We start from the raw sequence: 245,685 nt of genomic DNA on the forward strand, positions 1-245,685 counted from the left end.
GTTGTATTTTTTTTTGGCCATATGGTACAACTAGCCAAAATGACATTTTTTCAAATTTTTCCTTTCCCCCCTTGCTACTCTCCATTCCCACAATTTGGCACACCGTCAGGAGAAGCAAATTTTCGATTTTTTTTTAGAATTCAAAACTTTTATCTTTTCAGAAAATTTTTATTTAACTAGCCAAAACTTATCATTAATCTTATTTTGTTCTCAATGTTTACAGAATAGTTCGTGTTTTTTAGCAGCAGCGAAAGTTTTTGCGATTGAAATACGGTCTACGACGAAAACAAGTGAGAAAAACATCAAAAAATAAGAATTGATTAATTTTTTTTTGATTTTAGAAAATAGTTTCTAATTTTATTTTCGTATATTTTTTTTTGTGTGTGTTTGTGTGTGCTAACTATGATTTCAGATTCAGAAACTATGTCATATTTTCAAGCGATTTGCGCAAAATGCAACAAACCGCTGTTCCCTGTAGAACACCATAATCAGCTACACATAACAACCTGCCACCATGTGTATCATCAGCGATGCGTAACTAGCATGTTGACAGAAACGCCAAATCGAAACCCGCGAATCGCACGTTGCGCTATAACCAGCTGTAAGCGTTTTCTAGCGGCTCAAGATTTTAAAAGGATCGATTTCCTGTACGTTACTGAGGAGATACTGCCGCAGCAACCGCCTCCACCTCCACCACCGACTAACCGAGGTGAAGTCAACATGCTACACGATCTCAACCGTCAACTGGAGGATACGATTGTTTCAATGACTGAAGAAATGCGCCATTTGAAAATTCGATTATTTAATGCTGAAAGAGAAATCGATAGTGCGAATGATCGATACCAAAACCTCCTCAGTCATCAAATCAATCGACTACAATCGACTGACCAACGGAATCCGGCAACCTTTTTTCGATCACCACACCTCCACCCTCCACCTGGAGCAGGTCCCAGCCAAATGAATATTCTTCGAATGCCCATCCGACAGACCTTCCATTTTGACCGAGACAACGTCCCAATCAGCTATATAGAATCGCCGAATCAATTTAAAACTCCACCTCCACCCCCCCAGCAGCCAACTTATCGCGATAATTCATCTCAACGCGACGCGAACTACGATTCAGATTCAAAGCGAAAAAGAGAAAGTACATCTTCGGAAGAATGCAGTGGTGACAGGCAAACTCCACCCGCCCCCCGACGGTCAAAGAAGAAAAAATCGAATAAACCACCGCAAGAACCGCCGAAGAAAATTAAAGGGACGCCTGGTAACAAAGGCAACTACCACAATCGCTACCGCAAGCGATGGGGAACCGATTCATCGGAATTACTACCCTATTACCCCTTTAATTCGTACCCTTTCGATTTCACTGCTGCTGGATATCAAATCGGCGAAAATCAATTCCTTGGAGCTTGGTACGCGTTCAATATTCTACTTATCGGTGACGGACACATGGCAAAACTGGCTGAATTCCTTGGAAAAGGGAAAAAATACGACAAATTTCGAGATCACGACTTATATCGAAGAAATCTGCTACTCGAAGATTTAATTGCGTACCTCAGGGAATTCGAATGTCTTCCTTCAAGAATCATGGTGTCGATTGGTAATTTTGATGCGCACGAGCACACGCCTTATGACAAATTCGACAAACAAATGAACGAGTTATGCACCCTAATTAATGAAAAATTCCACGTAAGGGAGCTCATCCTCGTACCACTCCTTCCCCTGCCCGCTCGCTCAAACCATCGACATTCCCGTGAGAATATTGAACGCGCATTAGATCAAAACTGGGGAGCTGAATTTGGCGCGGTTACTACTCGAATTGACCATCTATTCGAAGAAATACATGCAGGTCACGCGTATTACGACGAATTTGGACCATATTATAAACTTGACGACTACAAAGCTCTGGCAGAACGAATTGCAGCGCAATTTATTCCACCCCTGCAACCCCGTCCCTCTGCCCTCGCAGCGCAGGCCGCAGCTGAAGCCGCAGAGAACGCCGGTGAAAACCAGCAAGAACAGGTAGCAGGAGTTGAACGAATGGAAGAAGATGAACCCTGCGCTCCTACCTCCGCCTGCAACACAGCCGACAGCGCCGTAAATACATCTTCAGGCAACCCGTCGAGCACAGCATCACCGAAAAAGATTTTCTCATCTCAACAAGTTGGCAATGCGATTATTACTGCGGTGATTTCAAGTAAAACCAACGAAGCAGAAAGGAAGCGTCAGGAATTCTTTGCAAACCGCCAACTGCAAATACAGAAGGAAGCTGCGATCGAGAAGGAAGAAAATAAACAATTAAAATTGCACGCTGATAACATCGAAGCCTTTGTCGATTTTGTCAACAAAGGAGAGGTCAATGACATATACTTGCAAACACAAGTCTTCGATAAACTTTGCAAAAAACAACTTGCAAAAACTTCTCGATCTAACTGTTCCACTCCTCGAACATCTTCACCCATTCCTGATGTGTCTAATTTGTCAGTAGATTCGCCTAATAAGTCTTCTTTTGTTCAGCCTCAAGCGCAAGAATCGCCTGATACTTCTCAAGCGGATGCTTCAGAAAACATATCAGAGCCCAGTACGGTCTCGACATGGTTAGAATCGATCAACGAAGGCGATGAATTCGACGAAGCGATCAATAATGTTGTCGATCAAATCGAAAATGCATCGAATAATCCTCAAATTGAGCCCAATGACGATAAAAAGCCTGACGATAACGATAAAAAAGCTGATGATCCAGGCCAAGATGAGCAGTAATCTCTCGACTGATCCGGAGTCATCAACTAAAAATTGTATTGTATCAGTTCATTATTTTTTTTTAATTTGAAATTAATTTAGCTTAATTATATTAGTTTATTTTTTCTAATTTTTGAAAAATTTAGGTGATATGTCTTTTTATTTTTTAGTTTAACTAATTGTTATGCCAAAGAATGTGTATTTGTATTTATTTTTTGACCTTTATACAGGAATATTTTTGTGTTTGTCGTAATAATTTTTTATGTTTTCAATAAAACAGCAGAAGATGTTCAGAAGAAATCAGACTTGTCAATTCATTTCAGCAATAGACTCACCTTTTACTTTTGCAGCGCGAAAGAAAGAACCAGCATTTTCTTTTAATTTCATTCTCATTTTTCAGACACTTTTTGATATAATTTTTTTTTTTTGGATAGTATAAACACTTTTCAAAATTTAATTCAAAATTTTAACAATAGCATAATCTACGATAACACTAAAATGATATCAATGCGTTGTACTAACCTTGAATATTTTCGCAGATTGAAAACCAGTTAGTCACACAAGTATATGCTTGTAGTGTAATTGCAACGAGATCAGCATAAATAACATTTCCATCATCATATTCAATTATGTATCCTGTAAAAAGACAAGAATTAATACTGGATATCCATTCTTCAGAATATATCATAATATTGTACAGAAAGCAATAACTAAGCATAGAATTAATTTTTTTTTTGTGTCTTTTGTTGTATATCTACACAAGTATGAATTGCAAAATTTTCTCTCTCTTTTAAAAATCACTGCTGACACTGTGTTTAAGATGTACAATTTATCAATTTTTTCATATTATTTCAAAAACCAAAATCAATTAATTTTTTTTTGTATTTTTTGTATTTTTTTTTTTTTAACATCTGTTAGATATAATTTTTTTGTGATTTTTTTTTTACATCAAAATTTTTCCATCCCATAAAATCAACCGCGAAAATTTGTAAACGCATCCCAAATTTAGATAAATTTTCAAGTACCTTCAGTGCCCTCTTATTTATTTATTTTTTATCTATTATTATTGTTCAAATTTTAAAGACTTTTTTAAAAAGCATTGACGAGCATGTGCTTGAGCTATGCTAGTAATCCAAACCACAAATGTCATTTTTCTTTTTAATTTTTTTTTAATTTTTTTTTTAATTTTCAAAATTTTTTCAAATTTATATATTTTGTTTAAGTTGTACTCTTACCTACTTACTTATTTACAAATGTTGTGTACTTAAGTTAGTTCTCACACCGTCACTCACTCAACAACTCACGTAACGTAAAATTTTTCTCACCTGTAACTTTTCAAAATTTCCGTTCAACCGCGATTTTCAATTTTCAATTTTCAATATTTTTTCTTTTCTTCTTGTCTTCATATCTGAAACAAAAAGCAAAACATTTTGGAATTAATAATCAAAATTTAAAAAATAACAAGAGTTATACTAAAATTGTAACGTAAAACATACCATACCATTATTTTTCTTCCTTTTTGATTCTGGAACCCTAAATTTATAAAATAACAATAGTTCAAAAATTTAAAATTAACTGGATGACTTACTCAAATTTGCTGTGCGAACACGTACTTAAAACGACTGTTTCTTGCTAGGTACAGAGATTCGCGCAACTGACCCATATCAGAGCTCTATCAAAAAACATTTTTCGTAATTTTTTTTTAACCTTTCAAAATTTTTTTTCTTTTTTATCTCTCTCCCCCAAAGTCTAACTATATTACCTTCAGTCTTTATCCTCTCGGCCCTGTCGTGTTTTGAGTATTCCATTTGATTTCTTTGGGCATTGGTTAATTGACAGTGTACCATCTTACCCAAGTTGTGCACTGCTGGTTGATGAATGTTCATAAACTCAGATGTAGTAATCACTTCACATTTGAAATTTCCCGCCTCCGACCACATTTGGCATATCTTTTTTAATTTCAATTCCTTACTCCAAATTAGTCTGCAGCTAAATGCAGCAAAGTACGGAGGGGCAGTGGTAGGATGCTTATCATCAAATTAGATAGGATAGGAGGGGTGCAGGGAGTTGGTCCACTCAGCATCCTTATTCATGATCCGTTCTTCGCTTCCTAAGCTGCACATCGGAGCAAAGGACGAAGGGGCATCTGTAAGGTACAAGCGTGGCCCAACTGCTTAGCAGTTATTCGCGTAATTCTTGCCTTAGGGTTTATTCAGTTAATCAACCCTTTAAGGGGAAATACGCGAATATTCTTCTAAGTTTCACCAGAATAGGGGAAATGATGATAATCATCCGTTTGAGGGGAAACGCGCGATCTGTCCGCGATCGATCATCCCTCTAGTGGAACCACCCTTACACTAATAGTGTGGTAAAGTGGGCGGAGCTTTAGGAGCGATGTATCTCAGGTAGCTAACAGGTATATCGTGAAAAATCTACCTCTGTACTTAGCATCGGAATCTCGAGCTCTCTGGAGCTAAGTCACCCAGTTAATGTGTTTATCTAATTTGCATATTAAGTTGAAAATACACAGGCATCTCACCTGTGTCTTACACTTCCGTTTTACCCACTTCCGACGTGGAAATATCAACCTATTTTGTGAATAATCTAAATTAATCACTTTTGGTTTCTTTTGCTATTGAATTATTTCCTGGTACTCGCGATGCTGGGAATAATTCATCTAAATTACTCGAATACCGCGAATATTGCGAATACTGCGAAGAACTCTTTAAAAATAACTCTAAAAATATTGCTTTCTTACGAACCTGTCCCTAAATAACGCGACCAAAATGTAGTTTTCATAAATCGATTCGGTCATGTTGATATGAGTGACGGAAATACCTGCAGTGTCAGTAAGTAGTAATTTTATGTAGCCCATTAGCTAGATGAAATGCGTTTCATCTTGCGAACCCTAGAAATTTGCATGATTGTTTTGTATGTTTACCCATATTTTTCATAATTGTGTTAATTTAAAGTATCTTTTCCTTGGAAATTACGTATGTGCGTAATTTACCAAACCCATGATTATTTGTGTTGTAATTTACTTCAAATAGACATATTCAGTACACCTTACGAGTATGGTTTATTTCTAGTTTAGTACACCTCTTTTATAGAACGATGTGGTGTAGGATAGAATTACCCAGTGTCCGTATTGAGCTAGTCTGGACATAGAATTGTTCCCCTCTTAGGGAATAATTCTTGGTTTCAATGTCTTATAGAGGGATTTCGACCCTGTTCCTCTATAGCAATAATTCCTATCCGCCCCATATCAAGCTAATTAAATTTGATAAAATATCGATTATTAGTAAAAGTACACGTCGCATTATTGGAAAAACAAAGATCTGAAAATTGAATTATTCTTGATGATTAATTTGGTCTGTAACTTGATCGATTCTTAGCAATCGTATTTGGTTTGTACTTTCTAAAACAGATAAATATGGGATTAAAATTTATTCTGATATATTGTACATGCGCATCTATAGGAGAGAAAGAAAAAAAAATTATTAATGTCTAACTTGAAAAGGCGATTTTATTTACATCAACCAGAAATCGAGAGAATTTTTTAGAAAAATTGTTCTTTGGCACAAATATGTGTTCGTGTCGGAGAATTAGGGTTTTTATTTTCTCGTCTCTGGTATAGATCGACTACGAAGGGTTATAGTTCGTAACTCTTTTTTCATCTCATCAGTCCAAGATTTAAAAGATGGCAAACGATGTACTGTCGAGGTAGGCTTCTTCTCACATTTCTCTGTACATTTTTCATGTACCTGTACTGAACATGGCTGTATCAAACATTCATTTGATGCGGTGTTAGAGGTTGATGGTTCGTCCTCTATTTCAATTACAGTTGAACTTGTGTTACTTGCACTATTTTCTACAGTTGTTTGTGCCTTCTCTTCTTCCTCATTCGACTGAGTCTCATTCAATTTTTCTAAATCGTCTACTTTTTCTAACTTTTCCTCAGACTGAGATTCGTTTACTTTCTCTAATTTCTTCTCTGTCTGTAATTTCTCTATTCCGAGTATATGTTGTAGAATCCTAAATTTTCCTACGTCCTTGTAATTCATTTTCTTTGTTTCGGGAGATTTAGAGGGAGTAGGCATCTTGCTTACTTCCTCAATTTCGTACTTCGGACTAGAGGAATCAGACGTTTCGCTATCTTCCAGTGAAGATTTCGAATCAGTGCGTCTGATTCTCAATTTAGGGATAGGAGGATGATTATCTCGTCTTGTTGGAGTGTTAGTAGTTAGATCTATTATCGAATCGTTTTGATTTTTCTGAACTTTCGCTTTCGTATGAACTTCGGGAATGAATCGATGACTGAGGTCATTGATAATTTCCTCATAGGCTGCTGTTTTTATACATGGGACATTGTTGTTGACGAAAATCGAGTCTAAGCTTATTGATCGGAAATGACGATCGGCTCTTGTGACTGGAAAACCTGTCATTCCTTCACCAAATAGATCATAAATTTGATATATGCTGGCAAAGGTTTCTGAATTTCTATCTGGGTATGGAATTAGCGGAAGGAGGATTAGTTCCTGTACACCTCTTTTTCGAAATAGTTCACACAGTTGTCTGAGCTGATCTTCGAAAGTTTTAGCAGGGGTACCGGAATATGCATCAAAGTGTCCTATAGACAACATTAATCTAGCAGGTAGCGTATAAATGGATTGTAGGTGCCTGAGAAGGTCGATGAGTAGCATATTGGGTCGATATAATTTCGGATCTACGAGTTCGATGTATTTTTTGCCTGTCATTAGGAATTTTGCTATGCCGTACGCATGGCCGTCACCTAATATTAGGATATTGTACGCAAAAAATGCTACCGCATAGATGTTCTTACTACTCTCATATGACGCCGCTAAATATCCTCTCGGGTATGAATTAGTGGGAAAAAATGGTCGAATATCCATAGAGCTTGTACCATATCGTCTTTGGAAGCGACGATGGTACATAGCTTTCTCTATCAAAGAACGAGCTTTCAGAGGTGGGTCTTCTATTTTTTGCCTTTTCACTACCTGAGATTCACTTTCCTTTTCTACATCTGTCTCTCGTGCAAAGTACGCGGGATTCCAGATCGTAGATTGGCAATTTGGCACGCTATTCTCATTCATCATTTCGTACGACCTTTTTCCTTCATTCTTCTGTTCATTCGCATTTACGAATGAACTATTCTCCACTACCTGGATCGAATTCACGGAGTATGGAATCGGGGTTGCCGACGGCTCAGGTCTATGCGATTCGGTTATCATAGGTGTTGGGTTGAATGCACTTGTTTTATGGGTTGGAAAACTAGGAAATTGAGGTGAGGTTTTCATGTTCGGAAGTACTATTTTTGATGGTTTTGGTAATATTGGAATTGGTTTATTGGCAGGAGGGGGAATCGGATTTTGCATTAATGGTTGCATCGGATACAGAGGTATCAACATGGGTTGAGATGGATGAGGAAATCTAGGATTGTGATTGTTTGTAGCTGGATTAGTGCGTATGTTTCCTATGGCCGAATGGATCGCATTATTTAGAGTCATGTCGTATCTAGCCTGCAAATTGGCGTGCTCACTCCGGAGTCCGTCAATATGTTTCCTCAATATACGATTTTCGCCTATTAAAGTATTCTCCATCCTGATTGTGTAATCCTGCTGAAGTATCAATTGATTTGCGAGTTCGCTAATTCTTTCGTCTCTGTTTCTCACTTCGCGAGTAGAGTACTTAATTTCTCTATAGTCCAATGCCTTAATCATCTCCTTACAGTCTTCCTTTGCACACTTCGCTACTCTCAAATCGTCTTCATTAACCTCATTCGATTTCATACGTAATGCGAAAATACACCCATAGTGGTATAAGTGACCACAAGATGTAGCATTAGGCGAATCTCTCATCGTGAATTTGTGGGGGCCGTCTTGCAATAAGGGTTGCTTGCATCCCTCACAAATTATATCAAAACAAGTCGTCATCGTGATGAATGGTTATCGAAGTCAAAAATATGGAAAAGAAAGACGAGAAAATGATGGCTTTTGGTAAAATTAAATACGCGAATTTTTATTTCAAAAAATAATAGTCAATATGGAATTAATGGCACACAGGTATGTGTCATTAATATAGCTTTACGTTAACACCTGGATTAAGTTCAAAAAATAATCAACGATTGCAATTGCAAACTTACCGTTGGTACCTCGGAGAGCTTAAACTGGAGCAACAATCATCGATCTCGTCAACATCACAAGTAATTTTTGTTTCGAAATAATCGATCCTTCTAGCTGATTTTTTAGCTAAGAGATTTACCATTACAGGGTTGGAAAGTGTCCCCACTACTTAAGCATAGATCTTAGGCTGTGTAGTGGACATTTACGTGTAATTATATCGGGGGTGAGGTAAATTTCTTCGAAAGTGGGCTGAGACGAAACCTTTGTGATGTAAGTTACGAGTCAATTATTGGCTTTTTAGTGGTGTATTGGCTATTACGTGATCTTGATAGGGTTGGGCTTATTTTCGTCTTATTTACATGTTTGGGGGTAGGTGACAGGAGAAAGAAAGCGTCTCTTCGAATAGAAAAAAAAAATCTAAATGGTACAAAAAAAATTCGCAAGCGGAAAAGACCGACAAAGTTTGTATGAATTCTGGCTAATGGGAAAAAAAAATCCCTGTCTCGACGAGTAGACATCTGTTTATAATACAATTAGCTCGCAATATTATTTATTACCGCATTTGCGTATCGGTCACCGTTATTTGGTTAATGGGTCGCGTGTCAATCATTCGGTGCATACATTTGTGTGCATCGGTAACTGAAGGGTAGTTTCTAAGCGCCACCTGCCCGACTACCTGGCGGCTGGATCGCTAATGCGTCTGCTCGCGAATGTGTCGAGGTGGTTTACGTGCTATTTTTGGGACAGGTATTTTTTATAATAGTCTGGTCAGATTCATTAGGTAGCGGTATCGTTTCCGAGATGCGATACAATGTATGTTGTATAATATCTTTTCGACACACAATTATTAGCTCACAATTTTCTATCTCTCTCTTTTCTAAATTAATGTATAAGACGATGCACTAGAATGGTTACTATTGATTGATAGCTTGCCTTGGCGACTGTGGCTGTCAGAGATCTTAAAAAACCGTTGGTTGGAAATAGGAGAAAACAAGCAAGGGCTTGCTTATGCAGGTGTTCTATTTGTGTCGCAAGATTTATTAAAATTTCGCGACGCGACAGAATTTGGAGCCATTATCATCTCGAATGTGCGGATGGTGTACACATAAGTAAGTGAAAATATATTGGGAAGAAATTATCAAAGGAAGAGGAGAGGAAAGGAAATCTTTTAGCTCGTTTTACGTATATGGTTGTGAAGTGTATAAGAGGTTTGATTTTTTATGTGTCGTCGTGAGGACGGATCACATATCGGTTGAGCTGAAGATTGCTCGGGGGTATGATTTTATTAATAATGCGATTTACGCACGAGTTACGCATTGAAGAGTTGGGGTAATTCTTACGTGCGTAAATGGGTATCTCAAGTAGTGGCTTGATTTATCCATTGCGACGTAATGATTATATGATTTTTATGCATTCACATAATAATCGTGCTTTAAATTTTGGAAGATGGTTTTTTCTATCATCGCGATCTTTCTTCGCACTGTGGGGCAATGCTATGGGTTTGAAATAGATAATTACGACGATAGAAAATTTAAAGAGATTTTGAATAGGAAGAAAGTAGTTGACATCACCATAATGTAACATCGTTCGGGGCAATGCTGTGGGTTTGGAATACCAGCTTATGGAGATGTCAAAAAAAAAGTTTTTCGAGTGAAGAGATAACTTTCATGGGCTTATAACAATTGGTATGCCGTGATCAAGTTAGGATGTCGATAAATGGAAAAAAGAAAAAAAATCGTCGTGTGTACAACACAGGTAAGGATAGGTGAGTTAATAGGTGTGACGGGGTGTGTTGGAAATCACCACGGTCGATCTCTGGAAGCCATTCATGTATCGTACATGTATGTATACGATGCGTGAGGTGTAGTGAATCGTGTTTAGGATGTTCGGAGCTAAACCATATACCTAGCTGGCAGCGGGGTTTCTTTTGTCGCATCGTTGTCTTTTTAAGAAAAGGATAGACTCGTGTACAAGCGTTAAACTTGAAAGCCTTTTACTTTCTAGTTTTTTCCGCCTATGCGGTATTGAATGTACAAAGAGGTGCGGCATTTTTGAAATTATCAAAATAGGTGTGAGAGTAAGACACATGCAATAAGCGATGTGATTTACGAGTACATGATTTTTGACAACTTTGTTGACACTTCTAGTGCTTTACTATACCGAAGCGGGTATGTTCTCTTTCATTTTTTACTTTACTCTTTGCATTCGATTTTTTTTTTTTGTTGATATTAGGCAATACTTTTTTTGTTTTTTTTTTGTTTGGGTTTTTTATTTTGCCTAATATTATTTTTGTTTTCCTATCTAGCTTACATTACATAGTACAATATGATGGGACAATGCTAAAATTTACATATCATACTATGTGATTTTTGAGGGAATGTTGTGAGGTTATTTTTTGTTGGGATATTTTTTTTTTTTAATTTTTATTCCAAAATAGATTTTGGTTTTTGGTTCCCGAAGCTCCGAAGACATGTGACATGTATGACTTTTTCTCGGAATGGTTTTGTAACCCACGTCAGGCGCCAGACGAAGTGAATTCGTCAATTTGGACAGGTAACGTGTCTTTGAAGCCTTTGTTTCCGAAAAATTTAGAGGAGGGAATTGATTCAAATAGGTTAATTAGTGAATCGAACTGGTCGAGACAATAATTATTTCCTTAATAAGAGGCTCTTACTTGATGTGTTTACACAATATGACATGATGGGACAATGTTGATATTTACATATCATACTGTGTATTCTGATGAGAGAGATTTTATTCAAGTAGGTTGATTATTGAATCAAACTAGTCGAGACAGTAATTGTTTTCTAAAGGTTCCTATTTGAAGTTTATGCATAGTACAGTATGAAGGGACAATGCTAGGTTTACGCATCGTACTATGCAATTTTTGTGCAATTTAGATAGGAAATTTTTGTCGAATTAGAGTTTATGTGATCAGTTATATTTTCGTCATAGGTCTGTACCACTGCTTGATGCGGTGGCGTTATCCTTTTTTAGTTTTTCTATATCCTCAGGTGTCAATTTATGTAACTGTACCACTGGTGTCCTATAGAGGTTTGGTTCGATTCCTAACGCGTTCGTGTCGAATGATAGGGATCGCGTTGCAGAATCAAATTTGGCTGAAATTCGGTCCGATCGTCTCCCTGTTGGGAAGGAGGTGGGTCGTTGAATTCTTGCCCCAGTCCTTTGTACTCTCGCATTGGTCTCTTGCGATTGTGACGCCTGTGTGTCAGCTATTCCTGAATCCGGTGGAGTGTCTTGTTGATCTCGAGCATTTTCTCGAGAATTTTCCGGTGTATTGTCAGGAATTATGGGATTTCTGAGTGAGTCAGGAGTGTCGTAAAATAGGTCATCATCTTGATCTTGGTAGTCATCTTGATTATCTTCGTTAGTGAAGATGGTTTCTTGAGAATCTTGAGATCCAAAAGGAACTGTCTTCTTTAGTATTCTTCCTCTTTGTGACCTAGGAATTGTGTCATCCTGTGCCCCAGCTGAAGTGGATGCTGAGGGGTCAGCTACGGTAGTGCCGTGTGGGATCCGATCATCAAGTGACATATTTTCGGCTTGTCTCATTCGTGCTTCAGCACGCTGTTCTCGTGCTGATTTGTTAATCTCCTTTAAGACTACCTGGGATGCTTTCTTGAAATCATTTTTGTTAATTGAGATCTCTGGTTCATTGTCTGTATCAGATTCAATTGGTTCATCGACGTCTTCTTCGTCATCAGAATCTTTCTGATGATCAGTGAGGAAATCTTTTATCTTTTGTTCCAACGTCCGTGAGTCAAGTTTTGATTTGAGGCAATTTTCGTCTCGTAATACTTCCAAGTTGTCTTTTGTTATGAATAGTGTTAATTGACGAATATTTGCGACTCTTTCAATGTCTGAATCATCGGTTGGTTTGAGTAAATAGCAGTTGTGACCGTTACGTTGAATTACAATAAATGGACCAGTCTTCTTCTGATACAGCTTTCCTGAGGTCATTTTCACAGCTGAGGATTGTTTATGATTTGCCATAAGAACCCAATCTCCTGGTTGGAAAAATGTTGGATCTGGATGGGCTTTATTGAATGCATGTTCTTCTTCAATTCTTTGGAGTCTACGTTTTTCTCTGATGAACGTTTCTACAAGTTGCCTAGGTGTCATTTCCTCAATTTTCAAAGTACTTTGTTCAACTGTATATACTGCTTTCTTGGCCAAAGAATCCGCGATGATGTTTGTGAATTCATACTTTCTCGCAAATACGTGAATGAATTCTACTCTCTCAAATTCCTTACGCAATTCGAGGATTTCTTTGAATAAGTGTTCATGGTGAACTGGCTTATTACGTGAATTCTTCCAATTGTTTGTTTGCCATATCGAGCAAGAGTTGTTGAGTGCTTTGATTGCGTAATTTGAGTCGCTGAGTAGTTTTACTTTTTGAATTTCATTTTCTTTGAGGATTTGCAAGGCATTACGAATTGCAATTAATTCCGCTAAGTTGTTTGAAATTGGGTATTCTGCACTTGTGATACGTTCAGAGATGTTTACAATCGAGTCTGGTGCGAAACATATTCCTATCCTTGCGATAGCGTTGGGATCTCCATTCTTTGAACAAGCGCCGTCCGCAGTGACGCGTACGTAACCGTCCGGGTCAAAAATGAGGTCAATGTCTGGGTTTAATCCTTCTTCTATGCATCTCTCAGTAGTGACTGAAGGGAGCTCACGCTTTGCTATCTTTTCACGAATTTTCTTGAGTTCTTTCTTGAAATTGAACTTTGTGCATTCGGTGGGGATTTGTAGACTAATGATATCAGCTATGCCCCATGCCTCATTGGGTTTGAATCCAAATGATGTTGGTGTGTTGTTTAGTTCATTTTCAATTTCATTGATGACTTCTTGCCATCCAAGATGAGAACGTGATGGATCGTATGTTTCTTTAATCTTTAATCGAATCTTATCACCGATACAACGCATTGTACGTTCCACCGATGAGGATTGTGGATTATGCGGGCTAGTATGGGCTGCCTGTATATGGTGAGTATCGAGTAGACTATACCAAGAATTTGAGATAAATTGCGAACCGTTATCCGTAATTATCTTTTTTATTCTGACTTTATGCATTTCAATATCATGTATCACAGTTATCATTTGTTGGCATACTGATGCCTTTTTGATGTTATATAACGTTCTTAGCCAAGTTCGGCCTGTAAAGATATCTTTTACAACTAGCAGATATTTGGGGTCATTTCTCTTTGCTGGTAGGGGTCCATACAGATCTACTGATAAGACATCACCTATAGAGTAGGCCTCTATATGAGCATATTCGATAGTCTTGTGATTCGCGTAATTTTTGTTTACCTTGCATACTATACACATGTTGCATATATCGCGAACGTACATCATGGAATTACAATGATAAAACATTCGTCGGAATATCACATCGAGTTTATTAGACCCTACGTGTCCATATGCGCAGTGTAAATAGTCTACAGTGTCGAAAAATAGTTTATCTGGCAGGCAAGGTACTTTTGAACCATTCTCTAATTTTCTCATGAGAATTCTCTCTCCTTTGTTATTCCTAAATAGTTCGAACTTAGATCGTTTATTCTGTTGAGAATCCCTTTGTTTCTTGTTATTCGCGGGAATGTTTTCCTCTAAACTTTCAATGAGCTTCATGCAAGTCCCATCTTCTCTCTGATATTTTGCGATATCCTCAAGATGTTGATATAGCTCTGGGATGTTCTCATCTATGAATTTAACTTCAAAAGGTTCCATATTCGATTGGAATTCATCTGGTTCAAGTATTGGAGGTCCTGTATCTTTCAACACTTCCACGTTGTGGATCTCTAACTCAGGTGCCCTCACTTTGTATAGGGTCTTATTGGAGAAACTCATGTCATAACGTAGGTCATAACAATTCAGGACAGTTATCCAATGTGCCGCCTTTCGATGGGTTTGCGCGATTTCACGGAATCGATTGACTATCGGTAGAAGGTTAGATCTGACGTGAGTGAGTCGTCCATGTAGCCATATTTGTAGCTTTTGGACACACTTCACTAGACACATAATTTCACGGTCGAAAAGTGTGAAATTCTTTTGATGTTCTTTAAACGCGATCGAGATGAACATGATGATTCTTTTTTCTTCATTGACCATATGAAAGAGAACTCCGTTCATCGCGTCTGTTGAAAGTTGAGTGTCTAAGTATAGATCTCCTTTTTTTGGTGCTTGTTGTAATTTAAAGTCTTTCTTAAATTCCTCTTTCAATTTCTCAAAAGCGCGTTGTTGTATTTCAGTCCACTCTACTGGTACGTCGCCTTTGGTTAATTCATATATCGGGTTTACAATTTGAGAATATTCTGGGATAAAGTCCCTATACAATCCAGTGTTTCCGACTAACGCCAAGATATCATTTTTCTTTGATAAAGAGAATTTTCCACGTTTCGTGTGTTTCTTCTCGAATTCTTCGAGTTTCTTGATCTTGTCACTTTGTTTTCCAATTCCTTTGTCAGAAATCACAAAGCCAAGATGGTCTGCGCGGTTCTTGAAGAACTGGGTCTTAGTCGGATTTAATTTCAAACCGTTCGTTCTTATTGCCGTGAAAACTTTTATAATTCTCTTAAGAGTCTCCTCAAATGTTGTTCCAGAGATCTTTATGTCATCAACATACTTTGTGATGCCATCTTCGCTAGCAATCACTTGATTGATCATATTTACAAATTCTCCTGATGATATCTTTAGACCATAAGGTAACCGATTGAATTCGTAAACTTGACCTTCTACTTGGAAGGCAGTGAATTTGCGCGATTTTTCATCAAGTTCGAGTTGCCAAAACCCTGCGGTGAAGTCAAGGGTGCAAAAGAACTTATCTCCGGCATTATCGTATAACAGACTGGAAATTGTATCAGGTTCAGTGAGGACATTGCGTAGAAATTTGTTTAGTTCATCAGCATCGAGACATAATCTGATATCTCCATTTTTCTTTACGACGGGTGCTATGGTGTTGATATAGCAAGAGTGTGAGTAACGGATAATACCCAGCAAGAGCATTTTTGTGATCGCTTTTCGTATAGCAGGTAAGAGTTTTTTACTAGGACGAAACTTTTTACCTCTCCATGGTTTCAAGTGTTCGTCTCCCTCGATGAAGTTGAAGTGAACTTGGTGTTTAGTGTATTTTCTAGGATTCATGTCAAAGATGTCCCAAAATTGGTTCAGATGTAATAAAGCTGTGCACATTTGTGCTTCCGTGATGAATCCGTTCTCAACTGCCTCATTGAGGTCATTTCGTAAATTCTCTATGTATATAGATTTGGCTAATTGTTGTTCTTCAAATACTTCTTGCTCTGCTAAGGTGTATATCGTTTCAGTTGGATCAGCGTAATAAGTATCGAAATCCTCATCTTCATCTATATCCAATGCGAATACCGTTAGCGCGCTTTGAAACTCGTCAGGGTGTAAGAATGGGACTACGAAATTCTTGCAAAATGTTGGTTCGCATTTTGCGAGTCGATTATGTATTTCCAATGTCATTTGTAGGTAATCCATGGAAATTCTTCCCATGATGAATGTTTGACCAGGTGCATCGATGATGTAGAATGGGATTTTGATGTACTGTGTCCCTATTAGCATGCGAATTTCGGCAATGTGAGTCGCTGATTGGATTAGCGAATTGTCGGCTAATTTGAGGGTAACTTGCTTCTTCAACTTGATGAATTTTACCCATTGTGGTGCCTCATCGATAAATGTCTTAATCATGACTCGAGAAAGGACGTTAGGAAGTGCCCCAGTATCCAGTTGCAGTGCAATTCTCCTATTTCCTATCATCACTGGGATAGCACATGCTGGATCGTTGGTTTTTTGGGTCACTATTTGGGCAGAAGTTGAAGGGTCAGGTTCCTCATCACAGAAGTAGGTGTTGTCAATTGCGTCGATCGACTTGAGTCCTTTATTTTTTGGTTTTTGAGTTTTTTCAGATTCAATGTAGATCGGCGGTTGCACCCATTGATGGTTATATTGTTCTACTAATATTTCACCGAGGTCCTGGGGTGATAATTCTGATGCTAATTTAATTTCTTTGTAATGTTCTTTCGTTATCGAATCATTTTCCTTCTTACATCGGAGCATTTCGCTTTGTAACTTGTCGGGAAAATCTTTGGTTGCTATCGCTCGAAAACTCTCCATATCCTCTTTGGAATTAAAGTTGATAGTTTCGATGCGGGCCAATTGAGGTGTTTGTAATTTTCGTTGTGCGAGTTCGACTTTGGCAATTTCAGAAAAAATTGTCTCTCGGACGTCCATGTACTCAGTATTTGCCATGAAGTATCGATTTAAAGTTGTGTTGTGGTGAAATTTTTGCTCAATTGGTCTAAGTTCCGCAGATGCCCCAATCGTAGGTCTTATTATGGTCTTATCTCCTGCCATTGCGGTCTCCGTGTATAAGAATTTCATCGATGGAATTTTCAGAAATGTGACTCTTGGTCTATTCGCCACACGTATGTAGATGTTTTTTATGTCTTTATACCGGTTCAACTTTATGTCCTGCTCTCCTTCTTTTCTAGGTTTCATTACAGGGAATAATAGTATAATGCTTTCTGCATCCTTATCAAGCAATTCATGGACTATTAGGCTTAATTGAAGTTCAATTACCGCGTACGGTTTTCGCGAGTAATTAAATTCTAACATGCCAGCTGATAGGATGAAATTTGATTTCTTTGGGAATCTAGCTCTTTTTACTCTAAGAAGGATTTCTTCAAACGAAAGTTGGTCTCGTAAGTATTCTGGTAGTTCTGTTTCAGGTGATATCTCGCCTTTTGCCATATAATGGGATAATCCATCGCCGACCCAGATATATTTTTTGGTTACTGCTTCAACTGGGGCTTTGTAGGCACTAGGAGTTGCCCCTCGGCTGCCTAGTGTCTCTCGTTTCCCGCTGTCGAGCACTGGGCTTCACTCTCATCTGATTCTGATGGTATGTTCATCATTAAAGACTGAAGTGCTGCTGTGAGACTCTCTCTTTCTACTTCTGATTCTGAGTCCTCAAACATGGTATTAAGCAAATTGCACATCGCTACTTGATCAGACGGATCTTCCTGAGGGGTATCGATGACAACATATTCGTTTAGTTCAGGATCGAATTGTATTGTTTGAATAGGAGCTGGTGGTATAGTTGACGCGGTTTTAGGTTGAAATTTGTTTATAAAGACTTTGCCATTTTTATCAATAGCGAATGGTTTTTGGTTCGTATTTTGAGGTATGAAGGTCGTGGTCGGTTTCGGCTGTTGAGGATTTTGAAGTATCGTTTTCTGTTCCGGCTTTTCCATCGTAGGATAAGTTGGTACAGATTTTGTTGTTGGAGAGAAATTAGATGTTTCGGTTTGCGCGGGAGTACGATTAAAGTTGGCTTTGAAGTTAGGTTGTGCCGTTTTTATGTAATTCCATAAAGCGATTAGTTGATCGTTTGGTGGAATCGGTAAGTTCGGATTTCGTTGAACTGGCGGTACAGCCTGAACTTGCGGTGTTTGAGTCGACTTATTTACAAACTGTGTGTTTTGAGGCACAATTTAGTTATCGTATCTGCGTTTATATTGACGTCGAAACACTATCGGTACTTCATTATCCGGGTCACGTTGGATTTTCGTCAACTTGGCTAATCTCTCCAAGAACTCTTCCATCGTTTGACCTTCTCTAGTCAGCCTGACTTGATAATCTTCTGGCGCTTTGCCTATCAGGAGGTCGATGATCTCTTCATCATCCATATGGCGATGATGTATGAGCGATCTAGCCCATCTCGCCATCTTGTTCGCCATATCTTTCAGATCCTCACTGTATATGAATTCATATCTACACGCCTTTAATGCCTCATTCTGGGCTTTACGGTCCCAGTAATAATCCAAAAACTTCGATTTCATTTCCGGGTAAGTCTGAACATTTCTAACGGTTTCGAGGAATGAATTTCTCGTCTTGGTCTGAATAACTCCTTTGAAAGCGAGAATCTTATGCCCCTCGAGAGCGTTGGTTTCCATAAAATAGTTGTCAAATTCATCAAGAAATTCATGAGGAAAATTTAATTGATCGTCGGTAAATGAAATCCCTGCGTTCTTTACGGAACCTGCGTCGATCGCGAGCGATTTCGATTTTATGCCATGAGCGGGTGGATTATGACGTATTGTTTCTTTAATAGCATTAATTTCTTTCACCATTTTTAGACTTCCTTCATCACGTTTCCCATTATCAAGATGAATTTTATCTATGGTTCTCAAAATTTTTCTAATATCGAACGAATTTTCTTTCGCGGCATTATTAGTTTCTTCTATCGCTACATTTGTCGCTTTTAATTTATCGTTCAATTCGTCCATCCACTCTCCAACTTTCATCAAATTTTTATGAGATTCAACCGCGACGTTAGAAATTTTTCCGTTTACGTATAGTGAATTTTCACTGACTTTATTTAAGTTTTTCACTAACGAGGTAATCTCCTTGTCTCGCTTCACAAGATTTTTATTTACTTTTTTATGTATTTTCTCGTTCCATTCCCATGTCTTTTTAAAGATTGCATAAACTTTCTCATCAGTGGTGTCTCTCAAAGCTTCTTGGTCGAATGGACATAATCTCTCTTGGGTACTCTCTTGAGTGCCTATCCCTTCATCACCTGGTACTAGATAGAGTTCATCGTCAGACGAATCTTCTCCTACATAGATTTGAGTTTTATCACTAAAGAAAGAATGTTCAGAACCTTGACCTTGAGTTTGAGCCTGTTGGTTAGTCGAGGTACTGGGGACATTGGGAGCACTGGGGTTATTTTCAATATTTTCATTTAATTCCGCCATCGTTACGTTAATTTGGGGCCTAGATTCACGAACTGATCTATCGGAATCTCGGAGTTGGCGGTTAGATGAATTTTTACTCACTTTACTGCGTGTGTTTAAAGCTGGAGTATTCATGGATCGCACTGCAATATTTGACTGGATCAATTCGGACTCGAGTACTGGATCAACTGGACACGGATCTTTGTGAAATTTGCGCGAGTTAGACCACGACACGAATTTACGAATTTTGACAAATTTGCGCAAGTTTGTCAATACGATCTAGGATTTTGCGAATGCGATTTCGGATGTTGCGAAAATTGGCACGAATTTCGACGGTATTAGCACAATTAGTACGATTTCGCGAGGTACGAAGTCGGAAATTGACGAATTTTTCGAAAATTATTACGAGGTCACGAATGCGAAGACGACACACGATTTTCGAAGAATAGTTCACGTAATATCGACGATATGAGTTTGTTGAAAAAATACGAATACACATGCAGTAATTTAATTAATTCGAATTCGAATAATACGCGAACGCGCAATTAAATCGATGTTGGTTCTAGTATGAGAATTTGAATTTCAGAGAAAATAAACGCGAGAGATAATACAAGGAAAAGAAAAAATTCTAAGTTTCTACTGGCTACCACACTTTAGAAAAGCTTGAGAAAAAGAAAGGTCTGAGAAGTTCAAGAACTAGTCAAGATATAATTTTTGTTATGATCTAGCTTTGCTTATATAGTCATCTCGCGATCATCCCTTATCGAAGGGTTGGTGGGGACGATTTCATATCTTCTACCCTTTCTCCCAGACTTGGGGTGGTGCCAGAAACTTCGATTAAAAAGTAAAAAAAAATCGTTAAGGTGCACCGGGGCAAGTCAGAACGATTTTTCACAATTTCAACTTTGACCAGCTGTTACTCCCCTTCTAATGAACCAATATGGATTAAATTTAGTATGTAGGTTCCCATAAGGGTTCTTAACCTATGGTGAAAATTTGAGCGCGATTGACGCAGTAGGTTTTGCTCAGTGGAATAAAATATAAACTGTTCTGACTTCCCCCAATTGGGGGAAGTCAGAAGAGGCTAAACTTTGCAGAGGCGTAGATCACGAACGGAGCGTCCTAGAAAAATTGCATAATACCTAAATTGTAGAGAATTTAATTCTCTTTGAGATCACTCTCATCAGATTTTCACTAGGACGCACGGTTCGTCCGCTATATGCGAAAAACTAAGAAATAGAAAGTCTGTATTTTTGAACAAATTCAAAAAAAGTTCAAAACAACAACAAAATACAATTGAACCAAAGACATCTAAAATGAAACTGAATCGCGAAAATTTTTATGCCGTGATGAAGTAGGGGTAGTACCCTCAAGTCACCTTTAATGGCACTTCGCCAGATATAAACCTCTAGGCACTAGAGCAAGTTTTCTAACTTACCCCGAATTCCAACTTCCCCCGGTGCACCTTATAATGTATTTGATTTCGATTAAAAAGTTAAAAAAAAATCGTTGACATGTACCTGACAGGTATAGTACATATCTCTTTACAATTGCCGACTAAAAGAGACGCATCTGTCATTTCTTTTGTGTCGCGAATTTCTATTTGATTGACAGGTCTAATTGTTCTGCTAATGGATACATGCACAATACATATATCTATTCTAATTCAATTAAGAAATCCTAAAAAAAACCTGTGTATTTCTCTGTGAGCGTGTGCCTTTTCTTTTGTTAGAAGAAATGGATTTAAAAAAAAATTTAATCCAACCTGCAGGGGTGGTGGTGGGGAAGCTGAGGTATACAGACTCGTGGGAGCCGTATTCTCGAGCTATTGAAAACATGTACCAAGCCATGTTTTTCTCTCTTTCGAGAAAAAAAAATTTTCTTACTTTTGGTAAAAAGGAAATTGAGAAGAGATTTAAGGGTTATCAAAAATAATTGATTATCGCCGAAAAGGAAAAGGGGGATAATTAGAATAAATTTTGATAAAGAGACTATTAAATTGGAGACAATTACACAGACGCTACTGTATTATTGAGCCTTTCTAATACCCTACTCTATGAAAAAATTACTCTAGGTGCGTTTTGGGGATTTTTTCACTAGTTCGTTTTCGTGAACCGAAAACCTTTTTCTTATCTAACTAATAGCGAACCACAAAAAAAAAAAAGGTTTTAACTAATTTTGATACTCCAGAGAAGATTAATCAAAAGCACAACTTTCTAATCTCAGGCACGGTTAGGCATAGAGCTGCATCATTCGATCCTTTCTTCTTATAATGTTATCAAAACTACTTGCCAAGTAACTCGTAAGCGTTCCAAATTACTGGCGCATTTTTGGGGTTAAAAATCTTTTCAATTTTGAAAAATGCAGACGAGATTATTATTCATCATATTTTTATGGACAGTCGTCCATAAGAAATGAATGAAAAACAATTCGTTGCCATAAGACCTACTAAAAATTTATTTTTTGGGCACATGCGCTCGAATTAATAATTTGTGACTTAATTAATCAAATACGAAAGGTTATTTTCCCAACACAGAGCTCCGCAAAATATGACGATTATTACTTAAAAATAAATCTCAACGTAATTTAAAATCGTCTATATTTGTTGGGTGTGTTAAAAAAAAATCCCTGTATTTTTGGTGGCTCTTAAATTTGATTGATTTTAATGACCTAATTATTTAAATGATCGTCATATTCCATGCAAATACGTGGAAGTATGATTGACACATTTTTTCCTTTACCTATTTTTAATACAGTCTCACTGTCGCCAACAGATCGTTGGATCTTCACCCTCAAATCCATTAAGAGACACGCGATTTTTTACCTGCCTTTTTTTGCTAAGTGGTTGTCTAGACCTTTCTAAAGCATTGTGTTTCGCATCAACGAAATCAATTAAATGGAAAGAAATGGCAAACACCTATATATTTTTTTTTGTTGGTATTAAAATATTTTCAGACCTATTTTTTTTGTTTAGGATTAATTTAAAATGATTAATTCTGAACCATCCTAATTTTTATATTATTTTTACGTGATCTAGAAGATATTTTATGTAAGGATAATTAGGTATTAATTAAGAGGCCTTATATCAACTCTGGAAGGATCGTATTTTTTAATTAAATAAAACTAGATTTCTAACTTAGATCTACTTCCAGAGGATCGTAGTTGATAAATTAAGTACACTATTATATTTCTAATTTTATTTATTAGATTTTTAGTCTCGAGTCATTTTTCTAACTTAGATCAACCATTTGGGATCGTAATAAAAAGTTCTCTTTTTCGAAAACGATCTCAAGTAAGCGGTCAGGCCACCATACATGAGGGTTTCCTACTTCCGAGATAAGTTGAGTTATTTACTAGCCTAATTATTTCTATTACGTCATAATTATTCTAGATAAATTACAGTCTGACCTAAATATTAATGACTCGAGAATGACTACCTAATGGTTCAAAGGTGTTCCTAATTTGAATTTTTTGCATTTTCAAAAAATTCTCACAAACATGTGTTTGTGGTTTTTATAGGTTTTCGACTATTTTTAGACATATTTTTTTTGAATAAGAGTTGTTTAAAGCGTTGGCCTACGACTTTGAACTATCCTATTTTTATGTAGATTTTATTGTCTAAAAATATTCTCCTTTGATTTTAGGTGTGCGACTATATTTACAAGATTGGCTTAGATTTCAGTCACGAGTCATTTTCTAACTAAATTAACTATTTTCATGCTTGATTAGGATTTTTTGGAAAAAGTTTGTCTTCGAAAACTTACCCAAGTAGGCGGGCAGGCCACCATAAATGAGTGTTTTCGTGAGAAGTAGTCAAGAAACATAATCAAGTAGGCGGTCAAGCCACCATAAATGAGTGTTTTTTGACTAGGAAGTGTAGTCGAAAATTACTCCAAGTAGGCGGGCAGGCCACCATAAATGAAGATTTTCAACAAGGAAAGGACGGAATTTTAGACTCTCAGAATAATAAAAAATTCACATTAAGAGATAGACCATTACTTCAGGTCAGCCAGGGAGAGTGCCCTGTTTCTCTGTGAATAAGATGATTTTTCTGAGAGGCAAGGATAGTCGAAAATGATCTCAAGTAGGCGGTCAAGCCACCATAAATGAGGATTTGCGACTTAAGTAGGAATTTTAAGGAAAGAATGAAGTTAGCCTAAAAGTTAGATTAGACCTATTAATGGCTCGTGAAGAAGACACTAATAGTTCAAGTTTTCTAGTTAAAATAGTTATGATATTGGTGTTCCAACGTAGGCCTAATTTCTAGCTATTTTTCTATCTTGGTGGTCAGGTTGGTGTGATTCGCAACAAACACGTTCCTAATTCTATGTTCTAGAAACTTGGATTTTTCAATCTTCGTCTCTCATTAATCAATATTTCGATGCTCGTCAGCAATTTTACATTTTTTCCGAGGAAAAAACTAACGACTCTTAGAATAATAAAAAATTCACATTAAGAGATAGACCATTACTTCAGGTCAGCCAGGGAGAGTGCCCAGTTTCTCTGTGAATAAAATGATTTTTCTAAAAGGCATTTTTTATTGCATCCGAAAACCGAAAGAAAGTTGATTAAATTTATTTTGACTCGAATTAATAACCAGCAAAGATCTTTCGTGATTATAAAAAATCCACATTAAGAGATAGACCATTACTTCAAGTCAGCCAGGGAGAGTGCCCTGTTTCTCTGTTGGATAAGATGATTTTCACGAAAGGTTTCGAAGGTATTAATTATGAGTCAATTAATGAAATAGAATTATTTTCACGTATTTTATTGCGAATCACGAAATTTTTCTTAAAATATCGATTTCATCCGCGAAAAAATGCAAAAAATGGAGTTGCACAAAATTCCAATTTTTTGACTTAGCCACGCAGTCCTCAAGAGGTGTTGGTATTTAGCCATACATTCCTCGAGAGGTGTTGGTATGTCAGAACCGGAATAAATACAATCCAAACTCGCATTTGTATTTCACAGAATCGTCAACACTTTTCGAAAATAAGATAGAAAAAATAAACTTACGTGATTTTCAGATGGAAAAAATATACCAAAGAGAGATTTTTCCCTAATCGCTATAATATCTCTCTGTACTTTGACAACCATTCGAAGTCCAAGAAACATTACGTGATCGTAAAAATGACCTAATTAAAACACCATTAAAAATTTTGAAACTATTCCTATTTTCTTTTTCATGCACGATACATGAAAAAAGACTTTGAAAAAATTCTCATTTTTTCGCACTTACAAAAAATATGAAAATTTTAGTTTTCTATGGGTGGGTTAGAGCTTAGGTTATTTCTGCTAGTTTCATGCAAAACTAGAAGATGCCTTACGTGCAGGGCGCCAAAATATGATAGGGTAGAAGTGAGAATAACTGCGTTAGAGAGAAAGGGTTCGAAGTTTCCTCTACTTGATGGTGATTAGAAATATTCCTTACGTGGGGAATATTTGCCTTCATCCCAGACTAGCTCAATGTGGGAGAGGTTGTATCATTCACTTCTCTATATCGATATTTCCTGATACTAATTAGAATAAAAACACACCTTACGCCTTTCAATGATCTTTTTATTACAAATTAGCTCAAGTACTAGAGACATTTCTGTACATCTACTATCAACTACACACAGGTACGAGTATATGCTCGTATATGTTAAATAGACAGACAATAGATGGGTTTTCACTATTAGCATTATTAAACACGCGATGCGAGTTTCTCCACTCTTAGTTGTAAAAATATTTATATTAGGTAAAATTCGACAACGTTACAATTCGACACTAATTAATATGTAATGGGAGAAAATTATCACTTCTAAGTCACCTATACTGGGAGAAAACTAATCAATTTCTCCCACCTATGGTGACGGAAAGCTGTTAGAATTCTACTGCCTATACTGGGAGAAAACGTAATATTTCATCTTATACTGGGAGAAAAATATCATTTTTCTTCCACATACACTGGGAGAAAAAATCGACCTCGAAACAATGTAATTATTTACGTTTTATGCCGACTACGTGGGAGAAAATATTACGTCAAAATATGTCAACTTATACTTGGGAGAAAAATCACTGTTATTTTTCTCCCTCCATACACGAAGAAATATTTTGCGAATCCCTGAGATATCGAAATATTATGCGAATTTAGTGACCACTTGATGTACTTCGACCCTGTCGACCACCCTGCCTACTTACCCAGTCGATCTACCTACTCAATAAAAAGATGACGCAATTCTCGAAAATATTACATAAGATTTCCGTATATGATGCAATCGTACGTGAATATTGCGTCATCCGGTCGACTTCCTGTTCATTTCTGGGGGTAGCGCTTTGGCCAATCACAACATTCGGCGCGCGCACAACTTACTCCTACTCTTTTCCTTAAAAAATACGCATATTATGTTAACAAGCGGCCTAAAAACACCAACAAAGTCAGTCTTGTTGCAGTTTCACGTTTGGCTTAGTCTTGTCTTAGTACATTCCTTCTCCTTTCGTTGTAATTCGACTCCCGATTCGTTATTGACCCCGGGGAGAGGCACCTACACTCATGGGCAAGTAGCAGTCGGTAATATTGGTTCCTGTGTTGTTCTTTATGCTGTCGTTTCCAGAGCTGTGCTTGGGACTTGCTCCCAACACAGCAGGCTGTTCCGTTCCGGTTCTTTTCGACGCCGAAGTATTTTACTAAGTTTCAGTTTTCTGGACTTAGTAAAATTTCCAGATCAAGTTGATACATTCGACCTCTCATCTTATAGTAACGCAGCTTATAATGGACCAGCCCAATAAGGAATTGTAATCCAAATTCCAGTCGTGAGTGTTCCCTAGGGGGTCGTTGGTGTTTTCTTTACGTTCTCAGATCGCCTTCGTAAACTTATTGTGGAGTTCGTTTTATTCTTTTCCTTTTCCTTTATTATTTCCTTATTGACCTAAGCATCCTCGTGTTATTTTCCTAAGTTTATTGACCTAAGTTTTATTGACCTAAGCATCCTCGTGTTATTGACCTAAGTATCCCGTGTTCAATCCAGTCCTAGGTTTATTCTGATAAGTTTCCCGTGTTATTGACCTAAGTTTTCCAAAATCTATTTTTCCCACAAAATAGTCAAATAACCTTCAATTTCCTCCCTTAAATGGTGAGCAAGAATTGGTATTGCGATGCGTTTCAAACCAATTAAATCGTGTGTTACGAAGTTATTTGTGTGTTCTCGATTTATTCCTATCGTATTTAGTTCGAGTGTATAAGCCGAGTATATTATATAAATGTTCAAAATGATTATTTTGTACATCAAATCGTCGAAGTATTTTCATCTTATAATGGTATAAAATCGTAAGTATAAAAGTCGAAAATCTCAATTTTCGACTCGTTTTCCAGCAATTAGTTCTAATTTCGACCATATCAAGACATCTTATAAAAAATTCATCTTATAAAAACGAGCCCAACTCCATATAATTATTTTTATGTAGTACCAAAACCCATTTTAAATCTGTCTGCGATCTATCACGACCCTGAGGTCTCTATGAGCTAGTTATCAGATCGCAAGAGATATCACCTTATAATTCACAAGCTATTAATCGATCACAACCCAGTGCTTAAAAAGATATCCAGAACAGGCAAAGTAGTATAGATTAGTCTATATTTCTATACTGCACAAAAATTCCCGAAATTGTTTTACCAAAAATTACCATTTTTGGTAATTACGCAATTTTGAATTTTAAAAACCATCGCTACATAATAAATTTGGCGCCCAACGTGGGGCTCGAATAGCTCGAACCCACGACACGGAGTTGGGCCCTCGACCCCACTGAACCCCTCAGTGGGGCATGGAGAAGTATTTCATTATAATGTTATGCTGTGGCAGAGCAAACATTAGTTTTGATGCTCAAAGTGGGCTCGAAATCACTCGAACCCACGATACGGAGTTTGACTCTCGACCCCACTGAACCCCTCTGTGGGGCAAGGAGGTATATTTTCATCTTATAACCGGCTCAATTACGTCAAATAACGGAAGAGTTATGTTCCTGACATCGATCCGAATGGCTAATTATTCAAGAAATTAGACCTGATAATTACATCTTTAATTCGACATCGACTACGTGGGAACGGCAAGAAGAATTCAGATAATCGACCAGAAAGGCTAATTTCACTAAAAATTAGACCTGATAAATGTATCATAAATTTCAGTCGACTACATCTGTACCATTCCAGAATTCAGCTCATATTATGGAAAGGCTAATTTTTGTCATAATTAGTCCTGGTGACCACATCTTTAATTTCGTACAATGATATTTGGATTCAAAGCTAACTCGACGCAGCCGACTCGTGAATATTCCAACTACATTCACGATATAGATGAAAATATATTTTCGATTCGACTAACTCCTCGCCGCTCCAGAAAAACCGCACCGAAGAATTCGAAATTACGACAATTGCACTGTTTTCAACACCGTGATATTCTCGATCGATTTGATAATCCTACACGGCTCAACTTATAGCACCGTGAATACTCAGTATTGGATTGTGGATGATTTATCGTAAAACAACTTATACTTACTCGATTACAATGTATCAGTATTTGCCCATGGATGTATTTCGACGATTTCATCGATTTGTGTGGGGAAGAGGAGCACGAAAAACTAATTTACGATGAGAACACGAACATTATCTTATGTATTAGCAGTGATCAATGTTCACAAAATCCTACGATAACAAGACACGTCGTAGGTGTGAAGACGATCGAAAAAGCAATCATATTACACAAATTCATCTCATATGGCCATAACGGAGAGAATTCTGCATATCATTAGCTTCCATCGATATGTCTTTTCATACTCATTTTTTGGATTCTCCTTATTAGTATCGATTATATCATCGTATTCGACCTACCGACATAAGTACGCGACTATGTTGGTACACACGAATCCGAATAATTGAGAAAATTTGGATTGAGTCATATGTATTTTTTTTAACACCGCGCATGGAAAATATTCCATAATTTCAGCGATTAAACACGATAGTTTCATCTAATAACACCACGATTCACAAATATCGACATTACGCGAAGAATTGATAATTTATTTTCAACTTATACGAAGATTTGGAAAAATACCATCGAATAAATTATCACAATACTTACATCTATTTTGCGAATCAATCCAGATGAACACCATTCGAACAGAAGAAGATGGAATTCGTAAGAAGCTATTTATTCACGTCGACCCTATACATCGACGAAATAATGAATAAATTCACGAAAACCTGACTTGTCGTCGGAAATGCAACTCCAAATACGCATCATTTCGATCACATTGGCATTTCAATCGAATGGAAAGAAGACTAAAAATTCTGTTTCAACTTATAATCGAATCAGACAGAATTTCACGAGTTAATAAACGCTATTCGCGTTGAAGAAAGATGGAATTCGTACGACGATTTTATTAACGATCTTAAAATCCACGAAAACCTGACTTGTCGCCGGAAATGCAACTTATAAAACGCATCATTTCGACCACATTGGCACTTCAAACGCGAACAAAAAGACGAAAACTTTCGTACTTACTCAAGATCAAGTTGTCGATTTCATCTAAAACGATAATTTTCGGTGATATTTGGTAATACTTGGTTTTGGGGCAGTTTCTTCACATTTTGTTGAATTTGGAAACACGTAAGTTTGTTCATTTTCCATCATCGACCAGCTTATAACGAAGATAACTCGATTTCAGCGATTTCAACACGGAAGAAGATTTTATTACACGTAGAACTCGTAATAATATTCACTCGCAGACTTGCATCGATGTTTTCGAACGAAAATATTCTAAGTTGTTCGACAGAAATAAACCAATTTTCACGATCCAACAAACTTTCACAGTTCGACAAGATTTATGTTGATAGGAAGTGAACGGGTTGCGGAGAGGTGTGAGTCATCGATGTCAACGACACGACCTTGAACCTCTTTCCCCCCACCATGCGTCACCGCCGCTTACGCAACGAAACAACTGCCAGCTGTCCGCGCATCGTTACCCCCACTCTTACCGCACGCTGCCTCAAACCAATTTCCAGATATTTCGTCGATAATGCGAAGCGTTTTATTTCGAGAAATCATTATATTGTCATCGCTCTCTCGGATAACTTCACTTCTCATCTTATATCTTGGATCGACGACTTCCGACCTGAAAACAGAACTTGGATTATTTTCAACTTATAACCGATAATATTTTGAAATAAATATACGTTTTCGCCTGATAAATTTTACACAGATTTTCATCGAACGTGAACATCAATTTGGCTCAACTTATAATTCAACTTGTATGTGGATATTCCTCTGGACTCATCTGCTACTACCTTGCCAATTGATTTTCTTCACGTTAACGTTGTATTTTTATCTCGACTTTATTCTCACGATACTCGTAGATAATTTCGATATTCTCCAACGACCTGTGGATTATAACAATTTATCATTAGACGAATCCTGTGTAATATTGCTAATATTACTGAAGCTGACTATAATTTGGTATTCTCTAATTCATCGTAGATTTTGAATATGAATTCCAATATGTATTCGAATAATGCTGCCATGCCAAGTACATCTAATAATCGCACCTATAATGTGAACAATGATGGACGAATTCGATTGGAAGCGCGACGAAGGATTGACCCCAAACCGATTCCTCAACACGTAATGGACCCGCAAGTCGAAAACACTGCCAGGTACCATGAATATCAACAGAAGGTGAATCAAACCGATATTGGTCAACCATTACCGCCGCGAAATTATGAGTACATACATGGTATGCCAGAAGTCGAATATTGGAATCACGTATACTCCACAGCGCCGAATTTCGATGCAACTATACCACCACCGAATCTACGACGACTCAGAACCAGTTCAACTGATACCAGAAGTTCTTCAATCAATGGAAATTCTCGACCCAGCCAAGATATTTCGGATTTACCACCGGAACCGCGACCGCAGAGAGAATATTGTTTCGATCCAATCAATCATGAAGAAGAGTTCCCGAATCCACCGACGATTGAATATAAAATGCCGATTGATGATTTCGCACCAAAACTCGATCATACTACCGGAGTGGTAAATTGGATCAAGGCTGAAAAGAATGCGACAGATTTGAGGTTCAATGATGTTCAAGAAAGGATCAGAAGAGTTGAATCCGGACTTACTGTAACCCGCGCTGATTTTCAAGATTTCTTCCATTTATCTCAAGAAGACCGAGCCAAGGATCATGAAGCAGTGACTAATTATCTAAAGGAAAATTTTGAAAAAATAGCCCAACGATTCACTGCAAATGCGAACATGATGAAGGGATTGAATCAAAACGATACCATGATTATTATGGAACAGCGAAATCTTCAACGGACATTAAATCAAGTAATCTCGGTTTTAAATAATCTACAAGGACAGGAACAACAACATCGACATGGACAAGATGAGAACCACCCGAATGGAAATCCGGAACACGTATACGAAAATCCAAATATGCCAAGGAACGATGAAAATTTTCGACCAACACGGAATTTAAATGGACTACCTCCAGTGAATCAACGTGAACCTAGCGGAAATGTTTTCAACGTATCGACATCGCTGCCAGCGCCCATTACGACACGTCAACGGAGACTCCGATACAATATCAGATTCGGAGATGGAAAGAACGATATCAAACCTAAACATCTGATAGATTTCAATATTTATTACAATAACAACAATAAATTTGAAGTCATGAATTTTATCCAGAAATTCGAACGATACATGGAAATGCATCGATGCAACGAATACCAATTTTGCCTACAGCTCGAACAGATGATACAAAGCGATATTGGTATGACATGGAAAAATTCAGCGAATTTCGACGATGGATATTATGCTTACCGAGACTCTTTTGTTCGTAAAGTATGGGACGGAGTACAACAAAGTAACGCTTACACACATTTCCTGAATTTACACATCGACAATCGTTCCTCTATGCAGCTTGGAATGGAGTTATTAAAATGGTTCCAGATTCTATGTGACACCGACTTACCAGACTCGACAATAATGAACGCAATTCTCATGAAAACGCCAAGTAGTTTGAAATACCATTTCACGACGGAAATAAGGGAAAACCGAATCTTGTTTGCAAAGAAATTGATGGACATGGCTCGTCACGAAGAATATGCCGAAAACCCATTTCAAATCAGAGATCCGCCGATAGCTTCGACTTGGAACAGGAATCCAGTAACCGGACGTTTTGAAAATCCAAACCATACAGCTCGTCCTATTCGCAATCCTAATCAATCTCAAGCTGGGGCATCTCATAACAACACGCAGAGAGACGGAAATAATCAAGATACTACCCGCAATGCTCGATCGCCAACAAAACAGAATTTGAATTCGATGGGATATAGCCAATCAAATTACGACGAAGCTGGACAAATCTTCGACGATCTACAATCTAGACATGAAGATGAACAATATACCAATTCGTCCCAGGATTCAAAAAACTTGATGAACCCCTCTGCCCAAGCGGAGGGAACTTTCCAGTAAATTCAATTCTTCCAGTTGCAGTCGACACATCTTATAACTCTCCACTTGAAGATTACGAATTTATCGGCGATGATTTGGCATATTTCATTAAATACGGCATAGCTGGAGTGAACGACGAGTGTCCACCATATCTGCGAGAAGGTTTGAATTTACGAGAAATTGCCACCAAAATCGACACTTCCAAATTTATCAAGAAAAACGTATTGATCTCGCTCGGCGACTACGAATTGAACAATCAATACATGAGTGTTAAATTTGTCGAAAAACTACTCGATAAAATACTCTGTATTTTAATTAACAAAAAATTCGACGATATACTTGTTCTTTTCCCAGTCACCAAGCCTAGAGCTGATTCGACATCGACGATTCCGGTCAATCGCTGGTATGAATTCCTGTGCGTATTCAAAACGATCTGTGATAAACATCAAGTTCGACTTCTAATCAACGTTGCACTGAAGTTCTTGTATTACAATCTGAATTTCAAGGAAGGACATCAACTCATACTCGCCAAAGATACCGACGATATGGTCATTCCGGATATGGACTGTTTTTATTTCAGTAACCCTGAAAATATTCCGAAATTTAGCTTATATATACGCAACGCGGTTTTATACACGCTAAATGAATATTGCAATCCAGATTATCGACTTAATATCAAACGGGAAGCTGTAAACATACCAGAGATAACGGAAAAAGAATTCGACGTCTATGTATCGATCCCGCAAGGAAACACCCATCGAATACCAGTCAACTCTATGCAGATTATACATGACATATTATCGTTACCGGACAAGGAAACTGCGCTGCAGTATATGGAGACAATAAATCAAACATCGAAGGATGAATTAATCAAACTGGTATTGCCACTTGAGATTAACAATATTCCAGTTCCTGACTCACCTGATACCGACTTCTTGACAATTGAGGAAATAACATCTAATATTTCATCGCTATCCATCAACTCCGAAGATGATTCTCAGCAACCAATGGTTTTAAATACCATGACCATCGTCAATCGAATCGACACATCGACAGCTGAATCATCTAATAACCTCGACCTTTCGATATTACCGAAACCACCTACAAAGGAAGCAGATGCCGATATTGATGTAAAATCTCAATTATTTTCACCGAAAGAGAAGCCATTTACCTGTGTGATTCCGTTGCGTCTTGGAAAAGTTCGTTATCCAGCCCAATTGGATTCCGGTGCCACGCCGAACGTCATCTCAGAAAAGACATCTCTCCAGATTATTGCAGACCATTCCGATGAAATCACCTATATTCAACTTGATAATCCAGTTGTTTGCGTACTTGCGAATAACATCGAAGCCAAAACGGAAGACTACGTCATCGTTCCAACTCTATACTTTGGAAGTCATGCGCTAAAGATTCCATTTTACGTGCTGAAAGATTGTAATCAAACATTCTTAATCGGAACTCAATCTATGCGATATTTGGGAATTGACTTACGTATGAAAGAAAATTTTGCACTTTGTCAACCTCATAAGAATGCAGAAGTTGAAGTACTTGAATTTCTCAGCCCAGATCAATATAAAGACAAATTGATCATTTCGCATGCCCATATGAAGAAGGAATATATCGATGAAATGGACCATGTTTTGCGACGCACGAACACCTGGATTAAGTACGACAAATTACCAAAAGGAGTTCATGATGATGGACCAGAAATTTTCGTCCAACGACTCAAAGAAGATCTCACCGAAGCTGTCACCGCTAATCGATTATCTCAAGCGCAGGCCAACGAAGCCTTCGACAAACTATGGGTTTTCAATGATGTATTTTCGAAATTTCCTGGAAAATACACCGGAGATAAAATCGAATTACTTTTCAACATTCCAACCGACGAGATACGTTACCGAGGGGCAAAATACAACCCTTCTAAGAAGCTAATGGACGATTTACGAAAGGAAATTCAAGTCATGCTTGCTACCAACGTCATCGAACCATCTAATAGCACCTATATCAATCCAATCGTCGTAAATGTTAAAAAATCCGGAGAAATCAGAGTTTGCCTCAATCCAGTCGACCTCAATCCAATCCTAATGGAAAATTACAACGAAGCAGGATTACTCGACCGAATCATCACCGATGAGCCAGATGCGAAATTATTTAGCAGCTTGGACTTCGTAGCGGGATTTTGGCAACTTGTACTGAAGGAAATTTCGAGAAAATACTGCGCCTTTCAAGTGGACGGAAGAGTATACCAATTTATACGACTACCCTATGGTTTGAAAGTTTCATCTGCCTATTTCGTCAATATGATCAACGAAGTAATACCTGATACTCCTGGGATAACAAAATACGTCGACGATTTACTCTTACGCGCTGCATCATTTGAACAAATGTTGGAGTTGATAATTCTTGTATTATCGATATTACGAAAGCACAATTTGCGATTGAACGCCAAGAAGACGATGTTTTTCAAGGACAAAACAGAGCATCTCGGATTCGACCTTGGACCAGGGAAGATTTCAAAGCAATCCTGCAAAATCGAAAAATTCAACAGTTACATTGCGAAACATACATCCAAGGGAAAATTCAAATTGAAGAATCGTATTGAAATATTGGAATTCATTGGACTCACGGGCCTATACCGCAGATTTATACCAGCATATCAACAAATTCTCGCACCTCTATATAAATTAACATGCGAAGATGTACCTTTCGAATGGGGCACTGAGCAGGAGGAGGCAGTTGAGCAATTACGTATCGAATATATCAAGAATTTTTCACTTCATGCAGCGAGAGACAAGATCGACCTATACCTTGACACCTATACTTCAGTCGACGCAATGAACGCGGTATTATATCAGAATTACGAGAATCAAGACGAAATTGTGATGTTTACGAGTCATAGTTTTAAACCTCATCAAAAGAAATACACTCTTTTAGAAAGGGAGATGTATAATCTTGCGAAGAGTATTAAGAAATTACAGCTGTGGCTACACGGACGAACAATTCACGTACGCAGCGATTTATTATCGATAGTCAACAAATTCGAAGCGATAGCAGAAGTTCACAGAAAAGCAGCCGGTTGGATAACTTTGTTCAATTGTTACAATCTCATCTACGACATTCGCAAACGACACAAAAAATGGTTCGGAATACAAGCTCCTGAATTAACCATTAATTCGATCACCATATCTAGTTCTGTAAATGAAGATGACGATTTACCAACACGCATCAAGAAACAATTACACGAATATTTGCAGAAATTGGATCAAATTCAACGTCGAGATGCCAGATGCACGAACATTATACGCCGCCTGAAGACACCTGATAACGAATTGACGCAAACGGCTAGAGCTATCAAGAAAAATTTAGCTAAAAAATTCTCGATCGACAAATTCAACGAACGCGAAATTTTGATGTATAAATACCTAGACGACACGAAAGTACCAGTTATCCCAGATGAAGTATTCAAAGATCTAATACTATTTTTGCACGAAATATATGGCCATGTTGGAGCGAACAAACTTGAGACGATTTTTCGGCGATTGTACTATTCAGCTAATGCAAAATACTACATACGATTTATCACCGGTGAATGCTTACACTGTAAAGCGAATAAATCCTACTCGGAGAAGAAACCATTAGAATATGCACGAATCGTTTCTTATGGACTTGCTGACGTAATCTCAGTCGACATACTCGGACCAATAGCCAATTATTCCGATCAACCTCGATATCTGCTCGTTTCCAAAGACGTTTTGACTGGAAAAACTTGGATCAGCGCATTACTCGACATCAAACAGGAAACTGTTGTTATCGCCATGGAGTCAGTGATTTCCTATATTACATCAAGAGGATTAAAGATCAAACGAATCGTTACCGACAATGCTACGCAGTTTACGAATACCTTATGGAATAATCTACTTACGAAGCATAAAATCAAGATTACCCACTCCACAGCTTATAATCCACAGTCAAATTTGGTAGAACGAGCGATGAGAGATATCGGCCAACGTCTTCGAATAAAAATGAACACAAATTCAGACGGAGCATATTCTCACCATGGCTGGAGCGCTTTCATCGGTGAAATCGAAGCTGAAATCAATAACACGCCGAATGATGTCCATGTTCCTCCAAATGAAGCCTGGGGCATAGACGATTTTGACAACGAATTACCAGCTGAAAAATACACAATTAATGCGAAATACGAACTGCGCAAATTACGTGAAACAAAGAATCAGCGGAAATTACCTTCGGTGACAAGCGACGAACTATTCATCAATAAACTCGACCTCGTAAACGACGTATACACTTCTCCAGATGGTTTTATCCATATTTCGATCGATGGAGCCTGTGCTGATAATGGATCACCGAATGCTATCGCCGGTATTGGGATATGTTTTCATCCTGAGGGACAGAAAAATATCTCACAAAGAATCACGAATTCAAATTATCCATTAACTAATAATTTGGCAGAAGCTGTAGCTCTACTTACCGCAATGAAGATCATGTTATTTAACGACATCCGGAAGCTGCGCGTAATTTCTGATTCTTTTTACCTCACCTCGGCGATTAACGACACAGTTGCAAAATGGTCTGAAAACAAATGGAAAAATTCAGCTAATAAACCGGTTCACCACCAAGATATATTCAAAGAAATAATCGACCTGAAGAGCAAATTTGAAGAATTTCAACTTATACATGTTTATGCTCGACAAACGGACTTTGGAAATTTCACAGCCGACGAATTAGCAAGAAAAGCTGTATACAATGATGACCTCGACATTTCTCGGATTGACGTCTTAACTAATCGACAAGCGTTGATTAAATTAATCAAAGAGCGGAAGAAAATCAAACATCAAACAAACGAACAGAGACATAATAAGCGATACGGCGACCCACGTATATTTCAACCAGGAGAATTGGTTATGATTACCAATCATCAGCAGTCGTCAAGCGATAAAGGAACATCAGCGAAACTATATCCGAAGCGATATGGGCCATTTGTTGTTGTAAATCATGTTGGTAGAAATTGTTACGAAGTGCAGAAAGTTGGTGATAAAACAGACAAACGTCTAATCAATGTTCGACAAATCACAACTTATTTAAATCTCTACCACCTGAAGATTTTGCGCAAAGAGCCGAAATTGAGATCCAAATTCGACGAACGATCTTTACGCAGAAGAATTTATCAGTTTGCTGAACACAAAGACATCCTGGAGAAATACCTACACGAAATTGAAGCGCCAAAGAAGAAAAGAGTTCGTAAATTTGATGAAATGAACGAAGGCGAAAAATTGGAAGAATTTGATGAAATTCGCAAGAAATTTCGCAAACAAGCTGATGAAAATCAATGCAAACAATTCAACATCGTCCTATCAAGAGTAATTCCAGATAAATCGGCCAGAGAAGAACTTGAAAAGGAAGCTGGTAACCGAATGCGCATGCGCAAACGAAGGAAAAGGATCGACTATAACGAGAATACCGACCTACCTGAAGATACGACGAAAATTCCGAAAAAGAGATTCAAAAGCGTTAATTTCATCATTTTGAACATGTTGAATTTTGCTGAGCGCATGCGTTTTACTCAATTATATTCGACGCTTCCAGATTGGTCTGTTGATACTCCCACCACTCAAGAATTAGTTTGTAAAAGTCATTTTCAGAGCGATATTTCGGCGAATGTTCATTACTATTTCGGCCCTGAAGCAGTTCAATCATTTCTTCCGAAATCATCAGCGCAGTCAAATTCAGCTGAATTCAACTAATACGACCAAGCTGAACTTTACCGATTTCGACGATATTATCCTGGACAGATTTATACTTTTAATTTCAAGAAGACTTTTATCATTTCAACTTATATTTTTTCGAGAGGATTTTATTTCCAACTTATAATTTTGAGAAGATTTTTAGTTCTCTACCTACTATTTAGCAACTTATAAGAAGACTACATCTTATAATTTTAACACGAATTTCACCGATTGGCAACCCCGTCGGGTGTAATTGACTCACCCACCGAAATTCGTTTATTTTATCGACAATGTTTCATCGAATTGCACCTAATATGGATCTACCCGAAGTTCCTGACGTGAGAGTTATCAATGAAGCTGAGAATTTAGTTCGTATTCGACGATTCGACGGTACCTATCAAGACGTTGTTCTACCGATCAATTATGAAAACATCGAAGACAAATTGAGAGAAGAAGGATGTCGATGGGGACCAGCTTTACCTGCCAGTGTACCAGAATATTTCCATTTCGTCAATCAGCACTTATTTATCAGTCGATATCGCTCAATTTCTCGATTTGATGGCACTAACATCGTACATGCATTTATCAACGGATGGTGGATAATCGGCGACGGAGTTGCACATGGAATTATACGTGAATTTTTCAAGAACGACGCTCGACTTAGAAATGCTTGGGATTATTCGAAAGTATCTGGATCCAATTTATCGGCACGAAGACTTCTATTTAACCTACGTCGACATAAAATAATCATTCCACCAAGGATTATACTCGCTATGGCAAGTCATGATTTATTGAGAGAGACATTTCAACGAGCCTGTTTCAATACGAAAGAATTAGTATCGTACCTAATTAGCGAAGGAGCCGAAGAAATCTTAGTACTGCCGAATATCAATTCATCTATGATTCCAGACCGAACGTTAAGAAATAAATATCGAAAATTCCTACAACACGAATTACCGAAAATCGACCCGAATACCGTTGAATATGCACATACTTACTGCGAAGTGATGGACAAGGCTGATCCGTGTTACAAAGACAGATTTGGAAACTATTATTGTCATCCTCTGATCCACGCTGAGCTGGCTTACCGAATCGTTCGTCATACGCAGGAATTCTCACCATATTATCGACAAGCTGAAGATGCCTACGAAGAACGACATTGATTAATAATCAATACTTTATCATTGTTTAACTCTCACATTAATTCGAACTTACCTATTTCTATAGAGTTGTATTCGTGTATTTTTCCATCATGTACTTGAAAATAAAATTTCACTCCAAAAACTCGTTATTATTTGCTCGATCGAAACACACATCGCTGGCAACAAAGAAACCAAATTCATCGAAATAGCACCGTAGCGGAGAGGGGAAATCGACACACCACCCCCGCCTACCCATACGCTTGCTCACACAAAAGCCAACTCCTTATCTGTTCCTGGAACTGACTGCGCAGATTTCATCGATTAAACCGATTGCGACACCGCTGCTCATTATTATTGTGCCTTTAATATGAGTATGTTCGTATTTGCTTTTTGCTTGTGTCTTGTGCGTCTTTTCTGACTTTAATTTGCGGTTTATTCGAAATTATTCGAAAGGTAAGGAGTTCAACTTATAATTAAAGCGTATTTACATCTTATATTATTTCGACGACATTAATTACTTGAATTAATCCTGATTATGTCTGTTCGATCGAATAGTGCTATTTTCGTTCCGCCATCTTTGAAGGAAGAGGAAGTTTATTTAATTTGGTTTCTATTAGCGTTGATCTTCGATTTGAGTAAGTAATTCGATTTATATTACAACTTATAATCATCTTATATTCGGAGTGTTTATTTTATTTTTCGATCGATGAAAATTATTTCGAGTCAATTCGACACACGTGTGTTTTCGAGCTGATTGAAATTCTCGCCTTTGTGTTTTGGTATCGATCTTCATAAACACCCTGTGTTTACATCGACCATCGAAACCTAATTTCTGTACATATTATTCTAATTATTTGGCGATTTTTTCTATTCGAAATCAGACGTGTTCTACTTTTCATCTTATAACCAAATGGTAGTTCGATACTCAGTATTTCCATATACCTGCATGAAACCTACGTACGTGTGATTCGATATAACTAGTGAAAATTCCGATTCCTAATCGATGTGTTTTTATAGGTCAAGATTGATCCATCTCCGGAAATCAATCGTTCTTTAGAACTGTTATTTGAGTATCTTCGCTTAAGAAGGCGTCGGCCATCTAATCCACCTCCAGCGGCGTGATCTTTTCGTATTTTCAACTTATAACTCAACTTATAAGGTAAATTTCGATCAGTCTATCGACCTATTTCATATCGAATTGGGAATTAATCGTGTTTTCATCTCATAGCTTGCTGTCAAGTTTTGGATTGTCGTATTCGTGTCAGATAACCCATTAGAGTACCTGTCTACGAGGAGGAAATTATCGACGTTTGTTTTTTCGTTTTGGAAGCCGTACGACTGTTAATTGGTAAATATTCAACTTATAATTAACATCTCATAATATATTTGCCATGTTTACTTTTGATGGTACCGTTTATACGTATAAACGCTTGCCATACGAAACAAATACTATGAATTTCCTACGTACACCTGTCTTTACGAATAAGAAACCCGTTAAGTCACCTCGTCAGCCACTCTCGTCTGGGTACTCGTTAGTTTCATCTTGTTCGACATCTTGCGAAGACATCAATATTCGACCTGACAGTCCTGCATCTGATACGACATCTAATAGCTCGGTTACTTTATCGGAAAATTCGTACGGCCATCCAAATGCTGACCATTACAAAGAAGTTCTACAACGACTCGAAGAACGTGGACGCAATCGACCTTATTCATTCGATCAATACTGCTACGACTACTGCCGGAAACTGAATGGAAGAAAAGAAGAGGCTGAGAAGAACAAAGCACGTATTTTCGACGAAATTATGAAGTTTCCGAAGACCGAATACGACATGCCAACGACTGATCAGTATTTCGACATTGAAGAAAAGCTACTCAACGCTAATATCGACATCGACTATGCATATGAAGATTATCACGACGATTACCTTCGCCAGCATCCATTTGACAACAGGAAAGTGCTAAGTCGACCAGATTCGCCAGTTACGAACGATATTTTAGAACGCAACCAATGGTATATTCCAAATAAATTTACGCATGACAGAATATTCCAGAAACTGGATAAATCTGGAGATTTATCTCGTGGCAATTTCGCTAGAATCTACAATCAAGAAATGGGACGCTATGGACCAAATGATATCGACAAACCGCCACGTGATCGACCTGTTTCACCTAATTCAATCGACTTTAATTTATCCGAAGGAGAAATGTCTACTGAAGTTACATTTGATCGACTTATGCATCAATGGTGGCTGCGCGGATGGGATCGTGAATATGACATCGATACCTACTATGAGCATCATGAAATTCGACATCCTGAATTATATGAACACGAACGAGAATGCAGAGAAGAGACCAGAAGATTAGACTTGATGTATCGACTTAAACACCTTACTGAGCTTCAATTCAACGAAAAACATTTTGGTTCTCCATTCGTCTGTCCATATTCAAGTTGCCATGATGATGACCATTTCTGCCCTCGATACCAGCTCAATTATTCTACATTTAGAAAATTGAATCAAGAAAAACACGATGAATACAAGGAAAGATACCGCAAATTCGAAGAAAGGACGATAAATGACCGATGCGAAGGTGCTCCGATGCCAATGAAGAAAAAATACTACAATTTAATGAAGAAGAACTATCCTGAAATTGTACAGAAATGGAAATCGAAATCGAAGAAGAAACCATCTATACCAGCACCATCGAAAAATCGACCTTTAAATTGTACAGTATATGGCTGTGAAATTGAAGATGCCTATTTTCCATCTCATAGGCGTACATGGGCTGAAGTTTTCGAAAGTATTGAAAAATCTCATCAACGACAATTTACCAAATCAGATCGTAAATTCATCCAAGAATGCGAAGATCTTCAAATCGACACTTTTCTATCTGAAACCTATCCTGACGATGACAACTATTCCAACGAAGATGCAATGAGTATCGACTCCTCGCTTAAGATATTCATTGAACTACTGGAAGACAACAAAATTCGCGAAAACGAATCCAATAATGTTGAATCGATTTCTAAAGTACCTATTTTGGACCAAAAACTCGTTGAACCTATTCAACAATCAACTTCAATGACTAATAACGATACGTCCGAAGCTATGAACAATATTGCAAAGTCCATTGAACGAACGAGAGGAATTTCTGACGAAATTTGGAACTCTTTCCTATCTCATATCGAACGTAAAGAGAATTCTATGGGAAATATTACTACAACGCCACGACCATCTCATAATAATTCAACTAATACGACCATCGGCCCTGCTACCTCGATTCTATCACTTCCCGACATAATGATCTCGGCAGCGAAGGAAGAATTAAAAGATGCTCTCATGAGAGTTGATAGTGACTATTATACGGTTCGAATGTTAGCTCGCGGCCATTTTCTCGAAGGTTTATCAGTATATGATTGTTTGAAGTCTGACTACAACGAACATTGTACCAATGGAAAATCCAATCCAGAATTACTCGAATTTTGCGTGAAATCCAGAGACGACCTTCATGAAATGAATCAACAACGACAAGAAATCTTCAACAAACTTCGAAAGGTATATCATTCAACTATCAAACCAAAGATGAAAAATTTGAAGTTGGCTTCAATCACCGGAATATCAGAACTCATCAGCATATACGATCCTGAACCATTTCCTAGCGAATATGATTTCAAAAGTGAAAAATGGTTCGATCCAGACACAGATATTGGCCAAAATACTACGAAGATTCGTACCGATGCTCCAGTTATAATGCCAGAAGAATTATTGGAATTTTCATCGCTATGCCGAACAGCTATTCAAGAAATTTGCAAGATTGAAATTCGACATCGACAAACTTGCGAATCAATAATCGACAAATACGAAGAAAATCTCTGTAAACGAGCTGAAGCTAAGAAGTTGGCTAACGAAGAATTAACTCTTGAAGAATCATCGGCATTACGAGAAAGAGAGCTTCAATCGTCTTCGACTCGACCGCTTAGGGCGTCTCATACTTCGACAACTCATAATTCATCGAATAATGTAGATCCAAGTACATGTTTACATTCTCATTCATCTAATAATTTTTCATCTGATAGTTTGGATTCGTCTCATTCAACTACGATACCTAAAATTCGACTTATACCTGTTAATTTAGACGAATTCATTGCTGTTCCAGCGAAAATGTTCGACGACACCTTAAGCTACCACTCCAGCGAGCCTGAACTTGAAGAAATTGTCGACGCAGACGAAAGAACTCATTGTTGCTTAATCGAAGGAAACCCTGACGAGAGGTGGCAACCCGTAGACTCCCCCTATGCTTGGAATAAATATTTATTTCCTAACTCTAACTCTTTGGTAAATATTTATGATTCTAGCAATATGGAAGTCGACAATCCACCCCAACTACGTGCCATTTGCCAATTCTGCGGCCTACCGTTCGCTCATGATCATCAAACTCTTCGAAACAGTACGTGCCATCATGTCTATCACCGTGGGTGTCTTCGAAGCTTAGTGCTAGCACCGGACTTTCGTGGTAACGTGAAGAGGACCGGCAATCGCTGCCATCACGCGGATTGTGATGCGGTATTAGAATTCACGGAAGAATTCGTTCTGGAATTCAGGTACGAGCCAATCGACATCGACCCTCACCGCGACGAACGTCAACAAAGAATAACGGTACTCGAAGCACACGTAACGGCCTTGACTGACGAAAGAGTTGTACGTAACCGCGAAATCGACGGACTTAGACGTGAAATCGATGAATTTCGACGAGCTCACAATGAGCTGTACGACGAATCCGAGCAACTCAAGGAACGAATTCTAAATCTTCAACGTGATCTCGAAACCGCTGACGCCCGCGTCCTGGATTACCAATTCGTCAAATCCCAAGCTGAATCCGCCGAAAGGGAAATTCATCGACTCCAACGTGAAAATCGTGACTTCGCCCATGCGCGCGAACAGAATTATCGACTTACACGAGAGGTAGCTGACGCAGAAAATCGTATACGTGAGCTAAACGAAGAAATGGGTAAGCAACTAATAACATCTTATAATAAAAGTTATACCAATTTTGCATCTTATATTAATTATCATCTTATACATTCCCTTAATAAAGAACACCGCGTCGACGAAGCAGTTTCCAATCGACTCCGTCAATTAGAACGAGCGAGAAGAAACGATGGTCAAGTCGCTCAGCGATATGTTCCTGAACCCGACTGGCCTCTCGCCGACGATGAAGAAGCTCCCGTTCCGGTGTTGCAACAACCTCATCTTGGTGCAGTCGAGCCAATCCGTAGCCGAAACGATCCTCGTTTAAATCGACAAGCACATGTTCCCATCGGCCGAGGTCTCGCAGTGGTCTTGCCAATCGTCCAATACGACAATCGACTAGTAAATAACCAACACGTTCAACGAAATGAACCGATGGCAATTCGCGGTGTTTCACGACGGCGACAAAACCGACCTCCTCAACCGGATGTAATTCTTGGACGCAACGATTTACGAAGAATCGGTGGTATCAACCCAATTGATGACGAAGCTCGTATGGCCATCGATCAGGTATTGGATGATACTATCGACATTTCAGACGATAACCCAGATTTCGACAACGCCTATCGCTCAGACAGTCCGAACTCGGATGTAATGGTAATCAGCGAAGAACCGATTCCAAGCGACGATGATGTGGTTGAAGTACCGATCAATAACGGCGGGGTGATTCACGTTGGTGCTCCAATCGCTGGCTCATCGAACTCGAACGCCGACAATGCCGTCATTCCAACGAACAATGGAGCAAACTATCGTTTAGTCATTTCCGACGTCGTTAGTCAGGCACCATCGAACCAACCTGACGTTCAACCAGGGATCGTCGAACCAGCGAACGAACCTATCGTCGACCAACCAATTCCAATGCCCGCCATCGAGCCACCAGCGGATCAGATAGCTGATGAAGAACCAGCTATCAACGCCGTTGAAGGAATCGCCGACATACCAGCTGTCAATGCTGCCGAAGAAATCGTTCATAACGAAAATATCGCTGACCAACAACCAGAAGCACTTGCCGACCCTGCTCCTGCTGCCGTTGCGGCAAACGAAGAAGAACGGGTTATTATAATTGACGAAGATAGACATATTTGGCGCGATTGGAATATCCTCAACTTCAGAGACGACGACGATTTTCCCGGAGAAAATTTTAACGACCGCCGACCTATTCTACGCTACGCTGATCTAGATGACGAACCCTACCAATACGGCGTATTCCCACATCGACTTACCAACACGATGGACGATCTACGCGAGCTCGGCTATGATTTTAACACCCCATTAAATCGAGAATCGGCCAGACATTTTGAATTCAGATTTCAATTCGACTACACATCTGTTTTTCGTACCCGGTCCAAAGACAAGGATGAGCCGAAGATGTGGATTTACTGTGCCTTTCTGAACGACTATCTGGTAATCGGCGACGGAGCGGCGCATGACGTCGCCGGAGAACCGCTCCGACACCATGAAGTCCACCAGAAAAGCTGGGATGCCAGTAAGCTGTCGGGATCGTTTATGTCAGAACAACGTTGTCACTATAATATTTTGACCCATCTATCATATTTACACGACAAAATGATAGTTTCGTTTGGGAATCATAATATCATCAAAAAGGAGTCAGAGGAAACAATTCGACTACATACGACCTACATCCTTCGAAACCTGCTCCGAGACAACGTCACCTCGATTCTAATTTTACCGCCAATAATCGCTCCTCGACGAACAGCCGACAATGAAGTTGAACGACGTCAGAATTTCCGAGAATGGTTAAGAAACGAAGCTCCATTGATCAGCAAGCAGGGAGTAATCCGGTACTTACACGAAGCGGAACCCGTCATCGACCGAATGGAACCTTACAGGATCGACCGTTCTGGCACAGTTTATTTACATCCGTTTATAAACTTCGACCTGATTCACTTGCTTGCACCGATTCTACACGATGATGAGGAATCTGACGACGAAAACGACCAAAACGACAATCATCCCGGAGAAGACATCTAATCGACCAATATTCACCTTATATCGACGAATTCGACCTCATACCTAGTCATCGACCTCTCGTCACCTATATCGACTCAGGCTCTCGATATATGCCTGCAGATTTTCAAGTCGACGAAGAAAAATTCGATCATCGATTGGACTTCACCTAGAAGCAATCAACTCATCTTATAACATCGACGAGAGGTCAAACACCTTTGTAAATAATTGTTATCGTGAATTTTTCGTGTACGACTAGGTTAAGTTTTGTTTTTTGTTCGTGAATTGTTCGTGTTTATATCGCTCTGCGATTTGTAGGATTAATTTATCGCTCTGCGATTAAGGTTAATTAGGCTAAGATTAAAATTTAGAGATTTTTCTAGTCTTTTCCCACTCTGTGGATGTATATAGTTTAGGTTTAGACGCATTTTTGCGTATTTTCGACAGTCATTCTTTAATTTTAACTTTATTCCTATTAGCCTAATTATAAATAAGTCGACCTGCGACGTAAAGCTCCCGTAGGAATTTCGATTTAAAATTAAGAATTTTTTGATTTTTTGGTTATAAGCTTAATGAATTAGGTTTTTTGTCTCTTTTCACGAAATAAATAATACAATCGTGTCGAGTATCAATCTTATTTACATCTTATAATCATCTCATAATACAGGCTTCATCTTATAGGTATATTCTCGATTTCAAGTCAGAATATATTAACCTGTAAATTTTTCACGAATTTCACTGATAGGCAACCCCATCGGGAGCTCATAGAAGCACCCACCGAAATTCGTTCTATTCCAAAGTTCACCTCAAAATGAAGAATTTTGCGTTAATTTCAAGAAAGAAGAACTTTCAACTACGTAAGTACAAGTGCATGAATATTTTTTCCAAAGTGCTCGATTTCAACTTATATTTCCATTTTCGACCACAAATATTCATAATATTTACGTATTTCGACAAAATTTCCAAATTCGACGACTTTGCAAAGTTATGCAAGTTTTAATGTTGAATGTAGTGCAGAGTGCGCAACTGTCAATTTGGCAACATTTGACCTTTTGTTGAACGTTCCGCCATTTTGTATCGACCGTTGAACCTATTCGCCTAACGACGCGCGCATATCAGCTATTATGTAACTATTTCAGCTCATAACCGGACGATGCGCTATTATTACTTTGACTTCTCTACGAATTGGTTCTCTCTGCATATTTACGCAACTATATAACATTCGAAATACTTACGTGCTTCATCTTATAAATTCATTTGAATTAATGCAATCAATTTTCACCTGAGGTGTGAACTTTCAACTTATATCTCAACGAAGACTTCGCTACTACTCATCTCATAATGGCTTCCAAAATGGAATATACTGGAGATCTAGCATTGATGATTCCTGCTTGCGTCGGCTGCCAAAGTTCCCTAGCTGAACTACCGAGTAAAAATTCAAGTACAAAAGCTGTTGTTGCATTGCGATCATGTCGACATACCTACCATCTCGTCTGCCTGAAAGTCATGACTCATGATAAAGAAGAATCATTCGAACCGAAGTGTATTTACGTGAATCCAGATACGAAGGTAAAATGTGATTCGTCTATCGATATTAAGAAATCGATTCCAATTTCGATATTTCCACAACCGATCAGCGACTCATTACGATTATTGGTAAATAATTCGATTCGACAAAAGATCATACAATTACAAGAAGAAAAATCATTTTATTTTAACCAGAATCATCAGTTGCACAAACTAAATCTAGAATACTTAAAAACTATCGACAGATTGGAAAACGACGTTCTTCGCAGTAATGGTATTGTATGTGAATTGATCGATAGCTTTCATACTAAACCAGAAGTGCAGATTTCATCTAATATACTCGAAGATAAACCAGACGAATACGACGATCCCGACATTATCGACCTCGATACTTCATCTCTTGATAGCGACGACGATTCCGCATCGACGGTAATTGAAGCAATTGCAAAAATTACGACGACATCGACAGCCACCTCGAACGCAGCATCAATGCCCACCATCTCAGATCCAACACCATCTGATAAAACTCCGAATGTTTCAGCAATCATGAATGACGGAACTCAGCGTACGAATATTGTCGAAAAGATTACTGACAGCGTAGTTACTGGCAGCGTAATGATTCATAATGCGACGATTGTGAATGAAAATAACGTTAATCATAATGTTACTCATCACATCCCAGAACCGTTATCATCTGAGACTTCTGAAGACCTTGACACTCCATATACGGCAGTTTGCGAATCGAAACCATCGACCAGTACTCGCTACGTAATTCCAAAAATCCGTCGCGAAGAGATCAGCAAAGGTAAAATATCATCTGATAGCGTAATTCCGAAGATTCGACGCAAAGAGGCTCGTGAAGATCGACGATCACCTGATAACTCGTTCATCATCGCAGGAGTACCTAAACATGGAGATTTTGTTAAAATATTGATTCGCAATAAAGCCACACTCAGTATTGACGACTATAATCGACTTTTACCGTACTTACCGACTTTCATCGATCGACACATTCCAGATGAGTTGCGAATTCATTTAACTGACGTTCATGATGCTGAGTACGCGTTAGCTGCGATTTTTAATCAAGAAAAGGCGATGAATCATCAGGAAAAGGCGACGAATGCGATTCTGAACGAACCAGTCTTCTTCATTCAGCAGTATTTAGTCGTTGGCGACGGTATGTGTTTTGATCTTGTGAACCATATTCCCAATATCGATCTCAAGAAACGACCCAGCGCTTTCCTAAATCAAACACACACAGCGTTATCGATACTAGAAACATTCGACAAATATGTTGTTACATTTCCGAAGTTCATACTATTATCATGTGAAAACACTGGAATTGCTAGTACTAAATCAATCTCGTTAATCAAGGTAGAAATTATAAGACTTATCAACTACTTACTCGATGCTGATGTGAAGAGAATCGTCATTCTGCCTCCCTCGTCAACTTTAAAATATCTTGATCGCTGCAGACGTCTTCGGGAGTTTCTTCGGAAAGATGCTGTTACTATTAGTAAATCTGGCAAAGTGACTTATCTACGAGAAGTCGAAGAAATCATCGATCGACAGAAGCTCATTAAGAACGCAGACTCTCTACCGACCAATTCACTGCATACTACACTGGAAACTGCACTTGGCTTAATCCCGAGTTTAGGCTCAAATTTGGTAATCCGACGACGCTGTGTTCCAGTTCCAAAATCATCTCGACGAAGTCCAGCTCATAATCCTCGACCAATGCCGCGACAAGTTCCAATTTCATCATCTATCAAACGAATTTTGGATTCGAAGCCGACAGTACCTGTGAAAAGACAACGAAGAAATTAAGTCACAAAGTATCGATGTCGACGTTCTCAAAATCATCGGCGAACAAAGTTACTTCCCGTGTATTCCAAATAATCGTTCAGTATCATTTTGACTGCCACGCGGTGAACATCTCATAAGAACCTGAAACAGAAAGCAGATAAGAGTACGATTATTCATCAAGAAATATCAAAGTCTTCTTCTTCTACCAAAGTAACTCGACGTCACTACGAACCAGACCAATCGCATCGTCGTCAGCTTATAAGAAGATTTTATTTTATTTTTTATTTTTGTTCCTGGAAAATTATTCTTATTTTTTAAGAATTAATTATCGTTGTTATATTTGAGCAGTATTATATTTTCGTTGAATTGAATTAAATTCTTCCAATATGAATGTCATCTTATATCATGGTATTGCACATAAGCTACTCATAGCTGCTGCGAACGAACAATTATTGATTTGGCACCAGAATTCGGCAATGGCAATTTGGAAAGCAAGTGTTATGCACTCTTCCATTTCCCACAATCCAGATTTGACTTCGTCGATTCCAAAAGCATGTACTAAAATCGACTTAGGAATTTATGATACTAGTGCTCGAAGATTTATCGTCTCACCTAATAACTACGATCATAAATATGTACACGACGGCGTCAATTTAATACCATTCGACCAAATCCATTTAGATTCGTTCCAGCCACAGTCGAAAATAGTCGTTGTTACTAAAGAAACTCAAGTACTTAGTGACTATGAGTTGTACTTTACGTGCAAAACTTTCGTTTTGGATTTCGACCGCATACCATTCATCAAAGTCGTTCAAGGAGTTCCCGGATGTGGCAAGACAACTTATATTTTGGAAAATCTTCATTATACCAGTTTGGATTTGGTATTATTTCCAACCCGTGAAGCATCGATCGACTTTCGTACACGATACTGTGCCAAATTTGGAGTTTCACCTGATACCGCCTGGCTGAAATATCGCTTCCGTACCATCGACTCATATTTAATGGGCACCGACAAAAACATCTATAATCGACTATTTATTGACGAGGCGTCGATGTTGCACTTTGGTCAAATTGTATTTGCGATGTGCAAAAGCTCGGCAAGATTCGTAATTATGATTGGAGATACACATCAAATTCCATACATCAATAGATCACCGATTCCAGCGATTTTTCACAGTTCGATTCCAGATAACTTGATAAATGAAACTGAATATTTATCAATTTCACACCGATGCACGACGACGGCTTCATTTCTGCTTTGCCATTTCTACAAACATGGAATGTTTACGACATCGACAGTTCGACGGGAAATGAAAGCTCACCCATATGTAAATATTCGACAACTTCCACTTATTGACGGAGCTCATTACTTGACATTTACCCAGCAAGAAAAAGAATTTCTATCGAAACATGGATTTCCAACGAACACCATCCATGAATTCCAAGGCAAACAAAATGAACATATCATCATCGTACGTTTCATCAAGGACAGAGTAGCCGTATTCGAAAGCTTGCCTCACATAATTGTGGCGCTTACACGACACCGGGAGAAACTGGATTATTATACCTCCGACTTCGAAGATTCATTGACGACATTCATCAAAAAATCCTACGAATTAACTGATGCTGATTACGATGCGGTCCAGATACGAGTCACAGACTCTAATTAATTAAAAAAAAAAAAAAATATTATCAATAATATACAGTAAAATGTTTTTTTTAGTTTCCGTTTAATTTGGACAAAATTAATGTCATGTATATTTTTGGAAGCTCTTAATTCACAAACTTTTTATTTGTAAATTTTCAATTTTTTCTTTTACATTTTCTAACAAATTTATACTTATTCATAAGATTGTAATTTTTCACTTACTATGTACGGAGGTTATTTGACACATATTCTTCTCCTTTACTTCCCTACAACATTAAAGGTCACAGGTCACTCTTCGTTCCTAAAATACGATACGAAAATCGGGGCAGGGGTCATACATCGGGTCATTAAGGTCATTTATTCATCTTATAGATATTTCGATCATTCAACTTATAACAATCAACAGATTACGCCGATTCAACATATATCATCGATTTCAACACAGATTTCACCGATTCCTGTATATCTCATCGACACCAGTATAGGCATTCAACTTATAAAGGATATTTTCCCGCTGTTTCCGTTTTGGATTTACGATACCATATTTTCTACACTCATATGTCACCCTAAATCGGGGCATTTGTAATGGGAGAAAATTATCACTTCTAAGTCACCTATACTGGGAGAAAACTAATCAATTTCTCCCACCTATGGTGACGGAAAGCTGTTAGAATTCTACTGCCTATACTGGGAGAAAACGTAATATTTCATCTTATACTGGGAGAAAAATATCATTTTTCTTCCACATACACTGGGAGAAAAAATCGACCTCGAAACAATGTAATTATTTACGTTTTATGCCGACTACGTGGGAGAAAATATTACGTCAAAATATGTCAACTTATACTTGGGAGAAAAATCACTGTTATTTTTCTCCCTCCATACACGAAGAAATATTTTGCGAATCCCTGAGATATCGAAATATTACGCGAATTTAGTGACCACTTGATGTACTTCGACCCTGTCGACCACCCTGCCTACTTACCCAGTCGATCTACCTACTCAATAAAAAGATGACGCAATTCTCGAAAATATTACATAAGATTTCCGTATATGATGCAATCGTACGTGAATATTGCGTCATCCGGTCGACTTCCTGTTCATTTCTGGGGGTAGCGCTTTGGCCAATCACAACATTCGGCGCGCGCACAACTTACTCCTACTCTTTTCCTTAAAAAATACGCATATTATGTTAACAAGCGGCCTAAAAACACCAACAAAGTCAGTCTTGTTGCAGTTTCACGTTTGGCTTAGTCTTGTCTTAGTACATTCCTTCTCCTTTCGTTGTAATTCGACTCCCGATTCGTTATTGACCCCGGGGAGAGGCACCTACACTCATGGGCAAGTAGCAGTCGGTAATATTGGTTCCTGTGTTGTTCTATATGCTGTCGTTTCCAGAGCTGTGCTTGGGACTTGCTCCCAACACAGCAGGCTGTTCCGTTCCGGTTCTTTTCGACGCCGAAGTATTTTACTAAGTTTCAGTTTTCTGGACTTAGTAAAATTTCCAGATCAAGTTGATACATTCGACCTCTCATCTTATAGTAACGCAGCTTATAATGGACCAGCCCAATAAGGAATTGTAATCCAAATTCCAGTCGTGAGTGTTCCCTAGGGGGTCGTTGGTGTTTTCTTTACGTTCTCAGATCGCCTTCGTAAACTTATTGTGGAGTTCGTTTTATTCTTTTCCTTTTCCTTTATTATTTCCTTATTGACCTAAGCATCCTCGTGTTATTTTCCTAAGTTTATTGACCTAAGTTTTATTGACCTAAGCATCCTCGTGTTATTGACCTAAGTATCCCGTGTTCAATCCAGTCCTAGGTTTATTCTGATAAGTTTCCCGTGTTATTGACCTAAGTTTTCCAAAATCTATTTTTCCCACAAAATAGTCAAATAACCTTCAATTTCCTCCCTTAAATGGTGAGCAAGAATTGGTATTGCGATGCGTTTCAAACCAATTAAATCGTGTGTTACGAAGTTATTTGTGTGTTCTCGATTTATTCCTATCGTATTTAGTTCGAGTGTATAAGCCGAGTATATTATATAAATGTTCAAAATGATTATTTTGTACATCAAATCGTCGAAGTATTTTCATCTTATAATGGTATAAAATCGTAAGTATAAAAGTCGAAAATCTCAATTTTCGACTCGTTTTCCAGCAATTAGTTCTAATTTCGACCATATCAAGACATCTTATAAAAAATTCATCTTATAAAAACGAGCCCAACTCCATATAATTATTTTTATGTAGTACCAAAACCCATTTTAAATCTGTCTGCGATCTATCACGACCCTGAGGTCTCTATGAGCTAGTTATCAGATCGCAAGAGATATCACCTTATAATTCACAAGCTATTAATCGATCACAACCCAGTGCTTAAAAAGATATCCAGAACAGGCAAAGTAGTATAGATTAGTCTATATTTCTATACTGCACAAAAATTCCCGAAATTGTTTTACCAAAAATTACCATTTTTGGTAATTACGCAATTTTGAATTTTAAAAACCATCGCTACAAATATTTTTACGTTATGAGAAATATTCATCCGGAAAAAGGCCCTTATGTCCTAAGTATTCATTCTCGAAATGACGCATCACCGTGGACTTTCCTATCCCACCCTCCCAGGAGTGACAGATAGGTCGTGGGTTTGAGAATATGTTTGAAAGTTTCCTTGATACCGATTATTAAGAATCATTTTAAGAGTCGTTATTAGAGATTTTCGAGTTATTAAACCAGATAATTCGCGTTTGTCCGAAACTTCCGAAAACTGCGCGAATCACCAATAAAAGGTCAACGGTAACGGATTTAATCAATTACGTTAATGACTTATAAATTTCCACGCCGAAAGTGGTACAAACAGAAATGAGATGACATGAGCTTGAAGAGCTCATGCGATCATAATCAGATGAGGTGGCCGAAACCATCTCATCTATGCGGAACTAAAACCAACTTGTCGCGAACTCGTCAAAGTAATCGAACATGATCAAGAAGACCATATGCAAAAACTAATGTTTTAGAACAAGCTAGCAATGCCTGTGCATCGCTTTATATACTATAAGGGATGTAGACAGGGTGCACTGAGGAACAGGTACAACCCTTTATGCGCGATGCGCGGCCTGTCAAACCAGACGTAACCGATTAATTTGCATCACACTAATAAAGAAAATACATACGGACACTCGTCCGTGAAGATGTGTGTGTGAGATGACGTTTTTAACCCTTATTTCCCCTACGAGAAACATATAAAAATGCGTCTGTGTGTGTGAGCTGTCTCCACCCTCGCATTAAAATAAACATGACAGGTGATCGAATGACATTTCCCCTACAATATACACACGAATCATTGCGTGCGTCTTTGTGTGGGTGAATTAAATAGTACACGATCATTTTATGAATGATCGTATACTTATACTAGCAGTTAACACATTACCGCAGCTTCCAGCATAGGGGAGGAAAAAGAATGTACTTTAAAGGTACATATAAATGTGTACCAGCATTTCGACGTATTTTCCTAAGAAAGACTGATACGAAATACTAGTAGAGTGTGTAGGGCAATCCTTCCCATAACAAAGTCTCGCTAACCTTAGTTAAGTTTTTCGCTAACGAGGCTATTTCCTTGGTTTGCTTTTCAAGATTTTTATTCACTTTTTTCTGAATTTTCTCGTTCCAGTCCCATGTCCTTTTAAAAATTGCATAAACTTTCTCGTCAGTGGTATCTCTTAAAGCTTCCTGGTCAAATGGGCATAGTCTCTCTTGGGTACCTTCTTGAGTTCCTATCCCTTCATCACCTGGTACTAAATAGAGTTCATCGTCGGACGAATCTTCTCCTACATAGATTTGAGTTTTATCACTAAAGAAAGAATGCTCAGAACCTTGACCTTGAGCTTGAGTCTGTTGGCTAGTCGAGGTATTAGGGATATTGGGAGCACTGGGGTTGTTTTCAACATTTTCGTTTAATTCCGCCATCGTTACGTTAACTGGGGGTCTAGATTCACGAACTGATCTATCGGAATCTCGGGGTTGGCGGTTAGATGGTTTTGTACTCACTCTACTGCGTGTGTTTAAAGCTGGAGTATTCATGGATCGGACTGCAATATTTGACTGGATCAATTCGGATTTGAGCACTGGATCAACTGGGTCTGGATCTTTGTGAAATTTGCGCGAGTTGGACCACGACACGAATTTACGAATTTTGACAAATTTGCACAAGTCTGTCAATACGATCTATGATTTTGCGAATGCGATTTCGGATGTTGCGAAAATTAACACGAACTTCGACGGTATTAGCGCACTTGGTACGATTTTGCGAGGTGCGAATTCGGAAATGGATGAATTTCTCGAAAATTATTGCGAGGTCACGAATGCGAAGACGACACACGATTTTCGAAGAATAATTCACGTAATATCGACGATGTGAGTTTATTGAAAAAACACGAATGCACATACAGCAATTTTAATCGATTCGAATTCGAACAATACACGAACGCACAATTAATAATATCGAAGTTGGTTCTAGTATGAGAATTCGAGTTTCATAAAAAATAAGCGCAGGAGAGAATACAAGAATAAATTCTAAGTTTCTGCTGGCTACCACAATTCAGAAGAGCTTGAGAAAAAGAGAGGTCTGGAGAGCTCAAAAACTAGTCAAGATATGATTTTTGGTTATGACCTAGCTTGGCTTATATAGTCATCTCGCGATCATCATCCCTTGTGGAAGGGTTGGTGGGGATGATTTCAGATCTTATAAGATTTCTCCCAGACTTGGGGTGGTGCCAGAGACTTCGATTAAAAAGTAAAAAAAATCGATCGAAAAATAAAAAAAAATCGTTGACATGTACTTGACAGGTATAGTACATATCTCTATACAATTACGATTAAAAGAAGTAGTACATTTCTTTTGTGTCGCGAATCTCTTATTTGATTGACAGGTCTAATTGTTCCGTTAATGGATACATGCACGATACATGTATCTATTTAATTCAAAAAAAAATTCTAATACCGATTAAAAGAAACGCATATGTCGCTTCTTTTGTGTCGCGAATTTCTATTTGATTGACAGGTCTAATTGTTCCGCTAATGGATACATGCACGATACATGTATCTATTTAATTCAATTAAGAAATTCTAAAAAACCTGTGTATTTTCCTGTGAGCGTGTGCCTTTTCTTTTGTTAGAAGAAATGGATTAAAATAAAAAAATCTAATCCAATCTGCAGGGGTGGTGGTGGGGAAGCTGAGGTATACAGACTCGTGGGAGCCATCCTCTCGAGCTATTAAAAACATGTACTAAGCCATGTTTTTCTCCCTTTTTGAAAAAATATTTTTCTTGCCTTTGATTTAAAAAAGGAAATTGAGAAGAGATTTAAGGGTTATCAAAATAATTGATTATCGCCGAAAAATAAAGGGGGAAATTTAGAATAAATTTTGATAGAGAGATTATTAAAATTGAAGGCAATCATACAGACGCTACTGTATCATTGAGCTTTTCTAATACCCTATTCTATGAAAAAATTATTCTAGGTGCGTTTTGGGGATTTTTTCACTAGTTCGTTTTCGTGAACCAACAACCTTTGTTTTATCGAACTATTCGCGAACCACAAAAAAAAGGTTTTAACTAATTTTGATACTCCAAAGAAGATTAATCAAAGCACAACTTTCTAATCTCAGGCATGGTTAGGCATAGAGCTGCATCATTGATCCTTTCTTTCTTATAATGTTATCAAAACTACTTGCCAAGTAATTCGTAGGCGTTCCAAATTACTGGCGCATTTTTGGGGTTAAAAATCTTCTCAATTTTGAAAAATTGGAAAAGCAAACGAGATTATTATTCATCATGTTTTCATGGACAGTCGTCCATAAGAATTGAATGAAAAAATGATTCGTTGCAAGAACCTACTAAAAGTTTATTTTTTGGGCACAGGCGCTCGAATTAATGACTTGTGACTTAATTAATCGAATACAAAAGATTGTTTTCCTACACAGAGCTCCGCAAAATATGACGATTATTACTTTAAAATAATCTCAGCGTAATTTTTTAAAATCGTCTCTACTTATTGGGTGTGTAAAAAAAATTCCTGTATTTTTAGTGGCTCTTAAGTTTGATTGATTTTAATGACCTAATTATTTAAATGATCGTCATGTTCCATGCAAATACATGGAAATATGATCGATACATTTTTTCCTTTACCTACGTTTTTTTTTTAAGATAAATTCACTGTCGCCAACAGATCGTCGGATCTTCATCCTCGAATCCATTAAGAGACTGGCGATTTTTTACCTGCTTTTTTTTTTTTTTTTGCTAAGTGGTTGTCTATACATTTCTAAAGCATTGTATTTCGCGTCAACGAAATCAATTAAATGGAAAGGAATAGTAAACACCTATCTATATTTTTTTTTTTTTTGTTGGTAATAAAATATTTTTAGATCTTATTATTTTTTTTGTTTAGGATTAATTGAAAGTGAGATGTTGGGGCGTTTCGTGATTTGTAATTTTTGACATCGAAATAATTAAGTAGTATTCTCACTCATCAATTTTGCCTCTATTCCCCTAAACTTAACCACACATACGCCAAGAGGTGTTGGCAAGCACACATACGCCGAGAGGTGTGGTTGAATAGAAACAAATTTCAGAGTGAGTTTCCTATCTAATTAGTCACTTCTTGGAATATTGATTATGATATATCTAAAAAATTGTCCGAGAATAGTTACTCATGGTTGAGTAGTAGGTAATTTTGACATCGAAATAATTAGGTAGTATTCTCATTCATTAATTTTGCCTCTATGTTCCTAAACTTAACCATACATACACCGAGAGGTATTGGCAAGCACACATACGCCGAGAGGTGTGGGCGAATAGAAACGAATTTCAGAATGAGTTTTCTATCTAATTAGTCACTTCTCGGATTATTGATTAAGACATTGAATTACGAATCACTCAACTGTGAGCTAGTTAACTTTGAACCATCCTAATTTTTTTTATGTTATTTTTTATGTGATCTAAAAATATTCTATGTAAGGATAATTAGGTATTAATTAAGAGGCCTTATATCAACTCTGGAAGGATCGTAGTTTTTAATTAAGTAAAACTAGGTCCCTAACTTAGATCTACTTCCAGAGGATCGTAGTTGATAAATTAAGTACACTATTATGTCTACATTCTATTTATTAGTTTTTTATTCACGAGTCATTTTACTAACTAAATTAACTATTTACTGAGGATTTTTGGGAAAAGTTGGTTTTCGAAAACTTATCCAAGTAGGCGGGCATGCCACCATAAATGGATAAATGAGTGTTTTCGTGAGAAGTAGCCAAAAAACGTATTCAAGTAGGCGGTCAAGCCACCATAAATGAGGGTTTTTTGACTAAGGGATGTAGTTGAAAATTATTCCAAGTAGGCGGGCAGGCCACCATAAATGAAGATTTTCAACAAGGAAAAGACGGAATTTTAGACTCTCAGAATAATAAAAAATTCACATTAAGAGATAGACCATTACTTCAGGTCAGCCGGGGAGAGTGCCCCGTTTCTCTGTGAATAAGATGATTTTTCTGAGAGGCAAGGATTGAGGAATTTAGTCGAAAATGGTCTCAAGTAGGCGGTCAAGCCACCATAAATGAGGATTTACGACTTGAGGAAGGAATTTAAGGAAAGAATAAAATTAATTTGAGATTAATTTAGATCGAACCTAACAATTAATAACTCGTGAAAAAGACACTAATGGTTCAACTTTTCTGATTAAATTAGTTATGTTAGTGGTGTTCCTACCTAGGCCTAATTTCTAGTTATTTTTCTATCTTGGTGGTGAGATTGGTGTAATTCGCAACAAACACGTTCCTCATCTACACTCTAGAAACTTAGGTTTTTCGGCCTTTGTTTCTCGTTGACTCGAATCAATAACCAGCAAAAGACTTTCGTGATTATAAAAAATCCACATTAAGAGATAGACCATTACTTCAGGTCAGCCAGGGAGAGTGCCCTGTTTCTCTGTTGGATAAGATGATTTTCACGAAAGGTTTTGAAGGTATCAATTATGAGCCAACCAATGAGATAGAATTTTGTCACGTATTTTATTGCGAATTACTAAATTTTTCTTAAAATGTCAATTTTATACGCGAATAAAAAATGCAAAAAATGGAGTTGCACAAAATTCCAGTTTTTGACTTAGCCACGCATTCCTCAAGAGGTGTTGGTATTTAGCCATACAGTCCTCGAGAGGTGTTGGTATGTCAGAACCGGAATAAAATACAATCCAAACTCGCACTTGTATTTCACAAAAATCGTCAACATTTTTCGAAAAGAAGATAGAAAAAAATAGACTTACGTGATTTTCAGATGGAAAAAATATGCCGAAGAGAGATTTTTCCTTAGTCACACTAATATTTCTCTGTACTTTGACAACCATTCGAAGTCCAAGAAACATTACGTAATCGTAAAAATGACCTGATTAAAACACCATTAAAAATTTTGAAACTATTCCTAATTTCTTTTCCATGCACGATACATGAAAAAGAACTCTGAAAAAATTCTCATTTTTTCACACTTACAAAAAATATGAAAATTTTTAGATTTCTATGGGTGGGTAAGAGCTTAGGTTATTTCTGCTAGTTTCATACAAAACTAGAAGATGCCTTACGTGCAGGGCGCCAAAATATGATATATAGAGGATGAGAATGATCGGTTAAGAGAGGAAGGGTTCGAAGTTTCCTCTATGTGATTGTGATTAGAAATATTCCTTACGTGGGGAATATTTGCCTTCATCCCAGACTAGCTCAATGAGGGAGAGGCTGTGTCATTCACTTCTCTATATCGATATTTCCTGATACTAATTAGAATAAAAACACACCTTACGCCTTTCAATGATATTTTTATTACAAATTAGTTCAAGTACTAGAGACATTTCTGTACATCTATTCTAAACTATACACAGGTACGAGTAGATGCTCGTATATGTTTAAATAGACAGACAATAGATGAGTTTTTACTATTAGCATTATTAAACATGCGACGCGAGTTTCTCCACTCTTAATTGTAAAAATATTTATATTAGGTAAAATTCGACAACGTTACAATTCGACACTAATTAATATTTTTACGTTATGAGAAATATTCATCCGGAAAAGGCCCTTATGTCCTAAGTATCCATTCACGAAATGACGCTTCACCGTGGACATTCCTATCCCACCCTCCCAGGAGTGACAGATAGGTCGTGGGTTTGAGAATATGTTAGAAAGTTTCTTTGATACCGTATGAAATAATTTTAAAGTTATTTTTAGCACTGTTTTTAAAGAGATTTTCGAGTTATTCAACCAGATAATTCGCGTTTGTCCGAAATTGTACGAAAACTGCGCGAATCAACTAAATATGGTCAACGGTAACGGATTTAATCAATTACGTTAATGACTTACAAATTTCCATGCCGAAAGTGGTACAATTAAAAATGAGATGACATGAGATGGAAGATCTCATGCGATCATAATCAGATGAGGTAGCCGAAACCATCTCATCTATGCGGAACTAAAACCAACTTGTCGCGAACTCGTCAAAGTAATAGAACAAGCTAGCAATGCCTGTGCATCGCTTTATATAATGTAAGGGATGTAGACAGGGTGCGCTGAGGAACAGGTACAACCCTTTTATGCGCGATGCGCAATCTATCAAACCAGACATGATCGATTAATTCGCATCACACAATAAAGGAAAATACACACGGACAGTCGTCCGTATATATGTGTGCGTATGATTGACGTTTTAACCCTTATTTCCCCTACAAGATACATATAAATTGCGTCTGTGTGCGTATGAATTAACTCCACCCTCGCATTAAATAAACATGACAGGTGAGTGATCGGCACTTCCCCTACAATAGACACACGAATCGTAGCGTGTGTCTCTGTGTGGGTGAATTGAATTACGACGATCCTTTTTATGAATGATCGTATATCTAGACTAGCAGTTAACACATTACCGCAGCTTCCAGCATAGGGGAGGAAAAAGAATGTACTTTGTGGTACATATAATGTGTACCAGTATTTCGACGTATTTTCCTAAGAAAGACTGATACAAAATACTAGTAGAGTATGTAGGGCAATCCTTCCCATAACAGATTTTTCTGAATTTCTTGGATATCGAGACCTGTCTGGAGTAATTCGTATTGTCCTAAGGACACTATCACGTGTTTTTTCTTAAATGTAGTACGTTCGATAGCTTCCAGCAGGTCGGTTAGTTCAATTTGATTCTTCAAGTAAGGCATTTCTTTGAAAGGTTGACGAAGACATCTCGTAATGAAGATAGCTAAGGAATCTCCGATAATTTCGTATTCATCGAGTGTATGTTCCGGTGTATCTGATGCTGTTACGTTAATCGAATTTACTGTTGGTCCTCCACCTGAGTGGAGGTAGCTGGCAAGTTTTTTGGCTTCGTAGCTTCATCTTCGTTCTCGCTTTCATACGTCTCCGCGTTGTCATAAATATCATCTTCGAATTCCTCGTTGTTAGGATCTATATGAACTTTATTTAGGACGTTACGATTAGTACGTGTTCCAGTTCGACCTTGATTTGGCCAAGCTTGCGTGCCACTAGGACCTGCCCCAGCATTTACATTCGTATTAGGAAACATTTGGTTTTGCTGCATATTAGCGTAATTCTGTTGAGCAGGTTGACTGCTCATTCCAGTAAAGGTATTGTTGAGATTACGTCGACGATTCGTAGATTTATTTTGAGGCGCCGTCGTAGGAGTCGTGTTTATAGGCATATTAGGTTGTTGAATTGCCTGTTGCATTGGCTGTTGTGGAAAAGGCTGTTGTTGAAAGGGCTGTTGAAACTGTTGGAAGGGTTGCGGGAACGGTGGTTGATACTGATGCTAGAATGGCTGTAGGAATTGCTGCTGGTACAGTTGTTGAAATGGTGCTTGAATTGGCTGTTGAATTACTTGTTGAGCCGTATTTTGAACTTGTTGTTGAATTTTCTGCCCTTTAGCTTGATAGGGCGAGTTCAAATATTCCTCAAAGCGAGTCATTTCATTCAAACGTTTTATGAAGGCACTTCTGGTAGCTCTGCACGTAGAAGGGAAATTATATTTCAAATCTCTTGGTACTCGTTGATAAATAGCACTTATTAGCATAGCATCTGACATGTCCGTATCCGCAAGTATATTATACCATTTTAGCAATTGAGAGGCTAATCGGACTGAGGATGAATTGTCGAGTTGAAGGTTGAGGAAATGCTGACGAGTGTTTTCTTGTTGAACATCGCTCCACATAGTTTCCACAAATGATTCTCGGTAGTCGATATAATCCATGATTGATGATGCGGTGGTTTTCCAACAATTTGCTTCGGTACTTTGCACAATTTGTTCGAACAGATTGCGATAAGTATATTCGTCTGCTCCATGTTTATACATGTAGGCTTCGAATTTTTCAATAAAAGCCAATACTTCGTATTTATTAGAATCATTGAAATAAACGTTGAAATCTTTCAAGTGCTTCAATTTTATCTGGTAATCGCATTCGTCAGCAAAGTCTATATCGTAATTCAGCTGTCTCTGGCGGGGTTTTGAGAGATCGTCTTCCACTACATCGTGTTCTCCGTTTTGTTGATTAAGAGGTAGCGTAGTACGTAAAGTTGAATGGGGGTTAGGGGTACCTTGCCCCTGTGTTAATCCTTTATTCCATATAGGGCCAGATGCTGTACAGCGATTACGTAAATTCTTCGCTAATTCTTGCCTTTTTTCTTCACCAGGATAGTGACCGTGAATGTTGAAGTAATAGAAGTCCTGAATTGATTTCTTCATTTCAATCGTTACATCGTCGTGGTTTTTAACCATTTCCATTGTTTTAATAACGTCAGTTTGAAGATTTTTTAGCCATTTATCGTAAAGTCGGAATCGATCGGCGAAGATGCAGAATTGTTTACTCAAATATTTATTCAAGGTAGCATGATCACTGAAACGATCGGTCTCCACTCGTGTTATAAAATCCTTAAAGTTGGATCGAGTACAAGTAATGGCTCGTTCGATTTCTCTGATTCGTTCCTGATGATCGTCATTATTTTCGAAAATTGCATCTCTTTCCTTTTTGATCCATTCAACTAAGTCTCATAACTCATTAAGTCCTACTTCCCCAGCTTCTGGTACTATAAACGGATCCGCAACTGGATTTCTCCGAAATTCTCTTTCGTCATCAACGCGTCGAAAGCAATAAACTTCGCGGTGTCCATTCGGTTGATTGTTTGGAGGTGGATTTTGTTGAATTTGGTTTTGAGGAATCGGAGCACCATTAGGTTGAACACCATTCTGCTGTCCGTTTTGATTTCCGTTATTTCCATTAGCGTTCGCATTTCCGTTTCCAACATTCTGTACGACTTGATTTTGATTCTGGTTTTGATTGACTCCATTTTGGTTATTTTCCATGTTATGGGCAGTGTTCAAAATGTCGCCTTCTTCCTCCTCTTCATCGACGTCGTCTAAATCTGCATCATTATGCATATGTTGAATGATTGGCATAGGAAGGCGCGCATTGTATAGGCTGCGAACTCCAAACATATCATCGTCCCAAGCTAGAGAAGGGTAGCGTTCTCGAAAGTAAGGTTCAGGATCGATAGGTTCACCGGTGGAAATTGGTGAAAGATCTGCATTCGGTGATTGACGTTGAACAGAATCTCGCATGGTTGAATTGCGTCTAGATCTATCCAAGTCATATCTATTTTCAATAGGTATAACTGGCATTCTGGATTCTTGCCGGATAATAGTACGAGGTGTTTGAGTAGTTTGAGTAGGAACGGCTTGCGTAACTACAGGATTCGTAAATTGAACACTAGGTCCAGTGACGTGTTGTTGACTGGGTCTACTTTTCGTTTGATGATATTGAAGTAATTGATCGATATAGCGATAATTAGCGTGAGGTTCAGAGCTACGTAATGGGTTGGCGGCTGAAGCGTTAGCTAAGGCAAAATTCCGAGTCCAACGTCGTTCAGTAGCTGCAGCTTGAGTGGTAGCTTGTTGAGGTTCACTGGTAGCTGGCTGAGGTTCCTCAATGTCTTCAAGAGTAGGTCTGATTCTTCCTGAGTTGCGTGAGCTTCTTCCTTGACCTCTTCGTCCGCCTCGGAACATATTTAAGCGTGAATGCGAAGCTTTGATTTTATTCAACCGGTAGGTTAAGGTTGAATGAAAATATTTAATGGTTTCGCAAAGTAAAATACGTGAAGATCACAATTTTAGCGTACAGGAATCCGATGAATAGCGGGTGTTCGTATGCAATTTGGGAAAGCGTTTTGTTGCAAAAACACTTATCGTCGGTTAATTCCCAAAAATATGCGAAGAAAAAGTAGGTAGTAAGGAATAGGAATAGTATAGCACAGATTAATCGTCTATCCGTCCAAAGGAGTATCCACATAAAGTGAATGGAATGGGCGTTTTTGGATTATCGTTATAATTTTGAGTTCCAATTTTGACACGTGTTGATGCGGTAAAGCTAGAGTTGAATAGAACGCGTGTTTAATCAGCAAAAAATAGAACACGTATTCAGGGAATAGAATAGGTGTCGAATCAGCAAAATTAAAAGCGTAACGCTAAAGTTGAATAAAAAGCGTAATTAATTCAGCAATTTAAGGTAAGGGTTAAAGTTGAATAGAAATCGTACAGTAAGGTTAAAGTTGAATAAAAAGCGTAAAGTGCATCAGCGTGTCAAATTTCAGAAAATCCAAAAATTGTCATAAAATCCAAATTTGAATAATCAAATTTGAAAAGAATCCAAAAAGTCCCAAAAATGAGAAAAAAGGGTACGACAGGATAAAAGCGTGGTTAGAATTCGAAAGCGTAAGTACTAGAGAGCGTCCTTATTGCAAGGCAAAAAGAGGAGTTGAAGGTAGTAGAAAGCGTATACGAATGAACTGATCCACAAGAGCTTATGGGTATTCTGGCTATAATTCCCATTTCATGGTCATAGTGGGAGAAAATGCGTAGAGTGGGAGCATTTTCTTACATAGAGAGGGTAGAAAACATATGCGCGCGTCATAATTAGGGATGCGGAATGGCGTTGAGGGGGAAACGTAGTCCGCCTGGAAGGGTGCGTGATTAGCAATCGTTGTGCAATGCATAAGAACTATGATGACGTCATAGTGGTTGAAAAGATGACGAAATAATCAAGAGCGTTGCGTTCGTTGCACAAATCTTCCATAAATTGCATTTTCTAGGCCTAATCGTAATTAGCCTAAAAATTTATGGCACGTACTTCCGCGTGGAGGTAATTAATTGCGCATAGTTTTTGGTTCACTTCGTAGAATCTGAAGATAACAGGTGCATAGGTGTGTGATAATAAATGTGCAGTGTACGTAGCGTATCGTAAATAATTACCATGGTATCTGTAGAGATATTATGTCAGTGAGAGAAAGAAAGACTCTTAGATTGGTGGAAGCTCCGTCGATAAAAAAAAAGGATCCTTCGCGATATCAGTGGGGTTTTTGTCCAGAGTTTTCCTAACCATGTAAAAAGCACTCAACGGTCGAAAGGACCTCATGAATTTCACAATAAGTACACACCCTAGACAAAAAATCCTCACCGGGTCAGCAAAAGATTAAATCAAAAGCGTTCAAGAGTCTCGTCAATCTCGTTACTGTCATAAAAATCATCGGTAATATTCCTCGACAGTAATAGTGGGTTGGAGAACATACACCGCCTGCAAGTTCAGATAAATGCACTGCCTGTAAAGAAACACCTAACGGCTATCTGAGCCTCATGAATCTCACAAACAGTACAAATTCTTCGTACGAAAAACGTGATTCTCCGAAAAACCGTGAAAAGTTGGAAAATTCCAATTCTATCGAAAACGTATTCAGGGCGTTCATACGAGTATTTTGATACGTTGTAGTGCATATTTTCGAGTAACGGAAGTATTTTTCACAAAAATTGGTAATTTTTCCAAGAATTCGAAAAAATTGAAAAAATCCAACTTTGTGAAAATCAAATAGAAAGCGTAAAAATATGCATTCTGAATAGTCATATGATAGGTTTCCGTGTGATAGAACTCGCATTTCTAGAACTTGGAAATTTTTTCAAAAATCGTGAAAAATCGAAAAATTCCAATTCTCGCAGAATCGTGTAGAGGACGTCAAAATACGCATTTTGAATGGTCATACGTCGTATTTCCGTGCATCGGAACATGATTTTCCGAAAATTGAAAACTTTTCAAAAATCGTGAAAAATTGGAAAATTCCAATTTTGGTATTTTCAGATAGAGAACGTAAGACTGCGTATTTTGATAGGTTATATGCTGGGTTTACATACACTGGAACACTTGTTTCGTAATTTTCAAAAATTTATAAGTTTTTGAAGAGTTGCCCCGGTCATCACAAATTCGTAGAGTTGATGACTGGAAGTGATTATTTCGTGTAAAAATTGCTGACAGTGAATAATATTAATTATTCGGCGTTAATTAAGCGAACGTTTGGGTTGAAAATAATTCGTTGTCGATTTATCACTGAATATAGAATACGTATGTCGACTTACGTATAATTATCCGGACCAAAGGAGTGCGTTTTATCTTCAACGTTGGCAGGAAAGAGAATTCGTAAAAATCAGTTTTAGCTCAATTTATCGAATTCGTAGCTAATCAGGATACTTTCCTCACCTATGAGGGTTCGGTTCATAGGTATTTCGTAATTTTGAAGAAATAAGTAATAAAGTTAATAAGGTAATTAAAGATGAAATTTGGTTAAGAGATGACATAAATGCGTAATTTCCTTACTGATGGATCCGTCGAAATCGTAAAATAGGTGAAATTCAGCCGGTCATAAATTTGAAAATTTATGGCACTTATGGCATCGAGCCCCACGTTGGGCGCCAAAATGTGGGGGGAGAAAGTAATTACAAGGGCATTTTCTCTGGTTGTCTATGGTTGTAGTCATAAAATGCACGAATTACTTTTGGTGATTCTCGATATAATTGCACTTCTTCGCATAAGTACAATTATCCACCAACATTATGTCCTCTGACTCTTTCCTAAGGAGCCTCGTGAACCGGATTAAATACACGATTTTAACGGGGAACTTGATATCGTGAAGCGCGAAGTCATAAATGAGTAGAATACGTTATAAGTTGATAAGTTGCTCAGGTAGGAGACCTGATGGTAGATTTTCTCGGATTAAAGCGTATGAAGGAAATTATGACATCTCGATTAGCCAAAATAATAAATTCATGTATTGGTTTCGTAACACGTAATATCACAGGTTGCTCAAATCGTATACATGAATGAGACTTCTATAATTAAATGATAATTATAAACTTCTAATAGAAAACGTACAAAATCGAATGCGTAAGATGGTGACAGGCTTTCAACGTTTTTAGTTGCATATTGAGCCCAAAACCGAAAAGCTCATATGCAACCCCCGAATCCCTCGAGGTCGTGGTTGAGGACATTGTGTTCTATGGAGTGCAGTGTCTTCTGACGAGCGTTATAACCCCAATGCCCGAGTGCTAGTTACATTCCACGGTTCCTCATTTATGATCCTTTATGACTTATATCCCACGGTACTGTGGAGATATAAGAACGCGTGCGTGACTCGGTATGTTGGTCCGTAAAGGATGGATAAGTTCCATGGGTCCATAGAAAGCGTATCCGCGTCATAAATTCGTATTTCGAAGTCTTGATCACCGAGGTATTCCACTGGGCAGCAAGAAGTCGAAAGCGTGAGGAGGAATGCGTACAACAACTAATCAGCTAGCAAGGTAGGTTGAAGGAACTAACAACTGAGGAAAATATGCCCGTGCATGAACTTATAAAGGCGAAAGTTCAACGCAAAAGTAGCAGGGATGACGGATATTCTTATGTAGAAGTAGGGACATAACGGCGCGCGTCGCGTAGGTCTTATTGGTGGTATAAAATAGGTGGTGGAATCGCGTAAGGGATGATGAAATCGTAAATATTTCCATCACCTGACGTCACGAATACCATAAATCGAATGCGTATGACGTCACGAGTACCTTATACTTACGAGGAAATTTTCATTTTCTACCGCTTATAGTGGAATAAGTGGTCATTTCTACCGCTACAATTTTACAGGCTTTTGATTGGTTCTTTTTTAGTTGCTGTTTTGAATTTGATTTCAAATTGTAACCAGTGTTTTTCAAACTGCTTTTTACCTCAGAAGAAATGATCAGTAAAAGTGATATTATAAGTGAAAGTATTCCTAAAACAATAATGTAAAATCCCAAGTATTCAATTTTTTTAAATTTTCCATTATTCATTATTTTATATCGCTTTTTCTGACTTACACCCTAAATTAGTGCTATGGGGTAAGTCAGAAAAGTGAACATTGATAATTAGGATTTGACTTCATCGATTGTGTAATACGTAGAATGATATGTTTTCGAGGTCGTAGAATCCGAATCTGGAGTTATTTTTTTTGTAGGAGTGGGGGGTGAGGCGTGGGGAGGGGGCAATTCCAAATTTTTCCTACATTATTGTGTAATATGTCGATTGATATGTTTTCGAGGTCGTAGAATCCGAATCTGGAGTTATTTTTTCTGTAGGAGTGGGGGGGTGAGGCGTGGGGAGGAGAACATTTCAAATTTTTTACAAAATTATTGTGTAATATGTCGAATAATATGTTTTCAAGGTCGTAGAATCCGAATTTAAAGTTATTTTTTTGGTAGGAGTGGGAGGTGAGGCGTGGGGAGGTGAACATTTCAAATTTTTCAGACATTATTGTGTAATATGTCGAATAATATGTTTTCGAGGTGCTAGAATTTGAATCCGGAGTCATTTTTTGTGGTGAAGGTGGAAGGTGAGTCGGCCGCATATCCGAATGTCCGAATTAGTACAATATAATAGAACCACAGGGGGTAAAAACTGTATCTGAATGTCCGAAGCGAAATGACCGCGAATGTCCCAAAAGGTGTGTCCGAATATCCGAAGTAAAAAAAAACTTGTATTACTAGGGATTCCCAAACATATCTGGGTTTTGACAAATATGGAAGCCAATGGAAAGTACAACTACCTTGCATGTAGCATAAAAATACCTAGATATTGTGTAAGGTCGATGAAGATTGAAGATAGGCTCATGAAACCCAAAACAAAGTGAGAGGCACCACTCCCAATCCTGGAATTATGATCGACTGTACATCCTAAGCCTTATTGCATTTTTACTTCAGGAAAATCAGGCTAAAAACCATTGATGAAGGCACAAAAATCTACTTTTTTACAGATGAAAAGTTGAAATCCATAAAAGGCATATCTAGGACCCCATCCAAATGCACATGCAAATTAACCAGTCTTTCAAGTCGATTTGTGAGGTTTCTCTTCTCCAAATTGCTCTAAAAAGTGGATTTTGATTTTTTTGACCTTTTTCACCTCCTTTTATTTTTCCCTCTTAAGAATTTGAACACACCTCAATTTTTTAGCCAAAGTAATCTCCACTCATATTTTTCAAATCCAACGTAAAATCACAAAAAATATGAAATGCCTCTGGCTAAAGATGAAATGCTCTTATAGTCCAAGAAGAGGGGGAAGGATGAAAAAAAAATGTTTTAACAGTATGTGCCTATAATCAATCTTGATTGAGAACTGAAGAAAATTCTAAAATATCTTTCTTGATCTTACAATTACGAGTAGATCTGAGTATTAGGAATACCTTTTTTCTGATACATATCTAACATTTGCCTATAGGCTAGTACGATTCATTTTAATAATCTCCAAATTTTCAAAACGTTACCCTGGAAGTTCTTTTCCAATTTCGAAAAATCAAAACAATTTCACAGGTAAGTTTTCAACTATTTTTTCAAATTTTTGAAATTGGCAAAAATTATTTAAAAATTGGCACCACTGCCCAACAAAATATTTCCCCGGTTTTAGGAATGATATCTTTCTACAATTTAGCATATTAATTAATGCGAAATATTTGCCAAGAAAATTTTTTTGAACTATATTATATTCAACAGAAGTACTTACCTACTTTAGAAACCCTTGTAAGCGCAAAAATCCAAACGGACATTCAGATACACTTTTTGGGACATTCGCGGTCATTTTGAAACGGACATTCAGACACAGTTTTTACCCCCATGGTTCTACTGATAACCACTAATCGGTACATTCGGATACACACCGGGTGAGTCATAGGTTCGTATGGGTGGGGGATTTCAAATTTTGCTTGTAAAAAATTCCAAATTTGGTTTTTATTTATCTCAATGTTTTCTTATACTACTGATTTTCAAAGTTGACAGTTTTTTTTATGTAAAATCAGAATTCAGAACATGTTTTGAAAAAAAAAGTGCTATACAATCAGGCAATATCATGTGTTCTTTTCTGCAGGATGATGTCAGATGTGTATTTTGGAGTGGTGTTACTATGTTTTGGGGATTTTTTGTTTTGTTTTCTCAGAAGATGATTATTTTTTCTCCTAACATGAGTTTTTCAATTTTTTACAAATACATTTTTGTACTCTACAATAAATTGTCAGATGAATTGTTTTTCTGAAGTTACCACAATGACAGCCAAAATGCCATAATAGGTAGGAGGGGGAGATTTCTACAAATCGCCATTTTCATACACATCCGTGTATTTGAGCGGAAGTTATTTCAAATAATCATTAGTTAGCTCATTTCATTACTATTCCAACTTGCATGGGGCACAGTAGGCCACAACCCCCCTCTCCCCAAACGTACTTGAATAGCACTCAACCCTAAAAAGAAAAACTAGCTCAAGAATTGAATTCTGCGACCTTGAACACATATCAATCAACATGTTACACAATATTATAGGCAAAATTTGAAATTTCACATCTCCCCTTGCCTCACCTCCTACCCCTGCAAAAAAATAACCCCAGATTCGAATTATACGACCTCAAAAACATATCAATCGACATTACACATTAATATAGACAAAATTTGTAATTTACTCTCTCTTCCCTTGACTCACCAACCACCCCTACAAAAAAAATAACTCCAGATTCGGATTCTACGACCTCGAAAACACATTACTCGACATATCACATGATAATGTAGGAAACTTTTGAAATTTTCACTCTCCCCTTGCCTCACCCCCCACTCCTACTGAAAAAATAACTCCAGATTCGGATTCTGCGACCTCGAAAACATACTATTCGACATATTACATGATAATGTAGGAAAATTTTGAAATTTTCCCTCTCCCCTTGCCTCACCCCCCACTCCTACTACAAAAATAACTCCAGATTCGGATTCTACGACCTCGAAAACATATTATTCGACATATTGCGCATCGATCAGGGTCGAATCCTAAAATCACCAATTAATTTTGTAGATTTTCTGACTTACCCCAAAGCGGGGTAAGTCAGAACAAGTTACATTTTATTCGATTGTGCGAAAGCTACTGCGACATTCGCGCTGAAATTTTCACCATAGGTTAAGAACCCTTATGGGAACCTACATACCAAATTTCAACCATATTGGTTCATTAGTACGAGAGTAACAGCTGATCAAAGTTGAAATTGTGAAAAAACGTTCTGACTTCCCCCGTGCACCTTACATAAACGAAAAATAAATTAACAGCATTCGTCGTCTCGGACGTCTGAGCTGAGAGTGAGCCTAAAACGCAATATGGCAGTTTATGAAAAGTAAGATCAGGGTTGCCACAGATCCAGATCTCAATTCTGCTCAACAAAAATTTTGAATTTGAACCGGCTAGAAAAGAATATGCACCTAATGTGCCTTTATAAGTGCTGAATTTCATTTTTATCTTTACTTATTTCAGCTTTAGGAAGTTTTTATTGATAAATACACTGGAGGCTTCAGATCAGTTCTAAACCAACACCAATCGTTTTTGGAAATTTTAATTTTGTGAATAAATTTGTCGCTTTTATCATTATGTAGTCGTTCATTTCTTAAAGTCGTCGGTCGTCGATGCATTTCATTCAATTTGTCGGGCATGCGCTGGCGTTCACTTGATTTTATTGGCTTGCACTTTAATTTTTGCTGTCGTGCAATGGTTCAAAACTGTTTTCGTCGTTAAAAAAGTGGTTTTGGGACGTTAGAATAATCTGCCATGCCGTGCCGATATAATGGCACCCCTTGAAAATTGCTGGAAAGAGCTGAGGCTTCGTGAAAATAAAATACAATTAGCAATCGATATTTAATACTATAGTATCTCATCTTTTGAATAAGATAAGACCCGCATAAGTTCGCAACTTTTCACAAGTAATTTTGCATGTACTTACATGAATAATAATAAATACAAACGTGTGGCCATGCGATCTAATAAATAATTATGAGTTATTCCATGTGGTTACAATTTGAGCATAACAGAAAAGATATTCGAACGAAGATCAGCTTTCAGATCGTAAAACTTAGGGTAAGAATTACAACAACCATCAAACAAGCAGAAAATGATAAATACTCTACTATTCGATGTATTTTTAACCATTCAGTTTGAGATTTTTTCATCAGTGATACTGGAGTATTGTACTGGTCATCAGTTGATGGTATGTTGTCTGGTAGTACTGTATTCATCCTGTAATTTTCACACATGTTTTCTTCCAAATTTCTATCTTCCTAAATTTGAAAGCATACAAAAGAAAAAAATCATTGGTAATATGGGGGCTATCAAAAAGTAATGCCTCCTAATACTGGCAACTCCATTTAAAATACATTGGGCGTTTTTGTCGCAACAAGAGCGCTATCTGAGCGGCTTGGCAAGTAAGTAATATTCATGTCAAGGGCTGTGATTGGTCGATTCAAATCTCGCGGCTATCAGTACCACATAACAAACTAAAAAAACAACTGATAAAACATCATAATTCCGCAAAATTCAATTCAACCAATCAGAATGCTTCTGATAGGATTTAGTTACTTGCCAGGCCGCTAGGAGGATTAAACATCATTTTTTAACAGTGTTGCCAGCATTGTTAGTTGATAGTATTTGCTCCTGTGTTCTGGCGGAGAGCATAATTCACCAGGTATTGAACCCCGGTTGGCAAAACGGCATATTGCAGACAGTCAGATGAACATAATACGATTGCAGATACCTTTATTTCTGATCAAGATGGCGCTGACTATCAGAAATTCAGTCATACTTATACACTAATAGGTATTTGCAGTCAATATTATGACTGCATTTCTGACATTCGGCACCATCTTGAAACATCATGAAATACTGTTTGTGATTAGTCAGATAGGAAATAAAATGACAGTCAGTCTGTCATATTTTTCACCAAAAATGTGCCAATCGGGTGGTGACCGAATCAAAGACTTTTGATTTGGTTGCCAAGTTGCCTCTTATGTAGCTTCCACCTGAATGATGAATATTATACCTGTTCGTTTACCATGATCAGGGATGGATGATACAAGCGGGATTTTCTTGCAAATCGAACTATGGTAGCTGAAACGCAGCCAGATATTCCCACAATTGATAACAACAGGACAAATCCGATCACTAAAGAAGCAAACATACGAATCGACATAAAACAGAACATGTATCTAGACCTATGAATAAAACTTTTATATCGCACCTCGGGAGTAATAAGGTCACATCTCAAAAAAAATTGATTTTGATGTTTTTGCATTTTTGGGGTTTGTATGCAGGGTTGCGGAACGATACCGATACCGAAAAACCAATACCGGCAAAACCACCTAATTTTTGAAAAAAATTGAAAAAACCGAAAACCAATACATACCAATAAGTTGACAAATGAAAAACCAATTTAGAAAATACCGATATAATTTCAAAATCGGTACAAAATACCGAAAACCAATACCAAAATTATTTTAAAATCTGTATTTTGGTACTCATTTTTGCATATTTCTGCAAATGAAACAATTCCAACATCAAACAAAATGAGTTTATTCATTTCAATGATCACTTTTCTTTGTTGATTTTCCTCTCATTTCAACTTTTATACTACTACTCTCTCAATTTCTGAATTTTAAGCTAAAGTGTTCTGTAATTAGCTTGATTTTTGGGTGGTAAAATACCAATACCAAAACTGAAAACCGAAATAAAATTCACGAAAATTGGAAAAACCGATACCGAAAACCGAAATTTTGAGGTAGAAATTGATGAAAACCGAAAAACCAATACCGTTTTAGCCACCACATTTGAAATACCAATACCACATACCGATACCGTTTTGTTTTATCGTTCCGCAACCCTGTTTGTATGACCCCCCTCAACCAAAAATAACACTTTGAGTTGGGTACATTATCTAGATCTTGTAAAAAACGCAAATGGCCTAACTCAAAATCTCAACAACATTGCAAGTTGTTTGGAGTTATAAGGCTCCATCTCAAAAAACTCCACCTTTTTTGAGCAAATTTCATACATACAAAGTGTTAACAAACAGTTTTGATTGTTTTGAATGTTTGTCAGTTAGAAATAGTCACAAGGAGTGCATTTTTTATTGGTTTGTACCAAATAGAATTTTTTTTTTAAATTGATCACATTTCAGGAAAATGAATTTGCACATATCATGAAATTTTAGTTTTTTGAGAAAAACTCAAAAACTAAGTACTTTAGAAAAAAACTAACGACATTATGTCGATTGGAAATTTAATTCTCTACAACTTTGTTATCATGAAATTTTTTTTGGACGCTTTCTATCGCCTCCACATCAACTTTAATGAAAGGTTATAACTCAAAATGTTTTCCAAACATTGAAATATTTCCTGTTTAAGATTTTATTTTTCAAAGTGTTCTTATGCTAAATGAAGGTAGGATACCAGATCTTTAAAATGAGGTACTATTCATTCCTCACAATTAATTATAAGTTGATAAAAATAATGAATCAAGTTTTTAAAAAAAAGAAAATCACTCTCCTGTAAAATTTCACTTTTTTGAGATGTGACCTTATAACTCCCGAGGTGCGATATGTACATACATTACATACATAATTCATTAATTTTACTTACAGAAATTAGACTGTATTTCGGTAAAATGAGGAATTGAATTCATCAACATTACCAAATACATTGCAAGAAATAGCAAAGATACCATTTTTGATGCCTGTTTAATCCTATTTCCAGGGGATATCAAGAATGACGCCAACATTACTAAACTAACACCTGTAACATTTGTTAACAAATTAGGTATTCACTCTTTTTAAATACAAGCACAAGCTAGTATAAACATCATCATCACTTGAAATGAAGTCTCTAGCATTTACACTATAGACAGTAAAGGGAAGACTACACACTCAAAGTGTGACCAGTCGCGTTTTTTCAGTGCAGGTTTTGTTTTCCAAAAGATTCAAATCAGTTCTTGGATTCGAAAAATTGATTCGAATCTTTTTGATAGATTAGTTTCCATAAATTTTTATCATGAGCACGATCGAACAACTATCGATTATCAATATAGTATATTTGGCAACAGTGCCATATGAAGGAAAGCCAAAACAAAATTGTAATTTGCCGAATTCCGAATAAAATGATGAAATGATTTGTGTGATTACTAATTTTTGATTAATTATTTAAAATATTTATTTGTAGCTCGCAAATGAGCTTACGAGGTGGTAGCAGAGATAATAACGATTCATTTAAACTATTGTGCGATTCTGTACGCTATAAATTCACCTTAAGTGATGCGTATATATATCGGCAAATTAATCGTACGGGATCAGTGAATGTCAGCAGATAAACATTCTGCTAATGAAAACGTTGAATATCGCCAACATTTGAGATCATACGAAGGCACAAAGACGTTTGTATCACTCAAAATAAAAACCCAAAATCAGCAACCTCAAAAACTGGAGGGTGTCGATCAAACAGCCGCCGGAAAATCTACCTACAAAATAAATACCAACAGAAGCAAAAATCGCCGAACAAACCATTGATGAAAATTTTAAAAACGCATCTACTTCCACAACAAGTAATCAAGTTGAATCTCTTGATTACAATGGTGCAGTGAATATCAACATGACTGACACAACGCTCTATCATGAAACTACCAGTGATGAAAACGTAATAAATTTGTCTACTGGAAACAACGCCGAATTTCTCAACAAAAATATAAAAACTTCAAACAAGGTACCTGATACTGAAATTGTTGAAAATAATGTAAAATTCGCATATACATTGTAATCGTTTATTTACTTTGTAATTACTCGTAATTCGTTGTATTATCGAGATACATTGTATGGTGTACATTTCCGAGAAGTCAACAAACATCAATCGTGACTTTTCATATTTTCTATTCGAATTCTCCACCATCTATTCGAATTATTATTACCGTTTTACGTTTCCGTTCGCATTATGACGATTTTATTCCGTTTTATTTTTGTGTATATATCTTTGTATTAGTGTTAATATGTTCAAATACATTTTTATTTCGAATGTGCGCATCATATTTTATTAGGTTATGGGCTACAGACGCATTAAACTGTGCCTATTCGAGATAAAACACTAATCCAGATGTATTTCGTTCGTAACTTTATCTGAATTCGTATTTGAAGGTTCATGTTCGGTTGTATTATTTGAACATTAGATCGCAGTTGCTAGCTGTTGATATCTAATCGTGCGTTATCATTCAACGTACAGATTTTGGATCGCAGTTGTGAGCTGTTGATATTCATATTAGCCTAATTGTATCATGGATTATATCAAGGGTATAAAGCCTCTGTCCTGTTCCAGTGATTGGCCATCATGGAAAGATAAAGTGCTCGACGTACTGGCCTTATTTAATGCCGTGGACATCGTTGAAGGTAAATCAACCTGCCCCGAAGAACCAAAATCGACGGATAAAGCCAATGACGCAGCGGAAAGACGTAAGTTGATTGCAACATGGCAAAAATCTTCTCACTAAGCGAAAATAATCATTTCACAAACCGTTTCCAAAGAGCTACACAGTCGAATTGCTGGTAGGCTTTCTGTGTGCGAAGCATGGCTAGTGCTTACAAAGGAATTTGATGACAAGGCAGAAGACCAAATATTCCGCGAATGCCTGAATTTCTTTAGTACTGAGTGGAATGATTACGAAGATGCGCCATCTGTTGTTTCGCGAATCAAAAATCAACACTGAGAATTTCAAGCTGGTCTGGAAAATTGTAAAATTGAGACAGTTGATAAGCTGTTAGAAATCTTATTCATTTCAAAAGTATTACACATTCTTCCAAGTCGTTTTGAAGCTTTTAAATTGAGCTACCTTCTCAATGCTCAAGCTGATAAGTCACTAAGCAATTTGTCCGATTTGCTTATCATGCACGAGCATAACGTTACACCAGTACATAGTTCAACGTCGTCTTCTTCATCAGAAGCTGTGTTCGCTAAATCTGGTCAGAAGAGTAGTTCGAATGTCGTTGTGAAAACGACTGGTGATCAGTTCGTTCGAAATCATGAGAGAAACGCTCAAGTGTGTAAATACTGTTCTGGGAAAGGGCACTGGTTCAAAAAGTGCTCGCAGTGGATCAATGATGGTAAACCACCCTTTCCTGCTTGTGCTAACGATACTTCAGACGTTTTTCATGTTCATACAGAGCAGTTTTTATTTTTGCTTGATAATTCTCGAATTAGGGAAAGTGTTGAAAATAATGTAAAATTTGCGTATACATTGTAATCATTTATTTACTTTGTAATTACTCGTAATTCGTTGTATTATCGAGATACATTGTATGGTTTACATTTCTGAGAAGTCAACAAACATCAATCATGAATTTTCATATTTTCTATTCGAATTCTCCGCAATCTATTCAAATTATTATTACCATTTTACGTTTCTGTTCGCATTATGGCGATTTTATTCCGTTTTATTTTCATGTATATATCTTTGTATTAGTGTTGATATGTTTCGAATACATTTTTATTTCAAATGTGCTCATCATATTTTATTAGAAATAATCAACACTATCAACGACCTTGAAATCAACAAAAAATTCCTGTTTTCTGACGATCAGCCAAGCAGCTCAACTAGTAAAATGGATAGTTTTGAAAAAATCCAATTTGATATGTATGTCGAAAGTTTGAATGATGATTTTGCAAAATTGCAAGTGCTAGTTAACACAACTGAATGGGATCCAGCCGAACTAAATGAAGCAAGGGCCAAAACAATCAAAGATTGTGGAGCTACCGAAAAATTGCAACCAGCAGGGACAGCAGATGTTGACTACAATTATGCTGCAATTCTACCAATGATCTTCAAAGCCAAAAAATTGGCAAACCGTGCTTCAAGATTAATGCCTAATCCAGAAGCATGAATCGAAAACTGACCAATGCAACCTCAACCAACCAACAGACTGATCCTGGAGATGCCCATCAATCCATTTGACAGCGACATTTTGAGGTATGCATCGTTTATTGAGTCATTTAAAATGGAAATATGACGACTTACCAATAACTCCACACAAACGACTTCAACACTTGAAGAATGCTTTAAGAGGTGAACCATTAAAGCTCATTGACAAGTTGGAGCTTAAGGATGAAAATTACAATAAAGTGTCGGATCAATTAAACAAGAATTACGACAATTCTGTGGACGCCATCAAAGCATTGTGTGCAAAATTAAAATCAGTACCACAATCGTCGAGTAATCCAGAGTAGCTGCGGTCGACATACCTTGAAATTGAAAGTTTCCTCTCCGCGATAGAGACACACGACAACACGTATGACAACTGGCCAGGATTCCGAAAAGAAGTGTACTACAAGTATCCTTCATGGCTTATGCATCAAGTATGTGGGAAACAAAAGCTCACTGTTCTTCAGTTCCAAACCGAAGTAAATGAACACATTAAATTGAGAACTGGAATGCAAGGGCCACCAAAACTGAAAGCTACAATGGCTGCGCTTACAACAACAGCTGAAAAAACAAAATCAAACGAAGGATCAAAGAAAAACGATCATCGACAAAACACCAACAGTCGTCATTCGGGATCAAATAACCGAAGTCCTGAAAATAACAACACTGGCAGCAAATCCAATACTAACAAAAAACAACCACCGTGCTGTATCTACTGTGGACAAGGACATTACAGTGCATGTTGTGCAACACACGCAACAGTAACTGCTCGTCAAGCAATACTGAAAAACCAATGTACAATGTGTTTCAGTACTAAGCATACCAAATCTCAATGTAACCCAAACGTCAAGTGTTGGTACTGCAGAAAAGTAAAAGAGCACCACTCAAGGCTCTGTCCAGACGAATTTGGTTTGCCTACTGCATCAGCAATGCCACCAGGGACAGAAGAAAAGAATGCAAGGTCAACAAACTTCATACAACAACATGCCGGAGTGCATTGTACAGCAATGTTAACCATCATCAATCTGTCCAACAACCATAAATTTCAACTGAGAACGTTGCTAGATAATGCTCACCTTTTGGGACTTGAGCTGTTAGCATTTTCAACGATCAACGTCAATGTTTTTCACCACAATCAACCAGTGCAACTGAAATCTGAGTCAACATCATGCACTGTATCAAACAATAACGCCTTCAGCTTAAATGTAATCGCTGACACCACTCCCATGCTGCCACAAAATGTACAGCTATTCGATATCGACAAATTCCAGCTAACACACCCGCAGTACCATGCAACGAGCTTTGTCGAGCAAGGAAAGGATCGACCAATCAAGTTACTCATCGGTTCCGATTATTTCTATGATTTCATCCGACCAGAACAACGAATCGTCGTCTCAGAAGGATTGTTTATTTTTGCAACTCCATTCAGCGCAATTCTAGTTGGAAGAAAAAACAACAGAACAACTGATAAAGCGACAATGTATATGTTAACGCCAGCAAAAGCAGTAGCAGACCTCTGCGCAATGGAATCAATCGGTATACGCGACATACCAACTACTGAAATCGCAGAAGAAGAGAAAGTGTTGGAACAATTTTACTCTAATATCAAAATGGAAAACAACCAATACAAGATCCAACTACCATGGAAAGAATACCCACCTCCAGTAAAAACCAACTTCAACCTGGCAGTTGGTAGACTGAAATCAGTGTTGAGAAAATTCACACCGGCGCAAGTTGACAAATATGCTGAAATCATTGAAAAACAAATCGCCTCTGGAATTGTTGAAGAAATTGATGAACCCAGTGACAAAGAAAACAACCGCCATACCTACCTCATCACACTGTACTTTCATGTAGTATCTAGATATATTCGTTAAATAAAATAGTGAGTTGGTAACCCTGCCCAACTATTTCATCATCTTTTTCTACTCTCTGTTTATCAACAGATTTGTACGTATTATATAGAATGTAAATACAGTTCTAAAATGATTATTAATTAATCCTTCGTATATAACAATTTGGTGACGAGGATAAAGTAAAAGACACGTTTATAATGTAAAGTATCCGTTTATAGTTGGTACAAGTGTCAAATTCGCGCTTCCGCGAATATATTTTATACATATTATTGTGTCGCGAGTCAACAGAGTCAACAATTCAACATGGCAACATTTTCCGAACATCAATTCGCTAGATTATTAGCGGCACTCAATCCACCGCCCACAACAGTGTCAAGTACTACTTTTGTACAAAAATTCGATCCATTTGACAAGTCAAAAGAAACTTTCACCCAATATTGCCGAAGATTCGAAAATTACATGGATATGAAAGGTATTAAAGATAAAGCTGAATTTAAAAAGCATTTCCTTGACAGTGTTGGCGTGAATGAAGCGGAAGCTATCATCACTCCAAAAACATTTTCGGAATCATCGTATGATAAAATAACCGAAACTATCAAAAAGTATTTATGTCTGAAACCTAATGTTATCTTGGAGCAACATCGTTTTTTCTCACATATTCAACTGCCAAATGAAAAAATCTCAGATTACGTCACTGCATTACAAAAGTTTACCCTGACCAGTGACTTCAAATGTGAATGTGGAAAGTCTGTTGCGGATATGATATTACGAGCACAGTTCATTTTAGGATTACGCGAATCAAATATTCAAGAAAAGTTATTAGCTGAGTCAAGTTTAACTATACAAGATGCTATCAATACTGCTCTAGCAATGGAGTCATCAAAGAGTGGCAGTTCAGAGATGTCAAATAAGAGTCAACCGAATCCAGGGATTCCATCAGCAGTTAATCATCTATCCAGAAATAGAAATCGCTCAAATTAAAGAAATCGAAATGAGCAAGACAATCGTCATCAGTCGCGTAACTGTACGGCGTACACCTTATCGTAGTAAATTGCGTCGTAAAGGTGTTGATTTTAAAAGCCTTGGTATCGATGGGCTATGTATTTGTTGTGGTGGCAATAATCATATGGTAAAAGAGTGTTGTATTCCGAGTCAAAAAGCGTTTTGTAAATCATGCAGAAAAAATGGTCATCTAGCTCGTGTGTGTATTTCTACTTTGATGAAAAATGAAAACTCTGATCGATCTGTGAAAAATGTCGAGCAATCGAGCGATAATGATGATACAATCAGTAATTTATTGTTTTTCAGTGATCTTAATTGTGTCAATAAAATTGAGATTGCTGATTTATTCGAAAATAGTGAAGTCGACACCGTTGATTTATTTGATATTGAAGACTCCTCTAAATATTACGCAAATGTGCACGTTAACGATAATGAAATTAAATTCAAAGTCGATTCCGGTTGCGGTTATACGTTGTTACCTGAAAGCAAATTTAAAAGAATGAAGCCAAATCCACCCCTCCAGAAGTCACCGTTGCAGTTTCGTGATTATTTGAAGAAAATTGTAAAACCGTTGGGAGTATCTACTGTTTGAGTCGAATTCAATGGTAACCAGTCAGAGGAACGTGTTTTCGTGGTGCCTGATAATTATGTGGCGTTGTTGGGTTGTGTGTGGATTCACCATCTGAAAATCCGTTTAGAAGATCTCGACAAAGTAAACAAATCAAATTTACATGATATTCATGCTGTTCAAGATCACATACTTTCTGAAGACGAGTTAAAAGCTAAATTTCCTACTATCTTCGAACAACGAGTTGGTAAAATTCCTAGCGTAAAATGCTCGTTAGAACTTCGAAAAAATGCTCATCCCAGATACATTTGTCCTCGCGAAGTACCCTATGTGTTACATCCAGCTGTAGACAAGGAATTGGATGACCTTGTAAGTGACGATGTTTTAGAACCAGTCGAAAAATCAGATTGGGGTTCACTGTTAGTTCCAATCAAAAAAGCAGAGGACAAAGTTCGATTATGCAGAGATTACAAAGTTGCTGTCAATAAACAACTCGTATCCGATCACTTTCGGATTCCGAAAACAAACAAACTTTTTCACCAAATCAAAGGAGCCAGATCGTTTTGTAAAATTGATTTATACAAAGCCTATCTACACGTTGAAATGGATGAAGAAAGTGCCCGAATTCAAACAGTGTCAACTCATTGAGGTTCATTCAAAGCAAAGTGGCTCGGTTTTGGCATTAAAAACGCTCCTGCCAAGTTTAATCAAATTTTGAAGCATATTCTAGCCGGATTAAAAGGTGTTATCATTTATTTTGATGATATTTTGGTTTTCGGAAAAGACAACACTGAATGCCAAGCCAACTTATTAGCATTGTTACAACAACTTGCAGAAAATGATCTCCACTTCAATGCAGCCAAATGCCAATTTTTCAAAAAGTGAATCGAATATTTGAGCTTCATCATCAAAGGTGATAGTATCAAGAAAAACCCAAATAAATTAAAGGCAATTGTCGATGCTCCGCGTCCAAGAAATCCAGATGAAATTCAACAATTTATTGGACTGATTACGTATTATGCTAGTTTCATTCCAAATGCCAGCTCCATTACATACCCACTACATAATTTAACGTGCAAAGGTGTTCAATTCCATTGGTCAGCTGCGTGTGGAGCCCCCTTCATAAAACTGAAGAATATTATTACCAGTGACCAGGTACTTGTTCAATATGATCCAGATCTTCCAGTCATAGTAGTGTGTGATGCCAGTCCTACCTATATTGGAGCGGTATTATCGCATATTATCAACGGTGTCGAAAAGCCTGTCACATTCGCTTCCAGATCGCTGACCACAGCTGAATCAAACTACAGCCAATTGGACCGTGAAGCCCTTGCCATTATATTTGCCGTAAAAAAGTTTTTCGTCTACTTATATGGCAGAAAGTTCACGCTGTACACCGATAATAAACCTTTATCGAGAATTTTCCACAAACAAGCTAACCAACCTGCAATGACAGCTGCCAGATTGTTGCATTACGCTGCTTATTTGAGCATGTTTGATTACGATATAAAGTACAGCAAGAAGGAAGACAACGTAAATGCTGATTATCTATCCAGAGCTCCATTAAACGAAGCACCAGATGGCGTTATCGCTGCGCTAGAATGGGAAATCGCCGAATTACAAGAAGAAACGCTACATCATATCACTTCAACAGCAGTTACAAGTGCTATGATTGCTTAAGAAACGAGTACTGATCCAGAATTGTCAAAATTATTAGCCAATCTTCGTTCAGGTGCATGTGTTGACGAAAAATTCACCATTTCAAACGGTATCATCTTACGTGGCGATTGAGTTGTCATTCCGAAGAAACTTCAACCTGCAATTATGAATGAATTGCATATGACCCACTTGGGTATTGTCAAAATGAAGCAGTTGGCGCGTAATTACTGCTATTGGTCCGGAATTGACGCTGATTTAGAATGTTTAGTGAAATCCTGTGTTCAATGTTCAGAATACCAGAAACAACCAGCCAAGGTCAAAGTTCATCACTGGGAAATTCCTGAAAATAATTTTGATTGAATTCACATTGATTTCTCCGGTCCCAGAAAAGGCTATCAGTTTTTGATTGTAGTTGACGCAAAATCAAAATGACCAGAAATTAAGATTTTCAACAAAGATCCAACGTAGTTGTCAACTATGCTCGCACTCGAAGAACTATCCTCGGTCGACGTTTGCGAATTAGACTCGATGCTATCAAACCAATCACCTTGAAACGTAATCCAGCCTCTACAGAGAAAATTTGCCGTTTCAACATGGGTGATCGCGTCAATGTTGTCGTTCAAACCATACTTGGAAAACCAGTTTGGAAATTCGGTACAGTTCAATCCTGTTTGGGTCGACTCCATTATCAAGTTCCATTAGATAATGGGAAAATTATCAAAAAACACGTTGACCAACTGAAATCTACCTGTATACCAGAAAAAATTTGTCCAGAGCCAGCTTCTCCAGTTCAACAACGTAAGGTTACGTTTAATATTCCTACAGAACATGTTGAAAATCAAATTCTACCTAGTGTTGGGCAAATTCGCAAATATTCTTTTTTTGCTTGCGCTTGCGCAAGAACATGCGCATTTTCTTGCGCATATTCCGCAGATTCTTTTCAAAAAATCAGAACATTATTGCTTAGTTCAGAGATAATAGGAAACTTTCTATGAAAAGGTTTCAAATTATTAAGGAAAATTGGAAATTTATAAAGAAAAGTAGTAATCAAACTTGTAAAATGTGAAAATTTGTAGAAAAATCTTTAAATTTTTTGAAAAAAGGTCATGATTTTTATTTTTTTGAGAGAATATTCTCCAAGCAGTTGTGAATATTCGCGAATATTCGCGAATATTCTCAGATTATGCGCATTGAGAATATTCTCAGGCCAACACTAATTCTACCCGAGGAGAGAGTGGCAACTCTTCCACCAGTTCTTCAGCCAGAGCCTGCTCAGGCTCCAGCTCCTGCTCCAGCCAGACCTAGACGTTTGTTGAAGAAACCTGGATGGCTCAATGATTTTGTAAATAAATAATTACTTAATTAGTTGTATTCGATTATATTATACCTATAGTATTCGATTATTTTTATGTGGCGAAGATTGTAGTATCTAGATATATTCGTTAACTAAAATAGTGAGTTGGTAACCCTGCTCAACTATTTCATCATCTTTTTCTACTCTCTGTTTATCAACAGATTTGTATGTATTATATAGAATGTAAATACAGTTCTAAAATGATTATTAATTATTCCTTCGTATATAACATTTCACCTGAACAAAGCACTGCAGTAAGAATGGTATTTGACAGTTCAGCAAAACAAAAAGGAGCCGTGAGCTTAAACAAAGCGATCTACAAAGGAATAAACCTCCGGACACTCAGCACCTCAATCCAAATTTGATTCCCCCTACAACCAATAGCAGTAGTCAGCAACATTGAACAAGCCTTTGCACCAACTGCAAGCGATACACTGTGTGACCTTTCAAACAACCTGACGAATCTTTGTTACCAGTATTTAGGCTCACGGATAAAGCAGTACTGTTTGAGCAAATTGGCATTGATACTTTATTCAGACCTCTCTACGTAAACAACGTTAAGAGGTTTTGCCTAATCGCCACCGATCTTGTAATACGAGCTATGGATTTAGAACTTCTGGAAGACATGCAAGCAGACACAATCTTCCTAGCACTACGACAAATCATTGCGTGCCAATCAACACCGAAACTAGTGGTATCCGACAATGCACCACAATTGGTCACAATACATAAATTGTTCACAGGAACATACATGCACGAATTCCATTGGAAATTCATTGTAGAACATGCCCCATGGATGGGAGGAGTCTACAAAAGAATGATCGGTATTGTAAAAAACTCACTTTTCTGAACATTCCATCATCACAACCTTGCTGAACCAGCAATCTGTACCACATAAGCCGAAATAGCATCAATGATGAACAGTCGACCTCTGACTTTGTTGGTGCAGACAAAGAAGAAGAAATCATAACGCCTAATCATTTCCTCAAGTCGTTTTTTACTGAGGAAAATGATGACGCAGCACTCGCAGCAGCGATCGATCGTTACTGGAGCCAGTGCAATCAAATATCGACAAAATTTTGGACAATCTGGAAAACATCGTACTTACAATGGTTATGCAACCAGTATGTCAAACACACAAACAAACGATCCGCAACGTTGACACCAGCAGTAAATGACATTGTAATCATCGTAGATAATTTATGAAAACGCAACCATTGGCCACTTGTAAAAATCAAAAGCCTGAACTACAGCAACAACAGCAAAATTTGAAGCGCTCAAGTCCGAACAAAAAACGGATTACTTCGCCGCCCAGTGTGTGAACATTGCCCAATTGAAACAAATATTTCAGCAGTTCCACCTGGAAACTACAAACCTCAAAACGAGCAACTAACTCCGTCGCACGTACCAATGGCAGAAACTGAAGAACCAACACAAGAACCTGAAGAAGAGATAGACGGGTGGTTCAATCCTGAAATCACGGTCACCATAACTGATGACATCGAATCAGACAAAGAAAAATCGACAGCTGCCGACGATTGGGATGAAATATCCATCTCAGTACAGACCATAGATGAGGATGAAGTCGCGGAGGACGGCGAAATCACCGGTCCCCAGCCATAATTGATGAAACTTTACATGAAGCAAAGTTGTAGAGAATTAAATTTCCAAAAACCTTAAAGAGGTTTATTTTTCTCCAAAATGCATAGTTTTTCCGTTATTCTCAAAAAACAGGAATTTTATGGTAATCATCATGAGGTTTTTGTTTTTTGAGAAAAATGGAAAAAGTATGCATTTTGGAGAGAAATAAACATCTTATAGGTTTTTGCAGAGTTCAACGGGTACCCGGATAATCGGGTTTCCGGGTTCAACCCGGAAAGCAGCCCGGTTACCCGGATACAGAACCGGGTAGTGAAAAACAATGAAAAATGCGACGTTGCCAAATCAAAGTGACGAAAAAAGTTCATCTTTATATAGCGATCCTAGCGATATACAGATGAACTGCTCAAAATGACGTCATTTTCTAGAATTTTTCTACCCGGATAATGAACCGGGTAGACCCGGATAATTTTTGGATCCGGGTAATACCCGCGGATCCGGGTACCCGTTGAACTCTGGGTTTTTGGAATTCAATTCTCTACAACTTTGCTTCATGTATTTTTCTCGTAAAACGCTTTGTGTCGCCTCCAGATCGATTTAAAAGTTGAAATAATGAAAATATCAAAGTTCTGACTGGATTACCCTGTATAGTGTATATGGAGCTATGCAAATCATAGGGACTTCTGGGTGGTTTTTTAAAATGATTTTTGAATGTCCAAGTACCAAAAATCTATCAAAAAGTGAAAAATAATTTTTTAGGTCCAAAGGTCGATTTTGTCTCGTCACGTCTGACGTCATGTTATTGATTGTTGTTCTGTCCACTTCGCACTTTGGGGTGGCAGAACGTTTAAACCATCTCGAGGACCCCCATTATTTTATGGCTCAAAATTGTAGAGAATTTTATCCCCTTTCCAACAATACTACATTTCTTGAAATCCACAAAGGTCTTCCTCTTCCTTGAGAAAATTGACTTAACGAGCTGAAAACTGAAAAGTAGAAGTGAACAGCATTGTTTACAATTAGACTTGTAAGGTTTACCCTACTATTCACACGGCGTATGTATGCAATCTGAAATACGCTTTTTGCCCTAACTCAGCCCTAACCTAACCCTGTGCTGGCTTACCTCGGCATGGCAAATGCACGAACTACTAGTTTGTACACTTCCCGCGCTGTAAATCATAGTGGCGCTCGCGCATGCAACTTTTTGCAAAACTACGCAAAAGCTATGCAAAAGCAAAACTACCGAAACCTGCGGTACGGAAAATGTATACATTTTTATAACGCACAGTGCATAGTCTTCCCTTTACTGTCTATAATTTACCCGAACCTATGAATGCCAAACATGATACAATCTGGGACGAGCGGCTATTAATTTCAAAAGTTACTTCAATGTTTAATATGGGAAAATTACGTTCGATTTTGACGTTGGTGATTGTCCATAATGATGTCACTTCATGTAACTCCGGGTCATGCTTCAAATTAAGAATTACAGGCATTATAAATACATACGTACAACTTATTTAGCCCTTTGGAAATTCCCCAGGTTCCCATGTTGGGAAAACAAATTGCTTTGATGAGTGTAATAGGATAGTATCCTACCAAATTGACTAAATCACAAAAAAGTTGAGCTTTCAATGAAAACTCGTTTTGGAAAAAGAAAGTGTTGAAAAAGAGGAGTCCATCTTGACCGGAATCGGAGCACCTTACCGATGACGTCATAACACTATTTCTCGATGTTTTTTTTTTCAAAGTTTCATTAGAATTAGAAGTTTTTTGGAGCCATAACACTATTTCTCAATGTTTTTAAAAAATTTTTTTCTGTTTTATTTTTCGCTTCATCACTTGTATGGGAGAAAATCGTTTTTCGACTGGAATAAGTGAATTTACGTAAATTTTGATGAGGACTTTTCTCAATTGAAATGAAATTTCTCGTCAAATGGTTTGTTTTTGTGCAGAAAAAACGACTTAACGAAGTATTTTCATTCACAGATTGTTATGTAAGTATATTTTGAACTGAAATTACGAAATCTCAAAATTTCTAGTGAACACAACACATATGTACCAAGGTGATACCAAAATGTTCAGAATTTTATTCTGTTCAAATTCAAAAATCAAAATAGTTTTTTATCCAAAGGTGCTAGCGTTTACCATTTAGAATTCATTAAAGCTCAAGCCTCAAAGTTTGATTTTTAGATTTTTACTCTGCATCACAGGTTTTTACAACTTTGAACTTTGAGCTTTAATGAATTTTGAATTTTGAAAGGTAAACTAAACTAAACGGCGAGCCTTTGAGTATAAAAACCCATTTTGAACAGAATAAAATTGTAAACATTTTGAAACACTTATGTGCATTGTGCTCATTAAAAATTTTGAGAAATTAAAATTACATACTCAACTCAATGAGTTTCAATATCAAAGTGTACTTGGACTTACATTACTCACAGTCATAGCAATCCGTAAAGTAGTTTGTTTCTACACGAAAACAAAAATTGTTTACACCATTCGACGAGAAATTTATCAAAATTTACATAATTCATTTTATTTCTACAAGAAGTTGAAAAATTTCTATCCTATTAAAATTTAAAAACTTCTATTCTAATTTCTAATAATGAGACTTTAAAAAAAAAAACATCGAGAAATAGTGTTATGACGTCATCGATAAGGTGCTCCGATTCCGGTCAAGATGGACTCCTTGAAAAAGCTCAAATCTTTGATTTCCAACAAAACAAATTAATATACTTAGGTAAATTGGAAATTTAAAAAAAGATGATAATTTAAAGAAAAACATTTGCTAAAAGCACTACTTTCTGAAAATTCTGAAGAAATTGATAAGAAAAAAAATCGTAATAACGACAGATAAAAAAGGTCATCTGGCAGTTTAGTTCCCAAGTTGAGCAAAAATAGAAACTTGGTGTGAAAAAACAAAAATCCATAAGAGAGGATTTTTTATCAGACGGCGACGCAGGTACTTAAAACCTTGTCAGTATAACTAATTGGTAGAGCTGTACAACAACCGGTAATCGGAAACTCGGATGTTTCCCTACTTCTGCAACCGGATAACCGGTTGTCAGCCGGATTCTCCAAATCCATTGTTTTTATTTTTTTTATTAGCCAAATTTTTGTAAAAAATGATGGCTATTGCGGTAGGCCCAACTTTGGATAAAAAGGTCGGGGATGAAAAATTTTGATAGTTCTCAACGTTTTAAGCTCAAACTAGACGATTCCCGGTGTGTCAGTTTTTATATATATATAGGTATTAGTATCCAGACATGTCAACTATTGAATGGGTTAATTTTACTATACAAGTGGACTGACCAACTTCTCAACTATAGTTGACAAGTCATGGGTTAATTTTACTATACAAGTCAACTATGAGTTTTCAGAAACTTCCACCAGAGGGCGCATGGCTTAGAAATCAAGGCGCGAGGACGAACGCAGGGTCTACAGTCAATTTGTAGTGAGTAGAATGTGATGTGCTGGTGGAGATGTTTGCAAATACATCGATCCTGAGTGTACACGACAACAAATTTGACTTGAAATTTTTCAGTATTTTATTGGCCTATGGAAAATTTGAAAACATCAAAAATTTTTATGCTGTTTAAGCTTTCTTTTGGTGTCTTAACTTTCTCAAAATTCAAATTACTTTGACTCCATTTTCAAAAATTTTCTTCAAAATTTAGCCTAAAAATCTGATTACTTTTTTCAAAACATAGATTTTTTTAATATTAGACTGAATCTGCAAATGAAATTTTAATAAGTGATTTAGAACAGAAATTATACCAATTTTAAAATTTTGTTCACTTTTCTGCATATATGCCAAGCATAGTTGACATGTCTGGTCGCAAGCAAATATATATATTTATTTATTTATTTATTTATTTATTTATATTTATATAGAAGTTTCACCGAAACTTGAATTTTTTACTTTTTAAATCAAGAGACGTTCTAATGAATGAAATGGGATAAAACTTGGACAATAGGGTTCTTTTGGGAGCTAGAGTTGACCCCTGCAGTGGGGAGGGTCAAAGTTCAAAATTATAGAAAGGTCATTTTTTTGGAGGGGCATAATATGGCCCCAAATGAACGAAAAAGGTCCAAAATCATACCATAGGTCAATACCTTCATTGTAATCAACATATCCAAATTTCAGCTTCCTAGGTCATCCCCACCCCATTTTAAGTGAGAAAAACCACATTTGACCCCTATTTTTGACCCCCTCACCCCTAAAATTGACCTTAGGAGTCCAAATTTTCAGCATACAATGAGAGAGTGCCCCTTGAGTGCTTTTTGCAGGTTTCAACCTTCCAACCCCATTTGACCCCTCTCCAGGGTCAAAAAAGTGGATTTTTGCGTGTTTTTTGACGTTTAGCCAAGCCTACAGCCCCTCCAAATTGACCTAGAGGGTCCAAATTTTCACAGTACATTGGGAGGATGTACCCGAAGTGCCTTTTGCAAGTTTCAACCTTCCAACCCCATTTGACTCCTCTCCAGGGTCAAAAAAGTGGATTTTTTCATCAATTTAACGTGTTTTTTTGAAAATTTCAACATTTAGCCAAGCCTACAGCCCCTCCAAATTGACCTAGAGGGTCCAAATTTTCACAGTACAATGGGAGGATGTACCCGAAATGCCTTTTGCATGTTTAAACCTTCCAACCCCATTTTTACAGAAAGGTCATCTTTTTGGAGGGGCATAATATGACCCCAAAAAGATGAAAAGCGTCCAAAATTATACCATTGGTCAGTACTCTTATTGTGATCAACATATCCAAACTCCAGTTTCCTAGGTCATCCCCACTCTGATTAAGGTGGGAAAAACCACATTTGACCCCTATTTTTGACCCCCTCACCCCTAAAATTGACCTTAGGAGTCCAAATTTTCAGCATACAATGAGGGGGTGCCCCTTGAGTGCTTTTTTCAGGATTCAACCTTCCAACCCCATTTGACCCCTCTCCAGGGTCAAAAAAGTGGATTTTTGCGTGTTTTTTGACATTTAGCCAAGCCTACAGCCTCTCCAAATTGACCTACAGGGTCCAAATTTTCACAGTACATTGGGAGGATGTACCCGAAGTGCCTTTTGCAGGTTTCAACCTTCCAACCTCATTAGACCCCTCTCCAGGGTCAAAAAAGTGGAGTTTTTCATCAATTATACGGGTTTTTTGACAATTTTGAATTTTTTTTGACGTTTAGCCAAGCCTACAGTCCCTCCAAATTGACCTAGAGGGTCCAAATTTTCACAGTGCATTGGGAGAATGTACCGGAAGTGCCTTTTGCAGGTTTCAACCTTCCTACCCCACTTGACCCTTCTCCGGGGTCAAAAAAGTGGATTTTTGCATGTTTTTTGACGTTTAGCCACACCTACAGCCCCTCCAAATTGACCTAGAGGGTTAAAATTTTCACAGTACATTGGGAGGATGTACCCGAAGTGCCTTTTGCCGGATTCAGCCTTCCAACCCCATTTTACCTAAATCAGGGTCAAGACCGGTTTGTTACCACATTTTGCGAAGGAGAAAAAAGAGAGTTGGGCGAAGCCCGAGGGGGGTGCAGGGGTGACAACGTCCCCCCGCGAAGATGAGAAGGAAACAGCGGAAGGAGAGAGTTGGGCGAAGCCCAAGGGGGGTTCTTGTCCCCCCACAGGCAGGCGAAGCACGGGAGCGAAGCGAGGGTGCGAGTAGTCCAAGAAAAGCGCAGAACATGAAAAAAAGCATGGACAGGAGGTAGGTGGGGGAAGCCCAAGGGGGGTGCAGGGGTGACGGAGTCCCCCCGCGAATATAAGAAGGAAACAACGGAAGGAGAGAGTTGGGCGAAGCCCAAGGGGGGTGTGTCCCCCCACATGCAGGCAAAGCACAGGAGCGAAGCGAGGGTGCGAGTAGTTCAAGAGCCCTCAATGTTTCTGGCACAAAAATTTGGCTCTTACGTAGCGGCAGACTGCTACGACTTTTTTTTCAGTTTTTCTGTGACTTTTTTTTGAAATTAAAATCTCTGCGTTGGAAAAGTCACAAAAACAGTAAAAAAAACAATGGATTCGGTGAATCCGGTTATCATCAGGTTAATCGGTTAAAGCGGTAACCGGATGGCATATTCCGATTAGATTCCGATTCCGATTATCCGGTTGTTGTACAGCACTACTAACTGGGCCGAAATATGAAACAATATTTGGCAAAATTGCAAGCTTCCTGGTGAGGATAACTACTTATCTTATCATAATAATAAAAACATTTTCGCTTTGAAGCCCGAGATCAGAGATGTAGCATAGAACTTTCTTTCATTTTGAAAAAAATCTGATGCTACGCATCACAAACTTTCCAAACAGAACGTAGGTATCGTAATTCGTGAAACCGTAAAATCATGAAATTGAGAAATACCCGCCAGCAGGGGTGCGTTCACTTTGCATGTAGAAATCGGGTATACTCGATTTCGTTAGGTATTAACAAACTTTAGAATGCACCATCGATATTACACTAAATGGATACACAGCGTATAGAGAGGCGGGTGGGAAATGCAGTGCTTACGAAATTCACAGGGGAAAGGTGAGGTTATTGAGGCGCATCCGTTCGGCGCAAGTGATGCCCATCGAAACGTTTTGCAAGGGGGAAGAGGCGATCAACTTCAAATTTACGCGGATCTACGCGGCCACCAAATTTGAATTCAAAATCAAAATTAACCAATCAGATACCATGCGCAGAAAAAAGTCGCATCAATAACCAAATACGCCCCTAAGCTTCGTCGTTATTCATTGACGCGGGGTAAATGGACTTGCTGGGTATCCATTTAGTGTAATATCGATCATCGATGGAATGCACATATTAGTTCAAAATTGGAAAATTAATTGGCTAATGATAGGCAAATTTGTCCGAATAAAATGAACACGTTTGGAATTTCATTAGTCAACAGAAGACAACCAACAATATTTCTGTTTTCTGAGGTAAAATCATCGATCGATGGGTAAAATTGACGTTTTGTTTATGGATCCAAATCTTTCAAAGAACGAAAAATGCTGATTGGCTAAAGGCTAAGCTAATGCATTGCTTATACCTAATGAAATAGAGTATAGGAACTTGACAGAGGTGCGCCGCGCTAGTGTCGCCTTGTTTATGATTGGCTGATGAAAGGTCCCAGTATAAACATTGGAATGTAATGTTGTGAAAATTGAAGGAAAATTGTTGAAAATTGCTGATAACAAATTAACAACGGGACCTTTCGTTAGTTCCCGTGTTTTTGACTACCATTTCCTAGAGCGCGACAGTTGTCTTGTCAAATCCCTATACAGTATACCCGATTTCTACATGCAAAGTGAATGTACCCCCGTGATGGCAGCGTTCGCGTTCATGAACGACAAGTTCGGACCAAAGTAGGTAGTGCCCATAGTAGGCAAAGTTCACCCCGTTCACCCGTTCATGAACGCGAAAGTTCGCGAACGCGTTCAATTTTTGGTGGACGATATGATGAACGAACTGATTTCAACATGCGTTTTCGACTCATTTTCATCACTTTGAAGCTTAAAAATAGGCATTTTTACGAACGTGAAAGTGAACGTGAATGGCTCCTGATGAACGTGAGCGCGAACGCGTTCCCATCTGGAAGCGTGAACGTGAACGCGTTCACAGTTTCCGCGAACTTTGCCATCTATGCTTTTCAGGTATGAAAAGCTAGCCGAAATCTTAAAGCCGAAAGCTGAAAGCCGAGCAAATTTTTGCACTAAGCCAAAAGCTAAAAGTTTGCAAGTTTCATTTTTTCCAAACCAAAAGCTAGCCAAAAGTTTCATTTTTTTGGCTTTTTTCTAAGGCTTTTTTGCAGAATTGAATTCTCTAAATTCAGAAGAAACAAAAGAATGAAAAAAATTTCATTCAATTTTATTTTTTAATGCGATTTAGTGAAATGGAAAAAAAATGGAAATAAAATAAATTGTAGCAATGAATATTCTCCACTATCACTAATTATGATTATGAAATTAATGTACCTGACCTAATTTTTATAATTCCCAGTTTTGTAAATTGATGGCGTATTAGCTAAAAGTTCAAAGTCAAAAGCTTAAAGCCAAAAGTTAAAACCTAAAACCTAAATATACAGTAGCTAAGAACTGTTAAATTGAAAATATAAGGGAAAGTCATTGGAAGCCGAAAGTTTGGCTAAAGCAAGCCTTAAAAATCGAGATAGCCGAAAGCAAAAGCCAAAAGTTTCAATTTTGAAATTTCAAGCTAAAAGCCAAAAGCTGAAGTTTCATTTTAAGGCTTTTCATCCCTGGTTCTTTTTTGCAAGAACGCGAATGTGAACGCGTTCTTTTCAAAAGAACGCGAACGGCGTTCGTTTTGATTGAACGCAAATTTCGAAGTTTGAAAAATCAAATTATTTTGCAACACAAAAAGTATCAACAGGTTTTGTTGAGGAGTCTTTTGTCGCGATTTCCGCGAACTACCTGACATTGAAATCTCTATCTCACAACAATACCTACAGAAACTCATCTATTTAAAGCCGCCCACAATGCTGCAATTCATTAATCATTGTCTGCTAAATCATGCATTCTGTGTTCACGTTCGCGAACGCCGTTCATCTGAAATGAACGCGAACGCGTTCAAAATTTTTGCGAACGCTGTCATCACTGCCCGCATCAGCGCACTGGTTTTCTGACGTCACAGCTGGAGGCGATTTTGGCTTCCTTGTCTTATAGGAGATTGCCCGATTTCTGAGTTTTTCTTGAACAATTTTTGAATGGTTGATACTACAGATTCGAATTAAAAACCAGCTTGTACAGGAGAAAGAGTAGATCATTTTTCATGGTTCAAACACCTATGTGCTCGATCAAATTTTTTAATTTAAATGTAAAAAAATTGCAACCTCGAAACTTTGAATTTTGATAAATCGAAAATTTGATCGAGCACATAGGTGTTTGAATTTGAAACATGAAAAATGATCTACTCTTTCTCCTCTACAACCTCGTTTTCCCCCCATAGACTATAATCCATACACGAAAAAGTGCTCTAGAAGTTGATTTTGTATTTTTTTTTCGGGGACCAAAAAAATGCGCTGCCAAAATGAAGGTACTACCTGCCCCATTTGGAAAAGTGCAATTTTGAAATTTTTTCCCCGCACAACGAGGGGGTGGACCCTCAAAAAGGTGATTTTGGGGACATGGTCGGGACCGAAAAAACTCGACGGGGTTGTGTTGGGGGACTTCTCCCGATACCAAATATGTAATTTTTTTCCGTGAAACCCTGCACAACTGCATTCTATGGCACTTTGAATGCGATTTTTATGCATTTTTGGCCATTTTTGATGGTAAAATGGCTCTCGTGTCTACGATATGGCTGAGGACCGAACAATTTCTTGGACGTTTGTTAGACGGGGCTATTTGAAGCCGAACTGCGCAAAAACGGCGAAAAAATACTTGCACAACGCGATTTTATGAGCACTAATAGGCTTGTTACCACTCCCCCGCCCCCCCGAATTAAATAATGCATTGTGAATTCGATAATATCGATGCGGCCCATCAAAATGGTATAAAATTTCGCGCCGAACACAAAAATCGCAATCATTTTAAATTCTGACCCCCCGCGGTGGAGTTTTTCCCCCCAAACTGAATATAACGATGATATTGAACAAACTTTGCACGTTACACGTCGATACTGAGGATTTATACGTGTACGCAATCAGAATGAATCTCATATTCGTTGCTTGGGAATATTTTTGCTTCAAAATTTTTCATTTAATCTCCACCCCCTCCCTTCCCCTTTAAAGACTATTTTTGAACATGGATTTGAAAACTTGAACATGACCTATCAAAATGGTACAAAATTTCGCGCTGAGCTTGGAAATTGCAGTCATTTTTCACTTTGGCCCCCTTGGTGGAGTTTTGCCCCCCTCCCTCCATAAAGTCAACTATGAAATTGAACACGTTGCACATTACGTGTCTGTATATAAGGATTTATGTAACAATGTGACAATTTAAAAAAATATTAAAGGAAAAAAATACAAAAAAAAGATGAAAAAATGAAATGAAAAAAAAAAGAAAAACAGAAAAATATACAAAAAAATGGAACAACAATGAATGATTCAAAGAATGCAAATGAAAAAAACGAGATGAAATGAAAAAAAATAACAGAAAAATAAGAAAGGGAAAAAATACAAACAGATATGAAAATTGGAACAGAAATTAAAGATGAAAAAAAATATAAATGAAAAGAAATCAGATGAAATAAGAAATGAAAAAAAACAATAAAAAAATTACAAACAAGAAAAATGGAATAACAATGAAAGATGCAAAAAATGTAAGTAAATGAAAAAAAAAAAAATAATAAGATGAAATGGGTAAAAACAGAAAAATGAGAAAAACGAGAAAAAAATGAAACAACAATGGAAGATACAAAAAATACGAAATGAACAAGTTGAAATGAAAAAAAAACAGAAAACTAAGAACGAGAAAAAAATACAAAGAAATAAGATCATTGGAACAAAAATAAAATATGAAAAAAATATAAATGAAAGAAAACGCTTTCCCGAGCTCCATCGTTTCCAAACTTCATTCCAGTCATGAGAAAAATAGTCAATCGAATGTGAGGAGCGAGAGAAGGGGATTAAAAAGAAAATTGATTCCAATTTTCGAGTTCAGCGCGAAATTTTATGTCATTTTGATAGGTCGCGTCCAAGTTTTCAAATCCATGTTCTGACTTTATGGAGGGAGGGGGGCAAAACTCCACCAAGGGGGCCAAAGTGAAAAATGACTGCAATTTCCAAGCTCAGCGCGAAATTTTGTACCATTTTGATAGGTCATGTTCAAGTTTTCAAATCCATGTTCAAAAATAGTCTTTAAAGGGGAAGGGAGGGGGTGGAGATTAAATGAAAAATTTTGAAGCAAAAATATTCCCAAGCAACGAATATGAGATTCATTCTGATTGCGTACACGTATAAATCCTCAGTATCGACGTGTAACGTGCAAAGTTTGTTCAATATCATCGTTATATTCAGTTTGGGGGGAAAAACTCCACCGCGGGGGGTCAGAATTTAAAATGATTGCGATTTTTGTGTTCGGCGCGAAATTTTATACCATTTTGATGGGCCGCATCGATATTATCGAATTCACAATGCATTATTTAATTCGGGGGGCGGGGGAGTGGTAACAAGCCTATTAGTGCTCATAAAATCGCGTTGTGCAAGTATTTTTTCGCCGTTTTTGCGCAGTTCGGCTTCAAATAGCCCCGTCTAACAAACGTCCAAGAAATTGTTCGGTCCTCAGCCATATCGTAGACACGAGAGCCATTTTACCATCAAAAATGGCCAAAAATGCATAAAAATCGCATTCAAAGTGCCATAGAATGCAGTTGTGCAGGGTTTCACGGAAAAAAATTACATATTTGGTATCGGGAGAAGTCCCCCAACACAACCCCGTCGAGTTTTTTCGGTCCCGACCATGTCCCCAAAATCACCTTTTTGAGGGTCCACCCCCTCGTTGTGCGAGGAAAAAATTTCAAAATTTCACTTTTCCAAATGGGGCAGGTAGTACCTTCATTTTGGCAGCGCATTTTTTTGGTCCCTGAAAAAAAAATACAAAATCAACTTCTAGAGCACTTTTTCGTGTATGGATTATAGTCTACCAAAGCTCTAGCACTTTTTAATCAAAAGTTATAGAAGCTCAAAGCTTTGAACTTTCACAACTTTTGATCGAAAAGCGCTGGAGCTTTGGGGAAAAAACGAGGTTGTAGAGGAGAAAGAGTAGATCATTTTTCATGTTTCAAATTCAAACACCTATGTGCTCGATCAAATTTTCGATTTATCAAAGTTCAAAGTTTCGAGGTTGCAATTTTTTTACATTTAAATTAAAATAAATCGAAAATTTGATCGAGCACATAGGTAGCTCTGAGTGTTAACAAACAGTTTTGATTGTTTTGAATGTTTATCAGTTAGAAATAGTCACAAGGAGTGCATTTTTTATTGGTTTGTACCAAATGGAAAAAAATTTTAAATTGATCACTTTTCAGAAAAATGAATTTGCACACACAGGGTGTTCCAACTTCGAATGGCAAGCGGGCGTGTAGTGATAGTACTCGGCGAGACGAACAAAATTCGGATTTGGGGACAATTTACCTTGCGCAATTTACCCCGCGCAATTTACCCTGCGCAATTTATCTCGTGTGAAAATTTATCTCGTGCGAAAATTTACCGGGCGCGAAAATTTACCTCGTAAGGTGATTGATCTCGTGAGAAAATTTACCTAGTGTGAATATTTACCTTGTGAGCAAATTTACCTTGTGAGAAAATTTACCTATTTGGAACATTTAACATGTAAGAACAATCACGACAAATTCAGGAACACAAAATGGTAAATTTATATTTAAAAATAAAGTATTAAAATTGCACAGCCCGGCACAGGTGATCGATTACTATTGTCGAAAGGGGAGGAGAAAGCGTAGTACTCAATATGTAATATTATGGGCAACTCCTCATAGGTACTCCATAAGATCTTCATCTTTTGTTTCTGAAAATTTCGAAACCACACAGGCACACATTTTTCAGCTTCTGGGTGGCATCTCTGTAAACTTTCTTTTTTTTCTGAGGAGGTTCACCGGCAATCGTTTGCTCATACTGAGCCTCGGTTATACACTGCTCCTTTTTTAAGGCAGCTGCAAATCTAAATACATTAGCGTGAATATCTATCACTGAGAGTTTGAACCGTGATTTGAGAATTATTTCATGTCATTATGAATGAAAACTTTGATAATAAAATAGTGCATGTTTCAAATGGTGTTTCCTTACGCGGTAAATTTTCTCACAAGGTAAATTTTCTCACAAGATCAATCATCTCACGAGGTAAATTTTCGCGCGAGATAAATTGTCTCTGGAGGTAAATTGCCTCTGGAGGTAAATTGTCTTTGGAGGTAAATTGCGCAGGGTAAATTGCGTGAGGTAAATTGCGCGGGGTAAATTGCGCAAGGTAAATTGTGCGGATACCCAAAATTCGTTATGTACACAAGTAGTCTATCTTGTAAATTGAAGGAGCTAAGTGCTTCGCAAAACTAGAAATTTACCAATTTTGAGAGGATTATCAAAAATAAAGAAATGTTTGAATCATTCAAAATGATGCCCAAAACCCATAGTACTCGAGTGGACGAACAAAAAATGTTTTTATGATAAATTGCCTATCTTTGAAATTGAAGGGACAAACTTGATTCAAAATTTCCAAATTTGTCATGCCCTAAATTTTGAAAATTCTGAATTTTCAAATTGTGTTTGCGCCTTCAATTTTGAAGATAGGCAATTTGTCATAATAACTTTTTTTTGTTCATCCATTCAAATACTATGGGTTACTGAAGTGACCTAAATGATCTAAACATTTTCTCATTTTTAGCAAATTTTTCAAAATTGGTCAATTTTTGCCAAAAAATGGTGTAACTTCTTCAATTTACAGATAGTAAGAAAATGTCTGCATAATTGTAATGACTTCAATAACCCATAGTGCTCAAATGGACAAACAAATAACGTTATTATGACAAATTGCCTATCTTCAAAATTGAAGACGCAAACACAATTTGAAAATTCAGAATTTTTAAAATCTAGGACACGACAAATTTGGAAATTTTGAATCAAGTTTGCCCCTTCAATTTCGAAGATAGGCAATTTGTCGTAATAACATTTTTTGTTCGTCCACTCGAGTACTATGGGTTTTGGGCATCATTTGAATGATTCAAACATTTCTTTATTTTTGATGATCCTCTCAAAATTGGTAAATTTCTAGTTTTGCGAAGCACTTAGCTCCTTCAATTTACAAGATAGACTACTTGTGTACATAACAAATTTTGTTTGTCTCGCCGAGTACTATCACTACACGCCCGCTTGCCATTTGAAGTTGGAACACCCTGTATAATGAAATTTTAGTTTTTTGAGAAAAACTCAAAAACTAAGCATTCTAGAAAAAAACTAACGACATTATGTCGATTGGAAATTTAATTCTCTACAACTTTGTCAACGTGAAATTTTTTTGGACGCTTCCTTTCGCCTCCACATCAACTTTAATGAAAGGTTCTAACTCTAAATGTTTTCCAAACATTGAAATATTTCCTCTTTAAGATTTTATTTTTCAAAGTGTTCTTATGTTAAATGAAGGTAGGATACCAGATCTTTAAAATGAGGTGCTATTCTTTCCTCACAATTAATTATAAGTTGATAAAAATAATGAATCAAGTTTAAAAAAAAAGAAAATCACTCTCCTGTAAAATTTCACTTTTTTGAGATGTCACCTTATTACTCCCGAGGTGCGATATGACATACATATTCGCACACATCATTACATACATACATACCTACATACTTACACACATCATCTCAAAATTGCTCAAAACAAAGTTGTGTGAAGTCGAAATTCAAAACCAAGTGTAAATTCTAAAGTTCATTTTCCAGCTGAAAACAACACTTAATTCCTATACATCGCTTCGCGCTGTTCGGAAAAAAAAGAAGTACCTACCTAAGTACTTCACCAATTACCACTTATTCTGATGTTGCAATATACATATGAAGATGAACATGAGAAAAGATGAATACATTTTTGTTCACTATTTTCTCTATATCTCTTCATTGTGATCTTCATATTCCAACATCTGATTAATAGTCCAGTCATTTCAAGTTTTTTATTTGGACTAATTCCTACAAAAGGGTTTTTTGCGGGATGCTGTTGTGAAAGGGGTCCTATTTAACATACTAAAAGTCTCGCCTCGTACCTCGCGTGCTAGAGCGTGAAGTGTCTCGCCGCAGGAATGGCGTTTTTCAACTTATTTTAAGCTTTTTAACAATAGCAAAAATTGAGGGGGCTAGTGCTCTAGAGAGGGCTAGATGAGTGTAGCAAAAAATCTGACGTCATATGCGTGCTCAGCGGTATCGAATCATAAGAAAACGACACCCTACTCATTAATAATTAGTTATTTCCCCCAAAATTCCCATTTTACCCCAACCCCCTCCAAGACACATTGTTACACCATTTTGAGTGGTAGATATGAGGGGGAGGGGGTTGAAATTTTTTGTGGGGATATCTACTAAGGATATACATACCTATCATACTGATAAATTTTAAAAATCGGTTAAAATGGGGCTGAGAAAAGTGTTATTGAAATTTCAGAAAAGGGAAGGTGGTGTGGATCTGAAATTTTTCAAGCGCAAGTTTCTCGATGGTGCCGGCCCACCTTCCATGCTAGTATCAACCCGAACGCTCTCGGGGGCCATTTCATCCCTCATATGCGCCGATAGCTGTTCTGTGTTTTTTTGGAAAACTCCTCTCATTTGAATGGTTCTAGCCTCACCTCTCCTTGGGGGTAGAAGGACAGTTGATCTATCAATAGATCGGAAATTTGACATAGAACACAAAAATAAAGCTATTTTCGATGTTAAATCAAGCCCTCGCGATAAAATCGCAAAGCGCGTGGGGTACAAGGTGAGACTTTTAGTATGTTGAATAGGACCCCTTTCACTACAGTATCCCGAAAAAAAACCTTTTGCAGGAATTAGTCCGAATAAATCTTAAATCCTCTCATTTCATCTAAAATGACAAAAAAATGGACTATATAAGTGGTAAAGTACTTTTTTTTTCAAAATGAAAGAAAGTTCTAGATAAATGCTACATCTTGGGTTTCAAAGCGAAAATGTTTATACATACACATGAAAAGTGGTATTACGCAGCCCATACTAGATAAACCTCAGACTTTTTGCGGCCCAGTGCCGGGCTGCAAAAAGTCTATTCTGTTTTCACTCGCTACAGACATTCAAAAACAAGCCAACCCAGTGTGTATATGAGGCAGAATACCACTAAAGACCTGCATTATCCGATTTTATGAACTTGGCGTTACATGCACGAGCTATTTGAGTTCCTCACCTCTCTGGAAGTGAATAAAAACATTTTTTTGATAGTGGAAAAAGTCTGAGGAATATCTAAAAACCATACACTTGAGTGGGGAGCCCTCCTTAAAAATTGAAAATTGAATTACAAGCCTAAATATAAGTCTTTCTCCAACCTGATAGAGTATATACCTTCTTTTCGTGGCCCAGCAGTGAGCTGCTTTGAGAACACATGGAAAAAATCAAGCGCGCCTCTGGTAGTGCAAACCAAACGTCGGTCCGTAAAAAGTCAGTGAAATGTCATGGGCTGCGTAATGTATGGGGGCAATCTATACATATGTATATGTATTACATCGGTACGATAGTTATCCCCACCACGAAGCTCGCAATTTTGCAAAATTTTGTGTTATATGTATTTTTTGGGTTTGGCCCGATTTTTGACAAGGTTTTATAACATGATGAAAAATTCTCTCTTAGCGGCCTGGATTTTTGTTTTTTCAGGCATTTCTTTCACCAAATTTTTATTTTTGTTCAACTTGGGAACTAAACTGCCAGATGGCCTTTTTTACCTGTCGTTAATACAATTTTTTTTCTAACTTATCATTTTCTTGAGAATTTTCAGAAAGCAGTGCTTTGACCAATGTTTTTACTCGTGTTTTTAAATTACATATTTATCTTTTTTTAAATTTCCAATTCAACTACCTACCTATATTAATTTGTTTTGTTGGAAATCAAAGATTTGAGCTTTTTCAACACTTTCTTTTTCCAAAACGAGTTTTCATTGAAATGAAAGCTCAACTTTTTTGTGATTTAGTCAATTAGGTAGGGTACTACCTTGTTACAGGGTTGTTACACTTTTCAAAGCAATTTTTCCCCAGCATGGGAACCTAGAGAACCTCCAAAGCGGGAGTAAGAAATATAAAATACATAGATGGGTGTAATGGGTGCATAAGGTAAATATAACCTACTGCTTGGAACACGAAAGGGTCCATGCCATCTACGTTGGTTGTGAAATTCAGATTACACGTTTGAGAACCCCATGGCCAACTATTGGAGCTAGGGTGGCATTTTGTGTGGGCATACATTGACGTTCTCCATCGCATTCGGCCACTCCACTGAATCTCTACCAAGTGACCTCCACCAAAAGTGTTTTTGTTGAAGTAATTTTTTCGAAACATATTACTGAAAGTTTTTGGAATGTCATATTTTGCTTCTTGATATTATGTAATAATTATTGAATAATCTGTTTTTCCAACAAAGAATGTTCATCACTTGTTTAAAATTAAACTTGGCTTCCACACTGAATCTGGTGACACATCTAAGTAAAGCTGCCCTCCGAATCTTGTATTGTGCCATCGCACTTGTTCATTATACCAATCCTGTCAAAGGCAAAGAGAGCAGAACACAATTGGTGTTTACGCTTTTGACTTGGCAATGGTGCCATAAAGATTAATTTGTAACCCTAAGGAATGTACTCACCATTGCAACCTCCCCAATCAACAGAAACATTCCGCTTTCTATATTCTAATAAAATGGATCACATGAATAGACTTTTCATCTGCACTTACTTACAAATATGTGGTTAAAAAATTAAAAATATCTGCATAACTTACAAAATCGATGTATGAGATACGTAAAATTATTGAAGGAATATCACTATCCATACGAGGTGACTCCACTTCAGATGGAGGTAAAAGCAAATTGAAGTTTGAAAACAAATAGCAATGGATTTCATCTTTATAGCTACCTGTTGAAAGATTTCAAATACAAAAGGAAGCAAGACTTTGGAGTGAAACTTTTTAATCATAGCCTATTTAGTTTGTAACGGTACTTTATCACTATATGTACATCAGCCACCCTTTTCCCCCTGTCTATGTGCTCTCTGTACTAACGGTACTCGTATTTGTTGTTCATAGGTACCAAAATACCCATTACAAGTTTCGTAGATCTAGCTCAAAAAAATTATGTAGGTATATAGAGTATCGATACATACTTGGATATGAGATACATTGTGTGGATTTATAAGGACCCATGTTTCTGTGTAATTCCACCTCAATTAATGTCAAATTATTGGACAATGTGTGGTTTCCATCTATTGATGCTACCTTTCGAGTTTTATTGACCATCCATGGTGATTTAATGTTTGAATTTACCCACTATGAATATTGAATGTTACTCGTTAAAATGGAATTTTGAAAGTTGTAAGTAAATTATTGTGTACAATATTATAGATAGGTAGGTAGGTACTTACAGTCGTATTTTCCAAAAACTGCATAGATGTAGATTCGTTCGTATTTGTAGAATGAACGGTGAATAAAAATTTTGATGAGCTGGTTTCAAAATATAGCTGACACATTTGGTTGACCCATGGCCTGCTTTTTATTGTGATCTGGCAACCAACTTGTATGCTGATGTACCTTGTCCAAAACATGACCGTTCCATTATGCCAAACTGTTGCAATATAGTCCTCTGAATCGAGCAAAGATTTATTATTCCGAAATGCGTTGCTGCAATGAGGTTGTAATGCGATGTAGTTATGATATGTTATGTTTATGAGGAAAGGGTATGTTCGAATGAAATGGGCAACACGAAAGTGAGCATTTACTTGATCAATATGAAATCCGGTTTCCATATCTGATGAAAATAATCCCCAATATCTAAAGAATGTGTATTATTATATTCATTTGGATACCAGGACAGTTGGTCATCTTTCCAGATCTAAGTAGGTACATTATAAATTTTAGAAATATCCTTGTGTCGAATGGATATATGTACTTACGAGTAGATAGTTACAGGCAGATTTTCCTTAAAACAAATTAAAGGAAAAATAAGCCTTAGGTGTATATACATACAGCCTATCATGATTACGGGGTACCTTATGGGTCGGTACCAATCACAAAATCACGTTTTGGGACCGCAGGAATCCGTTTCCATCAATATTTTGTATGTCTGACATTTTACGTACACGGTACAAACATCTTGGTAGGAGGGATTTCAAGTTTCAACGAAATTCACTCAAATTCAGTGATCAGTAGACTGGCAGACTTGCTTTGGCTTTGCATTGGAGGGGTTTGAGTGTGGAAATTTTGTCCACGTTTTTGGGAGCGTAGGTATGAAGAGGAGTGAAAAGGGTTTTTAAGTCAAAGTAAAAGAACAAATCGATAGGTGATAAAGTGAAAAAGTGTGTAAAATTTAGAAGAAATTTTATTTTAAAAAAAGAGTAGGTAAAAAAACGTGCAAACGCTAATGTTAAGACTAAGAATACGATCCTGTAGAGGCAAACTGGTCGAAAGTTTTGTAAAGGAATTTCCAGCGCACCTTAGTCGAAAGTTCCGAATCCGAATAAGGTACATATGAATTGGGCATTCGGACCACGTAAGTAAGCGACAAGCGTTATTATAAAGGAAAGTTTTCGTTTTCCTCAGAAAAAACCAAAAGAAAGAGGATAAAATGACGAATACTTTGCTATAGGTAGTTAGGTACCTATAAAAACACTTATGCGTTTGCTGACAATTTTAAGTAATTTCAATTCCAAGTATGATTTCACAACTTTTAGATTGAATAGGTAATTTTTGAATGGTAAAAACTAGAATATAGACACTGGCCAGGTGCAGTGTCTATAAACTAGAACTTTCGACGAACAACCAATTCAAAGAGAATAAAATTCTGAATATTTTACTTTCGGCTACGAGACAAACTGACGGATAAAATTCTAAGCGCTTTAAACTGAGTAAGGCCGGCTGCTGCCTAAAACTCAAAATTTGCTGGAAATCACACATTCAGAAAGTATTCATGTCACAAATGGCAATAAACCTTAAATTGTCTATTATTCCATTTATGACACCGAATAGCATTATAAATCAAAATGAAGCTTTCTGAGGCATCTGATATTTCAAGATGAAAGTATTGGTAGCAAGCATTTTTGAAAATAGAAAAAAAGATGAACTAAAATAAAATAAGTTTGAGTAAAAAAAGGAAATTATTGAAGAAAAACAAGGCATGCGACTTCAGATAGTTATTCAAACTGCAGATGTTTGAAGGTGTTTGCTTGTGGGAGGATTAAAATTGATGGAAAAATCTTTGTGTTATAGACAGCATTTTTCAAAATTTTGAAAACCCATGTCACAATTCATCGCAAATTTTCAATGAAATTCTGAAAAATATGTATCATTTTCATCTTCTGACACATACATCTCTCTTGAGATGATTTATTTTGCTTGGGTGAGTAAGTTGCCTCAGAAGATGACTGAGTAAACTTTTACAAGCATTTGAATTTTATGATGGATACTGTGTCATAAACACTGCGCTCAATAAATTCATTATCTATAAGATGACTTCTAAAAAGTGATTCCAGTAATTCCACAACATGACCTACGTATTTTATTTTTATTATCTCCTTATGACAAACAGATTGAGGACTGTATTATGACACAGTATCTATCAAAAAATTCAAATGCTCGCAAAAGTTCACCTAGTCATCTTCTGAGGTAACTTACTCACCCAAGCAAATCACCTCAAAAGAGATGTATGTGTCAAAAAATGAAAATTATGTCATACTTTTCAGGTTGAATTGTGACACGAGTTTTCAAAATTTCAAAAAATGCTCTCTATAACACAAAGATTTTTCCATCAATTTTAATCCTCCCACAAGCAATCACCTTCAAACATTTGCAGTTTGAATAACCATCTGAAGTCACATTGTAGTATCTAGAGATATTAGTTAGATAGAATAGTGAGTTGGTAACCCTACCCAACTATTTCATCATCTTTTTCTACTCTCTGTTTATCAACAGATTTGTACGTATTATTATAGAATGTAAATACAGTTCTAAAAATGATTATTAATTATTCATTCATATATAACAATGTTATCTTGGAGCAACATCGTTTTTTCTCACGTATTCAACTGCCCAATGAAAAAATCTCCGACTACGTCACTGCATTACGAAAGTTTACCCTGACCAGTGATTTCAAATGTGAATGTGGGAAGTCCGTTGCAGATATGATATTACGAGCACAGTTCATTCGAGGATTACGAGAATCGAATATTCAAGAAAAGTTATTAGCTGAGTCAAGTTTAACTGTGCAAGATGCTATCAATACTGCTCTAGCAATGGAGTCATTGACAGGGTTGCCAAACGTTCGGTATTTTACCGAACAGTTCGGTATTTCCCTGATTTGTTCGGTAAGATTAATCAACCCTTACCAAACAATAGAAAAGTTCGGTATTTTCAAAAAAATTGAGAAAACCCTTCAAAAAAAAGGAAATTTAAGAAATATTGTCGGTATTCTCAACAAAAAAAACTAAAAACAGCACCCAAAAAGCACTTTTTGTGGGGTTCTTTCATTATTGAGCACTTTATTCTTCAAACTTTTGACTTTTTTATGGATTTTTGGCAAAAAATTTCGGAGACTTCCTGTTTTTTTTTTTTTATTTTTGCTTTTCAATTTGGTGTTCGGTAATTCCAAAATTTGGATTTGGCAACCCTGGTCATCAAAGAGTGGCAGTTCAGAGATGTCAAATAAGAGTCAACCGAATCCAGGTATTCCAGCAGCAGTTAATCATCTATCCAGAAATAGAAATCGCTCAAATCAACGAAATCAAAATGAGCAAAATAATCGTTATCAGTCGCGTAACTGTACCCCTTATCGTAGTAAATCGCATCGGAAAGGTGTTGATTTTAAAAGCCTTGGTATCGATGGGCTATGTGCTATGTATTCGTTGTGGTGGAATAATCATATGGTAAAAGAGTGTCGTATTCCAAGTCAAAAAGTGTTTTGTAAATCGTGCAGAAAAAATGGTCATTTAGCTCGCGTGTACGTGTATTTCTACCTTAATGAAAAATAAAAACTCTGATTGATCTGTGAAAAATGTCGAGCAATCGAGTGATAATGATGATACAATCGGTAATTTATCCTTTTTTGGTGATCTTAATAATGTCAATAAAATAGAGATCGCTGATTTATTTGAAAATAGTGAAGTCGAAACGGTTGATTTATTTGATATCGAAGATGTGTCTAAATATTACGCAAATGTGCACATTAACGGTAATGAAATTAAATTCGAAGTCGATTCCGGTTGCGGTTATACGTTGTTACCTGAAAGCGAATTTAAAAGAATGAAGCCAAATCCACCCCTCCAGAAGTCACCGTTGCAGATTCTTGATTATTCGAAGAAAATTGTAAAACCGTTGGGAGTATCTACTGTTTGAGTCAAATTCAATGGTAACCAGTCAGAGGAACGTGTTTTTGTCGTGCCTGATAATTATGTGGCGTTGTTGGGTCGTGTGTGGATTCGCCATCTGAAAATCCGTTTAGAAGATCTCAACAAAGTAAACAAATCAACTGTACACGATATTCATGCTGTTAAAGATCACATACTTTCTGAAGACGAGTTAAAAGCTAAATTTCCTACAATTTTCGAACAACGAGTTGGTAAAATTCCTAACGTAAAATGCTCGTTAGAACTTCGAAAAAACGCTCGTCCCAGATACATCCGTCCTCGCGAAGTACCCTATGTGTTACGTCCAGCTGTAGACAAGGAATTGGATGACCTTGTACGTGACGATGTTTTAGAGCCAGTCGAAAAATCAGATTGGGGTTCACTGTTAGTTCCAACGATTATGCGGAGATTACAAAGTTGCTGTCAATAAACAATTCGTATCCGATCACTTTCCGATTCCAAAAACAAACAAACTTTTTCACCAAATCAAAGGAGCCAGATCGTTTTGTAAAATCGATTTATACAAAGCCTATCTACACGTTGAAATGGATGAAGAAAGTGCCCGAATTCAAACAGTGTCAACTCATTGAGGTTCATTCAAAGCAAAGTGGCTTGGTTTTGGCATTAAAAACGCTCCTGCCAAGTTTCATCGAATTTTGAAGCATATTCTAGCCGGATTAAAAGGTGTTATCATTTATTTTGATGATATTTTGGTTTTCGGAAAAGACGACGCTGAATGCCAAGCCAACTTATTAGCATTGTTACAACGACTTGCAGAAAATGATCTCCACATCAATGCAGCCAAATGCCAATTTTTCAAAAAGCGAATCGAATATTTGGGCTTCATCATCGAAGGTGATAGTATCAAGAAAAACCCAAATAAAGTAAAGGCGATCGTCGATGCTCCGCGTCCAAGAAATCCAGATGAAATTCAACAATTTATTGGACTGATTACGTATTACGCTCGTTTCATTCCAAATGCCAGTTCCATTACATACCCACTATGTAAATTAACGTGCAAAGGTGTTCGTTTCCATTGGTCAGCTGCGTGTGAAGCCGCCTTCATAAAACTGAAGAATATTATTGCCAGTGACCAGGTACTTGTTCAATATGATCCAGATCTTCCAGTCATAGTAGTGTGTGATGCCAGTCCTACCGGTATTGGAGCGGTATTATCACATATTATCAATGCTGTAGAAAAGAAAAGCCTGTCACGTTCGCTTCCAGATCGCTGACCACAGCTGAATCAAACTACAGCCAATTGGACTGTGAAGTAGAGCCCTGCGCCGACGACGAAATGATCGGCAGCGGCTATGGTGAGCTCAGCGTTGTGGCTGGCGACGTAGCCGATTCCAGCCGACGTTTTCGGCTGCGGAAAAAATTTTACTCGGCTGCGGCTCAGCCGGCTTCAAAGGTTGAAATTTTGAGTTAATTTTCCGTAAATCGTAAAATTACCTCAAAATACAAATTTTTTGTGAAAATTATTCAGCTTCTCAAATAAGCATTTAGCATTTTTTTTCCAAGCTGAGAAGAGAAATTATTCTAGGTAGTGTGTGGCAAAATTGAAAAATTTAGCCACTTGAAAAAATCCAAAATATGGGGAAAATTTCCGTGAAATTTGCCATTTAAGTGATTTAAATCGGCTCAGCCGAGCAAGGCGGCTTCAAAAATTTTTAATGCGGCGGCGGCGGCTTAAAAAATGTGTAAAAAATTGGTGGCGGTGGCGGCGCGGCGCGGCGGCGCAGGGCTCTACTGTGAAGCCCTTGCCATTATATTTGCCGTAGAAAAGTTTTTTGTCTACTTATATGGTAGAATGTTCACGCTGTACACCGATAATAAACCTCTATCGAGAATTTTCCATGAACACGCTAACCTACCTGCAATGACAGCTGCCAGATTGTTGCGTTACGCTGCTTATTTGAGCATGTTTGATTACGATATAAAGTACCGCAAGAAGGAAGACAACTTAAATGCTGATTATCTATCCAGAGCTCCATTAAACGAAGCACCAGATGGCGTTATTGCTGTGCTAGAATGGGAAATCGCCGAATTACAAGAAGAAACGCTACATCATATCACTTCAACAGCAGTTACAAGTGCTATGATTGCTTAATAAACCAGTACTGATCCAGAGTTGTCGAAATTATTAGCCAATCTTCGTTCAGGTGCATGTGTCGACGAAAAATTCACCATTTCAAACGGTATCATCTTACGTGGCGATTGTGTTGTCATTCCGAAGAAACTTCAACCTGCAATTATGAATGAATTGCATATGACCCACTTGGGTATTGTCAAAATGAAGCGGTTGGGGCGAAATTACTGCTATTGGTCCGGAATTGACGCTGATTTAGAACGTTTAGTAAAATCCTATGTTCAATGTTCAGAATACCAGAAACAACCAGCCAAGGTCAAAGTTCATCACTAGGAAATTCCTGAAAATAATTTTGATCGAATTCACATCAATTTCGCCTGTCCCAGAAAAGGCTATCAGTTTTTGATTGTAGTCAATGCAAAATCAAAATGACCAGAAATCAAGATTTTCAACAAAGATACTATGCTCGCACTCGAAGAATTATTCACAGTCCACGGATATCCGAAAATTATAGTGAGCGACAATGCATCAATTTTCAAAAGCGACGAGTTCCAGAAATACTGCGAAGAATGTGGTATTTTTCAAATGTTCACTGCTCCAGCGCATCCGAGTACAAATGGTCTTGCCGAACGGTACTTTCAAATACTGAAATCGAAACTCAACAAGATGGACCACGAAAACTTATCAATTCAACTGCTACTTAATAAAATTCTACTCCGTTTTCGTGCTACTCCCTTATTGGATGGGAAAAGTCCAGCAGAACGATACCTCGGTCGACGTTTGCAAATTAGACTCTATGCTATCAAACCAATCACCTTGAAACGTAATCCAGTCTCTCTCTACAGAGAAAATTCGCCGTTTCAACATGGGTGATCGTGCAATGTCGTAGTTCAAACCATACTTGGAAAACCAGTTTGGAAATTTGGTACAGTTCAATCCTGTTTGGGTCGACTCAGGGATGGAAACCGTAACCGAAATTTTTAACCGAAATGAATTTTAACCGCTAAAATGAGGCAAAATTTGTAACCATAACCATTACCGTAACCAAAATTATAGATTAAAATTTTTTTAACCATAACCTTAACCAAAATTATTGGTATTTATTTTTTTAACCATAACCGTAACCGATTCATTTTATTTCGGTTACGGTTATTTTTTTTGGAAAAATTTTCATTTTTTTTCTTTTGAAATGCAGCATTTATGACGATTTCAAAGGCTGATTTTTTCAAATTTTTTCAAATTTTTGAAAACAAAATAATACATTTTTTATCGGTGTTGAACAAAATCGCATTTAGGCAAGTATAAATAATGTTGTTGATTGCAAAATGCACTTTACTTTAGGAAGTCGACAAAATTTTGAGTAATTTCTAATTTGTTGCAAACCTTTACAATTTTGGATATTTTTTTAAAATTTGAGATTAGTAAAAACATAATTTTCCATTTCATCGCTTTGGATTTGGAATTCACTTTTTGTAATTGATTCAGAAGGTTCAACTTATCTTATGACAGGATTTTATTTTCAAAGTAGACAAAGCCTCGAGTAATTCGTTGCAAAAATTACCAATTTTTGATTTTTTTGTTTTGAATTTGAGATTTGTAAAAACATCATTTTCAATTTCATCACTTTGAAGTTTGAATTTTCGAGTAAGTGATCCGTTTTATTAATTCGTTGCAAAAATTGATGATTTTCAATATTTTTTTTTTTGAATAGGTAATGAATTTGAGATTTGTAAAAACATCATTTTCCATTTCCTCACTTTGAACTTTTGCTGGAAGCTCCAGCTCAGCTCAAAAAATGATGACATTTGATTGGGTGGTAGGGGGGGGGGGGGGGTAAACTTGACAATATAGACAACGCTTTGAGTAATTCGTTGCAGAAATTTACGATTTCCGATTTTTTTTTTGAGTTTGAGATTTATGAAAACATCCGATGACATTCATTATACAATCGAGTAAACTTTTATGATCTGAACTCAAAAAACGAATTCCTGGCTGTAAAATTGTAATTTTTTTGCTTTTATGAATTTTCCTATGCATACTTTAACCCAGGGGCCTGGGCCTGAGCTGCAGCTGCAGCCACAGTGGTGTATTTTTTGAAATTGAGGAATAAATAAGTTTGATTTTTTGACAAATAAAAAAAAATAACCGTAACCCTTATTTTTAACCGTAACCCTTATTTTCTTTGGTAATAACCTTAACCCTTAACCGTAACCTGATTTAATAATGTAAAAAAAGAATAACCGCTAAAAATTAACCAATATTTTTATGCTCAAAACCGAAATCTCAAAACCGTAACCGATATTTTTTTCATTTCGGTTTCCATCCCTGGGTCGACTCCATTATCAAGTTCGATTAGATAATGGGAAAATTATCAAAAAGCATGTCGATCAACTGAAGTCTACCTGTATACCAGAAAAAATTTGTCCAGAGCCAGTTTCTCCAGTTCAACAACGTAAGGTTACGTTTACTATTCCTACAGAACGTGTCGAAAATAAAATTCTACCCGAGGAGAGAGTGGCAACTCCTCCACCAGTTCTTCAGCCTGAGCCTGCTCAGGCCCCAGCTCCAGTTCCAGCCAGACCCAGACGTTTGGTGAAGAAGCCTGGATGGCTCCAAAATTTCGTGTAAATTCGATTATATTATACCTAGTATAGTATTCGATTATTTTTATGTGGCGAAGATTGTAGTATCTAGAGATATTAGTTAGATAGAATAGTGAGTTGGTAACCCTGCCCAACTATTTCATCATCTTTTTCTACTCTCTGTTTATCAACAGATTTGTATGTATTATTATAGAATGTAAATACAGTTCTAAAAATGATTATTAATTATTCATTCGTATATAATATATAACACACATGCCTTGTTTTTCTTCAAAAATTTCTTTTTTTACACATACACAAACTTATTTCATTTTAGCTCATCTTTTTTTCTATTTTCAAAAATGCTTGTCATCACTATTTTCATCTTGAATTTGAAATATCAGATACCTCAGAAGGCTTGATTTTGATTTATAATGCTATTCGGTGTCATAAATCGAAAAATAGTCAATTCAAGGTTTATTGCCATTTGTGACATGAATACTTTCTGAATGTGCAATTTCCAGCAAATTTTGAGTTCTAGGCAGCAACCGACCTCACTCAGTTTAAAGCACTTCAAATTTTATCCGTCAGTTTGTCTCATAGCCGAAAGGGTTAATTCATCAATGATTTCAATTGAATTTCTAAGTAGTTTTCATTTAAAGTCAACCTACTTACACTAAAATCCAGGAGGGAAATGTTTGATAAAACGTTCATAAGTAAGTATACCTACACGAAATTCATAAAACTTTATACCAATCGATAGAAAATGTATCTAAATACCTGCAATTTATGTCTTCATTAATAAAATTCACCAAAAACTCCTTCTAATTTTATTTGTTCACAATGCGCTGTGATGAAAATTTTTCCTCCAGTGAGGTAAGAATGCGGGGAACTGTTTGTTTCGCCGCGGACGTTTCGCCGCCACAGTGAAACATTACGTGATGATAGTAATAGTACATTACATTACTAGATTCATAATTACACACTTTATTAATCGCGTAATGTAAGGTGCTTTACATAATAAACACTCGTAACCTCACCATTACACTTCTGTTGTTTAGATGAAAAAAATGTGCGTCTTTACGAGTGACCAAACTAACCAAACTTCACCAGTTAAATTATGTCCAAACGTAACAACGCGTACGTAATGAGGAGTTTCGCGGTGTTGCCACATAACACCACGTACATAATACGGCTATTATGTACGTGTTTGACCCGGCATTAGGTCGCTCATAATGACGTACATTTTGCATCTAGCGACAGAGGTGTAATGATGAGATTACGAGTGTGTATTACGTAAATGAAATTATGTTTGATAAAATTATAAGTAGATATGTAATTAGAAAATTATTCTCATTTATGACGTTCGGGGATGAGCCTCCAAACGATTTTTTTTCAGGTTCTGGGTTTCGGAGCTTGGGCTTTCAATCAAAAATTTATTAGGTCTTGGGCTTGGATTGGGGCCCAGGAAACTTTGGATTTGGGTTTCAGGGCTCAGTGTCCAGGGCTTGAATGAAGTGTTCAGGGCTATTCCGGGGTTTTTTCAGGGATTGAAATTGAGGGGTTCCTTGGAAAAGGGGCCTTGGTCATTTTTTTTTCATTTACAATTTTGAATGTATGAAAAATTATTTTTTATATTAACTATTAATTTCACCATATTCAGTGATATATTGAACTGTCTTCCATGAGAAAAAAACTTGAAACGAATTGGGAAATGTTAGCTTGTAATAAAATTTTGCAAGTCCATTTGAACTTATAAAAATCAGTGAAAATAATAAAAAATTGACCAAGGCCCCTTTTCCATGGAACCCCTCAATTTCAAGCCCTGAAAAGTCCCAGAAATCCCTGAACACTTCATTCAAGCCCTGGACCCTGAAAGACCTGGACTACTGCCTTCATCACAGAACATCTCTCATTCAGCACGTACTTATCTACTTCTCATTCAGTTTATTTCATGTATGAACAGCTGTGTATTTTGTAATACATCACCGTGGCGGGGGTACCTATTGTTTCGCCGCGGACGTTTCGCCGCGGACGTTTTGCCGCAGATCGTTTCGCCGCCGCTGAAAAAAGGTAATTTTTGAAAAAGCGTTCATTTCGCCGCCACAGTGATATATTACGTAATACACATCTGTTCATACATAAAATGCAAGTGAATGGGAAGTAGATACCTATGTAATATACATATGTTCATATGTACGTACATGAAATGAACTGAATGAGAAGTAGATAAGTACATGGTGAATGAGAGATGTTCTGTAATGGCTGCTTATTTCATCTGACTCTGACCCAAAATATTCAAAAACATGTCTCAAATAATGGTCTTGGATCCGAATACCGTAATGATTCTGAGTTCCGCTGCAAAAATGTGATACGCGATTTTCATACACGTCAACTTTAAAAGCTCCTCAAACACGTTCGCAAAGTTGTAGACTCACCAAAATTTGGGCACAGAGTCAGGGGGAAGTGCTATTCAAGTTATTAAAATTTTTTTGAAATATACCTATGCATTTTTTAGAATGTTTTATGGCTTTGGTCTCAGTTGTTTTTGAATGCTCCTCCTACGTACCTACTTATAATTTTATCAAACATAATTTCATTTTTCATCATTACGTAATATTTCACCCTGGCGGCGAAACGAATGCTTTTTTAAAAATGACCTTTTTCCTGTTTTTTTCGGCGGCGGCGAAACGTCCGCGGCGAATCGTCCGCGGCGAAACGTCCGCGGCGAAACAAACGGTTCCCCCGTGGCGGCGAAATGAACGCTTTTTCAAAAATGAGTAATGAAATTGAAAAATGACCTTTTTCGGCGGCGGCGGCGAAACGTCCGCGGCGAAACAAATGGTACCCAAGAATGCGCGCGCTAGTGATGGTAAACTATCGATAGTTTTCTTCAACTATATCGATAGTTTGTCCGATAGTTTTTTTTTTTTTTAAATATTGGATTGTAACTTGTAACCAAAAGTAATAATTTTTTATTGTTGTAAGAGTATATAATCATCAGGGCTCGGATTTTTATGCTGGAGCATATTTTTTGTATGCATAGAGGATAGGGAATTTTTCAATTATCTCCACGATTCATGAAATTTCAAGTAAAATGAGCCTAATTCGTTAGAGCATATTTTGGCATATTTCGCCATAAAAGCATATAAAAGCATATTTTGGCATTTTTTAGGGAATATTTTGCGTTTTTAGAGCATATTTTACATTTTTAGCAGTTTTTAGGGAATATTTTGATCAATTTCAAACTTTTGCATTTGGCTATTTTTCATTTTTTCCCCGCAAAAATTGTGAAACTGCGGTAGCTCTCTTATACTTCCTTTTTTTTTCTTGTTAATTTTATTTGTTTTTTATTCCTTTGATAATGGAATTAGAATTTACTTTTTTGTAATTTTAAAATGCTCAGTTTTGCATTTTTGTTCGTGAATTTTTGGTATTATACAACAATATTAGTAAAATCGTATAGGAATTAATTTTTCCTGTAAAACAATGCCCATATCGTTAAGGAATATTTTTACTTTTTAGAGCATATTTTGCCATTTTTTAGGGAATATTTAAGCGCATATTTAGGGTTTTTTAGGGAAAGAATATCCGAGCCCTGATAATCATTCAATAATTCGAGTAAATTTAAAATGAAAAGAGATGATTGTAAACCTGCCATTTCCCCTATAATTCCGAATGCCCAGTTGGGTTCGATTTCGAACACCGGTGTGCCACGGTTAAAAGTACTAAAAAATTGTAAAATCAGTAAATTCGAGTTGGATTTGACAAATTGAGCTTGAATTTGGTTTCAGAAATCATTAAGGCACCATCCACTTGGATGCACTAAAAAAATCAGTTTATGTATAGGTACCTATTTTCGACCGTAGTGCGCCGGAAAAGGTTCAAAATCATTAAATCAGCATTTCGGTATTTTCGACGGTGGTGCACCGAAAATAGCATGCGACTACTCGAGGGAACTGAATAAGCTAAGAATAAGGAGGAGAGAATATGTGGAGCGAGCCAAAGGACAATAGAAAAACCACATAGGGTGGAAGGAGGAAGTATTCGGGGGTGAAGGATGTGAAAGACGGTTTAGTGAGTAGACGATGGAATGCTGTAGGAATGCAAGATAACATAGAAAATGGCATAGTTATGATTTTTTCCTGTTCGGAGAAGTGACTTCAGTATTCATTTTAAAAACCCAACAAAATTAAAATTTTGAGAAACAATCACTTTTTTCACAACAAGAATTTTGCAAATTCGGTTCTTGTTCCTTCAATTTTTAGATTGAAAACATTTTTTGAAAAATTAAATATTTCGAGCAGGTTACTACAGGTTACCTAGGTACTTATACAATGTAGACTACATCAAGTTTGAGACGATGAAAACACAAATGTAGTTTACATGAGAGTATCTTAACCCCCTCGTCCTCCTCCTCCGGCCACAAATTTGCACCTATACCTATCTATGATAATTAATAACTATAAGTATAGGCGATGTAATTTACTACGTTAAAATTTACTTACTGCTTTTGCATCTCCAATCAGCTGGAATATTCCTGAAGCATCCTGTAAAATTTATTTTCTTTTTTAGCAAAGGCCCACTTATCTACGTACTTACTTGTACATAGGTTATACAGTAACGTGCAAATGACTGGTACAACAGCAAAATCGTAACAGTACACTGTTTTTCGATCAAAACCTCCCTAGAACAATAGGTACCTACTGCTGAAAATGTTGAAAAAAAATTATTGTGGTTAAAAGTCCTATCTTTCAAGAAAATGTCGATGTGTCTGAATCAAAACATTTTTTTTTCAATAGCTCACAAAAACTTGCTGAAATAAACGCGAGAAAATGTCCAAGCGAACTGTACGTCCTGACAAAAATCTGATGACAGTAATCTGAAAGAGAATTTGTCAGAACGTACTGTTCGTCGTTCGGTATACCCATGCGGAAAACTGAAAGACTAAAAATTGTTTCATGTTTATTTCAGTAAGCTTTTGTGAGCTTTTGGAAAAAATATTTTTTGTTCGAATACATCAACATTTTCTCAAAGGATAGGGCTTTCACCCGCATACCCGAAATAAATTATTTTTTTCGAAATTATTAGCAGTATTGTTGTAGCGAGGTTTTGGAAAACAGTGTAATGTTGAGAGTAATTTGCACCCTACTGTAGAGTTTTAAAAGACGGATTAAAAAACTTACTATATCAGCGTAAAAAGTTCTAAAGTCAAATTTCTGAAGGTAATCTTGAGAAATTGTGTTTGAAGAGATCGATAAATTATAATTTGAAAATAGCCGACTTCTGAGTTCTTCTGAAAAGCTAGCTGTTAAAATGGATATTTTGCAAGATATAGCATTATCTTTCATAGTTCATCTTTCCCCAATTAGGTACCACTTGAAGTTTTGGAGGGCGTCGAGGTAAACATAGCTACCTACGTCTACGAGTGAAACGTACAAAAACAAAATTACAATTTTCTTACCTGTTTTAGCTTCGCAGTGGTATCTTTTTGTGTAAGTCACGCCAACCAAAATTTGAAAAACCACAAATTTTATCGACGTTTGTTCAAAAATCATTTTCACAGTTTTGGTGCACTCGTATGCGAAAACTAAATCATTATTTTTATAATGTTTGACGTGAGATGAGTTATACGTATCATTGGAGTATCAGAAACTACGGATATGTAGATAACAAACAAACGGCGGAAACCGAAGTTCTTCAATTTTGGCGTCAGCGGATGCATGTTAGATACACCCAACCTACGTATTTCCTTTAAATATTCAATCAACATGCAGGATTGTTCGGATAAGATATTATGAGATACCTACTTTACTCAACCCATCATATTCTACACAATACACATTGATAGAGATATAGTTACCTACTTAGTATAGGTACCACACGTAATGTGTCAGAAAAAGTGAATTTTGCCTCGAAGATTGTTAGATAATTAGGTTATTTTTAGCCAAAATTTTTGTAAAAAATATTGGCCATTGCAGTAGGCCCGATTTTGCAAAAAATGAGGGGGCAACCATTTTGATATTTCTTGATGTTTTGAACTCAAAGTAGACGATTTCCAGTGTGTCAGATCTTATGTATGTACACTGTACAGTATATGTATTGTCGTCGTCCTAATTGAAATAGTTGAAAAAGCTCGTATCTCCAGTTCTGAGGTCACATCTCGTGTAAACCGTTCTTTTTTGACTGAAGCGCTCCATATTGGACTTGAATGCTCAACTTAAAGGTAGGTAACAGAAAGTGATAATGAGTACCCTTTTTATGGTCTTGCTTCAAATTCGGGAGCCGGAGTTGGAGTTGGAGGCACCAACCCACCCTCTCCGCGATCCCTGGTTTTGGTTTGGTTGTCTGTGTCCTCAGTCCTGTCTGTATTCTGTATTTTTCTATACTGTACTTACCTACTCGTAATCAAATTTACAAAAAAAAAAGGCTTGCTATGCAGGGTTTATCTTATAAAAGTAGTAACTTAGTTGTTATGGTGACTCGATTGCATTGGTCCTTCTGCCGGTGTAATCGCAAAGGTCACCATGATGCTGGAGCTGGAGTTCTGACACAGTCTCTTCGCAGTAGAGAACGGCACGCTGTAAGAGTACACGTCAGAACAAACGTGAACGGGGCGACGATGTATTAGGCTATTTTGAAAATTTATCTAAAACATGTTGATGCGCAACCTGACATTTATAGCAATTTTTGAGTTTTTGACCCCCCCCTCCCCTTCTTCAGGAACCCATTTCGGCATTTCGGGGCTCACGTCGAAATATTATCAAATTCTAAGATCTTCGAGAACATGCATTTTGATATGCTACATAATATTTGGGCTTTTTTCTGAGTTTTGAACCTCTTCCTCTAAAGCCCCTTGTGGGATTTTTGCCGAAATAATATCAAATTCGTGTTCAGAAACGTCAAATAAAACATGTACATATTTTGATATGTCGCATGATATTTAGGCCAATTTTGGAACTTCGAACCTCTTCCTCTGAAGCCCCTCCTAGGAGTTCCTTCGATATAATATCAAAATTCGAACTCCGGAGCCTCAAAAACATGTATTTTGATGTGTCGCACGACTTTGAGCTCAATTTTGAGTTTTGCCCTCTCTCTCATGAGGCTAATTTTGAGTTACGCCTGAAAATTACTTTAAACTTGTATTCAGCGCCTTCAAAAATCTCTACATACCGAATTTGGGCTTGATCACTTGCATTTTACTCGCCTAGCTCGGAAAATAAGGTAAGTGTAAAAATGAGTTTTGTGCCTTGTTTTGCAAAAATATGCAACTCACTTGACAAATGAAAAAGCCAAAATTAGGTTTTCAATTTCTGACTTGATATGTTTGGGTATGCAACCCATTTGACACGGCTAAAATCGTTGAAAAGCCTTTAGAAGGATCTGTTAAATTGAAGCGATGTAGTTCGTTTTTAATTCGGAGTCAACGAACATGTGTTGCACTCTGGCGGTGAAATGCATGAAACACATGTTATCATGCTGAAAGGGGGACATTTCCATACTCACGCACACTTACACACGCGCACACATGACTTGTCGAGATGTGAATAAATGCGATTCTCTGCAAAAAGTCCCCCTGGCCCCTTTCAGCAAGTCGATGGTGGCGCCGCCACGAGATGTTAACGCCGAATCGCATAGATGGCGCCACGCATCCGTACGGAATTCATTTTTCAATTAAAAATTGATTACTTCATTCTAGAGTCGAATTTTTTCGTGTTTTCTAATGATTTTAAATAATTATCACAATTATTCGAATGCAAGACAGCCGTAATGGTTTATTATTTATAATACATAAAAACACAATCATCATCAATGTACGCTAAAAATAAATTTCAATTTTTTTTTTTTTGTTTTCAGGTGCGTTCATGATTGTCTGTAACTAACCGTAATAAAAGTTACGGTCTGTTACAGAAAAGTAAAATACAAGAATTCTTATGGCGTAGTTCACGTTGTCCGTAACCGTAACTTTTTGTTTTACAGAAAAGAACAAAGAAAATTACAGAAAAGTAAAAAATTTTTTACTTTTCTGTAACAAGCCGTAAGAGTTACGGACAATCATAAACGCACCTTTCGTAAATAATACTTAAGGGCTACACCTCGACGACGAGAGAAATTGCGTAAAATTTTTACAACATGTTCGAATAAAATCAGTTTGAAAACATACAATTAAAAGTTAATGAGAGACAAAATAAATAATTATTTACAAAAGTATATAAATAATATCACATAATCTGTAATCGTACAAAATTACAGCATTTCGTAGGCACCTTACCATCAAAGTACACGTTTGAAAAAACCTCGAGTACACTTTGGTTATTGGCGGATCAACTTCAAGTCGAATTTCTAACACACTGTTCTGAGAGGAGAGAAAGAAAAAAAAACATTTTAATAATCTTACTAGATAAACTTGTCGTGTCTCTAATATGTCTTAGAAAATGAGAAAAATAAATAATAAATTACACGCGCTCTCTGCAACCTTTAATGTAAAGGTCGTATTTTAAACCAAAATTTCATCAGTGACTACACTCTTACACAATACAATAGTAAAAATTGGTACAAAAAACAAAAAGAAAAAAACAAAAGCAAACTGGCCGATAAAATACACTATTTTTCAAATGATGAGAAAAACCAAAAAACAAAAAACAAAAATTCGCGTATAAAAAGAAATTAAATACCGATTGTGAGATTTTTTCAAAAATCTGGCCATCGAAAAACAAAAAAAAATATATTAAGAATTTACATACTCTATATCGTACAACCGAAGTGTAAGGGGAAAAAATGAGGGAGAAGGGGGAAGGAAGGTGAAAATTAAAAACGAACAAAAACAAAACTACGATAGCATAGGTAGGTATAGTATGTTTTGAGAAAAAAGGAAAAAAAAAGAGTAAGCTCTCTACTACGAAAAAAATCGCACGACATCGTAAAGCGTAATAACAAGGAGAACAAAAAAATGTCAAATAAATAAATAGTACAAATTACGAGGGTAGTAGTAGTAGTAGTAGTAGTAGGTAAGCTAGTAATAATTTCTACACAAAATACAAACGTTATTATTCATCATTTTGTCGAAATAATACGTTATAATATTAAAAAGGTTGGACTGAATTTCGAAAAAAATGGCTTTTGATTAAGAGATTTTGCTCAACCGTAGGTACAACACAATCAAAACACACACACGAAAGGAACTTCGTTCGGTATAAATATTACACGTTATAATATTAACAAATATAATTCTTAGCGATATTTTCCCCCATTACATGATAATATTAGTTATCACAATAAACGTCACCGTTCTTTGAATTTTTTTTTGTAAATTTTTTTTTATCACATACAAACATTTAGAGAAATTTAACAACTTCGTATAGGTATTATAATATCAATAATAAATAAATTCATTAACTTATTCAGTCGTACCGAAGTGATATAGACTTCTGATTTTTTTTTTTTTTTTTTCATCTTCATCTTCTTAGTTATCGTTATGGGTTTAAATATGTAGTACGTAGATGGGTGTAGACGATGAGTCTTGAAAATAAATAGGTATATTACCACCGGTAGGTATTGATTATTTGGACGCAGCTGCCGCCGCTGTGCTGACAACCACCATGGCGGGCTTCACTACTAGTTGATGACCGTTGATCGGTTGTAATCGACTGACTGTTTTTAGCAGCGGTGCAGGCATAACCTGAAGAAAACAGATAGGAAAAAAAATACGGATGAGTGAAAAATTCTTCCTTTAATATTGGAACATGTATTGGTACGTAATTACGTATAGGTACGTATTTTGGGCACTAGCTCCTAGAAGAGTAAATCAGTGTTCATTTTGAGGTCCAATGGATTTTAGAAAAAAATCAGCGATTTCTGGACACCACACTGTGGTGGCCTGGAGGGGTCAATTTCGATTTTAGGGCACTTGAAGTTCAGAATCATTAAAAACATTTAAGACTTCTGTTGGTAAGTATTCACTTTTTTTTGTTTTTTTTTTTACATACAAATTTACGAAAATTTTGATTTTTTTTTTAAATCATCAATTTTAACCAAAATGAACTTGAAATTCAAAATTCAAAGAAAATTGATTTTTCGATTTTATTCAAGACTTTTATTGATACTTTTTATAATTTTTTATATTTTTTTTTTACAAATTTAACGAAAATTCTGATCAATTTTAACCAAAATCAACTTGAAATTCAAAAAAAGGCAAAAAAAATTGATTTTTCGATTTTATTCAAGACTATTATTGATTAATATGTACTTTCTATGCACTTTTTTTTTTTTTTTTACAAATTTAACGAACATTTTGATCAATTTTATTTTAATTTATCAATTTCAATCAAAATTAACTTAAAATTCAAAATGCAAAAAAGATTGTTTTTTTGTAAAAAAATCGTTTTTTTTTTCACCTTTTTCAAGACTTTTATTGGTACTTTTTTTTTTACAAATTTACGAAAATTTTGATTTTTTTTTAAATCATCAATTTTAATTTAACCAAAATAAACTTGAAATTCAAAATGCAAAGAAAATTGATTTTTCGATTTTATCCAAGACTTTTATTGATACTTACTTTTAATTTTTTTTTACGAATTTAACGAAAATTTTAACCAAAATCAACTTGAAATTCAAAATGCAAAGAAGATTGCTTTTCGCAAAAAAAAAAAAAACGTTTTTTTTCAAATTTTCAAAAATTTTAATAATTTTTCTTTTAACTCATCAATTTTAACAAAAATCAACTTGAAATTCAAAATGCAAAGAAAATTGATTTTTCGTTTTTATTCGAGACTATTATTGACTAATATCTACTTTTTAAGCATTTTTTTTTTTTACAAATTTAACGAACATTTTGATTAATTTTATTTCAATTTATCAATTTCAATCAAAATCAACTTAAAATTCAAAATGCAAAAAAGATTGTTTTTTGTAAAAAAAAATCGTTTTTTTTTTTACCTTTTTCAAGACTTTTATTGGTACTTTTTTTTTTTACAAATTTACGAAAATTTTGATTTTTTTTAAAATCATCAATTTTAATTTAAGCAAAATGATACTTACTTTTAATTTTTTTTTTACAAATTTAACGAAAATTTTAACCAAAATCAACTTGAAATTCAAAATGCAAAGGAGATTGCTTTTCGCAAAAAAAAAAAGTTTTTTTTTTCAAATTTACGAAAATTTTAATAACTTTTCTTTGAACTCATCAATTTTAACAAAAATCAACTTGAAATTCAAAATGCAAAGAAAATTGATTTTTTGATTTTATTCAAGACTTATTATTGATTAATATGTACTTTCTATGCACTTTTTTTTTTTTTTTTTACAGATTTAACGAACATTTTGATCAATTTTATTTCAATTTATCAATTTCAATCAAAACCAACTTGAAATTCAAAATGCAAAAAAGATATTTTTTGCAAAAAATCGTTTTTTTTTTACTTTTTTCAAGACTTTTATTGGTACCTTTTTTTTTTTTTTTTACAAATTAACAAAAATTTTGATAAATTCAATTTTTTGAATTATCAATTTAGACAAAACTCTTGAAATTTAAAATTTTACGATTTTATTCAAAACTTTTATTGGTACCGATTTACCGACATTTTGATAAATTTAATTTTTTAAATTATCAATTTTAACCAAAATCAACTTGGAATTCAAAATGCAAAGAAACCTATTTTTCAATTTTATACAAGACTTGGTACTTTTTATACATTTCTTTTTTTTTTACAAGAAAATTGTGATCAATTTCAACCAAAACTAACTTCTAACTTGAAATTCAAAACTTGAAACAAAACTATGATTTTTTGGATTTATTCAAAACTTTAATTGGTACCGACCTTTTTTTTTTTTTTTTTTTTACAAATTTACTTACAAAAATTTTGATAAATTCTATTTTTTTATTTTTTTTACGAAAATTTTGATAAATTTTCAAATTATCAATTTTACCCAAAATCAACTCGAAATTTAAAATTCAAAGAAAACTATTTTTCGATTTTATACAAGACTTAATACTTTTTATACATTACTTTTTTTTTTGAGTACAAGAAAATTGTGATCAATTTTAACCAAAACTAACTTGAAATTCAAAACTTGAAAACGAAAATGTTGATGAATTTAATTTTTCAAAATTATCAATTTTACCCAAAATCAACTCGAAATTCAAAATGGAAAGAAAACTATTTTTCAATTTTATACAAGACTTGATACTTTTTATACATTTGAAGAGTGATATTCCAAAACTCGCTTTGTCCATTTTTATCAAAGTTGGGTTTTCAGTGGTACCTGGTAGATGAAGTATTAACTCACATTCCTACATCATCAACCTACCAAAATGAGGTGTTAAACTCACCTAAATAGCCAATTCACTAAAAATTAAAAAAAAAATAATGTTCCAAAACGCGCTTTGTCCATTTTTATTGAAATTTTTTTCAGCAGTATTTAGTGGATGAAATGTATACCTACACTCCTACACCATAAATCCACCCAAATAAAGTGCTAAACTCGCCTAAAAAGCCAATTTACCCGTTTAAAGGAAAACTGTTTTTCCTCTCTCCTGAAAAGTTGTGAAAATGGACAAAGCGAGTTTTGGAATATCACTCTTCATTTTTTTTTTTTAACCAGAAAATTTTGATCAATAATTTTAACCAAGAGTAACTTGAAAACTTGAAATTCAAAACGATGATTTTTCGATTTTATTCAAGACTTTTATTGCTGCTACCGCTTTTTTTTGTTTACAAATTTACGAAAATGTTTAATTTTTAAATGACTTATCACTACTTTTTATTCATTTCTTTATTCTTTTTTTTTTTTTTTTTACAAATTTACGAAAATTTTGATGAATTTAATTTTTTGAATCATCAATTTTAACCAAAATCAACTTACTTGAAATTCAAAACATAAAGGAATTTGATTTTTTGATTTTATTCAAAACTTCTATTAATACTTTTTATTCGTTTCTTTTTCGTTTTTTTTGTTTACAAATTCAACGAAAATTTAGATCAATTTCATTTCAAATTATCAATTTTCATCAAAATTAACTTGAAATTCAAAATTAAAAAAAAAAGAGATTTCTTGATTTTATTCAAGACTTTTATTGGTACTTATCAACTTTTTTTAAAAACAAATTCAGCGAAAATTTTGATAAATAATTTCATTTTTTAAATTATCAATTTTTAACCAAAGTTAACTAGAAATTCAAAACGTAAAAAGATCAGTTTTTTGAATTTAGTCAAGACTTTTATTGACACTTTTTTATTACGTATTTTTTTTTACAAAAATTTCAATTCAAATTATAATTTTTTTTTTCATTTATTGTTATAATGTCACAAAATTCAAAATTATTTTGAAAATTCAAAATGAAAAAATAAATAAAAATCGACCTTTTGATTTTATTTAAAACTTTTATTGGTAGATAGAGATATCTACTTTCTTTTTTTTTTTTTTTTTTTTTTGCAAAACCAACGAAAATTTTAATAAATTATTTTTTCAATTATCAATTCTAAAAATCAACTCGAAATTTAAAATGTAAAGAAAGTAATTTTTTTGTTTTTATTGATACCTACTTATTTCATTTTTTTTTCAACAGATTCAACGAAAATTTTGAAATTTTGATCAAAATTGACTTAAATTCAAGATGTAAAAAAAATTGATTTTTTTTTCTTTTTTTGATTCTATTTTCGAGACTTTTATTTTTCGTTTTTATTTTTTTTTTATGAACTTGATGAAAATTTTAGTAAATTTTATTTCAAAATCGTAATTTAAATTTTCAACTGAAATTGACTTGATGGCATTCCTTTTTACATTTTAATCCAATAAAAAAATTAAAATGCTGAGATTTTCTCATCTACTTTTTCTTTACATGCGTTTTTCTCGAAACGAGCTTTTTTAATACTGAAAGTTCAAATGCTTCAAGTTCGCGAATTGTAGAGATAGGCGACAGATACGATCAAAATTAGCGTCTTTAAAAAAATCATCATTCGATATTCTCTTGTATTTTTACTAATAAATTTTGGAAGTTTTTTAAAAATTTTTTTTTTAGATCTTGTGAAAAAATATTCACCAAATTTAAAGGACCCGGCTTCGAAACCCTAATCAACTACTCCAATACGTGATTTCAACCTGGCAGATTCGCTGATAATACATAATAAATTAATCGAATACAAAGTACACGTTGTACTCACGTTAGTTTGTAAGTGCGGTGACGCTGTGGTAAGTAACATTTGCCCAGATGAAGGTTGTGCCGCCACGACGAAGGAATGATTTACTACGTTACCGACGTTCGTATGTACCGGAACCGTAGTTAGGACAGAATTCGTACGTTCTCCTACGAATCAAAAACACAACACACTCGATTAATATGTACCTTATTACAAATTCATCGAAATTCACATCATCAAAAAAAGATTCACACAAAAGAAAGTGAGTCTCGTTTAGAGAATTAGTAGCTCTCTGAATAGCGAGCGGATACTCACCGAAACTAGAAGTAGTGATGGTACCATTAGTAGTAACTTGAGGGAAGCCGGATTTGACGGGTAAAGATACATTTTTATGATTCGCAGACACGGAGGAGGGTAAAGTGATACCTGAAAAAATGCAGAAAATTTTACACGGTTATAAAAAAACAGTTCACTTTGTTTCATCACTCATCAGATTCAGATAGGCGTATTCTACAAGGCTATAGTTACACTCACCGGTGGGGGTAAAATGAACTGGCGAGTTAGTAACTTTGCTACTTCGTACAATAGTATTAACGCCGCCGCTCGTGTTACCGGTAACGGCTACATTCGGGGTAGCAAGTTTTTGAAACGATTCGCTTATTATTGTATACGCGTTGCCTGCATGCACAGCCATTTTTGGTAATGTAGCAGATTCGGAAACTTTTTCGCCTGAAAATGAAGGAAAAAATTTAGGATTAAATTATTATAACACGAGTAAATCAATCATCTCATAAAACGCTTGATATTTTCTAATCGCTGCGTGTCCAAGTCTTAAAAATTTCTTATTATCAGAAATTCTAAAAAGAAATCAACTTTCTGCTCTTTTTTTCATTTGGTACAATTTTGTTCAAATTTCAACCTCCGAAAATCAGTCTGCTGGACACTCCAAAACTGCTCAAAATAGCTTTCAACTGATGTTGGAGACTTGGAGGCGGTTCAAGCCGTTCTGAAGCCTCCAGCCATATTTTGGAAATTATAAATCAATTTTCAGAAAATTCTACAATACTTGAATGAAATCGACTTTTCGATTTTAATTGATACAATTTCAATCTTTGAAACTCTGCTGAAGACTCCAAAACAGCTCAAAATAGTCTCCAGTTTCAATCCGTTCTGAGGCCTTGGAAATTTCGAATTAATTTTCAAAAAATTCTACAAAAATTGAAATCGACTTTTCAATTTCATTTTGATGGAATTTTGTTCAAATTTCAACGTTCGAAAATCGGCAGAAGACTCCAACAACTACTCAAAATAGTTTCCAATTGACTTTGAAGGTGATTTCAAGCCGTTCTGAAACCTCCAGTTATGTTTCGGAAATTTCATAATTTTCAAAAAACATCGAATTCAATAATTTTTCAACTTTATTTGGCACAATGTAGTGTCAATATTATTAATTCAATTATCAAAATCTGTTGAAGACTCCAAAACTGCTCAAAATAGTTTCTAATCGATGTTGGAAGCAGTTTCAAGCAGTTCTGAAGCCTCAGTCATATTTTGGAAATTTCAAATCAATTTTCAAAAAATTCTGCAAAAAAACGAAATTCATTTTTGTTGAAATTTCAACTTTTGAAAATTTGCTGAAGATTCCAAAACTGCTCAAAATAGTCTCCAATCGATGTTTGAGGCGGTCTCAAGCCGTTCTCAGGCCTCCATTCCTACTTTGGAAACATCAAATTAATTTTCAAAAAATTCTACAAAAATAGAAATCGACTTTTCAATTTAATTTCGCACAATTTTGCCTAGATTTCAGCTTTTGAAACTCTGCTGAAGACTCCAGAACTGCTCAAAATAGTCTCCAATCGTCCAATCGATGTTGGAGGCAGTTCCCAGCCGTTCTCAGGCCTCCATTCCTACTTTGGAAACATCAAATTAATTTTCAAAAAATTCTACAAAAATAGAAATCGACTTTTCAATTTAATTTCGCACAATTCTGCTTAAATTTCAGCTTTTGAAACTCTGCTGAAGACTCCAGAACTGCTCAGAATAGTCTCCAATCGTCCAATCGATGTTGGAGGCAGTTTCCAGCCGTTCTCAGGCCTCCACTTCAATTTTGGAAACATCAAATTAATTTTCAAAAAATTCAAAAAAAAATCGAAATCGACTTTTCAATTTCATTTGATAGAATTTTGTCCAAATTTCAACGTTCGAAAATCTGCAGAAGATTCCAAAAATACTCAAAATAGTTTCCAATTGATTTTGAAGGTGGTTTCAAGCCATTCCGAAGCCTCCAGTCATATTTCGGAAATTTCAAATCAATTTTCAGAAAATTCCCATTTACAAGTACTTAGTACCTACAATATTTTTTGTCCAAATTTTCAACCTTTCAAAAATCTGCTAAGACTCCAAAAACTACTCAAAATACTTTCCAATTGATTTTGAAGGTCGTTTCACTCCGTTCTAAAGCCTCCAGTTATATTTTGAAAATTTCATAGTTTTCAAAAAATTCCACACAAATTGAATTCAATTTCTCAATTTCATTCGGTACAATTTAGTCTCAATTTCAATTTTCAAAAATTTTCCAAAGACTCCAAAACTGCTCTAAATAGTCTCCAAATTGATGTTGGAGGCAGTTTCAAGCAGTTCTGAGGCCTCCAGTCATATTTTGGAAATATAAAATTAATTTTCGAAAAATTCTACACAAAACCAATTCAACCGTTCAAATTTAGTAAAAGAAACTGCTGAAAATACGTTCCAATCGATTTTGAAAATGGTTTCAAGCCGTTCTGAAGCCCTCGGTCACATTTTTAAATTTCAAATTATTTTCAACAAATTATACAAAAATACAAATTTAAAAAAAATCGAAATCCACTTTTCTAATTTTTATTTTGCACAATTTCGCCTAAATTTCAACTTTCAAAAATCTGCTGAAGACTCCAAAACTGCTCGAAATAGTTTCCAAATTGATTTTATGAAGATGGTTTCAAGCATCGACCTTTTATTCCCTATCTGGACAGCGATTCCAATCGGAATTCAAGCAAATATCTGATGCAAACCTCCCAATTTGAGTTTGTAAAGAATGCCTCTGCGCATTGCGCGAACTCGTCTCTTACCTTACCCCACTTACCACACGTATGATCCTAATCCATCATGATCGCGTGTGGAAGGAGATAACCACCTTCCACACGCGATTATGATCGTACGCTTGGTAAGTGGGGTAAGGTAAGAGACGAGTTCGCGCAATGCGCAGAGGCATTCTTTACAAACTCAAATTGGGAGGTTTGCATCAAAATGAACCCTTCGAATCGCGGTCCAGATGAGGAGAATAAAAGGTCGATGGTTTCAAGCCATTCTAAAGCCTCTAGTCCTATTTCGGAAATTTCAAATCAATTTTCAGAAAATTCCCATTTAGTACCATTTTTTGTCCAAATTTTCAACTTTCAAAAATCTGCTGAAGACCCCCAAAAACTACTCGAAATACTTTCCGATCGATTTTGAAGATGGTTTCAATTTCATTTGGTACAATTTAGTCTCAATTTCAATTTTTAAAAATTTTCCGAAGACTCCAAAACTGCTCTAAATAGTCTCCAATTGATGTTGGAGGCAGTTTCAAGCAGTTCTGATGCCTCCAGTCATGTATTTGGCAAATTTCAAATCAAATTTTCAGAAAATTCTACAGAAAACGAAATCGACTTTTCTATTCCATTTTGCACAATTTTGCCTAAATTTCAACTCCCGGATATTTGCTGAAGACTCCAAAACAGCTCAAAATAGTTCACAATCAATTTTGAAGGTGGTTTCAAGCCGTTTTGAAGCCCTTAGTGATATTTTTGAAATTTCAAATTATTTTCAAAAAATTCTACAAAAATCGAAATTGACTTTATTATTTTATTTGACACACTTTTGCCTAAATTTCAACTTTCAAAAATTTGCTGAAGACTCCAAAACAGCTCAAAATAGTTTTCAATTAATTTTGAAGGTGATTTCAAGCTGTTCTAAAGCCTCCAGTTAAACGTATTTTGGAAATTTCAAAATTTTCAAAAAATTACAGAAAAATCGAATTTAACTGTTCAATTTTATTTGGTTCAATTTTGTCTAAATTTCAATTTTAAAAAAATCTGTCGAAGTCTCAAAAAGTGCTTAAAACAATTTCCAATCGATATGGGGAGAGGGGAGGGGAGGGGAGGGAGGGGAGGGGGCCAATGCGAGATTTTAGGGGTGGGATTATATTTTCCAGATTAGGGCGAATTTTTGAAAACTCGATTTTAGGTTATGACCCAGAAAAATGTAGAAATTTGTTTGATCTCAAATTTGGGAGGTCCAAAATAATTGATTTTCAACTTCCATCTTATAAGTAGATCAATTTCTAATATATTTCCTGTGAACTCAAATAAATTCAAAAAATTTTCCACTATTTGAAAATTAAAGGATACGTCTTCTGAATGCTTTCAATTCGCGATTTTTTTTGTCCAAATCCAAAAAATATTAATTTTTGGATTGATTGATCAATTTGTAAAATCATTTTTTTTTTTCGTTTCAGTTTCAGTTCCCATTGTGAAGGACGCCTCGGACATCGCTGCATTTTTCATCGTAGCAAATGTTCAAAAAAAAAATGCCCCAAATCGACGAATATTTACCTCCATTATGTTGAACCAAGGCGATAGGTTCGGCTGAATCTGCGATCATACGGATCGTAGAGGAGGATAAAAATTGCAATGGACTAACTACAGTTGTACTGGTTAATTTATCAAGGGGCATTGAAGCTGATTCCACAATCTGTAAAATAAAATCGTCGATTATTTTCAATTCACACAGCAGATTCGTAAGATAGTACATAGGTAAAAATACTAACGTGAATTTGAGGTGGTAAACTATCGCTAGTGGTAGAGACGACATTCGGCGAAGATATGTGTAACGGTGAAATACTACACGAACCAGTCGACGAACTGCTTCCGTAATACGTATCGCCTTTACTTTTCACTTGGCTCGAATCGTCTGCGTCGCTCATCAACGCGATTTTATCCGCGTCACGTTCCATTTCGTAATCTCTTTGGTCAGTCCCGCCGCCATTTTCGATATTACCTGCGACACGAAAAATAAACACGTAAGCTCTCTAATGTCTCATATTGGTTGCCTAATCGTCCATTGGATGGAAACACTCACCATTTGGTTTTGATTCGACGCTTTCAGGTAACAGCGAATTGAAATCAATATGATCCCACTGAGCTGTAAGTTCCTTCTTCAACGTAGTGAGTCTTTGCTGATTGATTATCTTTTCTCGAGCCAATCTTTCGAGTTCGGTTTCCAATTCTTGTTCTCGTCTTCTCAGAATCTACGCAAAAAAATTAATAATAAAATATTAGAATATAAATTTCTACCGAGTTGGCAATAGCTCGACATAAGTTTAAACACACGTAAATAGTATCTGTGTTTACATAATTACACCATATACAAAGTGTGTATTTCTGTCGTTCGATCGTGCGAACAAGACGACGAGTTCGTAGACGAGCAAGAGAGGTACATACTACATACATACACGTAGAGTAGAGTTTATTTTATTTATTTTCATGGTCATCGACGAGTCGACGACGATGAAGCCGACGACACCAGAGTGAAAACAGAGCATCGATATATGCAAATCGTATATTCCATCTCGAATCCGTAATATAACGAACGACTAGAACCAGAGCCACAGAGCCAGCGAACGAAAATTAAATCGAAAAAATTTCGTGTATTTGGTCACGTCGACTTCGTCATCGTCATCATCATTATTATTATTCGTATTACTGTACAATAGAAAAAGACCACCGCCATCAGCAGCACCAGCATTTCACGCATTATCATCATCATCAATGTTCATTGGCTCAATATTCTCTCGATAAACAATCGTCTAAAGTGAAAGAGTGAGCCGTTGGCGATGGCGGGGGTGATGGTGGATTCAATTCGTAAGTACATATTTTTCGTTCCTCAACCTTGAACGATTTATTATTATGAGACACCTCGTCCGCTTCCTTGTTACAGACTAGTTATTTTCAACTTCCGTATATCCTGAATGCTGCTACCGTCGCCGCCGCAGCGATCGTATGAGTTTTTTTTCACTTGCTACCGAATTCGGTATGATTTTATGGTCTACTAGAAGACCCCTCCAGGGATGATTCGAGAGAAGAGGTGTAATAAAACAACATGCTAAAAGCAGGAAAAAAACAAGACTTTTGAGCAGGATATACGTATTTGTTCAAATATAACAATTCGAAAGACTGGTAGTATGGGAGGAAGGATTGGGGGGGGGGCGGCGGGAAAAGTTGTGAAGTATACATTTAATCAAGTAAAGATTCCAAGTTGAAGGGAGCTTCAAAAAAAAATATATTCAAAAAATTTCAGAATTTTGAAAGAATAAGGAAATAAATGGAAAATTTGCACAAGTTTCAAAAAAACATGCCAATTTTGATTTTTGACACAACATGACTTTTTGACCACTTTGAAAAATAAAAATTAGCATTTCGGAAATCTCGTGAATAAGTAGAAAATTTTTTGGTGACTCCACAAAATATAACTTTATCGACGATTTCATCAGAAATAGGACTTTTTTACAACTTAGACAAAAATCAGGACTTTTTTTAGTACTTAATTTTGCAAAAAACCGGTCATTTTTAGCAATTGCGAAAACAGGCCATTCGTTGGCAATTTTGGCAAAAACATGACATTTTTGGCAATTTTGGCAAAAGAGGACATTTTTGGCAATTTTGGCAAAAACAGACCATTTTTGGTCATTTTGGCAAAAACAGGCCATTTTTGGCCATTTTGGCAAAAACATGTCATTTTAAGCCATTTTGGCAGAAACAGGCCATTTCAAGTAATTTTAGCAAAACAGGCCATTTTGGCAATTTTGGCAAAAAACAGGCTAATTTTAGCTATTTTGGCAACATATGTCATTTTTGGTCATTTTAGCAAAAACAGGCCATTTTTGGCAATTTTGGCAAAAACAGGCCATTTTTGGTCATTTTAGCAAAAACAGGCCATTTTTGGCAATTTTGGCAAAAACAGGCCATTTTTGGTCATTTTGGCAAAAACAGGCCATTTTTGGCTATTTTGGCAAAAACATGTCATTTTAAGCCAATTTGGCAGAAACAGGTCATTTCAAGCAATTTTAGCAAAACAGGCCATTTTTGGCAATTTTGGCAAAAAACAGGCAAATTTTAGCTATTTTGGCAACATTTGTCATTTTTGGTCATTTTGGCAAAAACAGACCATTTTTGGCAATTTTGGCAAAAACAGGCCATTTTTGGCAATTTTGCAAAAACATTTTTGGTCATTTTGGCAAAAGCAGGACTTTTTTGGTCATTTTGATAAAGCAGGACTTTTTTTTGGCAATTTTAGCCAAAGCAAGACTTTTTTAACCACTTTGGCAAGAAACGGGACTTTTTGGTCATTTTTGCAAAAACAGGACTTTTTTTGGTCATTTTGGCAAAAGCAGGATTTTTTGGACATTTTGATAAAACAGGACTTTTTTGGCCATTCAGGCAAAAACAGGACTTTTTTGTAAATTTAGACAAAAACAGGACCATTTGACAATTTTGAAAAAAATAGGACTTTTTTAAGACAGTTATGGCAAAAAAAGAGAAAATCTTGGCCATTTTTGCAAAAACAGAATTTTTGGGCAATTTTAGTAAAACATGAAAGATTTTTTGGAAATTTTAAGCCATTTTGGCAGAAACAGGCCATTTCAAGCAATTTTAGCAAAACAGGCCATTTTTGGCAATTTTGGCAAAAAACAGGCCAATTTTAGCAATTTCGGCAACATATGTCTAGTCATTTTTGGTCATTTTGGCAAAAACAGGCCATTTTTGGCAATTTTGCAAAAACATTTTTGGTCATTTTGGCAAAAAAGCAGTACTTTTTTGGTCATTTTGATAAAGCAGGACTTTTTTGGCAATTTTAGCCAAAGCAAGACTTTTTTAACCACTTTGGCAAAAAACAGGACTTTTTGGTCATTTTTGCAAAAACAGGACTTTTTTGACCATTTTGGCAAAAGCAGGATTTTTTGGGCATTTTGATAAAACAGGACTTTTTTGACCATTTTGGCAAAAACAGGATCTTTTTTTTTGGAAATTTGGACAAAAACAGGACCATTTGACAATTTTGAAAAAAATAGGATTTTTTTTAGACAGTTATGGCAAAAAAAGAGAAAATCTTGACCATTTTTACAAAAACAGAATTTTTGGGCAATTTTAGTAAAACATGAAAGATTCTTGGAAATTTTTGCAAAAACAAAATGGTTCGATTTCGGCAAAAATTGTACTTCACCGGCAATTTTGGAAAAACAGGACTTTTCTAAATAAAAGTTCCGGCAAAAAAAGGCATTTTTTGAAAATTTTGGAAAAATTGGATACTTATTCTTGCAATTTTGATAAGAAAAAACATTTTTTTTTCTGGCAACTATGACAAAAACTGGACATTTTCAACAATTTAAGAGAAGAGAGGATCTTTTTTGGAGCTGTTTTGACAAAAAATAAGATTTTTGGACAATTTTGGCATAACGTGAGGATTTTGGAAATTTTTGCAAAAACGATGAATGTTATGATAATTTTGGCAGGAACGGGACCTTTTTTTTTAGACAAAAAATGAACTTTTTCAACAAACTTGAAAAAAAATGAGACTTCTTGGGCAGTTGAGGCAAAAAAGTCGGATTTCGCAAATATTTATGAGACTTTTTGGTCATTCTTGCAATAAAAGAATGTTTAAGACAATTTTACAAAAAACAAGATTTTTTAGACAATTTTAGTCAAGAACAAGGAAAGACTTTTCATTTAAAGGAAGAAGAAAAACAGAACTTTTTGGCCAGTTTTGGCAGAAACAGGGTCATCTTGGCAATTTTGGCTCACGGATGGTTTTTACAATTTTGGAATGAGTAGAATTTTTTGGCAGTTATTTATTTTTTATTTATTTATTTAATTTAATGGGTGCCATTTACAGCTACTAAGGCTAGGGACACCACAACATTAATTTTAATACAGTTACATAACAAACTAATAGATTAATAGATTAATAAATTAATAGTGTATGCCTACAATTATAATATAAACTATAGTTTTTGTCTTAATCCCGCGATATTTACAAAGTTCAGTATATTATTTATTGCAACTGGGTCATCTGATAGGATAGTATTTATTTGATTGGAATCTAGGAAGAGGGAGCGATTTTCGGTAAAAACATGACTGTTTTTGGCCATTTTAGCAAAAGCAGGACTTTTTTGTGCATTTTGATAAAACAGGACTTTTTTGACCATCCTGGCAAAACGGGACTTTTTTGGCCACTTTGGCAAAAACAGGACTTTTTTAAGGCAATTTTAGCAGAAAAACATACCATTTTTGGCAATTTTGGCAAAAACAAGGCTTTTTTGGCCACTTTGGTAAAAACAGGACTTTTTTGGCCATTAAAAACCCGGATATTTTTTGTAATTTTTGTTTCGAATTTTTTGAAAATTTTAGCAAAACGTGGCACTTAAATTTATTTATGCGAAAATACGATATTTTAGTCTCTTTTGGGAGGGGGGGGGGGGGCGAATTTTTTTGGTAAATGCAAAAAACATGATACTTTACAGGTGGTATTTCTTTGCAATTTTCTGCAAAAACAAGGCGTCCATTCTGAAAATTGAAGTTTTTAGCACAACCTATTTTTTTCCCAAAAATTACAACTTTTTCATTATAAAAAAACCAATGTGAAGAGAATTCATATAAATTTAAACTCTACCTTCCTAGGAAAAAAATTAATCCCACTTGATTCGCAAAAAATTCCATTTCCTACAATTTCAATTCCCCTTCCTCTTTACATTCAACACGCATTTTTTTTGGTTCTGTTTTTTTTTCTCAAAAATCAATTCATGATACAAAATCTACATATTTTCCTAGTAACAATTTCGTTCCAAAAATATTCAAATCCTCCGTCAAAAAAAAAATCAGTAATTCGAACGTAAAAATTAGCACTTCCCCTCCTTCTCCTCTTCGCCCACCACACCGTACACGTGTAACACCATCATCGACATCGTCGAGAGCTACACAGATAGGTAGTATGATTCGTACATAACTTAACGTAGTAAGTACGTATAATTTACGATGGCATTGATAAAAAGTGAATGGTGTAAAAACACGAAGGAACAAAAAAAAAAAATCAATCGAGGAAGGTTACTAACTTTCGAGTTCGAACACGAATTTATCGCCGAAAAACCCATCAGCGAAAAGGGCGAGGGGGTGGGTGGGAAGATGACGAACTAGAGACACTCGATTTCATAGACGAAGACAATAAAACAATAGCAACCAGTTTGAGTAGGTACATTAAAATTTAAAAATCACACACAACTATGATTGATGATGACTCATAATCTCATAAGCACCGAGCAGCACCTCTACCCACCTATCTTACTGCTTTCTGAGCAATATATCAGAAAAGAAAATTGAGCAGTGAGTACCCTTGAGAATGCAACTTTCCACTGTGCTGGGACTATTTTTACAATTTATAGACGCAAAAATAGAAAACCCAAGAAGTTGCAATTATTTTTACACACTAAGTACAAAAAAAAAATTGATTTAAAACAATATTCTCTATCCTTGATTATCTCGCTGGGGTTGTAAATCAGTCGTAATTTTTTTTTTACCCACCACTTTTCTCCCCTCGCAATTTTTTACTTCACCCAGACCCTGTTCCAAATTTTCATTATTTACCTAACCTATTCTAAAACTCGATAAAATACCACACTAATGTGCGTTCGATAAAAATAACAGCAGCTTCGATTGTTTTCACAATAATAATCGATAACACGAACACACGTACTCTACCTATATATTTTCCACATTGCACACGTTGCATACACGTCAACACGTACCTACCGCTCGTCTTCACAAATTTATCGTCAAGGTCGACGGTAATTGCTCCGAAGTTGTCTGTTTTGCTGCCTCTCTCGCTCTCTCGCTCCCTCACAGCCCTCTCTCATTGGCATAGCATCAGTCTCGAGTTCTTTCTCTTCTACAGTCCCTCGCGACTCGCTTCGCTCTGTTATCGATGCAGTTGTATACACTTCACGTAAAAAAAAAATACTTAATAACCTGGCTATATAAGTGAGCGTGTAGAGTATTAGATTAACTCGCGCATATTTTCAAATCATTAGCTGTGTGAGTAAAAAACTTCAACTTTGATCGAGACCGTGATATCGACAAATCGATATACGAGTACTAAACTAGAACCAAATTACAACTCGATATTTCAAAATAAACTTCACTTATCAACCATTACGATAACGTGAAATATTTTTGCGATGGGTTATGCGTAAAAATAGCACGCTCGTTTCGATATCTATAAATTTTTAAAATTAAAAATCAGAATCAAAAATTTAATTCGAATGATCAAACTCGAAGACTGGTCACCTAAGGGTTTCATTTCGGAGATTTTCTCAACCAAGGCAATTGAGATGGATCTCAACCAGCATTTTGTAATGAAGTTCTTGATAACTTGTCACCGAAAACTCACCAATTACACAAGGTGTCTAACAAAATTTCAAAATGAGACAGCAAGACTTTAGTAGGACGTTTGGTAGGATATTTTTCAAACACTTTACGACTTCTTTTTGAGGGGGGGGGGGGATATTATTTTACACGTCAATTTTTCCAACTGCGATTTTTTTGGAGGGAGGAGGGTGTCAAAAACACTTCACGACTCTGTTGGTGTTGGTGGGGAGGGGGGGAGGGGGCACAAAAATTTGGAAAAATGGACAATATTTTAACCATCTCGATTTTTTGTTGTTCAAAATTTTTCAACTTGTTTTGAGCATTTTTCATGAACAGAAGTGCTCTGAAAAAATGCAACTGCAAAATTTTCTTCAGCACTTCCCCCTCTCCCTTTCCTAATTATTTCAATGAGAAAAATCGGGTTTTCTGATGAATTTTACACATTTTCAAACAAAAATTTTTGAATGACCAACTCTCAATGGTTCAATTGAAGTACTTCGAAAAATTTTAAAAATTCCAAATTCGCGACTTTTTCTTTTTTTTTGCGACATTTTCAATTTTTTTCGCGACATTTTCAATTTTTTTCTGGCTATTTTTCAAAAAAATTACTTTTATTTAGCGTTAAATTTTTTTTGGTATCAAATCTGAATGTCTGGTCACTAAAAATTCAAAAATTCGCACTCTTTAGTACTTTTTTCGCATAGTCTCTCCCCCCCCCAAAAAATGAATCTACAGTATGTCAACAGATTCTTTGAAATTATTCGAATTTTTCGAAGATATTTTTTACCATATAGGCAGGGCTTTTTTAGTGGTGAGGGGGGCGGAAAGTTCAAAAATATCAAAAAAAAAATTGACATAGGTAGGTAAAAACTAAAAAAATATAAAAAATAAATTTTGACGCTTTTAAAAATTTGATTTTTTTGAATTGTGGAACATTGAGTATTACTTCAAGAGCAAAAAAAAGTGATCAAAATTTTCCATTTCAAAAAGGGTCAAAATGTTTCATTTTTATTTCAAAACACAGTGCCGAGGGGGGGGGGGGTAGAGAAAATATGAAAGTTGGGACTTGCATTTCAATTTAGCGTCCCCTCCCTCCAAAAGGAAGGAAATACAAAAAAAAGACCTGCATGTAGGCATATGAAATTATCCACTCTCCATCCCTTCCCTTCCCTTCCCTTCCCTTCCACAAAATTAGAGCAGCAGCCTTTTGAAAAATTTCCCATTTTCGGAAAAAAAACTACAGATTGAAATTAGGTATTTCAGATTCAAATAATATATTAGTCTTCCAAAAAATTCAAGTTTGAAAAAGCAAAACAATGCAAAAGAGCAAACACATTTGAAAATGTTCTTTCAAAACTATTATTTTTGAAGTAAAAAGTTGATTTTTTTAACCTAAAAAATTTTTATATTCAAGAAAATCGTTTTTTTTATGAAATTCAATTTTTTAACGGGGTGTCCAATAAAACTCTCGGACAAAAAATCACGACTTTTCTTCATGGCCTATTTTCCACATTTTTACCGCATGAAAATACCCCCTCCCCCTCCTCCAAAAAAACCACAAAAAAATCAAATAACTTGTAACTGCGAGGAAATCGAACAGGGTTGCCATTTTTTACAGGATCAAAAATTAGGTACATATTTCAGATTTTTCATTTTTCTAATTTTTCGAACAAATTTTTGATTTTTTTCATTTTATGGACATTTTAAAAATTTTCAAGTATATTTTGAGCAAAATTCAAAATTCAAAATTTATGACTTCTTCATAAATTTGGAAAAATCGCTACTTTGATGAATTTTTGGTCTTGTTCGGGACTTTTCGCAACCGCGGTAGACATCCTGCTCAACTTTTCAAATGTTTTTTCAAAAAAAAATCTGCATTCGCGTTTTTTAAAAATAACTTACAACGACGGAGAACAGAGAGGAAAAGAATATTTTTCGACAATTTTTGAATTTTTTTCATCTGCTAAAGATTATTTCTAGACAAAATGTTTTCATGTGGAAAATGAGATTTAAAAAAAAAAATTCGCTTAATTGAAAAAAGGCCTGATCGAAAAAAATAGAACTTCATGATGAAATTGTTAAAAAGCAGGACAACTGCAGGACTCATAACCAAAAATCAGGACATAGTTGTAGGACTGTTAGACACCCTGTTACAAAACACTCCTCACGTTCCTCCATCAAACCCCCTCACACCACCGCACACTCTCTGCCTAATCTCACACCAGATACCTACTCGAGCATTCCACGCAATACTCGTGTTGATAAAATTGCATAACTCAAACGCCGTAAAAAAAGACCATCTGACCTTACCATAATTTATATAGAAAACTCATCGTATCGATTACATCGTAACGACCACGACGACAACAACTACCAGGAGAGCAGGGACCGCTCACCAGTCACCATTGGGATCGGCTAAGAAGCGCGTAAGCGGAAAGGCAAGCGGAAAGAAGAGAAGGTAATTCTGGTAAAAATCCGCTCAGCGTTCCGTTGGCAATGGTAATGGTAATGATAGACGGTGCGGTACCGGTCGGTCGCTGCGGCTATGGCCAAGCAGCGAGTACTCGCGGCGACAACACCGACACCGACACCGACACATGCGAACGAGAAGCAGCAAAGACGCTGCACGCCGCCCCTGGGCCCTGGTATCAGGAAAATCCGACTATCTCCGCTTTTCTCACACAGCACAATACATACAGTATATCGGGCGCACGTCGACGTCGCACGCTGCACGCTGCACGCCACGCAAAAACCCATACCATACCGTATACGACGACCCAACTCCTGCTTCCACTCCCACTCCCGACCAGCACATGGTCGTTTCGCGAAAACGAGGTCATGACAACAATTTCCAAACACCGAGCTGCGGCTGCGAGAGCGAGAAGCAGAGAACAGAGAGAAGAAACATCCAACCAGCCAACGTGTACCAAAATGAATGTTATCGAACACACAAGAACAGTGATAATACTCTCACACAGTGAATCCCATTACCTATACATAATATTTGTACGTAGTACGTACATACATTGTATACACTGTATGCTACGTTAATGGACATATTTCGACGCACACAACACACAGAAATGTTATTTTTCTCGCTCAAGTACTCGAGACATCAGCGCCTGTGACAGTACCAGAGGCAACCCACCACCAGTACAGTCATACTGGACCAAAGTCAAGAGCTACACAGGTCCACGAAGGTTTTTCGAACTTATCGACGAAGTATTAGAGATTTTTTCACAATTTTTAATGCTGAGTTCAGGCATGATGATGAAACAGCTTTCTCACCAGTATTAAGGATCTATAGCAACCCCCCCTCCGTCGATCCACCGGGACAATTCAAGTTTTCTCAAAGAGAGAGGGGGTCTGTACTGAAAAAAAAGTGGCCCAGCCATTTTGATTAACAGATCAACCGAAATCGCAGATTTTGCTTTTCAACATCATAGGACTCGCACGGAATTTTTTGAACTGGACAAAACTAGGTTGAAAGAGCATGAAAAAATTCATCACAAGCCAAAATTTCAATTGCTCAAGTGAATTTTTGGAAATCAAATTTAGGCAAAAAATGAGGGGTAAAATCAAAATTTTACCAAATGGACCTAGAAAGCTGAAACTTAGGATTTACCCTACTTTCGACCTGTCAAATCAATTGAAAACGGTTTCAAACCGCTTTGAGCAGTTCTGGAGCCTCCAGCGGATTTTTGACACTCAAAATTCCCACGAAATTTTGTCAAATGAAGTTGGAAAGCCGAAATTTATTCTGCAAACTAATTTCAAAACGCTACGAAGTCGACTGCAGGTGGATTTTAAGTCGTTTTGGAGCCTCCAGTCACTTTTAGAAAATTACTGGAGCCTCCAGTAAATTTTTTAAACTTGAAATTTCTGCAAACTAATTTCAATACGCTACGAAGTCGACTGCAGGTGGATTTCAAGTCGTTTTGGAGCCTCCAGCGACTTTTTGAAAATTACTGGAGCCTCCAGTAGATTTTTGAAATCTGAAATTCCCACAAAATTCCATCAAATGGAGTTGAAAAGCTGAAATTCATTCTGCAATCTAATTTCAATACGCTACGAAGTCGAATGTAGGTGGAATTTAAGTCGTTTTGGAGCCTCCAGTGACTTTTTGAAAATTTCTGGAGTCTCCAGTAGATTTTTGAAAACTGAATTTTCCAAAAAGTTGCTAGCAGCCTCAAAACCATATGAAACCATCATGCAGTCGACTTCATATTGGAGTGCAGGGTAAATTTCGGCTTTCCATCTACGGTTAATTTAATTTTTGGGAAATTTCAAATTTCAAAAATCTACTGGAGGCTCCAGTAATTGTCAAAAAGTTGCTGGAAGCTTCAAAAGACACTAGTTGCAGCGTAAATTTCGGTTTTCCAACTCCATCTGATGAAATGTTGTGGGAATTTCGAGTATCAAAAATCTTCTGGAGGCTCCAGAACTGCTCAAAACGGTTTGAAACAGTTTCCAATCGATTTGGCATGTCGAAAATAGGATATATCTCAAATTTCTGCTTTCTTGGTCAATTTGGTAAAATTTGGATTTTTCCCCTCATTTTTGGCTAAAATTTTATTTTCAAAAATTCACCAAAAATCGAGAAAAGCACTTAAGCACTTGAAATTTTGGAAGGTGATGAATTTTTGCCTGATCATTCGATCTGCCTTTGTACGGTTTAAAAAATCACGTGCAAGTCCTATGTTGGAACGCAAAATTTGCGGTTTTGGCTGGCCTGTCAATCAAAATGGCCGCCATTTTGTAATTAGTGCCAGTGCCACTTTAATTTTGAGGACAGGGCTAGAAATGTTCCTTAGGACTCCCCCTATAAGAAAAAAGTTGTCCCGGTGGATTGACTGGTGGGGAGGGGGGTGCAATAGATCCTTATATGATGCTTAAAACTTGAACTTTTCATGATGGAATCCACGAATCTATGGAAAGGGGGGAGGGGGGTACAAAGCCTCAAAATTTCAATCAAAATATCAAAAAATGTCAAATATGATTTGTAACATATCGTTTCAAAAAACTTCCAATACTTCGAAAACGAACACATCGACCCATTTTCTCGATTCGACCCATCAAATGCCTCCTCCCACAGCTCCCCCTTCAATCATTCACTCATCTGGATGAATGACAAACGCAAATTTTCACCCAGTCTGAAAATACCTCGAATAAGCTAAAAACACGACTCGACGTTAAATTGAAAACGTCGAATATAATTTTACATTTTGGTATCTTTTGTTTGAAATATTCCGCCATTCATTCGGAGAATGCGAAGCCAAGAGTGTTGGAAGTAGCGTGGCATGGCGGCGTGCACTTGGAGCTTTTACACGGCGATGGGATAGACTTCGTGGGCAGTGGTTTGAAATATTATTTATGCCCACGCTTTCGAACTCCGACAGTCGACACTGACGAAATTGCGATTTTGAAATGCGAACGAATTCGCAGAAATGGTGACAGCTTCGCTTTGAAATAAGTGAGCCAAATTTCTATGTTGTGATAAGTTGGTGGAGGCAGTGATTTGAATGAATGAATGGTCGAGTGAACGAGAAACAGCAAATTTCGACGATTGACAAGTTGTAATACTAGGATGAGCAAATTTTGATAAGATGTCTCTTTTGAGGGGGGAGGGGGGAGGGATTTCTTTATCTGAAGAGGCTTGTACGCTGATTTCGGAAACAGAGATTTCTATATTTGAAATTTTTCACTATGAAAGGGTGTCTACCAAAATTTGATATTCAAAAATCGCGACTTTTCGCGATTTCAAAATTGCGACTTTTTTGAGACTTTTGCGACCTTTTCTCAAAATAGCAAATTTTTCACGACTTTTGCGATTTTTTTTCAAAATTGCAACTTTTTCATGATTTTGCGACCTTTTTTTCAAAATCGCGACTTTTTCAAGACATTCGCGACTTTTTCATTACTTTCGCGACCTTTCTCCAAAATTGCGACTTTTTTCAAATTCGCAACTTTTTCATGATTTTGCGACCTATTTTTCAGAATTGCGACTTTTTCATGACTTTCGCGACCTTTCTCCAAAATTGCGACTTTTTTCAAATTCGCAACTTTTTCGAGACTTTTGCGACTTTTTCATGACTTTTGCGACCCTTTTTCAAAATTGAAACTTTTTTGAGACTTTCAACTTTTTCATGATTTTGCGACCTTTTTTTTCAAAATCGCGACTTTTTCCAGACATTTGCGACTTTTTCACAACTTTCGCGACCTTTCTCCAAAATTGCGACTTTTCGAGACTTTCGCGACTTTTTCATGACTTTTGCGACCTTTTTTCAAAATTGAAACTGTTTTGAGACTTTCGCGATTTTTTTTTTCAAAATTGCAACTTTTTCATGATTTTGCGACCTTTTTTTTTAAAATCGCGACTTTTTCACGACTTTCGCGACCTTTCTCCAAAATTGCGACTTTTTTCAAATTCGCAACTTTTTTGAGACTTTCGCGATTTTTTTTTCAAAATTGCAACTTTTTCATGATTTTGCGATCTTTTTTTCAAACTCGTGACTTTTTCACGACTTTCGCGACCTTTCTCCAAAATTGTGACTTTTTTCAAAATCGCGCCTTTTTTGAGACTTTTGCGACCTGGTAGACATCCTGTATGAGTAATTGACTATCCTATCGATAATGGTACTTTCCCATTATCTCATTCAGTAGCCTTGAAATTCGCGTATACTTTAGTGGATCGAAAAAAAAGAAAGAAGGAAAGACATTAGCAAGGCAGCGAGACTAAAAATGCTCGTTGTTTTTCGTCCCTGTCCCTACAGCTGGCTTTTAGGCAAGCTATTTAGAAGTCGTCGGCGACGACTACTGCCGCTACGACCACAACAACGGGATTTTTAAGGTTATCGTCGTAAGCCACACTGTAGTAGTGTATCCGTTTCACCTTTCCCTTTATGTCTTGCTGTAGCTGTGTGAGAACAAGAGTATACCTACTCGTATGATGAGAGAGAAGTGAAGTACCACGATCGGATCGCGACCACGACCGCGTGTACAAAGTAATCCTTCTATGTACTCGTACGTGTTATGTACGCTGCTTTGCCACTACTCGATTCCACCGCCATTGCCCCAGTGTGGAATGACGATGGCGGCGAAGCGCAGTGAGCGCGGTGTATTGAAACGTAACGTGTGTTAGCCGGCCGTGCCAAGGTTTGTAATTGAATACACGTGCTAATGACGAATAAGTCGCAGCGACCGACCATCTTCTTCATCGCTCGCGTCAATCAAGGCGAGACGCCAGAGAGAGAGCGAGGAGAGCACGAGAGAGGTATTGGCAAGTGTTGGCAAAATTGCGCTATACCTATACTCGAACATTAGAGCAAAATGACGGCCATCCACGAGTCGAACCAAGTAGAAGAACTTGCAAATGAGATGATCAACGATGAAGGTAAAATAAAGTCGGACAAAATTAATGCTCATGCTCGTTTCGATAGCATGAAAAGATAGCACAGCGAGACGAAAAATGCTAAAAGGTTATCGTCGTCGATGGTCGATTAAATGACGCGTATCGTAGAACGCGGTGGAAGGATTGCAATAATATTACGGTTTTGTCGTATTCGTAAACATGTACTTTTTCCCATCAGTATTGTGAATTTGAATACACACTGATTGGCCAATAGTATATGTAGGTATTCGTGTACGAAAGGCTATGGCTGTCGTTGTTGTTGTTGCTGCTGCTGCTACTCCTGCGAAAACGTGTAATACGGTTCTTGGCGCGTACGTGCCGATGAGCACGTAAATGATAGATATGTTAATTGTAAACAATTAAACATTTCGTTACCACTAGACAAGGCAGCCAATCAGCCAATCGGTGATAGCACGGGCATCGCTTGAGCCCTGTGTGGTGATTGTGTGCGATGTAATCGTTCGATGGATGCTACCTGTCTGTATACAGTATGCTATATAGAGATGTCGAGAGAATGCGGAATTTAGAGCTTCTGCACTTTGGAAAAAAAATTGATGAGTCAGATGCAAAAATTTTCATTGTTGTTGAGGTTGAGGATAAATCGACGATGGTTAGTGACCTGAGAATTTCTCTCATTGATCCTGCAACCCCCCCTCCCTCCTCATTTGGGCCAGATTAAGTGATGTTTTTTTTTCAACATTGAAATTTCTCACTATTATGCTCAACTCTGGAGAATGAATTGCTTGGCTTGGCCTGGGACTACTGCAACTTCGGAAAAATTTGTTTGATGCATTTTCAAGTTAATTCAGAGTAGTTTCAACACATTTACCAAAACTTTCAAGAGTTCAAAGTAGAGTTCTTTTGAAAGCTCGATTTTTGGAGCTACCCATCATTTAAAAATTTGGAAAAAATACAGAAGACATAATTTTCAACGACAATGGAAGTTTTGGGATAACGTTTGCCAAATTATTGTTGGAAGGGGGCGAGGGGGAGTATAGAGTCCCAATACTGTTCAAATATTTGAACAAAAAATGCCAAATTTCGAACGAATAAAAAAATAATGCAAATTTTTTGAATAGAAATTGCCAAATTTTGAACCAAAATGTTAAACAATGCTGACTTTTACACAAAAATATCACCTTTTTTCAAAAAAAAAAAAAGTACTAATCTGCGCTCAGAAGTCAAATTTTTGAGCACAACCCAAAAATATGTAGGAAGATAAAAACAAATCGACAATTATTTCAATTACTCAACAAAAATACTAATTGGAGTTCTGAATAAAGTGATGGTTTTTAAACAAATTATGAGTGACCATTTATGAACACAGGCCGTTCTACTCGTCGAACAAAAAAGCCAATTTCTAACAAAAATTCCCACTTAAAAAAAAATGCCAAAATTCTGAACAACAATGACAAAATTTTCAACAAAGAAAGTGCAAAAATGGGACTTGTATAAAAATCTCCGAAAAATTGACCAAAAATATGCAAATTTTTAAATAGAAATCGTCACTATTTGAACAAAAATTCAAAATGCCAAATATTGAAGCAAAATACTAAATTTTGAACCAAAAAAAAAAAAATGCAAATATTTCGAACAGAAACTGCTTGAAGCAAAATGTGAAACTTGGAAATAAAATACCAAATTTTAAATAAAAATTCTAAATTTTGAACCAAAGATATACAAGTTTTCAAATAGAAATCGTCACTATTAGAACAAAAATGCCAAATTTTAAACAACAAAAATTCAAAATGCCAAATTTTGAACAACAAAAATTCAAAATGCCAAATTTTGAACAAAAATTCAAAATGCCAAATTTTGAACAAGAATTCAAAATGCCAAATTTTGAACAAGAATTCAAAATGCCAAATTTTGAACAAGAATTCAAAATGCCAAATTTTGAACAAGAATTCAAAATGCCAAATTTTGAACAAAAATTCAAAATGTCAAATTTTGAACAAAAATTCAAAATGCCAAATTTTGAACAAAAATTCAAAATGCCAAATTTTGAACAAAAATTCAAAATGCCAAATTTTGAAGCAAAATACCGAATTTTGAACCAAAAAAAAAATGCAAATTCTCGAATAGAAACTGCCTAAAGCAAAATGTCAAACTCGGCAATGAAATACCGAATTTTAAATAAAAAATATTCTAAATTTTGAACCAAAGATATGCAAACTTTCAAATAAAAATCGTCACTATTTGAACAACAATGCCAAATTTTGAACAACAAAAATTCAAAATGCCAAATTTTGAACAAAAATTCAAAACGTTGAATATTGAAGCAGAACACCAAACTTTGAACGAATAAAATGCAAATCTTTCGAATAGAAATTGACAAATTTTGAACAAAAAGCCAAAATTTGAACAAAAATGCTTAATTTTGAATAATAAAGTTCGAAATGCCAAATTTTGAACAAAAATTCAAAATGCCAAATTTTGAACAAAAATTCGAAATGTTGAATATTGAAGCAGGACAACAAACTTTGAACGAAAAAAATGCAAATCTTTCGAATAGAAATTGACAAATTTTGAACAAAAGTCAAATTTTGAACAAAAATTCAAAATGCCAAATTTTGAACAAAAATTCGAAATGTTGAATATTGAAGCAGGACAACAAACTTTGAACGAAAAAAATGCAAATCTTTCGAATAGAAATTGACAAATTTTGAACAAAAGTCAAATTTTGAACAAAAATTTAAAATGCCAAATACTCGTATTGAAGCAAAATACCAAATTTTGAACCAAAAAAAAATGTTAATTTTTTGAGTAGAAACTGTCTGAAGCAAAATGTCAAACTTGGAAATAAAATACCAAATTTTAAATAACTAAATTTTGTACCAAGGATATGCAAATTTTCAAATAGAAATCGTTACTATTTGAACAAAAATGCCAAATTTTGAACAAAAATTCAAAATGTTGAATATTGAAGCCGAACACCAAACTTTGAACGAAAAATATGCAAATCTTTCAAATAGAAATTGACAAATTTTGAACAATAAGCCAAAATTTGAACAAAAATGCCAAATTTTGAGCAAAAATTTAAAATGCCAAATTTTGAACAAAAAATTAAAATGTCAAATTTTGAACAAAAATTTAAAATGCTAATTTTTCGAGTAGAAACTGCCTGAAGCAAAATGTCAAACTTGGAAATAAAATACCAAATTTTAAATAAAGATTCTACATTTTGAACCAAAGATATGCAAGTTTTCAAATAGAAATTGTCACTATTAGAACAAAAATGCCAAATTTTGAACAACAAAACTTCAAAATGCCAAATTTTGAACAAAAATTCAAAATGTTGAATATTGAAGCAAAATACCGAGTTTTGAACCAAAAAAAAAAAAAAAAAAAATGTAAATTTTCGAATAGAAACTGCCTAAAGCAAAATGTCAAACTTGAAGATGAAATACCGAATTTTAAATAAAAAATATTCTAAATTTTGAACCAAAGATATGCAAATTTTCAAATAGAAATCGTCACTATTTGAACAAAAAAAATTCAAAATGTTGAATAGGTACCTAACCTAATTGATTTCGTTAATCGGGGTAAAACACGAGTCTGTTCTGTTCTGCTTTTTGTTCAAAATGAAAGCACACTAAACCCACTTGAAAATTCACAAATCCGCTCATTCAACTAAAAATATCTCCCATCAACTCCACAATTGTTTTATATGTAGAAACGATACTAAACAGACCAAAGCACCGAGCAAATCTGCATAATACAGAGGGTAGTCAACCAATACGCGGCTAGAACCACGTCATATCCGCGTATCACACCATCGCAGCGGCAGCGTCTCGCGCCTCGCGCATCTCGCAACCAAACTGGTTTCACTTTTGAATAAATATACAAAATTGTCCTTCTTCTATACTACGGCGTTTCGTGACCTCAGTACCGATCAGTGCTCAGTGATCATTGACGCGATGTAATCATTTGATCGGCCATAACTATCACCACTCCACCTACAGCAGCGAGTCGAGAAGAGAACCTCATCCTTCCAAAAACCCCAAAGAAAGAACAGACAATTCATTATGCAGGAGATACGACTTACGAGTATGGCGCATGGCGCGGTGGGGAAACCAGACAACGACGATGACGACGATGGCCTCCTAAAGGAACAGAGCTGAGGTCGATCGCGGCGACGACGTCGCATCGCTCATCGTGTCGCGTCTCACACAACACTGCAGTGCCGCAGCAAACATGCACACAGCAATACCTATACCTATATAAATGAGAGATAATTACACTCAGGTAGAAGAGAAATGGCAATTGGCAGTGATAAAGACAGAGAGAGAAAGACAGACAGGTCCTCTACCACAACAACAACAACCAGATCAGCAACGTTGGGGCACGAGCATGGGCAATGCACAATGGTGAAACACGAAAAAGAAAGGGAAGGAAGGGTAAAGATAAAGGCGAAGCACGGTATGCGGTTCGCGAGATTCTTCGTAATCGCAGTCGCATACAGGGCGATGGTGGCCGCGAAAGAGACGTAAAGGAGGCAAGGTCAGCAGCCTGTCTGTATTCGGCGGTACTGCCGGTGGAAGGTCGAAAGCCTGCGGAACGCCTCGCGCCTCTCTCGCTCTTGCAAACCGCACACACGTACGAGTACCTACACTCTTTACAACAGGTACACCACAACATACCACACCAAGTAGAGGTACCAGTACACGCAGAATGTACAAGGAACTTTTCCAACACGCCATCGCCATCATCCAGTCCATTCCATACCATGCCAGCGCCATACTGTTCGACAATGAAATCGTGTACGAACAGCACTTCTCTCTTACCACCTTCGCCTCACTCGGTCTAACTCACATAGCCTTAGTCAATCAATCTCTCCTTAAACAACACGATGGCGTACTTTGGTCTCTCTGCACTCTGCAGCCATCGTCGACCTCATGAATGGAAAATTTTCAACTCTTTCTGGCTGCTCGTGATAAACAAGCTGAGTCACAACAATCACCAAGTATATCGAATGGTTTGCAAACGTGAAAAACAAAGATGGCTACGACTACGTGTCACTCAATCGCCTCACAGTCTCTAAAAATATCGAGATAAATGGGAACAAACCTAAGAAAAACTATCCCCAAAGATAAATTCGTAGTTCAAAAGAAGCGTCAATTCGACACGTGCCCGTTTACATTCATTCGGCCATTTAGCAAATTACTTAATGGCAATGGCGACGCGACAACACAGGCACGAGCCAACCACGCGAATCCTTCGATTCCTTTATTATACTCGTTCGACGAAACCTCTAATCGTTCGCACAATAAATCTAGACCATACATACGTAACACGCACAGCATATGTGTATTTTCGCCAATCTGTTAGAATGTCGTTGCACAGTGTTATTTGTTTGTTTGGCTAAATGTGAGAAATAATTCCATCGCCTCCTCCTTCGGCTTGGCCCAGCACAACCAACCAACGTTACCACGCTAGTGAAAGTTTTGCAACGTATGGTACACCGCAAACACACCCAAACTTCGACATACTACACATGAATTTTTTCGCCAATCGAAAGCACAATATTGTTGACACGATACGGCGGCGGCCCGCCAACACCGCCGAATAACATGTCCGGTGACGTCATTACGCTCGAATAACTAGTAAAATTTCGATTCGAGGCACGAATTGAAACGATAAAAATTATTCTCGTTTTCCAACTCTTTCTGCCGGATCTAGACCAGGGATGGAGGAAGGAAAGTGAATTGTACGCGAAAGACTCGAGAAAAAGCTAATCGGATCACTGTTTTGATCGGATTAGAATTATTCAGACCTAATCAGAGCCAATAGGGAAAACCTGACGGATCCGGACATTCCCGGATCCAGTTTAATCCATTCAGATCGTGATCAGAGCCAACAGTGAGGATGTGATTGGATCTGACCAACTCTGAATAGATCTCACGAGATCTTAATCACATCATTCGACCTGCCAAATCGATAGGAAACGATTGGAAACGGTTTCAAATCGTATCGAGCAGATCTGGAGCCTCCGGTAGATTTTTGAAACTTGCCATATTTTTACCCAAAATCACCCTTCCGACTTCGTTTGACGTAAAAAGATTTGAAATTCAGTTTACACCTCGACTCAGGATGTCTAAAAAAATTTCAAAATGAAAAAGCAAGACATCTTTTTGACACTTCAGATTTCTCAAGAATAGAGTGGGAAGGGGGGGGGGGTACAAGCGAGGCAAAATTTTATATCCAAATTTTTCGCTTTTTTTTTCAATCTCTCCAAACATCTTGAGATTTTTTTCAATCGAGGGAATGTCGAAAATGTAATTTCATCATCTCAATTTCTGATTTTATTCTCACCTTCACGGTTCTTCTCGAAAATTATTAGGTATTTCAAGAGGTATAAAAATGAAGTTTCGGAGTGAAATGAATGAAGAAGTTTATTATATTTTTGCTGCATTAATAAAATTTAAATAACTTGAAAAATACAAGCAAACGAGCCCAAGTGAAGAGCTTTCAAAAATTCATGTTTCGAGAAGTAAAAAAAAAAAGTTTTATTTATTCAAGTAGGAGTTCATTTTTCTGATTTAAACTTTGAACATTTCTTAAACTTACACAATAAGTTTCCTATTCGGAATAATAAGAGCAAATGGGGATTTTGACTTTTACACACCTCCTTACTCCCCCCCCCATTCTCCTTCATACCCACATACCCAAAGAAGTCGATCATTGCATTTTTTACATTTTTTTCAAAATTTCAGAAAAAGGAGAAATGAATTTGATAATACATATTTGAAGTTTGACTGAAAAGTGGATGGCAGGCAATTTCAATCCATTCTGGAGCCTCCAGCAGATTTTTAGAAACTTTTGTTTTACAAAAAATACCACAAAATTTGTCCAAATTGACATCAGCGAGTACTGTGCAGAGTGAATATGGGTTTTTCAACTCGTTTGATGAAATTTTGTAGAAACTCCAAGTTTTAAAAATCTACTGAAAGCTCCAGTAGTTTCCAAAAAGTCGCTGGAGGCCTCAAAACGACTTGAAATCCACCTGCAATCGACTTCATAGCGACTTGAAATTAGTTTGCAGAGTGAATTTTGGCTTTCCAATTCCATTTGATGAAATTTTGTGGGAATTTCAAGTTTCAAAATGTTACCAAATTGACCAGGAAAGCTGAAATTTGGAATTATACCCTATTTTCGACATGCCAAATCGATTGGAAACTGTTTCAAACCTTTTGAGCAGTTCTGGAGCCTCCAGCAGATTTTTGAAACTCGAAATTCTCACAAAATTTCATCAGATGGAGTTGGAAAACCGAAATTTACTCTGCAACTAATGTCTTTTGGAGCCTCCAGCGACTTTTGGAAAATTGCTGGAGCCTCCAGTAGATTTTTGTAACTCGAAATTCCCACAAAATTTCATCAAATGGAGTTGGAAAGCCGAAATTTACCCTGCAACTAATGTCTTTTGGAGCCTCCAGCAACCTTTGGAAAATTACTGGAGCCTCCAGTAGATTTTTGAAACTGGATATTTCCTCAAAATGTCATCAAACGGAGATGGAAAGCCGAAATTTACGTTGCACTCCAATTTCAACACCCTCTGAAGACGACTTCAGGTAGGTTCAAGTCATTTTGGAGCCTCCAGCAACTTTTGAAAAATTACTGGAGTCTCCGCCATGATTTTTGAAACTTGAAATTCCCAAAACGTTTTTTCAAATGGAGTTGTAAGCTGAAATTTACTTCGCAAACTAATTTCAATACGATATGAAGTCGACTGCATGGTAATTTCAAATGGTTTTGAAGCTTCCAGCTACTTTTTGGAAATTTCAATTTTCCAAAAAACGCCATACAACCTTTCAAAAAGTTGCTGGAGGCATCAAAACGACTTGAAAGCCACCTGCAGGTGACTATGTAGAGTTTTGAAATTAGTTTGCACAATGAATTTTAGCTTTTCAACTCCATTTGATGACATTTTGTGGAAATTTAGATTTTCAAAAATCTACTGGAGGCTCCAATAATTTTCAAAAAGTTGATGGAGGCTCCAAAACGACTTGAAATCCACCTGCAGGCGACTACGTAGAGTATTGAAATTGGTTTGCGGAGTGAATTTTGGCATTCCAACTCCATTTTGATGAAATTTTGTGGATATTTCAAGTTTCAAAAATCTACAAGAGGCTCCAGAACTGCTCAAAACGGGTTGAAACCGTTTCCAATTCATTTTGCAGGTCGAAAATGAAGTATAATTCAAATTTCAGCATTTCAAGTCAATTTGGTAAAATTTTGATTTTTTTCTTATTTTTTGGCCAAAATTTGATTTTTAAAAATTCACCAAAAATCGAAAAATACACTTCAACTCTAGAAATTCTGGTTGCGGTGATAAATTTTTTCATGTTCTTTCGATCTAGCTTTGACCAGTTCAAAAAATGTCTCATGTTGAAAAACAAAATCTACGATTTCGGTTAATCTGGCAATCAAAATGTCCGCCATTTTGTTAGTAAGGTCAACTTTTTTTCGCAAGTTGGCTTTAAAATGCTCCTTAGGATGTCCCCTTTAAGAAAAAAGTAAATTAGATTAGGTTAGGTTATTCCTATTCAGGGTGTCTAACAAAATCTGAAAACTAAAAAGAAGGACTTTTTGGAAGGACATTTTTGAAATTGAAAATTTACTGACACCCCCCCCCCCCCTCCCATTCATTTTCACAAAATTGCCAACGAAAAAACTTTTAAGAAACAAAAAAATAATCAAGAAAAATACATTAAACAATGGAAATAATCAATTGGTTTCAATTTTTCGCTCAAATTTGACTAAATGACAGAATTATTTGAAAATTCTGAAAAAAGAGGTACAATGGGACAGAAAGGAGGGGTTTTTCCTGACTTTTTTGAAAAGAAGGACCCCTAGATCAGTTCAGACCGGATCACATACAATAACCCCCCCCCCCGGGTAGGGATTGACAATGCAACCTCGAAAGACCATCTTCCACTACTACGTATATATTGGCTGGTGAAACTGATAAAACTTGCACGAATAAATAAACAACAGCTCATGTACAACGATGATACACTGCATCTGGATACGTTCAAAACCAACTAACATAATTTACAATAATGTTTCATGTATGTAGTATGTACCAAAAAGAATACGAATCATGTCCGAGTCTAAAGTCACACGCTCGATCCACATCTACGAGTACAATCCACGGTCGCACACGAAATCGCAAATATATACTCGCGTTGGCGAATAAGAAAGCTGAAAAGTATAAGGTGAAGCATCGTGAAAGAAACTCACTTGAACGTAACGAATAGCTGTCCGCAGAATGGTAAGATTCGACGGTTTCTTTTCGTCTTGAATGGCCGGCACTTGACTTTTTAGCAATTCGAAACATTCTTTTAAATGAGCCCGTCTATTTTTCTCTAATTTGTTGTGCACCTCTCTAGTGCCAGATGCGCTGTAACAATCAAAGATCAAAGTAGACTGTTAATAAATTTGTTTTTCAATTCGCTATACCTACTACCACACATCAGGCACAAGATACATTTTATAAGCTAAGAGATCAGACTCCATAATCATCCAAGGAAATTGATCTGTACCTAAAAGGTTTCCATTGGAGGTTTTCTCACTCAAATTCACCCTTCAGAGGTATCACAAGTGGTCAAATACACTTCAAAATCCTCAAATCCATTCGCTCACAACACCCACACCCACGCACACAATGAAACAGCTCAAACACGTGATTGTTGCATGAGAGAATGATGAACAAAAAATATGCACAGTTTCACCTTTCGCACAAGACGGCGGCGACGTCTACTTCAGAGATGACGACGCTCGACGGGTCGTCCAATTCAACCGCCGCCAGCGAAGAGAGCAAAACTTAACGGGCTCATCTCTCATCATCCAACACTCACGCCAGCCATGGGAGATGGGAGGACGCGAGTTACTCGTAGAAAACGCATTGTATATAGGTACCAGTCGATACTGAATTTCAATTTTATAACTTTTCCGTTGGATTTGGAATGGGATTTGCTGCGTTACATACTCGAGTTTCATTAACAGGTATTGGTGCACAGAAACCGCACTCCGGGTGCGGCGAGATGAGAAGTGACACGACCATGTTTGTAACGGAATTGAAGATGTAATCGCTTTTTCCAGAACCAGCGCACACCTGATTGCTGCTACTGGTTCTCTCAGCTCAGTCACACGTGTTCTGGATGGATCGGTTAATAAACCTCGATGAATCGAAAACAATCGGAAATACCCCATTACATTTTTACCTTTTTAAGGTGACGCTGCTTAAATTTAGATCATGAGAGATTTCGAACATACTTCACAACAACTACTTACAATTAGAAGGCGATAAAAAACGAAAATTTTGTTAGAAATTACGAAAATTGATTCAAAATGTGATCAAATCTTGCAGGAATAACATACAATTTTATGAAACCGCTGAAAAATCACTCCAAACGTTGGAAAAACATCAAAATTTTGCAACATTACACGCAAATTTTCAAAATAGAAAATTGCAAAACTTGAAAAAAAGAACGAAAAAAATACAGTTGAAGTGCCATCAAATTACGCAAAAATCACATTTAACATCAAAAACCACTAAAAATGACCAAAAATCGTGATAATTGGGATCAAAAATTCCTTGGAAATTCCGTCGAAAATAGCAACAATTTGGTTAGAAAAACAAAAAATGGTTAAAATTTACCAAACCTTTTAAAACATTGTCAACATTCCAAAAAAAAAAAAAAAAAACAGAATTCAGCAAATTAAAAAAAATAATGAAGAATTAATTGGTGAAAAATTGCAAAATTTAAAAAATGAAAATTACAAAATATTTCTTTGTGAAAAATCAAACAAAATTTTCCAAAAATTACAAAGAATATCGTGAAAAAAATATTGAAATCGACCTTTTGAAAAATTAAAATAAAATTTACCAAAAAAATGGTAGAATGAACCAAAAACACGCCGAAATTTTTGAAAAAATCACAATTTGTACGAATTGTTGAAATTGCTCAAAAAAATTTTAAATCACAAAAACTGAAGAAAAACATAAAAATTTTGAAAGAAATTAAATGTTGCAAAAATTACACAAAATAGACTTAAAAATTCAAAATTTTTCAAAACTTGTTAAAAACTGCCTCAACATACCTTTAATTTGATGTAATGTTGAAAAATGTTGAGAAAAATTGATTTTAAAAAGGTAAAAAATCATAAAATATGGTCAAGATGAAGAAAATGTTTCAAAAAAGTAAAAAAAGTTTCAAGGATCAGTAAAAAAAAAAAAAAAACAATAAAACATAATTTTAAAAAGTTCATTCAACACAATTAAAAATTTGTAGAAAAAATCAAAAATCAAAAAAGTACGAAATTTCGTCAAAATGGAATGAAGCTTTGCGAAAACTCCGTAAAATTTACCAAAAATATTCAAAATTATATAAAACTCATCACAAAATAATGGGTAAGTAATTTTGCAAAAATACAAAAATATCCTTAAAAATATTGAAGTCGAAATTTTGAAAAAAGTTGTTGGAAAACGCAGAAAAATCCATAAATTGCAGCAAAAAAATTGTTCGAAAAAACCAAAGAACTGATTTAAAAAAGCTAAAGCTTTCAAAAAATGGCAAAAATTGAGAAAAAATTTCGAAAAATCGTGGGAAGTTGCAGATGAGAAAAGTGACAAAATATTGTCAAAATTTTCAAGATTTTCACTAAAAAAACATACAAAAACAGATTAAAACAAGCAACATTTTTGAAAATTTGTCAAAAAAAATCCGTGAAATTGATGAAAATTTGCACAAAAAAAATCGTTGAAACTGACAGATAAAAATTTGAAAAAATCGTCAAAATGATGAAATTTCACAAATACCAAAAATTCATAAAAAAAAAAAAAATGATTAAAAATTGATGAAAGTTTGATAAAATAATGGTTAAATTTGAAAAAACGATCCAAAAGTCTCAAAAATTAATAATACACATTGACAAAATATTGATGAAAATGAAATACACAGGAATCGTAAAAAACTTCAAAATTAGCCTGAATATTTACAAAAAAAAAAAAAAAAAAAAAAAATGAAATAACAATAACAAATATTTCTCAACATTTTTTTAAAAAATGACTATAATTTGAAAAAATTGCAAAATTTTGTGAAAAACTGCTGAAAAATTGATGAAAAATCCGAAAATTTAACATACAGTTGTCAAAATGTAGCACTATAAATTGACATAAAAATTGCTTAAATCTGCAAAAATTCATGAAATTTGTTAAATTTTTTGAAATATGACATGAAAAACTTTTCTGAAACGATTAAAAAAAGTTGGCAAAATAACTCAGATTTCAAGTAAAATCTTGTGAAAATTATGCAATCATTGAACATAGCAGCAAACTGATCTGTCACAATAAGTATGATCAAACTTCAGTACACAAACAATCATAGTAAACAGCCAAAAATTAAAAACGACCTGGCAATTTGATTTTCTTTTATTCGGGTAATACTTGATGCAAATTCTTACCCAATTTGAAGAAATAAAAATAAAAATCAGTTCAGTTGAGCACTGGGTGACCTAGGGGTTCCCTTGTTAGAACATCAAGCTCATGTTCATCATAAGGAGCTCTACTCACAACACCACCGAGGGGCTTCATCTTTAGCTTCAATTCTCAATTGCTTTTATAAGTCAGCATACACATTCCAGCACACAAACTCTGCCCGAAATCTTCTCAAGATCTATTATCGGATAAATTCGCGTAGCAATGCCTACTATAGTACCGATAATTTCAGGGTCAATCATCTCCACATCACTAGGTCTAGGTGGGACGGACGCGACGAACGCACCGCAAACCCACCAAATACAGTAGCATCTGCAGGCAAGACCAAGACCAAGACACGAAACAGTGATAAATTACCACATCGACTCACCTCATCTTTCTTTTAATATCGTTGACATTGGCAGTTCTTTCGCTATAACTTCTATGGGGCACGATGGCGATCGAGGACATGGAATTTTGATGCTGATGCTGCAGCTGATGGTGTTGGTGTTGCTGTTGTTGTTGTTGTTGCTGTTGTTGTAGCACGGTTTGCGGATGCTGTTGCGAGTTGAGTTGTTGTTGCTGTTGATGGTGTTGCATGATGGTGGCGGTGGCGATAGCTGCGGTGCCAGCGCCGCCGGCCGTGCTGGCGGAATGATGTTGAACGGTACGCGAATGAGGAAGCAGCGACGCAGTTGGCGGCGGCGGCGGCGGCGACGTGTTCGTCCGTTGAATCACCAACGACGGTGACCCGTGATGTCGAGGTAAAGACGCAGAAGGTAGTCTAGAATTACTCTGCGGCGGCATTTTCAATAACGAAGGTGTGTGTTGCGCGGTGGCCACCGCAACCGCCGACGACGGCGGCGTGAAGGTGAACGTCAACGTTGGCGACGGAGAGAACGAAGGCAGCGTAGATACGGCAGCGACCGGCGTCGCCGAACCAGCGGCCATCGCCGCTCCATTTGTCAGAGTCGCAACAGACGACGACGACGACGACGGAGAACGAGAACCACCGATGATCGGAGTTAGCGTGAAATTCGCCGCTGCCGTATTATTCGGCGTTATCGAACCGTTATTGATGACACCGGTGTAGTGGTTGTTCGCAGATGAAGACGATGACGTCGCCGCTGACGCTGATGCTGCTGTTGCAGCCGCAGAAGACGACGACGGTACGTCTGTGATCGTATACGATGCGATCGTCTGTGTGGTGACATTTTTCGGCGCGAATGTTATGGTCGGAGGTGACGGAGATGCTACCGCGCTCTGCACGGGTGTTAGAGAAGAGATCGATTCCGTCGAATACGAGCTTTTCTCCGAACTCGGGTATTCTTCTGTAACAAGAGCAAACAAAAACAATGTCATTAGTTCACATGTCGTCTCATTTATAAGTTTGTCAAGAAAAAACGTAAATCACATAGATCAGCAGTGGAAATGCCCACTTTTTTTGGGAATAATGAAATCTTTGGTTCAACAACTATCTTGATGAAGAGCTGCATTTCATGATGGGCTACAAGGGCCCCAAAAGGGAATATTTCAAGCACGGGAACCATTCGCCAAATCCCATGGAAGGGGCACAGGAGGGTTCAACTTCAAAGGGAGGATCGACTCCTCCAGAGGCATGACCAAGTGATGTGTCCAGAATTGGAAACAAAAATGTGAATAATTCCAAAGATTCAAAAAACTATGCTTTTATATGTTCTTGACAAAAAATTTGATTTATTGCAAGGTTGGTTGGTACTGAAATCCAAAATCTAAGACTCACATTTTTTGGTATTTTTTTTAGCCTTTTGGCCTTTGAACAAAAAAGAAAACAGAACATTTTCGACTTTGCAAGAACGAAGCGTAAACGACAGCTTTGAAAAATTTATATTTGTGAGGTACTTGTACATACAAGAAAGTAATTTTCAATATAAGAACTTTCAACGCAAAAATTTGGTGCTTTTTCAAGTATTTTTGAATGAAATTCTGCACCTCAAAAAATTCGCGACTTTCGCGACCTTTTTTTTGCGACTTGTTTTCATTACCACCTCATTTTTTGACAAAAAAAATCTTGACTTTTCGCGACCTTTTTCTCCAGTACCACCTCATTTTTTGACCAAAAAAAAAAGAAAAAAATCGCCAGTTTTTGACTTTTTGCGACATTTTTCTACAGTACTACCTCATTTTTTGACAAAAAAAATCTCGACTTTTCGCGACCTTTTTCTACAGTACTACCTCATTAAAAAAGAAAAAATCGCGAATTTTCGCGACCTTTCCTCGCACTTATTTTTTCAGTACCACCTTATTATTTACCAAAAAAAAATCGCGACTTTTCGCGACCTTTTTCTTTAGTGCCACCTCATTTTTTGATTAAAAAAATCTGGACTTTTCGCGACCTTTTTCTCCAGTACCGTCTCATTTTTAGACAAAAAAAAAATATCAATTTTTCGCGACTTTTTCCTCCAGTGCCACCTCAATTTTTAACAAAAAAATCTTGACTTATCGCGACCCTTTTCTCCAGTACCACCTCATTTTTTGACAAAAAAGAAGAAAAAATCGCCAGTTTTTGCGACATTTTTCTACAGTACTACCTCATTTCTTGACAAAAAAAATCTTGACTTTTCTCGAACTTTTTCTCCAGTACTACCTCATTAAAAAAGAAAAAATCGCGAATTTTCGCGACCTTTCCTCGCACTTATTTTTTCAGTACCACCTTATTATTTACCAAAAAAAAATCGCGACTTTTCGCGACCTTTTTCTTTAGTGCCACCTCATTTTTTGATAAAAAAATCTGGACTTTTCGCGACCTTTTTCTCCAGTACCGTCTCATTTTTAGACAAAAAAAATATCAATTTTTCGCGACTTTTTCTTCCAGTGCCACCTCATTTTTTAACAAAAAAATCTTGACTTATCGCGACCCTTTTTTCCAGTACTACCTCACTAAAAAAGAAAAAATCGCGATTTTCGCGACCTTTCCTCGCACCTATTTTTTCAGTACCACCTTATTTTTAACCAAAAAAAAAATCGCGACTTTTCGCGACCTTTTTCTTTAGTGCCACCTAATTTTTTGACAAAAAAAAACTTGACTTTTCGCGACCTTTTTCTCCAGTACCATCTCATTTTTAGACAAAAAAAATCTCGATTTTTCGCGACCTTTTCCTCCAGTGCCACCTCATTTTTGACAAAAAAATCTCAACTTTTCGCGACCTTTTTCTCCAGTACCACAGTACCGCCTCATTTTTTGAAAAAAAGAGAAAAAATCGCGAGTTTTTGCGACTTTTTTTTCCAGTACCACCTCATTTTTTGACAAAAAAATCTTGAATTTTCGCGACCTTTTTCTTCAGTACTACCTCATTAACCCTTTGGAGGTTCTCTAGGTTTTCGGGTTAGAAAATTGAAGTGCCTTAATGAGTGTGATAGGGTACCTCGCCCAATTGGCCAAACCACAAAAAAGTCGAGCTTTTGATGAAAAGTTTTATAGGAAAATGAAAGTTTCCAAAAAACACAAATGTGACATTTCCTAAAAAAAAATTGAATGTATGCAGAATTTTTTTTGAAAAAATGAACCAAAAACATGTGTCAAAAACATTGAACAAAAGCACTCTTTCAAAAAATGAAATAAAAATTGAATTGGAAAAAAATAAAAAAACAAGTTTGAAAAAAAGTCATCTGGCAATTCACAAATTCAGCGAGAATCAAATCTTGTTGGCAAAAATGCCTTTGTTTAAAGCATGAAGAGAAGAAAAATCTATGTCGCTAAGAGAGGATTTTTTATCAAGTCATAAAATCTTTTCGGAAATCGAGCCGAAATATGGGACAAAATTTAGCGAAATTGCGAGCTTTCTGGCAGGAGGTAACTAATTATAAAAACATTTTCGCCTTTATTCACGAGATGTAGCATAGAATTTTCTTTCATTTTGGGAAAAAATGAGTATTTTATCACTTATTGGAGTATAGGAATATGAAGATGAAGATGAAGAGAAATAGTGAACAAAAACACAAATCCACAGCGTAAACGAAATGAAAGACTGAACTCGTAGATGAATTTGGATTTTTATTTACTATTTTTACTATTTCTCTTCATCTTCATCTTCATATTCCTATACTCCAATAAGTGATAAAATACTCATTTTTTCCCAAAATGAAAGAAAATTCTATGCTACATCTCGTGAATAAAGGCGAAAATGTTTTTATAATTAGTTACCTCCTGCCAGAAAGCTCGCAATTTCGCTAAATTTTGTCCCATATTTCGGCTCGATTTCCGAAAAGATTTTATGACTTGATAAAAAATCCTCTCTTAGCGACATAGATTTTTCTTCTCTTCATGCTTTAAACAAAGGCATTTTTGCCAACAAGATTTGATTCTCGCTGAATTTGTGAACTGCCAGATGACTTTTTTTCAACCTTGTTTTTTTATTTTTTTCCAATTCAATTTTTATTTCATTTTTTGAAAGAGTGCTTTTGTTCAATGTTTTTGACACATGTTTTTGGTTCATTTTTTCAAAAAAAATTCTGCATACATTCAATTTTTTTTAGGAAATGTCACATTTGTGTTTTTTGGAAACTTTCATTTTCCTATAAAACTTTTCATCAAAAGCTCGACTTTTTTGTGGTTTGGCCAATTGGGCGAGGTACCCTATCACACTCATTAAGGCACTTCAATTTTCTAACCCGAAAACCTAGAGAACCTCCAAAGGGTTAAAAAAGAAAAAAACGCGAATTTTCGCGACCTTTCCTCGCGCCTATTTTTTCAATACCACCTTATTTTTTCACCAAAAAAAATCGCGAGTTTTTCGCGACTTTTTTTCCAGTACCACCTCTTTTTTGGAAAAAAAAGAAAAAATCGTGACTTTTCGCGACTTTTTTTTTCAGTACCACCTCATTTTTTTAACAAAAAAAAAAGTGTTTGCGATAAAGTAACACTTCTTTTCAGGGGTTTTTGGCCAGCTTTCAATACCATTTGACATGTATAAAATACATACTCTGTACTACAGAAATAGGAAAAAAATTGAAAACTTCATTTAATTCAATGAAATGAATTGTTAGGTATTATCAAAGTCGGAACGATTTTAGTGACTTTCTGGGGATTTATGGTAAAAATCGCGACCTTTTCACGACTTTTGCGACCTATTTTCATAATCATGACTTTTTCCAGACTTTCGCGAACTGGTAGACATCCTGAGGTATTAGGTTTGTTGTTTCTTGAATTTCTGAAGTTGATTTATCATGACTGAAAATTTTTGAACACAATTTCCTCCAATTTTTTCTAAATTTCTCTGTTTTTCCCATTTTTTTCTACAACTTTTTTCATTTCCCCTCCCAAATTTCCGTACTTTTTCCCACTCACTCAATTTTTCCAGAAAATTTCGACTTTTTGCCTAAATTTTTTATTTGATGAAAGGGGAAGGGGAAGGGGAAGGGGATGTTGAACTCCTCGTTCGTCCGTATCTGGGCACCTAATTTTTCAAAATTTGGTTATCCGTCCGTTCTTGAGGCCACTTCCATTCAATTCGACCCTATTTTTGAGTTTAAAAAAAAGGTCTCCGTCGAAAAATCTCAAATTTGAGATTCTCTTCTACCTCGGTTCTCGAAAGTAATGTAATTTTTGAGCTCAGCTGTGTAGAATTGTATGAAAATTGCCTCAAGAACGGCCCTATAACCAAATTTCGAAACGTGAGAATCCAACCCGTGAATCAAATAGAATCCAATCATTCACAAAGATATCAAAAAAACCACAAATCTGCGCTGAAATCCCCAAAAAAATCACCACAGTATAAGAACAGACTCGAATGCATAAAAAATCAATATTCGAATCCCACATCGGGTCATTTTTCTACGAACTCGTATTTATAGAAACAGTCTCAATTACACGTGAGAACCAGCCCTTTACAAAGTATAAAAACCAAGCCATGCCTCATTGCCCACCACCGTCTCACGAAAACGTAGTAATGTTAATTCGAGCGTCGAAATTCGGCGACAGAAGCGACCGCTCACCGCTCGCCGCGCCACGTCAGCGAATAAAAAAGAAAAATAATATGTAAAACCAGCCGTCTAAATATGTCATTAACCGTGAAAATAACAATACAGCCATATTGGCGGTGCGTCCCACCATTCCGCACCCTGCCCTTGCTAGCCTGATCTAGTCCCGCTGGTATCTCTTTTCGCCTCATACCGCCATAAGCATCCTGATGGGTGCAACTTATGGTTAGAGCATAGAGGCGTGGGCGCGTAAATTCGATTCACATTACTACATTACGACAAGTACTTACGTATACGTACACATATTCCTCGTCTTGTACACTCTCATACACACACACATACATACACACAAATCATCGACACAGGCCCAAGGACGAGCGTCGTAAATGATATACACGCGCATTCGGTACCGTATAACGCACGTGCGACAATTTTCCATTCCCCATTCCCCATAAAAAATGAGAACCTCGCACGCTGAGTGCGCTTCTGCTTCGTCACCTCCACCTCTACTCTACTCTACTCTACCTCTTCAAATACTCTGAAAATCTAAACGGTGCATTGTTACGTATCTCTTCACGTCCATCTACGTACCCAATTTTTTTTCTCATTTTTCCCTCACTCCTCCCAACTCCTCCTTCGCTCTCTTTGAATCATCGTCTAATCTAACACACCGCCGTTCAACGTCGCGTCGTCTTTTTTTTCTAAAGATAATACAATTATATAGCACTTCTCATCCCCGCTCTCCACTCATCTAATTAAGGACACATGTTACAACACCGCCACACCACCGTACTAATTGAATATTCGTATTACGTCTTCAAAAAAAAAAAAAAAAAAAAAATATGACGACGGTACCTGCTGCAGTAAGTAGTTGTAATATGGTAGTGTTTTAATTCTTTTTTTTCGTGATTACCTACGTTTCAGAAATTTAAATTTCGTAATTTATTCTCGAAATTTTTCGAAATTTTCCAACTTGAAAACCCCTCCGAATTTTTCATACAAAATACCTACAACACCTACGTGTTCGCTGCTGTATTTGGCATGAAAAGAAAAAAAAATTCTTGAAATTCGACTTTTTTTTATTCGTCACAGCACTGGGAGCGATATTACTTTCGTGACATGCTGTCGGCGGAAACATGACAGCGAGGAGAATTAGTGACATAAGCGAAACTTTCGTATAGAAACGAAGGTATCTTGTTTAGTAAAAGTGGCCACGTCCACCCAACACAACATTCATTTTATCAGTGAAATGACGTCGTAAATCAACGATGGGCTGGCACGAGCTTCACAGGTTTAGGTTTTCCATAAATCATAAAAAATGACAATTCAACTCGAATCGACAACATACCTCCATGGAAATTCTGCTTTTCCCCTAAATCAACCAGGTAATTCGAGAAAAAATTTCAACCAGGTAAGAATAAGAGTGTTTTTCAAGAAACCCGGAGGAGCAGGTCATCTCAAAGCAGTTCCGGCTTCTCGATTTTTCAATAACGAGTGTACCCAGCTTTGAAACATCCTTCACCCTCCATCCTTGTTTACTTCAGAGCCTCGCGGAGACAGGAGACTCCCTTCAGAGCAAAATGTTCATAATCTAAAAGTCGATGAATTTTGCAATTTTTCCTTAAAAAATCAAAGAATTCGGTTCAATGAAAATTGAATATGCGTCAGTTGGAGTAGTGGGTGGAGGGGGGGGGGGGACCTTGGATTTAGACAAAACCGCCGAAAAAGTCAACTTGAAGAGAGAGTTTTCCCACAAAACATGCAAATGTCTTTTTCAGATATGTGTCCAAAAACGTTGATCTCAAAAAAGCTGCCTCCCCCTCCAAAAAAATAATAATTATTCAAATAATGTTCATTTTGACCTACACTACTATTCCTTTAGAGAATTTGATTTTCCAGAAAAAATTTATCCTAGTCACCTGGTCTCTCAAGATGATTTTGGATTCCTCGAAATTGAAAAAAAATCAAGAAAATGGAATAAATGGAAGTCGATGTTTTTTTTTATAGATAATTTATCATTTTCTGAATCATATTTTTTCTAAACGACCCTTTTACAAAAAATCCTTTCCTCAAAACGCAAAGGAATGTTGGTCCCTTTGTACCTATTACCTCCAGGGTACCACAATAACTGGGGGGGGGGGGCAATGAGACGTTATTTTCACATAGAATAGGGGTTATTTAGAAGATTTCTGACGCAGATATGTTGAATTTTTGGATAGATTTGGATTTTTTCAATTTGCTCAATTTTTTAGAGGGAGGGAGGGATTTTAGAGGGAGGGAGGGAGGGAGGGAGGGAGGCATACCAAAATGCGAATGAAAAATACCCAGAATTTTTTACATAAAAAAATTGAAGACGGTTTGACCTTAACGCCAAAATTTTTTCAAGACCGTTTGACCCTTAAATCGACCCCCCCCCCCGAAAAAAATCAGAAAAACGAAAGGTTTCAAAAAATGCAATGAAAATCTGAACTTTAGAGGCTGCAGAATTTCATTTTTGTAAGTCAACATTTGGCCTGAAACTCCAAAAATGATGGATAAAATTCAAATCAGGGCTCTCAAAGTCCTAATTCGATACTTATATCAAGATTTTACCGACTTTTCCATGAGGAAAGTCAGGTATTCTTGTAATTTTTTTTGTTAATTTCATCCTTCCAATATGTTTTTTAATATTACCTAAATAATTTTTTTGCAATCAAAAATCAAAATTTTTCAAAATTTCTGGTATTGGAATCGCGAATTACAAATCAATAGTTAGTTATTTTTGGTCAATAACTGGTCATTTTTGTTTTTAAAAAAAACGTCAAGTTTTTAGTAAAAATAGCCAGTAACTTTTGATAATTTTTTTTTTTGGTAAATTAATATCTAGTAATTTTTAGTATATAAAATAATTACGTTATTTTTGGTGAATTACTCGTAATTTTTGGTAAAAAAAAAACGTGTAACTTTAGCTAATTACAGGCAACTTTTGATAATATTTTTGAAATGAATTACTGGTGCTTTTAGGTAATTGTACCAGTAGTTTTTAGTAAATTACCAATAATTTTTGGTAAATTACCGGTAATTCTTAGTAAATTACCGGTAATTCTCGGTAAATTACCGGTACTTCTTGGTAAATTACCGGTAATTCTTAGTAAATCACCGGTGCTTCTTAGTAAATCACCGGTAATTCTTAGTAAATAACTGGTAATTCTTAATAAATTACCGGTAATTCTCGGTAAATTACCGAAAGTATTTGGTAAATTACAGGTGGTTTTTGTGTAAATTACTGGTAACTTTTGAGAAATTACAGATACTTTTTGGTAAATTACCGGTAATTCTTAGTAAATTACCGGTATTTCTCGGTAAATTACCAGTAATTCTTGGTAAATTCCCGGTACTTCTTGGTAAATTACCGGTAATTCTTAGTAAATTACCGATGCTTCTTAGTAAATCACCAGTAATTCTTAGTAAATTACCGGTACTTCTGAGTAAATTACTGGTAATTCTTGGTAAATCACCGGTAATTCTTGGTAAATCACCGGTAATTTTTGGTAAATTACCGGTAATTCTTAGTAAATTACCAAAAGTATTTGCCGGTAAATTACAGGTGGTTTTTTTTTGTAAATTACTGGTAATTTTTGAGAAATTACCGATAGTTTTTGGTAAATTACCGGTAATTTTGGGTAATAATTTTTTCAAAATTACTTGATAATTTTGTAAAATTACTAGTAATTTTTGATACAATCAGTCTGCTAGGGAAAAGTCTGGTCTACGGGACAGATTGTCTAGTTGATGAAAAAATGAAACCTCGACTTTTTCAGTGAGTTGTGACAGCATAAGCATAAAAACCACTCCAGCTCCATCGTTTCGAATGGCTATAAAAATTGAAAAAAATCCTCTAGAAAACTAAAAATTTGAAGAAAATTACTCTTCTAAAAAAAACCCATCATCTCGATTTTTTTCAGACTTCGAATTCGCACAATGAAACCCTCATGAGCGCAATTTCTTGGCAATCTCGTACGGTGACGTTCACTTAGTAAAAAAATTAAAGAAAGAAAAGTGCAACTAATTATCGTATTCGTTGATTTATTCAAAAAAAAAAATACACGACCAACGATTCTGTTTAGTACTCGAACTACTACTACGTAAACAGACACGCGGATATTCCGTCAATGTCTTCTTGAAAAACGATATGACGCATCGCATCGCGCATCTAAAACGTCGTCTCACGATACGATGTTTACGTACAATAGTCGTATATTTCTTTTCACGATGAATAAAAAATACCCATGTACTTCGTATGCGAACTATCATCATCATCATCATCATCACTGGTAAATACAACAACGCGAATTACGTAAGCACCGACGACGAGTCTCATTTTCTTACAGAAGTATTTCCATTTCGCCTTATCAACTTCGTACTTCGTTCATCATACGCCAGCGAAAAAAAAAGATCAAATTTCCCACACTATATACAAGAAAAGCGCAAGCGCACAAGCCGAGATGCAGGTCTCTTCTTTTTCTTCGCAATTCAGTTCAGTTGCGGGTTAAGAAAATCGAAATTGCCGCCTTCTTACAGGAAACCTTACCACAAACAAGACTGAACATAATAAAATCTCTCCTTGCCCACCTCTTTCTGCGTTTTTTTTTTTTTTTTTGTAATTCATCGATTTTTGCTACACGCTGCGAGCCGTCTAAATACGAGTTGGTATAGAGAAGAAGTAAGGAGATGTTCGGCGATCATCGAGAGTTGCACATGCAATTTCATCCTCTTCTACAATATTAGAGGTCACCTTCTGTGGCTCCATGCATTATGCACGTCATTTATTCTTCTTCATAGTCGTCGTTGTGTTAGAGAACGAGGTAAACAAAGAGAGAGAGAGAGAGCAAACAAAAAAAAACAACAACTTCCCTCGAAAAAAAAATTCATTCGTGTATCTCATCCGTATACGTGAACGTGTGATAATACATACACAGTACACCAGTCAGAGTCACCATAAAAGACATAGTCGACATAGAGAAGGAAGACGAAAGAAGAAAGGAGCACAACAGTCGAAGAGGAGGCAGGCAGAGGAGCAAAGAGGCAAAACACGAAAAACCTTTAGCCTAACTCGCTGTGCGCGATAAACGAAACGAGTATGACGTCATACGGCACATGTGTTCGACGGCTTCCAAAGGGCCAATTACACGTAACAGCGAGGGCGGTGCGGCGGAACGGGACGGGACGCGCGGAAACCGCGAGTACAGCAGCGTGCTCGCGACGAGGAAAGAGAGAGAGAGTATACAAGCGCGAGCGCCGCCGCCGGATCCCGGGGACAGGGTGTCCCGAAAAGAGCACTAGCGAGAGGGAAGTGGTCGAGGTAACAGCAGAGAGAGAGGCGCAGGCGGCGTCGCACGACGTGTAACATAACGCGCGCTGTTGTACAGAGGTTACGTGACGTCATCATTGTCAATAACGCCACCGCCGCCGCGCCGCGCAACCACCGTCTCTGCTACCATGCCGTAGCTGCGAGCTAGAGACGACGGACGGGAAGAAGCCGCGTGGCTCGCGTCGCAAGGACATATCTGTCTCGGTCTTTTCAAATAGGTCAGGGTTAATTTTCGCCAAACTCCCGAAGCTGCCACTGCCATTGCCGCCTGCGTCGTCGTCGTCCTCCTCCTCCCCCGGCCCTCATTGTGTGGGCGAAGAAAGGGTCGGTATCGTATTATTTTTGCGACTGCGAGCGTTTCTCTCACTCTGTCTCTTTTCTTTTTAGAAGGCCCCGCCGCCGATCTGCCCTCTTCCTCCTATCCTATCCATACGAGTACGAGTACGTCGCGTAATAGCGTACATGTATTTTGGCGAGTACGTCGTCGTATATATACGTAAGAGTATAGAATCGTACCTACATCGTATCGTACACAACCAAAACACCGACTACACGCCGAGCTAAATTGTTTTTGAGATAGCGCAGCAGTGCGCCGAGAAAGAACCCTATAAGACCTTACAGGTTGGTCAAAGGTCAAAAGCAGAGCAGGGTGTGAGAAAAAAAACAACGATTACACCCAAACCCCCGCCCCGCGCTCGCCACCACAGCACAGATACAGGGTGCTAGGTATTGTAGGCGCAGCGTATCGCATCGCATCGCATCCCCCCATCAAACCCCCACCCACAGCTCACATCAGCCGGGTATTTTCATCGTCGTAAACACACTTCCCACCCTCCAGTACACAGACAGGGTGAGTGGGTGAGGGTATCGCCGTCGTCTCGCAAGAAAACGACGTTATTTTCGCACGTCAATTTTCCACCACCCAACAGTACACACAACCTTGTTTCGTTGTTTCCATAATATTTTTTTCACTTGTACTTTTCTTCAAACGCATCATCATCGCCGCCTACATCTTAATTCTTCGCCTAGAGAGATATCAAAGTAATCTACCGAGAGGATTTATCGAGCTATTTGATGTTATGTTGCATGTAGGTGGAAAAAAGCAACTATGGAGAATAATTTTTCAACGGGGTGAGAAAATTCGTGAAACTTCCTTTAATGCAAGCTGCATGCTTTGTTCCACCTTAGTATATTCTGTTTTCCAAAAACAACAACTCAAACCTTTCTTTCGCTGCCCACCAAACAATTGCAGATATCCCTGAAGAAATCTTTCCGTTCAAACCTGAAAGTTACCCCAAAAGGGAGGCACCACAACTGACAGGACAATTCTTCATCCAAACAGAGCTGAATTGAAAATCATGCTAAAAAAAATCCATTACTGGCCAAAATTTTGAAAGTTGGAGCATTTTTCGATTTTTTCATGCTTTTTTATCAATCACTAAAATTTGAGCCAAAAATGCGGGGAAAAATCAAAATTTCGCCAAATTGACCTAAACACCTGTAATTTGATGAGTAGGAACCTTCTTTTCTACCCTCAGAATCGATTGGAAGCCGTTTTAAACCGTTTAGAGCAGTTCTGGAGGCTCCAACAGATTTTTGAGAATTAAAATTTCCACGAAAGTAGTAAGAAAAAGCTAAAATGTGCTTCATACTCAAATTTCAACTGGTTGAGTGAAGGGGGAGGGTGGCTTTAAATCCATTCTGGAGCATCCAGTAACTTTTTGGAAATTTCAGATTTTCTCAAATTCTCCGATTTAGGAGAAGAGGGGGTAGAGGGGGTTCAAATGTAATCTGGCTCGATTTTTTTTTTTCATGAAAAATGAAAAAAAACTGGGCTTTATTTGTAATTTTGAAGAAAAAATAAAACTTGACTCGCAATTCTGGCAAAACAATCAGCACTTTTTAGACAATGTTGATAAAAAACGAGAATTTTCTGAAGATCTTGGCAAAAAATGAAACTATTTTTGACAATCATAAAAAAAACGACAATTTTTTGACAACATTGGCAAAAAAACAAGAGTTCCTTGACAATTTTGTCAATGAGACTATTTTTGGCAATTGTGTAAAAAGCGACATTTTTTTTGACAAGCTTGGTAAAAAATGAGACTATTTTTGACAATCTTATAAAAAGACGACAATTTTTTGGCAACATTGGCAAAAAACAGGAGTTCTTAGACAATTTTGTCAAAGAGACTATTTTTGGGAATTGTGTAAATAGGGACACCTTTTTTGACAATCTTGACAAAAAACGAGACTCTTTTCTGACAATTTTGACAAAAAAATGAGACCTTTTTTTTAGACAATTTCGACAAAAAAAATAGACATTTTCCAGACAATTTTGACAAAAAAAGAGACTTTTTTTAGACAATTTTTACAAAATAATGAGACATTTTTTAGACAATTTTGGCAAAACAAAAAGAAAATGAGATATTTTTGGACAATTGTGATTTTAAAAAAATGAGACTATTTCACAACAAAAGATAAAACTTTCAATATTGACAAAAAAAAGAGAGATTTTAATTTTGGGCAATTGTGATAAAAAACGAGAGACTTTTTTGAAAATCCAAGCAATTTTCTGACAATTCAGGTTAAAACGAGACTTTTTTTTAGACAAGCTTGGCAAAAAACGAGACTTTTTGACAATTTTGACCAAAAAAATAGACATTTTCTAGACCATTTCGACGAAAAAAAAAACAGTCATTTTCTAGACAATTATGGCAAAAAACGACTTTTTTAAGACAATTTTTACAAAAAAAAAAGAGACATTTTCTAGACAATTTTGGCAAAAAGAAATAAGACCTTTTTTTAGACAATTTTGACAAAAAAAAAAGGGCATTTTCTAGACAATTTCGACAAAAAAAATAGGCATTTTCTAGATAATTTTGACAAAAAAATCTGACATTTTCTGGACAATTTTGACAAAACGAAACGAGACTTTTTTAAAGACAATTTTGACAAAAAATGAGACCTTTTTTTGGCAAAAAAAAGAGTTCTTGGACAATTTTGTCAATGAGACTATTTTTGGGAATTGTGTAAAAAGGGACACTTTTTTTGACAATCTTGACAAAAAACGAGACTTTTTTGACAATTTTGACAAAGAATAAGACCTTTTTTTTAGACCATTTCAACAAAGAAAATAGACATTTTCTAGACAATTTCGACAAAAAATCAGACATTTTCTAGACAATTTTGGCAAAACAAAATTAGACTTTTTTTTAGACAATTTTGACAAAAAAATGAGACTTTTTTTAGACAATGTTGGCAAAAAAAACAAGAGTTCTTGGACAATTTTGTCAATGAGACTATTTTCAGGAATTGTGTACAAAGGGACACTTTTTTTGACAATCTTGACAAAAAATAAAATTTTTTTAAAACAATTTTGACAAAAAATCAGACATTTTTTTTAGGCAATTTAGACAAAAAAACAAGTCATTTTCTAGACAATTTTGGCAAAAAAAGAGACCTTTTTGGAGTTTTTTTAGACAATTTTTACAAAACAATGAGACATTCTTTAGACAATTTTTGCAAAAAAAAAAAAGAAATGAGATATTTTTGGACAATTGTGATTTAAAAAAATGAGACTATTTTACAACAAAAAATGAAACTTTCAATATTGACAAAAAAAAGAGAAATTATAATTTTGGGCAATTGTGATAAAAAACGAGAGACTTTTTTGAAAATCCAAGCAATCTTCTGACAATTTAGGTTAAAATGAGACTTTCTTTGGACAAGCTGGGCAAAAGCAAGACTTCTGAGGAAATTCTGAAAAAAAAACTGATTTCTGCATTTTCTCAACAAAGCGTTACTTTTCTGACCATTTCGACAAACAAAAAAACATGATAAAATTTTGTGAAAATTCCAACTTTTAGATGTCTTCTGGAGGCTCCATCACTGCTCAAAACAGTTTGAAACCGTTTCTGACCGATTCGGGGAGTCAAAAATAGGAAACATAATTATTAAAATTTTAGTTTTTTAGGTCAATTTAGTAAAAAAAAAAACTCATTTCTCATTTTTATACGAATTTGATTTTTAAAATTTCGCCAAACACTTGTGATGTATTTTTGCATGCTATTTCAATTAAGCTTTCATTCAACACGCTGTACAGTATACAAAATCAAAAATAAACATTGGGAATAATTGACAATTACACCTTGAAGAAATACTAAGAATATGAGAATAAATTCCCACCATTTCCAAAAAAAAAAAAAAAACAACACTCGACGTTCTCTGCGCATAAATTCAAAATCGTAATTAACAAATAACACAAGAAAGAGAGAAGGAACAAGAGGGTAAAAAAATGTGCTTCGATAACGCAACTATTAAAATACTCGTACACTCGACGAGAACACCACTACACAGTGATGAGATGGTTAGTAGTCGAGAAGAGAGAGACCAGGGTGGGCGAAATTTCGCTGGGTATATCGCTGCCATTCTGGCGACGAGCGAGGGTTTGGACGCTAGTCAAAATATTTATCTGGTCTCCGAGCATATAACTCTGGCATGCCTGGTAGTAAGCTCGCTGTGCTCTTCTCTAAAATATACAGATGGGGCGAAGGGGCGGGCGAGGGGACGGGGGTATGGGGCTCAAGTTGGATTCGAGTGATGAATACGTTAACCTAGATCGTCGCGGTGAGGCGGCGGCGTGCCACGACGGCCATTTATTTTGAACACGCGACTGGCTCTGGCGTTAGATTACGAATAATTGAAGTTATTTTTATTCGAGTGTAAGTAAGTTGTAAGTAGTTAAACAACGAGGCTGGTATTTTCAAAACAGTGTCGTCGTGTCCGAGTCAACGTGTTTTCTCGGTTGCGAAATTAACAAATCGCGTAATCTCTTCGAGTCCTGATTGATCGATACATACGAGTACATATGTACAAGGAAGACGAGGCACATGGTCCCAGCGATAAACCACCCTCTGCCAATATGACCCATAAAATAGAACCTAGCACGATTCACATAGATGAAAATTCAACGCACACAAAGCTACGAAATTTCGGTACACCAATCACGTAACACTACAACCATCATCTCCTCCTCTTCCTTTCCCCAACATCTCAATTTATCTCCACAATGAAAAAAGATAATAGCAGGAAAAACGAGGAAACTTTCCCGAAATACGCAGGACTACAATGGAAACGACGACGACGAGAAAAGAGAGCTTCGCGATGTGATGAAAAAAAAAACTACGCGCACATCTACTTCTATATAAGACGTCCTTGATCCGAAGGATGTCGCGTTCTAATTCTTTGTTTACGAATTTGTGTCTCTCCGCGCGACGTTTACGCGGTGAAATTTCAGGGCGTGGATCGACGCACAGATATGTGGGTGCCGGCGAAGAAAAAAAATTCCAAGACGAAGGGCAATCGAGGAAGGGGACCGTACACCGCGATTTTTCGTTAACGAGATAAAAGTAGTGCACGCCGCCGATGGAAATGGAAGGTTTTTCATGGTACAGCAGTCGTCTCAGCATCTTTTCCCCCTCTTTGGCAACCCCTTCGGCCTCGTTCCTCCACACAGAGCTGCGCTAGTGTAGCGCCATACCAAAGGATACGTAACTAACAACACGTCGCTGGCTGGAAAATGTGCCACGGCGACGACGACGACTACGACGTGGGCATCGAAGGGGTAGGGGAGGGAGGGGGTTGAGACTTGAACGCGGTTAATGGTGTCGGTATTGTCGGGGGTGTTTTCAAAAGCTGCTGGGCTACGAGATACGAGTAGAATTGAATGGTGAGCGGCGCGACGCGCGAGGTGTTACGTTCAAGCGGAAAATTCCCAGCAAACAGGGCCAAAACGTGCAAAATGCTGGCTGGAATGTATCTGTGTATTCCATTCGGCTGTAAAACGTAACCCTGGTCTTGGTTTAACCCTTCGCTGTTCCTTCGTCGAGGATCTTTTCACCGATACGATCGAAGGCGAACGAGAGAAAATACGAAAATTTTGCCCCACAAATAAAATTTCACCAAGGAAACAGCGCTGAGAATTTTCAAGTGGAAAATAACTCGAAATCATTTTTCAATGAATTTCGATCGCAACCACAAGTCGACGCGTGTTTTTCTTCGGTAAGTTCGATTAATACGTATTATTGTGAATCGTAACGAGCTACCTAAATATTACTAAAAATGTGATAACTGCAAGCACAAGGCTCAACGCTTATCGCTGGTTGTTAAGCGTGCATATCTATTTTACACTGTCGAATACCTACCTAATTTAACGACTTCGAGGGTACCGTTGTACCTATTTTCAGTCGGCACTCGATAACGCAGTATCGCTTCTAGAAATTATCAAAAGTGTATGTTCGTTGACACGTATCGATAAAAATAAAATAAATATTGAGAATTTGTTTCGTTTCGCAGAATGCCAACGCGTGATGAATACATATACGAGTACGATACAAACTATGCAACAATTTCCACATGGAAGGAGAATTTTCGATGTTGTTGGACTCCCCTTTCCTCTTCCAAAATTTTTTTTTAAAAAAGTAATTCGAATTTAGAATACTTGACATTCGATTTACACGTTCTCCCGTCTTCAATGTCATTCGTTTATACTACTTACACGTGCGAAGTGTTTACTATTCTCTATACCTCAATATTCAGAACCCCACGTGCGAAGTGTTTGCTGTATTCTCTGCCCCAATTCAGACCAGTGAAATTCCATGAAAATTGCAGCGAAGAAAATGATGAAAAAAAAACTAATTTTGCTGACTTTTAGTGAAAATATGTACTTAGCTGATTTTTCATGCTTCAAAGACTCATCATCATCGATCATCATATTTCAAAATCTACGAAATCCCGAAAAAATTCCAAAACAGAAAACGATCAAAATTCCAAATTTCGCTGATTTTTTTTTAGAGGCAAGTAGGGTGGGGTTGATAATTTCTGCGATTGAAATTTCTCCTTTTAATGTCCAATTTGGTAGTCTAATGGCTCGAGACTGCTGCAACTTCTATAAAATCTATTTGCAGCGTTTTAAAAATAATTCGGAGAAAATTCAAAAATGTTTTCCAAAATTTTAAAAGTTCAAAGTTGAGCTGTTTTTGAAAAACCAATCATCAGAAAATCGTTAAATTTTGGAGTTAACATTAGAATTTTTTTTTCAAAAACAGGAACCATAGATTTTCATAATATTCACAACGATCAACTTTTCGTGAAGAGGTTTTGCAAAACCAAAAAGGGGGAGGGGGTGGTTGGTGCCCCAAAATTTTGGCCAAAATGTAAAAAAAAACGTAAAATATTGTGTGACATTTTGTATTTATACGTTTAGGTAAGCGCTGAAAATGAATATCAACTTATTTTTCTGATTAGATCCCACCAAGGCCCCTATTCACTACCCCCCCCCCTCTGTAAGCCCCAAATCTCCTGAAAATTGAAAAATCGTGTGACATATGGTTTACTAGGGTTTAAGGCACGCTGAATACGAATTTCGACTCATTTTTCTGATTGGACCCCTCCCCTTCCCCTCACTACTTCCCTTCCTTATTTTATTGTCCTCCAAATTTTCTACAAAAATCGAAAAAATCGTATGACATACGGTTTCTATGGATTTTAGAAACGCTGAACACGAATGTCAACCAATTTTGTTCATTGACGACCCCCCCCCCCCCCCTCCACCAATTAGCCTCAAATCTCCAGAAAATTGAAAAATCGTGTGACATATGGTTTACTAGGGTTTAAGGCGCGCTGAATACGAATTTCGACTCATTTTTCTGATTGGACCTCTCCCCTCCCCCTCACTACTTCCCTTCCTTATTTTATTGCCCTCCAAAAATTTTCTACAAAAATCGAAAAAATCGTATGACATACGGTTTCTATGGATTTTAGAAACGCTGAACACGAATGTCAACCAATTTTGTTCATTGACGACCCCCCCTCCCCCAATTAGCCTCAAATCTCCAGAAAATTGAAAAATCGTGTGACATATGGTTTACTAGGGTTTAAGGCGCGCTGAATACGAATTTCGACTCATTTTTTCGATTGGACCCCTCCCCTCCCATCTCCTTCCTTATTACTCTCCAAATTTTCTACAAAAATTGAAAAAATCCTGTGACATACGGTTTCTATGGTTTTTAGGAACGCTGAACACGAATGTCAACCAATTGTGTTCATTGACGACCCGACCCCCCCCCTCCCCCCAATTAGCCACAAATCTCCAGAAAATTGAAAAATCGTGTGACATAAGGTTTATTAGGGTTTTAGGAGCGCTGAATACGAACTTCGACTCATTTTTTCGATTGGACCCCTCCCCCCTCCCCTCACTACTTTCCTTCCTCACTATCCTTCAAATTTTCGACAGATCGAAAAAAATCGTGTGACATACGGTTTCTATGGTTTTTAGGAACGTTGAACACGAATGTAAATCAATTTTTTTGATTGACGACCCCCCCCCCCCCCTATTAGCCCCAAATCTCCTGAAAATTGAAAAATCGTGTGACATATGATTTACTAGGGTTTTAGGAGCGCTGAATACGAATTTTGACTCATTTTTTAGATTGGACCCCTCCCCTCCCCACTTCCTCCTCATTACCCTCCAAATTTTCTACAAATTGACAAAATCATCCGAAATATGGTTTCTTTGGGTTTTAGGAATGTTGAACTTGAACTCGAATGTCAACCAATTCATTTGATTGACCCCCCCCCCCACTCCCCCAATTAGCCCCAAATCACCAAAAAATTGAAAAATTCGTATGACGTATGGTTTATACGGTTTCTAGGGTCGCTGAACACGAATATCGCCTCATTTTTTCGATTGGACCCCTCCAACGTCCCTATGTACCCTGAAAAATGATTCAGGAATTATCTCTGGTTTTCTGATGATCTCCAATTCAAAAAAAAAAACACTGACATTTCATGGGAATCGCAGCTCAGAAAAATATCAAAACCCCATAGTCTCACTTACATTCCGATAGCTTATTTTTACGATAAAGTGATTCATCGTTATTCTCTTCTGATGACCTTTGATCACTAATCTCACCTTGATAAACTTTCTTCACCAAACCATAATTATTATTCTCACTGTTTTATCACCTATATGGTGGGGATTCATTCATGACAGCATCACTTTCGCAGTAAAATCGTCGACAAACCGCGTCAATATTTTTTACCTCGAGGGAATCCCCGCAGTAAAATTTCCTTCATCAATCATACCACGCGTTCTTATGAGCTTTTAAAACCAAGGATTTTCTCCTCGATGACCCAATTTACACATAATTTTAGACCGGCGGCGATTCCCTCACACACAATACCACCATTTTGTAGGAAAATTATGACATAACATCGCACACAAAAGTTGACAAAAGGCAACACACACACATGTGGGTGCAGAAAAACAATACTTCCGAACCCGTAAGTAACAAGAGTGTATCGATTAGCTCGCCATACAATACTCGTCGTACTATAACGTTCAAACATATCGCGAAACGTTATCGCATATGTACATCGAATTCGATAATATTTACACACGATTTCTCGACCCTCGTGCCAATTGCCAAATATTTCATTCGAGTACAAATAACAATCGTCTCTCGATCGATGTCAGATCGTCCACGCTGCTCACGTAAACATGTATATTTGCACGATACATTTCGATAAATTTAAGCTCAATTTTCACCCGCCACAAATAGTCAGATTACATAGTAGACTAGGTAGATAGGTAGGTACCTGTACCTACATTCGTAATACAAAATGTACGATGTATAGGTACACATTACATTACACACACGCACCAATAGGGAACGGACTACATTAACCATAAGCACGTTAGAGTATCGCATCGTTATACATAAATGAGGTCGTAATCACGTTTTCGTTCGCTATATTTTTTCTTCTGTTCTCCACCAGCAATACCATTCGAACGTCCTCGTGCGTTGAAAATGAAAAAAAATATGAAAAATAATAATAATAATCGACGCGCAATCGCTCTACAACGACGAAGTTTTCGACTCGGCTGTTGCGATGAGACCATTATTATACACGAGTATTTGCGTATACAAATACAACATTTCGTAAAAATATTATCATTTGGAAGTGGTTCAATTTTGCGAGCTGAGCAATTTGCAGAGCAGATTCGAAACAGCGAAATTTTTCGATATGCTCTACGTACGTCTTATACTCGTAGTAGGCCGAGCATACGCGAAATTTTCGCACACTGCTTAAACTAGGTCAAGAAAATTGGCGGCTCGATTCGGATGCGTAAAAGCCCTGCCACGCAAAGGATTGCGTAGTAGTAGCTCCTTTAGCCCAATTTTTTCCCCATATACACCAACATTCGCGAATCGAACACCTCGTCAGTCGTCACAATGGCCGAAAAATCAAATATTCGCTGCGGTAAGAGCGTGTACACCGTTAGAATTTCTTCGTCCCTGACTGCTCACTTTTTCGAAGCTCTCTCGGCTTGTTTTTTAATTACTCGACGATATTCAATGTCAATTACACGTCGTCGTCGTCGCTGCGAACGTGTTTTTTCGTCGTCTCCTCTTCGTCGTACTACTACCGAAATAATATACCTACCTATACCGAAACAAAAACTACGTCGCATCGTGTTCCAATATTTTAATGACGACGTCGACATCGGTATCGTCATTTGGGTAGGTAAGTGTACAACAACACAATATGCCAAGTGTTGGAAAAAATAATCACGGACATGGAACCCTATATCTACAATAATACATTCAAAAAGTATACTCTCGCAGACGCGTATTGTACCTGTAGAGAGTACCTGCCTACCTACACGTACAGTGTACACTCCTCCATGTCGATGGAGATCAGTTCAAAAAAACACATTTCACGACTGACTTATACACGCAGACACAACGTACGTACGATAATATTGACATCATATTATTCAAGTACCATATTCGTCGTCATCGTCGTCGTACTACATCTGGCGTACACATACAAATTATCATCATAATTACATGGTATAGGTAATGATCACAACCAAATACACCATATTTTCGTTCAAATTTTTGGCCTACCTCAAAATTTTTCCATTATTTTTGGCTTGATCGAGAAACGAAAAAAAAAATTGCAAAAAAATGGGCAACAGAATACGAAGCTGATTCAAAATCTAAAAAAAAAGAGCTACCTCATCTAAAGAGTACTCTCTAAATTTGAAACAGTGAAATTTCACTGCTTAGCAGTCACGACATTTTGGCTTCTTAAAAGCAGTAGTTTTTTACTGCAAAACAGTGAAAAATCTACTGAATTGGTCAGTAAAAATCATTTTTACTGATCAATTTAGTAAATTTTTTACTGTTTTGCAGTAAAAAACTACTGCTTTTAAGAAGCCAAAATGTCGTGACTGCTAAGCAGTGAAATTCCACTGTTTCAAATTTAGAGAGTAGATAATTTAGGGCTGAGGCAGCAACAAATTCAAAGAGTATCTTGAAAATATACAATCCAAAATATTGTGGTGAAGTAAAAGGGGGAAGGGAATCGATTTTTTAGATTTTGGACAATTTTTGAAAATTCAAGTTCCACGATCATACAAATTTTCGAGGGGGGGAGAAGGGGAGAGGTAGTTCTTCAGATTTTGGAAAATTTCTGAAAATTCAAATTTTCCTATCTCAAAAAAAATTTTGAGGCAAGAAGAAGAGTGACGTGGTTTTTTAGATATTGATTTTTTTTTTTGAAAATTCAAGTTCCACGATCAAACAAAATTTCGATGGAGGAGAAGGGGATGGGTAGTTCTTCAGATTTTAGAAAATTTCTGAAAATTCAATTTTTATGGTCTCGAACAAAATGTTGAGGCAAGAAGAAGATTGAGGTGGTTTTTTAGATATTGATTTTTTTTTTGAAAATTCAAGTTCCACGATCAAACAAAATTTTGAGGGGGGAGAAGGGGATGGGTAGTTCTTCAGATTTTAGAAAATTTCTGAAAATTCAAGCTTTACGATCTCAAACAAAATTTCGAGGCAAGAAGAGTGAGGGGTGGTTTTTCAGATATTGATTATTTTTCTTCGAAAATTCAGTTCCACGATCAAACAAAATTTTGAGGGGGGAGAAGGGGATGGGTAGTTCTTCAGATTTTAGAAAAATTCTGAGAATAAAAATTTTACGATCTCAAACAAAATTTTGAAGCAAGAAGAAGAGTGAAGTAGTTTTTTAGATATTGATTTTTTTTTTGAAAATTCAAGTTCCACGATCAAACAAAATTTCGAGGGGGGAGAGGGGATGGGTAGGTCTTCAGATTTTGGAAATTTTCTGAAAATTCAAATTTTACGATCTCAAACAAAATTTTGAGGCAAGAAGAGTGAGGGGTGGTTTTTCAGATATTGATTATTTTTCTTTGAAAATTCAAGTTCCACGATCAAACAAAATTTTGAGGGGGGAGAAGGGGATGGGTAGTTCTTCAGATTTTAGAAAAATTCTGAGAATAAAAATTTTACGATCTCAAACAAAATTTTGAAGCAAGAAGAAGAGTGAAGTAGTTTTTTAGATATTGATTTTTTTTTGAAAATTCAAGTTCCACGATCAAACAAAATTTCGAGGGGGGAGAGGGGATGGGTAGGTCTTCAGATTTTGGAAATTTTCTGAAAATTCAAATTTTACGATCTCAAACAAAATTTTGAGGCAAGAAGAGTGAGGGGTGGTTTTTCAGATATTGATTATTTTTCTTTGAAAATTCAAGTTCCACGATCAAACAAAATTTTGAGGGGGGAGAAGGGGATGGGTAGTTCTTCAGATTTTAGAAAAATTCTGAGAATAAAAATTTTACGATCTCAAACAAAATTTTGAAGCAAGAAGAAGAGTGAAGTAGTTTTTTAGATATTGATTTTTTTTTTTGAAAATTCAAGTTCCACGATCAAACAAAATTTTGAGGGGGGAGAAGGGGATGGGTAGTTCTTCAGATTTTGGAAATTTTCTGAAAATTCAAATTTTACGATCTCAAACAAAATTTTGAGGCAAGAAGAGTGAGGGGTGGTTTTTCAGATATTGATTATTTTTCTTTGAAAATTCAAGTTCCACGATCAAACAAAATTTTGAGGGGGGAGAAGGGGATGGGTAGTTCTTCAGATTTTAGAAAAATTCTGAGAATAAAAATTTTACGATCTCAAACAAAATTTTGAAGCAAGAAGAAGAGTGAAGTAGTTTTTTAGATATTGATTTTTTTTTGAAAATACAAGTTCCACGATCAAACAAAATTTCGAGGGGGGAGAGGGGATGGGTAGGTCTTCAGATTTTGGAAATTTTCTGAAAATTCAAATTTTACGATCTCAAACAAAATTTTGAGGCAAGAAGAGTGAGGGGTGGTTTTTCAGATATTGATTATTTTTCTTTGAAAATTCAAGTTCCACGATCAAACAAAATTTTGAGGGGGGAGAAGGGGATGGGTAGTTCTTCAGATTTTAGAAAAATTCTGAGAATAAAACTTTTACGATCTCAAACAAAATTTTGAAGCAAGAAGAAGAGTGAAGTAGTTTTTTAGATATTGATTTTTTTTTTTGAAAATTCAAGTTCCACGATCAAACAAAATTTTGAGGGGGGAGAAGGGGATGGGTAGTTCTTCAGATTTTAGAAAATTCCTGAAAATTCAAATTTTACGATCTCAAACAAAATTTTGACTTGAGGCAAAAAGAGTGAGGGGTGGTTTTTCAGATATTGAATTTTTTGGAAAATTCAAGTTCCACGATCAAACAAAATTTCGAGGGGGAGAAGGGATGGGTAGTTCTTTAGATTTTGTAAAATTTCTGAAAATTCAAATTTTACGATCTCAAACAAAATTTTGAGGCAAGAAGAAAGAGTGAGGGGTGGTTTTTCAGATATTGATTTTTTTTGAAAATTCAAGTTCAGGGTGTCTACTGGATTTAAAAAATCAAATTCCTTGCTATTTCCTTGTTTTTCCATGCCATTTTCCTTGCTTAAAATGTAAGTTTAAAAAGACAACCCCCCCCCCTGTGTGTACTCGTTTTGTGGGAAATTTCTTGAAGTTTTTCTCAATCAATTTCATTCTGATGAAGCATCACGAAGAAAAAAATTGGCATGATTAAGAATGAAAAGTGTATCTACTAATAACACAAATACAACTAAAGTTGAGCTTCACAAAAATTCGACATGGAAAAAAAATCATGAAATATAATAATAATAGCAAGTGGCGTTCAGTAAACTGAAAAAAGGTGGAGCGAAATGTGCAACTCTGATACTGATACCCACCACCACATCCCCTCCCTTTCATTATTTTTTACTTTTGACATTAGCAGAAAGGAAAAACGAACAGAAATTCGTACATTTTTTCGTTTTTTTGTGATTTATTCAACTTTTGATTTTTGAAAATTGAATCTAAGACGAGAAGAGAATATTTTCTGCCCGACGAGGACGATGGTATAAACAATTTAGGACAGTAAAATCATCTTATTAAGAAATTTCAACGATAAATTTGAGTGCTTTTTGATGTTTTTGAAAGAAATTTCCCACCTCTTTTCGCTACTTTGTGCTTCATAATACAGTACAATTTTGAGTTTTTTGCACCCTCATAACCCTGTAATTTTATAACTTTTGATTTGAAAGCGAAGCGAGGGAAATTTTTTTAAAAAATTGGTAATAATTCAAGAAGTAAGAAGTATGACTATTATTTTCTATTAAAATCATTTTTTCAATTTTCACCTTTTACTTTCAACTGTTAGATTGAAGATTTGTCTAACAAAATAATTTAGGAAAAATAAAATAATTCAGCCCGAGCGAAGCGAGGGCGAAAGCTTTCGAAAATTCATAATTCAAAAAGTAGAAAGCAACAATTTCTAATGGGAAAAATCACAAGAAAAAAAATGGAAAATACATGTTTAATGAAATTGAAAATTCAAGAGGAACTTTTTTGAAAAATCCTTGCTATTACACAGAAATTGTCAAAATCCCTGCTATTTCCCTGCTTCCTTGCTACCTCGAGTGAAATCCCTGCTATTTCCTTGTTTTCCTTGATTTCCTTGCCAGTAGACACCCTGAAGTTCCACGATCAAACAAAATTTTGAGGGGGAAGAGGGGGTGGGTAGTTCTTCAGATGTTAGAAAATTTCTGAAAATTCAAATTTTACGATCTCAAACAAAATTTTGAGGCAAGAAGAAAGAGTGAGGGGTGGTTTTTCAGATATTGATTATTATTTTTTTTTTTTTGAAAATTCAAGTTCCACGATTAAACAAAATTTCGACATGGGAAGAAAGGGAGAAGGGTACTTTTTCAGATTTTGGAAAAATTTTAAAATTTCAAGTTTAACGATCAAGCAAAATATTTGGGGTGAGGAGAAATGATTCGGGGGGGGGGGGTTGAAAATTGAAATCTGATCACTTTTTGAAATTGAAAAGAAACTATCGAGTTGAAGAAGGAAATCAGAACGATGCCCAGAAAAACACCTCTGTGCCAAACTTTCTTGAAAAAAAAACAACAACACAGAAATCAAAGTTTGGTTCGTGAAAATACGTTGAAATTGATTAAAGCTCACAAAGGCACCTTTTGAGCTTGAATTTTCTGATTTGAATGAAATCAACAAAAAAATCGAATTTTGAAAAAAAAAGTATGTAAAAAATGAACACTCGAGAGGGTGCCCAAAACGCACAGACCAAAGTAATAGGTGCTCAAGTTCATTTTTGGGCCTTCCAGAACAATTTGAATTTTTTGGAAAAATTTCAAAACTCGCTAGAGGCTTTCAAAAAAGTCAAATTGCGATTGTTTTCGAGTCATTTGATTTTTTCATACTTTCGGAAATTTGCAAATTGCTCAAAAATAAGCACTAAACCAAATTTGTAGGGGCCAAAGTTCATTTTTGGGCCTTCCAGAGCGATCTGAATTTTCAGGGCCCAAAACCAACAAGTTGTCGATATAATAGGGGAGGTTGAATTTCGAAAAATTTCCAAGTTGGAACGGCCTCGATGAAATTTACAACAAACACAAATTGATCAATCGTATTTTGAAGACCTTCTGAATCCTTTGGTCACAATTTTTCAAAAAAATATATATGTATGTATTTTCTTCCTTCAAATCCATTTCATTTTCACATCTTCAAAATTTCCCTTCAGAGCTAAAAACAACTTTTAAAAAAATTCGAAACCCTAAAATCTGGCCAAAAGCTCCAAAATTACTCAAAAACAAAACCACGCCATCTTACCCCAATTAAACCAAATTTTTCCATTTTTCCTCACCACTCAAACCGAGAGCAGGTAGCTTTTCGAGCACATCACCGCGTTGATATACCTTTTATTTTTTTTCTACGCACGATTCTCGATTTGATAGCGTGCTGGAAAGTTTGAAACGAGGTAAACACGCTGCCAACACCAACGCATCTATGTATAGCGACCTTTTCCCTCATTCGCATCCTTTACCCTTCGCCCACATCGCGCATCGCATCGCTTCGCACATAGATACACGTACAAGAACAAGGTTGAATAAAATATTCGTATTTGGTCAAGGTTTGCGACGTTATTTTCGACAAGAAAACAACCCTTTCCCTTTCCCTTTCCCTTTCTCTCATCGTGGTCGGCCATTCCGTGGCATAGGTTTTTATTTCGGGCACCTACCTAATTCGCCAACGAGAGAACCCGCACATTGAATTTTCAACAGTTACAAGTTTTAGTGGTCCATTTTCAAAATTAAAAGTACCCTTACCCTTTAATAAAATTCTGGTGTTTCGAATTTTCAAATTAAATTGGCACCTTTCAATATTTTTTGAAAAAGGAAAAAACGAAAGAAAAACATATTTTTGAAGAGGCTTTCTGTCCCTCCCCCCTCCCCTCTCAGGGTGTCCACTCATTTCTGGAAATAATTTTCCCTGACTTTTCCAGGTTTTCCAGACCAATTTTTCCATTTTTCCAGACCATTTTTCTCAATTTTATATGCTCACCCCACACTTTAATTTTTAAAAAAATTTGGGGGGGTGAGGTAATTTTTTTTTAATAAGCTTCTCTTCGAACTGGATACTTCTTCGGATATAAAAAAACAGCTATAAATAAAACATGCATCAAGTTTGGCCAATTGATAAGATACCTACATTATGTATTCGTATAACTTATGAAAATTTTTCTTCTCTTTTTTTGATTTTTGAAGGCCTCAAAATGTGAAATTTGTCCATCTCAAAACGAGAGACAAATTGGCCCGAGCGAAGCGAGGGCGAGAACTTTCGAAAATTTTCATTTCAAGATGCCTGAAAACGAGTTTTTTTTTTGAATGCGAAGAGTGTTTATTTTTTGGTTTTTTAAATTTTAATATTGGAATGGATGTTTTTTTGAAGGAAGTTTACTCTTGAAAAAGAAAAGAGAACAGGCTCGAGCGAAGCGAGGGCGGAAGCTTCTGAGAATTTGAGTCTCGAGAGTCATAAAAACGAGGTTTTTTTATGTGAGGACGAGTAGCTTTTTTGGCTTTTTAAATTTTAGAATATTTGAATTATGTTTGGTTTTTTTAGTGAGGACGAGTAGCTTTTTTTTGGCTTTTAAAATTTAAGAATATTTGAATTGTGTTTTTTTTTTGAACGAAGTTGATTTTGAAAAATAAAACAGAACAAGCCCAAGCGAGGGCGAAAGCTCTTGTAAATTTGTATGTATTTCGAGATGCTTAAGAACGATGTTTTTTTTCGTGAGGAGTTCATTTTTTGGCATAAAAACTTGATTTTTATAATCTAGAAACTTTCATGTTGCCTTTGAAAAAGAAAAGAAGCCCGAGCGAAGCGAGGGCAAAAGCTTTTGAAAATTTGCGTTTCGAGAAGTGAAAAACAGAGTTTTTCTTTCATCACAGGTCCTTATTCAGAATTTTCAATTGATCGTTTTTTCAAAATTCCAGGGATTTTGCGTGAAAATCACGAAATTCCCTGACTTTTCCCTGACTTTTCCAGACCGACCAAATTCCCTGACTTTTCCAGGTTTTCCAGGTTTTCCAGACCTGTGGACACCCTGCCTCTATTTTGGGAGTGAGGACTTTCACAATGTTCATCATTCAAAATTTTTATTTTTTAAACCATTTATTTCTAAATTCAAAAATGATTCGAATATTCTCAAAATTGGTAAAATTCAGCTCAACGAATGGCATAATTTCCTCAATTTACAAGATCAACGATACGATTTTCAGAGCATTCTGTACAACTCCTTCATAGCGCAGAGAATGTCTAGACGTGGACAGAACTCGGATGATTGGGTTACGAAACAGTGTTGCAAATTATCATCAACATAATTGCGGAACACCCAGTAAAAATGCACAAATCTAGCTTCTCTCATTGTACAAAATATTATCGCCTGGGTGTTATCTCATATCCGGGTTGGCGAAGGCGTCCGGCGTATTTACCGTCCATGTCTCATGTCTGTCGAGGAAACAAATCCCATTCAACAGCAGGCGCCAAGATCACCTAGCGGCGAACAGAGTTTTTTTAAATTGAGCACTCGCCAGAGTCATGATTCTCCCCCCCCCCCACCTCACAAAAAAAAATGAAACAAAATCCATGTAGTCCTTCGCTTGTCAGACTCTTTGGTCAAAATTGCCCAAAAAAACACCACCACAACCATAAAATATCAAACTAATGGCACAGCTTACCCAAATAATGTCGTATCCATTTCTTTTTGGGAGGAAACGGTGCCCAATTTTCCGATTCGTAAACAACGACCACCATTTTATCGGCTTACAGTCGGAATAGGCTCTCAATTGAATAGAAAATTATAGATGTGAAAATATATCATTTCAATATTCGAAACAATCGAAATCAAAAATTGCACTCCAATTAAATGTACAAAAACAAAACGACACTCGAGAGAAAAAAAAAGGATTGAGCTCGAGCAACACACGTCACTATAAACGATACGCTCAAAAATAAAAACAAACGTAAGTATTACGTCGTCGAACACTACAGACTCGAGATTCCCAACGATATCGTAAAATTATCACTATTCCGTCGACCAGACGAAGTCCAAATTATATTACGACCTGCCCAACATTATCATCTGACTGGACGGATGATGCGGTAGAACCAAAGTAGCACTCGCGATCTGACACAAAAAAATGTCGAAATGAAAATGCAATCAAAATGCTCGACAAGAACACGAAAAAGGAAAAAAAAATTTCGCTCAAAAAATATATTATAGGAGCATTGATTCTCGAGTACGCGCACGTTAGCACATGGATTTTCGTGAAGAAGCACGCAGAGCTAGGAGCCAGCAGGCGAGCAGGCGATATTAAATTCGCGTTCGCGAGAATGTTGAACACTGCGCGGCTCGGCTGACGACGCTGAAGAAAACTCGAACTCGCCCAGCGCTACGCTATGTGGCGGTAATGGTAATCGCGAGGACCGCACAATATACGTAGTGTACTTGGAGGAGAGAAGACGGCGGCGGCGGCGATTACAGGTGCCGTGGAGGGGGGCAGGGGGCGACAATGACGGCGGCGCGAATACATCTACAAGCAACGTGGAAAAATGCGGTGGCAGGGATTACGATTACGGCTACGACTACGACAACCACGAGGATGGCGGCGGCGGTAATGTGGCATGAGGTGGCGCGGCGAGGTGGTGGTGGTGATACCATGCCATGCCGCCACCCCACCTGCGAATATTTACGTGCAGTACACAACACGTTCGGGCAGGCGGTAGCAGAGCTCAGGGCTGCAGGGCGGCGTGACAGCGACGGCGACGTCGCTCGTCGAGAGTAACACGTTGCTCATGTGCTGAAGAGAGCTCGAAATCTCGAATTCTCAAATTCAAAACATACTCCCACATTTCACTTTTAAATTTTCATCTTCGATAAAAAAAAAACTTCAAAAATACGAAAAAACTGAAAATATCTGAAACCAGGGTTGTAAAAAACAAAAAACCTGAGACCAAAAAAAAATCAAAAAAAAAACAGAAAAACAGTTGAAACTAAAGTTTTGAAAAAACGAAAAACAAAACTGAAAACAAAAAATTTGAAAAAGATGAACGAAAAAAAAACAGAAAACTCAAAAACCTGAAAACAAAACCAAAACGAAAAAACTGAAAACTTGAATTAAACAAAAACAAAAAATTGAAAAACTTCATTTTCAGTTATCATAAGAATGATTGTGGTTTTTGGTATTGGCAAACGACAATTCCAAATTCAAGGCTACACAATTGAAATAAAAATCAGCAATCAATGAAAATTAAATTTCTGCAGGGTGTCCATAAGACTGGAAAACCTGGAAAAGTCACGGAATTTGGTCAGTCTGGAAAAGTCAGGGAAAAGTCACGGAATTTCGTAATTTTCTCGCAAAATCCCTGGAATTTTGAAAAAATGATCAATTGCAAATTTTGGATAAGGACCTATGATGAAAGAAAAACGTTATTTTTTACTTCTTGAAAGACAAATTTTCAAAAGCTTTTGCCCTCGCTTCGCTCGGGCTTGTTAAAAATCATCATTTTTATGCATCTCAAAATACAAATTTACATGAGCTTTCGCCCTCGCCTGGGCCTGTTCTGTTTTCTTTGCCAAAATCAATTTCCTTCGAAAAAAACATCATTCAAATTCTAAAATTTTAAAAGCCAAAAAAAACTATGCTTGTCCTCATTTGAAAAAACCTCGTTTTTATGCCTCTCGAAATGCAAATTTTCAGAAGCTTCCGCTCGAGCCTGTTCTCTTTTCTTTTTCCAAAGTAACTTCTTTCAAAAAAACATTCCAATATTAAAATTCAAGAAACCAAAAAATAAACTCCTTGCATTAAAAAACCCTCGTTTTTAGGCATCTCGAAATGAAAATTTTCAAAAGTTCTAGCCCTTGCTTCGCTCGGGCCAATTTGTTTCTCATTTTTAAAAGAACAAATTTCATATTTTCAGGCCTCCAAAAATCCAAAAACAAAAGAAAAATTTTTATAAGTCATATATTGTATAAATTGGTCAAAATTGATGCATGTTTTATTTATTTATTTTTAATTTAAAAACTTAATAATCGAATTAGTTTAGCTGTTTTTTATATCCGAAGAAATATCCTGCAGTTCGAAGAGAAGCTTATGAAATAAAATTACCCCCCCCCCCTCATTCGTCTTTAATTAAAGTGTGGGGTATATAAGCATAGAAAATAAAAAAAATTGTCTGGAAAAATGGAAAAATTGGTCTGGAAAACCTGGAAAAGTCAGGGAAAACCATTCCCAGAAATGAGTGGACACCCTGTTCTGGAATATTTTTCTGATTTTACACTTCTTTACAGTCAAGGTTTTAAAAACCGAAAAATGAAACAAAATTTCAAGAAAAACGATGGAATGACAAAACGAAAACTGAAGACCAAAAAAAATCTAAACACGGAAACAAAAAACTGGAAACCCAAAAAATCCGGAAATAAAAATCGAAGAAACATCCAGTTTTCAAAACTCTGCTGAAAACAGCAGTGATGGAAAACCGAAACTGGTTAAAAACTGAAATTGAAACTGAATCAAAAAAATGAGCAAAACTAAAAGGAACTTGAGAAAGGAAAACTCAAACTAAAAACTGAAAATTGAAACTGAAATATAAAAGTTTTGTCTTGATACAAATAAATTTAAACTAAAATTGAAAAAAGCAAACCTGGTTTTTTATGGTTCATTTTTTCCAATAAATTTCCAAAATATTACGAATCTTATGGGAAAAACAGTGAACTAAAACTGAAACTGAAAAAAAAACTGAGACTAGAGCTAAAACTGAAAAAAAAACAGAAACTAAAAATAGAATTGAAAAAAGTAAAACTGAAACTGAAATGCAAAAGTTTTGTCATCACTGAAAAATCATGCCGAAAATTAAAAATCAAAAAAATTTCCACAGGTTTGAGAAAACAAAATAAAAACAAACAAACAAACAGAAAAAGTAAACGAAAAAAGAACGAAAAAATCGAAAATGAGGATGAAAACAATAATAAGAATAACAAAACCAAGACTTTTAAACTAAGAAATTAATTTTTCATTTTAATCTTTTCGTGGTTTTCCCTTTCGCGTTCACGTTCAATTGATCTTGATCGTGAAAGGACACAACCGTTTCAAATCACATAATTTTAAATATAAAGAATCAGTCTAGGATGAAATTTCAAACGAAAAACAAAGTAAACAATGTTTAAAATTAAAACACGTCATTTAAATAAAAAAAAATAAGAATCCAAACAAAAAACTTGAACTGAAAAACCAAAACATACTCCTTACAAACAATAAAATTGAAACGAAAACTGGAACCGAAGGAAAATAAGAACTAAAAACTAAAAAAAAAAAAAAAAAAACATGAAACCTCAAAAAACAAGATTTTAAAAACACGTCAAATCTAAAAAAAATTGAAAACAACCTGCAAACGAAAACCCAAACTGAAAAACCAAAAATTATTCTCCAAAATGAAATAACATGAAAAATAAAATTGAAAATACAAAAAAAAACAAAAACGGATATGAAAACTGAAAACCAATTAAAAATCAAGAAGAGGACCCATTTTTGAGAAAAAGTGTTAAGAAGTGTCAATTTCTGACACAATTGTCAAAAAAAGTTCATTTTCGATAAAATTGCCAAAAAGTGCTCATGTTTGGTAAAATTTTCAAAAAGGGAAAACAAAACCTCAAAAAACAAGATTTAAAACACGTCAATCTAAAAAAAAAAAAAATTGAAAACAACCTGCAAACGAAAACCCAAACTGAAAAACCAAAAATTATTCTCCAAAATGAAATAACATGAAAAATAAAATTGAAAATACAAAAAAAAATCAAAAACGGAAATGAAAAATTAAGAAGAGGGCCAATTTTTGGGAAAAAGTGTTGAGAAGTGTCAATTTTTGACACAATTGTCAAAAAAAGTTCATTTTTGATAAAATTGCCAAAAAGTGCTCATTTTTGGTAAAATTTTCAAAAAGGGCAAATTTTTGGTAAAATTTTTAAAAAAGGCAAATTTTTGCGAAAATTATCAAACAGTCCTGTTCTTGCCCAAAAAGTCCTGTTTTTGCCCAAATTGTCAAAAAATACCCGTTTTTTATGAAAATTGCCAGAGATTATTTTTTTGATAAAATAGTCAAACTGATCGTAATTTTTGCCAGAATTGCCAAGAAATTTGTGCTTTTTTTCGCCAAAACGTCCAAAAAGCATTGATTTTGCCTTACCTGTCTAAAAGACCTTCATTTTAAGGTCCTTTTCTTCACAAAATTGCTTCTTAAAAACAGTTTTTTGTCAAATTTCATTTTTCCTCAAATGGTTTTTTTTATGTTTTTATGGAAATTTTTCTATATCAAGTTTTTAAATTTTCTTCTGAGGTTACGCAATGCCCTGTAGGTGTCCCCGAAAAAAAAAGCCCTGGTTATGATAATTTCTATAAAATCGACTATTATAAATTTCAAGCTGCAATTTTTCACAAATGCTCAGCAAAAAAGTTTTGATTTTCTCGCAAAATGTTGACCAATTTTGATCGACTCATCGCACGACACAATTTTGGAAATTTCATAAAAATCAACCCCAAATTTCGTGTTTAAAACTCTTATTTTGAGCGAAGTTTCAATCCATTTTTTATGAGTTGTATGACATTTTTTTCAAAAGTATCGAAAATCGTGACCCAATTTTATTTTAGTTTAAAAATTTTCAAAAATGCCTGAACAAACTTTGAACTTTTTTTTTGAAATTACAACTCATTTTGACAAGTTGCAAGTTACTTTTGATCAATTCTACGACAGTTCGCTCTGACTCGAAATGGGGGGAGGGGAGAAGGAGAGCAACTTAAAATTTGATCTATTATGGAACCTGTTTTTTTGGTGAACTAAGGTTCTATATTGCACAATACTTCAATATAACACCACACTAAAAATCTTTCTGACGCATAGTCAATGTCAAACATTCGCAATTTACTCTCCCTTCATCACCGAGAGACTTCTAAAAATAAAGAAATGCAGACGCCGACAAAAAATACCTAATTCGATATCGAGAGAAGAAAAATACCATAGCCGAACTGACTCCATTGAAATTCCTTATACTTGCAAAATTGCTATACTTGATGCGACGAATTCGAGCAGCTACATAGGTATAAATTAATATCACACACAATCCTCACTATTGCTTAATTCATTTTCACCATACGATATACTATTTTGATGAACGCAAATCCAGAACCGAGAATCAGCGAAAAATGAAAGACGACGAATTCCTTAACCATTACGATTTTGCCTGCGTCGAGATCACTGTCGTCGACAAAAAATAAAATTTACGACGACATTTTACTGAGTGAATTTTATTCTTTTGTCAGCTTCATTTGCTCGGGATGGGCGACATGAGTGCGGCGGTGTATTTCCGGATTTGTTAGTAATGGTGAATCACATTTACATCGAATGACGACCGATAATTGGACGTATCATCACTCAGTTATCACTACGACTAAGTATCAATCAAGCAAAGCGAAGAAAAAGAGGATCTGAAGGGAAGAAGTCTGTAGCTCAGAAGTATGCAAACTTTAATTCCAAAATGGAATGCCAAACATTTACAGAGTATTCCAAAACAGCAACTGGAGGTTTCCTCAGTGAAGTCAGCTCGCTGGAGGTGGGGGGGGGAGGTGAGCAGGAAAACAAGCATATCTGCACGATTGAAAACACTCACATCAATTCTCAACTCATTAGGGGCAACAGGGGCACAAAACTGATCTCATTTTTCATCTCCACAGCTACTTAGAGTCTCAGTCGTCGATTTCTGTCCAACTTCCTAGTCAAAAAGATACAAAAACTAGCCACAAATATCCACGATTCATTCCATACGGTTCTCACTCAAGTCAAAACAAGTAACACACTGCACAATGTACATCTACCTACATACATACATGTACACAACACAAGTACAGTACAACAAAATCGAATAATCACGTCCACGTCGCTATTTATGCATAATATAGCCAAGTACGACAACGAGAGTACACCTTTGCACAAAGAATGCGGTTCAGAGAGAAATGTCGTGGACATCAGGGTTTCCCAAAGTTCACAGACCGATGTCACTATGTATTTGTCACATTGTCACCTGTTTTACATTATTCGTTCGATACGAAGGCATCGACCTCGCTTATTTTGCTACAATCACGTGTAATTTTTTCACTGAGAGGGCTCGAAAAAACTGCACCAGAAATCGTTAGAATAGATTTGAGTTTCGTGGATTAATCAGATTGGAAAATTTTTTCCTTCGGATAAATGGACAACTAAAAATCAGACAATACTGTACCAAAAATCAATTTCAGCATTTGACATCTCAATTACAAATATTTTAAACCACGTTCTCCTCCCCCCCCCCCCAATAAAAAATTTACCATCTCAAGCACCCCAAGTTCTGAACTTGAACCAAATTTCGCCCATCGTCAATCAATTCAATACCGCAGTAACCATTTCCAAGAAACAATATACGTCGTTCTCGTTTCAATTTTTATTACGACAGTCGCATCTGAACTTCCTCATCGATCACCCGTACTCGTACCTTAGGAAAATACGCAGAAATTCCAACCAACATGACATCAGTAGACTCAGTCCACATCGTCACAGCGGCGTTAAATTGCATATAAAACTAAGCAACTACTACGCAACTATACACTTATCATCGTCGTCGGCGTCGTTATCAACAATACATACTTCCATTCGTTCAAAATGGTACGTGTGGGAAAAAGAAAATTCGCCACGATGACGACGAAAAACACTCCGAAGCGTAATACGCGAATCGCGTGAAATTTCATACAATCCCCCTCGTCATTCCCCCTCCCTATCCAGCAACTAACAAGAGAGCGCGAGTCCGCCAATAAAAACGCATAAACATCTCGTATTCTGCGCGGTTTTTTTTCCTTCTTCAATACGCCGCTGTGCTGGTCGCCTTCTTATTTGCATGTTTTCGCAAAATAAAAAAAGAGAGAAAAAGAGAAAGACGCATTTTACATTTTTGAAACATAATATCGGATGTGGCGTGTAGAAATTCTTCGTCGTTCGCAGAGAAAATAACCAAACAATGAATTTATCAGCTATATAAACATAGAGATGGAGCAGATGCAGTTGAAGTGCAAACTGCAACAATCGATACACCTGTATATTGCAGCATCGTGGTGCAAAGTTATGCAATATGCAACACAACACCATTTCTCGATCCAATGGTCGATTTTGAGGTAAAGGTGGAGGGGGTGATTCGCATCGAGCACAAATTTTCAAGAAAAATCTGTGGTTTTTGTTAAAAATAATATAATAATTGTGTATTTATCAGTAATTATTTATTACCGCGTTTTTACTGGTAATTCTTCATATTGCTTGTTACACCAAAATCATCGACCAAATCAACTCCGAAAAGTTCACTGAAATCATCGAATAGTTCCTTGTTTGGGAATGACAAGTTTGATAACGCTAACGATAATTCCAAAGACGAGAGTCAAGATGATTCTGTGCACGATACAGACTTGACAAAATGGCGATTATTACTGGGCCAAAATCGTTTGAAACCTCCGATTCCCAACAATCTCACTAATTGAGTTGAAATCGAGATTTTTGTGGCTGAATTAGAAGCTTCACCAAATTCCTACGCAGAAGCTGTTTGAAGCCAAAACCATTCCAAATCAAAAAACACTATGGATACTTTGAAGAAATCCATAGTCGCTAATGACGAGCCAAATGTAGGTTTTAGACTTTGGGGAAAGCGATTAGACATCATTACATCTGATGTTCCCTATCAATCATTGAGCAGCAGTAGACAAGCTGCTGTATGTTGCCAGAGATACACCCCTCGATGTTACACAGTCGGCGTTTCATCAAAATCTCTGAAGAATTTTACCACCAAAGACATCAGCTGTCTTAAATGTGAATCAAAGACAGCTCAAACGTTCCAGCTATGCTTTTTGCTGGATGTCTGAGTATGTTTTACTTGACATCTGGGGTACCAATTGAAAATGCTAATGCGGCGATATTGTGGATCAATGTAGCTGATTCAAGTTGCTTATCCGAGCTGATTGCCACTAGCAAAGCATCTTTAACAACGACTGAATTTGAGGAAACATGATTGATGTTCTTAATGTTTATATGGAGCTGTTTTGCTGTCAAATTATTGCTTGATAATTCTTGAATTAGGGAAAGTGTTGAAAATAATGTAAAAATTGTGTATTTATTAGTAATTATTTATTACGGCATTTTTACTAGTAATTCTTCATATTATCTATCATGATACATTGTATTTGAGAAGTCAACAAACATCAATCCTAACTTTGTAATATTTTTATACTCGTGATTCCGATTTTCGAATATTCTAACTAATGCTCAGATCACGCTAACGTTCGTATTATGGCGATTTTCTATCTGTTTATTCTAATGTACATACAGTGGAGTCTCGATAACTCAAACTCCGTTAACTCGAAGCAAAGTCTGTTTCCCTTCAACTCTCCATAAGACTTATGTAAAATTCACTTCTTTACCTCGAAGTAACAAGTCCAAAAACTCCGATAACTCGAAGTAAAATTTTTGAAAAGGACAAGAAAAAACCTCTGTAAGTCGAACGTTGCCAACATTTTGCCTCTATAACTCAAATTTCTAGTTGAAAACACTTGTAAATTCTAATGTCAATTGATACAAAACTCTTTCACATTCACATATCGGTATCTTCAATGGTACCTATTGTACAATCTCATTCCATAGTTTAATCTTTTCAACCAGGTATAATATGTGTTTCCATTTCATTCTAGTAAAAAAAAACACTCATCTAATTCAAAACTTCGCTAACTCGAAATTAAGGCACTATAGCTTCACTCAGGTGAAATCGCTCGGCCATCTTTGGTACAAAATAACAATAGAATTTTTATGAAACGTCACTTGCCGAACAGCTGTACTGTGCTGTGATTATAGGTGACATCATCATTTTGCACCAAAGATGGCCGAGTGATTTCACCTGAGTGAAGCTATAGTGCCTTATCAAAATATACCAAAATTAACCTCCATAACTCAAACTCCAATAACTCGAAAACTCCGATAGCTCGGAGTCAACTCCTTCTCCCTTCAGCTTTGAGTTATCAAGACTCCACTGTACTTGTTCCTTTGTAAATATGTTAAATACATCGTTTTATTTCGAAGTGTGCATCGTATTTCATCAGAACCTGAGGATCCTCCTCTTCACGGGTCTCAAAGGGTTAACCCTCTCAGCTACGAGACAAACTGACGGATAAAATTTGAAGTGCTTCAAACTGAGTAAGGTCAGTTGCTGCCTAGAACTCAAAATTTGCTGGAAATTGCACATTCAGAAAGTATTCATGTCACAAATGGCAATAAACCTTAAATTGACTATTTTTCGATTTATGACACTGAATAGCATTATAAATCAAAATCAAGCCTTCTGAGGCATCTGATATTTCAAGATGAAAATATTGATTACAAGCATTTTTGAAAATAGAAAAAAAGATGAGCTAAAATAAAATAAGTTTGTGTAAAAAAAGAAATTTTTGAAGAAAAACAAGGCATGAGACTTCGGATGGTTATTCAAACGGCAAATGTTTGAAGGTGATTGCTTGTGGGAGGATTAAAATTGATAGAAAAATCTTTGTGTTATAGAGAGCATTTTTTGAAATTTTGAAAACTTGTGTCACAATTCAACCTGAAAAGTATGACATCATTTTCATTTTCTGACACATACATCTCTCTTGAGGTGATTTGCTTGGGTGAGTAAGTTACCTCAGAAAATGACTAGGTGAACTTTTACGAGCATTTAAATTTTATGATAGATACTGTGTCATAATACAGCTCTCAATCCCTTTGTCATAAGGAGATAATAAAAATAAAATACGTACGTCATGTTATGGAATTACTGGAATCACTTTTTAGAAGTCATCTTACAGATAATGAATTAATAGAGCGCAGTCTTTATGACACAGTATCCATCATAAAATTCAAATGCTTGCAAAAGTTTACCCAGTCATCTTCTGAGGCAACTTACTCACCCAAGCAAATTATCTCAAGAGAGATGTATGTGTCAGAAGATGAAAATGATACATATTTTTCAGAATTTCATTGAAAATTAGCGTTGAATTGTGACATGGGTTTTCAAAATTTTGAAAAATGCTCTCTATAACACAAAGATTTTCCCATCAATTTTAATCCTCCCACAAGCAAACACCTTCAAACATTTGCAGTTTGAATAACTATCTGAAGTCGCATGCCTTGTTTTTCTTCAATAATTTCTCTTTTTTACTCAAACTAATTTTATTTTAGTTCATCTATTTTTCTATTTTCAAAAATGCTTGCTACCAATACTTTTATCTTGAAGTATCAGATGTCTCAGAAGGCTTGATTTTGATTTATAATTCTATTCGGTGTCATAAATCAAAAAATAGTCAATTTAAGGTTTATTGTCATTTGTGACATAAATACTTTCTGAATGTGCGATTTCCAGCAAATTTTTAGTTCTAGGCAGCAACCGGCCTTACTTAGTTTTAAAGCACTTCGAATTTTATCCGTCAGTTTGTCTCGTAGCCGAAAGGGTTAAAAAAAAATACAGCCCACTTGATTGGCAAATTAGACGTTCAATTTACGATTTCACCATTCAAAGGATGGATTACAAACATACATAGAACGTCAGCTCAATTTCGAACACAAACAAACAATTGGTGGTTTAATGAATCCACAAGTTTACTACTGAAAAAAAAGTAGATCCCCTCACAGGAAAAAGAACAAGAAAACAACATGCACATCTCTCTGAATGTTGGTAAAAAAAAAACACTCAAGACGACGACCAAGTAAAAATACACTCGCCAATTCATCGTTGAATGACCTTTTCTTGTCTAGCAGGTACACAGAGTCTTTGTATGGAATGCTAAAGGTACACAGGTACAAGAGAGGGAAGATGTCAACTATATGGTTTCGGTTCTGAATACCAAAGCGTACTCAGCAGGGTGCTTTTTTGCAACCGCAGTGTCTTTTCAATAAAAATCCATCTTTGTTTAGTAGCCAGTTTTTATTATTACTTTCACTTCTACCCTCTTGCAAATTTGTAACATCATTCGAATCGTTATCAAAGACACTTGAATGGTCAAAATTAATTACATCATTTCACAGAATTGGACAAATCATCTTCGTACGAAGGAAGGATGCTAGGTGACTGAAAAAAGTGACACCATTTAGCATGAAATTACAAAATACACTTTTGGGCACATGGGCCTATCAGTTTACATAATTATACAGGCCTATTCATCGCATTTACAGGTAAATAAACACCTGAACAGCACGATGTGTTTGCCTACACATTGTACATACTCGTACAAAGTATGTACCTCTCGTATATTGTCACATATGTAAAACTACATTCAACAGGCACACTACGAAAACTAATACGAGTACATGCTACACATGTGTACACTACTTGGTACATGGAACATACTCGTACATGCATAATATACATAGATAGAGGGACGCTTTCGTACCAAGGTCTGCAGCAGCGTTTACGTGTGTAGGTCAAGTTTTTCGCTGTGTTTACTAACAACCTTGAAAATGCCGTCTCGTTTCATTTTTTATTATATTATTAACAATTTTCAAGTGTGCAACTCGTTACCCCCCTCCTGGCACAGTACACAAATCGTGTACTATATCTACCTATTGGTAGGGATATATATCACTCATTTATGTATCGCACGCAGCTCAAAAAGTGAGATAGAGAGAGAGAGATGTGCTGCGAAGTGCAAGCGAAACTATGGTGACTTGGTGACATTCGCATACTCGGGTTTTCGATAATAAAGTATAAATTACCTAGGTAACTAACGACTCGTATCGTTTATGTTTCGCTTTGTATCGATCATTTTTCATTTACATGGTGTAGAGAGACTTCTTTTGAAGTTGCATAGCGTCGAATAAGTATAATAATCCCCTTCCTATACATTATAGCCATGAAAATAATATAGGTTTGTGGCAAGAAAGTCTTTAGCAGTACTATTTACGTATTTCATAACGACAGAAGAAGATGAAAATGTTTATAACAGTTTCGGATTTTTTTTTTTTTTGGTAGAACTTTCAGCGAAGGTAGGTATTACTTACAGGGTATTCAAAAAATATCACGTACATAGAAGCTAGTAAAGCTACATCATGGAATTATTCTAAAATTATCATCACCTTCTTCCCTTGAAAATTGAAAACCATTTTCAAAAGTTGTGTACAGTTTTTTAACAAATTGTAAAACTTTCCTAAAAATTATCAAACTTTTATAAAAATTGAATCAATTTCTCAAGTTGAAAAATTGTTTAAAAATTGTAAAATGTTGAACATTTCTAAAAATTAAAAAACTTTCCTAAAAACATTTATTTTTCTAGAAATTGTGGAACATTCCAAAAAAATAAAATGGTTAAACTTTTTCAAAACTGCAAAATTTTCGTATTGAAAAATTTATCTAAAAAATGCAAAAATTTTCTAAAAACAGAAAAAAAATACGAAAAACTTTTCTAAAAACTGTAAAACTCTAAAAAAAAAAAGCAAAACTTTTCTAGAAACAGAAAGAGTTTTCAGGGTGTCTAACAAAATTTCTCCGAAGAAATGCAGTACTTTTACACTACCTTTTGCATTACCTTATTTTTTTATCCAACTTACACCGATCCCCCCCCCAGAAAAAAAATTTTGAACCGGTTGGAATTTGTCCATAAAATTTTTACAAGTACATATTAATTTAACAAGTGTTGCCATCTTTTGAGGTACAAAATTAACATTTTTTTTAAAATTTTCACCGACCAATTAATTCATTTTGAGGTTTTTAAAAAATTTTAAATCAATGATTCTGAGAAAAAATACAGTACTTTTCAGGCAAAATGCAGTACTTTGCAGTACTTGCAGTACCGAGGATTTCAATGCAGTACTTTTACAGTACTTGCAATACATGTTAGACACCCTGGTTTTTTAAAAATTTAGAATTTTTTTTCAAAAATTAAAAAGTATCAAAAACCCGACACTTTTTTAGAAATGGTAAAAAAAATTTAAAAATTAAGATTTTTCAAATAAAAATTGAAAAATAACTTTTCTACAAAAATAAATAAACAATATTTTCGAAAAAATTGAAAATTTTCTGGAAAACCGCTACACTTTTCAACAAATGGTCAATTTTTTAAAAATTGTGAATTTCTTCTAAAAATAATTCATTTTTTTAGATTGTGAAACTCACTAAAAAAATAAATTGTAGGTATAATTTTTCCAAAAACAATAAACCTTTCAAAGAAATGCAAAACTTTTCTAAAATTAGTCAAGATCTTTCAAAAATGTAAATTCTTTCTACAAATGGTAGAACATTCTAAAAAATGTAAAAATTTTCCAAAAATAATTCATTTTTTAAGATTAAGTATAAAATATCTTTAGATGAACATTTTTTTTAAAAAATTGAAAAACCTTCAAAATAGTAATGTTTCTCAAAAATTGTAAAACTTTTCCAAAAATGTCAACATCTTTCAAAAATTGTGAATTTATTCTAAATATTGAAAAAGTTTCTAAAAATAGTCACTTTTTTGAAAAATTGTAAAACTTTTTTAATAACTGTGAAACTGTCCAAAAAATGTGAAAATTTTCTAAAAATAGCTTCTGAATCTAGAAAAATTGCAAAACTTTCCCAAAAAATTAGGAAACTGAAAAAACGTAGAAACGTTTCGCAAAAATTGTAAAGCTTTCTTTAAAATGCAAAACCTTACTAGAAATGGTCAATTTATTTGAAATTTCATTCCACAAACATAAAAACAAAAAAAGGAAATTGAAAACGTACTTGCTAATTTTCTAACCATTTTCTGATTTTGTGGTAAAACAAAACTTGACTTACCTGAAACAAAAAAGAAATAATGATTGATTAATTAAAGCTCATCCTTTTCAAAATTATTAATTAGTACCTATACTTAAAGTAAATTCTACGTGTAATAATATAAAAATCGTAATTAACCAAGGAGGAGAGATGATCGGAGGGGGGGGCGGGGTGTCGATATGAAGGATCTTATTTTCGAGTTGAGCGCCAAGTTTTTTCAAATTGTGAGATTTTTCTAAAATTGGTCAAGTTTTCAAAAATAGTAAAAGCTTTCTGAAAATTGTGAAAAAATTTTAAAAATGATAAAATTCTCTAAAAATTATAAGATTTTTCTAAAACTTGTGAAAATTTTTCGAAAAAATGGTGAAGTTTGTAAAGCTTTCCTGAAAGTGGCCAAGTTTCTTAGAAATACACAGTAAAGCATTCCAAAAAATTGCGAAATTTTATCAAAAGTTGAAATGTTTTTCTAAAATTGTACATAGAACTTCATGAAAAAGAAAAAATGTCAAGTTTTTTAATAAATAAAATATAATGATGGACTTTAAAAAAAAAAAAATTGACAAGCTTTTTAAAAGTTGTACCCTATAATTTTTTGAAAAATCATAAAATTTTTTCTGAAAATTGAAATATGCTTTATTTTTTTTTAAATCGTAAAATTTTCAATGAATAGCAAAACTCAAGTTTTGGACGGTTTTCTGATCATTTCAGGCCATTTCAATGATTTTTCATCAATTTTTTCACCTTTTCGTACAATTATCCGAGATTTTCGAAACATTTCAAAATGTAATTTCCCCGAATTCTGGTTCATTTTAATGTTACTTTTGACATTTTTCTGTCAATATATGTATTAGACAATTTTGCAATGTTTCAAAGCAAATGGGTCTTTATTTAAACGCAATTTGTGCCATTTTATCAAATACTTTCTGCAGTTTCTGATGGTTTCAACATCAATTTTGCAACTTTTTTTTTGTGATTTTTGGCCATTTTTTGCTACTTTTCAGAAGTTTTTCGATAATAATGTATCTCAATTTCATTTTAAAAAATGGATATTATTGAAGATTTTCTAGTTAGAACGCACACTACGGTGAAAATCTTCGACAATGACTACATAAATAATGTATTGGCAGGCTGACGACATGAATACGTCATTTTTACAGACCAAACAACCGAATAACCGGACACACCGTGTCTCTTACTTTCTGACATGTCACAAAACATTTCTCTTCAAAAACTTGATGAAAATATTTTCAGCAGCGAGCTCCACATCGACTCGTACTTTGTAAAAAATTCACTTACACGCACAATATGCTGGCTCTTTTACATGTCTATACCAATCACCTTGACAATATTTTTCTTTCTCGCCTATTAGCGTACCTCCACCTCGCCTTCGCCGTCGCCATCACAGCCAACGTGGCCTCGTAATCTTCACACGAAATTTACCGTTACCGAAACGACACGACAACGTGATGTACGCGAAAACGTTACACTTAAAATATCTTGGATGTGGTCAGTTCAACTTTGTTGTCGCAGCCGCCAGTTTATCATCATTATTATTATATTTTTTTTTTTTTGGAAATTCGTTCCCAGTCACGTGGTTCGAGAGTCAAAATGGCCGATTGCCGAAATACTCGGTATCATCTGTTGTTGGCCGTCGCATCGTCTCTCACCATCTTCGTTGTCTCAGTATTTTGGCAAGAAGTGTGTGGGTACGCCCTCCATTCCACACGTTCACTTGATATATTTTCGTGTTGTTTCATTTTTAAGCCAAAATGAGCAGATTTTTGTATAGTTATGAGGCAGGGGGAGGAGAGCAACGGATGTGTATGTATATTGGTCGATTGCAAAATACGTACAACATACGGACGGTGTAATGATGCAAAATTTCATCATTTTTGCTTTGCAGATATGCTAAATGTACTGAAAACATATGAAAAGAGGAAGGGTGACCCCCCCACCCTCATTTAATCGAAAGGTCCAACATTCGTTCCTTCTCAACAGATGATTAACTTGATTTTTCAGAAAATTGCGAATATAATTGACTATCACACTCGAGCACATCAATCTTTCCAACTTTTACCATCCTTTTTCGATAAACAGTACTTCCTTTTACACTTTCACTATCTGGTTTTCCACAATGAACTGAAAATTGAAAAATACACACACTAGCAAATAATTCCCCCCCCCCCCCGACCATCGTTCTACAAAACTTCACATTTACTGGCCTGTTTGAACGTGCATATACATACACGCGACGTGAAAAAAAAAACAACACCATCGCCCAGCACGAGCCAATGAAACGAAGTACATAGATATAAAATTTGGCTAAGAAATTTTTTTCGACAATTGGCGTTGCCACTGTGGTGACGGCGCGAGGCGAGACGGAGCGTATCGTCTATTTTTAATTTGAAATTTCCGCAATAGCCCGATTAGTAGAAATGTGTCACCGTTCGGCGCGGCGTAAATCAATCCGTCGCTCGTTGCCATGTTTCGCAAACACATGCAGTGGCATGGCACACAAATTTATCTACATTTCTGCACATACTACATACTTTTTACAACGAGCGAGTATTGCTAGAGCCATATAGAACCTATACAAGTGAGGAAATAAGCCATCATTAATTCAAAATAAAAATGTAGGTTTTCAATTTGAAAAAAAGTGAATTTTTCGAGCAATTTTGAGTAGATACAGTGAGAATTTCGCAATTTCAGGCAAACAGACATTCTGGGTCAGCTATTTTTAGCAAAAAATGAGACTTCTCGGCAATTTAGGCAAAAAGCGAAATTTTTCTATACTTTTGGCAGAAAACAAGACTCTTATAATAACTAACATAAATAAAAGGTTGAGCTTTTCAGCAATTTTCCAGAAAAAAAGTGATACTTCTTGGAAATTTTTTCGCAAAAAAGTGAGACTAAGAAGCAAGTTTGTTGAAAAACGAGAATTTGCGTTAAAAAAGAAAGACTTTGACAATTTTGGCAAAAGGCAAGATTTTTTGCCAAGTATTTGCAATTTTTTGGTTATTTTTGGCAAAAAAGCACAACTTTTGAATATTTAATTTTTTGAAGGAAAAGTATCATTATTCAAAAATTTTGCTAAAAGGCGAGATTTTTGTCAATTTTTTATAATTATTGGCAAAGTAATATTTTATCGCAATCTTCTTAAAAAAGCCAGTACTGTTTTCCATTTTTGGCAATTTTTGACAATTCCTGACAAAAAAGCCAAATATTGAGGAATTTTTTGGAAAAAATGAAACTTTTTGGAACTTTTTGCAAGAAACCACGATTTTCAGCAATTTTATAGAATGAAAATAGGCTTTTTGAAAAACACGAGATTGTTACAGTTTTTGGCAGAATGCGAATTTGTTCTCGTTTTTTTTTGTTAAATTTGAAGAAATTGGATTTTTAAAAATACGAAAAAAGTAACTGAGAGCTTACAAGCGAACTAATTTCAAAAGTCTGCTGAATGCTCCAAAATCGTTCAAAACTGTTTTCAATTGATTCGGAGCCCTGGAATTAAGATTCAAGGTACATAAAAATCCTAACTTCAGGAGATTTCTAGGCCAATTTGGTAAAATTTTTATTTTTCTCAATTGTTTGAGCCAATTTTTTTTTCAAAAAATTGCCAAAAATCAAAAAATGCACTGAAGCAGGTATTTTAATCACTACAAAAAAAATTTAAACTGAACAAAGGGGAATTGAAATCGGACTTCAAAATAAACAACACCAGCAAAAATTTTAAATGCTGAATTTCATTTTTTTATTTTTGGCTCATTTTTAGAAATTTAAATTTGGGTTACCTAGTTCTCATGAAAAAAAAAATAAAAATTTGACCAAATTCACATCAAAGGCTGAAATTCGGTTTATATCCTATTTTCGACATGCCAAATCGATTGGAAACGGTTTCAACCCGTTTTGAGCAGCTCTGGAGCCTCCAGCAGATTTTTGAAACTCGAAATTCCACAACATTCCATCAAATTGGAGTTGTAAAACTGAAATTTATCCTAAAAACTAATTTCAATACGCTGCGAAGTACTGCAGGTGAATTTCAAATCGTTTTGCAGCCTCCAGCGACTTTTTGAACGTTCCTGAAGCCTCCAGCAGATTTTTGAAACTTTAAATTTTCACATTTCATCAATGGAGATGGAAAGCTGAAATTTACTCTACACTATAATTTTAACACCCTGTAAAGACAACTTCAGGTGGGTTCAATTCATTTTAGAGCCTCCAGCGACTTTTTTGAAAATTACTGGAGCCTCCTGTAGATTTTTGAAACTTATAAATCCCGCAACATCAATTCATCAAATCGAGTTCGACTTGAAATCCACCAGCAGTCAACTTCGTAGCGTATTGAAATTAGTTTGCAGAATAAATTTCGACTCTCCATCTCAGTTTACTGAAATTTCAAGTTCAAAAATCTACTGGAGGCTCAAGTAATTTTCAAAAAAGTCGCTGGAGGCTGCAAAACGACTTGAAATTCACCTGCAGTACTTCGCAGCGTATTGAAATTAGTTTTTAGAATAAATTTCAGCTTTACAACTCCAATTTGATGGAATTTTGTGGAATTTCGAGTTTCAAAAATCTGCTGGAGGCTCCAGAACTGCTCAAAACGGGTTGAAACCGTTTCCAATCGATTTGGCATGTCGAAAATAGGATATATACCAAATTTCAGCTTTCTTGGTCAATTTGGTAAAATTTTGATTTTTTCCCTCATTTTTGGCCTAAATTGGATTTTCAAAAATTCACCAAAAATCGAAAAACGCACTTTAGCACTTAAAATTTTGACAGGTGATAAATTTTTGCATGATCTTTTGATCTACCTTTGTCAGGTTTGAAAAATTTCGTGCAAGTCTTATGTTGAAACGCAAAATCTGCGATTTCGGCTGACCTGTCAATCAAAATGGCCGCCATTTTGTAAGTAAGACCAACTTTTTTTGGGGCAAGTTTGCTTTAAAATGTTCCTTAGGATGTCCCCTTCATTCAAGAAAAAAGTTGTCCCGGTGAATCGGCGGGGGGGGGGGGGTGCAATTACTCCTGTTGTCATATGCCGGACTATATTTAAAGTGTTTTTTTCCCACAACTGGAGAATTCAAAAATCTTCTGAAGGCTTCAGACCATTTCGAAGTCATCACCAATGATCTCGAGAGGTCGAAATTAAGATACAAACCAAATTCCAACCTTTCATGTCAATTTCGACAAATTTCGATTTTTTTCGTGAGGGATGGGCCAAATTTGAACTTTGAAAAATTCGCTAATAAAAATCGAAAAATAATTCCAGCATCCAAATTTCTGCTGATGGTGTATTTTGAGCTCTTCCGATCCCCCTCCGGTTGCTTTAAACATTTTTCTGCCAGTTTGGGTTAGCTCACTATTCAGTGACCTCCCCCCCCCTCATCACAGTTATCCACTTCTCCACAAAAAATAGGAGAGACCGGAGAGACATTGAAAGGTCAGATCTCCAGAAAAAGGGAATCATTGTAATTTGAAAAATTCGTCAGTAAAAATTGAAAAATGAATTCCAGCATCTAAATTTTTGCTGATGGTGCCCCAAAAAATAGGAGAGTTCGGACAGGCATTGAAAGGTCAGATCTACAGAAAAAGGGAATCATTGTGTCACACCACATCAAATAACACAATCATGGTGAGAGATTGGTTCAAACTAGGGACATTTCACACAAAAAGAGCATCAGACTATCCAAAATTAGATTCAAAAAACGAAGTAAAATTCAGACAGCCAATCAGGACGTTCCGTTGAAAAATCTTCACCCATAATTTACAACCGAGTCATCCAAAAATTCAAATAAAAATGAAACAAAACTTGAAAAAAAAAAGAAAAAAGAAAATTGAAATTAATGCAAAACACATTCGTTACATAAAATAATACACGAAATAGTAATCGATCCTGCTGCGTCAGTCAATGCCATTCGCCATGTCGTGTAATGGAATTTCAGCTTCGAAAAAATGCCGATCCATTACTTAGGGAAGCCGTTGTCGTCGTCGTTGTCGTCGTCGTAGCCATTATTATTAGATTCTAGCACCTTTCTCGCATCATGCATCACACAATCGAGAAAGGTCAAAACAACGTGAACGTTGCGTAGAAGTGTTCGAACAAGCTAATAAAATATCTTACACGTGCAGCGAAATCCGCGAATCAGCGAATGCTGCGTCAGAAACAAGAGAGAGAGGGGGGCAAAGCGAGCTCGTCGTCGCAGGTCGAAAACGACAATTTACCCAGCAGCGAAGTATATTTTCTGATCTCGTTACAGGCTCGACAATTTTGTCATTCGGGGAAAAAAAAATTTTCCATTTCAGTTACCTTGAGACAAGAGTTTCTAAACTTGACAACCTGAAACTTTTTTTTTGCAATGTTGAATTGTTGATCCATCCAGAATTACACGCTGGAATAAATTTATCGACAGATAACTCCATAAAAATAGGAGGAGCGATGGTAATAAAAACAGAAACCTAATGTATGAAACATGGCGGCATAAGCTCCCCCTCTTCCACTTCCTCTTCAAAAGCCACATTTAATCATTTCATCGTACATGAAAAAATTGACGAGGAAAAAAATCTCGCCATTTCATTCGTCTACTCTTCGCACCTTTTCTCAACCTGTGAGCCAACGGCACTCGCCAAAACATATCATTAAAAAGATACTAATACTTTCTGCTCATAAACACATCAACGAGAAAATAGAATTGTTCGAAAAGGAAAAAAAAAACGCCATAATTTTCAGAGCTCGTTTTTTTCTTCTTTGAGACGTCGCATCGCAGGTGTTGAATCGATGAGAATAAATTCACCGGTCACGATTTCCTTGCTCGATAATTTCGAAATCCATTATCGAAAAAAATCGCTCACGATACACATTGAGCAGTTCATGAAGTAGGTACCTCGGTACCGCCCATTTTATTGCGAACCAATTTTCTCGCGAATCGATCACCTTTTCGCTAAGCTGTAAAATACCAGCACAGCGAGGGTCGAGAAGATGAAGGTAGCAAAGTACAATGACGCAACACGCTGTCTTTTAAACAAATTTCACACATTTTACCTCATCGTATTTCCTTTCCGTCACAAACTCGGCGAAAAACATACAATTTCCGAAGGGAAAACGCGTGGGAAAATTTTTCTTTCCTAAACGACGACGACGACGAAAACAGCCAATTCCAAGTCGCCCCCGCGACCGTCAAATTATACGCCACGCATTTGCCACCTCTTCTCACCGAGTGCCGCGGGCGTCGCTGACGTGAGCTGTGCGGTGTCCCTTGTCCCCGATGCCGATGGTAGTGTAGAATGTAGATGGTGACCAGCGACGACAACGACGACGACGGCGTCGGGTTCCACGTGCTAGATTAACGCGTGCGTTGGGTTATTGTTATTACGTTATCACTACGTAATGTACGTAATGTACGTAAATGTATACGTAGTGGCGTCGAAACGCAATTTCACCTCACCTCGTCGTGTTCGCCAGGCTTCAGCTTAGCCATTCCCTCGCTCGTCTACCCTACCCTACCCTACCCTGTGCATGATATCCTCAAAAGCCGAAAATTTTTCCCAACGTCAATGCCTGCGCTTTCTCTAGGCCTTAGAATGTTTACACAACACGTGCCTGCTGCGATAGCGAAAGGTAACTCGCAGCGGGGAGCGACACGTATGGCAAAAATTGAACGGGAAATTTTCGATTACCTGTAATACGACAGTGTGTTTGAAAAATCCCAGCAAAAGCTAATGAAACTTAATTGACAGTGCATGGGGTAATCGAGTAATTATTTATGATTAGAGTACTAGGGTGGTCCTTATTTTTGAAGTTGGGATTTTTTCCGCTCCCACCCACGTAAGTGGTAACCTCTGGTGAGAAATTAATTCCCTATTTTTTATTTTTTCAAATTTCAAAAAATTCGGGCTGCGGTGCGTGGGCCTCTCAATTTTCAAAAATTTAAAAAAACCTAATTCTGTACGATAAATTCCTTCGAACTGGAAAATATCTGACTACTTGACATCAATAAACTCGAACAAATCGAATAGACATCGTACACAGAATTAAAATAAAAATATTTATTTTAAATTCTAGGTTATTGACCCGAAGGAAAATAACAACAACAACAAAGAGCTTTATGCTCGACTTTGATAACTTTACAACTCAACGATTAAATCAATAATAACGCGAACGAACTTAGTAACTAACGAAAACAACGAAAAAACAACGATAATTTAACAGCCAACAGTTTACGCGATTTTACGAAAAGGACAAAATTTCATTTAATACGTAACCAGCGATATTTAGAATTCGCGAATCGATTTTTATTTTTTATTAAAAATAAAAACTAAAATTATCGAACATAGTTCGTTACGGTTACGTTACCAATTTTGCCAACACCCCACCATAAAAATATTTTAACTAACACGCGTACCACTAAATAAAACGAAAAACTTGTTGCTTCTTATCAATACCGGTGTTTGTAAACACTACGATTAAAATAAAAATATTTTTACAGCAAAATTTAGCTTAAATAATACTAAAATCGACTCGAACACTAAAGTTTAAACGCGATACAATATTTTACACAAACGTTCGAATACCGTACGGGTAGTGGCTTTCGTTAGCAAATCGGCCAGTTGATCTATCGATGAAATCTTTTGAAGATAGATCACATTTTTCAAAATCAAGTCGCGAATATGGTGATAACTGACATCGATATGTCTGGTACGTTTTGATTCGACCGTATTCGCAACGGCAATCGCTGCATTCGAATCGCAATACACCGGTACGGTGTCAATACGAACTTCTAATTCGACAAACAGATTTCGCCAAGCCAAGACTTCCTTTCCAGACGTACTTAACGCAACATATTCAGCTTCGCACGACGAAAGACTAACACAATTTTGTTTCTTGACTACCCAGTCAATTACGTTGCCATAGTGCAGTACGAAAATTCCAGATGTTGACTTCCTATCTAAACTATCACCGGCGAAGTCCGAATCTACGTACACTCTTACAGAGTGTTTATCGACTACTTCAGGTATTACGTAGGTAAGTTTCACGTCTAACGTACTACGTAAATACCTTAAGATACGCTTGCTGTATTCGAATAGCTCCTTATTTGCCAAGTGCTGGTATCTGCTTAGGAAGTTTACAGCAAACGCAATATCAGGACGTGTTCCTCTTGCAATGTAACTTAAACTTCCTAAGAGACCACGCACTTTGGTTTCGAAACGTTTATCGAGCTTGAGATTTGTAATCTTCAAGTTCGGTTCCATAGGAGTCGAAATACTATTCGAATTAGACAGCCCGTAATCATTAACTAACTGTTCGATATATGAATTTTGATGAATTTCTAAACGATCTTTACTACGATTAATTTCCATTCCAATGAATTTCTTGCATTGTTCCAGGTCTCTTATTCCAAAACGTTCATTCAGTCGCTTAACCAACCACTCGATAAGACGATCATCACACCCAGTGATAAGAAAATCGTCGACATATACTACGAACACACACCGAAGAGGATTTTCCGAATCATAGTAGACACATGGATCTACTTTGCTTCTGGAAAAACCCAACGAAAGTAAGTACGAATTTAGCTTAGCGTTCCAGGACTTCGGACTTGTTTTTAGACCATATAACGATCTCTTCAAAACGTATACTACTCCTTTCTCTTCGTTAGTCCCTTTTGGTGGATTGAACATGACATTACGATTAATGTCACCGTTCAAGAACGCTGTGCTAACATCTAATTGGCGTAATTGCCAACGATTTACTACCGCTAAATTTAACATCGATCGTATTATCGGTTGGTTTGGGGTTGGCGCGTATATTTCGTCTAACTCGTAAAAATGACTATCTTTAAAACCTCGTAAAACCAATCGCGCTTTATACTTCACCCCACCATTCGAGTTGATTTTCTTTTTCAATACCCATTTGCTATCTACCTTTGAATAATTTTCACCTTTTACACTACTTTCAGAGACCGGATACCAAACGTCTTTTACTTTCATCGCCTGTAATTCTTCGTCGATTGCTACCTTCCAGTACTTCGCTTCTGGACCGTTCAGAGCTTCTTCGTACGATAAATCATCGACGCTAGCCAATGCAAAATCAGCAAAATCGTCGGATCGATCGTCGGTAGCTGAGGTATCAATCATACTACGATCAACGTGAATTTCACCGCTACGTTCGGCTTCGCTCAACTCATCTGGGTTTACCCAAGATGAGCACCCAGGAGCTGGCTCTACCGAACTACGTACATCTTGCTGATTCGTAGGTATGATATCTACGTCATTTATACTTACAGTTACAGACGTTTTAATCAAATGATCGTTGATGATATCGTGTATCTTACGCGTTTCATCGACTTCTACGCAACTCGAATTTGTAAACTTATTTCGTAAAACATCGTACAATACATAACCTGTCTCTGTAAAACCTAACAAAACCATATCTATCGACTTCTCATCGGTTTTCTTTCTCTTTTCAGGCGGTACAAGAACTCGTGCTACGCTCCCAAACAATCTCACTCTCGATAAATCCGGCTTTCGGCGATTCCACAACTCGTACGGTGACAGATCGTTCAAGGCAGAATGCGGTAAACGATTGTACACGTAGTTCGCCGTGTATGCAGCGTAAAGCCAGAATTTATTCGTTAATCCGCCTTCAAATAACAAAGCTCGCATTTTTTCTTGGATGGTTCGGAAAAAACGCTCGACGGTACCGTTGTGCTGCTTCTCGTACGGCTCACTGTTCTGCATAGATATGCCCTTTTCGTCGACGAACTCTTTAAAGGTACCTCCGATAAACTCGCTTGCGTTGTCGCACCTTATACGCTTTACTTTCGTACTCCATAACGTTTCACTAATATTTACGAATTTTTTTAGGTAGGTACCTACTTCGGCTTTACTTCTCATTCCGAACGTTACTCCCCATCTCGTACAGTCATCTACGAAGCCAATCAAATATCGCTCGCCTTCTAGTCCTTCAGTAATAGGACCCATTACGTCAATATGGACAAGATCGAGCGGATTCGGATACCTATACCTACTTGAATCGTAGGTATGTTTCTTTTGTTTTGCTTTACAGCAGATTTGACATTGATTAAAAGGTGGACAATCACATCCACGTAACTCAGGAATTTTATCCAACACCGTCTTGCTCGTATGAGCCAACCTACGATGCCAGATGTCACCTTCACCTTTCAACTTATTAACCTGTTTTTTATTTTTCAGATTTACATCACTGTCACTAATCGTACCGGTATTTCCTATACCTACACTTGAAACGTTCGAATTTCCAATACCAGAATCGTTACCTATCGTCGTCGAGTCATTACCTAAATTTGTCGAGTCACTAACATCACTAGAAACCAACGCAGATGAATAATTGGAACAAGAATACAAAAGAGGAGGTATATTGATCATAAATTGAATCGTATACAATCCGTTATCGTTAAGAACTAATCTAGATACTAAATTTCCCGCAGAATCTTCCAAACGAGGATCTTCATCGAAGAAGAAACGATAACCATTCGCTACGATTTTCGACACGGACAGAAGACTAAAAGAAAGACTAGGTACGTAGAATACCTCATTCAACCAATAGACGTTTCCGTCATCGGCGAGAACTCTCAATTTACCTACTCCCTCTTTCATCAGAGAGACCTCACAATGAGCGGATTGCAAACTCTCGTTTACTTTCCTCTCATCGATCAGGACTCCGGGATGTTTGAGAAAATGCGAAGTCGCACCACTGTCGACGACAAACGTGATGAAATCGACGCCGTCGTCGTCGTTTGTCTCGACATACGCGTTTTCTTCACCGAGGTTTAAAGCAGTCGATTCTCCCAAAAAATAATTCGACCCTATATTCACGTTACGCGACGTACCAAAATTAGAAATCGCAACACTGTCACCGAAATTACTACGACCGAACCTATCTTTCACGAATTCATCTACGATATTACACCTACGACCTTCATCTAACGAAAAATTTTTTTTTTTTCCAGATGTCGACGGAAAAAGACCTAACGCGATAGACGGACGAGGACCTGACGAACCGGACGAACCAGACGGACCAGACGTACCCGACGTACCATTCGACGAACCGTTACCACCGTTATTACGCGACGATTCACCGTTTTGAGGGCAGTTCCGGCCGATATGCCCTGTCTGATTGCATCGATAGCAAACGATACTTCCCCGAGGGTTGGTATCGTTTCTATAATTCCCTCCGGCGGATCGACAAGACTTGGCCATGTGACCACGTTTGTGACACTTATAACAGGTACGATCTTTGGCTTGAACGAAGCCATTACTACCACTACGATCACCGTTACCGTTCGACGAATTACCGGACGAGTTCGAATTACTATTACGCGACTTATTACGATTACGATTACGATTATTATTACTATTACCGGATTGATCGGACGCGGCCATCGCTGAACCGGTACTTGTCGAACTCTTCGAAGTCGAGGAGTTCTTCGAGGCATCTTCCAAACTCAAAAGCAAAGACGAAATCACTTTTGGATTCGGATCTCCAGCTGTGACGTGAACGAGTCCTCGAGCAGTCATACGCACTGACTCGTACTTCGGCGAATTGCCTAACGCGTTGATCAGATACGTATAGATTTCCGATGGAGTCATTTTCACGTCCAAACTCTCCATATCGTTGACGAGCGTATTAAATGCCTCTAGGAACTCCTTCGGACCTTTGTACATATCGATGACAATCTTCGAAATACGAGTTCGACAATCGATTATCGCTGCTTGGTTTTCCGCTTGGTACAAGGAGTTGAGCTCCGTCCAAAAGACGTACGGATCCTCTGTCTCCTTGACCAATCGGAAAACGTTCTCAGCTACGTGCCTAATTAATATTTCTAAAGCTTTCGCTTTTTTACGCGGCGATAACGAATTTACTTCAAGAATCGCGGTCTGAAGTCCTTTGGCTGCCAAAATAACCTTTATTTTTCTCTTCCAGGAAACGAAGCCCGTACCGCGAAAGACCATTGACTCCATTACGCGATTATCACCGGCACCGAACATATTTTCACTCGACGAACTATTCGAATCGGATTCTACAGCTGCGTCGTCGGACTCGTCGTCGCTACTTTCACTACCTTCGGACTCGTCGTCGGATGGACCAGGAGGTGGAGGAGGTGGAGGACCGGATGACGGATTAGACGGAGGAGGAACGGGATCAACTGGGATCGACGGATCGTTGGAAATATCACCGGAACCCGCGGAACTCGTACCAGCTTCGGTATCACCTGCTGACTCAGATACGTCTACGTTTACTTTACTCTTACTTTTCGACTTCGGTATACTTTGTTCTGGCTTTTCCTTTTCAGAAAAACCACGAAATTCAACGCTCGATTTACGCTTATCCACACTACTATCGTCGTCGTCTACGTTGACCGATTTTCCTGATCGCAAATATGACAGGACTGTCGACATTTATCGTCGAACACTACACGTACCAATACGCTGAAGCTACACAAGCCAGAAAATTTCCACACAGGACGTCGAATTGCGAAAACAGAGCTTTCACGAACTACGCTCTACGCTACCATGTACGATAAATTCCTTCGAACTGGAAAATATCTGACTACTTGACATCAATAAACTCGAACAAATCGAATAGACATCGTACACAGAATTAAAATAAAAATATTTATTTTAAATTCTAGGTTATTGACCCGAAGGAAAATAACAACAACAACAAAGAGCTTTATGCTCGACTTTGATAACTTTACAACTCAACGATTAAATCAATAATAACGCGAACGAACTTAGTAACTAACGAAAACAACGAAAAAACAACGATAATTTAACAGCCAACAGTTTACGCGATTTTACGAAAAGGACAAAATTTCATTTAATACGTAACCAGCGATATTTAGAATTCGCGAATCGATTTTTATTTTTTATTAAAAATAAAAACTAAAATTATCGAACATAGTTCGTTACGGTTACGTTACCAATTTTGCCAACAAATTCAAAGAAAAATTTTTAAAATTTCAAAATTTCGAGTTCCATCATCTCTAAAAGGTCCCTTTTGAGTAAAATAGGCTCTCATGATGATTTTAGCCCCCTCCCATGAAAACTAAACTGACCCCCCCCCCCCCCCCCCCGAATAGCTATAATTCATATATTATATGTCCTAAAATTACTTAGTTGTTTTTGGTCTTTCCTCCTCCCAATCCACAAAGTGGTGTCCTTTGGTGAGAAAATAATTCCCCATTTTTCATTTTTTCCATTTTCAAAAAATTTGAGCTGCGGTGGGCCTCTCAATGTTTAAAAATTTGAAAAAAAAACTAATTCAAAGAAAAATTTTCAAAATTTTAAAATTTTGAGTTCCATCATCTCTAAAAGGTTTCTTTCGAGTAAAATAGACTCTCATGACGATTTTAGCCCCCTCCCATGAAACCCAAGTTGACCCCTCAGAATAGCTGAAATTTGTATTTTAGGTACCTATGTGGGAAATCCTAAAATATGCTGTTTTTGGTCATTACTGATATGTTGATGCGAATTGTTCACTTGCATACTAGCAATGAATTAAAACAACACAAAAGTCCCCTCTTCCCCTTAATGATTCAATATCAATGGTCCTTTTGATAACGAGTTTAACCCTTTGGAGGTTCTCTAGGTTTTCGGGTTAGAAAATTGAAGTGCCTTAATGAGTGTGATAGGGTACCTCGCCCAATTGGCCAAACCACAAAAAAGTCGAGCTTTTGATGAAAAGTTTTATAGGAAAATGAAAGTCTCCAAAAAACACAAATGTGACATTTCCTAAAAAAAAATTGAATGTATGCAGAATTTTTTTTGAAAAAATGAACCAAAAACATGTGTCAAAAACATTGAACAAAAGCACTCTTTCAAGAAATGAAATAAAAATTGAATTGGAAAAAAATAAAAATACAAGGTTGAAAAAAAGTCATCTGGCAGTTCACAAATTCAGCGAGAATCAAATCTTGTTGGCAAAAATGCCTTTGTTTAAAGCATGAAGAGAAGAAAAATCTATGCCGCTAAGAGAGGATTTTTTATCAAGTCATAAAATCTTTTAGGAAATCGAGCCGAAATATGGGACAAAATTTAGCAAAATTGCGAGCTTTCTGGAAGGGGGTAACTAATTATGAAAACATTTTCGCCTTTATTCACGAGATGTAGCATAGAATTTTCTTTCATTTTGGGAAAAAATGAGTATTTTATCACTTATTGGAGTATAGGAATATGAAGATGAAGATGAAGAGAAATAGTAAAAATAGTAAATAAAAATCCAAATTCATCTACGAGTTCAGTCTTTCATTTCGTTACGCTCTGGATTTGTGTTTTTGTTCACTATTTCTCTTCATCTTCATCTTCATATTCCTATACTCCAATAAGTGATAAAATACTCATTTTTTCCCAAAATGAAAGAAAATTCTATGCTACATCTCGTGAATAAAGGCGAAAATGTTTTCATAATTAGTTACCCCCTGCCAGAAAGCTCGCAATTTTGCTAAATTTTGTCCCATATTTCGGCTCGATTTCCTAAAAGATTTTATGACTTGATAAAAAATCCTCTCTTAGCGGCATAGATTTTTCTTCTCTTCATGCATTAAACAAAGGCATTTTTGCCAACAAGATTTGATTCTCGCTGAATTTGTGAACTGCCAGATGACTTTTTTTCAACCTTGTATTTTTATTTTTTTCCAATTCAATTTTTATTTCATTTCTTGAAAGAGTGCTTTTGTTCAATGTTTTTGACACATGTTTTTGGTTCATTTTTTCAAAAAAAATTCTGCATACATTCAATTTTTTTTTAGGAAATGTCACATTTGTGTTTTTTGGAGACTTTCATTTTCCTATAAAACTTTTCATCAAAAGCTCGACTTTTTTGTGGTTTGGCCAATTGGGCGAGGTACCCTATCACACTCATTAAGGCACTTCAATTTTCTAACGCGAAAACCTAGAGAACCTCCAAAGGGTTAAACTAGACAGCTAAGCATTGCAAAGTGTGCGTAGCTAGCTGCCTTTTCTACATCTATAACCGTTATTACATCTAGGTAGTGCATAAGTGAATCAACCATGTCACAGTAATGAGAATTTTTGAAACTCTCACTGCTTCAAAATAATAATTGTTTTTCAGTGTTTTCATATTTTCCAAATTACAATAGGTATTTCAGAATAATTTATAAGCTTGTATTGCTTCTAAATTAAGAAATTTCTAGTTGTTTTTCATAGTTTGCATTGTTTTAAAATTTACAAAATTTCAAATCAATTTCCCGAATTCCCCATCGCTACAATTTCATAAAGTTTTCAATAAATTTTCAGAATTTTGCATTGCTGCTGAGTTAGGAAATTTGCAATCAATTTTTAGAATTCATATTGCCTCTAAATAGTCAAATTTTATTTTTCAGAATTCTTATTGTCTTTAAATTAAAAAATTTCAAATTCAATTTTCAAGTTCATATTGTCCACAAATTGTAAAACGTTTACTCAATTTTTGGAATTCACATTGCCTCCAATTTTTCAGAATTCTCATCTTCTTCATAAATATTACAATACTTATTTCATATAATTTTCAAGTTCACATTATCTGCAACTTACAGAACTTTTAATCAATTTTTGGAATTCTCAGCGTCTCTAAATACAAATTTTCATATTATTTTTTTTAGAATTTCCATTGTCTTCAAATTTATAAATTTTCAAACCAATTTTCAGAACTTGCTTTTTATTCTAAATTAAGAATTAAATCTTATAAAATAACTATGTTAAGAATTTGCATTGCCTATTACACGAAAAAAATATGGGTAATTTTTACAAAAAAATTTAACTAAATACTCACAATTAAGTACCAGATCCCATTCAATAATTTTTACTGTAATCGTATAGTAAAACTTATCATTTTAATAAATTTTGCTATAGGTACCAATAGTAAAAATCATTTTGTTTTAATAATTTTTACTAAATCATGATAATAAAAATTACATGTTTCAATTGTACAAAAATTAGTTTAATTTCTCATTTTGAAGTAATTTTTAAATTATAAGTAAAAAGTTAAAAATTATTCATGTCAAGTAATTCTTACTTTATACTTATGGTTATAGGTAGACAAAAAATTAATGAAATGAATTTTTAGTTAGCAAATTTACCATGTACTACATAGTAACTCCAAAGCATTTACCTATCCAATTTTCTTATGAAAAATCCGTCACCTACCTACTTACCTCACGGGGATTCGAACCTGGGTCCCTAAATTTCCTATTCCTACCTACATGCCCTAACCACTCAGTCACAACTTTGCTGCGAGGGTTATGGCATTAAAATAATATATTTGTTTGGTAAACGCCCCACCAAACCACACCCACTTGGAATTTACAGCTAACAGACTGGGGGTGTAACAGGGTACAATGAAACACAGCTGGTGATGGAATAGACTGGGGGTATAGCCGGGTACAATGAGCGGCAGGTGTTCTACAAGTCCCCTTTTCCCTTTTTTAGGATTTAATGCATTAAAATAATGAACTAAAATTGCAATTACTCAGCAATTACCCATCCGAATTGAATGAAAATTAATCTATTCCCTCCGCCTTAATGATTCTCAAATGGTGTCCAATAGGTACAAAAAACGGTTGGATAGCTTAAGAGAACATTCAGTTCCAATAAAATTTCATTTCTCAAAGCGAAACCAATAGTGTGCTACGCACACTAAAAATGTAAAATTGAGGAAATATCAAAGAAAAAAATGCCTGACACAGACAAAAAAATTATTGAAAATTACAAAGAATTTATCAATATTAGTTAAATGAAAAAAAAATAATCAAAAATATCATAAAAAGTTGAAAACAATAAAATCACTGCGAGAATCAATTAACTGAAAATTTCCAAAAAAATTAAATTCCCAAACATGAAATAGCATTTTAACTTGATAAAACTCACAAAATATCGTTCAAATGAAAAAAAATGTTGAAAAATGGGCACGTAGACGACCCTTCCGAAATTAAAAAATTCTTAGATCTAATTAAAAAACTTGACCTGGCCAACTCGATTTAAATCCCATACGACGGGTGTAATAATCAAGTAATTACAAACACCCAAAAAAAAAAAAAAAAAAAAAAAAAAAAAGATCACCAAAAATTGAACAGAACAGAGCGAAAATTACATAAACATTGTTCAAATTCTAGAAAATCATTAAAAATAACCAATGGAACCAAAATAGAATTCATTGAAAAATTACAAAACAATGTTGAAAACGCATCCAGGTAAAAAATTATCACATGTCAAAATTATTTTGGTGAATTTTTGAGAATCAAATTTAGGCCATAAATGACGAAAAATATCAAAATTTTACCAAATTGACCAAGAAAGCTGAAATTTGGGATACACCCTATTTTCTACCCACCAAATCGATTGGAAACTGTTTCAAACCGTTTTGAGCAGTTCTGGAGCCTCCAGCAGATTTTTGAAACTCGAAATTCCTACAAAATTTCACCAAAATGGAGTTGGAAAGCCGAAATTTATTCAGCAAACTAATTTCAATACGTTACGAAGTACTGCAGGTGAATATCAAGTCGTTTTGTAGCCTCCGGCGACTGTTTGATAATTCCAGGAGCCTCCAGGAGATTTTTGAAACTTTAAATTTTCTAAAAATTTCATCAAATGGCGATGAAAAACTAAAATTTACTCTACACTTCAATTTTAACATCCTCTAAAGACGACTTCGAGTGGGTTCAAATCATTTTGGAGCCTCCAGCAACTTTTTGAAAATTACTGGAGCCTCCAGTACATTTTTGAAACCTGAAATTCCCACAACATTTTATCAAAATGGAGTTGGCAAGCTGAAATTTACTTCGAAAACTAATTTCAATACGATATGAAGTCGACTACGTGGTGGTTTCAAATGGTTTTAAATGATTTTGAAGCTTCCAGCTACTTTTTGGAAATTTCAATTTTCCAAAAAACACCACATGACCTCTCAAAAAGTCGCTGGAGACTCCAAAACGACCAGAAATCCCCCTGCAGACGACTTCGTAGCGTATTGAAATTAGTTTGCTGAATAAATTTCGGCTTTCCATCCCCGTTTGATGAAATTTTTAGGGAATTTAAAGTTTCAAAAATCTCTTGGAGACTCCAGTAATTTTCAAAAAATCACTGGATGCTCCAAAACAACTTGAAATCCCCCGCAGTTGACTTCGTAGCGTATTGAAATTGGTTTGCTGAATAAATTTCGGCTTTCCAACTCCATTTTGGTAAAATTTTGTAGGAATTTCGAGTTTCAAAAATCTGCTGGAGGCTCCAGAACTGCTCAAAACGGTTTGAAACAGTTTCCAACCGATTTGGTGGGTCGAAAATAGGGTGTATCCCAAATTTCAGCTTTCTTGGTCAATTTGGTAAAATTTTGATTTTTTTCCTCATTTATGGCCTAAATTTGATTTTCAAAAATTCACCAAAAATCAAAAAACGCACTTTAGCACTTGAAATTTTGACAGGTGATAAATTTTGATTTAATCTTTCGATCTGCCCTTGTACAGTTTGAAAAATTTTGTGCAAGTCCTAGTTGGAACGCAAAATCTGCGATTTCGGCTGACCTGTCAATCAAAATGGCCGCCATTTTGTAAGTAGGGCCACTTTTTTTTTGAGTACAAGGGCTAGAAATGTTGCTTAGGACTCCCCCCTTAAGAAAAAAGTTGCCCCGGAAGATCGACAGGGGGGTGCAATTTATCCTTAAGTGAGCTCCCCGACTAAGTTACGAACCTGCGAACAAGGTATAGTTAGTATTCGTAGGATCGCAAGTTGCGACACTACGAACCTGTATATGAAGCGTTCGCAGGTTCGCAAATTGGCCAGTAAACATTTTTACAAGTTCAAGTTACAAACATGCGAACACAGCAACAGTGTAATTTCAAGTTCGCAAGTTACGAACCTGCGAACGAGGGTAGTACTATATTCGTAGGTTCGCAGGTTCGCAAATTGGCAACTGAAAATTTTTACGAGTCCAAAGTACGATAATGCGAACACAGCAACGGTGTAATTTCAAGTTCGCAAGTTACGAACCTGCGAACAAGGTATAGTTAGTATTCGTAGGATCGCAAGTTGCGACACTACGAACCTGTATATGAAGCGTTCGCAGGTTCGCAAATTAGCCAGTAAAAATTTTTACTTCATGGAATAAAAATTTTCATTTTTTCACTACCTTTTCAACAAAATTCACTACCTGTTATATACCCTGAATTCATATAATGGCTTGAGATTGCGATAAAAAAATTCAAAAAATACCAAAACTGTGTCAAAATAATGAATTATTATTGAAAATTACAAAAAAATTCATCAAAAAATTTGGATATTGGAATTTTTTTTGAGAAGTTACTAAGAAATTGTGAATTTGCGCTAAAAATTGCTGAAAATACCTACTATATATAAATAGCATAAAAAAATCATAAAGTATCCTTGAAAATCACGAAAAATTCATCAAAAATTGTTAAACATAGATAATAAGTACATACTTTTGTAAAAATTATGAAAAAGTTACAAAAAATTATCAAATTATAATTAGCTTAGCAAAAATTATTAAAAACTTACAAAAATTTCTAAAAAAAAAAATCTCTAGGTATAAAGATGGTTGGAAAAATTTTTCAAAATTATTCAAGAAAAGTCTATTTCAATAAAATATTGTAAAGTTACTAAAACTGAATAAATTCAATCAAAAAATGCATTAAAATCATGAAAAATGATTGAAAATTGCGTGCGGTAAAATCATCAAAAATTTCTCAAATTCAATGAAATTTTCATGAGAATGCAATAAAAATATGAAAAAATAGCAATATTGATATTGCACTGAAAATCACTAAGAATTATCAACGACTGAACATTCACCAAAAATCGCATAAAATAACATTGAAAATGGATTCATCAAAACTTGTATACTGCATATGTATTGAAGGTATCATGAAAAAATCAAAATCATAAAAAACTTCAAAATTGTAAAAAAAAATGATAAAAACCAAACATTGAAAAAAATTGATCAAAACTTGCATAAAATATTGAAAATTATAAAAAATTTGGAAAAATTGTCAAAATGAGCAACAATTTCAGAAAAATTGAAAAAAAAAGTAAAATTAAAATTGAAATAAAATGCAAAAAACCCGTTCAACATTACAAAAAAAAAATAGAATTCATCAAGAATAGTTGAAAGTAGATGAAAATTCGCAAAAACTTCCAAAAATTTGTGAAAAAACTGCAAAAATGCAATAAAAATAATCAAAAATTGCATGAAACATCATAAAAAATTGTTTAAAAATAGCGGAAAAAATGACAAAAATTTTGTACGAATGAAAAAAAGTCGCAAAACCAGGAAAATCGCAATAAAAAATCTAAATCATTCATTACCAAAAATTAATAAAACTCCAGAAACATAGAGCAAAATTCAACAAAAATCGTGCATTCCATACCGTTGAAGCTTTCTTTTAAAAAATAATATCAAAACAACTAAGAAATGACTTAAAAACATAAAAGGTCGAAAAATTCTGAAAATAGCCAGTAAGTACATAAGTATGTAATTTACTTATTCATCATTCATATTTCACATTTGGCAACATGGCAAAATTTTTTTGTTCAATTCACAGCGAAACGAAAGATAAACCTATTTAAAATTTTCCTTTCTTTAACGCCCTATACTTGAAGCGTTCATCTACATACTCGTACGAGTTAATACCACACCACATCGTTCAACTCAATCCGCAGCAATCGAGGTACAGTACAGCATTGCACGTGTATAAAAAATTTGCATTTTAAATGAAATTACGCGTTTGTTTACTTCGTCTCTGCCACACCCCCCCCGGCTCCCCCATCTCGCAGTCTTATACTCAGAAATCAATCGCGCTCGTCCATTCCTCCTTCTGGTCTCCACTCTCCATTCCTATACCTTCCAACGTTTAAATATACGAGTACTTGGTAAAATTTATTCACACACAAGCCAAACTCGTTGTTTCAGACAAAGACAAAAAACTCGAAACACTTGCAACTCTTTAAATACTCGTACTCGTACATCAACGCGCCCAGCACAACAACTACTAGAAAAAAGTCTTCTATTTCTCTTCACTATTATCTAAATTAGCTTATATCGTGTTTCGCTGCTATTTATGAACGTATGTACCATGCACCAGGACTTGAAATGAATCACCTTTGAGAAACCTTGATCAAACCGACGTTTAAATAATTAACCTTGCAACTCGCGACGATTAAAAATTAACTATTGTTATTTCTCTAGAGCTCGTAAAGTTGATACAGCTATACATATACACAAAAAGAAAAGAAAAAGAAAAAAAACCCGACCGCTAAGTCGAAAAAAAATTTCGATTATAATTTCAAATTATCGTACGTATACGTACGAGTAGCTGCGCGTAAACCGAGCTGGAATATTAAACACCACTACCACTAGCTATAGGTATATTCGTGTCAATTACCTTGTTATAATTAACATAGACACGTAGGTAATTCGTATCGTGTGTATGCAATTTATATCCTGCATGTAGGGTACACATCACGTCATTGCATCGTGACAATTGAATATCCGCATTCAAATTTTTGGCCAATTTTCGAAGAGCTCAAATTTGGGTCCACCTTATAATCAAGGACCGGATATGTATGAAAACACATATTTTTTTATGAGCATTCCTATTGCGCATATCGATGTTTTCTTTACGATTCATAAAATTTAGAGTAAAATGAGCCCCATATGTTCGCACATATTTTTGCATATTCTAGGTATAAATGCATATTTTTACATATTTTGACCATTTTTAGCGCATATTTGCACATATTTTGCCAATTTTGCTGGTTTTAGCACATATTTTCCTCATTGCACTGGATTTGACCAATTTTTCCATTCAAACGGTTGCGTTTTTACGATTTTTTTCAAATTTTCAATTTTTTTTGGAAAAAGAACGTATACCTTTTTTAGTGTTTTTTTCACTTCTTGGGCGATTTTGATCATTATTTTCCATTTTTTAGATTCTAAAATCAGAATAAGGACTATATTTGTACTCGGAGAAAAAAACGCTGCTTTTTGATACCCATATCGTTTCCACATATTTTTACATATTTTGAATTTTTAGCGCATATTTTTGCATATTTTTCTAGTTTTTAGCGCATATTATATGTACATATTTTGCCATTTTTTAGCGCATACATATCCGGTCCTTGCTTATAATAAAGAGTTGTATTTTAGTAAGGTCATTCTGTGTCAATTCGACCAAAAAAATGTGATTTTCGACCTCGTGTCTTTCGATTTCGTTCAAATTTTCACATAATCTAACCACTCAACAACTCACAAAAAACAAACACCTTCATTTAAAGCCCTCAACCCCCCCCCTTCCCTAAAAAACGTAAAATTCCAACAAAAAAAATCATTTGGGTAACGTGATACATGAAATGGTATGTTTTCAGAGGTGCTAAACACGAATATGATATATCTTTTTTGATTGGGCATCATCTAAGACCTCGAAGCACCCCCAACCCTGGGTCAAATTTGAAATAAAAAATTGTTCGAGGGCATTAGATGATGCCCAATCAAAAAACAAATATCATATTCGTGTTCAGCACCTCTGAAAACATACCATTTCATGTATCACATCACCCAAAATTTTTTTTGGAGTTTTACTCTTGGGGTGGGGGGCTGGGGGCTTTGGATGAGGCCTAATTAAAAACCGAGGTCATATTCGTGTTCAGCACCTTCAAAAATATACCAGTTGATATATCACGTGGTAATATAATATTTTATTGAAAATTTCGACCCAAATTTGAGGGGTCACAGCACCCCCCCCCCCCCATCGAAAAAGCTTATTTTTAAACTGCGGGATCGTGATTTTTCTGCACGATTTGCGCGGTAGTGCAGGTTCAAATTGGTGTTTTAATGGTTTTCCTAAAGAACTGAAGAATCCATGAGCCTGCTGGTAGCTCCAGCAGGGTGTCTCCGTCTTTCAGAGAAATAATTCTAACAAAAAAATCGAAATTTAAAATGTACTTGCTTATTTTCTAACCATTTTTTCTGATCGTGTGGTAAAACAAAACTTCACTTACCTGAAACAAAAAGAAATAAATGATTGATTAGTTAAAGCTCGCTTCTTTCAAAATTATAATATCTAAATTAAATTCTACGTGCAATAGAATAATAATCATTTTATAATTAGCAATTTCCAACTCGCTCGTTGGCAAAGTTTCTTAGCTGTCTAACTTCGATTTAGTTTGGGTGACAAAACTTCAACAACGAGGGAGGAGGGGGGGGGTCAAAATGAAATACGATTATGATTTTCAAGTTCAGCGCGAAATTTTAAAGCATTTTGATAGGTCGAATCGATATCTTAGATTCAACTTTTCAGTACTGAAATCTCAGGGAGGGGGGGGGGGGTTAAATAGTCCCATCAGCCAAATTTCAAATATCTATAGGAGGGAAGGAGGGAGGGAGGGAGGGGTGGTCAAAAATGAAATGAAAGCCAATTCTCAGCTTTCTAGCCTGATTCAATAAAAAATTACGATTTTATTCACTCGAAATAGAGTTTTGAGTTAAATCAAAAATTCAATAAATGAATTTCAGGGACTAAAATTTTGCATTTACATTTCATTTAGGTGTATTTTTGGATAATTTTTTGATTATTCTGATGAACTGGAGAAAGCTAAATCAAAAAAACATATTTTGAAGATCAAATTTCCACTTTAGAACGACTTTTACTTAAAATTACGTAGGTTTAAAAATTTCGCTTTGGTGGTTGATTTTTAAACAATTTTTCGCGCGAAAAAATTCCATTTCTTCAAAATTTTTCACGATAGACTTTATCATACCGAAAATATGATTTTTTTACGATTTTATTTCATTTCAAAATTTGACCAATTCTTCGTAATTTTCCGCATTTTTAGTGTGCGTAGCACACTATTGGTTTCGCTTTGAGAAATTGAAATTTCAATTGCAATGAATGTTCTCTTAAGCTATCCAACCATTTTTTGTACCTATTGGACACCATTTGAGAATCATTAAGGCGGAGGGTATAGATTTATTTTCATTCAATTCGGATGGGTAATTGCTGAGTAATTGCAATTTTAGTTCATTATTTTAATGAATAAATTCCTAAAAAAGGAGAAAGGGGACTTGTAAACCACCTGCCGCTCATTGTACCCTGCTATACCCCCAGCCTTATCCTTTCATCATTTTATAAACAGCTGCGTTGCATTGTACCCTGTTACACCCCCAGTCTGCCAGCTGTGTATTTCAAGTGGGAGTGGCTTGGTGGGGTGTTTACCAAACAAATATATTATTTCAATGCCGTAACCCTCGTAGTGAAGTGGTAGCTGAGTGGATAGGGCATGTAGGTAGGAATAGGAAATTTAGGGACCCAGGTTCGAATCCCCGTGAGGTAAGTAGGTAGGTGACAGATTTTTCGTAGGAAAATCGGATAGGTAAATGCTTTGGAGTTTACTACCTACGTAGTACATGATAATGGGGCAAAAATAATGCTGAAATTGAGTTATGAATTATGATATCATTTGCTAACTAAAAATTCATTTCATTAATTTTCTGTCTACCTATAGCCATAAGTATAGTAAGAATTACCTTGACATGAATAATTTTTAACTTTTTACTTATAATTTAAAAATTACTTCAAAATGAGTAATTAAACTAATTTTTGTACAATTGAAACATGAAATTTTTATTATCATGATTTAGTAAAAATTATTAAAACAAAATGATTTTTACTATTGGTACCTATAGCAAAATTTATTAAAATGATAATTTTTACTAAATGATTACAGTAAAAATTATTAAATGGGATCTGGTACTTAATTGTGCTAAATACCAGTATTTAGTTAAATTTTTTTGTAAAAATTACCCATATTTTTTTTCGTGTAATTTAGAGGCAATTCAAATTCTTAACATATTTTATAAGATTTAATTCTTAATTTAGAATAAAAAGCAAGTTCTGAAAGTTGGTTTGAAAATTTATAAATTTGAAGACAATGGAAATTCTAAAAAAAATAGTATGAAAATTTGTATTTAGAGACGCTGAGAATTCCAAAAATTGATTAAAAGTTCTGTAAGTTGCAGATAATGTGAACTTGAAAATTATATAAAATAAGTATTGTAATATTTATGAACAAGATGAGAATTCTGAAAAATTGGAGGCAATGTAAATTCCAAAAATTGAGTAAACGTTTTACAATTTGTGAACAATATGAACTTGAAAATTGAATTTGAAATTTTTTAATTTAAAGACAATACGAATTCTGAAAAATTATTCAAAATTTGACTATTTAGAGGCAGTATGAATTCTAAAAATTGATTGCAAATTTCCTAACTCAGCAGCAATGCAAAATTCTGAAAATTTATTGAAAACTTTATGAAATTGTAGCGATGGGGAATTCGGGAAATTGATTTGAAATTTTGTAAATTTTAAAACAATGCAAACTATGAAAAACAACTAGAAATTTCTTAATTTAGAAGCAATACAAGCTTATAAATTATTCTGAAATACCTATTGTAATTTGGAAAATATGAAAACACCGAAAAACAATTATTATTTTGAAGCAGTGAGAGTTTCAAAAATTCTCATTACTGTGACATGGTTGATTCACTTATGCACTACCTAGATGTAATAACGGTTATAGCTGTAGAAAAGGCAGCTAGCTACGCACACTTTGCAGCTAAGCTTTGCTTAGCTGTCTAGTTTTTTTCACCACTTTGCATTTTTGCAATGTTTTGCTCAATTTTTACGTTTCAACCATTTTCAGCCAATTTAAACAAATTTTTGGGCGTTATTTTTGACAAATTATCATTCAATTTTGAATAAATATTCGGTTATTTTAGGCAATTGCGTGTACACTGTACATTTTTCGATTTTTGACGAATTTTTGAAAATCAAATTGGTTTAAAAAATGGGAGAAAAACAAAATTTTACCAAACTGACTTTTGGACAATTTTATGGCCTTTTTTTTCAAAAGCTGGAATTTCCAAAAAATTGCTGGAGTCTCCTGGACGGCTTGAAACCAGCTCCAGGCAACTCAGCACGTTAAAATAGAGGTATAGAGGAAATCCTCCTCAATTTTCCAAAATTTGAAGAGATTTCAATTTTTAAGAATCTGCTGGAGACTCCAGAACGCCATGGCAACCAGCTCCAATCGACTCAGCATGTTGAAATTAGGGTATCGAGTAAATTTAAGCAACTCAAACTTCGTTGGGTCAATTTTTTTGGAATTTTAAAATTTTTTAAAAATCTGCTGGAGATTCCAGAATTGCTTGAAAAAGGGTTCGAAGCCGTTTTCAATTTAAACAGAGACTTTGAATCTAGGCACACATCAAATTTCAGCTCGCTAGGCCAATTTGTTGGAATTTTAATTTTTTTCCTCAATTTTTGGCCCTAATCCGATTTTTAAAAATCCGCCAAAAATCAAAAAATGCACCTTGCACCTGAAATTTTAGCCGGTGATGCATTTTTAAATGCCCTCTCGATTTAGCTTTATTCATTTTTCAGACATTTTTCCGCCACTTAGAATACCTTCCTTGACATGGTGATTTGGATTTGGGAGAGAGAGGGGGGGCGTATCATCCAACTTCATTTCAAAAAATTTTGAAGATTTCAGTTTTTAAAAATTTGCTGGAGACTCCAGAACGGCCGCTGGCAACCACCTGCAATCGACTCAGCATGTTGAAATTAGCGTATTAGGTAAATTTTATCAACTCAAAACTTCGTTGGGTAGAATTTTTCGGAATTTTACAATTTTCAAAAATCAGCTGGAGGTTTCAGAACAGCTCGAAAAAGGGTTCGAAACTGCTTCCAATTTATTCGGAGGCTTTGAATCTAGGCACACATCAAATTTCAGCTCGCTAGGCCAATTAGTTGAAATTTTGATTTTTCCCCTCCATTTTTGGCCCAAATTCGATTTTTAAAAATTCTCCAAAAATCAAAAAATGCACTTTGCACCTGAAATTTTAGTCAGTGATGCATTTATTTTTTATATGCTCTTCAAGTTTAGCTTTGTTCGCTTCAGAAATTTTTCTGCCACTTAGGATACCACCTTCCTCGCCAGGGTGATTTGGATTTGTAAAGGGGAAGGTGAGGGTATGTTGTCAAGCGCCTTAATCCCTGCAATTTCGGAGCAAAGTGCTTCCAGTTTCGGTTACTCCATTTCAACCAAAGTGTACCTCCATTTTCCAGCTGAGATTCTTCTCTGTTCGAGTAATTCGATTTCTGACCCGGGTTTGAAGGAAGGGGGGGGGGGGGGTTTCAAGGTCATCCAGTGCATCAAGCTCATCAATTTCGGCTCAAAGTACCTCCTCCAGCTCATCTTTCTCAATTTCAACCGAAACACCTCCATCTCCAAGATAACTTCGCCTAAAGAGAAGACCCTCCAACCACCACCTCCAACCCCAAACCACCATTTCTGACACCCTACACTCAAAAACGACCTAATCAACTCTCTCCTTCGGTACAAAAATTTCAAAAAATCGTATTTTTTTCCACAATCCGTCAACTCGTAAACGCTAGCGCCTTCTATGAGCCATACAGCAAAACACTGGCATACGAACAGCGCCGCCTTGTCTTGCGTTTTGGTAGGTTCGGCACGATAATTATATTCGCGTTCGGGACTCGGGTTCGCGTTTTCTACTAGCTGCGAGTCGGTGTCGGTGTGTCGGTCTCGGAGAAAGTACGTACAGTACGGGTACAGTGTGCTCAGTGCTGTTCGCGACTGACTCCGAGCTCGAGCTCACGAGCTGCACACAGCGTTGGTGTCACCATAAAAACCTACAAAAACTTGACGAAAGGCACGAAGTCGAACCGGAGCCGACCTCGTCTGCTCGTCGCCGCCACATACCGTATATACACATACAATGTATACGCAATTTACGAGTATGTGTGTATGCTGTATGTAAACCGATATTCCGTTCACTGTGCACAGTGCACGGTGCACGTCCACGTACTATACTATGTGTGGTAGACAGACATATACGCTACCGCCAGCCTAAAATGTGTTACACAAGATCAAAGTTTACAAACAACTCGATAACGTCCAGGTACGAGTACACTACACACGTACTGTAAATTGCTCGATGCTCGCCTCGAATCGTACACTATTTTATAGTACGATGAATCATTTATTTAAATACGAGAAGAAGAAGTAAAATAAGTAGGGGGGGAGACGCACGTATTAATTATACGACTCTGATACTACTCTTATGGCAAATCGCACCAGTCCTTACTATTGCAACAATTCGCGTAACGTTTTTAAAATTCATAAAAATAAACACAACTTTCCGATCATCTTACCATCATCATTCACAACACTCGCCAGCGAGTGTTTTAACCAGAATACTACGCATTTTACCCAACACCTCTTGCAACACCCAACACCCATCTTCACACCGATTACATATTACTATTTTACTATCCATCCATCCATGTGCATTGTGCACCACAACAACAATCCCAATCCTAATCCCAATCGAATTTCTCGCTCTCATCTACACGTACACGAACACGAACAACAGCAAAGCAACACAAACGTAGACACAGGGAACAGGGAAAACACTCGCAGCTGATCAACGATACCACGTGACAGCATAACAATGTACCACTTCCCACTCCGGCATGGCAACGTAGCCACCGAGACTTCGTTTTTTTTTCTCATTTTCTGTACTCCAACCCGTATTCCGAATGACCTCTAAACATTTAGAGGGGTTCAAATTCACATCCCCTGCAACCATTCCGACTCTTAAAGGCCAATTAAAACACCTAACACGCGGAGGAGATACGGGAAACAAAAACTGAAGAAGAAATCATCCCTACATACAACATAACGCGAGCTGGCGAAGGCGAAAAATTATACACAGCTCTGCGAGGTGTTTTTTTTTTTTTAGACGAATAATATTTCGAGAACCGAGAAAGACTGTTGCTTCAGCATATAATATTCGTTCGTGTGTTTCTGGATTAAAAAATTAGCAACCTTGGCGTTGGCGACACGCCTGGTAAAATTCTTCGTTCGCATTTCTCGTTAAATTGCCAGGTTTCTTATAAAACGAATAATACAACGGTTTGAAGTAATATTCGATTCGATATACTCGCTCACTCGTACCTACTAAATCGATATAGGTACCTAGCTTTCTGATATAAAAATATAGGTAGGTAAGTTAACTACCACTACTAATGTCATCCAATCTTTTGCAACGTTGGTAGATAGATACGAGGAGCTCGAACGAAAGAAAATTTTTTCTCCTCGAAATATCTCGTAACATAGGCTATAAATTTTTGTAGCTCGATTCGCCAAATCCCTCGCAGGCTATATAACTTTCAACATAGTAATACAATAAGCATTATGTAAATATTACAATAGATTGAATCGAACGACGCCAACGTCACAAAAATTTTATCAATTTCAAAAACAACAAACGAATGCTCAAGTTTATTGTTCACTAGTCATCGCACGAGTACACATAAATGAATTTTTTTCACTCTTATTTACACAAGCGTGATAAAATTAGAAGAACAGGGCATCTCTGGTTATCATTTCAGGGATGCACTGCTCAGAAAAAAAACCTCATGATCATGACTTTCTCTTCGTCTGGAGATTTTGATGAAACTCTTCCAGGTGGTAGCCCTTGGGACACATAATTACGATGCCATTAAAATTTCAGTTTTCAAATTCGAGTTTGAGATCTTAAAGTATGAGCTGTAAACTTCAAAACTGTGATTTGGAACATTTTTCCAATATCCCAAAACTCACGAAAAAAATTAAATAATGACCTCGAATATTTTGAATTTTTCCTATTTAAGTTTTGTTGAGGTCATTTGGCTATGATTTTTGGCTAGGCTTAGTCATATTCCGAAAATTAAAACACTGAAAAACAAAAATGATCCATCCTACTGTACACCTCTTGAAAAAAAACAAAACATAATTCTAAAATACCCTGGAGAGGGGGTGAGGGGAGAGAAAGCACTCAATTCTGACCCTCCAAAAAATGCAATTCCTTTTCGTGCCATTTACGCGATGAAGTAAAATGGATTAAGACAATAACAGCATTATTCGATGAGAACGAAAAATTAATTCTAAACAAGTTTTTAAGGTTCTTTTTCAAGAAAAAGGGGAGAGGACGATAAATCACGAATTACACAAGAAAATTAAAGCTTTTAGTCAGAAAAATGGCGGAAAATGAGGAAGGGAGATTGGGAAATGCTCAGACTCAGAGCCTTCCATCTCGTCCTTCAAAAGCTAACAAAGCCATGGCGTTACAATTTTTCCACCATTTTCGAACCAAAGAAGGGTACTTGTTGACTGCTCTAGGGATTCAGAGGGTCACATCGAAAAATGACATAGATTTTTGAATTCGACGCCTCCGAAACCCAAACAAACGATATGTCACATGGCATTACAATTTTTTCCCATTTTCGAACCAAATGATGGTGCTTGACCGCTGTTGCGGAGGTGGAGAAGGTCAGATCGAAAAACCAAGTCAATATTCAGACTCAGCACCCCCAAAAACCTAACAAATGATATGTCACATGATATTACATTTTTTTTTCATTTTTGAACCGGGGGGGGGGGGTGGTGGTGCATGTCTACTGCCGCAGGAGTTAAGAGGGTCAGATCGAAAAACCAAGTCGAAATTCAGACTCAGCACCCTCAAAAGCCTAACAAACGATATGTCACATGCTATCACAATTTTTTCCCATTTTTGAACCCAGGTGGAGGGCATGCATGTTCATTGCCGCAGGGGTGGAGAGGATCACATCAAAAAATCAGGTCGATATTCAGACTCAGCAATCTCGAAGACCTAAGACCTAACAAACGATATGTAACATGGCACGAGACAAAATTTTCTCCCCTCTCCAACTTTTGAATTAAGGTGAGGAGGGTCAGTATACTTCAATTTTTCTCAAATTTCGATCAAAATCATATTTGGGTTTGTGCAACGGTCTAATTAAGCTGACATTACATAATTTACAAAAATGGCGGAAAATGAGGAAGGGAGATTGGAAAGTGCTTAGACTCAAAGCCTTACCCCTCGTCCTTCAAAAGCTAAATGAAGGGTGCTTGTTGACTGCTCTAGGGGTTCAGAGGGTCAAATCGAAAAATTACATAGATTTTTGAATTCAGCGCTCCCGAAAACCAAACAAACGATATGTCATATGGCATTATAATTTTCCCCCCATTTTTGAACCAAATAAGGGTGCTTGACCGCTGTTGCGGGGGTTGAGATGGGTCAGATCGAAAAACCAAGTCGATATTCAGACTCAGCACCCCCAAGAACCTAACAAACGATATGTTACATGATATTACAATTTTTTTCCCCTTTTTACACCCCGGGGGGGAGGGGGTGCATGAATGTTAACTGCCGCAGTGCCGCATGGGTTGAGAGGGTCAGATAAAAAAAAAACAAGTCGATATTCAGATTCAGCACCCCCAAAAACCTAACAAACAATATGCCACATGGAATTACAATTTTTTTCATTTTTGGTTTTGGACCCTATGGGCTATGGGGGGGGGAGGTGCATGTGTATTGCCCCAGGAGTTGAGAGGGTCAGATCGAAAAACCAAGTCGATATTCAGACTCAGCGCCCCAAAAAACCTAACAAATGATATGTCACATGATGTGACATTTTTTTTTCATTTTTGGCGCGGGGGCTCCATGTCTACTGCCGCGAGAGTTAAGACTTCAAGAGGGTCAGATCAAAAAACCAACTCAATATCCACACTTAGCACCCCCAAAAACCCAACAAATGATATGTCACATAATATTACAATTTTTTTTTCATTTTTGGAATCGGAGGGGGGGTGCATGTCTACTGCCGCAGGAGTTAAGAGGGTCAGATCGAAAAACCAAGTCCATATCCAAACTCAGCACCCCCAAAAACCTAACAAACGCTAAGTCACGTGATATTACAATTTTTTTCGTTTTTGGACTCGGGGGGGAGGGGTGCATGTATACTGCCGCAGGAAATAAGAGGGTCAGATCAAAAAACCAAGTCGATATTCAGACTCAGCAACCCCAAAGGCCTAACAAACGATATGTCACATGGCATGACACAAAATTTCCTCCCCTCTGCAATTTTTGAATAAATGGGGGAGGGGTAGTATTTCAATTTTTTTCCAAATTTCGATCAAAATCATATGTGGGTTTGTGTAACGGTCTAATCAAACTGACATTACATACTTTTATAACTTATTAAAAAGATTACGAAAAAAATCCTCTCGACATTCTCATCTCAAGAGGCGATAACCTCCCCCCCCCCCCTCTCCACTCATCCACGAGCACCTGGAGAAAAAATTTCTGAATGCTAAAATTTTCGTTCTGCAACTATTGCTCGTAGTTTTTTTTTTCATAATTATGTAATATCTGTGTTATTTAAAAAAAATTATGGCTGAAAACCCAAAATATGATCCTTTCTGACTAGCTCTTCTCTAAAGCGGCCAATGGGGAGGGGGAGGGGGAGGGGGTCAGGATATGCTGGCTTTCAGGGAAATTCGGGTCACGTTGAAATACATACTTTTGTATCAACATATAAAATCCCCCCCCTCCTACCATTGGATGAATTTTTAATTTTTTGAAGGTTTTGTTTAGTACCTATAAGTACATATTTTTCACTTTAAAAATCTTGCACTGCCCGTGAAAGTTGTCATTCAAAAATGTAATTTTACATAATTATAAAAACGTGTATACTGAATGAGATGCACAATTCAAATTTTTCGCCCCTTCCCCCTCCCTCGCATAATCCTCCAAAATTTGGAAAACAGGAAAAAATGTCAAGTCAAAATACAACACAGAAGACCATACAGTAATTTCAGCTCGTTATTGCATGAAAATATTTTACGACGAAATATGGTGCGCAAAAGATAATCTCACCCCTCCCCCCCCCATCCCCCCTACATAGAGCTACAACTCGCAGAAAATTTCCACATGGCAAGATCTGACGAAATTGCGTTGCAACATTACGACATTTAGTGTTGAATAAAGATCAATACAGCCTGGCTGTATAAATTAGAATCTTCGAATACCCCCCCTCCTCCTCCCACTTCTGCGAGGAGATAGGCCCATAAAATGTAGAACTGATGAAAAAAATCAATTCTCGAAACCGAAATTTGGTCAAAGTCGATAAACGAGCAGGAGTTGGGAATATTTTTCAAAGTTCATTTCATCATTTTCTCCTTCCCCCTCATTCTCTGATCCCCAATTCTCAGAAAAATCGACTAAAATTACGATGGAAATTCAAGCTGAAGAGTAGGTATTGGAAAAAAATGATTTTTTGACCATTAAAATTTGTTCAAGATGATCCTGGATCTACAAGCAACGTTGAATGTGCAGCTCATGATGAAATAAATCAAATCATTTCAGTTGTAAATAAACAAAAAAAGCCCAGGTACACATTTTCCGATTTTTGGAGCACCCTGTAGAAGAAAAATTGTCAAACATCGATACTACAAGGTAACAAGCACTCATCGTGAACAAATAAATTAACATATCCATCATTCACATCAAGTACCTATCTATCTAACTCCGAACAGAAGCCTTTGGCATCGTCAAGACCTTACAGACACCCTATGTATACTGAATTTAATTCAAAACATTACAGGTAAACAGGGAAAAACACAATAAATTCGCCATCACCGGTCTCATTCAAATTACACAAACAACATGAATTAAGGACTGAAAAAAAAACGCATACACACGAACAAAAAAATAGGGAAAAATTCGCTCAAATTCGTATATTCGTAGCTCGTCATAAACTACACACCGAATTAACCGCACCCAAGAAGAGTTATGCTTTCGATGACACGTCACATTACGTACAGCAAAAAAAAAATATGTAAAACTCCGGTAATCGTTGCATCATATATTCGTAATTCGTATAACTTCGGGCTGAAATTTTCCAATTCTAGTTTCCATAAATGGTCATATAAATTTAGACAGTATTTCCCAACATGGTCGATCACTTCTCTTCTTCGAGCACTGTGATTCTCTAATACAAATTTCAGATACACAGAAACGAAAACAGTGATATCAGGCACACTGTGCGATGAGAGACGTAATTTAGAAAGTAACCTATAATAATACCCATGGATAACCGTACATACGAGTTGGTTATCGATACACACGAACCCGAAGTTTCGATTCATTAGTGTACGAGCTCACAACGACGAGCTGCTGAAACTACACAATCTTATCTCTTTTCGCTTCGAACATGTTTATCGCAACACGTGTTTTCAATGAGAATTTCAAAATACTTTAGCATATGCTTTGAAAATAATTCAATAGTGGATCTTAGGCTTGAACAGAACATATTAGAATTAATCATTTTACAAAACGAAGATGATTCGAAAGATGCAAGTTTGGATAGAGTAAAACAATCGAACAATATGGCAAATGCAACACCATCATCGATAAGACATTGGACAAAGAAAAATAATACTCGAACCTTCGACAAAAACGAATCAAAACCCAATTTCTAGAATCACGACGAGAGAATCTAGAGAAGCAGTCAGTTCTCAATCGAAATATCAACGAAAAACAGCTCGAAAACATTCCAAAATCCTGAAACCGTACAATAAACTAATAATTACCGATCTTATCACCGTTCTAAAGAGTTAAATTCGATCAAAACATAGATAACAATACACCAAAGCCAAAAGTAAACATCGATATAAGATTTCAATCAATTAGATACGTAAAATGTACACCTTTCTGTACGAGGCCTAAATTAAACTCGATCAAATAACAAACAGCAGCATCGTACGAGTAAACCGAAGATATTTCACGAACGTTAGCACAAAACCTACGATGTTATCTCCAGCTGTATCGCATTCGAGTCATTATCGATAACCACAGTTGTCAACAGTGTTGGGTATTTTTCCGGTTAGAGCATTAATTTATCCAACGTGAACCCGGACGAGGTATTCCTAAACATTAATTCACATTAAACAACAATTAGCGAACATTTGCAGAAGCTAGAGTTGGACTAGAGCACTTGGGATAGCTTCGGTACACTTCGAACTACACTGAAACGTTCGAAGAAGAGAATATCAACGAATTAGGCAACTAGTGATCGAAATATAATACTTGATTCAACGTATATAAATGGTTACTTCGGTATCATCGGATTACTTGGAAGTTATATCGAACGAAAGATGCAACATATCGGAGTATTACGTACGATGATGATCTTATACTTTACTTCTGGTGAAACCGAGCTCGGTTTTCGGTTATCTTTGGACCGGAGCAACGAAAGCATTCTCGATAGGGTACGTAAATTCGATCACGATTAGTTGACGACGAATAATTACAACTCGAATGTATCGAACGATGACTACACTTCGGTATCGATTTCGTTAGTAGTACCTAAATACGAACATACCAAATGAACATGGGCGATTACCGTTGACGATTAACTTACCGCATATTTCGATGAGTTTTTGAGTTTTCTGCTCTTTTTCTTGCGCTTGTGACTCGACAAATTCAGCCGCCGCTAACAGTGTCTCTAAGCCGCCCCATTCCGCGTCCATTTCTCGCAACAAGATGAGATCTGCTGTGTAGATCTCATACGCTGAACTTCAGTGGCTACGGTGGCCACGCACGACACTATTGGAACAATAACAACAATAACAGCTTCGTTAGCCACATCGCATCTCGTACTAATAATTAAGTAAATATACGATAATAGAGTTTCGTATTACATACCTGTTATATGTAACGGCGAAGAAATATATCACAGACAATGGGGATTCAATTGAAACCATAATCTACGTCATCGCTCGAAATACGTACGTACGGTACATGATACGAAATTTATACTATATTAACAGATAAAAAAAAAAATGGCTAAAATATGGGTACTACGCGGTTACCTCGACATTTTCATTCCGATATATTGTAAACTATTTAGCGAAAAATTCTTCAAACTAAAACGTTAATACGAATTCATAAAGTGTAATAAATAAATAAAAGCATTAGGAGAAAAACACACACATACACACGAAACACGTCTGACAAGTATTACAATGCGAAATGTTAAAGCAGAGCTATATCTGCGCAACCATGCTGCTTTAGTGCTCACGTGTCTGGGGTCCACCGAAATAACCAATCGCGAGAAGCCATGTGATCCGATTCGGGCGTGCTTGTTTTGTTTTACATGATGCGACGTTGCCATGTAGTGCACCTACGAGACTACGAGTCGTTTCAAAACCGTTGGTTTCTTCTTTCTTCTCACTTCTCTCTCGATTACACGATTGCAAGCGAGCGATGAAGCGAGCTGTAGCGAAGACCGTAGACCGTAGTAGTCGTACAACGACGTGTACTTCGGTGTACGTTTTTATTTTATTATGATTTTTTACCCACGCTACGTAACCATTAAGCAAGACCAACTGCTAAGTGCGCTGCTGGCTGCTTTTAACACTTGAAAGTTGACTTAAACTTAAGTCCCGTAATCGTTGACATGGCGGCTGACAGCCGCCGCGGCGGCTCTCAGCCGCCATGTCTACAACTACGGGGGAATTTTTTCAAAAAAATTCAGGCTGGCGGCTGTCAGCCGCCATGTCAACGATTACGTGTTAATTTTACAATTCGATCGTACTGTATCATTTTTGTACACTTATGAAGTCTCCTCCTCAAGTTCTCAACCGAGTGTACAACACTTACTTATGTACTTATGTAATTGTGAAACTTGGACGTTTGTATTGTTTTCTTTTTTTCGGTGATACCTGCCTGACCCATTATTAGTTCAACTAGTTGACTGATTAGGTAGGCTGTGGAAGATAATTTCGAGTAGCTTATTCGAGGTTCTAAATTTTCAATTTCAATCAGGCCAATCGGTTGATGAACTCAAAATTTTCAAAAACTGAAACCCAACAATTCAATTACTAAGTAGGTACTATAACTTGGCATCGGATCGTTGACTCATTATAGGCCTACTCACATATGTATAGCCGGGTATCAATATCATTCAACTTTATGGCTCGTTGCAATGATAATAAATAATAATGAAATATCAAAAACATGAAATTATTCTACAATACAGCCACGAAGCGAGAATATTTTACAATTGCAATCAAATAATCAACTCATTTGTTATTTTTTGTAGATAAGTCAGCGCGCGCATATAATGACGTCATTGCATTACATTTCGACTTATCAGTGAATTTTTTTTTATTAAATTTTTCATTCGTGATGAATAATGTAAGTATGGAATCAACAGAACGAATACACTGAGGAGTGGAGGGGTAATATTTTTGAAAAATCAATTCAATTGCCACAATCAACAGCTCAACGTTCCTTTTGAAACGCTGAGAAAATCCAAGTAGGTAGGTCTACATGACCACAAAAGTACAATCATATTGATAAACCTTACGAAAATCAAGACGTTGACTTCATAGGCTCATATTTTGAAATAAAATAAAATTCAAAAAACGAAAATGCTATGTATCTTACAAATAATGTAATTTCCAGCAAGAAAAAGGTCATCATCATTTTTTACTATAAAAAGATATTTCTAATAGGGGGAGGTGGTCGAGAAAATTCAAAAAATGTCAAATTGAGAAGTAGGTAAGTACATTTTCTAGTAAGTACATGTTTAATATTCAAGCTTACTCTTCTCCTTCAAATTTGAAAACACGTTAAATGTGCAAAGAAACTTGTTTGTTGATAGTTAAATTCTCAACAAAAAAGGTCCTTTGCATATTTATGGCAATTTCAAAACTGAGAGAGCTGGGCTAAAACAAATGTGAGAGAAATTTGAGTCTTTTTGATTGTGGTTAAATTAAAACAACAAAGAAAAAGTCCGTTTTTCGTTTTTTTTTTTTTTTTTTAATTGAAACTAATTATGTTTTACTCCCTTTTTTTGATTTCGGAATTTTTTAAATTTTCTTGAACACCACTAACCCTAATGAAAATTGAAAATAGTCAAAAAATTATGATTGAGGGCTCTTTTTTGCTGAAAATTGAATTTCCTATAATATGATGATTTAATTTTTTTAATTATTTCAAAATTTCAGCACGTAACGTTAACTTGAAAAAATACATCGTGAATCTTGTAAGGTATTTTATTATTTTTTCGAAGACATCACTTTCAAATTCCTATCAAAAGCGAAAAAAAATATTCTGTTCTATTTTTGTTTTTCCCTCGCGGTTTCGATCAATTAAAATAGGTAGGAAAAGGTTACCAAGAAAGTTACAAGAGTCGAGACGGGAGCAAAACATTTTAATATGGAAAAAAAACAAATAAAAACCAAAATATTTCATTAAAGAACGTAAAAAAAAAAAACTTTTTGACAATTTTAGACAATTACATATTACAGAAGTGAGAATTTTTAGCAATTTCTGACAAAAAAAACAAGATTTTGACCATTTTATTTTAGCAACAGGCAGCGCTTTTTGGAAACTTCTAAACAGCAATATTTGGAGAAATATTTGAACTTTTTGCAAAAAAAAAAAACAAAAATTGGGCTTTTTAGGCATTTTTTAAGAAAGAAGAAATTTTTTTTCTATAATAATATTTTTTTTTAATTTTTGCTAAAAAGGTGAGACTTTTTAGTTTTTTCCGAATTTTTTGTAAAAAAAATTGTTTTTTTTTAAAAAAAGGTCACAAAAATGAAACATTGAAACTTTTTGGCAATTTCAGACAATTATAGAAACGAGAATTTTTGGCAATTTCTGATAAAAAAAAAACAACAAGATTTTGACAATTTTATTTTAGCAACAGGCAGAGCTTTTTGGAAACTTCTAATGTAGCAATATTTGGAGAAATATTTAGACCTTTTGGAATTTTTTGCAAAAAAAAAAACAAAAAAACAAAAATTATTGGACTTTTTGGCCATTTTTTAGGAAAGAAGAAAGTTTTTTTTCTAACAATATTTTTTTAAATTTTTGTTAAAAAGGTGAGACTTTTTAGTTTTTTCCGATTTTTTGGTAATAAAATTACTTTTTTTGGGAAAAATTGACAAAAATGAAACATTGAAAATTTTTGGCCAAAAAGCAAGAAAACAATTTTTAATAAGTTTTTGGCAACAGTGCAAAACTTTGAATCAATTTCGCAGAAGAATAAAATTAAGTTTTTTTTGGAATTTTTGCAAAAAAAAACAACAAAAAAACAAAAATTGAACTTTTTGGGCATTTTTTTAGGAAAGAAGGAAGTTTTTTTTCTAAATTTTTGCTAAAAGGGGAGACTTTTTAGTTTTTTCCGAATTTTTTGTAAAAAAAATTAGACAAAAATGAAACATTGAAAATTTTTGGCCAAAAAGCAAGAAAACAATTTTAATAAGTTTTGGCAAAAGTGCAAAACTTTGAATCAATTTCGCTGAAGAATAAAATTGAGTTTTTTTGGAATTTTTGCAATTAAAAACAAAAATTGGACTTTTTGAGCATTTTTTAGGAAAAAAAGAAGTTTCTTTTCTAGTAATATTTTTTTTTCAAATTTTTGCTAAAAAGGTGAGCCTTTTTAGTTTTTTTTTGAATTTTTTGTAAAAATTTGACAAAAATGAAACATTGAAAATTTTTGGCAAAAAGCAAGAAAACAATTTTAGTAAGTCTTTGGCAAAAATGCAAACTTTGAATCAATTTCGCGGAAGAATAAAATTGAGTTTTTTTTTGGAATTTTTGCAAAAAAAAAACAACAAAAAAACAAAAATTGGACTTTTTGTGCATTTTTTAGGAAATAAGGAATTTTTTTTTTCTAATTATATTCTTTTTCAACTTTTTGCTAAAAAGGTGAGATTTTTTAGTTTTTTCCGCATTTTTTGTAAAAAAATTATTTTTTTGGAAAAATTTGACAAAAATGAAACATTGAAAATTTCTGGCAAAAAGCAAGAAAATAATTTTAGTAAGTTTTTGGCAAAAGTGCACAACTTTGAATTAATTTCGCGGAAGAATAAAATCAAGTTTGTTTTTATTTTTAATTTTTGCAAAAAAAAACAACAATTTTTCATAGATTTTTGCATTTACAGGAAAAAAGCAAGTTTTTTTATGCAAGTACTTTTTTGCAATTTTTATTGAAAAACAGAGGCTTTTTCTCAAAAAAAACAACAAAAAAAATTGGACTTTTGGACATTTTTTTTTTTAGGAAAGAAGGAAAATTCTTTTCTAATATTATTTTTTAAAAATTTTTTTGCTAAAAATAAGAATAAAATTGAGTTTTATTTGGAATTTTTGCAAAAAATAACAACAATTGGACTTTTTAGGCATTTTTTTTAGGAAAAAAGGAAGTTTTTTTTCTAATAATATTTTTTTTTAATTTTTGCTAAAAATGTGAGACTTTTTAGTTTTTTCCAAATTTTTTGTAAAAAAAATTTTTTTTGGAAAAATTTGACAAAAATGAAACATTGAAAATTTTTGGCAAAAAGCAAGAAAACAATTTTAGTAAGTTTTTGGCAAAAGTGCAAAACTTTAAATCAATTTCGCGGAAGAATAAAGTTGAGTTTTTTTTTTGAATTTTTGCAAAAAAAACAAAAAAAAACAAAAATTGGACTTTTTGGACATTTTTTTAGGAAAGAAGGAAATTTCTCTAATAATATTTTTTTCAAATTTTTGTTAAAAAGGTGAGACTTTTTAGTTTTTTTCAAAATTTTTGTAAAAAAATTATACTTTTTTTGAAAAAAGTTGACAAAAATGAAACATCGCAAATTTTTGGCAAAAAAACAAGAAAACAATTTTAGTAAGTTTTTGGCAAAAGTGCAAAACTTTGAATCAATTTCGCGGAAGAATAAAATTGAGTTTTTTTTGGAATTTTTGCAAAAAAAACAACAATTTTATTTAGGAAGTTTCTTTTCTAATATTTTTTTTTAAATTTTTGCTAAAAATGCTTTTTAGTTTTTTCCGAATTTCTTGTAAAAAAATTACTTTTTTTGGGAAAATTTGACAAAAATGAAACATTGAAAATTTTTGCCAAAAAAGCAAGAAAACAAATTTAGTAAGTTTTTGGCAAAAGTGCAAAACTCTGAATCAGTTTTGCCAAAGAATAAAATAAAGTTTTTTTTTTAATTTTTGCAAAAAAAACAAAAATTTTTCATAGATTTTTGCATTTATAGAAAAAAAATCAAGTTTTTTTATGCAAGTACATTTATGCAATTTTTATTGAAAAACGGAGACTTTTTCTCAACTTTTTCAAGTAAACAGGAAACATTTTTTGACAATTCTGGCAAAAAGCAAGATTAACAATATTTGGAGAAATATTTAGACTTTTTGGAATTTTTTGCAAAAAAAACAAAAATTGTACTTTTTGGGCATTTTTTAGGGAAAAAAGAAGTTTTTTTCTAAAGATAATTTTTTTTTTCAAATTTTTGCTGAAAAGGTGAGACTTTTTAGTTTTTTTTTGAATTTTTTGTAACAAAATTACTTTTTTTGGAAAAAGTTACAAAAATGAAGCATTGAAAATTTTTGGCAAAAAAGCAAGAAAACATTTTAGTAAGTTTTTGGCAAAACTGAAAACTTTGAATCAATTTCGCGGAAGAATAAAATCGAGGTTTTTTTTGAATTTTTTCAAAAAAAAACAACAATTTTTCATAGATTTTTGCATTTACAGGGAAAAAGCAAGCTTTTTTATGCAATTACTTTTTTGCAATTTTTATTGAAAAACAGAGACTTTTTTTCAACTTTTTCAAGTAAACAGGAAACATTTTTCAACAATTCTGACAAAAAGCAAGATTTTAACAATTTTAGCAAGAATCATGGCTTTTCTGGCCTTTGGGAAATTTTTGACATAAAAGAATTATTTTAAGAATAAATTGAGTCTTTTTGGAATTTTTGCAAAAAACGACGATTTTCAGTATTGTTTGTAAAAAAGTGAGGCTTCTAAGGCTTCTTCGAAATTTTTTGATATTTGTACAGGGAAAAAGGTAGTTTTTTTTAGCAATGCAAGATTTTTTTTTGGAAATTTCAGACATAAAAATGAGAATTTTTCGAAATTTTGGGGAAAAAAGCAGAATTTTAACCATTTTAGCAAAAATAGGCAAAAAGCATAATATTTTTTTGGCAATGTTTGTCAGAAAAATGCAAAATTTATAACCAAGCAATTCTGAGAAAAAATTTAGACTTTTTGGAATTTTTGAAAAAAAACAGCTGTTTTTCAGTAATTTTTGGTGAAAAGTAAAAATGTGAGGTTCGTTTGGAAGTTTTGGCAGACTTTGGCATTTCAAGGATAAAAGCAAGATTTTTTAGCAGTTGATTTTTTGCAATTTTCGTTGAAAAAGTGATATTTTTCTCATTCTGCAACTTTTTCGTAAAAAATTGACTTTTTTTCAGAAAATGTTGACAAAAGCAAAACTTTTTGACAATTTTCGATAACGATATGG

General features: G+C 36.0%; 4 protein-coding genes across 9 annotated transcripts in view; 1 reads left to right on the forward strand and 3 right to left on the reverse strand.

The window, feature by feature from the left end:
• Positions 1 to 3,039, forward strand: part of LOC135843691 (uncharacterized) — a 5,716-nt gene extending 2,677 nt beyond the window's left edge. For both annotated transcript variants that reach the window (XM_065361656.1, XM_065361655.1), the window contains 2 exons: positions 224 to 290; positions 413 to 3,039. In XM_065361656.1, coding sequence (XP_065217728.1) covers positions 424 to 2,760 — 2,337 coding nt within the window. In that variant the 5' untranslated portion in view covers positions 224 to 290; positions 413 to 423 and the 3' untranslated portion in view covers positions 2,761 to 3,039. The remainder of the gene's footprint in view (positions 1 to 223; positions 291 to 412) is intronic.
• Positions 3,040 to 63,113: 60,074 nt separating this feature from the next.
• On the reverse strand, positions 63,114 to 64,127 carry LOC135845236 (putative uncharacterized protein DDB_G0272516). Its single transcript, XM_065363700.1, has one exon. It carries the CDS (start codon positions 64,125 to 64,127, stop codon positions 63,114 to 63,116), a length of 1,014 nt encoding a protein of 337 aa, XP_065219772.1.
• Positions 64,128 to 72,098: 7,971 nt separating this feature from the next.
• LOC135845265 (uncharacterized) lies at positions 72,099 to 118,597 on the reverse strand. 4 transcript variants are annotated; one of them, XM_065363734.1, is made up of 14 exons: positions 118,412 to 118,597; positions 118,134 to 118,240; positions 117,456 to 117,497; positions 104,656 to 104,768; positions 104,302 to 104,557; positions 104,044 to 104,206; positions 103,664 to 103,797; positions 103,530 to 103,574; positions 103,323 to 103,429; positions 103,019 to 103,232; positions 87,567 to 87,711; positions 74,889 to 75,041; positions 73,295 to 73,416; positions 72,099 to 72,536 (listed from the first exon to the last, which is right to left on the reverse strand). In XM_065363734.1, exons 1-14 carry the CDS (start codon positions 118,503 to 118,505, stop codon positions 72,318 to 72,320), a joined length of 1,914 nt encoding a protein of 637 aa, XP_065219806.1. In that variant the 5' UTR covers positions 118,506 to 118,597; the 3' UTR covers positions 72,099 to 72,317. The 4 variants fall into 4 exon arrangements, with proteins under 4 accessions (XP_065219806.1, XP_065219803.1, XP_065219805.1 ...); XM_065363731.1 differs by having other exon boundaries at positions 118,134 to 118,243; XM_065363733.1 differs by having other exon boundaries at positions 73,307 to 73,416; positions 118,134 to 118,255.
• Positions 118,598 to 120,693: 2,096 nt separating this feature from the next.
• Positions 120,694 to 239,445, reverse strand: LOC135844389 (RNA polymerase II elongation factor Ell-like). 2 transcript variants are annotated; one of them, XM_065362569.1, is made up of 11 exons: positions 239,087 to 239,445; positions 238,803 to 238,987; positions 158,858 to 159,797; positions 155,229 to 155,388; positions 132,240 to 132,408; positions 131,929 to 132,158; positions 131,714 to 131,852; positions 127,617 to 127,811; positions 127,398 to 127,508; positions 127,107 to 127,249; positions 120,694 to 122,626 (listed from the first exon to the last, which is right to left on the reverse strand). In XM_065362569.1, the coding sequence occupies exons 2-11, from the start codon at positions 238,909 to 238,911 to the stop codon at positions 122,507 to 122,509; spliced, it is 2,316 nt and encodes a 771-aa protein (XP_065218641.1). In that variant the 5' UTR covers positions 238,912 to 238,987; positions 239,087 to 239,445; the 3' UTR covers positions 120,694 to 122,506. The 2 variants fall into 2 exon arrangements, with proteins under 2 accessions (XP_065218641.1, XP_065218642.1); XM_065362570.1 differs by lacking the exons at positions 238,803 to 238,987; positions 239,087 to 239,445 and adding an exon at positions 188,279 to 189,006.
• Between the last annotated feature and the right edge of the window lie 6,240 nt (positions 239,446 to 245,685).

The sequence above is a fragment of the Planococcus citri genome, chromosome 4 (genome assembly GCF_950023065.1).
Source record: "Planococcus citri chromosome 4, ihPlaCitr1.1, whole genome shotgun sequence".
Taxonomy (NCBI): Eukaryota; Metazoa; Arthropoda; class Insecta; order Hemiptera; family Pseudococcidae; genus Planococcus; species Planococcus citri.

Coding starts and splice junctions, on each gene's coding strand:
- LOC135845236 (XM_065363700.1), bottom strand. CDS start 64,127: ATGTTCCGAGGCGGACGAAGAGGTCAAGGAAGAAGCTCACGCAACTCA.
- LOC135845265 (XM_065363730.1), bottom strand. CDS start 118,505: ATGATTTTTGAACAAACGTCGATAAAATTTGTGGTTTTTCAAATTTTG. Junction 104,558..104,655: donor CCGGATTTCATATTGATCAA/GTAAATGCTCAC, acceptor ACCTCATTGCAG/CAACGCATTTCGGAATAATA. Junction 103,575..103,663: donor GTATCTCATACATCGATTTT/GTAAGTTATGCA, acceptor CCATTTTATTAG/AATATAGAAAGCGGAATGTT.
- LOC135844389 (XM_065362569.1), bottom strand. CDS start 238,911: ATGGACGCGGAATGGGGCGGCTTAGAGACACTGTTAGCGGCGGCTGAA. Junction 131,853..131,928: donor GTTTACCACCTCAAATTCAC/GTTAGTATTTTT, acceptor TTTATTTTACAG/ATTGTGGAATCAGCTTCAAT. Junction 127,812..131,713: donor CTTGGTTCAACATAATGGAG/GTAAATATTCGT, acceptor CTTCATTTTCAG/GCGAAAAAGTTTCCGAATCT.